The sequence below is a fragment of the Crocodylus siamensis genome, chromosome 3 (assembly GCF_052110815.1).
Source record: "Crocodylus siamensis isolate JL-2025a chromosome 3, ASM5211081v1, whole genome shotgun sequence".
Lineage (NCBI taxonomy): Eukaryota > Metazoa > Chordata > Crocodylia > Crocodylidae > Crocodylus > Crocodylus siamensis.
This window is the reverse complement of record NC_143397.1, coordinates 97,963,164-98,229,538: the sequence shown is the minus strand read 5'-3', so window position 1 is coordinate 98,229,538 and position 266,375 is coordinate 97,963,164. Positions and strand designations below refer to the sequence as shown.

The window sequence follows — 266,375 nt, the reverse complement described above, 5'->3', positions numbered from 1 at the left end:
ATATTTGCTGGAGAAGAAGAGAGCACACTTGATTTGTCTTTATCTGCAAAAGTGTACCCATGAGAATCAGATAAGAATTTGTAATTAAAAGTGATCTAAGATCTGCAAGACACAAATTTTTTTCCTTTTTAACATCAGTCTCAGTCTCATTCTAATAATCAGATGCTCTTAAATAACACTAATGGGATGGGGAAATTTTGACAGAGTTTTGAAGGAATTTTTTAGTGTTTTTAGTTAGCTGAATGCAAAATAGGGCCCAAACCCTAGCAGGAGATGCTGGGGACCTCAGATGTATCAGCTTGTACTGAGCCAGAACAAATCCCAAGGAAGTGCAATAAGTCAACAAATACCCTGTTACAACAAACAAACAAAAACCCATTCCCTGTAGTTTATCCCCTTTTATTGTTTTACTGCTTTGGTGTCCAGATTCCAAATTAAGTCCTATGCTTTTATAAGCATTCAAAGGTCAAGGAGATCCTTCAAAAGTACCTGGCATAGTACTTCTGCGTAGCCTCTTGGACCACACAATCTCTTATTGCATGGGACACTTCCAAACAGAACAGAAAACAACTTGAGCAACAATGGTAACTGCAAACTTAAAATAGTTTTTGTTTTGATACCAGCCTCAATAGCAATATGCTGCACCTAAAAGTGCAGGGAGAAACTGCCACATACCAGTGTTATGGGAGTTGGCTTTGCTGCCCTCACTTTGCTGTGATTACAGCCAAATTGTAGGATCTGTGCTAGAGGGGAAAAGAGTCTCTTTTAGCCAATGACTGCTTTTCTGTACAAATGACAGTTCCCTACTCTGCAGTCTCCCCCTGCACATAGTATTTCTCTGCTCCAAGCAGAACTCCTTAGGTACCCCACCTGGGAGCAATCTTTCACTGCCCTCTCTGGCCCTGGATCCCCAGTTCAGAGGGACAAGCCACTCCATTTGCCCCTCCGGCCCTCAGCCTTCTCTAACTGCAAAGACTGTATTCAGACAAGCACGGCCATGTGGTATGTGGTACTGTGGACATGTCTGCAGTGCCACATACTGCATATTCAGCTGTTCTCCACACTGCAAGGAAGCAGGGGGTCAAAAAAACCTGTGAGGGAAAAAAAAACCAAAACAGAGTGGCACATGCAGGGGCAGCATGTGCTGCTCAAAACTGGAGCCTGGCTAGCCAGAGCCACACTGCAGTTGCCGGCCAGGCTCAAGGTGGCAGGATTGTCACTGCTGCGGCCCCAGGAGGCCCCCAGGACAGGTTGCTGGGGCCAACCCAGTGCTGGCCATGGCCTCCCCTACGCCACCTGGGATAATCTGCCATGTGCCAGAGTGCATGTAGCACAGCATTCCCTGGGGACAACTAGTGGCAACACAAGATTTGCCGCTGCTAGTTATCCCCTGGGAAACAAACGTTCACGCTCATCTGGACGCAGCCAAAGAAGTTAGCAGACAAGCATAAGCAGTGTGCAAGCAAGAGCTAATTCTGCAGGTGACCACCTGGGGACCAGCAATGGAGGAAAGCACTTTCATACAGCATCAGTCGGTGTTTTGGAATCAGTGTTTTTGGTAGTTTTTTCAAGGGGCATGGGGGAGGATGGAAAGAAACATCCATGCAAGATCTTTGTGAGAACATGCATACACCAAGATAGAAGAGCAGCACCTGTGCTGAGCTAGCTCACTACATTCTCTCCAATGGGTTACAGAACAGGCTGCTCTTATGTAAAGATGCTGATATGTGTACATGTATCTCAACAAATCCATGGCAACATATACCACAGTAACTATTTAGGCACTGTCAATGCACAACTACAGGACAAGATGTGACCTGTGTTCCAAGGACTGCATAATCTAAACAGACAGACAAAGCAAGTCAAAAATACATTGTACTCAGTAATACAGGATATTTCCATCTTCTGATTGTAAGAGTTATTTCTGTGATGGGTGCCCAACAGCTTTTTATTTAGCTGGGTTATAACACTGCCACTCTACTGCTTTCAGACCCTGTGGCCAGATGTGTTAAGGTGGGCTGAAAATTCACAAAAAAGTAGTGATTTAATCAAAGCCCCACTATACTTTGTTGGTGGACACAGAGGCCACATCCACAAGAGCGTGCACATACGTCGTGACGTCTGAAAGGAGTTTGAAATGCTGCAGAAGGCACCCTGTGCATGAGAAAAATACTCCCCGCACTGCATATTTGCAGTGTAGACTCTAAATTTGATACCAGGGAACACTGGTATTAAAAAAAAAAAAAAAATGTGCCAGGAAAAAAGCAGCATGGGGTACACTCTTGGAGCATGCCCAGAAGCACCTGGGTCCTTCAAGAAGACACTCTGGCAGCTGGCCAGAGCAGAGCTGGAGTCTGCTGCTCCAGCATACTGCCTGAGCATGCTGGAGAAAATAAAAGTGGGGCATGGCTTGCAGCAGCAGCAGCTGTGGGAACAGCAGCAGCAGGCCCTTGAGGCACTCACGGCCTGCATCAGGCAGAGTCCCGTGGGCTTGGAGCCTCCCTGCCCCTGGCGTAGTCTGTGCAGAGAGAGGCTAGGCTGGAAGGGAAGGGGCTCATGCAGCCCAGTCCCTGAGCTTCAGTCAAGGGCTTCCCAGAAAGGGCGTGGGGATTGCTGGGGCCAGGGGGAACAGCAAGGGCTGGCACTGCTTAGAGCCATAAAGCAGCAGGTGGGACAGCTGCAGCTGTGACCGTGTCCTGGTGAAGGGAGGAAGCTGCTGCCAGGAAGGAGTGAGTAGGGGGGCAGGCAAGGTACTGTGGGTCAGGAGTGAGGGGCACTGGCAGAGCTGTAGGGGCTGTGGGTGGGTGAGCAGCAAGGTCATGGGCAGGGACAAGGCACAGGCATATCAGTGTGGCTCAGCACAACAAACCAGTGGAAGGGACAGATGCAGCTAGGCCCACAGCCTGGTACGTTAAGGGAGCAGGGGGAAGCTCTGATGTCCGAAAAAGTAACCAAAAGCAAACGCCAAAATATATAGGCATTTAGAATTTATTTTATTACAATGATTGAGGCAGTGATAGGTTTCAAAAATGCATTAAAATTGTACATATATAAATAAAACTGTGCTCCATTGATAACTATGTATTCATTTTAATCGTGGAAACATGCAGATTTGGGGTTTCTTAAATCAGAGAATTTTAGGGGGTTTTTAAAATCAGAAAATTTGCTATTTTTAGACAGAGAAAACCAAGATCTGTGCTAGTAAGGCAAGTGGGGGACCCAGGCAGAGGGGCTGGCCCAGGGCTGGCACTGGGGACTCAGATGGAGGGTGGATGAGATGGCTGACCTTGTCATTTAGGGCCAGAAGGACACACTCCGACAACTCAATGCAAACCATTGCAATGAACGTATCTTCCAGACAATAGCAATCCAGATAGCAGAATGGACCCACTGGAAAACATGACAGCAGTACTGCACAAAGGCCAACTGTACAGCCACGGCCCACTGGCAGCTCTGCTGTAGCGCCATTACCACAACCCAGGCAGCTGTGTGGTTCCCTTCAGGGTCTGGGGGGTGCACAGCCATGGAGCCACACTCAAAGGGGGCAGATGCTGTTGCAGGTGGCGGAAAGTCACAGCCAGGCAGCAGCCTCCCCTGTCAGACTGCTGCAGTACAAGGTGCAGGGGCCACTCTAGATCAAGGCTCCTGCAGCAGTCCAGCTGGCACAGGGGACTAGTGTCCCCATATACCAACTGGCCAGCCCTCAGCTGCTTACCAGGGCACCTTTTTATACTTCTGGGGACAGCACAGACCCCAGTGTCCAGGTCCCCCTGGCTGAAAATCTGGGAGCAGATGGGCAGGGTCAGTTTGCTCCAAGCAGCACAATTTGCACCAAAAGTGTACATTCAGGCACACGGTCTGAGGCACAAGTCTGTGGCACAAATTTGTACCACTGCTATTTGAGCTGCTGCAAGCACATGTGCCTACATGTGTAGACGCACCCAGAGAGGGGAAAATCTGAGAATGGTTTGGAGACTACCCTCCACATCCAAACATGCAAACACCTAATGAATATTAATCACCTTCTTTTCCTTAATAATAGCTTACTTACACTACTTTTTTTTAAAAAAAAGACATTTTAATCCACACCTGCAATTGTCTTTAATTTTATCTCATTTCATTTTGATTTCATATTCTGAATTACACTATTTGTGTGTACATAATACCTGGCGCATAAGAGGACTTGATTGGAGTAGGCCAGAGGTTTTCAACCTTTCTGGATCAGTGTACCCCCAGCAGCCACACGCAGAGTGGGGGGGAGGTGATGGGTGGTGGTGCATGGCCAGATGCAGAGTGGGGGTGAGGGGGATGGTGCATGGCCGGACGTGCAGCAGAGGGGGTCACGCAGCTGAACACGAAGCAATGGCAGCTGCCGCCTGCTAGTTTTCCTCGCCCCCCACATCCAGCCGGGGATGTGGTGCCTGTGTGGCGTCATGTGTGGCGGCGCTTTGTCCCTGCCCACCCATGCATAATCCCTAGGGCCTTCTCAAGTACCCCCGAGGGTATGCATACCTCCAGTTGACAACTCCTGAACTAAGCAAATATCATTAGATATCAGGACAACTATCTTGAAGTATCCTGGTGAGGAAGTGGGAAGTTCCATATTTAACTGCTGTTGATTACTCTTAAATTGAACAGGTTTGAATCAAGTGAGGATCACTGCACTCTCTGCAAACTCTGCCTGAATCTCAGCACCAAGCTGCTCTTCCTGGGTTTCACCCAATCAACAGTAATAGAGATGCTGGAGTAAGGACATAGCTGACAATTTTATGAAGATAAAAGATGCAGAAGTATTTCCATTTCTTTCTTTCTCCCATACAATTAGTCTGCAGTACTGAGATGAGTATTACTGTGTTTGAGTCAGTAAGACACTCAAAGAATAGATAGACAATTTAAGAGGAGGGATATTTTTCCACAGTCTATTTTCAAAATCATAACTACACGTCGTTTATCATCATCATGATCTGCCAAGAAGAAAGCAGGTCCCATGAAGAGAGTCAGGAACTGGTCCACACAGTTCTATCTTCTTTCCAGGTGTTCCTGTAATCCTAAGCCTGAAGCAATACCCTGCCAGCTTGCTCTGCTCATTGCTCTGCTTTTTAATGGATTGATTTAAAAAAATACAATTCAGTTCACCAGATGCAGAAACACGGTTAATCTGTGGTTAAGCAGCAAGACTCCAAGGGCAAACCCCGTTTTTGCTCTTGCCACAGGATTTGGTGCACAAGAAAGAATAATAAAATAATAGAGAGGCAACCTGATGTACTCATTATGGCCTCACATTTTTAAATAGCTTTACAGGATGCAGCAAATACAAAGCCAAATGTCTGGAGCCAACTTGAAAGACTTGGGTTTGTGTTGAACGTGTTTTCCTTTTTTTTTTTTTTTTTAAATAGTAGGCCTATAAAATACTGGTAGGGAAACTCCAGAAGGTTTGATGAGTTAAACCAGATGCTTTCTTGAAGCTTATCTAAATCACTTTGCCTGGATTGAGCTCTTGCACTATATTTCTAGTTTCACGAGAGTGAGAAATCTTTTAAAAAAAACCCAACCTCTTAGGTTACTTCATTTCCTCTGTTACTTGTCCCAGCCAAAAGCTATAGGGCTGGAGAATTACCTAAAAGATTGGGGGATCGGGAGGGGGGGCAGGGAAGAGAAATGAATGCTTTCAACCTTCAAGAGCGTTTAGGCTTAGGGCAGCTGAAAAATGTGCGTGAAATATGAAGTTAGTTCTTATTTTATCTACAGTTCTTGCCCATCTCTGATTTTAAGCGTGTTGAGTGCAATTCTGTTCCCTTTGCAAATAATGACAAGACTTCTATCTGCTTTGGAAGGATCAGGCTCATAGTCATAGTGATGGAACATGTGAAAGAACTGGGAAACATTTTTTATGAGAAGAGGATGGATGCATTATGGATGCAGACATAGTCAGGCACATGCACACACAACTGATGGGTATGTGCCTCCACAAATGAATCCTGGGTTACAGGGATCAAAACAAACATCAGTTGGAAAGTCTAGCTTACATGGCAGAGTGGCCAACACAACTCTGAGGGCCATTTTTGAAGAATTTTTGTTATGAAAGGCAGGGCCAATATGTTCAGACTGAGAAACCAGAACGTCAGAAGTCATGATTGGCAAACTTTGTACAGTATCTGCTACCACATTTCTTCCAAACTGAAAACTATGTTGTTGTCTTCTGGGAGTCTACTGAGTCTGTACAGGAAATTTCCACATCTGCTCTTCCACAAGATTCACATATCCACTGTTTTACATTTATTTTTCGTGCATTATTGTCCTTTATGAAAATGACATCCTGATTTGTACATTTAAATGGGAGAGTGAGAGCAAACTTCAGAAGTTAAGGCAAGAGAACAGATATGGAGCATTAATGAGATACAAAAAAAAAAAAAAAAAGAGCAGGAGAGCCAAATGGCAGGCAGTACATTCTTCCACGGATATTTTGGAAGGCTGCAAATGACTCAGACCCTCTATATTTTATTACAGGCAGAGCACATGCAGTTCCTGGAATGCCTAAACTGAGCTTTCTTGGTGCTTTGCTTCCCACACTTGGCCTTCCCTACATTAAACATTTTCTTTAGCATTTCATCTGGTTGCTCTTTGTGGCGCAACTCTACTTTTGGTAGTAATGTAAGAGGGAGCATGTACAGGGAGAGGCTCAAGTTTGAATTATCTTGTTAGACAAAACCACTCTGGACAAAGCTATGTTGCCAGCCCTCAAAGAGCATGCCACCACCTCAGAAACTCAGGACCTCACACACACACACTTTTGGGTTCCTTTATATTTGCCTTTTGTTTTTTTGATCCTTTGGGGTTATATTTTTAAGTTCTTTCCCACCATCATAAAGCTTAGATGCTTACCGGCTTCTTTTGAAGAGAAGTGGAGATGATCACATGACTCCAGAAGCTGCAGAATGAAAAAGAAACATTAAATATCATGAAACAATTTTTTAAAACTTTATCAGTGAGTCCAACCCATAAAATAACTGATTTAACATTTAAAAATATGTTCAATCCCCAAAAATATATACAAAGAAAGACTTAACCTTTATTAGTTGCGCTACCACAACTCAAATGAATGCCCACAGAGGTTTTGCTCCCTTCCTCTCCTCCCCCATCTCCAACACTCCCTCAGTGATTCCATTAGTGCCAAGCCCCCATGTATCTTCATCTCTAGACCATAATTTACCTCCTCCAAATAAACTTACATATCACAAATCTCATTATCTTATTCTCATCTCTGCTTTTAATTTCTAAATTTATTCTAAATATGTTCTTAAGTGTTCACTCATAGAACTTGCAAAAAAGTTTTACAGATTTTCTGTTTTGGAAGCAGGAAGAGATTCTTCTCTCAGCAAATTCCAAAAATGTCCAACAGATTTCCAAAGATGCATCTCTTGTTTCCCCCCCTGTGGAACATGGACTTGATAGGAAAGCTCTCTCATTATTAAAACTTCCCAGACTGTTTGAAACCAGTCAGGGATTCTAGGGGTGTCAGTTCTCTTCTAGGCTCTTGCAATTGTAATCTTGCAGAAGAGAGATCAATTTCCTATGACACACATATTCCAGAGTTCTCAGGAAGGTTGAGTAAGAACAGTAATGGGTTATCCGATACTTGGCATCCTGTTATTTTCCTCACTACATCTCCAACTTTCCTCCAGAAGAGCTTAATAAGGGGACACCTCCACCACATATGATAGAATCCTGTCAACTAACTACATTCACTCCAACATTTCCCTATTGCTATAGCATAATTTAATTTTAAGTGGAGCAAAATGTTTTAGCTGGGAGGAAAAAAAAAGGCTAATGTAGGCTTTTCTTAGGCAGGCCCTTCTCAGGACCAGGGTCTTGCAAGCCTCCCAGTGAAAGCAACAGGAGTGATATATATGGCAGGCCCTATACGACAGGGCTCTATGTTTCTACTCTATGCACGGCTTAAGTTAAGTGAATACATCCTGCTATAAATACTTAAGCTCGTAGTCATGCTGTCTGGTTTAAAATGATTACTTACACAAGCTATGATGCTGCCCTTCTATAAGCCCCATAATAAGCATTTGGTTTGAGGTCTTGAAGCAGCTCAGCAGCCAGTTTGGGTCCCCTCTTTCAAGAAGGGGAATTTATCACATAAGAGACATTAAAACATGACAGAAACAGATTCTCTCAGCTTGGGGTGCCTTACCCAATCACCCATTCTGAGAACAGCTCTGAAAATGCCCCACTTCTGTTTTTGAAGTACCTTCACCTCCTCTATAGCAGCTGAATGAACCTTAATTACTATTAACACCTCATTTATCATAGGAAGAATGAGCCTCTGTACCTGCTTACAAGCCTATTCCTTGAATAGTCTATATCCTTCATTAGCTGGCTGTGCTTAATCAAGTAGGATTACTAATGGATGGTAGATAATTAGTAGGTACAATTTGCTTTGTTAAACAGATGGGAAACCTATCACCAATCGCCTCTCCCAAACTTAAAAATTGGACAGTTTTCAAAAATTTGAATTAAAATATAAATCCCATGATTTTCCAGTTGTATATTAGGTTTTTCGTATCCTAAGCCAAACTAATAAAACAGCCTGTGGTACCTTATTTTATGCTCTCTGTGTAGATGGACAGGCCTCTTAATTGCAGAAGAACAGGGACAGGACAGGATGCATTTTATTGGCTACTCATAACGCAGATGTACTTTCCAGTAGCATGACAGGTGGTTCTGTAATCTGGAGTACTGTGTATCTCTTCATGCCTCATTGTTTGGCAGGTATACATCTCAGTCCTTCTCAGTTTAGAGTTCCACATTGTTACTGGCTACATATTTTGTAATATGCTATTTTGGCATTAGCACAGCAAATTTTCCCTCCCTCATGGAAAAATCCAACAGAATTTTAGTCATCATGAGATACATTCTGCTTTTCCTGCTAACAGTGCATAAACAGGAAAAAATAGCTCTGCTGAGATCAATGAATCAGGGTAGAAAATGCTGATGAGCTGGAAGACGGCAAATTAGGGTCAAGAACAATAGCATTCTACAGAAATTAAAAAAGCTTGAGATACATCTATATTAATGCTGCATTTGCAAATGGTTTCTCAAGGGCTAATAATCATTAGATTGTTTTAATATATTATCAGCTGTTAAACAGTTCAACAGATCAATTTTTTTTATAACCATGGCTAAATCACCATGCATCACATAACCTACTGATGGTCTCAAAATATGCTACAATACAGACAACTATGATTACATTATCTATTCATATTTTATTAGTTCATAACAAACTGTTTGCCAAATAGAACCTCAATGGAAAGTACAACTGAAATTCTAAAATACATGATAACCCTGTTTATGGATATTTTCATATTAAACCATGTAAGAGAGCAAATATAGAATTACTTTCCCAATTTGGACTTATATGGACAAAATTCCATGAAAATGTTGTTTTTTTTTCTATTCTATCTTCAGCTTACATAGATGATTTCAGTACAGCCATGGTAATTTATATGAGATGATCTTATAGGGCAGCTGGGATTTTTATCTATATAATGGGTTATGATTTCCTAGAGCTTGGATTTGTGGGAAGCAACATTATGAGCAGTGGCTCTACAGGAGTCATTTTGGGGCTTGCCTTAAAACAGTATGTAACTTCTTTTTTCCTTTCTCTTTCTCTCTCTGTCTGTACTACTGCCCTTTTTTCATTGTCTCACTAAAAGTACTTCTTTACTACCCCATTTGCATACCTTTGGTTGTCTCATATTTCCATTTAGCAAATTTATTTCTGATACCAATGCCTTTCTTGGAAATAGGATGTCAGCTCAGGAATTTTTGCATTATTCTGAATGAAGGATCTATCAGTTATCTGACATGAAGTGACCCCACCTCTTTCTACATGCTTGCAATATCCTTCATGTGCCCCATACATCTTCAGAATCCCATCAACCCTGGCCTTAAACCCCTCCTCAACAGTCCTTACAAATATTGGACAGGAACCTGAACTGCTTACTTGGGTATCTTTGACCTCTTAAATAGTCCTTTTAAAGTCAGTGAGCCTAGCTGCCCAAGTAAAGTTTAGGGCATCAGCCCATTACCTGATAAACGGGAAGATATTTATCTATTTGAGTGGTGGTGACACATAGGGAGTGCATGAGGGTGCACATGCACCCCTTGTGAGCGCTGATAAACCTCCTGACAGGCCGTATTCCCGCTTAAGCAGTAGGGGGTTCAGGTGGGAGTGCTGGTGCCCCCCCTGCGAGTAGGAGTGCTGGATGTAGCGCCACGGCTGCTTCCAGGAGTGCTGCAGCCGCTTCCTGGTCAGTGAGTTTTGCCGTGGGGGGTCCCCCCACTCTGGTTAGTGAGTTTTGCTGGGGGGAGACTCCCCCTGGTCACTGACTAGTCACTGGGGGGGGGGGGGCATGTGCCTGCCCTAAGGTGGCACCAGTTGCCCATGTATTTGAGTGCATCCGTTTTCTTCATAACGCACCACTACAAAAATGGAAAATATAACAAATGGATTAGGGGAAAGAAGATCACAGCAGAGGTAAAGAATGAGCAGGACACTGGAAAAAGAGTCAAGGAAACACATTTATGCAATTTCTCACACTCACATTAACTGCTCCCCACTGTCCATCTCATATATTTTCCAGCAAGAGTATTTTCAAGTGGTGGAATCCAGAAAGCAGCAGGAAACATCTAGTCTGATTCATGTGCTCTCAGATCCAATAGACAATTTTATAACTGAGCCAGTGTCCTCTGAGGATTAACTGTCTGCTTGTCCAAAAGTCTCTTAATGGGCTCAGCAGCGAAGTGAGTTGGAACTTTCTACACTATGCTCCATGCAGCCATTAAATAGGGGCTAAGCATACCTTTAGCTTGGCAAAAGTTCCCCACTTTCCTTTGAGAGAGAGAGAGAGAGAGAGAGAGAGAGATGTACAGGCAGACTAAAGCCTCCTACAAATTTCCGTGCAGATGGTGAATTTCTCAGTTTACCTGATCTTCCTCTATTTATTAAATGAGCACTGAATTCTTCAAACTGAACTTAGTATTTTGTTTTACTAGGGCAACTGTTGACAAATCATCCTACTCTCCTCAAGTATGCAAAACAAGAGAGTCATCATTATTCCAGCGTTCAGTAAAATTCATTATTAGTATGCCAGTCATCCTGAGAGACACATGTTAAGGATTAGGGCTTCACGGGACTACGTGCCATGCAAAGATGCAGTAAGGAAACAAATGCCTTGAGGTTGGAGCAAAAGAGGAGTGAGGTAATTGCATGAGCATGTTTTTTTTTATGTAGATCAGCTAAATGAACAAAATAGTTCACCAGCAGCCAAGCTGTCATCAAATGACAATGGTTTATCAGGCCAAGCTCTTCTTATGCAGCACAGCTCTTTTTTCTCCTTCAGTGACCATACCATCATGAGTTTATGTTACTTCAGTTAATGTGCCAGGTCTGTTGGCTTAAAGTAGACACTTAAATCTCTATGTGGTATCTAGGTAGTTCTGCATTTTGGGATGGCTTTCACAGTATATTTCACTTGCTTAGGAAAAATCAGTTTTCCCTGAAGCACGTTTTAATTCATTATAGACCTATTTAGGAAACATTTCACTTGATGGATTTGCTTCCTCTGGGCATGGAGCTAAGAAATGCAATGTTAATAGATTCATAAATTTCTGTTTTACCATACAAAATGACACTTGCAGGGGAAGAGATACTACTGTACACATGCAGGGCTTGATCTTATTCTTCTTGCGGTAAGTGATGTTTTCACTATTATCTTCCAAAAAACCAAGCCTAAAGTCATAGGATGATAGGAAATTAGGGCTGGAAGGGACTTCACAAGGTCATCTAGTCCAGCTCCATGTTCACGGTAGGATCAGCCCTGACTAAACTATCCCAGCCAAGTATCTGTCAGTAGAGCCTGGAAAGTACAGTAGCGTAACTAGGCTGACAACTGCTTCTGCTGCAGCCTTGCAGTTGCACTGGCAGCGCAGCAGCAGTCAGAAGTTGGCACTGCCCCTGTGTGTCACAGCTGCCCCAGGTGCCTGGCTGCATTGTTATGCCTCTGGTAGAGTGCTTCAGGATCCTTTGAGATGCAAGGCTTCCTGAAATGTATCTGGCACTATTATTCTCTCTGTACTACAGCCATATTTCTTTTCTTTCTGTGGTACTCCCAGACAGTTCTTTAGGTGCTCAGAATTTATTCCTGGTCTTCCCCTCTCCATAATCCCTCTGATAAAATATGCCAGCAGCTCAGGTATCAGATGTGATAATAAACACTTGCTCACCATTGGTATTGTGGTTGTGGCAAAGCTGAAGCTGAGAGCCTTTTCCACTTCTATAATATCCAATGGATTATATTCAACAGTCCTTTTGCTGGTTTTTTTATGTTCCTTTGTTGTAGTGGTGACTGGCACTGCTTCTAGAGGAAATGTAGTTACTATATTGTTTCAGTTTTTTTGAATGTCAGTGTATAAATATATTGTTCATGAAAAGAGCTGGACTTTTCAGCCTTACATCTTCTCTTTAGCCATGCAGCACACATATAACTGTTGTATGAACTTCCTTGCAGCCCCTTACCAAAGTGTCAAAATCCTGACTCAGGAGGACCTTAAGCAGGAGAGTGGAGAGTAGTTTACTTACCCCTCCTGCCCAGACTGCCAAGACCAGTGCCCATTGTGGAGAATGATTTGCAATATTGAATGTGTTGACAGTTAGTCAAAATTATACAAACAACTCATTTTACATGAGCCACCGCACAGTCAGAGCAATGGCTTTTCTCACTGACTAATGTACAAACATATTGTATTCCCACTGAAGATGAATCAGACCCATAGGCTTCATTTCAGTTAGGGTCCTATCTTATACAAGCCTCCCTGAACCAATATCATTTAAAACTACTCCCTGAATTACAGTAAAAACCTATCCCAGGCTCTATCTTGACATGCCAAGTGGCAGGGTAAAAATGCACTTTTTTATCATAAAACAGTCTATAGCAGTGGTTCTCAACCTTTTTAGGTTCAAGGCAGCCTTCAATAGACTCAAGGAAGGCACCCCTCTACAGAATCAAGGCACCCCACCGAAAATGTAAGCTCTTAGCTTTTACTCATTTTTTACTACAAAAAATAATACAGCAATTCTTCTGTTGCAAAGAACTCAGAGACCGTGTCCAGGCAAGCGCAGCCGTTCAGTAAGTGGCACCACAGACTTGTCCTCCCCCTGCTGCCCTGCCCCTCGGGGCTCCATTGCCCAGCAGGAGGGACTTCGTGTGGCAGATTGTACTGTGCTACCGTGGTCATCAAACTAAGGTGCCGCCTGCCCGCACTCCCTCTCCTGCCTGGTCCCACCCACTGGGCTGCAGAGGCAGCTCCTGCCTGGAGCTGGTCCAGCCCGGCTGCAGCCCCACACCCTACTGCGGGTGCAGAAATCTTGGGGGGAAGGGGGGGGAAATACCCACTCTGTCGCATCGCTTTAGCCCCCCTGCCCCTTGCTGTTGCATTGCCTCTGCTCCCCTCCTCCCCTCCCCCGCCATGTTGCCTTTGGGCCCTCACAACCCTCCAACTCATCGCATTTGCACCCTGGATCCCTTATCATGATGTCATCCACTGATGTTGCAACCCCATTTAATGTTGCAACGCACAGTTTGGCACCTGGTGTTCTAGATGCACTACAGAGTCTCATCCCTCCAAGCAGGGCTGAAGGGTGAAGAGCTGGGGTTTCTTAAGAAAAAATATTACCCCTCAGATTCCTAATGGATGGTGGGGTGGTCAGTATGTTGGAAGTTGGCTGCTGTTTTGCTTTGCTTTAAACGTGGGCAGACTGCAGTTAAAACACCAGTCCTCTGAGTCACAAATGATAAGAAAAGATCCAGCTATGCAGGTAAACTGAGACAGAGTGCTGAGCATGTTCAAATGTCTGTATTTATATGTGATGGATCCCATTTTGAAGGGAATCAGCGACACAGCATCATTTTGTCATGTTATTTTGATCCATTCTGTCTGTTTATTTCTTCATGGATCAGGAGAGGCAAAAGGTCAAAGAACTGCATTTTTAACTCTCCTCCCTTAGCTAGAGGTGACAGAGGTGCTTGCTGGGAACTTTCCAAGCCAACCATAAGTTGGGCTTTTTTTCCTGTGACTCCCAGACATATTTTCTTGCAGGTCAAGAATGCCAGCTATTTTTAAAGGGTGGTCTTGTCTTTGTGAGTGGAATCTGGAGAATGTTCAAGCTACTTAAGAAAGTAACATTTGGTCAACAAAACTTAAGCCGCTTCAGGATTGTTGGCTTCAGGAGCACCTGGATTGTCCACTTCAGGAGCACTGATAACTAAAATCCTATACATTCCTCCAGCTTCTCTCCCATCATCACATCTTACATTTTGCATTTATCATAAACATTACAACACATTGGCTGCATCTACATGAAATGCTGACTGCGCAGTTGTTACTGTGCAGTCATTTAGTGCTTGCATACGTAAGTAGTAAATGACTGCACCGTAACCAGAGTTACTGCTCAGTAGCATCCCCAAACAGTTTCTTGGTGACACTGACTGTGCAGTAGCCCGTTGCTACTGCACAGTAGTTGATTTTTAGTGTGCAATAGTGTCATATCACACTTTGTGCCATGCAAAGCTACTGCGCAGTAGTAATGTGCTACTGAGCAGTCAGTGTCTCATGTAGATGCATTGAGTTGCATGTGAGAAAGCAGATGAGCAACTCAGCAGGTCAACAGCTGTACAAACTTTATCAAGGCTCTTATGGGAGCAGCTGATCATAAAACTACAACAGAGGCTGTTTGTTAACAAATGATAAGCAACAACAATGCAGGATGCAACATGGACCAACTGTCTCATACTGGAGGAAGAAGTGTGTAGAATTAGACCACTGGGCATTAGAGAACATAAGGATAAAATGAATAAGAACTAACAGTGGAATTAATTATCCACTAATCTTGAAAGGAATTAATCCTGTAAAGTCAATGTGAATCAGGCATATTAAATATCTTGTAAGATCAAGCCTTCACACAACTTTTATAGGGAAAAGATATGGGAAGAGATTTACCCTACATGGACAATTATGCAAGTGTACTCATTAAAGGCTAAATCCTGCCACTAGAAACCACCCCTTCTTGTCTTTCCAGGCTCTTGGATATCACAGTGCTTGATGCCTCAGATACACTTAAGAGAACTGTATTGTAACCATGTGTCTAATCTGTTCTGTTTAGGCACCTGTTCTGACTAGACATCTAAAGTAGATGGTCTGCCACCCCCCAGTGGTCAGTCCTTGCCTGCCCACCCTCCTGATATCCTGGTGGCCTAGCTGTTCTTGCCTGCCATGTTTTTGGCCCTTGTTACACAGTAATTTTGGGCGGCTCCTAGAGCTCTTAATACCTGTATTGTTCATACCTTAACATCTAAAACAAATTTTAAGCACTTGCTAGGCAGCTCAAAGTTATGCCATTCCAGGGCAAGCTTATCTCTGATCTGTGTGACCCACTTCATGTTACACTAAGGTGTAGCCCCTCTAGGCTACACCTTAAGCTAAACACCCCACCTACCCCCTCTTTCTCCAGCTGATCCAGATCAGGCAAACTTCCTCTCCACTGTCCCAGCACTCAGATCCCCACTCATTGTCCCCCCATCTCCCTCCCCTGCTTATTTGTAGCTGCCTGCACTCTGTCCCAGGGGAGCAGGTAGGGAAGGGTTAACCTGCCTGCCTGGGCCACCACTGCTGCTCATCAAACTCTATCGATATATTTGATGACATCCTATAAGGAAAATACATTGGGGAGCAGGCCTTTTCACTGGTGGATAGTAGTCATTTGCTAAATTCAGATTTAGGAAACTCCAGGAGCTCCCCAGAATCAGAATGTTTTGCTGCTACTTCTGAAAAAAGTCCTGAGACCTACCAGGTACATATGACCCAATGGAACTCCAGAATGAATTTTAGTAAAGGTAGGAGGATATGGTAGAATAGAATGGAAGTACATATGCAAAGTACGTTTATACGTTAAAGAGATTTGCTCTGAGATTCTGGCTGATGTTCTGGCATTCCTTTCTTTCCTGTAGAAATGTTTCTATCTTAGCTATATAATACTAGTTTAAACTTTCCAAACAGCATGGCAAGTTTGATTTTTAGGAAATCAATTCCTTTTTCACTACATTTTTGAATCCATGATCTTCACATGGAAAACATCTCATTATTAGTCTGATTTATGGTAATAAAATTATGACATGGAGATTTGAAACTTAAATTCCACTTTAACAGAGGTAGGACAGGCGCATTTTGTTTTATGATGCTATTAATAAAATATCTTAACTGGGAAACAGTTCCTAGGATTTAAGATTTTTTGCATTGAGGTCAAAAGAGTTGTTGGCCTCAGCCTAAGTGGGAGACACACAATTGAGTGACAGCCCCAGCTGAACCCAAAATACAATCTTCATGGAGGCCTGCAGCACCACAGGGAAGGGACTAACTTCTCACTCAAGAGTATCTTTCCAGGTCAGATCTGAAGTGCTCTAATGTAAAGTCCAGAATCTTGCCTTGCTGTTTCTGAATTGTAGCCATTCTACAGATGAAGAGCGCAAAAGTCAAAAGGCATGAAAGCAGAAACTGTGAAGAAATTACTTTTAGGCTACAATGCAACACATACAGTTTGTGCTTGGTAGGCTTGAAAAACCCAGGAACAAAATTCTGCTCTTGCATCAGTATTTTGAATGTCAACCTGTAAGCTCTCCTTTCCATCCATGTGTAAAACTTCCATTGGGATCAGCTGGGGAAGCAGTCAAGAACCACAATGAGAATTCAAGAGGAATAGCTTGAAACCACTCAGTGATAATGATGAGAAAGATTTGAAAAGGTCAAAATAAAATGGTTTCCTTTTGTCTTAACCTTGTGGGGTGGATTCAGGAAGGGGGACAAGGACTATGCTAGGAGACAGAGCTCATCAGTACATATTCATGGCTACCTCTATTTGTTGTTTTACCATTCACCTGTATAAAGCAAGTCTGTTGACTGCAATCATTTGCTGCTGTCCAGTATTCCTATCAATCAAACCAACATCATCATGCCTGGTGTTCATAGGACAGTTTTTTCAGCCTTCACTGAAGAGGCCAAGTGTATAGGCTGGCTGACTTTCTGCTTCAATGTCATAGCTGAAATACATGCCCAGGAAGTGTGAGCAATCTCAGCCTAAAGAAAAAAAAAAGACTTATGTCCTCAGGATTGTCAGAGACCAATGGCCATGATGCCATAAGGCCCCAACTCAAACCCTTTGAAGTCCATGAGAATCTTTCCACTGACTTCAGGTTTTTAAATCAGACCTGTGATCCCATGAAATTTACAACATATATAAAATATACTCAAAATTATTTAAATGAAAGGCTTTACCTATGGCCTGGGACCTGATACTCCAGATTTGCCATTATAATGACTGTTCAGAAAGCAAAGCCACTTCAACCTCTGCAGTCTGCCACTAAGATTATAGTGGCACAGACAGGTGCTGAGATAATATTTTCTTTATTATACATAGGACCCTATGCTTGCTGGGGTCAAATCAGCATTGCTTTCTGACCTGGCCATAAATAATGACATGAGTAATGCTGTTGGCTTCAGCTGTTCAGTCTCTGGTTCCTCCTGTGCTCCTGTACCGTAGACTGATTGTCTTAATGAAATGCTTTTACTATATGCCTTGCATACCGATCATATTCTCCTGACTCTGTGCAAGGGATGTGGAACATATTTCCATATGGCACAAAGGAGCGGGGAAAAACAAAACAGGAAACCCAGGGCTGGCAGCCTGACAGCTCAGGCTGCATCCTACATAATGCCCAATAGAAAACAACCCACAGGGTTTTGGCAGCTAGCCCATTGAGGGTCAGTTAGACATGGCAACTAGTCTTTATCCTCCTCCAGGTTGAACTTTTCACAGTGGATTTTCTGAAGAAACTCTCTTGGTTGTCCTAGGGGAATGAACATGTATGAAAGGAATGCATGTGTTACAGAAAGTAAGGGAGCATATTGCATTGATACTTTATATTAAGGAGACGTGCAATCATAATCATATCCAAGATCTATGTGAATACAGTAGTTACCACATTCAGAACAATAATAGTAAGGAAAGTCATGAGTAATTCACCACTTGTAGTATATATCTACTCTAACAAATGTCTTTTTGCACTACAGCCATATTTTAGGGCTTTATTACCCTGGACCTCTCTTTCTGTTTGGACAGAACAAACTCATTCCTCTCACTTTCTGTACCTCTATGGATGGAACATCATTGGATTACAGTGAAAACAGTCCTCAGAACTGGATGGTTCTTATGCAACTTCTAAATTCCTTCTGACGCGTCTACACGTTCATGAATGTGCCATACTTACTGCACATTAAGCTTAGTACTTGTATAATCAAGTACTAAATCGATGCATACTAATCAGTGCTACTGGGCATTGCCATCAGTGCACGCCTTTTTAGTGACACTACTGTGCAGTAACGTATTAGCACTGTTTTTGATGTGACGCTACTACACAGTAGTATTAAGCTACTGTGCATTTAGCATCCTGTGTAGACACTGCCACAGACTATTAGAAGTACACTGTACATCTGGCCGAATTACAGTATAGGCAACTGTCTTTTCTATGTCTTCTAAGCCCTCATGGAAGATGCAGTATTTTTCTGTAGGACACCGATTTAGAGTCAGATTTTCAGAGGCGCTGACAGACTGCAGCTCTCTCTGACTTCAGTGGGAGTTATAAGTGGTCAGCCCTACAGATAAGCAAGTCTTGAAAGAGTCCCAGAGCACAGTCCAACAAGGTTCTGAGCCTTTTGCCCACAAGCCAGCAAAACATTGCTCTCTGTATACAGCCACTGATGTTTGTCAGATGCTTATGGGTTTTTGAATCAGAGGCATTATTATGAATGACAGCTAATTTTATCATCTCAGAATGCCACTTTTAAAGTGCTATACATACTGTGGGTATAAAGTATTATATTTGTCCCAGGGCTTTCATAAATAAAAGACTCCAGCCACAAGTGTGGAAAAGAGTGATGCCAAACTAGCAAGCGCAAACTATATGATAAATATCGTCTGACCCTAAATCAGTGTCCTACAGAAAAATATTGCATCTTCCATGAGGGCTTAGAAGATAGAAAAGACAGTTGCCTATACTGTCATTTGGACAGATGTATGATGTACTTCTAATAGTCTGTGGGAGTGTCTACATGAGATGCTAAATGTGCAGTAGCCTAATACTACTGTGCAGTAGTGTGTCACATCAAAAACAGTGCTAATATGCTATATGTGGGATCTTTTTGGTTTCTTGCCCAATCATACAACAGGTCACTGGGGCATTGTAGCAGGGAACCCTGTTACTGGAGAACAGAGTGGCCCTTTTAAGGGCAGAGTCTTTATAGCACAGGCAGCCAGGAGAGAGGGGGTTAAGGGACAGCCAGGTCAGCTGGTTGGGGGCATCACATGACCAGAAGGCGGCTCAAGCCAGAGCTATATAAGCCCTGGAATCCAGTCAGTCGAGGAGGCCAACCCTGAGAGTCATGGAGTGCCTGACAGCAGCATGGTGGGGACCCCCAATCTACAGTGGGGGCCTGGAGGAAAGTAGCTCTACAGGCTGGGAACAAGGAAGAGCTACCTGGGGTATAGAGAGAGACCGTCATTATGTAGGTATGTGGTCTTTGTTTTATATTAAGACAAGTGAGGGTTTGGTGCAGAAGGCTGAAGTGTTTTAAGTTACACTGGTGGTTTGGGTTTGGGAGTAGAGGGGTGGCTTGGAGGTCCCATTAGTGTCCTAGGGGCATATGAGTGTCTTGAGCCCTGCTGGAGGCAGGTTTCAGGCAGAGCAGGTGCAGAGCACAGAGCTCAGGGCTGGGGCTTAGAGGCCACGCCTAAAACAGTGGGCCTTGGCTGCAGGACCAGCCAGAGTCAAGAGGTGGAAGCCAGGAGGGTTAAAACCCCAACACAGGAAGAAAGGCCTGAAGCAGCCTGGAGACATAGGGACAAGTGTCCCACCTGACTGGTGACTCAAAACACCTGCGAGGCATGGGGCATGGTGTAGGGAAGGAGTGGAGCCATGCAATTACCCCTTAAAGCACTTACCCCCAACATCTGGGGATGATTAATGCAAGACCAGGGCAGCCTCCTGTGCTTTAATAACCATTTACTCAAGACATGGTGGGTGAAAGAAGGGTGAACTACCCAGAGAAGAGGGTGCAAGGAATCTGCTTTGCCTCCAGGGGTTTCATGGCCACCCTTTTGGAGATGATGCTCAGTGACAGGCATACTCCAGCTGAAACAAGTTAATGTTTTTAGTAGATTCTGCTTCTGCTATAGAAGGCTGTTCCATAGATAAATGAGAGACCATTAACATCTCTATGTGCCTTTGTTTTTAATATTCAATGACATAACTGTAACCAGCTAACAAGAGAGTCCACTGTTACATAGTTGCCGTGCTTAACCCAAACAGTCCTTTCTTAAGAACTGAAACTAAGAGTTGGTGATCTGTGATCAATGTGAACTTTCCCATGCAGATATTGGTTAAATTTCTTCATTTCCCATACCAGACTTAAAGCTCCTTTGTCTATCTGTGCATCATTCCATTCTGCTTCTGTAAGTGATTGTGATGCAAATGCTATGAGCTTAATAGCACCAGCCACAGTATAACAGCCCCAATGTCATGTGAGGATGAGAGGTTAAATTGAACCCATCATTCACTAACAGAACACCAATACATGGTCTCAATTTTGCATCCTAAGGAAAGAATGTATCCTATCAGATGTGACTGACTTTTTTCCTTCTAGGAAAGCTTCCTGTAGAAATAAGTTGCAAAACATTTTGGCTACTTACAGATGTGAACCCGCCCCAACAGCACTTTAAGCTCAGCGTTACCCTGTGCCAAGCACAGCGCATGCCCAGAAGAGGCACATTAGTCTGACCTGGCTTGCCCGATATTTGTATAGATTGTGTACTTCAGCAGGGCTTTTTGGCGCTTTTATCTAATAGCTGATTGAATTAGCTTTAGATAAAGTACCAAAAAGCCCCACTGAAGTACTCAATCTATATAAACGCTGGAGATCCGGATCAAACTTACGTGCTTTCTCTCCTGGTAAAACGCTGCCTCTTTCTTTTTCATGTCTATCAGTACCCTTTTGACTCTGGCATTTTGGGAACAGCTTTAATCATCTCTTGAGACTTATGTAGGCCATGTATGTCAATAACACGGCCACAATAAACAATTGTGTCTTTGGAAAAATTGACATTACATATAATTTGCTCACAAAACATTCTTCTTGACATTCTAATACTCCCTTCAAATTTTGCAGATGTTCTTCATCCTTTTCACCAGTTGCAATGTCATCCAAATAACACTGTGTTCTTGACATCCCATTGACACTGTGTTCTTGACATCTGATCTATTGCTCACTGCCATATAGCAGGAGCAAAGGGAATACCAAACACTAATCTTATTATATTGGTATAACCCTTTTTGCATAGTTATGGCAAGATAAAACTTTGAATCTTCTACTTCCATCTACAAGTAATCTTGAGCTAAATCAATTCTGTTAAATTTCTACCCCCCTTGCTAATATGGCAAAAACATCTTTGGTTTGAGGAAGGGGAAAATGTATCAACTTTCAGTAAAAGGTTCATAGTAACCTTAAAATCCCCATGACCTTTAGTGCACCATTTAACAAAAAAAGTCAGCACTGTAGGCATGCTCTGCTTACACCAGGCTACTTTTAAAAGTATGCCTCCTTTTTCTTGATGGTTCAATTCAGCATCTACCTTGGTGTACAGGTTATAAGGAACTGGCTTAGTTGTTTTGTTTTTTTTAAACTTGGCCTGGGCATTTTCATCTCTACTTATTCTCGCTTTGATATGCTTTAAAATTGCTATTCCTTCCCTGGCCACTAAAGAGGCCTGGCTTTATCCCTTCTAATTGTTGTTTAACTGCTCTGCAGGAATCTTTGAAAGTGCCTGTGGGATCTTTACACAATTCCAGAGCAGGGGATTTTTTTTTTTTTAAAACCATTCACAACAACACAGAGCAGGTCCCCTTTTTTCAACAACATGTAGATCTAAGAGGCACCAATTATTACTATTCTATTCTACTGGTGCTCGTAGATTCATAGGCACTAGGGCTGGAAGGGACCTTGGAAAATCACCGAGTCCAGCCCCCTATCCCAAGGCAGGAAGTCAGCAGGGATCATAGGATCCCAGAAAGATAAACATCCAAACATCTCTTGAAGGCATTCAAGGTAGGTGCTTGAACCACCTCTGGTGGCAGTCTATTCCAGACCTTGGGGGCTTGGACAGTAAAGTTCTTCCTTATGTCCAGCCTGAAACGGTCTTGCAGGAGTTTGTGACCGCTCGACCTCGTCATCCCTTAGGGCGCTCTGGTGAACAGATGTTCCCCCAGATCCTGGTGGTCACCCCTGATAAACTTATAGGTGGCCATCAGATCGCCCCTGAGCTTGCGCTTTTCCAGTGTGGATCTTTTACCCCAAGTTTGGTTGCCATTGGCAACTTGGCCAGTCTGCTTCTGACAGCAATGTCTACATCATTAATGAAGAGGTTAAGATGTTAAATAGTACAGGACCTAGGACAGAACACTGAGGGACCCCACTGGTCACAGGGCACCACAACGATTGACTTCCATCAACCACCACCCTCTGGGTCCTACTGCAGAGCCAATTCCTTAGCCAATGGATCGTGGTGAGGCTGCAGTTGGCCAGTTTTGCCAAGAGGTGATCATGGGATATCAGATCAAAGGCTTTTTTAAAGTCAAGATATATGACATCAATCTCTTCTCCCTTGTCCAGGTGATAGGTCATCTGGTCATAAAAAGAAATGAGATTGGTCAAGGAGGACCTACCCGCAGCAAACCCGTACTGGCTATTCCTCAGGATGTTGCCATCAGCCACTCTGTTAAGAATGGCCTCTTGTGAGGGAGTGGGGCCTAGGAGCAGCCGTGAACTCCCTAGTGCCCCCCTACCGACACTTAAGGTGGACTCAGCACCCTCTGTTTCTCGCCCGCCACATCTTTGATGATAATAGGTTTAGATGGGAGGCTGCCTTTATCCCCCTGGTGAACGGCGTGAGTGTTCCTACCCCTACTCCATATGGGGTGCCTCTGGCCCCCTGCCTTAGGCTATGCGTGCCTCCTACATCCCCTTTAGCATGCCCCAAGCCTCGCAGCTGTTCTCTGGATGTTGTTTGGTCCCTTGCCCTCTGGCACCCCCCTGGGCCTATCACGCCCTGGTGCCCCTCTCTGGCACCTCTGGGCTTACCACACTCTTGGCGCCCCGAGGCTGTCCCGCCCCGGCGCCCCTCTCTAGAACTTCTGTTGTTACCGCCGCCCCTGGGCCTGTCACGTAGCCACCGCCCTGTTACCGGCGCCCCGAGCCTGATGCGCCCTTGGGCTACCACTCAGCCCGCTGCCCCCTTCTGGGGCCTGTGTCGTGCCTCACGCGCGATCATTGCCCCCTTCTGGGGCCTATGCTATGCTCCGCGCGCCTGTTGCCCTCCCAAGGGCCTGTGCTGCGCTTCTCACGCCCGCTGCTCCCTTCCGGGGCCTTTGCCATGCTTCCCACGCTGGGCCTACAACCCCCACTCGGCGAGCGCCTCTCTGATACTCATCTGCTGTGCTGACTGCGTCACACACTCCGTGCCCCCCCGCTGGGCACCAGGAGCCCCAAGCCACTGGGGTGCTCCTGCGAGGTCTCCTCACACCCCTACAGCCTCACCCGGTCCTCCGGTTCTAATCATAAACAAATCTAACAGTCAGCCAGCCGGCTACAACATAACAAAAGGCCTGCCGGCTTATAATCCAAACTCCACACAGTGCTGGCTCTCAGTCATACCGCTGTCCGGACTCACTCTCTCCCTCCCCTCGCATCAGTGCAGCCAGCCAAACCACCATCATTGACCCTGCTGCTCAGCTCTCCCGCAGAGCTGCAGCTCCTGCAGCTGCCAGAGGGGAACTGCTGCTAGGCCCTGGCCTGAGCTGTTATAAAGGGCCTGGCCCTGCCCCCTTCCGGTCACCTGACCGGCTGGTTGCCATAGCAACCCGCAGCTGCACTGCCCTGCTGATTTGACATCTCTCCTTCCACTTATCTAAGGCACAGGACACCTCAGTGCTCCTGTGATGCATCTCCCCCCTGAAGTTCACACTCATCGGGGGGCCGTCCTGCTTCTCCGCGAGATATGCCACTGTCGGGGGGCGGGGGGTGGTGTTCTTGATGGCCTTCTCTTCCCGCAGGCATCCCACAGCTTCTAATCTGGGGCGGAGGTTTTAAGGTGCCCCCAACTCGCCTTTTACCCAAGGGTGCAATGTGTGGGATTTATTGGGGTTTACCTGCCACAGGTAGCCCCCCCCCACGTTAGCTGCCCTTGGTAGATTGCCTACCTCACCCGCTGCTCTTACGCCTGCTCTTCGGGATCTCCACTCTCTTGTCCCCGTCCTGGGTCCTTTCGGGGCAAGGGTCCTTCAGGCTGCCGATCGCTCATGCCAGGCCTGGACATCCTGGAGCTTTCCCCATATTTCCCATTGGCACCTCTGTGCCTTATGGGCTTGCTCTCCTCTCCAGAACTCAACCTTGCCCCGCCTCATGTGCCTTCCTCCAGTCCCCTTATAAATCTTCACCCAGGCTACCTTTCCCACCTTTTCTTCTATGTTGTACCTGAGGGTCCTCCATGTAACCCGTTCAGGTATCCCGGTCATGTATAAACATGGCCTTTTCCCCAGCCCAGGATTCCACCCTCCTAGGTGCTCTTCAATCTTTTCCTTGTGGACCCGGGTTCCCTTCTCTTTTTGGGGTGATCCTACTCCCCGGTTCCTGACTCCAGTCACACGCTTGCCTTGTTTTAGCAGTGAGTCCTCATATATACAGCCCCTGTCTTGCCACTGGGCTACCTTCTCTAACAGTTGTTCTAGCTGGACTAGACCGCTCAGATGTAGTTCTCGCCACCGGGCCCACCTTATTTCCCAGTCTACCCAGAGGTCTGCCTGTGCCTCCTTATGTAAGGCCACTAGTTTCCTCTCGGTAGGATTCTCCTCCTGAATGTGTCTTCGTAGCTGCCCTGGTTTTATTTCTCCCCTAGGGCAGTTCTGATTTTCTACCCGGGGAGGTTCCTCCCGCAATGACCCCTGGATTAGTATGGGCTGGAGGTTCTCAATTTGAGTCCCAGTTTGCCTCAGAACCTCAATCGGGGCTCTCCTTTCCTGGAGCTCCTCCTGGACGCCCTCCATGTAGCCCTGTAACTGCTTTTCCACAGCCTCCAGCTCCTTCTCCAGGCTGTCTGAGCTCACCCGGGTTTGCACCCCTTGCTCCACACAGCCCTTCTCCTTTTCTTCCCCTATCTCTAGGACTCGGGGAAGTTCCTCGGCCGTCTGACTGCCCATCTCAGACACCCTATACTTGCCACTTCTAAGTCTCTGCAGCTCCTCTGTCAGAATTCGTACCTCCTCCTGTAGCTGCCCTTGATTTACCATGAGGCTCACCTCTCTTGCTTGCCTCTCGGCCAGCAGTGTCTCCAGTACTTGGGTTTGGTCCCTGAGACAGACTTTTTCCTTCTGCAGACCCTGCAGTTGCTCTCGTAGCTCCTCATTTTCCTTCTTTCGGATTGCTACTTCTGCCTCTTTATCTGCCATGAAGGCCATTATCTTCTCCATTTGTTTTGCTATAATTTTATTTATTCTGGTCTGTCTGGATACGGTCCTCATTTAACTCCCTTTGTACTGTATCCACTAAGCGTTTGGCCCCTCCACATCTTTCTTGCCAATGCTCTAGGTCCTCCTGAAGTTCCTGTACCTGCTCCCCTTGAGCCTGAAGCTCTCTGCGCAGGGCTGTTATGACCTCCCTCAAGACCACCAACTTCTGCTGTAACTGAGTCAGCTCCTTTGTCGGGGTCCTACCGGCCTCACGGGCCTGATCCCTGCACTTCCCCAGCTCTGCCTGCATCTTACACAGCTGGTACTCCCTCTCTTGGCTCCTTTTAGCCTCGAGAGCCATCGCCTGTTCTAATTTCTTGTCTCGATCAGCTTCCATAGCTATGAGGCGTCTCATTTCCCTCACTGCCCCCTCCTTCTTACCCGGCGACCAGTGTCGCTCAAGGGCAGCTGCTTTTGCCTCAGCGCTCTCCTTTTGGGCCTTCACCAGTTCCAGCTCCTGCTCGAGCCGAATTACTTGTTCCTCAATCTCTCCCATTCTCAGTCGCCATGCAAACTCCAGCGACTCTTGGCCTTCCACAGCCCCTCCCTGGGCCATGTCCTCGTGGGCCTCCTCTAATCACCCCACGGCCTCAGTCTCTGCACAGCAACCTGAGGAATGGGTCTCCATACTCAGTTTTACATCCATCTTATTCTAGCCCCCTGGGTTTGTTCCCCTTTCTCAGGACACGGGTTCTATCCCCGCACACGGCCGACTTTCCTGGCCAATGCACCAGTTGTGAGGGAGTGGGGCCTAGGAGCGGCTGTGACTCCCTAGCGCCCCCCTACTGACACTTAAAGTGGATTCAGCACCCTCTGTTTCTCGCCCACCACATCTTTGATGATAATAGGTTTAGATGGGAGGCTGCCTTTATCCTGCTGGTGAACAGCGTGAGTGTTCCTACTCCTACTCCATATGGGGTGCCTCTGGCCCCCTGCCTTAAGGGCTATGCGTGCCTCCTACATCCCCTTTAGCATGCCCCAAGCCTCACAGCTGTTCTCTGGATGTTGTTTGGTCCCTTGCCCTCTGGCACCCCCCTGGGCCTATCACGCCCTGGTGCCCCTCTCTGGCACCTCTGGGCTTACCACACTCTTGGCGCCCCGAGGCTGTCCTGCCCCGGCGCCCCTCTCTAGAACTTCTGTTTGTTTACCAGCGCCCCTGGGCCTGGCACGTAGCCGCCGCCCTGTTACTGGCGCCCCTGGGCCTGATGCGCCCTTGGGCTACCACTCAGCCCGCCGCCCCCCTCTGGGGCCTATGCTATGCTCTGCGTGCCTGTTGCCCTCCCAAGGGCCTGTGCTGCACCTCTCATGCCTGCTGCTCCCTTCCGGGGCCTTTGCCGCGCTTCCCGCGCTGGGGCTACAACCCCCACTCGGAGAGCGCCTCTCTGACACTCGTCCGCTGTGCCGACTGCATCACACACTCCGTGCCCCCCCCCGCTGGGCACCAAAAACCCCAAGCCACTGGGGCGCTCCTGTGAGGTCTCCTCACACCCCTACAGCCTCACTCGGTCCTCCGATTCTAACCATAAATAAACCTAACAGTCAGCCAGCCGGCTACAACATAACAAAAGGCCTACCGGCTTATAATCCAAACTCCACACAGTGCTGGCTCTCAGTCATACCACTGTCCAGACTCACTCTCACTCTCCCCTCGCATCAGTGCAGCCAGCCAAACCATCATTGACCCTGCTGCTCAGCTCTCCCGCAGAGCTGCAGCTCCTGCAGCTGCCAGAGGGGAACTGCTGCTGTTATAAAGGGCCTGGCCCTGCCCCCTTCAGGTCACCTGACCGGCTGGTTGCCATAGCAACCCACAGCTGCACTGCCCTGCTAATTAACATCTCTCCTTCCACTTATCTAAGGCATAGGACACCTCAGTGCTCCTGTGACACCTCTTCAATAATTTTTTTTCCAAGACCTTCCCCGGAATAGAAGTCAGGCTGATGGGCCTGTAGTTAGCCAGATCCACTTTCTTCCCTTTCTGGAAGATCGGCACCACATTGGCCTTCTTCCAGTCTTCGGGCACTTCACCAGAATTTCTCAAAGATCTGTGCCAGGGGCTGAGTTATGATGCTAGCAAGCTCTTTGAGTACCCTGGGGTGTAGGTTGTCAGGGCCAGGTGATTTGAAAGTGTCCAGCCTCTCAAGGTGTTCTTTCACGAGGCCAGCATTGTTGGAGGGTAAGGAATCTCGCTCCCCCGGCACTTCCCATCCTGTAATTGGACCCGTGAAAAACTGATGCAAAGTACCCATTTAGCAAGTTTGCTTTTTCCTGGGCATCGGTTGTCAATTGTGCCATCTGGTTTAGAAGAGGTCCAATGTTGCCCTTGCTTTTCCTCCAGCTCCCCACATATTTAAAAAAGGACTTTTTATTGTCCTTGATACTTGTAGCTATCTGGAATTCTGTCGCAGCCTTGGCTTTCTTGGTTCACTCTCTACAGGTCTGGACCAGTGTAGAGTATTCCTCCTTGGTGGTGGATTCAGTCCTCCATCCTTTGTAGGTCATCCTTTTAAGACACCAAAGGTCCGCTAGTTCCCTGGGGAGCCAAGGGGGCTGCTGTGCCCTTTTGCTGCCTTTCCTCTGAGAAGAGATGACTTTGCTTGCGCATCCAGGATTACTCCCTTGAAGAGCAACCACTCGTGCTGCACTCCCCTCCCCTTTCGGTTGTAGCCCTTTAGGGCCTCACTGACAAGCCTCCTTAGCTTGTCAAAGTCAGCTTTCCTGAAGTCAAGGACTTCTGTATTACTGACTGACTTGCCAGCTTTATGGCGGATGTTGAAGGTGATCAGCTCGTGATTACACTGACATAGCCCTATTTGCCATGATCTTTTCATGTGTATGCTTTTAACAACTCTGGTGCCTTTCTTAATTTTAGATTTTTAAAAGGTGTGTGTTTTTTGGTTTTTTTTCATATTTAAATATAAGATAATAAACACTAAAGCCTGTCTCCAACTCTATTTTAAGGGTTTTCCCAGCAACCCCGGCATGTCAGCCAGATAGCTTTTTAGCACCTTTGTTACACATTATATTGGCCTAGACTAGCTACTCCATTCTTACTATCTTTGTCACTACTGCTCCTATCTATTACATATCTTTCTATTTCCTTTTCTATACTTTACCTTACTCTCTTCTTTATTTCTCTTAGCGCAGCACACAGCTTGGATATGTCCCTTTTTATTGCAACTTCAGCATTGGAGATCCTTAAACCAAAAACTAGCTGGGGCATGGGATCCTTTTCCACACCTATAACACATCTGGCTGCAGCATGCACTGACTCAACTGTTGCTTATTAAATTCCTGTTTCCATAGGCACTCCTCTGTGATTCAATGGCATCTTTTTCTACAGTTTCCATAGCTATTCCAATCTCAGAAACGCACTTAAAGATGAGGTATTTCTCTGTTAAGAGCCTCTTTTGTATGGCATTGTCAAGTAACCCACACACTTTTTTTTTTTTTTTTTTTTTCTCCGAGGGTCTCATTCAGTCCATCCTTAAGAGTACAGTCTTCTGACAATTTCTGTACCAATATTGCAAAAGAGGAAATAGATTTACCTTCAAGTTTCTTGCAGAACGGTTTAATAAATAATCAATGGCCTGGGTGCCAGATGCTTTTGGACAATTTTAACTAAATCTTTAAAGGGGTTACTTGCTGGCTTTTCTGGGGTGAGTAGACTGCAAGGATATTGTGTGTTTCACCTTCCATCAAACCTCAGTAACGCATACAGATGTTTCCAAAAGAGAAATCTCATTTACTTAAACTGTTCCAACCACTCTATATATGTGGGCCAGTTTTTCCAGAGTGCTATCATAAGCTCCAGCTGTCCCAATATAAGTAGCCATTTTTGGGTTCCAACAGATTTCAAGTACTTGCAACTAAAACAAATTCTTCAGGTTGATTTATTGCATGCCCTGTTCCTAGGATCCCATTCTCATTGCCACTTATTACACTTGTCCCAGGGCCTTTACAAATAAATGAATCCAGCCACAAGTATAGGAAAGAATGATATCAGACTGGCAAGCACAGAATATATTGTAAATAACTATGCATTCGTTTCTATTAGCAGATTCAACATGTAACAACAAAGTAACTTTAGATTCACACTTCTGGGTAACCACTGGTAGGCCTATGCAAAATTTTGCCGGCTGTTTCATTTTGATACTGTTTCAACTCATTTTGAGCTTGAAACAGCAAAATCGAAACAAAGGGTTTTGAAACAGCCTCAAAATGAAACGAGGGCAGTCAAAACATTTTGAAAGTTTTTAAACGTTTTGAGTTTCAAAGCTCAAGCTGAGCTTGCCTGCAGGGAAACAGAAAGTAAGGAGAGGGAGGGAGAAAAGAGGAGAAGGACTGCTCTGATATTGACTGTGTAGCTGGCCAGTGACTGTGATCCTTCCTTGAGGTCACTTCCAATCCCAGTGCTCTGGGGGAGGGATGGAAAAACAGCATAAAAGGCAGCATTGTTTGACCTGGCCTACTTTCTGCCTTGAGGTCTGACAGTTACTGAGCTATCTTCCAGCAGTTCAGGAGTGTTAGACAACAAAGGCTACTACTACCATTGATTTGAATGATTTCTTACTTGCTAGCCTAGCAAGTGTGATTCCATAATACCTTTTTTCTTTCTTCTAGACACTTTTTTTATTTTATAATTATATTCATTTATTTATTCTTTTCAATTTTATAATTATATTGGATATTACACTATAGAATTTATATAGCAAGGGAGATGCATTTATATTTTATTTCTTACATTTATACCTGGTGGCATATACCACATACCTTATAAAATTCATATAGGAATGCAGATACATTTAGATATTTTTATAAAAACAAGACACTACAAAACACACCACGAAGCATGGTGGAAAGGCAGCTGGCAAGGCTTCAGGGAGGGATGGGAGAGGTGTGAATTCCCCACTCTCTCCCCAAACTGAGCAACAGCCTCTTTCCTACAATTAGCAGGGATGAGGCTTCCAGAAGCTGCAAGGAGAGGGGAGTAGTGCCAGTGCCAGTGCCAGTGCCTGTGCCTGAGACTGCATCCCCTTCAAGAGCACCAGCCATAACCCTCCCCCACACCACCATGACAAGCAACAGCACCAGCATGAGAGTCTCTTCCACCCCCATTTCACTTCTCATGCTAAGCCTTCCAGTGCCAGAGGAAGAGCTGGAGCTGGATCCGAGTGCCATAGCAAGGGAAATTCTGGGGAAGGAGGAGGAATTAGCTGAGTCTGTGCTCCACACTTCTCAAGTTTCCCCTACAACCAGGTCTCCTTCCCCAGAAGGCATTTCAGAGGAGGGTGAGGTAGAGGTTGCATAGGCAAGTGGCCTGGCTGAGTCTGCTTCTCCTGTTGCTGTGCCTGCGCCTGGTAAGGAGGGGGAAATTGCAGCATCCACACATGCACCTGCACGCCAGAAATGAGTGGGTAGTGTGGTCTGGGATCATTTTGAGCTGGCAGATGATCCCACATACAGTATCTGCCTGCACTGTTGAGCCAAAACCAGCTGGGGCAAAGGAACAAAACACATGAGCACCACGGGGATGCTGATGCCTCTAAACAGACACCACCCCTTTGCCTCTGCTTCTCTTCAGCCTGACACAGGTAGTTGGGTATTCTTGTCTTTGATAGATTCTGGTGTGCAATTTGTGGAGGTACTGGAGATTTGTTGGCATGTTTTGAGCTGTAGGAAGTTGGCTTCTGGTGATGAGGCTGACTCAGCCAGGCTTGGTGCTTGTTTGAATTTACATACCACTTTTTCAGAGGCGGGCCTATGAACTTCATTTCATCAGCCTCCTAGGTACAGAAACTCATGGACTTAACATAGACATTGAATTTTTGATACACTACAACCTGCCGAACATCTGACTCCCCAGGTACCTCTCCACTTTTACCTGCGCTGCTACTTCCCTCTTCCCCACCTCCCCATCCCAGCCTGTCCCTCACCCCCTGATGCCTCCATTTCCATTTTCACTGACTGGCTTTCTTGCCTGCATTGCATGCCAGCCCCTGGCTGCTTTACTATTCCTTGTATCCAGGAACAGGACACATACACACCAACTGCAGGTGCTTCCTCAGCCTGATAAAGGGTTTTTCAACCTGAAAATTTGCTAAGATATATTTTTGTAACTATTCAGTTGGTCTGCTAAAACAGACCAGATTAGATTGACCCAAAGGAAAGGACCTTGTCTGCCAGTGCCACGTCTTTAGACCAACACCCCTAGCACTTGAACGGAAGGAGGCAGGGCCCTGGGCACATCTAAGCCCCAGGGCTGGGGCTGGCAGGAAGACTTCTCTGGCAGCTGTTGGAGAAAAAGCTCCTGCAGGAGAGGAAAGAAAGGCTCTGTCACAGTTTGGCTGCCTTAGGTGCTGCTGGTGCTACTGTCCTGCTACTCACTAAGTTATTGTTTTACCTGTTGTCATTGTGTATTTTACCTGTTGTCATTGTAAACACCGTACCAGTGTTTAACCCCGAAAAATGCAAGGTTCTCCACCTTGGGAAGAAAAAAACCTGCAGCATCCTTATAGGCTCGGCAGTGCTACGCTGGCTAGCACTACAGAAGAAAGAGACTTGGGGGTCATCATTGACCACAAGATGAATATGAGCCTGCAATGTGATGCTGTGGCTAGTAAAGCGACCAAAATGCTGGCTTGCATCCATAGATGCTTCTCAAACAGATCCTGGGATCTCATTCCCCCCCTTGTACTCGGCCTTGGTGAGGCCACAGCTGGAGTACTGCGCCCAGTTTTGGGCTCCATAATTCAAAAAGGATGTGGAAAAGCTTGAGAGAGTCCAGAGAAGAGCCACACGCATGATCAGAGGTCAGGAAAACAGATTTACGACGACAGGCTTAGAGTCATGGGACTCTTTAGCCTGGAAAAGCTCAGGCTCAAGGGTGATCTGATGGCCACCTATACGTTTTTTCAGGGGTGACCACCAGAATCTGGGGGAACGTTTTGTCATCCCTTGGGGCGCTCTGATGAACATGTCGAACGGTCATAAACTACTGCGAGACCATTTCAGGCTGGACATAAGGAAGAATTTCTTTACTGTCTGAGCCCCCAAGGTCTGGAACAGCCTGCCATCAGAGCTGGTTCAAGCACCTACATTGAACACCTTCAAGAGCAAATCGGATGCTTATCTTGCTGGGATCCTATGACCCCAGCTGACTTCCTGCCCTTTGGTCAGGGGGCTGGACTCGATCTTCCAAGGTCCCTTCCAGCCCTAATGTCTATGAACTCTATGAAATTTAAAACGGTGGACCTGCCTGAGGCTGTAGGGGAGGAGGAGACCTCATTGGGACATGCTACTGTGTCGTGTAAAGGCTCCAGCACCAGTGAGGGCGCACCTTCCTTCTCTCACTCTCTCTCTCTCTCTCTCTCTCTCTCTCTCTCACACACACACACACACACACACACACACACACACACACACACACACACACACACACACACACACACACACACACTGTCACAAGTTTTTGCTTGTCAGCAGCCTGACGTGCAGTTTCTCAGAAACCTATGCACCTATCTCCTTGAAAGCTGGCAGGCTCCATGGCCTCAGCAGGGCCTAACACACCTGCAGTTTTCACCCTGCTGTGCCTTAATACACACACGACACGAGTTTTGCTTTCAGGAATTTGAGGTGCAGTTTCCCAGAAACCCCTGCACCTATCTCTGTGAAACTTGCCAGGCTTTGTGGCCACAGAAGGGGCTACCATTCCTGCAAGTTTCATCCAAATTGGGCAAGAAATGACAACATTATAGGCAGTTTTGTGCTTCCCCATTATGGCCTATGGGCAAAATGTCGAAATAGTTGTGATGAGACGAAACAGAGCAGTGATGTTTTTGTTTTTGTTTTTTTTGTTTTTTGTTTTTGTTTTTTTGGAATGAAACACCATCCCATCGAAACAGAACGGTGCTGTTCGACACAGCCCTAACCCCTGGTGGTGGAGCTGCATCTGGCTGCCCAACTCCTGCTCCCTAACCTAGCTCTTTTCTCTCCTGCCTGCCATATCTTGGTGCTATAATTGAGATTTTTTTTTTTTCAGGAGCCTGCCTTTAAGTTAACCAAAGTTTCAGCCACAGGCGCTTCGCTTTCCTTTCCTTTTTCCTTCCCCAGTCATGGGTCTAACTGGGCAGAGCAGGAATCTTCCCTTCTCTCTTCCTCTGGCCCTCTCTCCATCTGTGGGTGGGGGCTTCAGGGCCTCCAGCCTGCTTTAATTTATTCCAGAGTCCATGTCTGGGCTCTGACCCTCTCCAGGCCTCCTGCCTGAAGTGGGGTTTTGCATCTATCTTCTGCTCTGAAACCTGCAAAAGAAATAGAGAAGAGGGAACAGAAAAAAGCGGGGGTGGGGGGGGAACTGCAGGGTGCTAGCTACTCTGATCTGCAGCTTTTGTGCCTCCCCTTGCAGCCGCCCTGGCCCACCAGGCGCTACTATAAAAAAGAGCAGAGGGAAAAAAAGAAAAGGAATGAAAAGCAAACCTATATTGGGCTCTCATAACTACTTCTTGGACCTCTGTGTACACCCACATCTCTGAGCCCTTCCTGTGCCAACACAAATAGTCCTGTCTACTTGGGTGTGTTCAGTCCCTCAGGGCTCTTCCAGGTTAACATACTCAGTCCTCAGCTCTCTGTATACATCCCTTCCTAGGAGCCTTCCAAGGCACCAGAGGAAAAAAAGAGTCCTTGGTACTTCTCATGTGCTTGCTCCCTCACTCTCTCTGACAGAGGTTCCTCCACAGGCAGTTCTTCTCCTGGCCAGATGGGTGTTCATTTTTTGCCTCCCCAAAGGGCTCTGTCTCCCTTTACCGCTGGGGCTAGCCTCCCTCCTCTGCCCTGAGGAGAGTTTATACCCCAGCCAGAAATGCCCACCTGGTCAGCTGACCAGGTTTCCTGTTCCCCTAGCTAACCTGTGGCTAATCTCTTTCCTCTCTGCAGCCAGCTGATTGCAGGCTGGGTTTTGTAGGGGCGAGGCCACAGCCCAGGGACCCTTCTGGGGGTCCCTGCTACCACCTACTCAAACCACTTGCCCCCTCCTGTCCAGCTGGGTGCCCCTCTTGGCAGTTGAGATCTCCTCTGCTCTGGCCGCCCTGGCAGGGTCTTTTCTTGCAGCAAGTAATCCTTCCCTCCTCCAGGCTACAAAGGTTCTGGCTTTAAAGGGGACCTGCTAACTTTCCTTCCCTGCCTCACTTTTCCCTGTAACATGGTTAGGGTCCTCTGTTATACACATGGAGATTCAACTCATTGACACAGCTCACATAAAGTATTATTATTATTATTACTGCAAGCTGCCCCCAAGCCACGTGCCATACAGGCCACACACCCTTGCACCATGCACCTGGCACTCCCCTGCTGCCCTGTGCCATTACCCCTGCACCCTGAACACTGCATTGTACCAGGTATCCCCCCCAGCCCACCACATGGAGTCCCTTGGTTCCCCTCAAGTAGTCCATTGCTAGGGAAAGGGGCAGGCAACAGCAGCCAGAGGAAGGAGGAAGAGCTTGGAGACTCCTGCAGCAGCAGCACCTGGAGAGGTACCGAGAGTAGCACAGTGGCTAAGATCCTAGGTTAACCCCTGAAGGGACAGATGTAACCCACAGGCCATCAATTGGACAGTGCTGATTATTAACAAACAGTAGTAGCAGTATTATTAGTATTATTGTTGTTATTACTGTTATTATTATTATTATTATTATTATGATATCTGAATAGTTGTCAAAGTCCAAATACTTCATATATGGCAATAATTTTCATAGTACAGAACTGAAATCCCAGACGGGGCTCTATCAGCACAGGCCAGTGAAAGATCTCCTGCAAAGGAGAGTGTTTGGGAGTAATCCAGCCATACTGGCAGGCTTGTTAGAGACCTTGAGGATGGGAAATCTACACTGAAGTAATGTTGGCTGAGCATGTGTATGGAGGGAGAAGCACGGCTGCTGTGACATGCAGTTGTAACAGTGACACAGCCAGTGACCAGGGGGAACCCTATACCTGGTTTCGGGTTGCACTACAAAAGGCTCACATAGCTTTCCTGATGAATGATTCTCTGAGGAATGACAGGACCTGCCTTGTTCTTCCATTGTATGCTTGACTTGCATACTGAGTTGGCTAATGAAATCATGGTTTTCTGTATTTAAAATCACACGTATGTCATTATTAACCACATGGCTTCGTAGTACATTTATATGCAGGATAGTTTTTTCCCACTGTTAATGAAAAACACACTGTTTTATTTGGAACACTTTCATGTTTTTCAACTATAAAGTTACTCACTGGAGGTGGAAAAGAGCAGGAGGCTGCTTTAAACACTGTTAACATTACCGTACTAGGAAAGCCACACTCCACATACTGATTGCTCTGGGACTTATCTTAATAATATTCTTACTTAAAACCCTAAGAGGTGGTGTCAACTTGAAAAGTATCATTGGCAGGGCTGTATCTAGGTGGGTGTGAGTTTTTTGCCTAACATAGGTTGAAGTCCATGTTCAGGCATAGAAAAGTCCTTCTTGGCAGCAGAATTTATGCTGGTTCCCAGACTGGAATAAGCTATAGTAGGAGATGCTATAATAGTATAAGATTAGTAAGGTTATGTTCCAGTAGTGTAAATGAGGCAGAAGCCCCACATGCTGCCTCTGTGGTGGGGCGCAAAAATAGCTGATTACACTGCTGCAATTGGCTCTGCAGTAGCTGGCATTGCCCAGGCATTGGAGAGCTGCCCAGGTATGCCTCTGGTAGCACCCACACTTAGGGAAATTGCACCACTAATCTTCCTCATTTTCATTTCTATTGTTAAAAGAAGGAAACTTTGTAGTGACTTAGGCAGATAGGGCTTGTCTACTTGGGTGGCTGAAGATTGGCAGCATGTCCTGGTTGAGACAGTCGTTAGTGCCTCACCTACCCACTCTCACATAAATGCTCCAAACCTGGACATAAGGCCAATCCAGGGTCCGCGCCATAGTGGCTGCAAGCCAGAGATTGAAAAATCAAGGGCAGCTGCAGCAGGATGCCTTGGAAGTATCTTCACTAGACCATTTCTGGGTTTGGAGTCTGCAAGGTGGGGCAGGTGAATGGGATGTGCATTGGGGGAATAAAGCAGGCTGTGTTGCCATCTCTTAGAAATGTAAGTCTCTTTGACTTTCAATTCAGGTCAAACCCAGACGGCCCACAATAGGATGCTCTTATTCGCCTGTATAGCCCAAATCACCACACCATCTTTAGTCTTTCTTTTAAGAACATAAGCATTGTCATTTACTGGGTTAGACCATAGGCCTGTCTTGCCTGGTATCCTGTGTCACAGTGGCAGAAAATGGATGCTGAAAGGGAGAGTGGACAGGGTATGATCTAGGTTTTCTTCCCCACTGTTCCTCTCTCTCGCTTGCAGCCTCCAACATTTAAGGTCTAAGAATTTCAGAGCTTCAGCATCCCTGGCTGTAGAGAAGAAATACTAACTCTTCCCCACCTGATGAGGTAATTGTGAAGCTGAATTGGAGAAAAGAAGGAACACGTTTTGAGATCTTCAGGTGAAAGGCACAACAGAAAGGCCAAGCATGGTTGTGGAAAACAATTTCTTTGGGCCAGAAAGTTTGTGTTTTATGGCCTGTATTTTGTTTCAATAAAAGGTACCTTTATTATGTATTTTGTGATGCATAGGCACAGGGCAACATCTCTTTAAATAGCTTTTTAAGTTCCCAGGCTTCCTCTTCCATATCTTGAATGCTACTAGAATCAACAAGAGCAGTGTGGTACCCATCTCAGGAGCATGCGCTGCCCAAAATCCTGGGTTTCAAAACCTACATGCTTTCTGTCATAACTGTTTAAATTTTCATTTTAGACTGACCCGCATATTCAGTGAGAGGACTTTAGCTTGCCTACTATAGCTTGAGGCAGGATTATGAAATGTATGAATTCTGGAGTTTATTCCAGAAGAGTGCACTAGTTGGCTGTTTGGAGATTTGCAACACATTTTAAAAAAAAATGCAGGGTCACCAGCTAACCGAACAGAATATCTCTTAATACATGTAAACAGTTCTGGGCACTTATTATAAATCAAGTCATGTCCAGTCCAGGCCACTAAAGTAAAAACAAGAGGATACAAAGTAAACTATATATGAACAACATGATGTTTATCAGCTCTGATAATCCTCTACTTTTGCTCATGGGGACAGTTTATACCAATGCGGCACGTGATGTTCCTTGCTGCTTCCCTTCCTTATCAGTTTTAGTAAATAATTTTTACTCTGCAACCTGTGATGATCTCTGTTTCTAAATCTTAGACTGAAAACAGACAACCAGTTTAATCTAGGGCTGATTAGTCAGAGATGTGACTCCCATGAAAGCAGGGGCAGGGCAGCCATTTACCAACTGGGTTTAAATGCCAATTAATTTGAAATTTGTTCCAAGGGAAAGTGTTAATTTGGATACTTCACAGGTGCATAATGTGGGACAATGGGCTTGTCCATCTGTAAGGCCTGGTTCTTGCTGTCAGACAACATGCTCAAATCCAAATCACACCAGTCTGTTTGTTTGTTTGTTTGTTTGTTTGTTTTTAACCTCTGACATTAAAACAGGCTTCCCAGTTTCTGTTTGCTAGTTTTATGGTAGCAGCACAGTTTGCAGCCCAGAGGGGTAATTTAAATATATACTCTACTTCACTTGTATGCCTGTAAATGCATAAAATGACACCTGTCCCAATTTTTTGACATAGGTTTGTTATCTGCCCATCGCAGCATAACCAGAACTCCTAAGTTGTAGTTATGCTATGCTATAGTAAGATAAAGTGCCGAAAAGGAACTTGGGAGAAACAGGCCTCATGACCACTGGATGACCTAATAAGAAAGGAAAATAATTAAAACACACTAATGAGCATAAAGATGTTGATGCAAAGAAGGGTGTAAGAAAACAGCAGCTGAAGAACTTGAAGGAATGTAAAAAGTAAGAACTCACTAATGAGGCAGAGATACTGAGGTATGTAAACATTGCAACAGCAAGTAAAGATGAACATCTCCAGAGAGAAAAATTGGTAGATGCAGAGTGGGAAGATCACAATATAAATGCAGGGACTGCTCATAGTGACTTTGGGGAGGGTAAAAAACACTGCATACTGTCATGGGCAAGCTTCTTTAAATTGTACTTACTTGTTAATCCAGCCCAACTGGTGCTCTGTCCAGGCACTAAAGCTCAGAAAGGTTACTTGTCATCAAATGCGGATTCAGGTAACTTTTCTGTTGCCTTTGGAAGACCACTTGGTAGTGTTGGCCTTCCCGAACGCACACACGCGCGCACACACACACACACACACACCAGCAGTCTAGATATCAAAAGCAACAGCAGCAAGATACCACTTGAGAAAACACTCCCCACTCTTCCGCCACGATCCCTTAGCCCGGGAAGTCTGCTGCTTCCCAGGAGCCCGTATCCGAGACTTTGCGGAGAAGATCCCTGACCTCCTCCAGCCCAGTGACCACTACCCTATGCCCCTCATCCATGTGGGCACGAATGACATGGCTCAGAGCAATCCCAGCTGGGCCAAGAGGCGCTACAGGGATTTGGGAGTGGGGCTAAAGGGTCTGGGGGGGGCAGGTGGTGTTTTCTTTGATCCTCCCAGTCTCACGCTACAGGCTGAGTGGGGGAGAGGAGGATTGAAGTAGTGAACCAAAGACTGTAGCACTGGTGTCATCGGGAAGGCTTTGGTTTCCATTACGACAGTCCACTCTTTGGTGAGAGAGGCAGTGAGCGGCTGGGAAGAGAGAGCTTCCATCTCTCTCTGCTGGGGAGGAGGCTCTTCTCAGCCAGGCTTTAAATTAAGCTTGCTGAGGGATGGAGGGACTACTGCCACTACTGACCCACTGAGCAACCCTTGCAAAGCCGGTCAAGGCACCCTTGCAAAGCAGGTCAAGGCACTAAAGGGAGTCCATCCCTGCCCCAGCCCTGGAATGAGTTGTGGGCAAGGCAATGACCCCCCTAAAGGGACACTTGTGTGTCTGTACACAAATGCCAGGAGCTTGGGGAATAAACAGGAGGAACTTGTCCTCCTGCTAAACGCACATAATTATGACATCAAAGGGATAACTGAGACCTGGAGGGACTCTACCCATGACTGGACCACAGGTATAGACAGCTATACTCTGTACAGGAGAGATCTAGTGGACAAAAGGGGTGGGGGCGTAGCTCTCTGTCAAGGAAAGATGCGCATCCCTGCAAGCCAACAAAGGCGCCCAGGCTGGACAACTAGAGACCCTCTGTGTTAAAATCCATGTGGAACATGGCACAAGGGACACAATGGTGGGAGTCTATTACAGACCTCTTACCCAGGATCAACAGTTAGACCAGGAGTTTGCCAGGGAATTGGCTGAGGCCACATGCTCCTGATACATGGTTGTCATGGGAGACTTCAACTACCCAGACATCCTGTGGGAAGAGCACTTGGCCAAATCCGAATGGTCACAAAGCTTCCTCACATGTGAATGAGCTCTACCTGATGCAAGAAGTTGATGGGCTGATGAGAGGTAAAGTGCTGCTTGACCTGGTACTGGCTATGGGGGATGACCTAATCAGCGACCTAACAATCGAAGGGAAGCTGGGTGACAGCGACCACAAGCTGATCACCTTTACCATCTGCCATAAAGCTGGCAAGTCAGTCAGCAATATGGAAGTCCTCAGCTTCAGGAAAGCTGACTTTGACAAGCTCAGGAGGCTTGTCAGTGAGGCCCTATGTGACCACAACCTAAAAGAGAGGGGAGTTCAGGATGAGTGGTTGCTCCTCAAGGGAGCAATCCTGGGTGCACAAGCTAAGACTATTCCATCTCGGAGGAAAGGCAGCAAAAGGGCACAGCAGCCCCCTTGGCTCTCCAGGGACCTAGTGGACCTCCAGCATCTAAAAAGAAAGACCTACAAAGGATCCACCTCCAAGGAGGAATATTCTGCACTGGTCCAAACCAGCAGGGAGCGAACCAGGAAAGCCAAGGCTGCAACTGAACTCCAACTAGCTACAAGTATTAAGGACAGTAAAAAGTCCTTTTTCAGATATGTAGGGAGCCAGAGGAAAAGCACAGGCAACATTGGACCCCTGCTAAACCAGATGGGGGAAAAAGCCAACTTGCTAAATGGGTACTTCGCATCAGTTTTTTGCCAGTTCCCAAGGGGTGCCCCTGCACATTATAGGACAGGAACGCCTGGGTGAGGGTGATTCCTTACCCTCTATCAATGCTGACCTTATGAAGGAACACCTTGAGAGGCTGGATACAGGCCCATCCGCCTGACCTCTATTCCAGGGAAGTTTTTAGAAAAGATCATCAAAGAGGCCATTCTTAACAGACTGGCCAATGGCAGCATCCTGAGGGATAGCCAGTGTGGGTTTGTGCGGGTAGGTCTTGCTTGACCAATCTTATTTCCTTTTACAGCCAGGACAAGGGAGAAGAGATTGATGTCATATATCTTGACTTTAAAAAAGCCTCCGATTTGGTATCCCATGATCCCCTCTTGGCAAAGCTGGCCAACTGCAGCTTAGGCTTCACCACAATCCCCTGGCTGGGGAATTGGCTCTAAGGTCGGACCCAGAGGGTGGTGGTTGATGGAAGTCAATCGTTGTGGTGCCCTGTGACAAGTGATGTCCCTCAAGGCTCTGTCCTAGGGCCAACACTATTCAACATCTTCATTAATGATGTGGACATTGGTGTCAGAAGTGGACTGACCAAGTTTGCCAACAACACCAAGCTTTGGAGTAAAGTGTTCACACCTGAGGACAGGAGGGCAATCCAGGATGACCTTGACAGGCTCAGGAAGTGGGCAGATGAGAACCTGATGGTGTTTAACACTGAAAAATGCAAGGTTCTCCACCTTGGAAAGAAAAACCCACAGCATGCTTATAGGCTCGGTAGTGCTACGGATGAAAGGGACCTGGGGGTCATGATTGACCACAAGATGAACATAAGCCTGCAATGTGATGCTGTGGCTAGTAAAGCGAGCAAAATGCTGGCTTGCATCCATAGATGCTTCTCAAGCAAATCCCAGGACGTCATTCTCCTGTTATAATAGGCCTTGGTGAGGCCGCAGCTGGAGTACTGCATCCAGTTTTGGGCTCCACAGTTCAAAAAGGATGTGGAGAAGCTTGAGAGAGTCCAGAGGAGAGCCACGCGCATGATCAGAGGTCAGGAAAACAGGTCTTATGATAAGAGACTGAGAGCCATGGGACTCTTCAGCTTGGAAAAGCACAGGCTCGGTGGTGATTTGTAAGCCTCTAAGTTTATTGGGGTGCTCACCAGGATCTGGGGGAACGTCTATTCACCAGAGTGCCCCAGGGGATGACAAAACCAGATGGTAACAAACTCCTTCAGGACCATTCCAGCTGGACATAAGGAAGAACTTCTTTACAGTCTGAGCCCCCAAGGTCTGGAATAGACTGCTGCTGGAGGTGGTTCAAGCACCTACTTCGAATGCCTTCAAGAGAAATTTGGATGTTTATGTTGCTGGGATCCTATGACCCCAGCTGACTTCCTGCCCCTGGGGTAGGGGGCTGGACTCAATCTTCCGAGGTCCCTTCCAGCCCTAATGTCTCTGAAATATTGCATTCTATTAGTCCCTCCAGAAACATTCCTAGATCTATTACTAGATCAACTCCTTGACCCACAGCTTTCACAACAGCAATACTAGTTTCCACTTTGATTTTATGTATTTGTTCTTTCGGAAATAGATTCATAGATTGTAAGGCTGGAAGGGGCCTTGGAAGATCATCGGTTCCAGCCCCCCTGCACCAGGCAGGAGACTATCCAGTCCTCTCTTGAAGATTTTTAGGGTAGATGATCGCACAACCTCTGGAGGGAGCTTATTCCACAGTCTGGACACCCTGACTGTGAAGACATTTTTCTTAATGTTGAGCCTGAAATGGTTTTCCAGTAGTTTGTGGCCATTACTTCTGGTTTTCCCCACGAGTGCCCTGGTGAACAGCTGTTCACTGAGACCTTGTAGAGGTAAGCTGCTACCAAGTCCCCTTTTACCTTTTTCTTTTCCAGGCTGAAGAGTCTTGGGTCCCTCAGCCTTTCCCTGTATGGCTTGCCATGCAAATCTCTAATCGTACGGGTGGCCCTTCTCTGGCCTCTCTCAAGTTTTACCATATCCTTGTTAAAGTGCGGCACCCAGAGCTGGAAGCAGTACTCCAGTTGGGGTCTCACCAATGCTGAATAGAGTGGAAGAATCACTTCCTTCATTTTGCTGGAGATGCATTGATTGATGGTAATCTGTATTTTGGACTAGCTGACTGCCTTCAATAATGAGCTCTGGCCTGACTGCTCCTCCAGTACAAGTAATTGTAGCCATCTCTGTCCGTGTTCCTGCTGTAAAAGGTATTTCTCCCCTGTATAACAGGGTTCCCTACCCTATTACTGAGAAGGGGAGCAAATCCCTGGGCCTGCTGGCCAAACAAGCCCCCAGGCGCAGACTTAAGGGTGGAAAAGACTCAAGCAGATACCACACAAAGCCAACAGTGACAGTAATGTCAGGGGTTGGGGGCTCACAAAGAAACACTGCAGGAGGTCCCAGCAGCAAGTGGCCTCCCTGGGACTGCCCCAGCAAGCCATATCACAAACCACCTCCAGCAGCCCTGGGAGGCAGGTGACCAGCAGGGACTGGGGCCATATGAACACAGACCCTGAGCCAGAGTGGGGCAGTCTGGTCCTGCAAGCTACAGGGGAAGGAGCTCCTGGCTAGGACACCTGCAAGGGAGCATCTGTGGACTGCTGAGCTGCCTGGGAACTACCAGCAAGACCCTGAAAACCTACAGGTGGATATAATCCAGAGCTGGGGGTTATATTGGTACCCAGGGAAGGCTACCTTGGTTGTTTGCTTCCCCTACCCCGATAGGGGAGGAAGGTTTTCCTTTTTAAAGTGGTAGGTGCTGTCTTCCTTTTGTTGATGCACGTTTGCCCAGAAGGGGAGGCTTGTATGAAGCACTTGCTTGCTGCATCTTAAGTTATACCAATGGTTTGGGTGGGACTGTATGGGGGTGGTTTGTTGGAAATCCCATTAGTGCCCTAGGGGCACCTGATCACCTTGAATCCTACTGGGAGCCTGAAGCAGGGCAGTGTTTGGGAGCTGGGGAGTCCAGGGACCAGAGCAGGGCAGCATTTGGGGGCCAGACAGTGAGAAGACCCAAGGAGGGCCAGGACACGCCTGGGACTCAGAAGCCAGGTTTGGTGCACTGGGCTTAGACGGGAACCAGCCAATAGAAAGCGAGTCCTGACAAGCATATATGGGTACTCTGAAACACGTAATTAGTCCACGAGCTAGTGGGTAAGACCAGGCCTGGAAAGCCCCGGGGGCAGCCTCCCTTCCTTCAAAAAACTAGAACATCAAGGTGTAGAGGGGGAGCAAAGGAGAGAGTTCCCCAGAAAGGCAGAACAAGCTAGGGTTGAGCTATCACCAGGTGGCATCGCAGCCTCCCAGGGACACCCTGGTGCCCGTTTTCCTCAATTTTCCCCACAACGATTGACACCTTGGAGGCAGAGGACAGATGCATAGCTTCTGGTACTGTCTGAACTAATGCATTACCTTAGCACAGGGGTAGGCAACGTTTTTTGAACAGAATGCCAAAAACCCCTACAATGCCTACCTTGGAAGTTGCCGGAGTGCTGTTATGCCAGGAAAACAAAACAAGGGCAGGGGTGCATGGCAGGATGTCCTGCTGCTCCTTACCCCCACCCAAAGCCCCTGCCCCCCAGCCCGGCTTATGCCCTTGCCCCCCCAGCCCTGCTGTCCCATCCTCCCACCCAAAGCCCCTGCCCCCCAGCCCTGCTTATGCCCTTGCCCCCCAGCCCTGCTCGTGCCCGTGCTTCACAGCCCTGTTGCCCTTTGTCCCCCCCACCCAAAGCCCCTGCCCCCCCCAGCCCTGCTGTCCCATCCTCCCACCCAAAGCCCCTGCCCCCCAGCCCTGCTCGTGCCTGTGCTCCACAGCCCTGCTGCCCTTTGTCCCCCCCACCCAAAGCCTCTGCCCCCCAGCCCAGGCTCCGTGACTATCAGCAGCTACCCAGAACCTGGGCCGGCTGCAGCTGGGAGGCTGCAAACAACTGCTGCCTCCCAGCCCCGGCCCTGGACTCCGGGGAGGCAGCAGATACTGGCAGTGCTCCCTGCTGTGCTGCCCTCGCCACAGCTTCTGCAGAGCAGAGTGTGGAACCCAGTGCGGCAGGGCGCAGCAGGGGGTGCAGAAAGCTGCCTGGCGCTCTGAGTTCCCTGCTGCCCTGGCCATATTTCCCCTGCAGGCGGGGGCAGCAGTGAGATGCACAACCTGTGTGCTGCCCACCCTGCTCCTGCACACACAGGGAGAAGTGTGACCCGGCAGCACAGAGCTTGCAGCAGCAGGCAGCTTCCCGTGCGGCCCCTCTGTGAGCTGCTGCTGTGGGTTGCACACACTGCGCTCCCAGACCTGCTGCCCTCCCCTGGGTCCTCCGAACCCCACTGTGCCCTGCTGTGTCGGGCTCCACACACTGCTTTGCAGAAGCGGTGGTGAGGGCAGCACAGTGGGGAGAATCACTGTTATCTGCTGCCCCCCTGGAGCCTGGGGCCAGGTCTGGGAGGCAGCTAGGACCCAGGCTGGGGCGGGGAGGCAGCAGCTGTTTGCAGCCTCCTGGCTACAGCTAGCCCATGTTCTGGTAGCTACTGCCAGCTGTGGTGCCCAGGCTGCTCGCAGCAGGGCTTGCAGCCTCCCAGCCACCTGGTGGGAGCAGCTTGGGCTCCTTGGCTGGCAGCACCTACCCAGAGCCGAGGCTGGCTGCAGCTGGGAGGCTACAAACAACTGCTGCCTCCCCATCCCAGCCCCAGCCCCAATGTGTGCCGGCCTTGCATGCCATGCTCAGCACTTCTGCCGGGGGTTGCCAACCCCTGCCTTAGGATAACCTACCACAATGCAGCCATCTGAAGAACTATCACTGTCATCATTTGGCTCAGTGTTAGCTCATAACCAGAGAACCTGGTTTTCCCTGATAAAAAAAATTGGAAACTGATTAAAAACCCACAAAATCCATGTTTTTCTTCAATTAAAAAGAAATGCCACTATGTGTATAGGTATCAGTTGATCAGTTGAACTGATATATTTACAATTTTAAAGCAGTTTGGAAGCCAGTGCCTCGATCATTATAATAAAGTCAATTCTAAATACCTAAAAATTCTGGTGTTAGATTTTGGGCTTTTCAATCATGGAAAATGAGCTCCTTCTACCCCTTTCGCTCATCAGGATATGGGGGCATAGCTGCAGCTGTCTCCCATATCTGTTTTGTGGTGCTGGGCAGCCCTGATATGCTGGTGCCCTGCTACTGCCCATAGCAGTGCCCCTCACTCCTGAACCACAGCCCCCCAGCCCTGCCGATGCCTCTCACCCCAAGCCCACAGCTCCCCCAGCCCTGCTGGTGCCCCTCACTCCTGATACACAGCCCCCCAGCCCTGCCAGTGCCTTTCACTCCAAACCTATAGCTCCCCCAGCCCTGCTGGCACCCCTCATTCCCAACCTACCACCCCCCCAGCCCTGCTGGTGCCCCTCACACCCAACCTGCTATCCCTGTCTCGCAGTCCCCCAGTGTATGAGAAAGGGAGTGGGTATGTGGGGAAGATGGGGGGGGGCACAAGCAACATGGCAGGGGGGCACATGCCTTCCAAAATTTCTATGTCCACAGGGGGGAGCGGGGATGCAGCAGGGCCAGACCAGCTCCCGGCAGGAGCCACCTCTGCAACCTAGTGGGAGGGACCTGGCACTGGAGGAAATGCTGTGCCACCATGGTGAAATGTGACAGTGGCAGCAGTGTGGAGTTGTGCCCTTGCTGCTGCCAAGTGGGCAGGAGGCACCTCACCTCGGCAGCTATGGTGGCATAGCACTCCCTCCAGCACTGGGTCCCCCCACTGCGCTGCAGAGGCGGCTCCTGCCTTGAGCTCGTCTGGCTCCGCTGCAGCCCATGCTAGGTGGCCTGCCGTGGGTGCAGAAATCTTTTGGGGGGGCACATGCCCTCCCTGCCACCTGTGCTCCCCCATTCACTCAATGCATGACCTGTTCCCCCTCCCGCCATCTAACGTGTGGCCTGTCTCCCCTCCCTCCTGCATGGCCTGTGCTGTTTCCCTTGCCACCGCCTAACGTGTGGTCTGGGTCCTTACCGACCCCCACCCCCCGACTTACTTTGAGAAAGCCACTGGAACTGCTCTCCATCACTGCCAGGCTGCTGCATGCATGCGCATATACATATGGGAGAGGGTCCAGAGGAGGGCCACTCATATGATCAGGGGGCAGCAGGGCAGGCCCTACAAGGAGAGGCTACAGGACCTGAACCTGTTCAGCTTGCACAAGAGAAGGCTGAGGGGGGATCTAGTGGCCTGTTACAAACTAGTCAGGGGGGACCAGCAGGCATTGGGGGAGTCCCTGTTCCCCCAAGCACTGCTAGGAGTGACCAGGAATAACGGTCACAAGCTGGCAGAGGGTGGGTTCAGACTAGATATCAGGAGGCGCTACTTCATTGTCGGGGCGGCTAGGATCTGGAACCAACTTCCAAGGGAAGTGGTGCTGGCTCCTACCCTGGGGGTCTTTAAGACAAGGCTAGACGAACACCTTGCTGGGGTTGTTTGACCCCAGTACTCTTTCCTGCCATGGCAGGGGGTTGGACTCGATGATCTACTCAGGTCCCTTCTGACCCTAGAAACTGAAACTATGAAACTATGGAGCTCCCTGCCTGATCACCCTCCTCCCACTCCCTGCAGCCCCAAGCAGCCCCTTGCAGGCTTCCCACATTTTTTCTCCTTTTCCACGAGTGTCTCCCTGGAGGACTGAACCTCCATGTCTGCTGATGCATGCTTCTGTGGTGTGAGCCACACTGGTTTTTCATGGCTTTTTTTTTTTTTTTGCTACTGGCGCATGTTTTAACATGCCAGGCGTGAGGTTTGGGGTACTGCAAAGAGGTTTGTTGTGCCACAAACCGCACATCTGGATTGGGCCAAGAAATTCAATAAGGACAGGTGCAAATTCCTGGGCAGAAATGATGTAAAGGACCTGTGCTTAAGTTCTTTGCTGGGAATATTTCTGTAGATCGGGGTGGGCAAAATGCGGCCTGGGGGCCGGATGCAGTCCGCCGGAGCATTCTATCCGGCCCGCAGGTCCCCTAAAAATTTAGAAAATTAATATTAATCTGCCCCGGGTTGCCTGTCATGCGGCCCTCAATGGCTTGCCAAAACGGCCCTCTGCCCAAAATAATTGCTCACCCCTGCCCTAGATGCCTTCTACCTCCTCAGGAGTGACATACTCTTGACAAGGCTTAGAGTCCCAACACCGATACCTAAATCCAATGAGGATCCACAAATTAGGCTCCAATCCAGGAAACATGTTCAGAGTACATCTAACAAGTTGACAGCATTAAATCAGGTATATTTTAAAAAATGCAGCTACCATAGGAGGAAGTGGAAAAAGAGGTGGCAATGGGGCCACCACCTGGGACGTGCGAGATCTGTGCCCAAAGCTCTTATCAGCCTAAGCAGAATCAAATCCATGCCTCCCACTTCTCAATGCGTAAGCCGACTAAAAAGCAGAGAGGGGAAGCCAAGACTCCCAGAACAGCAACCTAATGACTTGGTAGAGAGCATGCTGGCTCTTACTCCCTCTCTGTTCTCATTAATCTTATTCTTTGTTATACAGTTTCAATAGGAAGATTCCCCTCCCCTCATCCCCCAGCTAGAAAATGGCAGAGAAGATATTTTCCAGGCAAACTGTCTTGCAACTAGGCTACATGAAAGACAACTGTGACAACTTCCATGTCTTAAAAGAGCCTGCATCTTTCACTGTAAAGGGATGATTGAGGCCTAATCTACACTACAAAACTTTACAGGCATAACTTAGTGTGTCCACATCCACACCTCCTGTGCAGCCACAGAACTGGCAGAAATAGCCCACCTCTGCTGGGAACAATAAGGCTTCTGTTGCCATCACGGACATGTGGACACCTTCTGACAGCTGCTGCAAGCAACTGGTGCCTTCCCAAGGCACACTTTAAGCTCTAGCAGCAGAGCTGCTGCATGGAGCCATGCAAGCCACCAGAAGCTCAGGGCTGCATGCATGCTCAGGCAGATCAGCAATGGCAGCAGCTGCCAGTACTTTTGCCAGCAGAAGCAGCCTACTGTAAACAAGGCCTACAATACTTAAATCCAAGAGAAGATCTAGGGCTGCGTGTCCTCATCTTACACAGACACAGGATTCCAGTCCTCTCTCCCTTCACTGTTTCCAACTCCTTAATTCAAACTTCTCCCTGATCAAGATGCTGGGAGTGAATTCCAGCTGTTTTGAATCCTATCCCTGAGCACAAATCACTTACCCCTGGCCTGGTTGCATCAGCTGAAAGGTAATGACGCAAACTGATGAAGTGGAGCCTGGCACAGGCTGAGATGGAAGTCATTCATGTTAAGGGCAATGCAGTATTGTTGCTGATAGAAGCCTAGCTGGGCAGCTCTGTGCCTGGAGCGGCTGCATGATCCTTGGGCCAGCCCCAGCTGTCTCAGTGCCAATCATACAGGCATGATCAGCCCCTGCTGCAGACATGGGTATTTTTGCAACCCCTGACAAAGACAGCACTTGGGCTGCTGTTGTGGTTGCACCAGCCTTGGTTACACTTCTGGTTGCCAATGCTTGTAATAATGTCATGAGCTTCAGTTTCCCTGATTAGGTCATGCAGGGGGGATGAAAGATTAGCTGAGGTCCTGCTAAGTCCCGGAAACACTTATGTGTAGAAAAGACCAGATGGATCTTCACCATCAACAGACATTTGAAGAGCTTTGTTGATGGTTTAACAAAGGTGACTCCCAGCAGGGCCTTGGGGAGAGAACAATAAACAGGATGATGGGTGATGTAGCAAAAAATAGCGTGAGAGGAGGGCGCATCAGCAAAGAGAATGAATGGGAAAGTCATTTTGAGACTCGGGGCTGTGCAGACTGGAGAAAGAATAGGTGAGATAATGGGGGGGCAGGGCTGTGGCTGCAGGACAGAGGGACTGCTTAACTCTTTGAAGGGGTCAGGGAACCTCTGGCTGGGTGCCCTGTTCTCCCATAAATGCCTTTGTGGAAGAGGATCTCTTTGTTCTGCTTCTTGGGACTTCATGGCACTCAGAGATCAGACACGGCCAGGTACTCTCCTGGGGGGTCCCTGTGCCTGGCTAACTTCTGACAATTGCACGACAGAAGGCCTAGGGCAGGGACAAGCCATCGCTTCCAGCCGTTCCAAATAGTGTGGGCAGGGGAGCAGGCATTAAGCGGGAGCTGTAACTGCGCAGGAGTACACACCAACTGTTATGCTCTAACTCAGGGACAGGCAAAGTCTGGTCTGCGTGCCAGATCAGACCGGCAGTGTACTCCATTTCCCAGCAGCCTCTGCCCATGTGACTGGCATTGGTTTCCATGGAGACCCAAGCAACAGCCTGCTGTGGTAGTATGGGGCTGGGGCTGCTGGGGCTGTGTAGATCAGCTCCAGCAACTCTCGCAGGCAGCAGTGGCCCAGCCTCTTTCTGGTGGTGGTGGTTCAGGTGGGAGTGGGGTGGACTCAGCTGCTCCTGCCTGTTCATGGTGGGCAGCACTGGTGCTGCTGGGAGAGGTGGAATTTTGGGGCGGCTATAGGTCCTCCAAGCCTCTCTCTAGCACTGCCCCTGTTAGCAGGGTGCATGGCAAGGCGTGGAGCTGGGATCTTGCGGCGATGACATTGTGATCCAGAGCCAGGGAAGAACCACAATCTACAGCTTGCATGCCCCTGCCCAGAGCATGCAGAATGCAGATCCCTGGCTCTGGATGAGGTGCCTGGAAGCAGAAAGAGTCCTGCTGTTGTGAATATGGACTGCAAATTGAGATGAGAATAGGATGGAATTCAATGCAGACAAGTGCAGGGTACTGCATCTAGGGAGAAGGAACCAGCAACACACCTATAGGCTGGGGAACACCCTTCTTGTTAACACAGTGGCAGAAAGGGATCTTGGAGTCATTGTTGACTCCAGGATGAACATGGGCCGCCAATGCGAGGAAGCGGTCAGTAAGGCTAACCGTACCTTGTCATGTATCTACAGTTCATCATAAGCAGATCTAGGGAGGTGACCCTTCCCCTCTGTGTGATACTGGTCAGGCCATAGTTGGAGTATTGCATCCAGTTCTGGGAGCCGCACTTGAAGAAGGATGTGGCTACCATTGAGAGGGTCCAGAGGAGGGCCATTTGCATGATTAAGGGGCAGTGGATCAGGCCCTACGAAGAGAGGCTAAAGGGCCTGAATCTATTCAGCCTCCACAAGACAAGGCTGAGAAGGGATCTGGTAGCCGTTTACAAACTCAGGGGGGACCAGCTCTGGGTGAGGCTCTGTTTCCTCCGACACCACCCGGGGTTACTAGGAATAACGGCCACAAATTGTTAGAGAGAAGGTTCAGGCTGGACATCAGGAGACATTACTTTACAGTCAGAGCTGCCAGGCTCTGGAATGGGCTCCCAAGTGAGCTGGTGCTCTCTCCTACCTCTCCTTCAAGAGGAGGCTGGATAGATATTTGGCTGGGGTGTTATGACCCTAGCATTCATTCCTGCCAGGGGTTGGACCTGATGATCTGTTTAGGTCCCTTTCAACCCTAAGCATTATGATACTATGAAATTCCAGAGACCTGAGGGGCAGCAGGAGGAGGAAGTGAATGCACACCCCATGCCAGCTACATGCTAGAGAGCTGTGCTGTAGCACTCCCCCACTTCTGGCCTGAGCCACTGCAGGGATGTGTCTGCATTTCCTGAATCAAAAGTAAATGTGTGCCCAGTTGTTTCTCAGTTTAATTTCTGCAGCTCAGTCTAACCTGAAAAGGCTGAAGCAATTGAGCCTTGGGCTTTTTGACTGTCTGTACTTAGCCTTAGTGAAACACATACTCCAACTTTAATACAGCCAGAACTCAAGTGAGTTATTTTCACCTTTGAAACAAAGAGGCATAAAGTGCACACAAGCTATGCCAGTCTGCAGACTACAATCCCTGAAACTAAATAGATCTGGGAGCCCCTGAGAATGGATCTGAATTTCTACCAACTTTTGAGGGTGTTAAGTGAACACTCACTAGCTTTAAGAAGTCCTGATCCTTTCTTTTCTTTGCAATCCTACCAGAGCTCCAGGAGCACCCTCCAAAGAGTCCCAGTATTACTAATTGTTTAATTTTTACATTTTACTTAGGCTGGGGTGGCCAACCTGCAGCACACGTGCCACAAGGGGCACAGACAACTGCTGTGTGCATCCAGCCCTGGGCACTGAGTTAAGGGAAGGGATGGAAATGAGCCAGAAGCAGAGTGCTCTTCAGAGGGAGCAGAGCAGTTATCAGGTGTCACTGCCAGAAGCCAGGTTAACTCTTCCCTGACTGTGCAGCCACCATTGAATTCAGGGCTTTGGATCCTTGTTGATCCTATAAATGGTTGTGGGACCCGGTAAGAGTTAACATGGGTCTCCGAGGTGATATCTATTGCAGCAGTACCCTCCCCTGCTCCACTCTACTCCATTCTGTCCTCCCCCTGCCTCCACTGTGGCTTCTCAGGGTGGAAACTGTATCAGATACACCTCTGGAGGTGGAATCAGAGCATCACTCAGGGAAAGAGACAGGGAGTGAGGCTTAATTTATGGCATGCCTGCCAGGAAGATTGGCCACTAACCACTGGCCTAAGGATTATTTCCAAAGATTCTTCCTTTATCTCTCCCTAATGTAAATTAAGAAACTCCCTTTTTTGTGTCCATAATCCAAATCTGTGGCCTGCAATGGACTGTCTAGATCCGTGGAATGAACTTTGGACTGCAGGCCAATGTGTACAGACTGGTATTATCCTTCTTCTCACATCCACAAAAGTGTGTGAACACTTGGGCTAGGTACATTCAAAAAGCTTAAAGTGGAACTGATCTAAGTTGTGCAGTTTTCAGTAAGGCGCGCAGTTTAGATCGGTAGTGAACAGAACACACATTTGCTCTTTGGTGGTAGGGGGAAATCTTAAACCAGGTTCTGCCCGTCTTACCATTTCTAAACTTCTTGGAACAACAGACCAATGCCTACTCTCGACAGCTCTTGAGAACAGCCCTGCACCCTTACTTTTAGACCAGTCTATGTGTGCTGAACTTCTGTTCTGTTATGGGTTTAGACTGGTTTTGTGCGCTGAATGTCTGTTCTGTTATGGTATAGAGTGGTCTCCAGTCACTTACACTGGTAAATGTAAAATGTCTGTACCTGGCCCTGGAGCTGGATTTGTGATTAATATTTGTAATACAGTAGTGGACCTAGCCGGGCTAGTGTTGTATATACACTTAGCATATGATATGCATCAAGGAACTTAGTATGGATTGTCAAGATAAACAGAAGAAGGGAAAGCAAACAGAGCCAGCAGCAGAGCCAGGAATAAAGATGTCAATTGTCAAGCTCCTATGGACTTCAACAGTGCCAGGATATGACTCTTGGTCTCCTTAGTCCCAGCCTAGTCACAGCCTACTAGTTCATGACTCCCATAAACATTTACTTAAGTTGGGATTTTCAAAAAATGCTTAGCCTTAGTCTGACTTGGTTCCCACTGAGGCATGTCAGTGGTTTACCAGAGTTAAGCTATCTTTGAGCCCTTTTGACAATGCATCCCTCTTCCTTTCTTCCTCCCTGTCTCCTGCTTCTTAAGCCTTGGAGCAAATGCTCCTTACTTCTGCAACCTTCTCATGAACATCACAGAGGCAAGTAGAGCCCCAAGCAAAAAAAAATTATACATCTTGAACATATGGTCTGAATACACATCACACACTTTCCCTTCAACAAGTTAATGAGAAAGCTGAGGAATTGCATCTTGGAAAGAAAGAAAAACCACCATGAAAAGCCACTCAGACACAGGAAAATGTATGTTTTCCTGATGTGGCTCTTTAAGAAACACCATCTGAAGTAGGCTGCTTGCTTGCAGGGTAGTGCATTAGCTGTAAGGTCATGTATCCGGTGCTGGCATCTCCTCCAATACAAGAATTTTTAAACAAAGTAAGTGTCGGTCTGCTAGCATTCAGCAGTGGCTCACCCTCAGTCCTGCCTGTTAACAAACAGCAGAGGGGTCTAGAAGGCAACAGCAGCTGGAACAGCTCAAACTCAGGCACATTTTTGAGCGACTCTCTTGAACTGCTGAGTGCGTTTGCATTAAAAAAAGATTGTGAATAGACACTTGAGAAGAGAAGAATTTGGAAACTCTCTAACCCAAGAACAATCTTTCTAACACAAAATCCAGAAATCTTGATCCTAGGAAGAGCAGAGTAGGGGAAGAAAAAAAAAAGATTCAGAGTTTCAGGCTTTTCAGTGGACTTTCATTGTTCATGGTGAAGTGCCACTTTTTACAAGCATTTTAATTTTACATGAAATTGGGGGTGAGGGGAAAGGGGAGAGAAAGCTTGTTTAAATTGGCCCCTTGAGCTCTTAATAAATGAAATGCACCTAAAAACACATAGTGTTCTAGTCTCCATCTCAAAAAAAGCCATACCAAGCACAGGGCATTATTTCTTCTGAAAACAACAATAACCAAAAAATATAATAATATAAAAATCTCTGAACTTGTTGGAAACACTTGAGGGACTTGTAGCCAAAACTCTGCATGAAAGGTAGAGGCTTTCTCTCCTTTGTCTCTGTCTCTAGTTTAATTTTGCCACCTTGCTGTTCTCCGTCCTCTTTCACTATTCCATTCCTCAGAGTGTTCAGTCACCAGCAGCGTAACAAAGGATGGGTGAGTGGTGCACCAGCTTCAGGGATTTGGGAGGGAGTGGGGCAAGAAAATATGGGCACTTCTGCCTCCAGCTCAGCCACTGCTGCCACTGTTACCCAGGGTGCAGGAATTGCCTGGAAGGGCTATAAATACTGCACTGTGTTAATCACTGAGCACCTTCTTGTAACATACACTATAAAGAAACCATTTCCAAACTTCTTGGAGCAACACATCAATGCCTACTCTCAACAATTCTTGAGACCAACACTGTGCACTTATTACTAAACAGCTACTTGAAAGCACTTAAAGGACACATGAAAAAATGCCATCTCTGAAGTACCTATTATTGCCCTGTGGTCCACAGACAACAAATAGAGAACAAGTAATGAAAATAATGTGGAAAGAGCTCAGAGAAGGATTATGAAGATCCTGAAGAAGCTAGAAGGATTAGACAAAAGTTAAAAAAAAGAATTGCTGTAGTAAGGAACATCAGGAATAGAAAACAGGGCAACCATACAGCATGCCTATGTTTAAAGGAAGGGGAAGATGACCGGGGTAGAAGATGTGTTCTACAGTACGTCTAAATCCCAGAGGCCATAAAGTCCTGTGTATAGCTCCACATGGACAACCCTCAAATAGTACACAATTCTCTGATAACTGGAATGTACTAATTATCAGTTGTCTATTAACTGGTTAATGTGAAATTAGCTCAGTCTGAGTCATTTGTGAGCACGCACATAGACAAGTGCAGCCACGTTACCTAGTATTGCTGTTTCAGAGGGCACTGGGACTGTGTGAAATCTCCCAGAATGCACTGACCCCAAGAATGACGGAGATGTTACTCAGCTAGAGACAGCTTGTGAGGGTGGGAGTTGAACTTGCAGAGGATCTGGCCCTAGACTGAGAACAGAATTGTCACAGAATTCACCCTTTTCCAAACTATATACATATGTACACATTGGCGATGCATAGGGGGTGCACATAGATGCATGTGCATCCCCTGAGATTGGCCATGCAACCCCTGGAAATGCCAGCTGTGAAACTGCAAGTGCCAGCAACAGAAGTGCACTTCTAGTTTTGCTGCTGGTGGTTCTGCGCTTGGTGATCGGCTGCGGGGGGACCCCCCCCATTGGCAACTTGGTGCCCCCCCCGACTTGGAAGGCATCAGTCACCCATGTGTGTACATACACATAGGTCAGCACATTCACTTAAACTCATATAATTTCAAAGAGCTCTTTCTGCCTCAGGCTGGGAAAGGATGAATATAGAGCTTGTTTTATATTCCTGTGGAGAAGTTGAGTGACTGTAGCAAGGTAGTCCATAAGGGCCAAGCAGATAGATCTCTCCCTCGTCTCTTGGGAGGTCTTCCCTTCTTGCTTTCATAGAATCATAGAAAGGGTTGGAAGCGACCTCAGGAGGTCATCTAGTCCAGCCCCTCCTTAAAGCAGGACCATCCCCAACTAGATCATCCCAGCCAAGGCTTTGTATACCTGGGACTTAAAAACCTCCAAGGATGGAGTTTCCACAACCACTGTGGGTAACCTGTTCCAGTGCTTTCCTACCTTTGTGAGCAAATGTTTCCTAATATTTAACCTACACTTCCCTTGCTGCAGCTTGAGGCCATTGCTCCTTGTTCTGTCATCTGCCACCACTGACAGCAGCCTAGCTCCATCCTCTCTGGAACCCCCTTCAGGTAGTTGATGGCTACATTAAATCCCCCTCAGTCTTTTCTTCTACAGACTCAATAAGACTTTCTTTCTTCTGGTTAGGCTTCAAGATATTTTCCTACAGTGGTGTTTGCCACCCGCCCTGCAAACATAAGCAACTCTTTGTCCACCACTTGCAGGACCTGGGCTGATGGGTTTGAGAAAACTTAGTAAGTGGGTTTTGTAGGATATACTTCAGCTGTGACTAACTCATAAAGCAGGTATGAAGGTCTCGTTCAGCCACTTGCTTCACAGGTGAAATCCCATAGCTGGCTGTTTCCAGTAGCTAGGCACCTTAGTTACTGTACTTTTCAGTGGTTATCTGCACAGGCATTAACTTGGTTTAAAAAATCCAAGCTGACCTTCTTTCCATCTGTCAGATCATAGGAGCCTCTGATCACAGGCTTCCTCTCTTCAAGGTTTGCCATATCTTCCTCTCCCTTTTCTTTCCCAGTCTGTGAACACTTTCAGCTTTCTTCATTTGCCTTCAGCTTCCCACGTCTCTGTTCTCCTATTTGACCTTTGGCCCACAAGAAGCTTGGGGCTGCTCCCTGAAGCTTTCTGGCATCCCTGAGCCAGCAACGTGGGACTTCCAGCACCCAACACACACTATCACTACAAGCCCATGCTGCACTGGGACGCACAAGTGGGAAGCTGGAAGAGAAGCCAAGACAAATAAAGGTAGCTGGTCAAGGAGATAAGGGAACAGGAAGAATCATCTGCTGTCCACAAACCTGGGTGTTTTGGCAGTCTCCAGAAAACAAAAATGTTCACACACACCCCTCTGAAAAAGGCCACATACACACCACCGCCCCTAGAAAAAAGTCAGCTCCTCCCCCATATGGGCAACAGGCAGCAAGAACCAGAGCCCTTGCCCAAGTTAGGCAAGACTTACTATAGGAAACTATCCTGTAGGAGCAAAGAAACAGAGTAGGTGATCTTTGCAGCTCTTATATTTTGTTAGGCCTTCTTAAGGTAAAGGGAGGTAGGTAGGCATATTAGCCTGAAGTCAGGCAGAAGGTAAGAAAGAGATGCACCTTATAAATTGAATTGAATCAGAGATGCATAAGCTTTCATGAGCAACAGCTCACTTCAGATGCTGTCAGTGAGCTGTTACTCACAAATGCTTATATACTGACGATTCAGTTAGTCTGGAAGGTACACCTCTCTCCTGCTTTATGGTAATTATCTAGAGTAGCAGCTCTGTCTTCTAGACAACACCTCTACGCTTACGCAGGCAGACGTTTGAGCTTCCAGAGACCTTATTACAGATTGGTCCATGGCATCTAAATTGCTGATTAGGTCTTCACATTCATGCCAATTTTTCTGGCTAGTGTACTCCTACCCTGTGTCCTGCTTCACTGCATGTGTTGTTTGTTCAGTGGTAACAGCCTGCCGCATAAATGATCTAAATTCCCCAGCAAATGGTTATCCAGGTCTAAAAGAAATCCCAGAGGTACCATAATAATTTTTCACAAGGCGTGATTTATATAGCAATTGTGTATTTTGGCTTCCTGTTCGTTATGCCAAGGCAATCAAATTTTATGAAACCTCTTTACATTATGCATGCCATATCATGAAGAGTCGATCATTAAAGCTGAATTCTAAGAATTTTTGGGAAGAATTGGGATTTTTCTCTGTTTGAATTTTTAGGGGATATAAAAAAAGCTCCACAAATGTCAATTTGTTTTTTTCCCATTGATTTGTTGAAGGAGTCACTGGGTTTCTCACAGTGCACAGGCTGCTAATATTTACCATAAATGGAGGGATGGGTGTTGTTGATTCTTTAATGAAGATCTCCTTCCTCAAAAACTGTTAGTCATGGGAACTTAAATATGTATCCCGGAAAAAGTAAAACAAGGATTGGAACTTGAAAGCTGGTCTACACATGAAGTGGCACTTTTAATTCCCCATTTTTCTTACTGTACAGCAAGCCTGTTTATGGACCCACTCATTTCAGAGTATCAGCATCCCACTTTGGGTTAGACCACATAACTTACCTATTAAAATATGTAGTTTAGCTACTAAATGCAAATCAAAATAGGATACTTAGTTTAAAATAAATCCATGCAGACTTGCACTACAATAACAGAAGATGTGAACTGAAACTGATTTCAATGTATAAATGCGGCCCAAATAACAATCCCTTACCTCCAGATTGTTTAAGGTTCTCTCTTGGCCACTCTCGCAACATTAGTTCACAAGCTTTTTGGACCTTACAGAACCTTAGGCTGAATACAAAGTGAATTTCTAAAGAGAAAGCTAAGCAGAAAAAAAAATCCCAAACCCTCGCTGGCCACCTTTATATGCAAGAGCAGCAAGCACCTATCTCCTCCTCCCAACGCTTATGAAGACTCGCCATACAAAACTGCAATTGCGCGTTGTAGCTCTTTGTTCCCCTCCAGGGGATGGAAGACAGTAAGCGTTATCACTAGCTTTGGACTAACAGAGCTTAGTCTTTAGATCAAGTAATAGAGGTTCATACTTTTCCACACTGAGTTTCTGAGCTCAGTCCCTGTGGTCAAGAATCTGTTTTGGGTATTGCATTGTATTCCCACACTGGTATGAAAGCAGACCCTTGGAGAGGCATGAAGACCATGAAAAGTTAAAAGGTTATAATCACATATTTAAACAGCCCAGAGAGAGGCAACTGGAGCATCAGAAAAAATCAGAATAAAGACAGGATATAGAGCAACAGCCAATACTAAGGGGGAAAATTAAATCAGCTTTGATTTTTAAATGATTTTCTACAAATAATATATCTTAAAATGTTGCTATATAAGCTGTGGTTCTGAAGAGCAAGGCTCCTGCCCTTTGAATGGACTGGGGTGCATCCCAATACATCTTTGAAAAATCCTCCCCTACAACTCTAGGTCTTCTTTAGGGCTAAGTACAGACAGTCAAAAAGCCTGGGGCAGAATTGATTCAATCTTCACAGGTTAGATATAGATTGAACCAAGAAGCAAGTGAACAGACATTCACTTTTGATTCTGGAAATGCCACACATCTGCAGTGGCTCAGGCCAGAAGCCAGGGGGCACTAGAGCCTACCTCCCAGCTCTGCTGAAGCAGACCGCTTGAATCTGGAGGGAAGCCGAATGCTGAATTGATTCAATCTTTGCAGGTCAGTCTAAGCTGTGTAAATTGAACTGCTAAGTAAGTGAACAGACATTCAATTTGATTCCAGAAATGCAGCCACAGGCTTGCAGTAGCTAAGGCCAGAAGTTGGGGAGTGCTAGATCATGCCTCCCTGCTCAGCTGGAGCAGACAGCTTGGGCCAAGGCTAGCCCAATCACCCTTCAGGGAGTTGGGGGTTTGCAGAAGAGGTACAAAGCATCCTGGGATGTCAGCAAACTGAGAGTTAACTTGCATGTGGAGGGGATCCGGGACAGAAGTTTAATAAACCAATTTAACCTAAATCAGTTCAGTCTGATACTATATCTTTCTAGGTTTATCTTGAACTAGTTTAATCCATTTTAAAAGTGGTTTATGTGCACTGAACTTCCGTCGTGTTACAGATCTGAACCTGTTTCCAATCTCTTATACCAGTTTGTGTGTCATTTCTGCCCATAGCCAGGGAGGCAGGTGAAGAAAAAGAGTTCTTTGTGAAAGACTCATTAAAATATTGGCAGCATCTCACTGGTCAGGTTTGCTCATCAGACTGTAAGTGACAGTGCAGTTATTTAAGACCCTAATATAAGCCTTTGTCACAGTTGTATTTTTTAATCTTGTGCTTTTTCTGTAGTAGCTTGAGAAATATTTATCCAGGTGAGCAATTATATCTGAAAATGACATAAGACGAAGGAAATATATGGGCATGATAGGATGTCTTCTGTAGGGGCAAAGTGGGTAAGTATTTGTAAGAATTTCTGTGACTCTTTAGACTTGCTGTCTTTTTAGAGAGCCATGTTCAGTCCCCATCCAAAAGCTGAATGATCTGGTTGAAAACTGTAGGTCTTCATTAATATGACTGTAGACATGCACAGACTGATCACTGCTTTCAAGAATGAGATGCTAGAAAGCAGCATTAGTATTTATGAAGAGCTTTACTCTCCTTTTAGGCTTTGCCCATATTGCAAAGCAGCAGTTTGTTGTAAACCTCCCTCTAGTAGAAATTATTATAGATAAGAACAAAACCTTTGTTGCTATCTGTGTTTAAACCTTCAATAATACTTTGCACTTTATCACTTAAGGATTTTTCTGCACAACTAATGTAAACATACTAAAATAGGATTACAAATAAAGGGCTGTTTCGACACTATCATTCTTAATCCTATTTTAGCATGTTAAATACTGTGACTGTAAACTGTTACAAGACCTTATAAAAGTGCTAAAGAAATTCAGTATTAACTTCTGCAGGCCACTGCATTTCTTCATGTTCTTCTGACATGTGAACTTCGCAAAGTCTTTGCACTGAGGCTTGTTAAGCAAATCAAGCAGTTGAGAGGCCTATTCAACTGACCTAGCACTAGCTTTTCTTCCTCTCAGTAGATGTGCCAGGCAGCTAATGTGAGCTCCAGATTTCAGAAATATTTCGATAGCTGTCTTTTGCTTCTTGTGATGGGAACTAGCAACAAAGCTGGATCTCGTCTCAAGACTTCATTATGCTCAGAAAGGGGGTCAAGCTGAGTAACAGCTCAATTTATTACAAAGCGTGAGGTTTTCAGGGGGTGTCGGAGGTCGCTGATCAAGCAGTAGGCTTTAAAATAAATGCAATTAGAAGCATAGAACAGATTTTAATGTAAATTTTGTGATTGCTAGCCTTAAAGTCTTTCCTTGTTTCTTCATGAATGTAGTATGAAGACAAGTGCAGCTTTTAAACATATGGATTAAATGGGAAACAGGGGTTCCTTTGATGTTAGAAGTTAGACACGATACAAAGAAGCCAACATTTCAGTAAATGTGCCCTACTTCCAGCTCACAACGAAATCTGTGCAGCATCAGGAACGTCCCAACTGAGGGGTATACACACACACCTGCAGGTTGGATCCTGCCCACAGAGTCATGTCATCCAGGGCTTCTGGAGGAGCCAGGATTTAGGTAGTGGGGCATTTGGTAGTGGCAATAACCCCCAAGGCTTCCTGAGCTAACACAACAGCTTGGGGAGCTATGTGGGTTAGTACCACTGTCACTCACCCTGACTGTGAAACCTGAGATACAGACCCTATCAGGGACTCATATGGTGCCAGAGGTGGGTCAGAACCTGGCCAATAAGGCCAAGTGCAATTGCCACCCTTGTCCTAAGTCTTTCCCAGACAACTCCGAGACAATATGCCACTGCCGAGTAACCAAACTAGAAAACACATTTCAGCTGGCATTCAAAAATCTTTATCAAGCACTCTGCTTCATTTCAGAACTCCCACATCTACAACTGCCTGAGCAAGCACCACTGCATTTGAATTTGGGCAAGATTTACTCAGGCCAGATATACAAGTATGTTAAAAAAGTTGGGAGAAACATTTCAGAAGCTTCCAAAACTTTCTGTAGAATTCTAGAGGAAGGAAAAAAGGAATTATTTAAAAACAAACAAACCCTCACAACCTGCATTTAGCACCACATCTCAACAGGTTTGTAGAGTTATGGAACTGCCTAAAGAACATGGGTGCCTGGTGCCTCCCGAGTCTGGGGGGGCATCAGATCGCCGACCGGGCAGGGGGGTTTCCAGTAACTGATTGCCGACGGGGGGGTATCCCCTGGAGGCCAATTGCCAAACCAGTGGCAAACCCAGAAGTACACTTCCGGTGGCACTTCTGGTTTCATGGCTGAGTTTCCAGGTGGTGTACAGCCGATCTCAGGGGTGCACTCCCTATGCGTCGCCAACACTAAAGAACCTGAAAAATCCAAAGGGCGTATTTCTTGATTTCTCTGCCAAAACAATTGGTGCAAGCCCCATGCTGGAGAAGAGGCTGAAAGAATCATTCTACTCCAAACTCTCATTTTTATCCCCCTTGTTCAGAGCAGCTGTAATTTAACTAGCCTGTAGAGAAACCATGTTGTCTGTGCTTCAATTAACCTATTAATTCTGAGCAAAAGCTGTGCAGTTTACTTTCTGTAGGGAAAAAACATCTGGTGGCAGGAGTGTTTCCATCCTAATTGCTCTGATGAATGAAGTTTAACTGCTGATTAGTAGATATAACTGTTCCTGTCAGCCAACAGGAAATGAAACATTCAACATGTACACTTCATGCACATCCCACTCTTCTTTTGGGGACAATGACTGCTAATTCAGTTTCTCATCTACCTTCTCCAAAAACCCAGTTGCTTTTGGGTCAACCCTACTTTTAAAGTGTTGCAATAAACGAGATTCTTTTTTAAGCTGAAACAGAACCCTCCCCATCTTCTGAGCCCTGTTATATTAACAACATTGGCTATTTCACCAACTGGATAACTCCTTTTTTCCTTCCTTCCATGATCCACCTGAATACTGTCCTTCTGACCATTGTATCTGAAGTCAGAAATGCCTACAAGGAATAAAAGTCACTATTAAACCTAGATGTTGCATCACCTCTGTTTCAACTGCAGGAAACACTGGGGGCAGAAAAGTCTATTCTAACCCATCTTTACCTCCTTACTAAAGCAACTAGTGGAAAAGGAAGTACATCTGGATGCTAAGGAGAAGAGGGATTATGGATCAGAGGGGACATCTTCCCCAACCTGTTCTCCTCCTTTTGCTCCTGTATTGCTCCTTCCTCCTCCTGAACAGCTGAGAGGCATGCAGACAAAACACTGTATACTCATTGAGAAAACTTTATTAGTGGCTTAGCATGTAGACTCTTCTTAAAGTTCAAAACAGCCCACCTTCTATTTCTTAATGTAGTTAGTTACAGAAGTGAAAAATAATGGGCTCATTTATTTCCTCAATAAGTATTAATATAACTGTGTGTTTTATACAAAGTAAGTGCAAAAACAAGCTCTTGGTTTACTGGCAAATGGTCCCTGGACACTTCTCGGAGCACCCCCACCCCTCTGTCTGCTCTCACCTGTCCTACTTTCCACTTGGCCTTTATGCACACGCTGAACATCACAGGTAGAGATTCCGGCCCCATCAAAATCAATGGTAAAACTGCCACTGACTTCAGTAGGGCCAGGATTCCAGCCTGTCCCTTGGCATTTGTACTTTCAGTTCTCCGTACTTAATTTCCTTTTTCAGGTATCCTTAAAATCTACATACGCTAACTCCCCCTCTACAGAAGCTTCATGTTGGAATACTAGCATAACATTCCAGAACATTACACTGACTGCTAAACCTCAAACAAAAGTATATAGGCATGTAACAACACAAATAATGACCTGTTAATTTTTTTTTTGGTTGCTGTACGTTACATTGTTATGCACATAGCCATGTAAAATTTGGCATACAAAGGTCCCAAGTTCTTTATATTAAAGATACTTTCCCTATAATTTAGTCATGATTCGATTGATGGACTTTGATTAACATTAAATACTGCTGGCATTTTATATTTAGATAAGTGGCATTTGTTTTTAAAGTAACCACAACTGAAAAAGCATCCATATATTAGGTTGGCTTGTCATAACGGTATATATAAATATAAAGATGTTTCAATTAGAGTGATAGACTATAATATATTTGGTCTCCTTCTTAAAAAAATTGTACCTTAGCTCCAAGTAACCACAGAGGGTAATTAATTAACAAATACCTTTGCTCTGTGCAAAACACTCCAGAATATTTCATTCTTTAAAAAAATCCCTTTTGCATTCTCATGTGAATGAGAAAAGCACTTCACCACCATAAACAGATCTTAAAAACAAAACATGTTGTGCTTCATCTTACTAATGTGACTGTGGCTCTTTTAGAGCAGTAAAGATGTACCTTACATTAAGGAACTGACCATGAGTAACTTGGGACCCCTTGTATATGTTACATATTTTATACCACACTTCAAAAAAAGAAAGTTAAATACCTTGTGACTAGAGCACTGTTTATTTTATAATCTAAACAAATACTGTAATACAGTCTATGCTTTTCTATTTTCCTGAAAACTTTACAATGAGCATTGTTTTTTTTAAACATACAATCTGCATACACAAAAAACATGCATGCTCCTAACACCAGCAAAGATAAGAACAGTCAGAATTTCCATCATTTTTCTGTTGCCTGCATTAGAAAAAATAATTTTGTTTTACTGTAGTAATGGCAGTGTAGCTAAGAATACAAAGACTACAGCTTGGTTTTTCTTCTCGCTCAGAAAGTGTCCATCACAAGCATGCTGATGGCGATAAATATTAAGTGTTTATTAAATGAAATGTATTCTTGTGTTCTTTTTAAAGACGACTAAGTGGCTACGTGTAAATGCAGTGAAGCAGGTACAAGCTTAATTAATCCGAGCTGATTCCAACTGGCACCAAGACAAAGCAGAGTCTGACAGTCTAGTTAGTGTAGTCAAAACAAGAGTTTCCAAAGGTTACTTAAGAATTTCATTGCAAGGAATCTGCTTTCCACTTTCAAAAATTAGAAATAAAAAGAATGAAGGGCTACAGCACAGCCAGTTCTGCACACAAAGCAGGTCTTGTGCGAGAGTGGGTTTTCTGGATGAAATTTCTGTAGTCCATTAGTGTTTAAGAGCATCTGGTAAGTTTGTTACTTTTCCTGCTCCCTGTGCCCACCCCTCTTCATATGCAGGTTTTACAACCTGCTATTGTTCATCCATCGCTAGGTTCTCGGTGGTTCTTTCTGATTTCTTTGGCCATTTTTTAAACCACAGAATGATCATTACTGTGCACCCCTGCCAAGATCGTGTGATTGAGTGATGAGGCAGAGCGGTCCGAACCCTCTGTTGGACCATTGGCATTCTCACTGCGCTGACAACACAGGATCTGCTTGAAGGTAGCACTCATTTCCTTATCCCGGTAGGAGTAGATGATAGGATTCATGGCAGAGTTGAATTCAGCAAGTAGCAGAAAGAATTTTTCATAGGCTAGGACATTACACTGAGGGCAGCAAACGTCAAGGAGCAACAAGACTAGTCCTGGGGTCCAGCAGATTATAAAAGCACCTAGAAAGAGAGAGAGAGGGAGAGAAAGAGAAAATGTAATAGTATCACTGCACAGATCACACAAAATGCAATGAAGATGATCTGGCCGAAGGCAGCAATATTTAATTTCCTTTGCCTAGAGGAATATCCCACCACAGTTTATTCATTGATCTGATGAGAACTACATATTTTAAAATCCAAAAGTATTTGCTCAAAAGAGAAGCATCTCTCCAAGCACTCACAACCCTACATGATACACTTTGGCAAATATATTCACATTTAAACTAGATGATGGGGAACATTTTTCCATTTCAGCTAAGGACTGCTGATTAATCACCCTTTTGCTCTAAGCAACGTTGATGCAATTTACTGCAATTCAAACTAACAGCAATAACAAAGAAAACCCTTTTGTTAGTACTGTGAATGAAGTATCTATCAGAAGCAGGGAAAAGCGGTGCTGGGAGCAATTCTCAAGGAAAAGAATGCGCGGGTCCTGTTAATCCATTTCATCCCCATTATGTAACTGAAAGTACTAAATACATGCTCTTCTTGCACTGAAATGTCATCCTTCCATGGCTTTATTTCCTTTCATAGAGTTCTATTCAGCAGACATTCAGAAGCTCCTCAAGCTTCAGTAGCAAGAATGCCAAAGAGTCTTGCCCCGATTAAATACACTTTTTCCTTCCTTCTCCACTTGCAGAACAACGAGTTGGGAAAGCCCAGAACAAAACTACATTTAGTGGGCAATGAAACCAAATATTTTTTATTTTAATAGGGAAACTGTGTTCAGCTATTTTCTTACTGTACACTTAAATATGTATTCAGCATACACCGAGAGAGGAAATTGTTACACATGAAAACATTTAAACAAAAAGAAAGTCTAAGATTTCAGTGCTCCTAATATTTCTTGGATTTATATCTGGAAAAATCAAGTCTGAACAGAAATGTTTACAACAGACAGCAGCAACGCAGTTTCTGGATGCTGCCTTTTTAAATCTATTCTATTTGGCTTCTTATGCCACACCATTACTATAGTATCTTATTATTAATAGATCAACATTGTGTTTGAGGAGAGCAACCCTGGAGAAAAAAAATTTAATATGCAATTTAAATCTACCACTTTTCTTCTGTGCACATCAAAAAGGGAGATTGCAATTTTCTTTCTTAAAAGCAAAAGAGTGAATAGCTGCCTGATGCTAACAATGTGATCTCCAGATCAAACTAAACCCCTACAATAAAATGATACAGATACCTTGCCTCTGTAGGTGCCTCCCATTCAACAAGCTCTACTGAAAATGCTATGCTACCAGTGACCATTATCTTAAATCTCAGCATTGTTAAAACTGAGTATCTAGGTTCAGCTCAACTTGCTGGGCTGTTATAGGGAATATGGCAGTCTGTAAGGATAGCCCAACCATGCACTCTACTTAAATCTTTCATTAAGGATCACCTAGAAGTTTTCTTCCAGTTCAGAGTGCAGTGACTCTCTTTCTTAGGAGCACTGTTCCTCTGGGTACACTAACCTTCTGCTTTAGTCTGCTTGTGATGATGTGGGCTGGCAACTATGTGGTTCTTTACTGATTTTTGAAAGGTCAATCAATGAACTTTCAAAATTCAATGTACTCAATGCCACAGGTTGACAGGTTACTGGACCAGCTAGGAGCTGCCCAGTATATGATGACCCTTGATTGGACAAAAGGGTATTGGCAGATCCCATTAACACCAGAAACTAGAGAAAAGACAGTATTTTCTATCCCCTTTGATTTATACCAATTCTAGACGTGGGGCCCCAGCCACATTCCAGAGGCTGATGGACTGAGTGCTGCAGCCCCATCAGGGATGTGCAGTAGCCTATCTGGATGACATAGCGGGCTACAGCCAGACATGGGCAGAGTACCTGGATCTTGTGGTCATGGTGCTGTGGTCACTCGGGGAAGTGGGTCTAACCACAAACCCAGCTAAGTGCCACATGGGCAAGACTGAAATCACACACCCGGGGTACACCCTGAGGAATGGCCAATTACAGACACTGGTAGACAAGGTCCAGGCCTTGCAGAGGTTCCCAACACCAAAACACAGGTATGCTGGTTTCTAGGACTGGCCAGTTACTCCTGACAGTTTATAATGCCATTCTCTTCAACTGCAAGCCCCCTCACAGTCCTTCTGAGGGGTGACCATCCTCAAATGGTTCAGTGGACCAGAGAATCCCCCCCCCGTATGCTGCACTTTGAAGGCTTGCTTAAGCAGGGAACCAGTCCTGTACAACCTGGACTTTTCAAAGGAGTTTATATTCCAGACTGATGCTTCTGGAATGGGGTGGGGGCAGTGTTGTCCTGAACGGTGTATGGGGAGGAACAAGCCATCCTCTATTTGAGCTGGAACCTATTTGCAAAGGGAAAAGAATTAGTCTATCATTGAGAAAGAATATCTGGCAGTAAAATGGATGGTGGAAGCCCTCAAATATTACTTGATGGGCAGGACCTTCACCTTGCCCACAGAGCACACACCCCTCCACTGGTTACACACCATAGAGATGACAAACCCCCAAAGTATACCTGGTTCTACAACCCTTCTCCTTCCAAATCCATCACGGGCAGAAAGATCCATTGCAATGTGGATTTTTTTTTTTTTATGGGTGGGGGAGGAGGTAACCAGGGAGGGAAATACCCTGAAAGAGATCTTGAGGGGAAGGGTGCATGATGGTGTAGGCTGGAGAGGTCCTGGGCAAGGAAGGGGAGAGCTACTGGGCTGCGCTGGCTTGCAGCCAATGGTAGGCCTCCGGGAGTGGTACAGAAGGGGGAAGTCAGGCTCAGAGGGGAGAGGACTGTGACTGCTGACTGAGCCTGGCTTCTGGTCAGACATCCTCTGAGGAGCAAGCCATGTGTATTCCCAGGTCAGTGTGGGTGTCTGGACTGATTATAGCATGGGGAGCAGGGAGATGCCCAAGTGCCCCTTTAAACTGCTACTTTGTTTATGAGCTCAATTCACAATGACCTACAAATCAAAATTTCTTCCCCTGTTGCTATGTGGCTGAAAGAATAAAATCTAGCAGAACCGCATGTCAAGTCACATCTGGGAGGATAAAAACTGCATCCTGACTGCTTATGAGGGAAGTACTTTGGCATCCCTCACAAAAGTCCCATTCACCCTTACAAGAACCCAGACACATCAAGATCAAGAGTATCAAAGGCAGTTGATAGATTTATAACCCATTAGTATGGACAGCTGGGCTATGACATTCATTAGAGCTGGACCTCCAACTGGTTAAACCCCAATGGAATTTATCAGATGACAAGATTAAACACTAGATTCGTAACAGACAACTACTATATATTAGAAATATGAAGATCAGCCTTCCCAATGAGCCACACAGCCAAGAGAAAAGGGGGGAAATAAGGAGTCAATTTAAGGTAGGCTGCTAGGGTAAACCTTTGACTTCTCTTATAGGGATTAACCACCTGCTTGGGAAGCTAGCATAAACCTACCCTCCTGCAGGAAAGAGTCAGCAGTCTCCTACTTCTGAACTCTCATTAGACACGAAAGGGCATGGGTCTGTTTTACATGTTACTGGTTAATCTTCACTCCCCAGTTTTAGGCAATCAAAAGGAACTGAAAAATCAGTGCAATTGTCTTTCTTTTCCTGGAACAAACCCTCTCTTCCTAACATGACCAACTTTAACTTCAAAGTAGCTGAAAAATAAAAGCTTAGTGACAAGCCGTTAGGTGAAGGAATATCTACTTGACTACTGTGAGGTGTATATGCTGAATGTGCACCTGCCAACTGAAAGTCACTTTTTTGTTGAATCTGCTTATGGCAATGAATGCATAGCTTTACTTCATGTTTACAGTATATTCCATACTTGCCAGCCTGGAAGCACTCTCTTACTTGTTGCTGGAGTAATTTTTTTATGAAAAATAGTTGGATAAACACAGCAGATCTTCCACCAATAACAATCTGCTGATCTACATTTTGCAAATACCATGTGAACATTTTTGATCCAAATTACAGTCCTGTAGAAATTACATATTACACATTCAACCTAAACAGGTTAGGCAGTACTGGACTCCTACCTGGCTTTATAATGTCATGTGTTTCCTTTGTTGCAATCTGAAGACTGGCACTGAGGCAGGAATGTTACAATCCAATGAATTTGAAAGTCAAGGACAAAAGATGGCAATGGTGAGAGAACAATCTAGTGAATGTGAGTGAGCTGCTGAAAAAAATCTGCTAATGTTTCTTTTGTTCAGAATTTACCCTGAAATCCTATTTTTAAGAGGTTTTTTTTGTCTTTTTTATATCAGAAAACAAGAATATCAAATAATGCAAAAAAACTTTCTGCAAAGAACTGTAGGAAGTTGAGAAATGGCAATTTCCACCCAAAGAAGCTTGAAGAAAATACTATTGAATAGAATTCTCCTTCAGAATATATACACCTCTATGAATACCTCAGTACTAAAAATGGTCCAACAAAGAATGCCCCCACCCCTAATGGGCTTGGGACTGTGATAAGAAGACCACCCTTGTAAAGGATGACAAGTCCTGCATAGTCCCTCCCAGCCCAAATGAATGAGAATGAAGGGGCCAGTTGAAACACCACCATTAGAGGCCATCATCGACATTCTGCCCCCTGCCATGCATGCTGAGATTGTGAGCTAATTGAATGAAGCGACAGAGATATGAGTTTGAGAACAAGAAAAAATAAATACAATACCCTACCCCATATATGGAATAGAATTCAGTCCTTCTGTTTCCCAGTTCACTGGTTTAATCACTAGACCATATTGCCTTTGTGATCTTAAGTTTTATTCCATGTACTAGGGGTGACAATAAAAGAAATATGGACACCCAGAACTGACTTTGTGCAAACAAGCATAATTTTAAGTTTCTGAACAGACTTTTCATTTAACAGTAGGAAGCAAAATCCTCCAAACCAGCATTTCTCAACCCATAGGTTGCAACCCGAAAGTCGGCTGCAAGAATATATGAAAGGGTTGCGAGTAAACTTAAAAAATGGATTCTTCTTTAAAGGAGAAAAACATGGGAAACCATGGCTTTTCCTTTGCAGGTTGGCAGTGTTCCATCCCTCAAGGGGTTGCTTAGGGCCCCCCTGCCCCACACACCCACCACGTGCTCCACACACTGGAGGGTGGGGGGCAGAGGGTCGGGAATGAGGGGCACTGGGTTGGGACTGGCCGTTGATGTTTACAAATGGATCCTGGTACAAAAAAAGGTTGAGAACCACTGTTCCAAATGACCCATTTGGTCTGGTGTTTTTTTCAGTCCCCTGAGATTTTTATAGCATAACATCCCACCAGGCTACCAGCTCCTGTGGTTCACTAATTTTAAATGTTTACAAACAGCAGTGCAAATAATGCCTAGATTCTCTCACATGTGCTGTTTAGCTATAAGTATCCCAATATTACACCGGAAAACATCATTCACAATAAGCGTAGGGAAGAATTGGGAATAATGGAAAGAACTGTATAAATTTAAATTTCTAGTACTAATTTTAATCTTAGTGTGTATTATGAATGCAAATACAAACTCCTTCCTCTAAAAATAAATTAAACCTGAAAACTATTTTTTAAATTTGGCTTACATATTTATTAGACATTAAGACAAAGTGATAATCAGTTAGAAGCGTGGTTCAAACCCTCTCCTGCATCTCAGTCTGCCAGAATATAAATATTTCATGTCCAATAGCATGAGATTTGAAAGCTCAGTGCCAACGAAATACCAGATATTGACAAATCTTGTAATTTTGGACATATATCCTCTTCAAAGCAGAGGGCAATCCATTTCAAGTTTTGCTTCCTGAATTTTTAATCGACATTTTACAAACAGAATCCAGCCCATTTAAAATGACAACAGAGTGCAGCTCTATCCCATTCAATAAATTAATTCCAGTCTTATATCAGAATATAATTCGGAAGTACTAGGAAATGCAGTCATATATTAATAAAATGAAAGCATGACCATCCAAGTTAGCTTTCAACTTTTTATCTGCTCTTCATTTATTTTCCTCACAGTGGAGAGAGGGGGTGTTTTGCATATAATGAAGAACATCTTTCTATGAAAACGATACTGAATTTTTTTCACACGCTACATGCCCCAAATAAGCACCTTGTTTTTGGAAGGCATAATATGGGGGGGGGGGGGGGGATTTTTCCAGAGTCATGACCAACTGTGTGACACAGACTATCCAGGAAGTGTGCCATCCCAGGAACAGCCTGAGTAAGGCAGCAGGAACTTGGTGTGGCAGGATGGCAACAAGGCTAGGCCCCAGACCCTTGCAAGGACAGAAGCAAGAGTGTTAGCTCCTTACTGTAAATAGTTCTTTATAGAAGTTCCTGTAAATAACAGTGTTGTTTCCATACCACAAGCCTCATCAAGATACTACAGACTGCATGCAGCAGCTCACTTGCTCTCAGCCAGTTCAACTGCTACTTCAGGCATAAGCTGTGGTACTTGGCCAATATATACTGTGGCTATGAAAACAACAGAGGACTTCTGCTTGCTGGGGCCAAAGAGAGAAAGTAATTTTGGCAGTCATTAGAGCAGAGTGTCTACTTGCTTCCATTACTCCCTGCTTCATTCCATCAAAGAAAAATCAGCTTCTCCTCTTAAGATATGCCTCCCAATTTAGGAGGGCTGATTTTTTGGGAAAGGGCATGGGTGGTAATATGAATAAATAAAGCACGGGTAAGGACAGTGTAACCACATGACTACTTCTCTAACTACCACTCCTCTCACATGATGCAACTTGCCAAGGATTCACATTCACGGTCAATATGTCAGAGATGGTCCTGATACAAGTGTGCAAAGCACCTAGCCCATTTTAGGCACTACTATAATCTAACTAAATTACATCAGTCTTACATCATCACCACATTTATCTGTCTTGGATAATATTTTGGGGTAATATGTTCCAAGTTTGGGAAAGGCCTGGAAAAACATGGCATAGCATTGCAGCATAATTCCATTTATAAAAAGTGAAAAATTGACATGGATGACAGATGTACAAAAATCAAGCATTTTAAAAATGTTAAATTTAAATTTTCTGTCCTTTGTTAAAAAAAGCAAACTAAAAACAAAACAAACAAACAAATAACCCCCCCCCCCCCCAGGAAAATATGCCTGACATCTACCTTTGATAAACTGGCATCCCACAATACTAGCTATGTGGGACTGTACTGTTACGTTTGTTCAACTGGGATGGAAAACACAGGTGCTAGCAAAAATAGAGAAGTCCAGAATAGGGAAGATATGTCTGAACAAAACAATGTTTAATTTTGGGCTTGAACATAATTTCTATGCGATTTAGGCCAACCAGTTCAAAATCTGTCAGTCTGGTTCACCACTAAGGTCAGGCCATTCCTACTAATACAGGTTGTCTTAAATCAATGGCTTTTACACAAACAACATGAGAGCCAATGTAAGAAAAAGAGACCCTCTTCTGAAGAGACAGACTTCACTGGAAGCAGATCTGAAATATTTGATGGAGAAGAGAGAAACCATTTTCAATGTGTCTGATGGATTTCTGTTATTTTTAAAAGCAAAAGCAGACACGTGGCAGGTCCAAAAACACGGGAGGGTAGAAGGACTCCAAGCTGTTGCCCCTCTACACACAAGTCAGGCTTTATGCAAAGGAAGAGCACTTGGTCTACATTTACCCAAGGTCTGTAGATTGTGTCTTTTTATTACTGCTGCAGCACAAAAACAGAGTCTTGTTTTAGCTGGAAATCCATCCAGTATTAACTGCCATATAATTCTGTATTAGGATTCATGTTAATAAGGATATTAGAAACTTACAAACTAGTGAGTGCTTGGTCTGAGCTGGGCAAAAGGACCACTCCAGTCTAGCCCCACCAGCAAGCACTAGCTTTCTCCAGCAAAGAGGTGCAGAGTAAGGTAGCTGCCATGTTCCCCTATTTTACTTAGCAGCAGCATGCCTGCTTGTGGCACAACACATCCAGGAGGTCCTTGTGGGCCATTATGCCTCTATTCTGCCCCCTACTGAAGGCCCTTGTTTTATGACACAATTAAGTCTGAAACCTTTACAGATTTTCAAACCAGATGCTGAGGATCTGAGTGTGCTAATTTTAAGTAACCAGACTGAATGGCAACTCTTAAAAGTTCCCCGAATTGCAGACAGAGCATTTCCTCAGTAGTACCTTTTCACCTTTTTACCTACAAGGAGAGGAGAGATTACATTTATTCTATGAACATTTATTTTCTTCTCCTTTTATAATAGCAAAACAAAACAGAATGCGTCTGGTCCTGCCAAGTCACACACCACTGCGATTCTTCTATTCTGGGTTTTCCAAGCTCTAGCCCTCCCTCACTACCCCCCGCAAATGGGGGATGAGTATCAGCATTTCTTGTGAATATATATTTTAAAAAAATGTTTCACTTGGACAAGGAAACAATGAGACAAAGCTAGAAGGAATGAAAGAGGCGGCCAAGGTAATAAAATCTGAAAGAAAGGCAAAAGGAAGGAAGGGGAAGTTATTCCAAGGCTCTGATAAGATGTGATTTATTCCAAAGTGCTCCTTCATTCTTGCTTAACCCTGTAATTTACTGCCCTCCATCCTGGACCTAACTATAGCATTGCATTTGTTGTCTTCAGGCTTGCTTTTAAACTTTTCAAATCCATTTCCTCATCTGAAAGTTGGGGATAAGAAGACTTAGGGCTAAAAGGTTTTTTGGAACATAGATAATATTTTTGTTCTCTTTTGCAAAACAGGGCCTTTCAGAAAGAGAGAGTTTAGATCCCTTCCATGTCTAATTTTTTTAAAATGGTGAGCCTTTCTGCTGGACCCCTCTGTTCACAGAACCTTTGCTCTCCAGTTACCCCTTTCCCCCCCATTGCCCCTCTCTACTCAAGAAATGTCTTCAGAGCCTCATCTGGCCCTCTCCTAGTCCTGATCCCTTTACAGTATTTTGGATTAAGCAGCTACCTCTCCTGTCCCCATTCTACTGGAGACCTTGAGAAATGGGAGGAGAGGGATACTGAATGATACATGTTGACTTTTTTGAGTAAGGTAGGAATGGAGAAAGCCATGTTTAGTACCTGGCGCTCTAGCTAGGGATGCTGTGAATGTGCATTAGGAAGTAAGGAAAAACCTCTGTTGCCTCTCTGACAGAACAGCTCTCTGTGGAAAGGCAAACGATTCTGAAAGAAAAAAACCTACCTCGCTGAACTCAGCCAGAACAAGCTGTAAGATATGTTGGCAAGAATTACATTATACTGGGACAGAGCTGCCATTTCAAAGAAATTCTGAACTAAGTACAGAGGCCTAACACTGTAACTCAGAAATGAGATGAAGAAGAAACCGAATCCTATTAGAAAACCTATAAGGGAAACCCTATGGTTGGCTAAAACATGATTAAACATAAGGTCAAGGCCCTCCTATAAGAACAACTTACATAGATTGTAAGGCTGGAGGGGACCTCAGAAAATCATCGGGTCCAGCCCCCTGCACTGAACAGGAAAGATAACTGGGGGTCGGGTGACCCCAGAAAGGTGACCTGAATTTGATGGATGAATTTCTATAGGAACAGTGATCTTGTTGTACAGAGTGTAATGGAACCTTGTCTACAAACAAATACTACCAATATTCCCAACAGCTTCTATCACTTTGGAGGGAGGCCGTATTACTGAGCCAATTCTTTGGTATGAATTGTGGATGACTAAGGAATAAGAGTCATGTTCCTTTATACCTCTGCACATGAACGGAGTCATATTCTCACAAATGTCTAGGTCAGGGATAAGAAACGTTTTTTGGCTGGAGTGCCGAAAACCCCCGTAACGCCTACCTTGGAAGGTGCCAGAATGCCAGCATGCCGGAAAAACAAAATGAGGGTAAGAGGTACATGGCAGGATGCCATGCTTGTGCCTCTTACCCCCCGCCCAAAGCCCCTGCCCCCCATCCCTGCTGCCCTGTGCCCCCCAGCCAAAGCCCACCCAGCCCAGGCTCTGTGGCTGTCAGCAGGTACCCAGAACCTGGGCCAGCTGCAAACGTCTGCTGCCTCTCCGCCCTGGCCCCAGCTGCCTCCCAGCCTCAGACCTGGCCCCAGGCTCCGGGCAGTGCTCCCCGCTGTGCTGCCCTAGCCGCTTCTTCAAGGCAGCATTGGAACTTGGTGCGGCAGGGCACAGAAGTGGTGCAGAAAGCTGCCTGCTCCCAGTTCCCCACTGCCCTGCCACATTTCCCCTGCAGGCAGGGGCAGCAGCAAGGGCACAACTCCGCGCTGCTGCCCGTGCTGCTCCTGTGCACACAGGAGAAGTGTGGCCTGGCAGCGGGGAGCTCGGAGCAGGCAGTTGTCTGCACCCCCTACTGTGCCCTGCCATGCTAGGTTCCAACACTGCTTTACAGAATTGGCATGGTCAGCACAGCGGGGAACATTGCCGGTATGTGTTTCCTCCACAGAGCCCGGGGCTGGGGCCGGGAGGCGGCTGGGAAGCAGCTGGGGCTGGAGTGGAAAGGCAGTAGATGTTTGCAGCTGGCCCAGGTTCTGAGTAGCTGTTGATAGCCACGGAGCCGGAGCTGCTTGCAACAGGGCTTCCATGGGAGCAGCCCAGGCTCCATGGCTATCAGCAGCTACCCAGACTGGGGGCTGGCTGCAGCTGGGAGGCTACAAACAGCTGCTGCCCTCCCCCAGCCCCAGTCCCCAGGAAGGCAGCACGTGCCTGCACTGCACCTATTGGGGCTGGGGGCAAAGGCGAAGAGGCAGCAGCTGTTCGTAGCCTCCCAGCTGCAGCCAGCCCCAGCTCCGGGTAGTTGCTGATAGCCACGGAGCCTGGGCTGCTCTCAGCAGGGCTTGCAGCATCCCAGCTACCTGCTGGGAGCAGCCCAGGCTCCCAGTTGGCAGCAGCTACCCAGAGCTGGGGCCAGCTGCAGCCGGGAGGCTGCAAACAGCTGCTGCCTCCCCAACCCCAAAGCATGCCAAGGAAAATGGCCTCGCGTGCCATGCTTGGCACGCATGCCAGGGGTTGCCTACCCTGGTCCAGGTTTTACCTTGTATACATTATACTGTATATTTTGCTGCAGATATTTCTATGAAGGGATGCAGGGTGTATTTTATGGTTACACAAAATATTAGGCTATGTTAATCTCACCATAAAACAGTATTTGGCATGTACATAATCTAAGAGTATATGGAGTAAGAGAACTAAAGCAAAGAGAGGATGAGAAAGAACTTGCATGGAATGAGGGAAGATGGTAATGGTATTTTGGAGGCAGAATGCTAAATATCATGAGACGGGAAACTCATCCTATAGCAGTGACCACAGTTTATCTCCAGTTATAATCTATTGGACCCACCAATAAAAAACCCTGTATACATCAGTGTCTCAAAGTGATCTGTCAGTTGAACAAAACTATGAAGAATATGTCTAGGAACAAAAGTTACACATAAACTGGTTAAAGTGATCAGAAACTAGTTTAAACCTGCAACTGAAGAAAAGTTCAGTGCACATAAACCAGTCTGAAAATGCCTGAAACTGGTTTAAGATAAACCTGGTTGAATGTAGTATCAGACTTAATTGATTTGGGTCAAGCTGGTTTATAGAACTTCTGTCCCAGACCTCTTCCTGGTTTAAGTTAAATTAGAGTCCCTCAGCATCCCGGCATGCTTTTTAGCCCTGAGCTGGGCTGGGCTGTCTGCTCCAGTGAGCAGGGCTGGTCCTGTCCCTGTCTTCCCTAGTTGGAGCTCCAGCTATCTGAGAAAGAGGCAGGAGACTGCAACATCTGTCAGGCTTCCCAGTACTTCTCCCTCCCCACCTGCTGCTCAAGCAGGTATTCCCCTCCTCCTGCCCCTCTCCCACAGCAGAGACCCTAGTGGCATGGACCACAGCCACCATCTGGCCATGCCCCCCAGGCTAGCTAATGCTGAGAGGTATCTGTGTGTGTATCTCCAATTTCACTGCAACAAAGGCAGACAGAACATCCACTTAGAGCTAGAAGATAGTGGCTTTACAAATGCAAATGCACCCTGCAGATAAGAAGAGCTTGAAACTAATGAGAGATGTGTTTGTTGTCTTTTGTAGGGCTTGAAGGGCTGACAAGCAACCCTACTGGCTTGCTTCAAAGGCCACAATCTGTCAGTGTTCAAGAGGGGACAGAAAGGCGTGAAAATGACCTGGTTTGCAGTATCACCAACAGATGCATGCAGTCCACACAAGCAGTTCTCCCCTCCTGAATCAGCACATCCTGCTGGAGCCTGGCCATGATGCCCCTCAGCTCAGCACTATGGAAGGGAAGGAAGACTTGCTCTAGGGCCCACCAACTTCTAGCCTGAACCACTGCAGGCATGTGCCTGCATTTCCTGATTCAAAAGTGAAGGTCTATCCACTTTCAAATCAGTTCAATCTGTGCAGGTTAAACTAACCTGAAAGATTTTATCAATTCAGGCTTGGGTTTTATCAATGTCTGTCCCTAGCCTGTGGCTACAAATCCTGGCCCATCTGAAGTCAAAAGAAAAACTCCAGTGGCCTTCAGTGAGGCAAGGGTTCACCTCAAACTTTGTCATGTCTTTCAAAGAACCTTGACCTTATGTTTACAAGGAATTTTTTTTCTAAATTTCATCTGCTTGCACTACATTCACCTCTCTCCTGCTCCTGTGCACTCTAATTTCTCTCAGATTCCTCTTTCAGACTTTTGAGATGTTGAGTACATTCTTGCTCAATAATTTCTGGATAATCTGTTACAAAGAAAATCTGACTTGCTCTGCTGTTTCTTTTCCCTCCCTTGATAAATATACCATGCATGCTTCTGATTGACACCTGGTCTCCATCTATTTTAACACTACGGTAAAGAACTTATTCATATTTAACAATAGTTATCTGTCAACAAATTACTTTTTCTCTTAGGAACCTGACTCCTCCTTTCTTGGAATTCTTAAGTGATTTAATTCTTCTAATGATTTAATATCTTGTGAAAGCTTCCTGGTATGCTCCACCTTTCCTTTGGTTGTTGTGCTGGGATTTGCATGTCTCTACTGCAAACAGAGCATCAGGTGCCAATATCTACTGGCTTCACAGAACTGACTTCATTCCTGGGTTTGATATTTAATATTTCACCTGTGACCTTCTTACCTTTAAGTACTAACTCATATACACAAGATACACATATACAGAGAACTTATTTGTACCTCTACTGCAGAATTGCTCAGATCAATGTTTAGCAGAAATCACTGTCTATATCCACATTAAATTTCTACTATGCTTCATAGAATATATTTCTAAGTGGCATAGAGGATACTTTGGCAAATATTCAGAACTCCTTTCTAGTTCTCTACCCGTACAAAATCACTACATGTTTAGAACAAATACTTATAAATTAAGCAAGCAGAAGTCTTCATCCCCACCTACAGTGGTGGGCTGGAGAAAAGATATGGAGAGCTAGCAGAGGAGAAAGAGCACATTCCATAAGCAAAGGCCTCTCCAAGGTTGGGAGGATTGAGACCACTGACACCGAGAGGAAGCGACAGGTGGTGGTCGTTGGTGGCTTCCTTCTGTAGGGAACAGAGACATCCACCTGCCAGCCTAACCTGTTGCCGCAGAAGGTCTGCTGCTTGCCCAGAGCCTGGATCCAGGATGTCATGGAAGGATTACGGAGACTTATCTGGCCTTGTGACTACTACCCCATGCTGCTCATCCATATGGGCACCAAGGGGGACCCTAAGCAGATCAAAAATGACTTCAGGGCTCTGGGTACAAGGGTGAAGGAAGCAGGGGCTCAAGTCTTGTTCTTGATCCTTCTGGTTAAGGGGAAGGGCCTGGGGCAGGAGTGGATGCACCTTACATATCAATGCATGGCTGCAGAGATGGTGTTACCAGTAGGGCTATGGCTTCTCTGACCCCAAGATGTTGTTCCAAGAAAAAGGATTGCTAGGAAGAGGTGGGATCCACCTGACAAAGAGGTGAGAGTATCTTCACAGACAGGCTTGCTAACCTAGTAAGAAGGCCTTTAAACTAGGTTTGCTGGGGGATGGAGACCAAAGCCCTAAGGTAGGTGGGGAAACAGGTAAAGTGAAAGAAGCACAAGCAACAGGAGGCAACAGGAGAGGTCTTCTCATTCTTTCTGAGAAAGTAGGGCAAGTGGCTAGTTATCTCAGAGGTATACAAATGCACAGAGCCTGGGAAACAAACAGGGATAATTGGAAATCCTCACACAGTCATAGAACTATGATGTGACTGGAATAACAGATACTTGGTGGGATAGCCTGCATGAATGGAGCATTGTCATGGATGGATATAAGCTGTTCAAGCAGGACAGGTAGGGGAGAAGAGGAGGAGGAGTTGCTCTTTATGTAAAAGAGCTGTAAGATTGCTCGGAGCTCCAGTATGAGATAGGCCTGTTTAAAGTCTCTGGGTTAGGGTCAGAGCAACAAGGGTGATGCCAGGGCAGGTGTCTGCTACAGACCACCAGACCAGAAGGATGAGGTGGATGAGACTTTCTTCAAACAGCTAGCAGAAGTTTCCCAGTCACAGCCCCTGGTTCTCATGGGGGACTTCAATCACCCTGACCTGTACTGGGAGGGGAATACAGCAGTGCACAGACAATTTAGGAAGTTTTTGTAGAGTACTGGTCTCAAGTGGAGTGCCACAGGAGTTGGTTTAGAGGCCAGTTTTGTTCAATATCTTCATCAATGATCTGGAAGATGGGATGGAGTGTGCCCTCAGCAAGTTTGAAGATGACACCAAACTGGGTGGAGTAGCAGATACCTCATCAGAGACCTAGATGAACTGGAGGACTGGACCAGAAGAAAGCTCATGAGGTTCAATAAGGATACATGCAAAGTCCTGCACTTAGGAAAGAACAATCCCATGCACCTGTTCAGACTGGGGACTCACCGGCTAAGTATAGAATCAGAGAAAGAAGGACTGGAAGGGACCTGTAAGATCAGCAAGTCTGGTCCCCTGCCATGGGGAGGAGGAGGTATGGACTCAAATGAGCTCAACAAGGGCTTGTCCAGCCTCCTCTTGAACACTGCCAGGGATGGTGACTGCACCACCTCTGCTGGAAGTGTATTTCAGATTGTGGTTACCTGTTTGAAAATAAGTTTTTCCTTACGTTTAACCTAAACTTTTCCAGGACGAGCTTGTGTCCATTGGTCCCTGTCCTCTCAGGGGGCGCTTTTCTAAAAAGTTGCTCTCCCAGATCCTGGTGTTCTTCCTTGACATATTTGTAGGTGGCTACAAAGTCACCCCACAGCCTTCTTTTACTCAGACTGAACAAACCCAGGTCCTGAAGTCTCTCCAGTAGCAGCTCTGTAAAAAAGGACTAGGGAGTTACAGAAGACAATAAGCTGAATATGATTCAAAAGTGTGCCCTTGCTGTGAAGAAGGCTAATGGCATACTAAACTGCATGAATACAAGTGTTGCCATCATGTTGAGGAAAGTGATTATTTCACTCTATTAGGCAGTGGTGAGGCCACATCTGGAAGCTATGTCCAGTTTTGGGGCTCCCCACTACAGAAATGATGTGGACAAATTGGAGATGGTCCAGCAGAGAGCAATGGAAATGGTTAGAGGGCTGGGGAACGTATCTTATGAGGAGAGGCTGAAGGAACGGGATTTATTTAGTCTGGAGAAGAGAAAATTGAGGGCGAATTTGATAACAAAGAGGATGGAGCTGGACTGTTCTCAGTGCTGGCAGATGACAGAACGAGGAGCAATGGTGTCATACAGCAAGGGAAGTTTAGATTAGATATTAGGAAAAAACTTCCCACCGGGGGTAGTAACTTCTCACTAGAAGGGTAGGAAAGTCTTGGAACAGGTTATGCAGAGAGGTGGTGGACTCTCCATCCTTAAAGGTTTTTAAGTCCCAGGTAGAGACAGCTTTGGCTAGGATGATACAGTTGGGGATGGTCTTGCTTTATGTAAGGAGTTGGATTAGAAAACATTCTGAGGTCCCCTTCAGTGCAAATTTTCTATGATTCTATGATTTAAAAGTGATTTTTCCTCATTATTCTTTAGGTTGGATCTATAAATTTAAAAGGTCTGTGCTGCCTTTGTGCAAAAGACACCTTTGAACAATATTTTCCTATATTCCCACACTTAAAAAAAGATTTCCTGAAGTGTTAATCTTATCCCTTGACTTCCTCCATTCTCTAGTTATCTTCTCTTTTGATGCCCATGATCTGTTTAACTACTCAGGCTAGGAACAGACATTCAAAAAGCCTGAGCCTGAATTGATTCAATCTTTGCAGGTTAGTCTAACCTGTCTAGGCTGAACCAGTTTGTAACCATGTAGACATCCCCTCTGGACTGAAGAAATACAGGCACATGCCTGCAGTGGCCCAGGCTAGCAGCTGGGGGGTGCTAGAGTAGCCATCTCTTGCCTTTTCTTCCACAGTGCTGAGCTGAGGGGGAGATGTGGCAAGGCCGGGGAAGGATGCTCTGATTAGGGAGGGACAGAGCCAGTGGGGAGTTGCACAGCATTTACTTACACAGCAGGGAGTTACACAGTATTTATCAGCCCATTAGGAAAACAAAAGTCTGTCTCATTAGTTCAAGCTCTTATTTTAGCTTCAGAAAGCTCTAACCACACCTCTCAGCATTAGCTAGCATACCACCTGGGGGAGGAAGAAGGGCATCAGTCAGAAGCCAGGCAGGTGCTACTGTGCCTGCCATTTCTGCTGGTGCTGTAGCCAGCTAGGAAGCAGAGGAGCTTAGCCAGCCCAGTTTTAGACCAGAAAGCCCTGCCCAGGGCTGCAAAGCATCTTGGATGCTGGGGGACTCTGGTTTAAGTTAAAGCAGGAAGGGGTCTGGGACAGACATTGCATAAACCGGTTTAACCCAAATCAGTTAAGTCTGATACTACATTCAACCAGGTTCATCTCAAACTGGTTTCAGCCATGTGTTTATATGCACTGAATGTCTGTTCTGTTACAGGTTTAAACCAATTTCTTATCGCTTTAACTGGTTTGTGTGTAATATCTGTCCCTAGCCTCAAAGTTATCTCCTTTCTATAACAGCAGGCTACTTGTCCAGCACTTTCTAGCCCCTAAATGGCATGTATGGTAGTTCAGTGAATTAAAAATTCTTAAGGTTCAATCTTCAACTTCTCAATTTCTCCTGTTACTTTTTTTTAACAGTGTTTGAAGCACATGCAATTCCACTCTCACTGGCTTTACTGTGTTCCAAAGTCACCGTTTCCTCCCGAGTTTTTGTTAGATATTTGTTTGCATAGACGCATCCTGCTCTGGCATCCATGTGGCACCAAACTCCAGTGGCAACAGACAAGCTGCAACAATGATTCTGAGATGACTCCAAAAATAACCTGCCTGAAATCTGCTACACAGCATGGAGCCATTCTAGTAGAAAGGAATACAGAGAACTTGACTGCAGAATCTCTTAGATTATTGTGTTTAGCAGAAATTATGAAGGAATGTGAGACTGTCACAACAGCACAAAGTGCTGGTTAATATTCCTAAATATTATACACTTCTTGAACAGGGGGTGGCATGCAGGGTGGTCCTAAAGTCTCCACCAGTGTTTTTTTCCCCCTTTCAGAGTTACATCCATCTCTTTTTGCTGTCTCCAGAGTTTTCAGTGCTGAGCCTTTTTCCACAACCACACAGCACTGGCTGTTCCTGTGGTGTGGTAGCCATGTTTTCCCTCCCTCTTCTGCCCACAATGCTGCTCTAATTCTTCATTACACAATGGGGTGCATTTCACCATGCTCTTGGGAGGCTCACTTGAGCTTCTCAACCTATGATGAAGTAAAAAGGTAATTCCTTCTCCTGTCACTGTTTCAAGCTCTTGAAACTTCCCAGTTTCATGGCCCCCAAACAAAAAATGCTTAGAGGAAAATGAGAGGCAACAGGTACAGAGACAACAAGACTGACTTTGAAAATGCCAGGGTTCTGGATTCAATCTGCTGGGATATTAATAACTTATGCAAAATGAATTTGGTAGTCTCTATCCAAAACTGCCATTGGTGACTTTGTGAACAATGCTACAACAGAAAACGAAAGGACTAAATGAGTACAAAGATTATCTGCATTGGGTTTCAACTATAGGTGCACTGATACGTTGGTCCAATAACAGGTTGGTATCGATATAAAGAAAATTGACTATGTTGGTGCGACAGGGGCAAGCTCCCAGGCCCGATCTCAGTTATTAGCTTGCTTCATGTCTCTGGGCAAACTGCCCGCCTTACTCTCCTGCAATGCCTTGTTGTAATTTAATTATAATGGTAATTAGGTGGGAGGCTGCCCTTTGAGCACCCTGCTGTAAAAGGATGATATGTACATGCTCCAACCATCCCTATATGTGTCCCATGCCTTGCAGATGTCTCAGTGCATGTTAAATCTCCAGCTCACGGCTGGGCCAAACTGGGCACACAGTTGTCTCTCACATGCTGCCCTCACAGGCCACACCGCCTCCTCTGAGTGGGGCTGCTTGCTCTCCGCCCTCTCTCACAGGGCCTCTATCATTCCACCCACTCCGGGGCCATTCATACCGCCCTGCTCCCTTGAGCAACCCCATAGGGCCATCAGGTTTTGCTCTCCATGCCTCAATCAGTTCTGGCACAGCCTTTTGGACCTCTCTCATGGCCTTCATCTGCAGGGAACAGGGCCATTATTCCACTCTGGGCAATCTCCGCCCCTAGCCCCACACCAGATCACAATGCAGCAAATGAAAAAGCTGACCTCTTTAATGAATTATTTGTCTCCATATTCCTGAACAGGGACCGGGACCGGGATTACAGACGGACCCAGGGGAGGCGCTGCCATGCTTGGTATCAGGAACGACCTAGTTAGGGAACTTCTGGAGGGGTTGGATGTGTTTAAATCAGTAGGTCCAGATGCTCTCCACCCAAGGGTGCTGAGGGAATTGGCAGGGGTCATAGTGGGGCACCTAGCATGGCTTTATGAGTGCTCGTGTGGCTCTGGCCAGGTACCAGAGGACTAGAAAAGGGCCAGTGTGGCCCCCCCATTTACAAGAAGGGGACAAAGGAGGATCTGGGTAACTATAAGCCAGTGAGTCTCACCTCAGTCCTTGGGAAGACCTTTGAGAAAATTATCAAGGAGCACATCTGCAAGGGCCCAGCAGGGGAGGTAATGGTCAGGGGCAACCAACATGGGTTCATTGAGGGCAGATCCTACCTAACTAACCTGGTTTCCTTTTATGAACAGGTCACAAAATCCCTGGATGAAGGTGCTGAGGTAGATATCATCTTCCTGGACTTTAAGAAGGCCTGTGACACTGTTTTCCACCATATTCTCTTAAAATGAGACTGCGGGATTGATGCCTACACAGTCAGATGGGTGGCAAATTGGCTAGACAGGTGCACCCAGAGAGTGGTGGTGGACAGGTTATTTTTGACATGGAGGGATGTGGGCAGTGGAATCCCCCAGGGCTCAGCTCTGGGGCCTGTACTGTTCAACATCTTTATCAGCGATCTGGACGCTGTCCAGATTCACTGACAACACCAAGATGTGGGACGAGGTGGGCATACTGAAGGGGAGGGACAAAATCCAACTAGATCTAGACAGGCTACAGAGGTGGGTGGATGAGAATGGGATGGAATTCAATGCAGACAAGTGCAGGGTACTGCATCTCGGGAGAAGGAACCAGCAAGACACCTATAGGCTGGGAAACACCCTTCTTGTCAACACAGCGGCAGAAAGGGATCTTGGAGTCACTGTGGACTCCAGGACTAACATGAACTATCAATGTGAGGAAGCGGTTAGTAAGGCTAACCGCACCTTGTCATGCATCTACAGATGCATCACAAGCAGGTCCAGGGAGGTGATCTTTCCCCTCTGTGCGGTGTTGGTCAGGCCACAGTTGGAGCATTGCATCCAGATCGGGATGTGGCTAGCATTGAGAGGGTCCAGAGGAGAGACCCTTGCATGGTCAAGGGGCAGAGGGTCAGGCCCTACAAAGAGAGGCTAAAGGGCCTGAATCTATTCAGCCTCGACAAAAGAAAGCTGAGAGGGGATCTGGTGGCCATTTACAAACTCACCGGGGGGAACAATGGAACTGGGTGAGACTCTGTTCTCCTGGGCACCACCTGGGGTTACTAGAAGGTAACTTCGGGTGGTGCCCAGTAGTAGGAGATGCTACTTTACAGTTAGGGCTGCCAGGCTCTGGAATGGGCTCCCAAGGGAGGTGGTGCTCTCTCCTACCTTGGGGGTCTTCAAGAGGAGGCTGGACAGATATTTGGCTGTGGTGTTATGACCCCAGCACTCGTTCCTGCCCAGGTGAGGGGGTCAGACCTGGTGATCTGTTTAGGTCCCTTCCAACCCCAAGTACTATGAAACTACTCCGGGGCTCTGGGATTGAACATCCACCTCAGGCTCAGGTGCTTCCCTACAAGCATACCTGGCCCCAACAACGCTTCCCTCTGTCTAGGGCTCAGGCTCTTCCACCCCTGCAGGCTTAGGTGCTGCTACCCAGCTTGCCTGATCCACCTCACTAGAGTTCTCCACTCTTTTGGGACTCAGGTGCTATGGCAAGCACCTCCCTCTGTCCCCCTCCCCCGCACACACAATGCCCACCCAAAGGTGGGGGTGGGAGTTTAGGCACCCCTACCTGCCTTTCACTGGGGAGGTTCACAGTCCTGGCATTTAAGTGGTACTACTCTGCCACAGGCAGTCACACCAGGCCTCACTGTCCCAGCATGGTGCAGTTTTCAGTCATGCCCAGGACCAGGGGCTGCCTCTTTCCCCACAGTCCCTTCCCTTACCTCACCTCCGAGATGTTCCTGGAGCTAGTAGCTCAGCAGGGTCATGTTCTTCCCATGCTGGCTAGCAGCAAACTGCTGCCCCAGCCTTGAGAACTGTGCATTAAAATGGCTGCCCTAATCAGCCACCTGCCAGCTACCTGCTCCAGCCCTTGAAGTGATGGAGCACCGAAGCTGCTCTGTCACAATTGGAAGGTCGGCCTGATGCGGCTGATAATTTGGCCAATAAATGCCCATGAGTGCACAGAGCTGCAGCACAGCACGCAGGCAGTGAGGAGCGCAGTCTGGCAGTGTGGAGAGCTGCATGCAGCTGGTAAGTCTGTTGTAGAGAAAGGGGAGGAGGGAAGGGGTATGGGGGCGCAGATCAACATCCCCTGTGGTGAGGGAGGGAGCAGGGCTGGGGCTGGTGTAGGTACTGTCTAGCCACGGTGGGGTGGGCAAGAGACAGTTGCAGTTTGTCTAGGGTGGTGTGGGGAGGGGCAGCTCCCACAACTGCACATCACTCGTTTGGTGGCTCGTCCAACAACTCCCACCACTCATACAGGAGGGCACGGGGCATGAGGGGGTGTGCGAGCCCCCAGATCTGTGCAGGGCGGGCCCAGCAGGCTGCAGCTGTAGGCTGGGGCCAGGGGCCAGACTGTGCTCGGGGGGGCGGAGGTGGTGTTGTGAGGGGGCTACGCGGGGACAACAGTGAAATTTGGGATGGCTGAACCCCCCCCTCCTCTCCTGTAGTGCCCTTCCAGTACCACTACCGCTCGCCTCGAGCACAGCACTCGCTATAGCCTGCCTGGCCCACCCAGCACAGCTCTGGGGGCTCACCCCCCCAACCCCCCCAAACAAGCCGCCGGAGCAGGGCGGGAGCTGTCCCCCCTTTCCCACGCCCTCCCAAGTGAGTCGCAGGTCCAGCCTCTACCCACCCTGCCCTGGCTCAGCACTGCCTACCCTAGCCCCACTCCCTCCTTCACTGCAGGGGGTGTTGATCTGCCCCCCACACCACTTCCCTCCCCACTCCCCTTTCACCACAACAGACTTACCAGCTGCATGTAGCTGCATCAGAAATCAGATTGGTATCGACTGATATGCTTCCTTAAAAATTGGCTTTCAGTATTTCCCCTCAAAATCTATATTAGTGCACCCCTAGTTTCAACTAAACTGTGTATTTTTATCACAAAAAGCCCATACAGCGTTCTTTCCATTATCTAAATTATTTATTAAAAGGCTTCCTCAGCAGAACTGGTCCACATAATCCACTGTTCTTAAGGAAATGTATACTCTTCAACTAAAACAATTTATCCATGTCCACTTAGATCCCTCAAATTAAAGATCTGCTTAACATTTAATTCTCAATTGATTCCATTACTAGATTTGGTGCAAATCATGAGAAAAGAGTTTATTTTTCTGTGGAGGGAGAAAGCAAACTGGTTTTATTTTACTTATTTATTTATTCATTAGAGATAAACAAGAATTATTCGAGTCATAATGGTCAAGATTTTGACTGACTTCTAAACTGCAAAGATACATGAAGTTAACCTGTGAACAAGGCTGTTGCCAAAGCAATTTAAATATTTATCCCCTGCAGAAGATAAATGATCGTATGGAATCTTACTTTTGCCAAGAACACGACATAAATAGGGAGCTTTGGTGTTTTCCTCAACCTGCAAGAGCCTTAATATTCCACCATGAAGTAAAAGTAGTACAGCCTTGAACTGTAAAATCAACTCAGCTAGAATAGGTGTATAAGATATTGTTGATGGCAGACTAAGATTCACGCAGAGTCAGACCTTTGCATACTAGTGTCAATGGCACAGATCAACATGGCACCGTGTTACATACCAGGAAAGGGATGAGGAAAAGCAGATCTAAAGGAATTTAGACTTGAGAAAAGCTACGAGAAGGACAAAATGTATTCAGTTCATATGTCCCTTTCCACTTGAAGCTTGCGGGATGATTTTGACCCTTATTTAATGGCAGTTGGACTATGGCGGTACATCATTTGACAAAGAGCTTTCTTCCCCACATAAATGTTAAAAAAATAAGACTAGTTGGTCTAAGCAGACTATTGTGATCAAGGTTTTTAAGCCTCACAAGTGATTTTGTAAGATTCAGATTCAGGCACTGCTATTCAGGAAGTGCCAAGCATTGTACCGTGTAAGAATCGGTTCTCTCTGAAGATGTTTCAAGGTAAGCATGTGAAAAACACAGACACCTGAGATGACGAGGTAAATTCGAAGATCTGTCATCTTAATCAGAACTGCTTAGTAAGTGACTATTGTTTTAAGTCAGTAAGTGCACCTGATCATACAGCAGCACTTTCAAAAGTAATGTCACTATTGTGAATGTCTACAGCACAAAAGGCTCTTTAAGTTTTATAAAATATTCTGAATCTTGATACAGCAATGCACAAACATGTTTATGCAAACACTACGGCTCACCACAAGAGGTCATCTGAGGAACAAAGTGGATCATTGGCATGATGACAGCAGCAGTTCACAAACTAGACTTTGTTAGTGTCTGCATTGGCAAGGTATATTTAACACGTTCAAGATTTCAGGGTTTCATCACTATTACAGTTACTGCAGTTTTTGAGTCACAGAAGTATCTTTCATATTAAAATTGGGTGGGCGATCCTTTTTCTCCTCTCTGTTGAACTTCATCTGCTACAAATATTTTGGCATTTACCACAGCTGATTAAAATGCTATGTTTAAACAATACACTTGTCTAATATCTTTTGAATGCAATCTTGGTAAGAAATATTGCTTAACTGTATTTTCTTTTGCTGTTAAAGAAAATAAATGTTATTGAAGTACGACTGGGTCATGTCTGATCACAACACGCATTTCTGAGAAAATTATGGGTGTATCTGATCCCAAATGGAAGAACAAAGGATGCATCTAATAGCATTGGCAAAAATAATTATTAGACACTTTTGGTTTTCTTAACAAAGCTCAAATTACATCTGACTTGCTCCATACATGAAAGGAAGGTGCCCAGATATTATGGTGATGACAGTACTATAACATCGTGATGCTAAGAAAGGAAAATGCAATTGACTGATCAAACATGATCCATATTTTCATTCAGTGAAATCCAGCTGTCTTTTCTCCTATATAGTTAGAGTGGAATGATATCTAATTATGGCTAGGCAGTGTGTTAGTCTTCTTTAAAGCAATTAGATCCAAACCTCTGGTACCATTAAATAACATAGTTCAGTCTGTAAACTGCTAGGACAGCTGTACTCTCCTCCAACAATCAGATCACAAATTCCAGAGAGAAACTTTTGAGGGCTCGGGACAAGGCACCTCTGGTCAAGAGAACCCAGTTATAGAACAAACTTACAGAGGAAGAAAGACCATCAGATTTCAGATATGCCTATAAGAAACACCAGAATACCTTCCTCTTCTACTCTAAACCATGTCCACCTGAAAAAACTCTGTTACCCTGAATGAAATCTTATACAAAAAGTAAATTAACATAATCTTTGAAAGCCAAAACAGTATAATCAAACCACAAACTTTATCCCCTTTTTCCAAACATTTTTTACCCTGAAAAAAGTGTAGTGCCAGAGACTTTATGAAGTCTACTAGACCTCTCTCTCTGGGTATTAGTTTAATATTATAGATACTACACTCCTGGTCAACAGCAGGATAAAGCCTGTAGACAGACCAGGACATTCACAGCACTGAATTATAGAAGTATGGGGATAACATACTAGAAAACATACTCATTTGTCAGCCTGCACTTATGTACTGAAAAGAATACAGAACTCCATGGACTGTATTTAGCATGTAGCTAACATTTCAGCTATAGCTACTTGATGGTTTCCATAGTTCCTCTTGGTTTCCCTTGGAGCCAGCTAATTGGTAATGTCTGAACCAAATACATTAACTACTGTATTTGAGGTGGGGAAAATGAAAAATTAATTCCTCACTGACTTCAACTAAGTCAAATCCTACATTCACTTAATTTTCATGCAAAAGTAACTGCTGTAACAGTGGCATGCAAAACTCTTAGAAAAACAGAGTATAATACAAATATATTCTCATTATACAGGGACCACTTTTTTGTACAAGGGTGCTTATCACATAGAAGCCTGTAATTTTACTATGGTAACTGCAGTGTTTCCCAATTTAAGTCCAGGAAATACTGGGAAACACTTATTTCCTGATGGAAAATATCAGTTTTAATGGCACTTATCTAAAATCTTCCTTTCTGTATGACATCATAAAACCTGTAAGAAAATGTCTGGGGGGAACAGAAGTCCAAAGACACCCACTAGCTCAAAAGACTAATGAAGTAGATTTCAAGGCAGTACACAGCATTTAGCCTTAAGGTCAACTGGTACCCGCAAGTGTCACATGGCTAAGAGGCATCGTTTGGATAACAGTTGCATTAATGGTTGGTTCTGCCTCCTTCCAATACATGCCATGTGTACATTAGTGACCTGTAGGAAAGTCAGTGACATTTTACACTCTTGGTCAGTTTTCCCAGGGAAAATAAAAGCTAAAGTAAAGAGCCAGAAGACAGGCACAAGAAACAATACATTGCTACAAAGGAGGTAACAGTGGTTTAATTAATTTAAACTTCCACCTGCTGTAGATAATTCTGGTCTGGATTTTGGTCCCTGTTTCACTGGTGCAAATGTCATGAATCCAGGGAATTCAACCAAATTCTTTCATATTCACATTTGTTTAAGAAATCAAAGTCTGACTCACTATACTGAATTCATTCTCATTTTGCTAATTAATCTTTGTTAGCAGTAGCCCAAGATTTTCCTTAGGTCACTCACCACTGCACTCTTACAATCTAAATCTACTTCTTTGGAAAAAAAGAGATGCACACCTGAAGGTAAATTTCCCTGAGAATGATATTGACCTTCCAGCAGTGGACACTGCCTCAACTTCTAAATCCCCCTCTCACAGCTCAAGAACTATCTATAAATATCCTTTGAAGAACAATGAAGAAGGCCACTATCTAGGTACTTCGAAGATTGCTCAATCCACACATTTTTGAGAATGTGACTACTTTAATCTCCGATTCATTGTTTCCTCTGACATTCCCACGAAAGACCGTAGGTTTTGGCTGTGATAGAAAGGAATAAAAAAAATCAGAGCTAAATTCTCTTTCCAGGTAAACTAAACTAGTCATAAAAGCATAGGCATAGTACAGCATATTACTGAACCATAAGCAGCATTTATTCCCAGCCTCCACCATCTCCAGAAGTCATGTTCATGTGATGTGTCAGATAAACAGAGGATTTAAGTATTCTGCATATATAAAGCAGGGAGGGTAAATGCATAAAAAATACTTCACCTGCTCTCAAGACCAGTGACAGATAGAACTCATTTCTCATCAGCCAAACAAAAGCTCTCAGATGCCAAGTTACAACTCGTACTAATACCAAACCCTTACCCATACAAACAGGCCTTACCTCACACTAAATAGCATCTACTTTAGCACCATCCTGCTTTTACAACAGCCATTTACTTGTTGACTTTTCTCATGCCATGAATTTTAGTTTCCTATGAAGGAAATACTTTAATATTCGTTTATAAGTGTAGTTCAGAACCCTTTTCATCCAATGTACTCCTTCTTGGGCTTGGATATCAAGATGACAAAAATACTTATTGTATTTTAACAATCCTCTGAAATTCACACTCCAGAAAGGTTGAGCCGGCATGGTAAACATCCAATAAACTTACCCTATATAAGTCACACCCAAATTTTCAGGTTGTTCTAAGAGAAACAGTTTTCTCCCCGAATCTTACTTGATAGTTATAAAGGACTTGTAACTGCTGTTGCTCTTTGCACTCATCTGATTTGGTGTATAGGCGCTCTCTAGCGGCCTCAGAGTGCACGGCCTTTTCAGACTATGGGGCATGTCTCCGCAACTTGGATGTTGGGCTGCGTTTGCCCCCGAGGGAGGCCCCGACGCTCTCCTGCCACGACTTGGCCTTCCTTTTAATAGTGGGACTTTCCCTCATGGGATCTCATGGATCGGGTACCGCCCTTTGCAGGCATTGTTGGGGCTTCACCTCTCCTACACCCCAGCCATACATCAGCCCTCAGAATGACCAGGTGATGGATCTCTGGCCTGCCTCTTTGATGTTCTCTCCTGCTCTGGTCCCCTCTTGCCTGTCCCTTGGTGCCTCTCTTTTCCCCAGGTGTCTACGGGGTGTGGGGCTGGTCCTGCCTCAATGTCCATTCTGACCTTGCCCTCAGGACGTCACGTTCCACGGAGCTGCTTCTGCTCCTGTCCTTGACCCTGCCGGTCAATTGGGGATGCCTTCCCTGTTTCAGGCCCTGGGTGCCCCTCAAGTTGATAACAAAACAGAAGAAGAAAAAGAAGAGAAAAAGGAAAAGAACAGTAGGGGTTCGGGCCTCAGCCCACCCCACTCATGGATCCGGCATTTATGGTCGTCAGGATAACTCAACGCCATCCTCCTTGGCCCTCCTGTCCTGACAGGCCAGGTGTATACTCCTTTAAGGGAGCCAGGACCCTTCCTGTGGGTCCTCATCCAGTGCCCTGTGGAGCTGGTGATCCTGTTGTTGTGAGGCATGGGGAGCACCCTTGCCTCCTGTCTCCAGCTTGGCTGCTGCCCATCCCATTTCCCCGCTGCTGGCTTTTAAATCAGCCGGGCGGCAGTTTCTGATGACGTCATCTGCTGGCACTGCTCTCAGCCACAAATAAAAGTGGCTGATGAAGCGCGCCAACGGCGCTTCTCAGCACATTGCAGTTTTTCCTAATGGAGGTAAGTGAGCCCCCTCCTTAGGGCTTTTGGATTCTTCTTTCTTGCAGCTCACCCCAGCCTTGGGTCCCGCCATGGGAGAGCATTTCAGGACCTGGGACACTCTTACAAAAAACACATGAAAATCAACTAACCAAAGGAAGGACCCAATGAGCTAAATGCACTAAAAACAAAAACTTGCACTGAAAAAAATTCTGACCAGGTATTTTTACTGCATGTACACAAACACCACAAGTATAAAAGTTAAGACAGTAGGAGTCCCAATTATAGGTCAGCCTTGTGTATGTTGATCACAATTTTTATGGTTCCTTTGCAGAAGGGAGAAAGAAAAAGGGAGACTTGTAGTCAGAACAATACAGTAATTGCAGAATCTGCAATATCGATAGACACAATTGCATTAACAAAAAGAAAACTGTGCTCATGTAACAATATGAAACTCAGGAAGTTGGGGGCAGCGATAAACTGGAAGGAAGTCAAAAGATTTTTTTCATGGTGTCCACATGGAGAAACATTACAAGTTTGTATGACACGTATCAATTCTCCTATGGAAGTCCTCCAGTAGGACCCTCTGTGGCTACATACTATAAAATGGAAGATTTAAGTTATCCCTAGCAAATGAGGAGAAGAATTAAGATGACTACCATGAACTCCTGCTTGAGATAGGTTAGTTTCATGACACTTTGCATTTAAGCAGGCACATAGCCCTGCACCCAGAAAAGCACCTTCTTGCTATGGGAGGAGGGGGAAGAGAACAACATGAAGAGTGTAGGGAAAAAGAAAAACAAAAATCACCCAAAAAACACAACAGTGAGGATGGTACAAGATGGCTCCTCAAATACCTGCTGCCCAGGACTGCCCCCCTGCCATGTGGTCTCCAGTATCATACAAAGACCATTACCAGAGTGACGAAAGTCTAGACAGGAGCTGCAAGTGTTTGGAAGGCCTGAATTTGAACACACCTCAACAAGTCAGTGTTTAGAGACAACTGTAGGCTTGCACCTAGTAAAGAGGCTGCATGAAGATAAAAACTGCAATATTATTGAGCTATTATGTTCCTTCAAAAACTGTTGAAAGTCAGTCAGTACATTGCAAACAAAGGGTCTTACAAAGTTAGCCTCTTCAGGCAAACTTTTTCCTCTGCTACTATATAAGTGGGCTGGGCTTGTTTTCTGTTTCAGTACCCTATTTAAAGATAGCTATTCTGTACCACGTACAGGCTGCTGTAACCAACCTCACTTTTTAAAATTGAGAATCAGAACAGGAGACAAATCTTTGCCTTTTAAACATTATACACAATGGGCAATGTAAATCCCTGTGATATGCCAACTTCTGTTAATGTAACCCAAGACACAGGACCCACAGTGGTGAGAAGGTCTTGTATGTAGGGGTAATGCAACCAGGCAACCAAGCCCAAGAAGGATGTACTGTTAACCAAAGATTCAGTGGGCTGCCACAATCTGTCCTGCCCTGGCAGGTCCAAACCACTGAGTGGGAAGGATGGAAACATGACCCGTTTTCCTTGAAAAGTGAATGCTCCTTTTGTAACAGAGACTACTGAACAGAGTTGAACCCCATTAGCCTGTACACTTCACAACTGGTGGAGGGTACTGCTAGTCTTTCACCATTTCAGAGATTTACAGCTCTGCTGTAGCAAGTCATTGATTTACTAATACAAAAAAAAAAAAAAAGAGGGTGAATGTTTCAGAACGGTGGCCTTCCCATGGAAAAAGACCATCACCAGCTGTCTTCTGTTAAAAGAAAAGTGTTGTAGTTTGAATGCTTATGTTAATGACACGTGTAGCATTATGACCTGGGGAAGAAGGCTCCCAAAAATTCAGGCCCCAAACTAAATCATTATGACAGATTTCAGAACCACAGATCACAGGGTAAACTGCAGGACTGTGCAAGACTGACAGAATAGTGTGAAATTCACTACACTTCATCTCAGACAGACCCCAAGCAGGGACTACAGGTGCTTGCCCTTCTCAGTGACCCTAATTTGAACTCAATTTTCTCATCCAATTTCCACTCATGATCTATGCAAGAAAGCAAGCGATCATGCAGCCACAGTGATAAAGACATTTTAAATGACATTAGAGACATCTTTTTGCTGAGTCCTGTGCCCTGATATTGATCAATGCCACATATCATTGTAAGGTGGTAGCCATTACTTTCATTAACGTGTCTGTGAATGGGAGGGTGGGAAAGGGCAGTAATTGAGTGGGTCTTCATGGCTTGTGGAAGACAGTGGAAACTTCTTTGCTTTTAAAGTAGTTTGGTATGTGTACCTCTCTGAAGGACAAACCAACTATATCCATTAGCAGAGGGCACAACTGTTTATATAATTATAGGTTTGGAAGGAACTTCAAGGGTCTTCTAGTCCAATCCCCTACACACATACAGAATGCACTATTCCTATACTATCCCAAGCAAATGCATATCCAATATCCTCTTGAAAACTTCCAGTTAATTTTATTGTATAACTTCCCTATGAAATTTGTTCCACTGTCCTGTTCTGACAGAAAGGAAGTTTTCCTGAGTTTAATTTAAACAGCTATTGTTTACCAGCAGTTACTACCCCATAAGGTGATGGACTCATTTCACAAGTTCTGGTTCTAGTATTTTCTGAGGTTCATGAGTTATGTTGCATGTGATGTGGCTAAATTAAGTGGTAGAACATGTCAATACAATCTGGCCCTGCATGGAGTTTTCTTTCATGGTTAGCGCCATAGTAGACCTACCGGTGAGGTATGCTGACAGCTCTTTAGGGGAGTCAGCGTTTGGATCTGAGCTCTGCAGCTCTGGGTGGATTAGCTGGTTAGTTCACTATGACAAATAGCGCTGCCGGCCATAGTTCTGCTGCTTTGGCTCCTTCAGCCTGCTTTGCGACAGTGACATCACCCAAGAACAGTTGTTTGTGTTCTTGGTGGAAGGTTAAAATAGTTTAGAGTGTAACTGGAGTCCTCTTTCTGCCTCTGCATTCACATCCATGGCATCTGTGACAGAGGCTAAACAGCGTCTCTACCTCGACCAGTGCTTCATATTTTGTACCAAATGTCCACAGCGTGAATTCATTAAAGACGAAAAAAATCTCTTTTTATTTTGTAAATTCTTAAATGGCATGGGGCCTGGCTATTTCAGCCGTTCCCCACCTCTCGGTCTGCATTATGGAATCATACTTGTACTCATCAGGGATACTTTAGCAAAGAGCTCCGCGTACGCTGCAGAAGGGCAGGGTGTGGAGTTTCCCAGCAGACAGTCTGCAGCTGTAGAACTGGGCTTCTGCTAGAGCTGAGTCAGAATCTGATTTCTATTAGTTTCCAGTTTTATTAATAATTAACCTCTTTTCATGAAGACATTTTCTCTGTGTATAGGATGCTTGGTAATTACAGCTGTAGCCCAATCCTTAAAGTAAAAGCCACTACAGAAAAGAAGTACAGAAGTTAACCTCCCACAAAGGGATGCCTTTTGTACAAGAACACATGCGTCTAAGAATGTCCAGGTCCTAATGTTGCAGGGTCTTGATAAATTATTCAATGGAGTATGTGTCCCCCTCTATGCCATCTTCCCCCCACCCCAAAATATGTCTATTAAAATCATTCTAAACTTTGAAGAAAGGCAATCAAAGACCAAAGAGGCAGAAGCCCTTGCCACAGTAAAATAAGCAAAGTGCATTCTGTGGTAGTTTTTCTTAAGGGGGCAAGAAATGACTTTTACTGCAGAGAGGTGCAAAATACATCTGTAACAAAAGGAGGCCAAAAAGGTTTGGTCAAATGGAAATTGAATGACCCTTCAGAAAATCTGGTGGTAACTTGGTAACTCTGGAACATTTTTTCTGGCAGGCATGACAAGCATTTTATGAGGAAGACACTGTCCTGTGGACCAATCATCACAGGAGGATGAGCTGTCTTCCTGTGCTGCGTAATCAAAAGTAAAAATACTGCTTATAACTTTGCTGACAAACTGATTCCTTATCGAAAGTTTTTTTTGATAATGTTTCTGGGACACAGCCAACTATAGTTAAGGGATCAACAAGCTACAGACTGCCATATTCTCATTGTGGTCCTGTTTTAAGGAAGGACAAAGATTTTTTTATGATATATTTATTGGATCAACTGCATAGCTAGAAGAGCTCTTGGAGAAGCTTTCAGGCATGAAGTGTCCTGCCTTAGGACTTTCTTGACACCATCCCCAATAAAATAAATAACTATAGGAAGGGCCAGACTGTATGAAATACCACATGCAGTGAACTTGTTGCAGTATGTTATCTCCCCAACTAGGTTAAAAAGATAGGTTAGTTTTCCATTGTGGACATGAACTAATTTTCAGTTTAACTTTTTACAGCTCTGAAGTGAGCTTTTGCTTATGAAAGTGTATGCATTTCTGATTCAGTTAGTCTATAATGTGCATTTCTACCCAAGCTCCTCTGTGGCCGTTTAGTTCAGAATTAGGGTTTTAAAGCTTTGAATACTGAAATCAGGCTTAAATGTGTTCTACCATGCTGTAACTAGATTTCTGGACATGACATTCTGGACAGTGTAAACGGGGTCAGGGTCTAGTCCAATGATCCTAGACTTCCTGTAAGTTCCTTAGTTTCTGGAGTGAGCTCCTGTCCATAAATCACTTTGTCTTGTACAGTCTTTTTCACTCCACAGGAAAGGCAATTCAAGAGCAATGAGACAGAAGCCCTCACCTCCTAGAACTACCTCATGTTGCTCCCCTTCAGCATGGTTAACTTGTACTACCTGGAATCCCAAATAGATAAGAGAAACAACTATTGGAGTTTGCAGAAAGAAATACAAGGTTACCCAGTCACAATTGCCATTTATTTCAACTTATGTACTTATAAATCTGGTTTTGAATCCACTCCTGAAAATAAAGAAACCTGAAGTGTTCCATCAACATAATCTGCCTACCCATGGATAACAACATTTCTTCTGCTGAGAAGTTGTGTGTGGACCAACAATATGGCCAGTACATCCACCACTTCTGAGCAATAAGCATATCCTAGGAGCACAGCTAATACCACCACTAAGTCCAGTGCTGTGGGATACTGGTTGTAGCAGTGCCTGTCTCTTCATCCCTCTGCATGAGATCTGAGTATTTTGACTTTGTGTCAAGAATGACAGTTTCACCAGGATTTTTTTTTTTTTGTGAAAAAAGCACGAATCACAGCATCTAATTTAATATGTGCAGTTAATATGTGCGAGTAACTAGGATGCATTCAACTCTGATGTCCCAATAGCTGTCTCTGTAACACAGTTTCTGAGCCCATTTTTAGCCCAGAAACTCTTTTCTCATGCTTGTGCTCTTTAAACTGCTGGCAATAGCCTATCTTTAGGTATCAGGTTTTTCATTTGTTTTCTTTACCCCTATTTCTAATCCACCAAAAAAAGAATTTACTACGCAGGTACTTAAAAATTCTTTTGAGACTTATTTGAATGTATAAATGCATAAGGTGGAAGAAGAAAGTTTGAAGGTCTTGGGCTTATGAGATTATACCACAGGTTTACCAAGACAAGCAAGTGCAATTTTTGCATTCAGAAGAGTGGGGTGCAACCTTCCTTGGCTAGGAATTGAATCTGGGCCATGATGGGGAAAGTGCTGAACACTCACTGCTATATCACCAAGCAGTGTGTTGAAGTCTGTGTTTTGTGCTTTGAAGGCTGTAAAGTCAGCACACATTTCATACTACTGGCTTGCTTAAGAACAAAAACAAATTTCCCTCGAAGATGATGGAGATGTTTGCTTTCAAGTATGTTCTTGTTTATAGCAGCTGGTGCCTCTCAAAGTAAATCTGAGCGATGTTTACCAAAACTGTTAAAAACAGCAACCCTTCTCCTATTTCGTTTTTTAAAATGCAACAAAAAGACACTAGACCTGCCCTTCATTTAAAGCTTAAAAAGTCAAGGTCTTTCCAGTGTTTATTTTTGGAAAAGGTAATATTTTTAATAGTCTCAGTATATTAAGATTATACTACCCTCACTGGGATCCTCAATTATCAAGATAAGTGTGTAACAAAGATATTAGATTTAAAAAAATGAAGAAAAAGTGAGCTTGAGCTACAAAGTTCAAATGCAGATCTACCTAACAGCTTCCAGGGGTTTTGTCTCAAGGTTTTAGTTAAGGTAAGAGTTAGCCTTGAAGTTAGGTCCACTTCCAGCTGGCAGTCCCTGCACTGAAGCACCTTTGTGTCCCAGCCAGCCAGGGCAGCATCTACACTTGTGCTGCTGCAGAGTGAAAAAAACTCCAGAGCAGGACAGTACTTGTATTCACATGTATTATCCTGCTGTGGAATGAATTAGTTTTTCTCCAGCCTAATAGGAGCGCACATGTAGACACGCGACATTTACTACAAAGCTAATTATTCTACTCCACAGTAAATGTCATGTGTAGATGCACCCACAGCCGATCAATTGCTGTCCTAGTCAGATTTCCTAGTGGAGAATACCTTGCTGGTCATTAAATCTGGCCTGAATTCTAGTGTGACCTACTTCCCTAGAAGCTGATGGTGGTAGGGAACAATCATGAAAAGGCAGAGGCAACTAGAGAGGATACAAGGTTAAGCAATAAAAAGCTAGTACAATTTCTGGAAGTGCAAATAGGACTTAGATGCTTCTCAAAATATTACTTTAGAGCTGTAAGTAGACATTGCATTTATCCTGGGAAAAAGCCTTTGGTTCAAGGATCCTACAGGTGTACAAGTCCACTGTCCTGCTGTTCCTGTAAAGTATGTGAGATAAATGTGCTAACACCTTTTCCAGAGACATGGCTGTGAGCATCTGTGCAGTTAGTGTGGGTCATTCTTGGGAGAAGCCAACCAAGCTATGTGCATTTGCTGGCTGCCTACTGGCAGAGAAACAGCAACACAGCTTGGAAGGGCAATGTGTGTAAATGACTGTGCCACACCTGTCTTGATCTGGGTCAAACCACAGAACAAAATCAGGCCAATGTCAAATGAGATCTCTGTTTACAGTCTAAATGCTTTTACATATTAAATCAGAGGACTTGACCTAGAATTCACTTGAAAAAAAAATCAATAGGAACTTTTCCATTGACTCTATTTGGTCACTTGGATTATGCCTCTAGTGGTGATGTTACTTCAAAGTAAGCAGACTAAGTTACAAACTACTATTTGGGAAAGAAACCCCAAACTAACCATAAATCACCACATTGGTTGTAAAACAATCAATATTGATAAGTGGCACTTCTCACCAAGGATAAATGACTATCACAGATCTACTGGTACTCCATAAACACTTAAGTGGCTTCTTTTCATGTTCTGTTAACAAAGATCACTTCAAACTGCCAAGTGCTCACTTTATAGCAATACAATTTCCTTTGCAATGTCATTGTTTCTATATTTGGGGTTTATTTTTAATAAAATAACATTCTGAAGGCAGAAAAAGATCACGTTACATTGCCTTATCAGTAATGCAAAAGCCATTGTTTGATGTTAACAGTGGTTTCCCTATATGATTTGAGAGCTTTCTAATGAGAGAGTCAGGCTATTTTTAGCTGTCAAATTGCACGATCTGATTTCATAGACATCAGGGCTGGAAGGGACCTCGGGAGATCATTGAGTCCAGCCCCCTGCCCAAAGGGCAGGAAGTCAGCTGGGGTCATAGGATCCCAGCAAGATAAGCATCCAATTTACTCTTGAAAATCCACAGCATATTACCCATGGTACTGTTAACTAGAGATGGCTGAATAGTTAAACATAACTGAATTATTATTTCTTTAAAAAAAATAAAAGAACAAAGCATGGTTTGATTAATTAATTCATATTAGTTACCCATGTAATCATGAGGTGTTACCAATTCTTGGTAAATATACCAGAAGTCTAAGAGTTTAACAGCAATGTTTACTTTTCTAAAATTTTATTTTAAAAAATTCAGTATTTATCCCATTTTTTAAAGTTTAACTCTTACATTCAGAGAGCATACCACCACAAATAATGACTAGAAAGAACTTCAGAATGACATTTTAAGAAGCAGGTGTGACAAACTCCTGAAGTCCTATTTTCAAAAGTAATTTAGGAGTCTAAGTGCATAACTCACTTTTGAGAATGTTCTTAAGCATTTTGAAAAAACTTACCTAAGGTAACAAATTGCAAACAACACAGATGCTGCCAAGGTATATATTCTAGCTATTCAGCAACCACTTACAAATAGATAACAGTAACATCTGCTAATTAAAATCAAATAATTGGTTCATGAGTAATTTGTTAATCAGCTAACTCCATACATAAACATGCCATTCAATGAGCTCTACTGCTATCTCCAACTTTTTATTTCTTTAGGCACAGTGACAAAAATGTGCCATCAGAGGCTGCTGGTAGAGTAGATTATAGCGCATGCTTTAAGGTCACAACTTTTCTTAAAACTACAAGAAAAAAGCCTTCCCTTCCCTTTTAGGGGTTAAATTCTATGCTTTTTTAGTCCTGAGTATTATTTTTTTTAATTCTTGAATATTAAAATATTTATACCCATAATAAAAGGTTCAAAGTGAGACAGCTATGTTTCATTTTATAAAAACAAGCCTAGAATTACTGTATACCACCAGGACAAATGCACAAGTAGCTTGGCATTTGATCTGACTCTTAGGCTCGAAGCCACTTGCGACTGGGCCCACTGAAGTAGTGGAACAGAGTTAAGTAGAAAGGTGCTGACTGCAGCGCTCCTGCAACATTCCCTGATATGAGTTCTCCCACTTACAATCCCAGCAACTGTGCTGGCTCTGAAAGGTGTAACACTTGCCTACTATCTGAATGGGAGCAAGGTCACGAAGATAAGGTTAAAAATAAAAAAAGGGAGTGGAGATATAAAGGGGAGGGAGAAGGAAGGGTAAAGAAAGAGAAAGAAAAGTCATATGGAGCAAAAACATCAATCATTATTACTGTACTCTCTGGAATGTGCTCAAGAGGTCACATCTTCCTGAGGACATAGAGCTTTTACATGCATTGCCTATGCTTGCTTGGTAAGTGAAGACAGATAACACTGAACTTGTGAAATCCTTTTGGCTCTTTAAAAATGCTGAACATGTTGCAAATGTAATGCTTGGAAACTGCGGGACTAGCATTTCTTTGTCTATAGAACACTACACATTACTTCAAGTTAGCATTTTTGATACCTTCCTATTACACAGTGCCCTGAGCCTACCAAGCTGCCATCAGCAATAAGTATTCAGTCACAACTACGACAGACAGACACCAACACCATTCACTTCATGCCAGCCATCAAACAGTTCAACAATAAACTTACAGGTTAGAGACACAAGTTACATATAAACCAGCTTAAGTGATCAGAAGCTAGTTTAAACCTGTAGCAGAACAGAAGTTCAGTGCATATAAACCAATTTCAAACTGAGTGAAACTGGTTTAAGACAAACCTGGTTGAATGTAGACTTTAATTGATTTGGGTGAAACCGGTTCATGGAACTTCTGGAACCCAGACCCCTTCCTGGTTCAAATTAAATCAGAGTCCCCCAGCATCCCAGTAGGCTTTGCAGCCCTGGACTGGGCTAGGTGGTCTGCTCAAGCAGAGCACAGTTGGACCTGCCCCTCTGCTCCCTAGCAGAGCAGAGCAGAGCAGTGAGGGCTTGCTTGACAAGGGGTGGGGATGGGAAACTCAGCGGGGGATGCAACTGGGCTGTTTTACTGACAAAAGGAGGGAATTCTCCATAGAATAATTACACAGCTATGTCATAGCCTTTAAAAAATACTGGTTTTCTGTACATTTTATGGCCTATATATTGTACCACCTTCTGTGGCCAAGGAATAGCACTCTCTCTCTCACGGGTAACTAATTATTTTCTCCTCAAAGTACAATTTAGAATTTGAATCAAGAATTTTTGCTTGCTATCAAGTATGTGGAAGTGTAATGATAACATTTTGGTATCCTTTTACAGTAATAAAAATAAAGACACTTAAATATAGCACTATAGAAAAAATATAAATTTTTAAATTTTATTTTCTTCTTTAAATTTATTTTTAAAAGCTATATTCATTCTCTCTTGGTGCTGCCTGCTTTACATTTCTTTGGTGTGTTAAGCATTTCTACCCCATATGTTACAAACTACACTATGACTTTTAAAGAGAAGACACTGGTTCTCTTTCTACCAGGATCATTGACAAAACTGCGTGATGCTGTCACAACTAGAAAAGGACAAATACCCATGTTGCTTTGGGCAAGTTATTTGAAATCTAATTTTGAAAACCATTTTCTGTAGTCATAAAACTCACCGCAAGCAGACTTTTATTGTCATGTAACACACCGCTGCAATTTGGGTCATTTAGAAATTTAATCTGCTGTTATTTACACAGTGGCCATATAGAGGTTGAAGCCATATCATTCATATCATACAGGTGTCACATGTCACACAATAAGACACAGCCCATATTTTTAATCTTACGAATGCAACCAGCTATTCTTGACAGATGCCAAAATCACCTAAATTGCAAAATAATAGATTCACCCCAGAAGTTAGACACCCACCTGAGCTAGCCGAAACGTACAAAACAGAGGCTTACTTATGAACTAGCTGAATTTAGCCCTTCACTTCTGTATCTCCAGTCACCCTTTCTGTAACAGTAGACAATACTTCTCCAGCCTCACAAGGAGGCTGTACGACAAGGCACACATGGGCCAAGAATTGGTTCTAACTTTGCTGAGGCTGTTGCAGGTCCTGGGCACTCCTGGGCTTTTTTGTTCCCTTGCATACTGAGGACAAAGAAATACAGGCACTCTTCGATTTACAACATTTCAAGTTACATCATTACGCATTTAAAACATTTATAAATTGACACCCTGTTTCAACTTTCTGACGTCAGTTTCGACTTTACAATGCTTGTTCCTATGTAATGCCACACCAGTGAACAAGTTCACTGTATTGCCCATCTCCCTGAAGAACATCTTTCCAAACTTCCTTGGACACTTTTGTTAAGAAAGCAGACAAAACTTCAGAAAAACGTGCAGCCAAGACTCCTGAGAAGACTCCAGCCAAGAACCAAGGGCCCTTCAAAAAGTCCATGAAAGTCACCTCAAATAAGTCCTTCCAAATCAATGTGATTGCTATTTACAATATAAATACATTAATGTAGCTATATTACTCACTCATCTATAATTGATTGAATACAAAATTCTGGTTATTTTTGGTGAAAATAGGGTATTGGACCTCGGTTCAGGAACCAATCCCCCATTAATAACATTGTTTCTTATTGGAAAAATTGGTTCTGAGTTGCAACGTTTTGACTTAAGACACAGTTTTCAGGAACTGATTGTGTCCTAAGTCTGAGGACTGCCTGTAGCTAAATGGCTTAGAGGCCTTCCTATTCCCAGCCTGTGCTTTCAACTGTTGAGGGTAAGATTTGCCTCCCCTACCCCCACTTGTTGTAAATTGTTAACCTTTGTTGACAAAACTCAGAAGGTAATTCAAACAACAGTAACAATTCTTCAATATGTATACAATAGATTCTTTTGAAAACAATAATAGATGCTGGGGTTGAGGCAGCTGGGTTGAGATTGTCTTGACTGTCACTGTAAAATAAAATAAGCGGATGTTTCACGTTATGAACCTCAAAATCAAAACATCTCTCTGTATTGTTACCACTTTAGAGGGGAACCTCCACCTCCCAGGAATCAGAAACACATTGGCCTTCAAAAAAATGAAAGAGCAAAATGCCCAACTCAGAAAATAATCTGGCCTACTTCCATGCGATTCTTCTATAGTTTACTTTGGAAGTGCAAAATCCACCCCTTCCCATGGGAGTTAGGATTTTTACTTTTTGGCACTCAATCCCTTAAAGTCTTTTTTCCCCTCCCGACTTGTAGCGCATACCCAAGGGGTGCAAAATTTCAAAAGAGCAGAACGCAGTTAGGAACAGGAATGTTAGAGCCATTATGGTCTTTGCAGAATGTTATTTCTGCAGTCTTCTGACTGATTAAAATGCTTAGGCTAGAGAGTATGCCATCCAGTGATAGAGACAAATACAAGTTTTATAAAAATATCAGTATGTATGTATGTCTTCGTCCTAACCATCCACAAAGCCACCAGTATAAAAGAAAAAGAAAATACCACACTTCAGCTAAACAACACAATAAAATTGTCAAAAAGTCCACCCAAGCAATACCAAAAACCCATATGGAAAAGTAAATTTGAAGGCGCTATGAACCCTAGACACCAAATGGAAACTTTGATCTCAATTATATTTGACAGTTTACTAGCATAGACATGTTAGTGAGGACCATGATTACCACCAAACTGTTATACCAGTATTCACAGCTTGTTCGGGGATGGAAGGGACCTTGGAAGATCCTCGGGTCCAGCCCCCTGCACCAAGCAGGAAAGCAACTAGGGTCAAGTGACCCCAATCATACCAGTACTTTACAACGTTTAACCTTAGTCTTTCCACCTACAGAAATAAGGAATACCAGTAGGCTGTATCCATACTGGGTACTGTATCACTTTAAAAGGGTTTTATGTGCATATAGTTTAAATGATGCAACTTTCTATTGTAAACAAGGACTTAACCTTAGTTTCCTGCACCCCTACCACTTTCCCTAAAAAAGCTAGAATTAATGTCTCTCTCTTTTAGCCCTTTTACAGGTTGAGTTGGAGCAAAAAGTGAAAGATGCCATTTAATGCAGGTCTCTTCTTGCTGGGGTTTTCAAGGAAACAAGTTTCCCTCATCTGTATCATTCCTTAGGTCAGCTGCATGTGCAAGATCAGGGTGAGACAAGTGTGGTCACTCCCACTTCAGCTGTATGGTGCATGTGGCAATTTTCACACTCCAGCAGACTTGATTAATCAAGTCTGCTCAAATGTACTGTAATTACATGGGGTCAGAGCAGCCTCCTTGCATGTGTACAGGAGCCCTACATTTCCAGTTGAGTACTTAGCCTGTTTTTTCCAAAACTAGAATCTGTAGCATTAGCTGTAGATTAAAAGTAACATTATGATTTACTTGGTAATTTATTATGAAACATACTCTTCGTTTTTCACCATGCACGTTAGCTGAAGAGGGAAACATGTCAGAAAACAGCTTGTTCCTTAAGTTCTTTGGAAGCTTTAGAAATCCTACATCTTCTGGTACTTTAATAGACTATACTCTAGCAGTATTAAAATGTGTATAACTGTATCAGAATTAAAATATACATCATTTGACCAGTATATTACTTCTAAGTTCCTGACTGCACTCACTTCTTTTTCTGGAAATGTTAGCACAGCTGCACAAAGTCTAGATGAATACATTCTGCATTTTTGGGGGTTTTTTTTTTACTTACTTATATACCATATTTATTCAATTAGTAGATGAAGTTTTTCCCTCCTTTAACATGGGGGAAAAGGCCTTACCTTACCATATAGCACAAGGCATGGGTGATGCAAGCTTTAAAGAAAAAGTTGAAGGAGGAAAATGGAGTTATCTGAAAAGGAATCACAGGAAATACATCTGCAAATCACCTGAATATTTCCTAACATTACTCTATTAAGATACCTCTGGCCTGGCAAAATCCTCTGCAAACCCAAAGCATCCACACCTGAGGACAGGAGGGTGATTCAGGCGGATCTGGACAGACTCATGAAATGGGCGGAAGAGAACCTGATTGTGTTCAACACTGAAAAATACAAGGTTCTCCACCTTGGGAGGAAAAATCTGCACCATGCTTATAGGCTTGGTAGTGCTACACTGGTTAGCACTACAGATAAAAGGGACTTCGGGGTCATGGTTGACCACAAGATGAACACGAGCCTTCAGTATGATGCTGCGGCTAGTAAAGCGAGTAAAACGCTGGCTTGCATCTATAGATGCTTCTCAAACAGATCCTGGGATCTCATTCTCCCGCTGTACTCAGCCTTGGTGAGGCCGCAGCTGGAGTACTGCATCCAGTTTTGGGCTCCACAATTCAAAAAGGATGTGGAGAAGCTTGAAAGGGTGCAGAGGAAAGCCACACGCATGATCAGAGGTCAGGAAAACAGACCTTATGGTGAGAGGCTGAGAGCTATGGGACTCTTTAGCCTGGAAAAGCGCAGGCTCAGGGGTGATCTGATGTCCACCTATAAGTTTATCAGGGGTGCTCATCAGGATCTGGGGGAACGTCTGTTCACCAGAGCCCCCCCAAGGGATGACAAGATTGAACGGTCACAAACTCCACTGTGACCAATTCAGGCTGGACATAAGGAAGAACTTCTTCATTGTCCAAGCCCCCAAGGTTTGGAATAACCTGCTGCCAGAGGTGGTTCAAGCACCCACTTTGAAAGCCTTCAAGACACATTTGGATGCGTATCTTGCTGGGATCCTATGATCCTTGCTGACTTCTTGCCCCTGGGGCACGGGGCTGGACTTGATGATCCTCTGGGGTCCCTTCCAGCCCAAATGTCTATGAAATCTGTAGGTGGGTTATCTGATGATTTAAGTTGTACTTGGAAGTTTGTAAAGCTTTATTTTCTACAAAAATATTGGTCCAGCATAGAGAGCAATATCAACAGGACCCAGAATACCATCACCACCTGATGCTTTCTTTGCAATTTTCTGTGATTAGAGTAACTTGCAATTCTTCTGAAAGATGACTAAATACCGTTCTGACACTGCTCTCCCCCCCCCCCCCATCATTATTTTGTGGTGAAAGAAAAACAAGCAGTTGCTGTTAGGCTAGAAATAAAAAGGCATCACAGAGGGACTACTTTGTAGTCTCATGGATAAAAGCAGTGGGAGTAGTCTTGTGACCCCAGGAGAGATAAAATGCCAACAATTCAACTTGGCAGACAAGGTTCTTTGGGTAGATGCAATATCTTTTATTAGACCAACTGAGTAGCTGAAAAAAAGTTCTTTGCAAGCTTTAGGACACAAGTACCCTTCAGGCATAGGGAGACAGCACAGGAACAACAGCAGTACCTCTATGCCTGAAGAAGGGTACTTGTGCCCAAAAGCTTGCAAAGAACTTTTTTTCCTACTCAGTCTAATAAAAGATATCACATCTACCCAAAGAACCTTGCCTACCGATGTTCTTAGAACAACATGCCTACAACCAAAAACCCAGCAACAATTCAAGTTCTGATGTAGCAGCTTGCTTTCACCATCAGTTACTGTCATGCAAAACAGAGGACTGTTGTGTCACTGTCACAAGGACTGACAGAGAACTTTTGACTGAAGGGACAGTTTCTTTGGTCTTTCTAAGGTACATCTAATATGCTGAATGGGTTGAAAGGAATGTATTCACGTAGCAAGACTTGTGCACCGGACAGTCATCCATAGTTACTGGTTTTTCTTTAAGTCTATGCAAATCTAGAATTCACTTTTCTAAACCAACCCCTACCACTCCCTCCCCCACCCCAACAGGTACTTAAGCAACATTTTTCAGAACATGAATGCACCTAATTTCATATCACGAAAACAGATAAGAAAAAGAACTGTAGTCATGTGTGCGCATCTCCAACAACACGTTGCTAATTGTAAGTCCAATACTGTAAGCCAACAGTCAACATTTCCGTAAAATAGCAAGTAATTGTTAGTAAACTGAGAAGAAAACTGCAATATTCAGATATCACTGCATGTACTGCTGCTGAGAAAGTACAATGATGTCTATTAAAGTCAACCTAAGGCTATATTAAGATTAAAATATTTTGGGGGCATCTAGTTCATAAAATAGTTACTTTACTAGAAAATCTTAGGTAAGTGATACACTTGGAATACCTACTAGAACTATTCAAACATTTTCCCTAAGAAGTTCTCTATTAAAATTAGAATCTTCTCTCCCTCTGTATTGATTCTTTAGCTTATTCTAAATGAATTACTCCACGTAATTACTCATTCAACACAAAACATTTATAATCTGACAAGTTAACATCTGATGTTTTTATTCATCTTTTTTTTCAACCAGAAACCCAGTTTTCAACAAGGTTACTGCAGTGTTAGCTCAGTAGTCAAGTGGAATACACTGAGGTACATGCAAATCAAATTTGTCAAAGGTCAAAGGCATGAGCCAGTAATTTGGCTTAGATGAAAATTCAGGATCTTCCTAGCTCACAAATGCTTTGCTCAAAATAAATAAATAAATAAATACGTTACTTTGGATGAAACCCTATTACAAAAATGATAAAGGTCTGATCTCCATTCTTCTCTTCTACTCCTGTACAAACATTCATGCATCATTTTAATATGCAACACTCTAAAGGTCTGAGGTCTATAGAAAAACTTTTCTTTGCATACTGAAAATTCACATGCAGATCTTCCTACACCCACTGAATTTCTAATTCTGCAATTACGTACTTGGCATCCTCTTCACAAGAAACACAGTTCTTCCTGTTTCATACTAAGATCTTTGGGTGGGGGAGGAGAGAGGACCACACACACAGAAGTCTCAACCTCCAATATTTTGGAGGTGCCAAGCCTGACAAGTATATTTTTGGCTGTGCTGCTACTGAATGAGAGCAATTTATTTATTCCTTTGTGGCGGGCGCTTTCAGCGCTGGATGTATTCCTTAGCCAATTGTTCCATGTTTTTCCTTGGCCTAGCAGAAGGGCTGCCTTTACTAACCTGGGAATAAAGCTAAATCCAAATTATATTATCAGGACTGTCCAATTTCTGGGCAGCTGGGGGCCATATGTCGTGAGGGTTGCAGTCCTGGGGGGATGCACAAAGCGCATGCCAGAGACTGAGACCCTCCCAGGCTCTCCCCAGCTACAAGGGCAGCTCAATGCCTTGCCCCTCCCAACTAGGGTTGCCAACTAACTGAAGCTATTCCAGGAGATTCCCCTCCCCCAACATGATGTGATATCGTTAATTGTATTGTTCAACCCATTCACAATATCAACCTCCTGGATTGCTTTCAATAGTCACTGGGAGATCGATGCTGATTCCAGTAGACTCCTGGCCAATCTGGGAGGGCTGGCAACCCTACTCCCAACTGTGCATGCCACTTGCCCCCTCCCCCCAGCTATGCACACCATGCTGCCGCCTGACTCCCCCTCCTCCCAGGCTGTGGCCCTGACTCTCCTATTTGTACTCACAGCACCGCCCCCTTCGCTCTCAGCCACATGCCAACCTGCACTGCAGGCAACATAGCTCCTTCTTTTTTCTCACACAGCACTAGCAGCCCAAACCCCTCCTCTGCAACACAGGTACCTTGGCCCTCTTCCTCTGTACCACCCCTTCCTCCTGCCCCCAGGAGGGGAGCAGGAAGTAGAAGCCAGAGGCCAGGAAGCCCAAAGTACCCAGCAACCACTGCAAAAACAATGGCAGCAGGGGACAGTGATGGCTGAGTGGGAGCAAACAGACTAGAGGCTAACCCTTCCAGGGCCCAGTTGGACAGCACTGCTATTCTCATTATCAATATCAATGGAAGTTAATATTCAACTCCCAGTGCACTTTTGGAAAAGAATCAGTCTCAAAATCTGTTTAATTTTGGTTAAGTGTTTGGAAAGCTACAGGGACAGCCCATATAAGGTACTATTCCAGGATTCTTTACCAAGCACTTGTTACCAAGAGGTTTCATTCTCCCTTCTATATATTTCTCCCAACACAATGTAATAATCTGAACCAAATATAAGCAAAGTCTTTTACAAACAAGGCACCATTTTCACCCCCACGATAAAGCTGAATATACCAAAGAGATGTTCCCCTTTTAAAAATAATATGGCACATGCCTGCTTTAGGGAGTGATAGAAGTTTGTTAAACCATATTTTCAAAGCACTCTAAATACAAATAAACCTCAGTTGTTATTAAGTCTGGGGAGGGGTAAATTTCAACAAGGTTTCATGACAGTGAAGCCATGACTCTAAGAGGGATGTGTAGAATGTGTCAAAGAAAAGTTGTTTAATGAAGTTATATCAGTTTGATTTGTGCAGGTAAGAGTTTTCAATGGTAGAAACAGAGGAAAAAAGCAGTGAATTAAAAAAATAAAACTCACAGAACACAAGGCCAGATCTGGGGGTTTGAAAATGGATTTGTGACCGTATTTTCTAAATTTGAAGTTGAAATTAGTCGCTTTAGCTACAAGAGCTGATTTGAAGAGCTATTGTGGAGTCCAGTCATAGGTGCTGACTCTGTGGGTGCTCCGGGGCTCAAGCACCCACCAAAAAAATTAGCAGATGTTCAGCACCCAAGAGCCATGTCAAGTGAGCCAGACTGAAGTAATACACTACTTCTTCTGGGCATGTGCAGGGCTTGGCATGGGAACACAAAAAAAGAGCAGCACTCCCAGCAAAAACCAAAGTTAGTGCCTATGTCCAAAGTCACCCATAGTGGTCACAGCATCATTTTAGCAGATTAATCTCTATTATTTTCAGAAGGGAAATGACAAAGTCCATCTTTATTCATGTATCATCCTTGCCAGCCAACCAGCATTTAAGTATTAAGAGACTTAGCTCTGAGGCTGACTGTGTTGACTAATATAAAGGAGAGGATAGATATGCACTTTTTTTAGATTTCATCAGATACTGGTGTAAACTCTCTGCTCACAAAAGCTTATGCTATACACCTCTGATTGAGTTTATAAATATGCAGATCTACCCTGCCTTCTACTTGGCTTCAGACTAACATGGCTACCTCTCTTAACTAAGGGCCTTGTTACACAGTAATTTTGAGTGGCTCCTGGAGCTCTTAACACCTGGATTATCCACACTCTCCACACATTAACACCTGAAACTAGCTTTATGCACTCGTTAGGCAGATCAAAGTTATGCCACTCCAGGGCAGAATTATCTTTGAGCTGTGTTACCCAGTCCATGTTACACAAAGGTATAGCCACCCTAGGCTACAGCTTAATGTAAACACCCTGACTCCCCTCCCTCAGTGGCCCAGATTGGGCCCATGGCCCCCACTCCACCCTCCCTAGCAGCTAAGATCCCTGCTCACTGACCTCCCCCTGCCCCCCTTTGTGGCTGCCCATGCTGTCTGTCCCAAGGGAGCAGGTAAGAAAGGGTTAATTTGTGTGCCTGGCTGCTGCTGCTTTTGCTCTCTGGGCTGGGCTCAGCCTGGAGAATAGCAGCAGCCCATGGCAGCATGGGCCAGGCATGCAGGTTAACCCTTCCCTACCTGCTCCTCTGGGATAAACAGCATAGGCAGCCACAAGTAAGCAGGGGAAGGAGAGAGGGGGAAAAGATTCTTACCCTTCAGTCCTCTAGCCCCTGGCTGGCCCAAATATGTGACTGCTTCAAACTTGAACCAACACTAACACCAATCAGCTTTTGTGCAACTTGCAGTGCAATGTGTAACAAGGCCTCAGTATGGAAACAGCAGTTATAGTCTCTTTAGCAAAAGGTTAGAGATGCTATCTATTTTTCCCCATTAAGATTTATTAGATGTATTAGTATTCCCAAGTCATAGTTGCTCTTAAAAGAGCTTGCAAGAAATTACACCTCTTCTAACAAGCTGAAAAATCAGACCTCACAAACATTTCTAAAATCCAGAAAATCTTAAAGTGTAACATTTGATTTCATCTCTTCATTGACGTGGTATGTTTGATAGTATCCTGTAAAAGTTAAGAACCTGTACCACATCATTTGTTTAGAACTAAAGTTTTCACAGTATTTGTTGCAAACTCGTTTTTCTATGTATGAATACATATCACTTAAGTTATCTTCATGAAATATATTCAATCTGTTCAGTTTAGAATTTTGAGTAACATTTGCAGCTTCCCAGTTCTCTTGATGGTAGGCCAGATTCATAGGCTGCACACTTTAAAATATACTTATGTAAAAACATTAGGGAATTATATACAGCACCTTCTGTTTTAGAATTGAACAGTCAGACTCACATTGCTTATGCCAGTCTCAGAGTTTTCAGTCCTAAAGGAAGAACAAGGCTGTATCAACGTACAAGAAGAATTACTGTGATGCAAGGCTGGTGAATGAGCCCAGCAAACTTACAGGAGTCTATACTGCCTTTGAGAGCAGTAGCATCCCAGTCTTTAAAGCTCCCGATTCCTTTTTGGAGAACAACTGTAAGAAACCAAGCTGCCTCCCCTTTCTCTCCCACTTTTACATACAGCCATTTTCTCCACTAATATTATGGAAGGGAAAAAAAACCTAACTATGCACCAATTCAGGTTATGCCTGCTAAATGGAATGATGCTGATGAGCCAGGAAAATATACCAATTTTTACTGATCTCATGGAAAATGATTTAAAGGCTTCATTGCTCTCAATGTCAACAAAGCTTTACAGGGACAGGATGAATAGGTGAGGATGAATAGGTGAAGACATCAATATTCAGTCACAAACTGCCAAGTTAAATCCCCGCTTTACTAAAAGATCCTGTTACTGATGCATTGCACTACTACAAGTTGGTGTTTGCTTTGGACTGCCAAAATAACTTTTTATTGGCAAGGAAGGTCTGCCAGAGTTTCACCAAAGCCATAACCAAACTCTGTCTAGACAATATCACCTTCACCTCAGCTCCTAAGTTCACTTACCTGAAAGCTGATTCAGTTGTATGTCACTGACTTGATAGTCCTTGAAAAAGTAAACATTCACTCACAGTGCAAAAGCGACAACTTTATTTTCCAGTGCCAGCAGAGCAGACCCTTGGTGTGGGTCTGGCCCATGAGGAGGCCTGTGGTATTGATCTGGCTGAGGGGACTAAGGGAGTTTGAGACCCCTGCTTAAAAAAATATATCTAATACAAGAGGGACAAGAACAGAAAAAGTTGTGATATAGACTGCTTGTCAATTGCAGTGAGGTTGTGGTTTGGCGGGTTTTCATCCTAGCATGTGATGCTGCATATCAGATAGTCACCTGGAAAAGGTACAACTTGCGGATAATACATGGTATTTCCTTTAGCCATCTGACTGTTGCGTATGCTGAAACATAGGTGACCCCCCTGCTCCTTTTCTTTAACGAAGAAAAGTGAAGGGAAAAAGATGAAGTAGGCTCTGAAGAAGTCTATGCATTATTTTAGTTATTGTCTGCTGTATATCAGTATAATTTGCTACCCTAGTCATATTAGAAAAGCCTCAGTCAGCTAAAAAAGAAAAAAAATCTCTTATGCAATTAATAACTATAGCAGGGAAAAAAGATGCCATTAAGTAGTTCCACCATTCCAGATGTTTCCAATTGACTTCCAGATGTTTTCATTGTATTTATTCCTCATTGACATAAGAAGAGACTGGCTTTGCATGGAATGCAACTCTTCTACAGCAAAGTGGAACAACTAAAATTCCTTTTAAACCCATGCTTATTTCTATTTCAAAGTCTAGCGGATTAAATAAAACCAGTCACACTCATCCAGCACTCCTCTTACACTGCTGAAAAGACCACTGTGTAACTCCCCCAATTCCTAAGGAAGTCCAGGAATAAACAATCAGGAGCTCATTGTTTGCTCAGCCTCAATCACAGAGAGCAGCCACTCTGTTAATTTATTTATATTATGTTTAGGTTTTATATGTGTAAACCTTAATTTTGGTTAAATAATGTTGACAAAGCCTTGGCACAGAGGGGACTACAAAGGAAAGAATTAGTGTATGTTTAGCTTAACCATGCACAATGTTAACATGCTTCTACCATTTGAGAATTGTTGCTCTTATTTCAATTTGAAATATAAGGGCCCCGTTCTGTAATTTCTGGTTACCAGGTGTTATGTTTACTACTGTGAACAGCCCCACTGACATAGTCCTTCAAAAGCAAATTGGCAATACCAGCTCACCATTCAAATAGTCTCCAGTGAGACTGCACACATCAGTCCAGGGCCTATCACAGGGGGGGCCAGGACAGCCATTTGGCCTGGGCCTCTCATTCATGGAGGGCCTCAAATTTAGACTTTTGATGTTATCTCCAAATGGGGTTATACATACAGACACAGAGATACACTGACAGGATTGAAAGAAGAAGACGTTCATCATACAACTTTAAACTTGTGTCCCATTACCAGGCCACATCACCTGTAGTGCACTATGAATTAATATTTTTTTAATATACTGGGAACTTCAAAAAATGGAAGTGGCCCAGGCCTCTCTCGACCTCTGAGGGCCTACATCAGTCAGCTGTATGTCCACAGTAGGTATCAGAGTCAGTTTCTGCCGTAAACATTTAACATTCTTCAATGCCCATTGATGCAAGGTGTTCTTACTCTATAGGTAGGAACCCAAGAGATTAACGACCCCTTTTTTGTGGTTATTTGAAACATCCAAATACACAGCCCTGTCAATCCTGCATTTAGCAAAGTAAAGTGAATTCTAATAAGAGCTGTATTACAATTCCTCACTCGCCTAAACTGGCTTGTATTCATCCTAAAGAGAGTATTAAAAAAAATACAGTTAAATAAAAAGCAAGGGGAGCAGGAGGAGGAATGTCACTTCAGAGCTTCCTCTATGTTTCTGCAAATTCCCCGTTCTACTCTGTTTAACATAATACGCTGGAATTATGAAATGTTTTCAGTACAAGATGAGTTGCAGCCTAACTAAGGCCCAATTTTATGGCTGTGTGTGCTATACAAATCAATTCTACATAAGCCCCAGAGCAAAAAGGCATGTTATGGAGAAAGAGCTTTATGTTCTTGTTATATTACAGATTTCAAAAGAAGCCTTGTTAAAAGAAAGGGTCCAACTATGAAATCACTTCCTTCTGTTTAAAATATTTTACTCAAGGAAAAAAACAAAAGGGCATGAAAAGCAGGGGGGAAAAAATCTGTTTTCTGCCTTGACTTGGTCCCAGGATTCAACATCCCGGCAGCTCTGTGGGATGACATGGTGTGCCAGCTCCCGACCGCTCCAGCCAGAGCTTCAAGCCATCTTAGTCATTAGCTGAACAATGAGTCCTCTTATTGGAAACTTGATTGGATTCCACCTCACACATGCTGACAGCAGAGGCATCAGAAGAGGGGTTTTTTTTGGGGGGGGGGGCGGGAAGCAGCTCTTTTTTTCTTGGAGCAAATCAGTTTGATGCAAGGATGGCAGAGAGTATTAGTACTAGTGGGTTGGATAAAGAAGATTGTGTGTTTATCCCCTCTGCCCCTTAGAAGCGCAGTGGGGATGTACAAAAAATACGTATTTTTGAATGTTCACTGGTGGGTTTTTTTTCCCCATCTGACTATAACTAACATGGGCTAACTTTGGAAAGACTGGTCTATGTAAGCACAGAAGCCAAGTGAAAGCATTCCTTGTTGTCTGAATTATGAAGTGGTTATTTATGGATTGACAGAACTTTATTAAAGGCCCTTTAAAAATGCATCAACATAAGATCTCTTTGCTTCCTGCCTGACTTCAGACCAACAAGGCTAACTACCTATCTATTTGCAAGTTTCCTGGTTTACATTTGAGGATTCCTTCAGAATTTCCTACCCATTTTTTTCATTCTGACCCTCACAGTGCCTACTCTCTCCTCACTCCAAAGCACATCTAGCTCTCCAGCTAAGAGGACTGGCTCGTCGTTCTGAAGTCAGTGGAGGAAACTATTACAGAAGCAAGGCACTTTTGAGAATACAGTGAAACACATCTTTTCGCCTCCCCTTTCAGTGAGAGACTGAACTTTGTCTCAGATGTTGCTTCAGGCCCCGGTACTGACAGCTAGACCACCAAGAAAGCCTGAGTTCTCTTTCTCTGTATTACTGTGTGTAAAGTAAACCAATGCTGAGTGTGACAGCTTATTTGGAAAGTCAGGTAGCACGAGATAAACATTCAGTCAGCTTTTCTACACAGGTCCGAAAACTATATCTTATCCTGTCTTTTTTCTAAGGCTGGGAAATCCATCCAGAGAGTTTCCCTACAGTATCCTTGTGGGTTGGCTATGTAGAAAAACATCTAAAAGCAACTTAGCTGTAATCAAACTTTTCTTGCATGAACATTTTAAACCAGACTTGCAAGTATCCTTGCCTGTAGGAGGGAGAGATGATGATGTTACTCATCTATTCAACAGGCTCAATCATATAGTCAACCCCATGCTGGGGCTCAACAGAATAAAGTTGTAAGAAGCTCCACTTTGCATTTTCATTGGAAAGCCCAGCTAAAAACTTTTATCTCTATTAGTCACACACTCTTTACAGTGAAGGAACCCAACTCCATTGCTTAGGGATCACCATTACTACAGGACAACAAAACAATACTGAGAGAAACCTTGTCAGAGAACTAGAGGCAAATCTGAAAGCTACTATTAAAAAATGTGTCTGGAGGGCCACATTTTCCAACCCAATTGGAAATGAAATCCACATCTGACACCTAGAACAATGCACAGCTTTTCAGAGACAATGTCCATGAAGTCTGCAAGGCATTGAGAGCTAATGAAAAACCATGTAATGTATTTAAGTCCATGAACTAGCAAATCACTTAAGTCCCAGTGGGATTTAAGCATGTGCTCAAACAGTTTGCTGAATTGGAACCTTCTTGGCTAGCTTTTAGATACCCACATTTAAATGATTTCCTCAAATACTTATTTTTATTATTCAAATGAAAAGTAACAAATTTACAGTGGTCAGAACCATTAAAGCAACATTTGCCCAAGACCACCACACAGTGGGACAAGAGATTAGCAAACCATTTCCATTGTATAGATGGCAATAGCTGTATATAAGCATCAGGCAAAGGCTGGTGAATGTTGATTTTTAGTGGCTCTGGGAGATGAGAATTGCTGGAAGAGACTGGCCATGTACTGAAATAGGTAACCTGTTTTCCATAGTGACAAACATCAGCTTATCCAAAATGAATTGCAGCAGACCCAAGGTGTAGCCAAACAGATGCCAGAGAATGGATCCTCTCTATTTAGGGCTGTGAGAAGCTTTGGCTGCTGATTCGATTCACGGGAGATTCGACGTGACTCGATGACCGAATCTCCAAATCCAAACTGAATCGGGGACCAATAAAAAGGTCCAAATCAATTCAAAGGTCTCCAAAACTTTACAGAAGATTCAGAGAGCTTCGATGATTCAGACAGCCCCTGCCAGCTGCAGCAGGGAGCTGGAACTGGACTCGGAGCCAGTAAGTAGGGGGCCTGGAGGAGGGGGGAGGGGACCATGGGGGGACCCCTGCCAGACCCCATCTCCTGCCTGCTTCCCCAGACCCCCCTCCACACTCCCTGCCTGCTCCCCCAGCCCCTGCCATGGCTGCCCCGCCCGCCCCAGCTCTGGCCCTTAAAGAAAAAAAACAAGAAAAACCACAGGCCTCACCACTCCTACAGTGACCTCAGGGCTTCAGGGGGCTCATGCACAGCCCCCCACATGACACAGGCAGCAGGGATTACCCCCCTGCCCTGCAGCACCCAGTGACTTGGGTTTTGTTTTTTTTTGGTTCCGAAGTGCCAGGAGCTGGTGCAGGCAGGGCAGCCACTGCCAGGCTGGAAGAGCGGGAAGAGGATGGGCCTGCCCTGGGTGATTCAGAGATTCGGCTGAATCAATTTGGGACAGCAATTCTAATCACCAAATCGAATCACTGTCCCCTGAATCGGCCTAATCCGAATTGAATACTAGCTGCTTCACTCAGGCCTGCTCCCTATCCCCAGTTGTCACGCAGCTTAATACCCTGAACCATGAAGATTCACAGAACTTGTAAATAAATCCTAGGATGTGCCACCAGGGCTGCTCTTCTCTTTCATGTAGACAGCCAGTCCCTTACTTCATTACCCTACTATTTGACTCCCTATCCAGCCACAGTGAGTTCCCAAGATGATATGTTGCTCAGAGGAGTTACTTCTTTTTGGCTTTGTGGTCACCAAACAATAGAACAGATACTATACAAAAAAAAGTGCAAAACACACCAAGAACCACATTCCTTAACGGTTCTCTAAAGATCTCCCAGGAAGCATTTTCTACACTGATACTGAGTGCCTACAGAGAACATTGTGGACATCACCCAATGGTGATCAACACTGCCAGTAATGTCAAGTGCTTTGAGCTTGTTCAAATTTTGCAGGAAACCATAAACATATGCTGGCTGCAGCCCTGATACTGTATTTACTCAAATACAAAATGAGGCTCCCCACACTCCAAATGGTATGGGGAAAAAAGCCCCTCATCTTATAACTGCATACAAAGAAATCCTACTCAATACATTATCTCTCATTAAACTGCTGTCAAAAGCAGCATGCGCTCAGCAATGACAACCAGCTATGAAGTTGGTTAAATGCAGCCAACGCTGAGCATGACTATAAAACACATGGCTCACATTGGGCAAATATGTTGCTGGGAATCTTTTTTTCTTTTAACAAAAAAATTATGACGTGCGCACACTTACACCCAACACTTACAAAGCTTCACATATTAAGCATCCAAAGTTTCACATTGCAAAAACAATTACATATCCAAAAACATTCAAGTACATATATTAAACCCTCAAACAATATACATCAGCTTTCCACAAAAGAACTCCTTACAGAACTCTTTTTTTCTTCAGAAAGAAACCCCTGAAAATATATTACCTCTGTAACCTTCTGAAACTCTCCACCCCTCCCATCAAATCCTCTGCTGGTTTAGGGAAACAAGCGTGTCTCATCTTTTTTCCTCCACTACTTCTCCTCCTCTTCCTCTCTGATCTCTTCCTTGTCCCAGTCGATGTATGGTCCTCTGGTTATCAGCCACCATTGTCATCGTTTTGGGCTTTGGGTTCCCCCCTCCACTCCTGTCATCCCAACACTCCATTAATCTCTTTTTCTGCCCTTAAGGTATTGATCAGTCTCCTTGCTGATCACTTGATCTTAGCCAAAAGGCCAAGAAAATGATAGAAACCCTTTTTTTTTTTTGGCCCTTAAGAAATGGGTGGCTATTTTCTCTTCAGGAAATTGGCCCTGGGCCTGGAGGTACTACAGTACCAGGCCAGCACCAGGAGGGCCAGAGCCAGCCCTGACCCTCCCCTTCATGTCAAAATGTCCATATTTGATATACCAATGGGAACTTATCACAAAGATAGGTTAGTACAGCCCATCTAGATAAGACATATGCTAGTGCCCATTAAGTGCAATCCCTCTCATTGCTGACTCTTGTTCCAGCCATTGTGAGCCATGACATTGCAAACAGTCCACCCAGAATCCCTGTCACACTCCCACTCAACCTGCTGCATATGATTAGTGTTGTCCCGCTCTCCAAGAAGTGATGCCAGACCAGGCTGCCCTGCACCTCATCTGCACATAAATTTTTAAGCATCCCAGGACTCACGCCAAGAACATCAAGTTCCAGTCATGAGTGGACACTAATTAGTGGAGGGATATCTGGAGTATACACACTTACTGTGCAGTGGTGAGCTGTGGGATCACCATGGAGGGTGGGTCCAGACTAATCATATGTGCCAGGCTGAGAGGGAGCAACAGAGGGATTCTGGGTGAACTGCATGCAATGTTATGGCTCACCATGGCTTGAAATACTGTTGACTGGTGGGGCCCAGCCCAGTGAACTATATGATGAATCATGAGACTTTTGGCTTAGGACTAATACCATGCATAAATTAATACTAGATATTGGTGTCATCAGTGATCTCTCATGGCTGAGCATGATCACTCCCAGGGGTCAAATAAAGGGTTGTAAATGAGTTTACTGATAGCTAATAAAGCTGATCCTAAGGCTTCAGACTTTCTGGCAAACACCACAGGTGGTGGTTAAAGAGAGGATTGAACTGTGGATTTCTCAGTCTTGTTTTCTTTCCTTCTGTGTTTTGTCATTTTTCTGCCTCCAGAGTGAGATCATTTTCCTTCAAGTAAGATGTACCTTCTCTCACAAGGTGTCACCATATAGCCCTGTCGTGAGCTAGTTTTTTTCCCCAATTTGTGATGCCAATGTCACACGTCTTAGCATTAGCCTTGAAGGTGGCCTTAAAGCATTTCCTCTGGCTCCCACATGTCCTATGTCTTTGGCTGGGAAGGGAGTATATCAATTGTTTTGGTAAACATGCATTAAGCATACACACAGTACCCTGTCGACCACAGCTGATGTTGAATAATCAACGCTTCTATGCTGGTGGTATTAGCATGGTAAAGGCCAGAGGCAAATCGAGTGGGGTGCAGTGCCCAGGGCAAATCAGCCCATGTGGGACCCTGCCTCTGCTCCAATCCTGGACTACAAGAAGCTGCTGCCACTGTTGGTGGCAGCGGCAGCGATGGCAAAGGACGGGGGAGGAGTGAGCAGCTGGATGCAGAGCCACTGCTCCTCCCAGCTCCACAGGGCCACCTGAAGTGCAGGGTCTGTGGTGGTTGTCCCAATTCACCCCCTGCTAGGAACAGCCCTGGTGAAGGCATTCCAGGATTTCAGGTACTCCCTGTAGGTCACAGCTGTAGAGAAGAGTTGGGATTATCACAGCCTTATATAATAGCATCTTTGTTCCAGTCCTGATGTTGTGATCATTGAACACACGATAATACAATTTTCCGAAGGCGGGACTGATACATCAGATCCTATACTGGACCACCTTGTTGATGTTGGCCTTCTTTAAGAGATGGTTGCCAAGGCATACAAAGTGTTCAACATTTTCCAGCTCCTGTCTGTCAATGAGGATCTTTGCCAGGGGCATTAACTGGCTCAGAGCAGGCTGGTGAAGCACCTTTGTTTTTCTGATGTTGAGGGTCAATCCCAAGCACTGGTATGCTTGAGAGAAGCAGTTAAGGGCCATTTGTAGGTTCTTCTTCAGATGTGCAATGACAGCACAATCATCGATATACTGACATTCCACAATTGAAGCTGAAGTAACTTTCATTTTGACATGGAGGCAGGAGAGATTGAAACAGTTTCTATCTATCCTGTATTGGATGCTGATGCAATGTGGCAATCAATCATGGATGAGCATCTTGACCTCAAGAAAAATGGAAAACAAAATTGGTGCGATCATGTAGCCCTACTTGATACCAGTTCAAATGGCAAAGGGCTCCATAGTGGAGCCCACTGCATAGGATGAAGGCAGTCATCAGGTCATGAAGGAGTCTTAGCAGGGTGATAAATTTCCCCGGACAGCCAAACTTCAACAAGGTCTTCCATACAGCCTTATGGTTAACAGAACTGAAGGCTTTGGTCAAATCGATGAAGACCATATAGTTCCAGGACTAATAACATGCACAGCTTATTCTAGATACAAGTACATGCCAAAATGCTGCTCAAAAGTGTGTTTATGAAACACCTGTACTAAAATTGCAGTTGTAACATGCATCAATTCTGAATGAACCAAGTTTATGGGTACTATATGCAAATTGCTACAGCCGTATTTAATGTCAAGGTTACCGTTTTTGAATTTGCTCTTTACTTCCACGTGCTTAGGGAGAACAGGGTTTGACAGTAAGGGGAGGGGCAGGGGGCTGCCAAGGGAAAAATGTTGGGGGGAAAGCAGAGCAGAGGGCTACCTGATCCTTCAGATTTATTTTCCCTGCTGTAGCAGTAGGAAGCAAACAAATTCAAATCAAATCTACAATAATTAGATGCTATACCTGGAAAAGTATAACACGTTTATATTTTCTACATAGAGAGCCTAACTATTGAGGGGTTGTCTTATAACCAGGGTCATCTTCCATTTGAGTAAATACGGTAATTATTCTTCAAAACACCCTAACAAGGAGTTTCAAGATAACAATAGTGACATTAAATTACCATGCCTAATGCTATCTACTATCAAGTTCTTCCTAATGTTTTCAGCAACAACCTAGGAGAACAGGTCTCTTGGTTTATATTCTCAGTGTATTTTTGCTATTATGGTCATGATGTATCCACTACTCAGATCTTTTGTATAATTTCCACTAGTTGAGCTGAAACGTGTAAGATTTCCACTAACTTTTAGTTAGATAACCTTGGTTCCAACACATAACTGGCATCAAGATATATTGTGGTTTTTTAAAAATCATTTTTACCACTGTTTTGAAACGATCACTATCTTTCTGGTTTAAAAGATGCATCCATTTAAACAAATGAGAGAAACTACTGAACTACCATCCAGTATGAAAGAGCATTAGTTCATCTGAAAGGGAAAATATGGATTAACGTCCTAAAAGGCAGGATTCTTTGTGGCCCTAACTTCATCAGCCTTTTGAATTGGGAAATCAAGAAAGTAGTATTCTTCTTGAACCTACCTCAGCCCACGTAGCAGATAATCCCTTAACTCAGGAAGGGTTTACCCACGTTATCATTCCATGCTAAAAATTCAGAAAGATTTTTTTCCTAAAGAAAGAAGCAAAAACCTCATAATGATACAAGTTACCAGATAAATATAGCTGCTGGGATTATGCCAATGTCTACCTTGTCTTTGTTATGGCACATTAGCTAATATTTGTCTGAAGAGCAGATCTCCATGTTGGCACATGCATACTTGCATGTTTGCATTCATGCACCTAAGCCACAACCTCACATTTTCTCATTAAATGATTCATCAGCGCTTGGTTAGAGGTGATAATACCTACTAATTCATGTCAATAAACTAAGTGTGAAACAGGAAACCCCATTAATTAGTCAAGTAGTTGATACCTGGTCTTTCTTAACATGCCTATAAGAAGGTGAATTCTCTCCATCAACAAGAATGTGAACACTTACCTTATTCAGTACTACCAAATGGAAAGAGCTCGTTAGAAAGCAGTGCAGGGGACTAAGTGCTTTTAAGGTGAGTCTGTACCAGGCGGGTCATAACAGAACATGAAATCAAAAAATGAAACTGTTTCACAACATGGGGCCTTTTCTGCATTAAGGAAATTATCATCATCTCTCAAGGCCCTTGTTTTCCAACACCCCCTAAAAAATTCCCCCTTAAAAATACTGACTGGAATAGATATTACAATTTTGAATGACTAAGACAGACATGACTTCCTGAAACAATAATTCCATGAGTATTATAAACATGTAGGGGTTTTCCTCCCACACTTCTTACTAAGTAAGATACACACTCTTACACCAGATTGATGAAAAGGTCCAACATTTATATTCCATTACCTAAAAATGTTATAAAAGTTACCCCCCTAGAAACAAGAGGAATAATTTTTGCTAAAGCAAACACTCACCAAGCACAATGACCACAGTCTTCAGGAGACTCATCATGGTGTCCCGATTTCTGCGAGGCCCAGAACTGTGTCTGGACATCCTCATAGTCCTTTGGCGGACGTACCCAAAGATATGAGCATAGAGGACCACCATCACGACAAAAGTGACCAAATTGAAAATAGCCCAGAAGACCAAATAAGAGTCACTGTAGAGTGGTGCCATGTTAGAGCAGTGAGTGATATCACAGATACAGTTCCAGCCTACACTTGGTATGGCACCCATTACAATGGCCATAGTCCAGATGACAACAATTACTACCACCACTCGTCGGTTGCTCATTCGAGTGTGCAGTTGCATGCGGAAGACGGTGATATGCCTCTCAATAGCAATGGCCAACAAATTGGCTACAGAGGCTGTCAGGCTAGTGTCTATGAGACCTTGACGAAGTAGCCAGGTGCTTACAGTCAATCTTCTAGTGTTGGGTCCTGTGTTAAACATTAGGTAAAAGTAGGCCAGTCCTGCAAAGAAGTCCGCAGCAGCTAAGTTTGCCATTAAGTAATAAATAGGAAAGTGGAAACGACGGTTGACATAAATAGCCACCATAACTAAGAGATTGGCCAACATTATGAAGATACAGACGGTAATCCCCAGTCCCATCACAAGCTTGCTAACAGGGTTCCATTCAGTGGCTAGGTATTTTCCACTTTGATTATAAAAGAAGGCAATGGTTTCATTGTAGTAGCACTGTGGTTCACTCATGGCTGTGGACTGAAAAGGAAAAAAAGAAAAATATAAATCAGAATGGAAGCATTTAAACAAACCATAAGATTACTTCTGTAGATAAGGTGTGAATGAAAACAAAGCAAAATGGAAACAAAGGAAAAAATATTCTTCAAATTTATTTAACAACATTCCACAACAAGATCACATTAGTTTTCCTTACAGTGCTTAGAAATGACTTTCAGATTAGAAGCAGCTAAAAGTGCTTATTACTGTCTGTACAGGTAGAATGTTTTCCAAGGTAGTTGAAAATTACACAGAAATTGTACAAGCCTACTAAGCCATATGAACCTGCTGAAAAATAAACCATGTTTAATACAAACAACACTTCATATAATACATAAGAGATTTTAAGTGCCCTATCTGTGCTCCTGATGCACACAATTAGACGGCCTCAAGTTAACTTTTTCTCCTTTGGTGAGCCACTCAGTGAATTCTACCACTGTCAGTGTGGTAAACATTCAGCCCAGGCATTACTTCATCATTGTTCCTTCCTAAAAATAATTAATTGGTTCACTGTGATAAAAGGTCTTGGATTGTAGATTCCTGAGCAAAGACACTTATTCCAAATTCTATATAGTAATACATGCTTCGAAAATAAAACAATAAATATAACAATATACAGGAGTGTTGTTTCTACTAGCTTTCTTTATCTTGATTTTAGTCCGTTCAGGTTACTGAGCCTACTCTTGGTCAGAACTGTGCCTAAAAAAAGTAAAATCCTACTCTACTGGTGAAATAGACTATTTAATTTGGGATGAGAGGAAGAACATAGGGAATAAAAATGAATGTGGTGCCATACCAACCATAGTACTGCATACCTTTATGAACTCAGCAAACCAATCTCACACTCTTCCACTGCCTAATACAGCACAGGCCTAAAGGAACCTCTTGGGTCATCATGTCCAGTCCCCCAGAAGCAAAAGCATCTGTACAACCAACAACTGTCCTAAATACCTTTATGTACGCCACAGCTCCAAAGGACCAGAAACAAAAAAACCCTACAACTTGATACAGGTAAAGAGCAAGAGATATAAACACACACAAAGACACCATCAGTACCTTGGGACCTTACAAATTTTGCCTTACAAGCCTCAGGCATTCCTTTCCTTTCTTCACTTGCTAGCTCTCTTAACATGACATCATTAGTTACTCAAGATACATTTCCCAAAGGCAAAACTTCATGGGATGTATACTTTATTTGTTTATATACTAATGTCCCTGCACTAGCTAGTGAGGCTTAACAAGAGAGACAAGACAAAAAAGCACTTGTACATGCACTCAGTGGGCACATCCAGATGAGCAGGCACATGCCTCTAGCAGCATCTCAAAGCCCTTTGGAATGCTGCAGGAGGCATGTGTGGGAACAAAAAAAATGTTCCCCCGCTGCAGATTTGCAGTGCTTGGGCAAAATTAGACCCCTGGATATCCAGGGGTCAAAAAAATACCTCGAGCAAAAAAAGCAGGGCAGGACCATGGACTGTGCCCTGGGGCAACCAGAAGCCCGGGTCGTCCACAGAGACAGTCAGGCAGCTGGGACTGCTCAGGCTGAGCGGTGTTGGGCCCCGGGTGACAGCCACAGCAGCCCCAGCTGCCTAACTGCGTGGAGCCACACAGCACCCTGCCGACCCGGGCCACACCTGCGTGATGGGGCAGTAGCAGGGCAGGTGTCAGGCAGCAGTGCTGTCCAAAGACCAACTCTGCAGCCACAGCCCACTGGCAGCTGGCCCAGAGAGGCAGATGCCTCTAGTGGCTGTGCAGTCCCCATCCAGGTCCGGCAGGTGTGCAGCAGGCTTGGCCGTCTCTGGGGGGACACGAATCAGGGCAACTGCACCAGGCCCTGTACTTTGGGGGGCTCCATGGAACCCAGCAGAGTGGCCACAGTGAATCCGTGCAGCCACTGGCTTCGCATCTAGCTGCTCAGCACCCTCTCTGCCCGCCGCTGCCGAGTCTGCCGCTGGCTTCCTTGCGGCCAGGGATGGGGCCCTGCAAAGGCCAATTTGCCCTGGGCTCTGCACCCTGCTCAGATGGTCTCTGGCAGCAGGTAACAGCCAGACAGCAACCCCCACTGCCAGATTGCTGCAGTGGGTAATAGGAACTCTCAGAGCTGCTTCAGCAGTCCAGCTGGCACAAGGGGTAGTGTCCCCAGGTACAAATTGGCCCCAGAAGCTCCTGAGCTACTTGCCAGGGCAGCTTTTGTACTGATGGGGACAGGACAGGGAAGCTTTTTACATTGCACAGGTGCTGGCCCAAGGCTCTAGCTCTCCTTGGCTGCAAGAGGAGCCAGGCAAGGTTAATTTGCCTCAAGTGGCACAACTTGCGCCACACCAAAGTGCATGTCCAGGCACATGCACTGAGGCAAAACGCCCCAGCTCAAATTTGCAAGCCTTGTATTTGAGCTGCTGCAAGTGTACGTGCCTGCATGTGTGTACACGCCCAGTGAGTCTGACTTTCCACTTTAGTGCACTTTTTTGTGCCTGCAGAACTCCACCGACTATACTGTACTCTGGAATTTCACCAGTATAATAACTGGTGTCAGCTGGTGAAAGTGATGAAGTAGTGAACAAGGCATTTGCTATAACAGTTAAAAATTATGAAAAATTGCAATTTTATTTTTTTTTCTCCATAAAGGAAGACAGTTTTACCAATCTTGCATAAGCCTGCATCTTCAGCATAACTAATGCCCTAGAACTAGGAGCAGTCACAAATGGGCCAGGAAAAAAGTTGAATGGACAGAATTTCTCTGTTTCAGACAGTGCTCATCCATGCTATGAATGACTTCTTTACGGTTGCTTCTCTGCAACATGTAAAGAAAACAGGTTAGCCCTAAATGTTGCTGCTCCCCTTCACACTGGGGGCTCCCCCCCACATCCCACAGTCTGTGAGGCCAGGCTGCAGTGGCTCCGAGAACTGTTAGCACTCACTGGAGAGGCAGCATTTGATTTTTAGGGTTTTTTTTCCTGGCAATTCTATGTCAGAATCGTGGGATTACCATTTTCACAGCGTTTGCAGAAACTAGATGTACACTGATACATCGGTCCAATATTGGATAGGTACCAATATAAACAAAATTTGCTGTATTGGATATCGGTGCAATAGGGCCAATAATTTGGCCAATAAATGCCCATGCTGCATGCAGCCACAGCACAACATGAAGCACAGCTGGCAGTGTGGAGAACTGCCTCCAGCTGGTAAGTCAGAAGGGGAGGGGGAGAGGGAAAGGGAAGGGGGGGGCAAATCAACGCCCCCTATGTTGAGGGAGGGGAGGCAGGCGCATGTGATTGAAGTGTGGCTCATGGGACAGTGGCTCTTGCCACTGCTTGCACTCTGAGAGGGCGGGGGGGTGCCCCCTGGATTTGCACAGGCTGCAGCTGGGGCTGCGTGGGGCTTTTCTTGGCAGGAGCTGGGCTTGGAGTAGGTGCCATTTTTCGCCGCCACTCTGCTCCCAGTCCCGTCTCACCAGGAGCAGCCCAGCTCCATGTCCTGCCTCCACCCTAAAGCCGAGAAGAGTGAAGGCTGCACCGGGCAGCTGGTGGCACTGATGGGAATGAAGCTGAAGCAAAATTTGGGGTGGCAGCAGCCCCCTACCAACATCTGCTCCTTGCCCACCCCCACTGAGAAGAGCCCTGTACAGCACCAGAACAGCTGCAGAGTGGGTACCAGCAGTGCTGGGAGTGGGCTGTAGCCACCCCAAATTTCACTGCAGCTCCACTCCCACCACTGCTGCCAGCTGCCTGGCACAGGCCCAGCTCTTCCTGGCACACGGGTGGAGACAGAACATGAAGCAGGGCTGCGCCTGGAGGTGTGGGGCTGGGAGCAGAGCAGTGGCAAAATTTGGAGTGGCTTCAGAAGAGCTCCATGCAGTCCCAGCTGCAGCCCGCCATGCCCCACCCTGGATAGATTTGGGAATCATCCCCCCCGCCCTCCCATGGTGCAAGCAGCGGCAAGAACTGCATCTCCCTCCCAGAAGCTGTACCTCCATCCCACGCCCCATCCCCGTCTGGTAGTCCCTGTCCCCTCCCTCCCTCACTGCGGGGGACATTGATCTGCCCCCAAACCCCTTCCACCACACTGGACTTACCACCTGGAGACAGCTGCATCAGATCCTTAAATATCAGCTATCAGTATCGGCCTCCAAAAATCTCTATTGGCACTAAAATTTTTAGCGGAAACTACTTTTTATCATGGTTTCCTTGAAAAAGGTAAAATCGTGAATAGGGCAGATTCCTAGTTATAACACAACATCCCTGTTACATACACCCCCAGGCAAATTAGGGTAAAACTACAGATATCTGTAATGAACCAATACATGTAATTTGTTTCACTGGTAAGCGCGTTGCTTATTTAGTACTTGTTTGGTCACTGGCTTTCTATAAATTTAGAATATGTGTAAATATGATTTGTGAAATTCAAAAATACTGTAAGACTTGAGCATCCTAACAATGCCCGCCTGTTGAAGGCAATATTTTATCTGTAGGACAATAGAATACATTCCTCTATAAACTGCTCTTTCAAGGAGCTTTGAAGGAAAATTTTGCAGTGGATTCCAGTCTAAAACCTAGAATACCTGGAGAGTTTTGTACCTTCCATCTCATGGGAAAGAAAGGCATTTCCATATGTCAGCCATGCAGGTGTTTGCTCTTGAGAAGGAAGAGGGTAATTGATTCATGGCCGCTGCTGGAGTTCTAAGAGACTTCTCTAACAGGCACATCTGTGATTGTAATCAGGCATGTTTTTGTGACAAAGTTCAAAAAGGGAGCTTGCAGCTGATCAGAGTTTCCCATTCCAGCAGAAATCTTTAGAGAAGTTTTTTTAAGTACCCAGCTATTGAAGCAGAGAGTCCCAAGAGTATGCAGCAATTTTTAACACTGTAACAGCTTATGCCAAAGCATTAATGGAATATGGTACATTTCTAGACAAATAAGGGGTTAACTTAAAATGGTGTAAGAAAACAGGCTGGCCAGCCCCTGTTCTTGCCCCTCTAGGAAAAGGGGCAAGGAAGTTTATATTTTAATTTCCTGAAGTTTCACTCTCTGTGTTTCATAGCACAGTTAAAACAGATGTTCAAGGCCCTAAGATCTACCTCAGCCATTTCACAGATAATCTCAAGAGAGGATCCAACAAACCAAATTGTAAAGGTCTGTATGAAATATATCTCTTTAGAAAACTTGAAGAAGACAGTCTAAATTAGAAAACACGAGACAAGTGAAACATGGAACAGAAGTAGGGCAAACCTGAAGTTCTATGTTAATCTTATCAAGCTGATTTAATTCTCAATGGCATAGTTCCTGGAGAAGGAGTGTGAAGGGAAAGAGAAAAATTCTATTTTGAGTTAAATTTGTAAAAGCAAAACTATTAAGATTTTAGAACAGGGGTGCTCCATGGCAGGGCAGATGGGCAGCGCCCAGTCCATCCATCCACTGGCTGGATGCAGCCAGTGGTCTGGATCCAGAGTCTACAGTGGGCATGGTGTGGTCTAATCAGGTCAAGCAGAGGGGAGTGCAGGGGCAGCCCAGCCCCACATGTAAAGAAAGCTTAACCTGGCCCCATGGGGGTAGAAAGGGGGGAAGGGGTTTGATGCAGCCCCAACTTAGGCCCATGGAGTTGGGGGAAAAGGGAGGGGGTGTGGCCCAGCCCCAATGCAGCCAAATGGGGAAAATGGGTCATGGACCAGCACTGATCTGGCCAAGCAGGGCTTGGGGTTTGGGGAATTGGCAGTGGGGGAGGATGGCTGTATTAATTGCCACTGCTCCCCTCCTACTAAACTTCCCAGCTCCTGCTTTAGAACATATCTATAACCACAACAAGATGCTAGAGATGCAATCAATTCAGAAACTAAGCACTACAATTTAATTTATTAAATTCAGCCTGTCCTTATGAGTAATATAATCATCAACTTCCCTATTTAAAAAAACAAGCCACACACACAAAACAAAACAGCAGGAGCAATAATTGATGTTATTATCTCATCTGTTAGGCTAAGTATAGACATTCAAAAAGCAGGAGCCTGAATTGATTCAATCTTTGCAGCCTAGTCTAACCTGTGTAGACTGAACCAATTTGCAAGTGAACAGACATTCGCTTTTGATTTCAGAAATGTAGCCACATGCCTGCAGTGGCTCAGGCTAGAAGTCAAGGGGAGCTAAAGCTACCCCTTCCTTCTCTTTGGCAGCAGCTACAAGATTGAAGGGAGGCTGAGTGGGGTGGGGGTACAGACACTGCTGAGTATGATTGGGAAGGGGTTTAAACCCCTACCCTGGCCTGAAGGGGCCCCAGCCAGGGTGTGCCTGGAGGAGGAAGGGGGAAGCAGCCCTTACCAGGTTTGTCCCATGGGGGGGATGTGGCCAGACACCAGCCCGGGCAGCACCTCAGGCAAAGTGGGGAAAGAAGGGGGATTAAATCCCCATCCCTCTTCTCTCCCACTGGCACAGGGACTCCAGCTGGGGTCTGCCCAGCTTTCCACCCTCCTGGCCACTCCTGATGCAGGGGGTGTGGCCAGAGCTGCTTTTTAGCTGCTTCTCAGCCATGAAAACAGGCAATGAATTCAGTCTACATTTACATGCAACGTAAAATCCTTTTACAATGTCAGAGCAAAACGAGATAGGCTCCTACTGTAACTGGAAATTGGGACTAATATCTTTAAGATGCTTTTGAAATGAATACTGTGGTTACTGTAAGTTAGGTCCAGTAAAAGCTCTAATTATTATGGAGTACATTAATGCAACCTTGTAGACTGAACAATTCATACTGTGAAGGAGTTTTTTATGCACCTAGATATAAGTGTACCAAGACAACTCAACAGTCATCAGTGACTATGGAAAATGAAATAGTTTTACTACAGGAAGGTATAATTCGTAAGAGTCTGTTCCTGTTGGAAGCTATGATTATGACCTCCACAGATTGCCTATAAAACCAAAGGGCGTTGACCTTTCTTACTGCTTATTCATGTAAAGTTATTACAAAGAAAATATAAAAATAGCTCTGAGGGTTTAAAAAAGAATGAGAAGCAGGAAGACTGGTGCTCTCACTTTTAAAGCAACTCTCTCATAAAAGAGGGCTGAACAGACTAAGTATTAGGTCCAAAATACCTAGATACAGACCTTCATCTTTCCAAGGCAGACAAACAGAGTAGCTTGCAATTTACTATCCAAACAAACAAGGTCAGTAAAAAGGAATTAAGGTTGAAAGTATGTTTTAGTCATGTCTGGCTAGTGCCCCACATCATTGGCCCCAGCTCTCTTTTCAAAAGCACAAAAAAACCAACAACTTTACTGTAGGCAAGTCTATCAACTACAAAACAAAGTTGGAATTGGTAGGCCAAGACAATAATGTGAAATGAAAAACCTGGATGGCTGGGAAAAATATCAAGAAGAGAAGTTAGCATAAAATAAAACAGCCCTTCCCTAAGACTTTGTGATTATTATAAAACTATTTTTTGACATTTCCAGGCTTTCAGGAAGACTTCCATCCTGGGACACCAACATGTAAAGAATCTGAAACTGCTGCAGGTGTTGGCAATATTTTTGGGCAGAGTGCCAGAAACGCCTGCAACCTCGATATGGAAGATGTCGACATGCCATGGGCAAATAGTGGGGGAGTCATGAGGGGCCTGAACCTTGCTGTGGCAGTGCAGCCCTAGCTCCTTCCCCACTGCCCGCCCCAAGGCACATATGCATGGGCAACTGGTGCTGCCTTAGTCAGGGGGGGCATGTGTCCCCCCGCAGTGACTAGTCAGTGACTTGGGGGGGGGCAGAGTGAGTCTCCCACGGCCAATCACTGTGGCCGCTTCTGGAAGTGGCCGCATTCCCCAACTGGCACTTTTTTTGTGGGGGGGGGCACTGGTACTCCTGCCTGCCCTGCCTACCTGTCACCTAAGCGGCAAGAGTGGCCGGTCACGGGTGCACTGGTGCCCTATGGGTCATCACTGCACACATGCCAAGCAAAATGCCTTTGCGTGCCATGCTCTGGCACCCATGCTGGGGGTTGTCTACCCCTGATCTGTTGGATACTTGTCATTTGGATATAAAAAAGACTTATAGTCAGAATAAGAAGCTAGCTTTAATCTTGTCTACTGAATGATCATTACCGGTTCAGAATGTATGAAAGTGTGTCAGGTGAGGTATTAAAAACAGAAACCAAGCTCTAACCACAAAGTTAGGCCTGCTCACACAAGATGCAACTCAGTAAAAATGCATATATTCAAAAAGTTAACAGGTCTGGAATCCTTACTTGCTGGGTCAGGATATAAATAAACTTTTATTTAGCTTCCCTCTGACAAGGTTTATATGTCTTTGATTTTCAGGGCCCTAGCCCTCCTGTAAAGGAGGTTCAGATGTCTATATTCTGAAGAACTATTGGAAGACAAATGAAATGAAAATCAGGTTTCTTCTAACTGTTCAGCCAGACAGGGAAAGGGAAGCCATTTGTGTTTTCTGGAAGTGCAAGTATTGGTTCCAATGCTACTGCACTGCCTTGTGCAGCATGTTTAAAAAGAGCAGTTTCAGAGTATTTAAAGTCACAGTCATTTCCTGAGCCTACCCCACTGACCCATCAAGACCCTTTAGTGCTGTGCAATCCAATCCCTGGTTTGTTTCAGGATGGATAAAAAACAGTGATATAAATAAATAAATAAATAAATAATTGGTGGTGAAGGCAGCAGCTGCGGAGGAGACAGCGGTGGGGGCAGCAACAGCTGATTTCACCCTAAGGTAAGTGGGGCAGAGGGTACAGCACAGCTGAGGCGGATCCGGAGGGGAAGCCCTCCGGAACCCTCTTAGCTCGCCCGACAGGGAGCTGCACGCTGTGTAAGGGCACACCAGCGTTTGCACCGGCGTTCGCGTAAGGCGGGCACGAGGTAGCTGCTCAGAGCGGCACCTCCAGTGAGCAAAAGCAACAGGCTCAGCTCTGCAGACATGGTGCAGACGCGGAGCATGGCTGCCAGAGGTCCTGCCCGGGTGCTGTGCTGCTGCCTGCCATGAGCTCTTCTGAGGCTTCCACCCAGACAGAGTTCACAGAGGGGTCGGTCGCCCCTTGCCCCCCATCTGTGGTGGGGGGGCTCAGTGTGGTCCTGAGGAGGGTGGGCCCTGATGGTCCCCTTGCCTGTCCCTCCTGTGCATGGCTTAGGGCCCTGGAGGAGCAGGTCAGGGAGCTCCAAGCTGAGGTGAGCAGACTGAGGGGGATCAGGGATGCAGAGGATGAAATTGATGCCTATTTCTGTTCTCTGCAGGCCTGTACAGCCCCCACAGGAGACGTATCCAACGCAGGAGTGCCAGAAGGTGTCCAAATCCAGAGCTGCTAGGCCTAAAGTGATGGAAGCTCCCCAGGTTCACCTGGGGAACAGGTCTGATGCCCTGGCAGCTGTGATGGAGAAAGACAGAGAAATTGGCTCTGACGGGGACAAAACCACTCCCCACATGACAAAGCATGGGCAGACAGCGAACACCAGCAGGAAGAAACACCAGGTCCTCATCAGCGGAGAGTCCATCCTACGAGGAATGGAAGGTCCCATCTGCCAGCCTGACCCCATGATGCTAGAGGTCTGCTTCATGCCTGGGCTCGGGTTAGGGACATCACGGACAGGATCCCGGCCTACATCCAACCTGCAGACCAGTACCCCATGGTTGTCATCCACATGGGGACGAATGATGCGGCCAGGGACAACCCTGACTGCATTATGAAGGATTTCAAGTCTCTGGGGGACAAGCTTAAGGAGACGGGGGTGCAGGTGGTATTATCCTCTCTTCTTCCAGTGAGTAGGTAGGGACGGTGACACGGGGCCTGCATTGGCGAGGTCAACCGGTGCTTATGCAGTTGGTGCCGCCAGGCAGGCCTTGGGTTCCTAGATAATGACCCATGCTTTCGGGCGGAGAACTTGCTGGGGTGGGATGGGCTTCACCTCTCTCCTAAAGGCAAGCGTGTCTTCTTTTCCAGGTTGGCTGATCTCGTAACAGCAAGCTTTAAAACTAGCCTCGCCAGGCAAGGGGGAAACAGGAAGATGAGGAGACACCACCCGAGCAAGACAGGTGACAAATGGAAGGAGCGCCCAGGTAAGAAACAGGGGTCTGGACAGTCTCCCAAATCGGGGGGTGGCACATGCAGCTAGGCAAGGCTTTAAATGCCTATATACCAATGCTCGTAGTATGGGGAATAAACAGGAGGAACTTGCCCTCGGAATAGCCAGTTCAGACCCAGACATAATAGGGCTTACAGAAACATGGTGGGATTCACCCCATGACTGGGCAGTTAGCATTAGGGGCTATAGGCTTTACAGGCAAGATAGAGAAGGAAGGAAAGGTGGGGGTGTGGCGCTCTATGTCAAAGAGCAATTCACATCCTCTGCCAGCAGAATGGGGTCAGAGGAGGGGCAAGCTGAAGTGCTCTGGGTCAAGATACAAGGGGGCCATGGGGAGAGGGATCTAACGGTGGGGGTCTACTACAGACCCCCAACCAAGGGGAGGAGCTGAACCAGGAATTTTCAGGTCAGCTTGCAGAGGCACTTAAGGCAAGGGATGTAGTTGTCATGGGTGATTTAAATTACCCGGATATCTGCTGGGAGGAACAGTTAGCCAGGTCAGACCATTCCAGGAGGTTCCTGGCCGAGATACAGGAACTCCACTTAATTCAGGAGGTGCACAGTCCTACCAGACAAAATGCCCTGTTGGACCTGGTCCTGGCCACAGGCAACGACCTGGTAAGGGGCCTCCATGTTCTTGACCACCTGGGTGATAGCGATCATCGCTTGCTGGAATTCACCATCCAGTGCAGGGTGTCAAGGTGCTGCAGCAAGGTGGTAGCCCTCCACTTCAAGAGGGCCAACTTCAACGAGTTGAGATCAGTGGGAGAGGCGCTGGGGTTCTCAAGAGCAGGGGAACTCAGTGCCCAAGATGAGTGGTTGTTTCTTAAGGAGACGATACTCAGGGCCCAAGGGGTGACCACCCCAACAAGAAGCAGGGGGGGCAGGAGTGCCCGTAAGCCCCCCTGGCTCACTAAGGGTGTCTGGGAATGCCTGATTGCCAAAAAGGCAGCGTACACCCAGTAAAAGGTGGGGTGCTATCTCCAAAGAGGAGTATACTTCCTCTGCTCAGGCCTGTAGGGGCGCTGTCAGGAAAGCTAAGGCGGACATAGAGCTAGGACTAGCATCCAAGATCAGAGGTAATACAAAGTCCTTTTTCGAATATATAGGGAGGATCAACGTGGCACTGGGAAATGTGCAGCCCCTGCAAGATTCTCTGGGCAATCTGGTGGTTGCACCAGAGGAGAAAGCAGACCTCTTTAACCAATTCTTCACCTCTGTTTTCTTGGGCAGGGACCGGGACTTCTCCATTGTGATTGAAGACGGACTCGAGGGGAATGCCTCCAGACCTCAGGTTGGGGAGGACCAGTTTAGAGAGCTTCTGGAGGAGCTGGACATGTTCAAATCAGCGGGTCCAGATGCTCTCCACCCCAGGGTGTTGAGGGTGCTAGCGGGGGTTATTGCAGGGCCTTTGCACGGCTTTACGAGCGCTCACGGTGCTCAGGCCAGGTGCCAGATGATTGGAAGATGGCCAACGTGGTCTCCATCTTTAAAAAAGGGAGGAGGGAGGACCCAGGCAATTACAGGCCCGTCAGTCTTACCTCAATCCTAGGGAAACACTTTGAGAAGATCATCAAGGAGCACATCTGTGATGGGCCGAGTTCAGGGATTATGCTCAAGGGTAACCAGCACGGTTTCATTAGGGGTAGGTCATGTCAGACCAACCTGATTGCCTTTTATGATCAGGTCACAAAAGCACTGGATGCAGGTGTCGCTGTGGATGTAGTCTTTCTGGACTTCAGCAAGGCCTTTGACACCATCTCCCACCCCATCCTCATTAAAAAACTAGGCAACTGTGGCATTGATGCTTACACAGTCAGATGGATTGCAGATTGGCTGAAGGGTTGTACTCAGAGGGTGGTGGTGGACAGGTCATATTTGACCTGGGGAGAAGTGGGCAGTGGAGTCCCCCAGGGCTCAGTCTTGGGCCTGTGCTGTTCAATTTCTTTATCAGCGATTTGGACGACGGGATGAAAAGCAACCTGTTTAATTTTGCTGATGATACCAAAATTTGGGGTGAGGTGAGCACGCTAGTAGGGAGGGAAAGACTGCAGCAAGACTTGGATAGGTTGCAGGGGTGGGCTAACAAAAACAGGATGCGTTTCAATACTGACAAGTGCAGGGTGCTACGCTTGGGTAGTAGTAACCAACAGCACACTTATAAGATGGGAAACTCCCTTCTTGAGAGCACAGAGGCAGAAAGGGAACTTGGAGTCATTACTGACTCCAAGATGAACATGGGCTGACAATACGAGGTCACGGTTGGCAGGGCTAACTGGACCTTGTCGTGCATCCACAGATGCATCTCAAGTAGGGCCAACGAGGTGATCCTCCCCCTCTACGCAACAGTGGTCAGGCCACAGCTGGAGTACTGTGTCCAGTTCTGTGCGCCCCACTTCAGGAGGGATGTGGACAACATTGAGAGGGTCCAGAAGTGGATCACCCGCATGATCCGGGGACAACAGGGGAGACCCTACAATGAGAGACTACGGGACTTGAACCTGATCAGCCTTCACAAGAGAAGGCTGAGGGGGCACCTGGTGACCATCTATAAACTCACTAGGGGGGACCAGAAGGGTTTGAGAGAGACCTTGTTTCCCCTAGCGACCCCTGGCATAACAAGGAATAACGGCCATAAGTTGTTGGAGAGTAGGTTTAGATTAGACATCCGTAAGAACTACTTCACAGTTAGGGCGGCTAGGATCTGGAACCAACTCCCAAGGGAAGTGGTGCTGGCTCCTACCCTGGGGGTCTTTAAGAAGAGGCTTGATGCCAACCTGGCTGGAGTCATTTGAGCCCAGTTTTTCTCCTGCCCAGGCAGGGGGTCGAACTTGAAGATCTACAAGGTCCCTTCCAACCCTACTTCTATGATTCTATGATCAAACCCAGATTTTTTCTTTAAATCAGATTTTGATTTAATCATATTTTTACCTTTTTTCTTAAGATGCTTTGTTTTAAAAAATAAATCTATATATAGTTTTAATATAAGATATGTTAGAGCTCGAATATATCATCATGGATTAGGAATTGTAACTTCTAATTATATACTATTTGAGACACTATATTCATGTAAACTTTTTAGAAAAGTTTTATAAATAGGTCACAACATGGACATTAGGGGTCCAATCTTATGGGGTTCCCATAGGACCCTCTAGAGGTTCGTAAAGATGAAAGAAAACCACTTTACCCAATGGGACTCAGTGCTCAGTCTAGAAGACCCCATTAAGAATCTCTGTGATACTTAATTTCAGTTCTCAAACTGTGGATTTGTGTCTCCAGAGATAACATCCTTGTTAACTGCAGTATATGGAGATGAGAGATAACAGACCTGATTACCTACCTGTCAGCCCTATTGTCTCTGCAAGTTTGTGTACACAGTCAAGCCCTCACCTCTCTCTAAAAGTGCAAAGTTTCAAGAAGTTAAATGAATAGAGGATTGCTTGGGGTGGAGGAGATCTGGGCAAAGAGGAGGAGTCTGGAAATAAACGCAAGGACGGAAGGGCAGCAGAAACAAGAGGGACATTTTTGAGCAGAATATTCTGGAAGTCTTGAGAGATAAGTTTACCAAGTAAAGCCTCTCCATTGATTTGAGATCTAGTGAGGAAGTGGTGTCGTAGAAGGGAAAACCTATCATAGCATCAGACTTGTCAGGCCATAAAAGAGACCCTGTCTGGGAATATTTTAATGCAAGTTATATCAAACAACAAGAATGCACTTTTTGTAGAAAAAAAAAACAACTAAATCAAGGCTTCCTGTCCAGTGATTTAAATCTATTTGCTTTAAATCAATCAAATCCACCCTGGCTGGGGTTTGCTTTGGAGTGAAAAGTAGAGTATGTATATTGGGTGTGCCCTGATCCAGAGTGTACATGCAGGGGTTAAGTATGTGGTAGAATGTAACAGGTAAGCAAAAAGTTTATTCATAATTATGTTAATTAATCTAGGACTTTTAGCTTCTGGCAGGAAAACAAGTTTTTAAAATGGAAATAATGCCTTCTCCATGTTTACTCCTCTAAATATTTTTTTCTTGGAAATAGGCTGGACCTTTGCATACGCAGCCAGCATTGATCAGTCTGGTTTTACTTTGCTTTGATGAATGCTTTCATGAAGTATGTGTAAGCAAGATATACAAAGGAATATATAACAGAATCCACCCCTCTTCTGTGATAGTAACAAAAATGGGCTCACTCTCAGTGACCCATTTGTGCCAAGCCAAGCAGAAGTTCATCAGACATGACATTATTCTATTCTGTAACTGTGGGTATTTATTTTGAATGCCTGACCATTTCATTTTCTGCAGTAAGAAAAAGCCGCACCCGTGTTTAAGTTCCTCCTGTAAAATGCCTCTAACCAAGTAAACTGATGTTTTATCACAGGTTGTTCATTTCCATTCCTGCAGAACCACTTCTGTTTTGTTATCTCGTACCAACTGTTTTAACACCACCAAAGATCTGTTTGGATAATGATTTAAATCTGTTTACTCACCTGTAAGGGGTGGGAGGGTGGGAATGCTATACAGTTGGCTCTCCTGGATCCAGGAACTGGGAACCAAACCCAATCTTGCAAACAATGCTGTCTAAATGACAGAAGCAATAGCTCTCTTGCCCCATTCTCTATTAGGCCCCTCTCAAGTGCTCTTGATTAAGCATTAGAAACAAGCGGTATTTTATAAAGAAACTGGCTTCAAGCAAAGAGGAGTTGGGCACTACCTTTCTATAGTTCTTCAGAAACAAGCAGTGTGGAGGCAAAAGAACTCCAGCCAACCTTAGGGCTAAGTACAGACATCCAAAAAGCCCAAGGCATAATTGTGCTAAGTTAGGCAGTTTCCCATAATTAGTGTAGTTGAGATTGGCAGCGAGCAGAACACACATTCGCCCTTTGGTATGGGGGGCAAATCTTAGCCTGGGTTCTGCCATTTTTTAACCAGTTTGTGTGTACTGAACTTCTCTTCTGTTATGGGTATAGACCGGTTTCCGATGTAAAGATCCTGGGTTTTTTTTCCTTAAATATCGCAAAATCTCTGATATTTCCAAAATTCTCTATTAAAAACCCCCAAATCTGTGTTTTTCTGCAATTAAAATGAAATGTCACTATGTATGTATGTATGTATTAGTTGAACACAATAAAATTGATATACAGTAAAAGCTATGTTATCCGGCACTTTACCATCTGGAACGCTCTATTAACCGGCATGCAGATCGATGCAGCAAAAGCGAAACCGGAAGTCCCACCATGGCACTTCCAGTTTCACCGAGTCCCACTTCTTCCTTGTGGACCACAGCCCATGGCAAAGCAGCCTGTGCAGGGCCCTCCCCCCTGTCCCCCGGCACACTGACACCAGGGAGTGAAAGCCCTGGTGCGCCAGACACAGCGGGAGGGGTAACAGCCTGAACAGGTAAAGACGCCTCTCAGATAACTGGCATATTTGATTAACTGGCACCCCCCATTCCCCATGGGTGCTGGATAACAGAGCTTTAACTGCATTTACAATTTTAAAGGAATTTAAAAGCTAACCAGTGTCTCAATCATAATAATAAACTAAAAACCTGTATATTTTGGTATTTGATTTTGGTTCATCATAGAAAAACAGAACTCCCCTTGACCCATTTGCTCACCAGGACATGGGTCCAGCTGCAGCTTTCTGGTGCTGAGCAGCCCTGCCCATGCCATTTCTTTTCACTCCCAAGCCACAGCCCCCACAGCCCCGCAGGTGCCCCTCACTCCCACCCTACTGCCCCCAGCCCCACTGGTGCCCCACACTCCCAACTCAGTCCCCCATCCCTTGCTGGTGCCTGTCACTCCCAACCCATAGCTCCCCTGCCTCCCCCATCCTGCTGGAGGGAGTACCCAGCTGCCACGGCCTACAGCCTGCTGCCCATCCCAGCAGTACCCCAGATACAGCTGCTGCACACAGGAGGCAGCAACTGCTGTAGCTGGAGCAGGGCAAAGAGCTCAGCTCCCCCCTCAGGGGCCTAGCAAGAGCTGACCTGAGCTGAGCCCATAAGGGACTCTGGCACAAGAGGGCAGAGCGTCTCGTTGCTGCCACCACCACCAGGAGCCCCATGCCAGCTGTGCTGCCTTGGTGAAGCACCCCCTGCCTGCCTGGCAGAAGTGGGGGACAACTCTGTGCTGAGCCTTCCTGCCCTCCTGTATTGAGTCCACCCTCTGGGCTGCAAGGGGCTGCGGCAGGGAGTCCCACAGGCAGCCTACAGCCACCCCCTCCCTGCACACAAATCGGGGTGGGGGGAACATGCCCCACCCCCATTCCCCCCTCCCCAGGAATGCATGCAGCAGCAGCAGCGGGGACCCAGCTCCCCCCCGGATGAGCCACTCTTGGCTCCATCCCACTCCCTCATCCAGGCACTGCAGCTTCCCTACACACCTCCTCGGCACCTCAATCTGCACCCCCCTCCCCAACTCCTTCTCACATCACCTATACCTCCTCCCATAGACTCACCTGAAGGTGAGCTGCTCTCCTCTGCCTGGCTGCATTGTTGGCCACTTGCATGTATGCATCTACACACACACGCATGTGGTGCCTGCTGAGCCCCGCTCCCCCCATCTCTAAACAGGCCCTTGCAGGCTGGAACTCTGCCAGCTTGCAAGGTGAAACATATGATTTCCTGCATTTTTTCTCTTTAAAGAAGAAAAATCCATATTTTTCCCATAGTGAATGGAAAACCCACATCACCCATCACTATACTTTTAATAAATTTTGCTTTCTAAGGCTAGCATTAGTAAGTCTCCTTGAACCTAGGAAGAAACAAAGGGAAAGAGAAATAGAAATGTATCCCATTTCAAAAATGGAAACAGCAATTTTTGGAGACTGTTCTGGTAGGCATTTATGTATGAGTGGAGAGTATAATGAACCCTCTCTTTTGAATTTCTCTTTAGAACAATTGCAGGCTATTTATTTATATGTATTCACTTACATCTAGCGCTAAGTGGCTTTGGCTGGCAAAACCCTCTTTGCTGGCAAAAGCAAAATTCAAAATAAACAAAAACAAAAAAGGACGATGGTCTTTTTTTATGCTTTGAAGCCGTCTCAGTGCACATATCTTTTTTCAAACCTTTCACATGTAAACAGAATGGATAAGCTTTTACTGGCTTCCACATTCTCATGAGGGGAAAATATAATATTTTTCTTCTCTTCCTGACCCCTTCACATCTTTAAAAAAAAATCATCTAGTTGTTCTATGGATAAGTCATCTTATCTGGAAGGTCATTTGCAATATTTTCTTTTTGTGAACTACATAGCCTTCTAGGCACATTACAATACTTCTCCAGATTCCTGCAGAGTGCTCTAACCTTCCACCCATTACACTCTTAAGCTAAAAAATTATTTCTACAGCTTATTTCTTCATGGTATTTTTGCATACATGCAGCTGTAGAGGAAAACACAGCTGAGGAGGTGGTGTGTGGGGGAGACAGGAAAGACTGATATCTAAAACTTCCTATCCAAACCTCTAAAATTGAAGAATTGTGAATCAATTTGTTCTTATTTTGTTGCTTGGCTCTTTACTTCTAACAAGACACTTTCAGAAAGTGTGTTCACCATTTTGAAAACAGAAAATTAGTTCCAACTGTGGAATGTAGCTATATATTATTTTAAACATATAGGGAAAAATAAAAAATGCATTATTGGAAATGGATTTATTTAATGGACAAAGTTCTGGAACAGGTATCTTTTGTACCAGATCTGTAAACTGATTCATATTGGCAAACCTTCCTACACTGTCACTTACCCATCAAATCTAAATTTGATTAAGAACACCTCCCACCTGAAATCTATGCATTTAATCACAATTTTTTATCTGTGGTAACTGGATGCTAGAAAGGAAAAGTATGCGAGCAGGAAGTGTGGTCACGTGGAACGGTAAGCGAGCAGAAGTTTGGATAATTCTGAAGACTTTATAAAACTATTATGAGACTTTATGAAACTATTAAAACCTGTGTGAAGTCAATGATAGTACCACACTATCAAATTATTTTGAAAACTGTCCAGTCATCCATTTTGGGAAACTAAACCAAATTTCTAAAATTTCTGAGAGTCACCAATTCCCTGGTCCAAACAATAATTTTATGCGGTTGACTATACAACGAGCTTTATTTTATAGGAAACTCCCATCCAGCACAGTTACAGGCCCTAATCCTGCAAAAGAACATACAAGCAGGAGCTCCTTCCCTCACGGTCCTACTAATGTCAAGGCAACCCCACAAAGAAACAGTAGTCCATGCTCGTGGACCCCTAAGCAGGAAGAATTTAACTTCACCTATCACTGCTCTGCCTCCAAGTTTTGGCAGCAGACTACAGCAAACACCCCCAAGATGCCAGGACACCCATGTCCTTCTCATGACTTTGCACAGCTCCAACAAGCAGATGTGCCACCCCACGGAAGTTTGAGGGGACCATGGCAGTTGAATGAAGACACAGGAGTTTTTACATGTGTTGGGCAGCAGCAGAAGATATTCTCTTCAGCAAAGGCAGAGCTACCCTGCCAGCTTTAAAAAAAGAGTTCTGTCACTGCAGAGGAACTCAGGGTGGAGGATCCCATAGCATAGGCTAGGGTTTGTTGTTTCTTGTTTGTTTGCTTTTTTCTGAGCAAATTTAATGTTGTCCTTACATTTCCTAATTCTATGCACTAAACACAAGGTAAGCCAATTCCATTGACAAGCAGTGTGTTAAATAAAAGCAGCAAAATAGCTTTTGTGAATTAATGTTCACAAAACATGGTGGAGGTATGCAAGGCAATTTCTAAGAAAAGAAAAGAAAACCTTTAAAAATGTTAGTTTCTGAAGTTCTGCACCAGACATTTTTTCATCTCCACTGCTGTAGACAGAATAATGTATATTTTAGTGAAGTATTGTGATTTTCAAGGTACAGAGAAGGCACAAAAGCAAAAGTCCACGGCTACTTAGTCTGGTTCTTGCTTTATTTTACTTGGTTCCAATCTAGTCAATGCCCCCCCCCCAGCCATTTTGTTTTTATGTTCATACTTACTAGAAAAAAGGCCTTATGTTAGCCCACAGAGAGAAACAATTAAAAAAATTCCAGGTACTGGCAGTTGCGACAATTGTACTGTTATCAAAGGATACCAGTACAAGCTGTTATTATATCTAAGGGATTATGCAGTGGTACAAAAGTAGCAAAACCACTCCAACTTTAACATTGCTTTATTCAAGGTTAAAGTGGTATCAAATGTAGCACAACAAAACCTTGAAGATGTAACAGTTAACTCTCCCCCTCCCGCCACTGGTCCCCGCTTTTGTAAGTGGCTAATATGCATATTTGTCCATAAACCAAATTAGCATAAACTTGTAGAAAAAGTAGAGCTAAAAGGTATGTCAGGACATTATCTAGTCTAACCTCCTGTTCAAGTTGGGATCATCTCTGTCTAAATCATTCCCAGTCAAGGGTTTGTCTAACCTGCTCTTAAAGATGTCCAAAGATGGAGATTCCACCACGTCTCCAGGTAGCCTGTTCCAATCCTTAACCACTCTCACAGTAAGAAAGTTCTTCCTAATCTCCAATCTAAACGTCCCTTACTACAATTGAAGATCATTGCTCCTTATCTAATTCCCTACTGCCACAGAGAATGCTCTAACTCCAGTCTCTTTGTAACTGCCCTTCAGGGATTTGAAGATTGTTGTGATAATGTCTAACCAGCTACGTACTAGCTGGTGTAGAGTCATTACACCTTATACATTAAGTAGAATCCTGATTCCCTAATCAGTTCCACAAGGGTGCACTGAAGTCAACAGGTAGCAAGACAGGCAAAAAGTTTGCCCAGAGCTTAACGGTGCTGCAAAGAGGATGACATTTAACAGTCACCAGCACTGAGAGATCATACTTGTGTGCAGTAAAAAACTGCTGTTTTCCCCAACATGCCACTTTTCCTTCCTGGACTGAAATCACAAGTCTCATTTAATATATTAATCTTTTATTAAGAAGTTCAGCTCTGAAAATAGTTCTAAAGTCCTCAGCCGTTCAAGGGCTTGAAAGCCAGTTTCAGGAAGTCATCAGCTGATAGTATGCCTGGCTGGGGGCCAGGTAGAAGCGATAATCTACTAATAAGGGTGGAGCCACCAGGAAACTTAAAAACTCCAGGAGAGAGAGTGCTGGAGGAGGACAGGCTGCTATGCTGGGAAGAAGCCCCAAGCTGAAACTGGCTGTCTCCTGGTGTATGAATAAGGATGGGCCATTTTTGGCTTGTTTGTTTTGACGCTGTGGTTAGACTGTGGGTGCATTCTACATGTGCACTTTACTTAGGAGTTGACTAATTAGCTCCACAGTAAAGCACCTGGTCTACATGAGCACCAGTAAATTAACTCCGCCATAAGATAGTACTGTCAAGAACATTACTATCTAACAGCAGAGTCATTTAACTGCACTTATGGATGGTAACTGGGACAGCACCACTTCAAGCCAGGACAGAGCAGCCCTGAGCTGGCAGCAGGCTCAGGGGAATCAGCTACACAGTTTCAGCACTCTTGTGTCCTAGCCAGCCCCTTCACTATCCAATGCCACCACCCAGAGCCCAGGGCTGACCCTCTGAGCCTGCTGCCAGCCCAGGGCTGCTGTACCTTAGTTCAAAGTGCTGTTGTGCCCAGGAGCAGCATATTTCAGAGTTTATCAGGTCACATTAATTGCACATGTAGATGCACCCAGTGGGTACAAAGCTGTTTCTGAAAAGAACAGACCTGGCCAGAGAATGCGAAGCCAGAACCTTCAGCCTGTATCTGGAAGCAAGGTAAGTGACCCACTTACAGTCAGTCACTTTATAGGTACTGAGGCTGTTACCGTCCATATTCAGCAACTCATGTATGGCATACATGCTGTCATAAACTGATGGGTGATTCACTGTCATCAGCTGAACAAACAAAAGCAACCAAGATTAAAAGCAATGTTCTAATGTTTGGATAGAAATATCTTCACTTAGAGCCTAATTAGGTACAGCAGCCCTCTCTAGGAAAGCTTGCACTTAACTGCAGGCAGGTTATTAAAATTTAAACATGCAATCAAATCCTATTGAAGTCATCAGGACTTCACATATACAAAATGCTTTTCTGGGATACCAGCTTGGTCCCCATTAAAATTTAAATATACATTCGTGACAATTTCTGTCCTTGAATAAACACAAAGAACCAATGTTCAGGGCTTGATGCTGAAAGGCCATATAGCATCCTTTGAAGTAACTATATGCAGAAAATATTTGGAGACAGAAAGTGAGTTTACTTCTCAAATGGACTCAAATCCCTACAATAATGTCATTGAGCTTTCTGGTCCAAACTTTTAATAGAGCTGTTTAAGAACAGTGAACCTGAAATTTCTCCTGACAGCCTCTTACTCAAGGCTTCCATTGCTTATTCATCACATCTAACAAACATGGGCACTGATCCAGATTTGAGCCTTTTGATGCTACTGATATTCTGATTTTGTTTTGGTATCTGTATAAACATGAAGAAGAATCTATTAATAAAATACTGTAGCTATTAACACTTAAATCTAACAATGTCTTCTTACAAAGAGCAGTGATATTCTTCAGCAAGTGCTGAGTGCATCCCTAATACAGTATTCTGAGTGATATTGCTTTGATGACTTGAAGCCAGACCCACCAATCAAGGAAACTGCCTTAAACAGTTCCCACACAGTATAAACTACATCTTTTGTCTCACATTGTTCTACTCACCTCAATTACCTGGGGATGAGACATCATAGAGGAAAGCACTTCATCTGAAGGGACTTCCATGGTAGCTCAGAAGATGTGAGATATTTGTTCAGCCCTTCCTTCACACTCAAAGACTGCTGGTTGATGTACTGACACGGCTATTCAGATCTTGGTCATGCTGCCGTTTGCTCCTAGAAAGAATGTAAAAAGCTCTTCAGAGCAAAAACAAAATTGCATGAGCATTGCATCACCCCGTCTCAGGAAAAGGTCCCCAAACTGCCTCAAGACCCACTTACAATTAATTTAGTTTGCACAAAAAGAAGATCAATTATTTGGATCAATTACAAAAGATTCACAGGAGACATTTCAAAGAGCATGTATGAAGAGTAAATAGTACAGATTTTTTTTTCTACAAAATATTACCTAAATATTACAAGACAATGGTGTATAATCAATAAACACAATAATGAGTTACTTAATTTCAACAGTGAAAAATGAATGACTAGTAGCTCTCCCATGTGATTTTACTGCTAAACTCATAATACCTGCTCAATATTTTAAAGGAATCCATGCATATTGAGGAATGTGCTAAATTTTTTAAAAATTTCATGGTTTTCAGAAAAGCTGAAATGCCATACATAAAACATTATTGCTCAATACCCATTTCTGAAGGAAAGACACTTGTCATCAAAAATAAACAAAGTGAAATTAAGTTCAGAGACACTGAAGGTAAAGAACCCAGAGAATACAAGGAAGTACATCTTTCCCCTAAAATTCTAAGTTTGCAATCATTTTACATTTGTGTTGTTATTAACCGCTTAAATCCAAAATAAAACACTTTTGTACATAAAAATAAATCCCTTCCATCAGCTTTGTCTTGGGGTTTAACTGTTTATGATCTCCTCGGGGAAGCACAAAGAACCAATCTAAAGACTGTCTCTTGGTACAATGGATATTCTAAAGCACTCATATATTTTCCATTGTTGCACTGAATTAAGCATAGAAAATATTTCAATGGAGTTTCTATTTGAGGACAGTAAATGTGCTTAACAGTTATATGACAAAACTTACAATACCCCTTTTCATAAAACATTAAAATCTGACCTCTTTCTGGATGTGTATAGGATAGACTTTTGTTGTTGCCAATCCACCAACAGTTTGTTACTGACAGAACTCTAGAAATAGTAATCACAGTGGTGGCACTGTGCACATTGCAGTGGTACTTTTACCACTGAGTCACCTAAACGTAACCAGAATAAGTCTATATACCATGATGCTAAAAACATTTTCCCTCCTATTATGTACAAAGAACAATTGAAAGAGTAAAAAGGAATGAAAAGTCACCTGAAAATAGTCTAAGAAATTCCAGAATCTTACCTCTTGTAAATGGCATTTAGCGATTGTACTCGCACATAAAAACTACCACCTCCTACAACCACCTGCTGCATATGAGTGGACATGACAAACATTTATGCTAAGTATAGTTCGGCAAAAAGACTGAGACTGAATCAATTCAATCTTCACAGGTTAGTCTATGCTGCATAGATTGAACTGATAAGCAAGTGAACAGACATTCATTTTTGATTGTGGAAATGCCCCACATGCTTGCAGTGGCACAGGCCAGAAGCTAAGGGGTGCTAAAGCAAGCCTTCCTGCTCAGCTGCAGTGGACAGCTTGGGCCAAGGCTAGCCTGCCCACCCTGCAAAGTCGTGGGGGGAGGGGGGAAGATGCTGGGGAGGTGCTACATCCATCCAGGTTTATCTTAAACTGGTTTCAGCCAGTTTGAAACAGTTTATGTGCACTAAACTTCTGTTGCGTTACAGATTTGAACCAGTTTCTGATCACTTATATTGGTTGATGTGTAACTTCTGTCCCCAGCCTTCAAATTTCTACAGAGACTTTATGCTGACTGCATCTAGAACTGCAGAAGTCAGGGTAGATTCACATTATATAGACTAACTAAATCAGAGATGTAAGGCATGAGCTTTTGTGAGCCTCGGCTCACTTCATCACATGCAGTGCCTTTCTTGTGCGAAGTTACAGAAAAATGTTCCTATTAACTATACACAGCATCCAACAGATATACAAAGAAAAGTTAATTGGCACTTATCAGACTGTTGTGTAATCGCTTAGGTTGAGACCATTTTCCTCTCCTTAATTTATTTCCTTCAAAGCCAAGATACACTTAGTGTGCCAAGTAGGAGCAGATAAGTAACGTAGGAAAGCTGTACTCCACATGCTTTTCTGAATCAGTCATGGCTGTTTTGGTTTTTTTTTAATTCAGTCTTTTCATGCTATTATGGAATTATTCCTCCTCATAAAGCATCATCATTGCTTCAGTTATATAAACACCCCAGAATGTCTTACATCATGTATAGTTAACTACACCATCTTCGAGGCACAAGGTTCAGTTTTTCCAATTTCTTTATATAACTTTTCAGTAAGCATTCTCTTCTCTAGTTCAACTCCTCCCAAAAAATGACCTGGAGGTCCCTCTCCAAAAAAGCTTTTGGAGGAAAGCAAGAACACTTCAAACCTCCTGATCTCTTTTCAAAACAGAGTGGCCATGTCCAGATGAGCGCAAACGTGTGGTATGTGGCACAACAGGCTCGTCTGTAGCATCATGCACTGCGCATGCAGGCATTCCTCATGCTGCTACTTTGTGGTGCAGGGGGGTTTCTTGACCCCGGGAGATCTTGGGGTTAAAAAAGCCTATGACAAAAAAAAACAGGGCAGTGCACGTGGCAGCAGCACACACCACAAAAAACCAGAGCCAGGCCAGCCAGAGCTATACTCTGGCTGCCCAGTGCTGGCCCCAGCCTCCCCTACTCACACAAGGTAACCTGCTGCGTTCTAACGGGCGCATAGCACAGGCATTCCCTGAAGACAAGTAGCACAAGCAAGGTGTTCTGCTGCTAGTTGTCTCCAGGGAACCAAATGGACTGCAACAGAGGTATTCACCTAACTCCAATTACCAGATGAAAAGCTGTCCTTGTCTCCTCCCTATGCCAAGTCAGTAGGCACGGGGGGAGGAGGGATGGACCTAAACTCATCTTTAAATTGGTTTGAGTCACTGAAACGTGTATACAAAAAGCTTAACCCATAAAGACACAATTAGAAATGTAATATTCCTCAGATATTATTAAAGCTTAACTGGGGATAACACAGACAAGGCATCTGTAATTATTTGTTCAAAGGTTTCTTCAAATAAATTGAAGCTACCAGAGTGAATATAAAATCCCTAAATGTACAGCCACTATGTATTTCCCTTCACTTGTAAAGCTTACACAGATCATTTATTTTAGCAAATACGGATGCAGCCAGAAAAACAAAATTACAGTGTTAGAAAGCGAGTGGGGATTACTGTGCATCAGCTGATCCATGGTACCTGTGTTCCATGTATCCACTTTATTCCACAATAAGCAGAAACTAAACCAGGGTAATATACCTCATTCAGGGGTAAACTATCACATTTTAGGCTTCTATTTACTGGGGTATACACAAAACAGTTTCTAGAGATCGGCTGATGCACGGGAAGAGGGAAGGGCTTAACTTGTATGGCTGTCCAAAACCTAAGTTTAACAGTTATGCAAGAGACGGATTTTAAATAAATTACTCTTTCAGAAATCACCAGCAAAACAGAGGGTGTCAACAATACCATCATCCAGAAACTGAAAAGGCTGTACTAGAACTTTGACCTGGGAGCAGTCCATATCAATATGAGGTTCTTCATTTATTTCAGACCATAGATACTTTGATTAATAGCATTAGAGACAGATCATAAAACTGCTGCACGCTAGCAATATGCAGACTATTCAACTAATCCTGAATGATGACAAGAATCTTCTCACAGATAATGAAGTGTCTTTAATTCCCATTCTTTGCACTGGGAGATGGAAGTGCTTGGTACCTTGCAGGATCTAGCCAGGAGAAGAGAAAGCAGATTAAAAGAAGCAATTAATTATTTTTTGAGTGGAAAGTGACACGTTATTTAATCTCTGCTGCCGCCCCCCCAAAAAAACAACAGACCTCCCAAAACAAAACACCCCGTTTGCACATGGGGGGGGAGTGTCTGAGATATTTACTGCAGAGTAGGCTAATTTGCTCTGCTGTAGACATCTCAGCATCTATACACATGACTCTATTAGGCATACGTGTAGTACTATCCTGTACTACCAAGTACTACCCTGCTGCAGAGTGTTTTTGTATGCAACAGTGCATGTGTAGATGCTGACCCAGCTACCTGGGGCACAAGGGTGCTACAGTCTGGGGGCTGCCTACTGGCTAGCCCCACACTGTAGCACCCTTGTGCCCCAGCCAGCCTCTCCACAGCATGTGCAGCCCAGTCATAGCAGTCCCAGGCTGGCAGGCTGATCCCCGGGGCTGCTCCAACCAGGCTCCACATACTCTGCATGAATAAAACTCTGGAGTTGATTCCTCTGTAGTTCATTGCTCCTGGGCACATGTTCAAACAGCATGCCCAGAAGAAAAAAAAACTCAGGAGTAATAAGCTCCGGAATTTATTCACGCGCAGTAACTGCATGTGTACCCAGTGACAGGTTTGTGGCGAGCTGTTCTTCTATTATTTAGCACAATAAGAGCTGAGGAGCAAACCTAAGTTCTTAAAGCCTCTAAAATAGCTGCTTTAGCATTTTAGGGATGCTAATGATACAAGAGTCATTCTGATGCCATTTCTGGGTATCATATAAGCAACCAAACAAATCAAACAAGCAAAGATACAGGACCTTCCTACCCTCTTCTCATTCAAAAAGTTTAGTTTGTATATGAGACTCAGGAGTATTACCCAAGATCTTTTTTTTATGGTATGCATATTGGCAATGTGGAGAGGGTGCATGTGCACCCCCTGAGATTGGTGGTACACATCCTGAGATAAGTGCTGCCAGTGGCACCTGCGGACGGTCACCACTCACCCCCCCCCCCACCACCACCAGCATCTGCAGGCGGTCACCGATTGCTGCCACTCCCGGCGGCCTCTGCGAGTGGTCACTGATCACTGGTCAGCGCTCACCCCACCCCACCTCACTGCCGACACTGCCATGGCTGCCTGCAGGAGCTCCCTGCTGCCATGCCCGCCTGCGGGCAGTCACTGTGCCTCCCCCTGGGGGCACATGGTGTACTGTTTCTAAATAAATAAATAAATAAATAAACTTTTTAACTTTTTCTGAAAAATAAAAGAAAGCCCTTCACCACTGCGCTTCACTATTATAAATTTGGGAGAGATGAAATTATAAAATATTAGACGTGCACTGATACATCGGTCTGATATCGGGTCAGCACCGATATAAAGAAAACTGTCTGTCTCAGAAACTGGCCTGATATGGTCGCTAATTTGGTTGATAAGTAGCCTGTGCATGTGCGCAGCCACGGTGCAGCATGTAGGCAGCAAGGAGCACAGCCCAGCAGCTTGGAGAGTGGCATGCAGCTGGTAAGTCTAGTGTGGTGGACGGGGAGTGGAAAGGGAAGGAGTATGGAGGGGCAGGTCAAGGCCCCCGCAGTGAAGGAGGGAGGGAGTGGGGCTGAGGCAGGTGTTGCCCATCTGGGGCGGGGCGGGTCCAGATGGGTGGGGGGAGTGGCTCCCACCACAGTGCAATGCTCATCCGGGAGCTGCTCGTGTCGGCTTGGCAACTCCCGCCACTGCTCCCACCACTCAACTGGGAGGACATGGGGGGGCATGTGCCCCAAGATTTGCATGGGGCAGGGTGCACTGGGGCCAGGGCTGTGCCAGGACTGTGCTTGGGGTGGGCAGCAGTGGCACTGGGAGGGAGATCAGGGAGCGCTATGGCAAATTTTGGGGTGGCTGTAGACCCCTCCAAGGGCTGCCGCCACCTGCCCCAAATACAGTCCAGCCCCTGCCAGGAAGAGCCCAGCGCAGCCCCGGCCCCAGCCCCTGCCAGGAAGAGTTTGACACAACCCTGGCCCCAGACCCAGCAGCAGCTGCTCTGCCCCACGCAGATCTGTGGGGCACATGCCCTCCATGCCCTCCCAGTGTGTGTGCAGCAGCAGGAACTGCCCCCCCACACCTCCTGAACAAGCCACTTGTGGCTCTGTCCCACACCCTGCCCTGGCTGTGTAGCGCCAGCTCCAGCCCCACTCCCTCCTTCACTGTGTGGGCCTTAATCTGCACCCCCCACACTCCTTTCCTTCCCCCTTCCCTTCCACCACAACAGACTTACCAGCTGGACACTGATCTTCAAGCTTTTGAGCTGGTATCAGAAAACAGCTATCAGTACCAGCCCCAAAAATCTCTATTGGTGCATCCCTATTAGTGTGGATATATACCATGAAGATTAACAAAGTTCCACTGACATGGAGAATTCTACGGCAACAAAAAGTATTACAAGAAAATTCAGGTCCTACTCAAAAAATAAGATCTTAGCATACTACATCCCTTTTGAATCTGGCTGAACTGTGATCTGTATTAAGAACGCCAAGGTGTGTCTCTTGTTTCCTCCCTTCACCCATCTAAGAGTAGCTGTGGGCATATGTTTTGAACTTAGGATCCAATCAATGTACAGGAAAGTAGCATCTAGGTATCTCCAATATGATAACAAATGGGAGGCCCAAACTGCACACCTCTGTAGCATGAAAGTATCTTAAAGTTTACATCTTAAGTAAGCAAGTTATTTAGCTGTGGCACAACACAATAATTGTCTTTACTGTATGAAGACAAAGGCTGAAAACCAAACAACAACCCTCTCTCCGAATCTGGATGTTAAGGAAAAAAAAAAAAGATCAAATACATAAACAAGGCCCTTGCGGTTTTTTCTTGCTACTGGCAGAGGGTCAGACTCAATGATCCATTGAGGTGCCTTCGGACCCTAGCATCTATGAATAATAGCCCCCCCATCTCCTAAAACAACAGAGCACATTCTACACAATGAACTAAATACCACTTTTAAATCTGTGGTGGAACCATCTCCTATAGGGATGGAGAAGTAGCCCCAGTTTCTAGGAAAGATAACAACATTTGCTAAAGTTATATACAAGTCATCACTATACCATGCAAATTAATTATTCTTGGAAATAGGCAAGGATTATTTCTCATTTAACAGATAAAAGATAGACCAGGGCTTTTCAGTTTTTGAGTGGCCAGGGGGCTGCACTGTGCCAGCGCTCTTCTGCTGCCCTATGATAGCACCTTGTATGCCATGACATGTACCTCCCCTCAACCCCCCACCACACTGCATGGTGGATGCCTCCACACAACTGCCCCTGCATCCAAGATGCAATGCTATGTGCCTTCCTATGACATAGCCTCCTCTCTTGCTCTACCATGTCGCTGCACCGTGCTGCACAGGTTTCCTGGGTACCCCTGAAACCACTGAGCTGTGGAGTCCCTTGGCTCTGCAGACCATGCCGGGGTGGGGGCAGCAGCAGAAGCAGGAAGAGGGAGGGGAGCCCAGAGACTCCAGTGAGAGCAGCAGCTGGAGCGATGGGGTGAACAGGACCCAGACTAGGAGTCCAGGAACCACAGGTTAATCCCATAGAGGGGTGGCATGTGACCCATAGGCCACTAGTTGGACAGCCCCAAGAGATGCACAGAAAAAAGTGACCAGTTCACAGCTGCTAAAACCAAGTCAAAATAAGCAATGGGAAGGTCCCGACTTTTAGTTTCCTATTCAGTCTATTGCATAAGGTAACACCTAAAACATTGGTTGGGTTAAGAAACACCATCTTCCAATGAAAGCCAACAGAGGTGCAGTCCACAAGGTGAACAATGTTTATGTGCACAGTGCACCAGGACTCTGATCTGCAGCTGGAGTTCCTTCATATTTTTTTTTTTTAATCATAAAAGTATCACAACCATGAAACAGCTGAACTCAAAAAAATAGCCTCAAGTAGCTAAGAACATAGCGCCCCACTTCCTCAGCACACTTTACCCCAGTAATCAACTTTCTTCTTGATTTGCTGTTGAATGCCAGGTTTCAGTACGCACATGAAAATTCCACAGAGAAAATCTCAAGTTACCTGAAGGGTTACCTGACTGAGTAGACACATCACCTCCCGCAGCAACTACGTTCCAATGTAACTGTCAACCTTGAGAGCAAAACTTTCGCAGGCAGAAGAGTGGGCTTTCTAAAAGCTCCACTCCTGGCAAAGAACAGAATGACCACAAACTACACATTTAAGAATGAACTGTGAACTCATATACACTTCCGTGTTTCAGGATGCTCAGATACCTCATAAAAGACTAGAGGTTACTAAGGTACATAGTTCAGTACAAACTACAGAAGGCTGATTAATATTTATACCATACAAAAGTCATAGACACAAAGAAACTACTGGATGCATATGCATATATATAACCGAATAGGCCAGGCCTACAAAGCCCCTGCAATACAAGTAAAAGGAAAAGGGAAACAGGGTCACAGGACAAGTTACAGAGCACAATTTCTGATGACAGTTCTTCCACAGAATATTTAGATCAGTCCCTAAAGGGGCCCCTTCAAAAAACAGGGACTAAGCCATTCATTTGGGCTGAACAGGAAAAAACATCTTGGTAAAATCAAGTTGTCAGAGCAGTATGCACATTCCTGTCTATAATGGAATAGGCTTATTCAGATGGATCTAAAGCTCATGCCTGCTGCTCCTCTAAACTATTACTAGATGGAGTAATTTCTCTCCATCACGCCCCCCCCCCACCATTTTTCCATGCTCTCCTCTTCCAGGAGCTGGGGTTTGCAATATTTTTGAGTTTCCCACCAAAGTACCCCCTCCCAGACTCTCACAGTCCCCTCCCCTTTGTATGTCATATCAGCTTCTAGAGCCTGGGCAGTAGTCATCCAATACATTTTTAAAGCACTAGGGAAAAAGTAAATCTTAAATTGGGAAGCTTTTAATCCACCCAATGCTCTGCAGGTTTAGGAAGCACTAGAGAACACTGAAACCTGACAAATATATAGGAAAACTGCTGTGTATGAAAATATACAGGCCAGTTCACAAATGAAACAGGGTAGAGCAAGAGTGGGCAGAGGGGGAGCACACAGACACTGAACCTGCCACTGGTGTTACAGTAAGCAGCTTCTGACAGATTTTTCTATCATGCTCCAGGTGGGAATTAGCAAGCTCATAAAAAAGCCTATAACTAGAGAAAATTACAAACCAAGCACTATTTATACAAGCAAAAAACAAGGCATATAGGAAAAAATGAGCAGCAGACTGTGTTTTCACATCCGCACAAAATCAGGACCATCTTCATTTCAGCTGATACAGCTACATAGATGCAAAGTCAGAGTTCAGATTCAGCCCCAAATCTTTACAGAAAGCAAAAATAGGAAACGGACACATTTGCAAGAGCAAAAAATGGACAGTGGCAGAAATTATAATTTTTTATTAAAGAGGGCACAGGCAGGTTCTTACAAATGAGGTTCTGACAGCTTGTAATCACTGAAATCCTGCCAAGAATTAATGAGCAGTTCTATAACCCAAATACAGAACCAGAAGCCATCATACAAACATCGACATAATTACTCCTCTATGCAGGTATGATCTTTTCCATAAGCACACCAGTTAAGCTGAAATTTCTATATGCAAGGGAAGTAGGCAAGTGCCATATTGTTCTTACGTACAATATTGTACTTGTTTGTACCAACATTGTAATGTTACTTATGGAATTTCTTCTGCTGTATGAAGGAGTCTAATTTCTACTCAATGTTATTTGGCTATAATACAATTACAATATTTAGAAAGCCCCATTTATTATAGAAGATCAAGCATTGGGTTAGTTAAGAAAATCAGCTACCTTATTCAAAACAACTACAATAGCACAGCAACATAGAGAGGGACAAAAATAGAGTCAGTTTTGCTGTTATTTGAAAAAGTTAGAAGAAATGCCAGTATACCTTCAGAAAATATCCTTAAAGAATGCGCAGCTAAAATGTGTTTTATTTATTAGATGTACAAGACACCTTTCCCAAAAAATGGGTCAGGGTAACTTATAATAAAAAAAATTAAAAATGGTATACACACACAGAACAAAATACTAAAATAAGAAAGATTTACAAATTCCCCCAAAGTATCCTAAAATTCAAAGGCAATTCACCCCACTCCCACTCTTCTGACTCTAACCTAGTCAAGTATCATGTCATCCCTACACCCTACCCAAACCCATTCACTACCTCTATAAAAGAAAAGAAACAAATTCTTCCCATATTCCATCCTTCACTACCCGCTCCCACTCCTCTGACTCTCACAGGGGTTGTCCCTCCACATGTAACGTTGTTTCCAAGCTTGAAGCTCTCTCTCACACAGGGAGTGATTATCCCCAAAATGCACTCATTCTCCTCTTCTTCTCCACCTCCACCCCAAAGAAACTCTTGCATATATGTGCTTGTTTATTTGATTGTAAAGGTTTCTATTAGTTTTCTTTTGTATTTTATTACAGGAATATTTGGCTAGTGCAGGTGCTACCACATGCTAGCAAGTGTCTCAATAAAATACATAGAAGTAAAAGAAGAAATGGATACAGGTCTCTTCCACTACAAACACAACATATTGTGATGTTACTACTAGGCACCACAAAAATATAGCACTTCTTAAAAACCACCACCTAATATTAAGCCCTCCTTCTAAGAAAATAGATTACACTAATTGTCTGTCTTCAATTATTTTAGTTAGGGAAGCCATCATCAAAAAAAATCTCAAATATTCAATCTTCTGGCATAAAATATAGGATGAATTTATAGAAATATTTCCAGATATTTGGATTAAGAGAGTTATGAGTAATTAATTTCCATTAGACAAGACCAACACAAGAACATTTTTCATGCAAATTGTTTAAAGCAGTAACACCCACCCCAAAACCTCCTCTTTGATTTTAGGAGCCACACAGGGCAATACTTTTACTGAGTCAATAGGGTTTTTGAAAATATCATCTTCAGTTGACAGATACAGGACTACAAGCCCAATTTGGCATATGCAAATAAGACACTTATTGCTACTTGATCCCAAGTCTAAAATCAGCCAATAAACTAACAGACATTCACAATTCTGCTTTTTCTATACAGTAAGTTATTCTGCTTATTTGAAACAAATTCATATGTAAATATATTCAATTATTCTTTATTTTTGCCTTTGCTGCAGCGATGGTTAAGATGGAGAGACACAGTGAACTCTTTTTTCATTCCTCAGTATCTGAAATGATGCTTTTATCAGAGACACTGCACTTTGTAGCAGCCAGCATATGCCTGAATCTTGACCTTCTAAGACAAATAAAATTTGCAGGAACAGCTGAAGTCACACAAAAACTGAAACTTTATCAGAATTAGCTGTGTAAGCATAATGAATCAAGTATAATTGATTAAGCAGTTACAATCCTCAAAGCCCATGCCCAGTTCTTCCCCTTGGTTACTCCTCCCAAGATGGTTTTGCCTAAGGCTGAAAACTAAAATAAACTCCTCCATTCTCTATCAAATTACAAGGATTAGAGTACACAATGCCTCTGTTTCAGTAATTGAAGGTGCTGGAGTGATAGGCGAGGAAAATGAGAAATTGCAGATGCACACACATGGATGATGATGTTACTTAAAAAAATATTTTTTGAGCAACAGGTAAGTTATATTTAATGGGGGGGAAAGAACCTTTTCCAAGTAGTGAAATGAGAAAAAGTATTCAGTAAGTTACCCATTAATTTTACCTATTAACATTTCCAAAATTGAAAGCATACCCTCTTGTATCAATACTCTTACATAAAAAGAAAAAATTCTAATAACCAAATAAAAGCATCCAAAGTTGGGGGATGGAGAGGGGAAACAAAACAGATGGCCCTGATCCTGCAAAGTCTGATGAACATCCTTAATGAAGTTGAAGTTAGTCATGGGGAACCCTCACATGCATACAGTTAAGCATGAGCTTCTCACAGGACTGGGTGTTGTTTGTTTGTATGCAAGGATTTTTCTACTTAAATCCTTGCCTTAGATGTTCCATCAATGTATTGAGCTAGTACCTGCTACCGGACAGGATAAACGAAATGGTAAGAAACACTTTTGTTGCTAAAGTGTGTTATCTACATTCCCTGTTTAACAAATAGCTCTGTTTAACATTCAATCAACTTTACTTTAAAAAAAGAAATGCAGTCAGCACTTAAAGCTTTTGTCAACATCTGTGGTCAGCTCCGACTATTCAAAAAAAACAACCCAACCAAACAACAAAAACCATCTGTACTTTTTACATGAGCATTCCAGAAACTTAATTTAAACAAACTAATACAAAACCTGCTCACCCACAACCTCCAGCACAGGAGGGAAAAATCCATGATTGAATTTGAGAGGGCTTTGTGAACAGGATTAATATGAAGTTAGAAAATATATCATGAGTAGTCAGACAGTACATTTTAAAATAGAGGAAATGAAAGTTGTTGCTTAAGAGGGAAAATATTTTCAAATCTGATTTCAAATCAATACATGAGTGAAAGCCAAAATAAGTATGTTTTTGCATAAATGAAAAGGTTCTGTTACCCCATTTAGAACTAGAAGATGGGGGAGTGCAGTGACCGAAGAACCCTATTTTCGTCATCTCTCTTTGCTCAAGTCTCTTCTGAAGACTCATTTAAGAAATCGTGCAGATTTATGACAAGTTTGAAGACTATCTTGAAACAATTCCATGGGATGTATAACAGAATAGGAGGCATGTACTAACAGAGTGGGGAGGGGGTGCTAATCTGCCCCCCATTCCTCTTCCGACTTATCAGTTGGAGACCAATACCAATAGCCAATATTTAAGGAGACATATCGGCTGATACCCATCCAATATCTGATACAGCTGCCGTCAGGTGGTAAATCTGGTGTGGTGAAAGGGGAGGGGGAAGGGATATGTGGCAGGGGGAGCAGATCAACGCCCCCGCAGTGAGGGAGGTGGCATGGGACAGAGTTGAGGCTCATGGGGTGGGGGCAGCTCCCGCAGCTGCTTGCACCCCAGGAGAGTGGAGGGCGTGTACGCCTGGATCTGCGCAGCACGAGGCAGGCCGCAGCCGCAGGGTGGAGCTGGAGCCAGCGCTACACGGGGCTTTTCTTGACTGGGCTTGAAGTGGGCTCTGGCAGTGCTGGAAGGAGACTGCAGCCACCCCAAATTTGGTTGCAGCTCTGCTCCCAGCCCTGTGCCACCGACTGGCACAGCCCCGGCTTTTCCCAATGCTTGGATGGAGGCGGGGCTGCACCCCCCGCCCCCCCGGGATGCAAACAGCCGCAGAAGCCACACACCCCCACGAACCGTGCCTCCATCCTGTACCCTCCCACCCCTGCCCCTCCCCACTCCCTCACTGTGGGGGGGAATTGATCTGCCCCTGCACGCCCCCTCCAACTTACCAGCTGGAGGCAGTTCTCCACGCTGCCAGCTCTGCTCCATGCTGCGTTGTGGCTGCACACAGCATGGGCATTTATTGGCCCCATCAGGCCGATATCTGATATAGACAATTTTCTTTATATCGGTACCCATCCAATATTGGACTGAAGCATCGGTGCATTTCTATATAACAGTAATGCATCGCTTGGATGGATCAACAGGACTATGCTACTTGCACGTTGCATCTTTTCCCACAGAGTGAAGCAATGAACGTTTTCCTTCAGTGTTAAAAATATTATACATCTTTTTATAATGGAAAAAGGCCATTAATAACTGTTTAACTTACTGTTGAATTCAACATCAATAAACAGCACACATAACAACATCTTTCTTGAACAAGACACTGCCATAGCTGGCCACAATAAAGATGCATGTTATCAAGTTACATAAATTTAAAATACACACCCCATAGCCTTATGTTGTCCTCCACTTCCACCAACTAGAGCACTTTTAGTTCAGAGAAGAGCGGTGCAAATAGCAGCCAGTTACAGACTTTACTTAACTACGTGCTTTATACACCTTCCTGAGAATTTTCTAATAGATAAAATCACTATGAACATGACTTTCTAAAATTTCAATATAAACAGAGGGCAAACAAATTTTAAGACAATACCCTCACTTCTCAACACAACTCAATGAACCCCATTCACCTGTATGTTTTAAACTGGAGTATAGTATACTACTTTCATCTATTGTTTAAGACTAATCTCTTGCGAATGGAATCTTTTGTCCAAGAGTCACTCTTGAACCAGATGAACTTTTCTTTGCATAACTCTTACATCATGTAAGAAGATAATTGTTAAACTCCCACACAACTTCATAATTCTCAGTGTAGTAACATATTAAACACTTTACATACACTGCTTTGCCTCTTTTATTAGCTGTACATGTTACATATTTTGATACCAAATCAGTTTACAGAACTCACAATATGGTACACCTAGGAGTGCAGATGGTCTTAGAATTTCTTAAAGTAAAACATGGAGGGAAGAAGAATGAGTATGTCAAACACACTGTATAAAATGCATTCAATGAAAATTTTGTTGGTAATCCCTGTCCATTTCCCAGTAGAAGAATTTCTACATCAGAAAAAACCACCAATACCATAACTGGCACTAAGTAGCTGGCAATCTTTTTCCTTGGCAGGATCAACAATAAGGTCAAAGATTGAACAAGCAGAGAAGCAGAACTACCCCATCTCTTCTGCTAGAGTTTCTCCAGGCAATTAAGGCAAGAACACAAAAAACTAAAAGGATCGTACAAGGCTTTTTATTGCCCGTGTTGTATATCTATTTTAGAGAGGGAATCAGTTTCGAGGTCTGTCAGCATGACTATACTTACATTTAAGTATAGTATGGGAGGGGTGGGGAGGATATTGGTAGACCCTGGTCACCACCTCTTTCCAAATAACCCAAAGTTGTTGACAAAACCAAATCCTCACCCTTTTTGCTGAATGCTCCATGGGAAACAGGCTGAAAAAGTTACTTCTTAGCAACAGTAAATGCTTTTGATTTCAATTACCAGGTATTTGTCTTTCAGCTTTTAAGACAATTTCTTGTGAATGGAATTTTTTCCCCAAGAGTCACTAGCCAGATCGGTTTTTGCTCACACCACTCTTGCACCTATGAAAAAGGATATTTTTAAAGCACCAACACAAGTTGTGTCCAAGTCTCCCACTAGTTGTCCTAGTACAAATTCCACAGCACTCACTAATTAAAAGATAGTCTTATACAAGACTAGGTTTGGATCTGGCAAACAGGGCTCGAGATTTGTTGACGGTGTGAAGAGGGGCAATGTTAATTTACGTGGCTCCCCGATCCATGGCAACTAACATTGCCACTGCTCACCCTACCACCAAATTTCCAGCCCTGTGGGCCAGATCCAAAACATGGAGTCATATCACTTTGCTAGAGGGGGGCTGCTCATGGGGCCAGACATCTGGCAGTGGGATAAATGGCAGCAAATTCTGGCCCTACGTGTCAGACGATGCAGCTCTGTGCTTTGGATCAGGCCTGTGGATTGGGCTGTACAACGCACCCAGCTTGTGAAGCCGGGCAAGTTAGACATCCCTGCTTTAACTTAATGAAAACAACCAGCACATTATGTTGTCAATGTAATAAAGCAAAGTAGCAAATATGATGGGATTAGAGACTGATTGCTAGAAAATCACCATCTATCCAAAAAGGTATTACAAAAAAGTCTCTAAAACTCTGTCTTTTCTGCACATACTAATGGGATGTAATCTTCCCTTCATTGGTTTTGGAGCCATTTATCAAGAAGGGAACTATAAGGTTTTCACTGAAGTTCTGTCTGCACATTTAGGGCTTGAGTCTCTGAATAGCTGTTAATAGAAAGAATAGGCAGGTCCTCCTCTTTGCTGCTTTTGGAATCAGTATTAAGAATCAAAGCCATCATTCTCCTGACCCTTCTTTATGCCTGCAAAACCTGGAACATCTACCAGCATCATGCCAAGAAACTAAACCACTTCTACCTGTGCTACCTGTGAAAGATACTCAAGATCAAGGGGCAGGACAAGATTCCAGACACTGAAGTGCTCAGAAGATCAGCTCTCCCCAGTATCCACACCCTACTGAATCTGGCGCAGCTAAAATAAACTGGCCACCTTTGAAGAATGGCCAACACTCACTTCCTGAAGAAAATCTTCTACAGCAAATAGCCAAATGGAGTATGCTTTTGCGGTGCACCAAACAAGTGGTACAAGGACACCCTAAGGATGTCCCTAAAGGAGGGGTGGGCAAAATACTGCCCGCAAGCCAGATCCAGCCCACAAGGCCATTCTATCCGGCCCACGGGGCCCCTAAAAAATGTTGAAAATCAGTATTTCACTGTCTCTGGTTCCTGTCAAAAATGCAGGAACCAAGGGCAGTAGGACACAGGCGAAGCCCAGCAGGCTTCAACAACAGCAGGGCCCGCCTGGCCCCGCCAGAAGCCCCAACTGGGGTTTCTGGGCTGGGACCACGTGGCTGCCGCAGTGCGGGAAGCTCAAATAAGTGCGTGTGTGTGTGTGGGGGGGGGGGGCAGAGGGGGACATGACCCTGGGCAGGGAAGGAGCGTGTGGGGGGGAAAACGGACCCTCCCCACCTCACATCCGGTGCCCCGCACTGCAGCTGCTTGCAGCCCACATGGGGCTGCCTGTGCCTGCTCTGGATAGCTCCATGCAGGCTGTGAGTGCCTGCAGCATGGGGCACCAGGTGTGGGAGGGGCCATTTCCCCACCATGGTCAGCTTTTCCCAGGCTTCTTCCCTGCACGGAGAAAAACAGCCCCTCGCCCGCTCCACGGCCGGCGCTCCCTGCTGCAGGCGCTCGCAGCCCATGCGGGTCTGTCTGGAGCAGGCACAGGCAACCCCAAGCCGGCTGCAAGCACCTGCAGTGCGGGGCGCCGGGCATGGGGCAGGCGAGGGGCTGCTTTCTCCTCCCCCCACAGTCAGCACCACCTTGTAACCTGGCCCCACTGCCATGCAAGTACTAAATGACTACGCAATCTGCTGCTAAAGAATACACAGCAAACTTCTTGGAAGGACAAGAAAGAAAAAAGGAGAAAGCAAGACATGAGAAAAATAAAAGGAAGTCAGGGGTGGGGAGTAACTTAACCATCTCTCTTAGGTTGATCCCACAGTTACAGTGCAGTTTTAGTGACATAAAGTATCTCTTTTTTTAATTATCTGTAATAGTATGGCAAGGATAGGAGTAGCATAGGTTTATTTAATTATGCACTAGACCTTGACCTTAACCCTTGAATTATCCTAAAAGTCTAAGCTAGGACCCTTGTGAAAGAAGTGTTCTACATGTTTAAAGTCAAGTTAATTAAAACACAAATATTTCAAAAGCAAACTATTAGAGACACTCAGATCAACCCCTTTTCTTCCAGCACCAGTGCCAACTGCACCCAATAATTCACTATCAGACCTCCAAGACAGGTATTAAAAAGGGGCTCTTATGACCCTTGCAACTTCCTGGGGATATAAACAATTTGTTTCCACCAGTACAATCTTTTAGTTTTGTAAGTATAATACCATAATTTACCTCCCTTATACAATGACATATGGTGAATTTAAAATGCTAATCTGAGGGCAGAAAGAGAATGGTTTAAAGCAGTGAGCCCCAGAGACTGGAAATCCACAGTACAGTGTCTGTAAAGGATGCAAATCATGGCAAATCCAACAATCAATAATACCCAGGTATAACATTACACAACTAGTAGGCAAAGCTAAACAACTGCTGACAAATTTATCCAAAAACTATGGGATGGTACTAGTGGAGACTTCAGTTTTCCAGACATCTACTGAAAGAACAATACAATCAACCATAAAAATGTGTGGAGGACAACCTTCTGTTTCACAAAGTTGAGGATACAATGAGAGGATCATCTATTTTGGATCTTATCCTGACCAACAGCAAAGAACTGGTGGAAGAACTGGAAGTGATAAGCAACTTGGGAGGGAATGATCACAATATGATAGAATTCCAGATCCTCAGACAGGAAAAGCGAAAGACAGGGGTTTTCAACCTTTTTTAACAAGTGTACCCCTTCTGTCTCAAGGTTCTGGCTCACATACCCTGAGCTGTGCAACACTATGTGCGTCCTGCCATGGAGCGGTCAGGGAACACAGCGCAGCAACCAGCAGCAGGCACATGACATCATGCCACTCCAGGGGCAGCTGCAGCAGCACGCAAAGCCCAGTGTGCAGTGGCAGTCACCTCTGTCCCACACACAGATCGGGGGGGCAGGGGCACATGCCCCCCCAGTCTCCAGGGTGCACACAGCAGGGGGGTTCCCCCCACACTCCTATACGATCCACCCAGGCTCTGACTGTCCCACAATACAGCCCAGCCAGGGCCCCATTCACCCCAGCCCTTGCCCCACTCCCTCTGTCACCCCTAGGGCCTCAATCTGTATCCCCCCCTCATGGCTCTTTCCCCTCCCCCCACCGACTTACTTATGGGGGGCGCACATGCACAGGCCCCCAAATAACTTTTTCTCCCTCTGCCTATGGTGTACCCCCTACACACTTTTTAATTATCCCTAGGGGTATGTGTATATCCCCAGTTGATAACCAGTGGCATAAAAGCAGCAAAATTAAGATGCTAAATTCCAAAAAGGTGGATTTCACCTGAGTCCAAGAGTTAACAGGCATGGTGCCATTGTCAGACTGAAGGATCAAGGCAGCCAGGAAGAACATCTAAGCTTTTAAGGGGCACAGTATTAAAAGCCCAACATGACACTGTACTGACACAATGGAAGTACAAGACGAATGGAAAGAGACCAATATGGCTGCAGAAGGAGCTTCTAGGATGCCTCAAATGCAAAAGAAAAGCATGCAGGCAGTGGAAAACTGGGCAGGTCACCAAGGAAGCTTACCAGCAGATAGCATAAACCTACTGGAACAAAATCAGGAAGGCAAAGATAAAGAATGAGCTGCATCTGACAAGGTTAAAGACAAGAAGAGGTTCCGTAAGTGCACTGGTCAGAAAAGAAAGACCGAGGAAGCTGTAGGTCTACTGTTAACTAGCCAGGGGGGTCTCTTAACAGGAAAAACAAAGAAAGCAGAGCTAGTCAACAGCTACTTTGCCTCAGTTTTCACAAAAATATTAAACTGCAACCAGACACCTAAAAGGATTATTTGGATAAGAAAGAGGGCAAGCCAAGAGATAAAATAACACAAGAGTCAGAAAGCCTTTGATAGGACTGAATCAATTCAATTCAGCAAGACCTGATGAGGTTCATCCCATGCTACTAAAGGAACTGTTAGTATAGACTCACAGCTCTTGGTAATGATATACATAGTCATGAGAAGCAGAAGAGGTACCAAAGAACTGGAAGAGGGCTGACATGGTTCCCCTTTTTTTTTTTAAAAAAAAAAAAAAAAAAGCAAAAAATAGGACCTGGGGAAGTATAGACTGGTTAGCCTCAAGTGAGTACCCAAGAAGTTACTAGAGCATATCCTAAAGAAGCTCATTTGCAAACATCTGGAGAAAGAAAGGTGGATCACTAGCAGCTAGCATCGATTTACTACGACCAAATTTTCAAGCAAACTTGATCTTCTTGACAAAATAACTACTTGGTTGTATGATGGGAATACTGTGGATATAGCATATCTGGAATTTAGCAAGGCTTCTGACATGATCCAACACGACCTTCTCATAACCAGATTGGAGACATGTGGCCAATATAAAACTATTACAAGGTGAGAAGACAACTGGCTCAACAGCTACAAACAAAGAATATTATCAGTGGATCCATGTCAGAATGGCAGGAGGTTTCAAGTAGAATCCCACAGGGGTCTGTCCTGGGCCTGCTCCTGATCAACATGTTAATTAATTATTTGGATGCTGGTATAGGAAGCTTCTTGAGTAAGTTTGAAGGTGACAAACTGGGAAGGATGGTGAACATGTTCAGGGATGGGAGTGAAATTCAGAAGGATCTCAGCGGATTGGAAGTCTGGGCTGAAGCTAAAAGGATGAATTTCAATACTGACAAATGCAAAGTGCTACACTCAGGAATTTTTCCAGCCCAGTCACATAAATGACCAAGTTAAAACCAAATAGCACACAGGGGAAAGAGGACAGGTGTGTGCTGCAGCTGCACAAAAAGCAAAGGCAGGTATGAGATGCATTAATAGAAGCAATTAGGTACAAGACGCAAGAGGTGCTTCTCTACTTGGCACTGGTCAGGCCTCATCTACAGTACTACTCCATACAGTTTTGGGCTCCACATTTTAAAAAAGACATGGAAAAGATGGTCCAGAGGCAGGTGACAAGAATGATAAAGGACTTGGAAGGCAAGTAGTATGAGGACAGACTAAAGGAGCTAGGCATGTTCAACTGGTGGAAAAGGAACTTAGTAGGGAATGATTGCAGTCTTCAGATAAATGAAGGGCTGCATAAGGAAGAGGGAAAACACCTTTATTCTCTCACTGCAGAGAGCAGAACAGACCACTGTCTTGAAGTTGCAGCAAAGTAGGTTTAGAGTGGATATCAGGAAAAAAATACTTCTTCACTGTTATAACTATGAAGCAGTGGAATAGACTTCCTGGAGAAACTGTGGACTCTTCATCACTGGAGGTACTTGAGAAGAGTTTGGATAGACACTGTTCAGGGATAATCTATGCATACCTATCCCTATATTCTACTGTGGGTATTTCCTATGCTTTTGAGCTTTCCTGGTTGCTACAGGGGACTGGGAGGGAATTGGCTGTTGGCTCCACCAAGGCTAGAGATTTTGACTGAGGTGTACCAGTGTTCCTGCAGGGGCTTAAATTGGAGGTTCCTGGCTAGAGGGTCTTGCCCCTCCACTCAGGGTCAGACTGGTCACCATTTTGGGGGTCAGGAAGGAATTAACCCACGGTCAAATTGGTATAGGGGTATGGCCCTCTTCCTTGGATCTCTTGAACATCTATTAACAACCTTTGATGCAGCAGGATATTGACTGCCATAGTTTCCCCTGTTTTACCTGAGGCAGATTAGGGCGTTATGTCTTGTGTTGTACTTGGGTTGACTGTGTAGTTTTGTAAAAGGTTAAACTGTGGAATTGTATAGGACTGTTTTGATAGGAATGATCCTGCCTCAAGCCAAAGGCTGGACTAAACGACCTGTGGAGGTCCCTTCCAACCCTACTTCTCTTAAGATTCTACCGGTAGAATTGCTCTGTAGAAAGACCACTTACAATGCCAACCAACTTGTTGTTTCTGCAGAAATAATTAACTCCTCTATTCAATTTTTGTACCATTCACTCTCTTTCCTCCTCTGCATCTCATGACTTGCTCTTTCTTGCTACAAAAGAAGCTCTTACAAGATTTTTTTTAAATTGCCCTCACATTCCATAATATTGTTTCACAATATGATAATCAACAGATGATCTCAGATTGAAGGCCAATTTACATCATTTGCATTCACAGCTCAGCCTGTGCTCAAAAAATGACATCACTCAAACCTCTTGAATAGGAGCTTTGTAGCTATTCAGGGAAAGAGTATTGTTCTGGCCTTAATAAGTTATACTGAGAGTACTACAGGGTTGCTCCTAAATCTTTTGCTGACAGAATACATTCACCAAGTTGTTCAATACAAAAGGCAAAGAGACTTGTATTCTGTGAAGCCTTCTTATGCAAGTCAAATAGTTTCATGAACTCTGCAAAGAAACTACATTATCAGAAAACAGACAACTGACTGTTCCTTCTTTATTACTGTTGATCAACTGACTCTTTAAAACAGTCACCTGTCACTTACCTACTAAATTCAATAAAGCAAATTGCTGTAATTCAGGGGCTCATTCATACCAGAAAACTCCCTCATGAAAGTAGGCTCATTAACTCCCAGGAGGTCCACTCATGTAAATCAGAGTATGCAGATCGGGATGCAGGTTTACACACTGATCTGCTGCATATTCTGAGGGAAAGATGTCGTTTTATTGAGTAAAGTCTATAAGATATATGCTAAGATATGATGCAAGAATATTAACATGTCAAATTTAGTAAGAAGTTTAGGACTAGTATGGAAATCTTTTCTACCCATCTAATTGTTCTGTTCAGCTGTATTTGGACCCCTTCTATTTCCTTTTTATCTTTTTGGACAGGATGACTCAAAACCTGATGTTCCAGGTCTGAGCATATAGTTAAGATAATGACACCCTGATATTTTGGTATTACTTTACCCAGCCTGTTTCTTTGTTTTGTCTGTTTCTGTCCATCAAAAAAGACTATCATAGGTTTGTCCCTGTTGACAATGTGACCTTTTTCCTTGTTTAATTTAGAACTGCACTACTTTATGAGCATCTCAAATTCTTTCTTCTACGTGTCTTACTTTATTTTCATAAACAGTGGTTTCACTGGACTACATTTTCATAAATATTCAACACTGGTTTAACACTGCTCCCATTAGAGTCAGTGATAGAACTTCCATTGACTTCTGTATCAGAGGAGTTTGATCACTTTTGAACATCCCAGCCTAAATATTAAAATTCTATATTTCTTGTTTTGGGGCCCTTTGAATGCTTGAAATCAGAACAGTTTGTCGTGAAATCTGTATGGAGACAATGGTTTGTTATCTTTGGTTATTTATCAGTCATATTTAAAAGAGTTTTGACAATGTTTTGTACAGTGGAGAAGGCAGAAGCATTTTGGTTTGGGGATTTTCCTTCCTCTATGAAGAAAAGGCTCTATAGCAAAAAGTAGTAAAAAAAACTGGAGGTAAGAGAAAGACAGGTATGCATCCTACCAATCTCAATTACGTTCTTTTGAGATAAATAGGAAGTACTGAGATCATCTTAAAAAAAGATTACCTTAGTGGTAGAAAAAGACTGCTGCTGACAGATGTGGGGAACCCCCGCACCACACACACACCTTACCAGAAGAGGCAGCATATTAGTCTGGCCCAGCTCTGCAGCATCTGCATAGATTGCGTGTTTCAGCTGGACTTTTGGCAGGCAAGGTTTTTTAAGTAGATATCATATCTTTTATTAAACCGAGTAGTTGGCAAAAAGTTCTTAGCAAGCTTTCAGGACCAATCATCCTTCTTCAAACATTGGGAGTCTCTGCTGTTCTGATTGTGTCCCAAAGCTTATTAAGAACTTCTTTCCAACTACTCAGTTGGTCTGATAAAAGATATCACATCTACTCAAAGACCCCTGCCTGCCTATGTCCTTAGATCAACATAGCTACAACCCAAAACCCAGCAGCTGGACTTTTTTTGCATTTTTATCTAAAGCCGATTTGATCATCTATTAAATAAAAGTGTTCAATCTACGCAGATGTTGAGCGAGCCAGGTCAAACTAACATGACGCCTCTTCTGGGCATGCACTGGGCTTGGCGCAGCGGCACAATGAGTCTAAAATAAAGCACTGTTGGGGAGGGGGCAGTCAACATCTGTAAGCAGCCATGTTAGCAGTAACAAGGTATTTCCTTCCATTTCAAAGAAACATCCCATCATGAATTCAGGAAGATAAACAGTGTTCCATCTGATTAAAGAACTAATCTTGACCTTTTTTTGTTTTCTGCAAACAAAACAGTTACTTCTATTCCCCCAGGGTCTTGGAGCAGATTTTTTATCTCTAAGCCTATTTCCTAAGTAGAAGAAATTCAAACCTGAACAACACACTTTACTACTTAGAACGTAAACTAAAAATACATTTTTATAAAGGACAAACTCAGAATATTTGACTAACTGACATGCAAATTTTTACATGCAATTTTCTAAATGCTGTTAATCACAGTGCCCCAGTCCTCAAACTGGAAAACGGGGAAAGAATAGGCAGAAGCCACCACAGGTTGGCCCCACTGTCCCCATGCACCTCATTCCTAGACTCTGGAGGGGGTTCACCTTTTTACTATTCAGTTCTGGCCCTTTCGGTTGAGTGCCAATATTTGGCTGTCTATATTTATTTTTTTTCCCCAGAGGCCATGTCACATAAGACACTTAGCACACATTAAATGCACTTTAAATTTGAACATCCACATGTTCAAGCAGGATAACATGTGCTAAATGTGCTTATTGTACCATATTGTAGCAGAGACACCTTTTCCAGCAAGAAACTTCTCATAACTAGATCTGTTTTAGAATCCAGATTTAAGTGAAAAGGAAGTGTTCAGAGTCACCATGGATAGCTCAATGAAGATGTGAAACACCAATGAAAACCCATTCTACAAATCCTTAAACACTTCTCATGCAGCCAACCCCCTTACCTTAAAACGGGAATATTTACACCTACAAAGTAATGTGCTTTGTTATCAGTAAGATCAGAGGGAAAAGACAGTTGTCACCTTTTGCCCTGCCTCATAATTAGCTAGTACATTTAAAAAACATAAATAATGTTTTCCCAACACACAACGTACCTATAAAATTCACTGAAAAACAGGTCAGATTAAAATGCATAAACCAAAAGAGTAGTTTCACCCAATTTATTTTTTTAAGTATGCAAAAACAGCAAGAAGTGTTGAAGATGACAATTTACAACTATGCTTTTAGTATAATCTTTCAAAGAAAAATAATAAAGCAATAAACTGAAAACATATTTCATAGATCAACAGTATGGGGTCTTTTTGTTCTATTAATCTGAAGCTGTATGACATTTGTTATATGTTATAACTAATATAAATATGTTTGTATATATTACAAATGTCATACAGCTTCAGATATATATACAGATATATTACACATAGTTATATAGATATATAACACTGTGCTGTATGCCTAATTACACAGTAACATTTTTCAAAACCAATATGCATTTAAACATTCAAATTAGATATCCTTTTCATTAGATAGAAGACATCTGTATGATAACAGAATGACACAATTCTCCAAACAACTTGGGTGATGGTAGATTTAAGGCAAATACACACCTCTTTACATATCCACAAAACAGCTGTTCACTCTTCAAGCAGAATAAACTACCACAAGATACAATAATCTGGAGATGCTGAAGCCAAAGGAGTCCACTATTAAACAAGCCAAACCCCAAATTACAAATGTACCATCTTAATATAGACTTACATGGCCCCTGACCATGGTGTGCAAACAGAACCTTAATTAAAAGTTATCTGAAATAGAAATTTCCCAACTCCTCCCTGCACAGCTGTACATTAAAGACTAAGACATTGCTTTAATGGATTTCAGGATCCCAGTACTGCAGACACAGTAACTATTTATTTCAAAACAAACTGGGAATAGTCATATGGCATTAGAAAATACTTTTGTAACATTGGTATTGGTCCACCTAATTCTCATTAAGCAACTTCTGCAGTACTATATTGTCTGTAGTTAAGCTAACTGCACCAATTAAGAACGAGGATAAAGAAGAATGGTTTCAATGACTGAGTTAAAAATCTCTATTCTTGTATCACCTCCCAAGAACACAAACAAACTTATCTGATGAACAGCAGTGACCCAGAAAAAAGATCATACCTTTGATCTTTGCCACAGTAGAAGACCAGCAAGCCAAGTGTACCAGGGCAAGTCCCCCCTCCCCCCCCAAAAAAAACTATCCCAGGGTGACAAATGAAATCAATTATTTTTTGTCCACTATGCATGCTGTGGCTATGCCCTTATAAAACCTAAGTATTTTATCTGACCGAAGCCAAAGAAAAATGGCTGTCCTTTCAACATTAGCACTTTGTTTGGTAAGACTAAAAGTAGCAAAAAGAAAATAAAGGGGGGGAAAGGGGACAATCCCTCTGCATAAACCATAAACCACCTCCCACAATTTCTTGTGCTACGATGCAATTCATTTTGCCAAATGCTGCATTTTGAGAGGGTGACAGTTGATGAGGCAACTACTCGCCCCAAGGATTTCCTTTTAACAGCAGTATTTACTAGAACACTGGATCAGGATGCTACTTGAGGTTTTCAGGCCCAGGTAAGCCATGCAGTGCTTCAGTGCATTCAGGATTTTTAAGTGAAGAGCAATTTTTGAAGCATGTTCTTAAGAGAGACGCACACAAAACACTTAAAAAAAAAAATTCAAGGCTCACTGTAGGGAACTAATGATTTTCAACCTTTTTTCATTTGCAGACCTGTAAAAAAAATTTGAATGGAGGTGCAGACCCCTTTTAACTGTTAAGTATGGATATACATTTGATTGATCATAGTCATCTTTTACAGACTCCTTACAGAGGTCCATTGGCCACAGACTGAAAACCACCAATTTAAGCATTTATTTGCACTTTTGCCCACCTGAACAAGCTACTCATATGCTGATGGCTTTATATGATTGCGTCATTTAAGAAACAAAAGTAGCTACTATTTTTCTTACGGCTTGTCTGGACAGGGGAATTGCACTAGACAGTGAATTTGGAGTGCTAGCTACTTTGCACTAATTTCCTATGTGGATGCTCTCAGTACACACTACAGGCTTGTTCTCAGATAGAATTCAAGAAAAGCTTATCTGAATACCTTTTAACATGCATTAGTAAAACATATTAAATTCCTGCGTGAAAAAAATATTTTAAACGAAAGCGTAGTTCAACTAATCCACTTTAAAAGGTAATTTAGATTAATTTTCCTGGGTTCCTTGTAGAAACCAGCCCATAATATAACCTGATGGCATCCACACAGGGAGTTGGGGCAGAGGTGATACAGTGCTATAAACCCACAAGGTAGCTCATTGTATTCTTTGCCTACTTAAGACTTCAGCGTACAATTCTCTAAATCAGGACACCAGGCAAAAAACAGCAATCAAAACATTCTGAACAGGACAATCTGAAAGATGCTCTCTTTCCAAGAATCAAGGGAGTAGAAAAACATTTAAAGTCTGACTAACAGCAAGTTAAAGGGATCCACACAACTTTAAGATCAACTACTGGTAATGCTAGTATTAGAAATATTTTTTATTTTATTATTTTTCTATTTTGTTCACATTGATAGCACCACATGTTCATTGATTTTTCCATTTCCCCATCTAATTGGTTTCCTCTTATTTGAATCAGACTTCTGCACAGCAAGAGGGGGAGAAAAGATATTTAAAAATAGGAAGATGCGAATGTGACACTATAAAGGGGACTATGAGGTACCACTGAAACACTTAACTTTCAAAAAATACCTAGAATGACAGTTAGCCTTAAATTATCCCCCCCAAAATGTAGTGTTTCTATGGATACAGCTATTCGCTTATATGAATGGGTATAATTAAAAACATGCATACAAAAGAAGGATGGCATGACCATTCTTAATAAAAAGACAAATGTAAAGCTTATAGGAAACCCAGCAAAACTATGAAGATAAAATTAGAATGGCAAATAGTGCTAGGTATCCAAGTAACGCAAACCAAAAAGTATCAAGATCCCTCCAGATGACTGAAGCCAAACATCTGGACCTCACACAACTGAATCCGTGTGGCAAAACCTTTGGGTTTGTTGTGCTTGCTGGTTTCCATAGGGCTATAGGTTCATTATCTCCATCCCAAACACAGCACCTCCACAGGGAAGCACAATCTGCCGACCATGCAACAAATCCTGTAAGAAAATTAGGCAAGGTAGCTAGCTTAGAGCACTCCAAGAACATGCCCTGGTGCTGCTCTCAGGTGTGTTCGTTGACACGCTGAGGGCTACTCCAAGCCAACTACCCGACCTAATTCCTGAGATTTCCCATATGGTGAGTGGAACTAAGCAATCAGGGCAGGCTTTTCAGTAGGAGTCCCAGGCTTGGCCCAGAGGCAGTGTACCAATGGTGCACTTCTCACTCCTATGGCATGTCTACATATTCATTAATGTGCCATAATTACAATGAATTAAGTTAGTACCTGTAATAACAGATATTACAGGTACTATATTACAAGTACTAACTTAGTGCACCATAATTGGCGCTACTGTGCATTAGTGCAAACAAATGCTTTTTTGAGACGCTTAATGCTCACTCAACTAAGTCTACTGTGCATTAGCACAAACGAACACTTTCTTGTGACACTCATTGGACTAATCTAGTGTGCATTATCACAGTTTTTGCCAGCTACACTAATGCACAGTAGAATTAGTCCAATGGGCATTAAGTGTCTCATGTGGATGCAGCCCTAGAGATATTTGTTGCAAGGGCATGTTGAAGGGTTAGGAAAGGCCAACTTCATATAAACATTGACAGTTGTATTCAGACCTGACTATATCAACAAGATACCCAGTACTTAAGCAGCATTATATGCCTTAAGTGATGACTGTATCCCAACTTCCCCTAGTTCCACAACAGCTTGGATTCCAGCTATACTTCCATGGAACTCAAAACGTTTCAATTTTTTTCTCCAGCCAGTAGTGACATTGAGGGTACAGAAAGAATAACAGCTCCCTGCTTTAACTCACAGCACTTTGCAGGAAGCGTTTGCAAGAGTTACAACAATCTCTTGGACTCTAAAGAAATTTGCTGTTGAGTCGGAAAGGAGAGGGAGACAGGAGAATCCAGCTGCTGGCTGCTAGGCTGCAGCTGGTCTCCCCTAGCAATGCTCCTCCCCAGCCCCAGTGTTGTTTTCAGAATGGGGGGAAAGGAGTGGATGGAGCTTATTCTAAGGGTTCCCCAGCCAGCGCAGGAGGGTAGGATGGGTAGACTGGAGCTCCCTCAAGCTGGGGGGCTCCAATCCACCCACCCCACACTCCAGCACTGGCTGTAGAAAACCCAAACCGATTTCCCTCTGCTCTCTTTCCCTTCCCTCATTCGGAAAACAGTGCCTAGGCTGGGAGGTAGCACTGACACAAGTGACTACAGCCACTCCATTTTGGAGCATCTTTATCTTAACCCACATGCAAAGAGGGTTCAGATTTTCATGGGATCGGACCCTTTAAAAGCACTTTGCAGATGTGCACTTCTGTTGGTTTTGAGTGTAGGGGGCTTTCAGGGACCAGACTGGGTGGAAATTGTCACTTTTGTCTGCACCCAGAGTGTTACTAATGTACGTTTAATATAGGTATACCAGCAACCTCATCTAGTGGAGATGTAGCTTACACTAACAAAAAAGTCCATCTGAGTAACCCAGATCCCCAAAACAGAAAGTTGTACTCCCTGGAAAAAAAAAAGTATTCCTTTTTCCCCCCTGGTGTAAACATCTACATTGAGGTTTTATTAGCATGATTAAGTCAGTCAAGAACATTAAAAAAAAAAATGCACTCTGACTGACAGAGCTACTGGCAAGAACTTGTAAATGCAGATCAAGCTTAAGTAAATCCCCCTTGCTTTCCCTGACACTCAATTACCTGTACAACAAAACCAACCAACTGCTGAAGAGTTAAGCGATGACTCTTTTGTACAAGTCTATGGTTGCTGTGTGATTGACACAATTTAAATCTTAAGTCCATCCCTTTCTGGCTACTGCAGGAAAAAAAGAACTCTTGCTCCCCTGTCACTCACAAGTGGGAGAACCAAAACCCTGGTACTTGGCGTCTTACGAAGTGTGATTTTGATGATGAAAGCTTATGCCCCTCCAATTTTGTTAGTTCAGAGGTGTCAAACATATGGCCCACAAAACCATTCCAGCCAGCCCACTGGTAGACTGGCAGGCTACCAGAAGCTATGGAGTGTAGCCAATACAGCATGGCCTGCTGAAGAATCTGGAATCCCTCACCCTGACAGACATGGCCATCAGCAACAGGTAGGTAAGTTAGGGTTGTGCAGATACAGCCCTTACTTGCTGCACCCCTGGACCCGGGCTGCAGTCTGTTCCCTGACCCATAGTCTTGCCCACCCCAAACTTACACTGCTGCCTGAATATGGACCCACACCACTAGCCCCAGACCAGGATCCACTGCAGCTCCTGCTGGCTACACAGACCCAGCCTAGAAGCAGCCCCCATGGTCCAGATCCAACCCAGGCCCTGGGGGGAATTTGACAATTCTTGAGTTAGTCTATAACATACACCTCCACCCTGCCTTCTGTCTGATACTGTAGTTGTTTTAATTATTTTGTAACCAGGGCTGGACAAACAAGTAAATATGTAATTTAGGAGCAAAGCTTGTTCGGTAGTTTCTTTTATTAGTGATTATATATGCTAGGAGAGGTTTTTGATGAGCTTTTGAACACAAAATGTCCTTCTTTGGATTCTGGGGAAACAGTGGGTACAGTCTAAGCTACCTATCAGTTAAAATAATGACTTTTGTTTAATTCTGTTTGATGACAATGCTGCCACCATATGAAACATACATACTCACCAACTCTCACTGTTCTGTCCCACCATGGTCTGACCCCAATTGTTCTTTTAAGTGCACATGTGGGGGACTTTTGTTTACGTGGAGAGTTTGTGGAAGAGATTTCAGGAATGTGAATAAGCACATTCACAACTGAACTGCTTGCTGCTGAGGTGCCTCTATTTTAAAAATGTGTTTATTTGCTATAAATAAAAGCACATAATTATTTGCTGTGAATATAACAGAAGAAAACTGACTGTAAGAAGCTCCTGAGACTATCAACCAATAGGTCTGGTTTACCTGGTTTTTTGTCTTTTTCCACCCCCACTTAGGAAGAAAACAGCTACTTTTAAATCTTGGGAAGATTAAGGGCCAACTAAAAAGTTCTTCCTGGCATAAGAGAGAACAGGCAAGATAGTAATTGTCCTATAATTGAATATTTAATTTAAGCAGCGCCTTTGGTCTCCTGCCAGATCCCTTGCCCTAAACTGGACTTCAAGGAGATGAAGCACCCCTCCTGCTAACCAAGTTGAAGGTTGCCCAATCAGGGAATAGAAACATTCTCATGTTACTAGAGCAGGGGTGTTCACAACCTTTTTGTATATGGGGCCGGATCACAAACTTTTTATCACCCAGTGGGCCGGCAATGAGCCTGGCCCTGCAGGGTTAACCAGCTCCCCTCCCCTCACCGCTGGCTGGGGCCTGCGGGCCAGCCCTGCCCGCCTTGCCTTACTGCTGCCCCACCACCGCCATGAAGTGCAGAGCAGGTGCCAGAACTCCTCGCCTGTCCCAAGCAAGGGACCTCGGGCCAGAGAAAATAGCTTGGCAGGCCGCATGGCGGCCCATAGGCCGTATGTTGGACAAGCCTGTACTAGAGAGACCCGACAGCCACTTCTAGTATTTCTAGTAACAGTTATCAAAAGGCAACAGACTCAAAAGAGGTTTATAAAAGTTATTCACAACCACCTGGTATAGCTTTGAATCAAGTCCTGGGATGATCCTGCAGTCACGACCCAGATTCTGTCATGTAGAAATCTCCAAATAGGCCCTAAGCAACACAAGACAACAAAAAGAAAACCTCATACCCAATTTACAGACTGTTTACAAAAAGAAACACAGTATCACCTTAGCAATAAACCTTCCACCATAAAATTTTGTCCAACTCCAACCAAAAACTTTCTTAAGAAGGAGCAGAATATAACCAACACGTTTGCCACCTATTTCACTGCTTCTCAATAGCAACATTGAGCCCAGCCACATTTTTCTTACTTGGAAAGCTCTACGGTACAGCACTGTCTTCAATGTCTGAATAGGTCTCCTGTGTCTCTGCAGCTGCTTGGGAAAAACAACGAGCAGACGCAAAGGCGCTGGAGCTGCATACAAACTTTGAAGACAATTTCACAAATACAAAGTAGTGCAATGCAAATAAATAAAAAAGAACAAAAGAAACACAAAGCATTTGGTAGCTTGGAGTACCACAGCCTAGTCTTGTTTGATGAATGACCAAGGGAATTTTCCAAACCTTAATTTCATTCTCATTTCTATTACACAAAGATTAAAACGGCTGAATTTCCCGAATAGAAAGAAGACCACCTATTTCACAAAGCTAAGACATCTTATAAAATTTTCCTTTATTGAATGAATCGTGTTTGCTTTATCTGAAAACGTACAGCAAATAGCAAAAAAAGCTCCTGATCCATGCATAACTGCAGGTTCCAAGACTTCCCATGATGGCAATAATACAATCCTTTCCCTTTGTAGATATTACTGTCAAACATACTTGGTACATATAAAGAAAGCCTGTAAACTGCATTATACCAGTATCTTGTTCAAGCCATGAGAAACAAACTCTTTAATAACACTGCACTAGCAGCTTCTCTGGAATTTGAATATACTGCCTTAATCTAAACCTAATGCTATTTTGATTTACAGCATAGGCACAGGTCCTAACCTGTGATCCAAAAATGCTTTTATTCTCTAGTAATTAACATTAACAGTAAAAGTACCAAACTAATATCAGACAATGCTATAAAATTTAATCCTATAAGCATCACCCAGGGCAAGGCAACCAAATTGTCCACTGACACCCTGCATTACAGCTTCATTACCACATCAAAGCAGCACCCCTTCCATTCAGTACAGCTCATCCCACAACTACACACACACACACACTCTGTAAAATCACCACACCTAATCTTTCTAATGAATCACTAAATGCATACCTGTCACAATGCACAGAAGAAACAGCAGCCACCCAAGAAAAACCCAGGGTGTGTAATCTACCTCTCTGTTCCATTATCCATTCTGACAACAGAGAAGTCACAAGGGCCTAGCAGTAAACAAACAGAAACCTCTCCCATTCTACTCCACATTTTGTAGAGTCTTTTCCTTTTTCATGTCATCATGACAAGGTATTTAGCAGAATTCACAGATTTCATTTGAATCTGACAGGCTGAACTATGAGACCTTCTGCTGTGACCTCAAACTTGCAAACTCTGGGGTGTTAACCCTGAGCCCTGGTGCTCACACCACCCCACCCTTCCTGATGCCAGTGATAAGATCAGGAGAACACTTAAAAGAGAAAAAGTTATATCTCCTAAGGACCTAAGAAACTGGGGTTCTAAACAGGATATACTGGAAAAACCCTAGCTGACCTCAGGGAAGAAAGGGGAGGAAATGGAATTACAAGAATATGACACAATCCCTTGATTTGCTACCAAGAAAATTCTACGCTGGAAAATTCTGCACTAGGTGCAATCCATGGTAATTTCTTCACAGTAAGGTAACTTCTTCCCAGGACAAATGTTTGTGTCTAGAATCCCACCAACAGAGAAGAGAAACAGTTACCTTTAGTCTTTTTTTCTGGAGGTGACCTGTAAGAGTAGCCACAGTCTTAGATGTCACGTGAATCTACAGTATCTGTTTTCTTCACCCACCAAACTTACGAAGAAGTAAGTTTGTTTGTTCTTATACAGGTACCAATAAAAGCAATAGTAACAGTTGTACATGCTGTTGATTCACCTGCCAAGTTCAAACCCTCCTTCTCATCCATTAGAATTCTCAACTATGCTGCTAGGCCTTAAGTTAGGGGGTAAGAGACAAAAGTCTCTGTTTCTGCATTCTTCTGTCCAAGTGATCTAGGTAATATGTGTAGTATTGTGTACTAGAAGGAAAAAATGGAGATGTTTCAAATGATGGATCTACATCCCAGTATCCCTATTAAACCTACAAACAGCAGCAGCTCAAACACAAACTCTTTAGTCTACGATCCAGTAGATCCTGTGTTAACTATAAACTGATAACAGATTCAGCTGCAAGTTACTGTTGACAAAACAGATCCATTAAAATGCATTTTTTATTCCATGACACCACACAGGACAACTTCATCAAAAGCAACAAAACATGTTACGCCCATGTCTTTCTGGAACTGAAAAACTAGCACTCTTTCTCCCTTCCTGCATATTACTGAAGTGGAGGTACCAACATTTATAAGCTAACTAGCCAATTGCCTGTCAAGAATTTGGAGGGCAGGGGGCTGGAGGGGCTTTGCCCTACCCATGGTGTCCCAACCCTACTCCCCACCACGGTGACACCACATCTAAGGGGGGGGGGAGGAGGGAGGGCAGCTCCAGTGGCCTCACTCCCTCTCGCCCACTCTATTGTCACCACCTGCAGGGAGCTGTGCTGGCCTCCCCCCCACCCCCTCACTCTGTCCTCTGCACCCCTGCCATCATGGTGGCACTCTACTGCACCGCCACCTCCTGTTCCAATGCTGTATTCACACTCTGATTGGTTGTTTCAGTTAGCCAATCATGAGTGCAAACGGTGTTATGAACAGACAGACAGACAAAGACTTTTATAATATGAGAACTACTATGGCCTGTGCTATACTCTGACACTTCGGATATCTCTCATTGTTTGTGACAATGGATCTTTGTGTTAAGCTCATTAATATTAAATAATTCATTAATATCTACTGAATAATAGTACATAAATTCCCAATACACAAAAATCATGATGTCTAATAAATAAGGATAAATAAGTGCAAAATGCAAAGAAAGCTTAACTATGACATTTTTACTAACATGCTTAATGATAAAAGGATAAATCTGTAGCCTATTTGATCTGAACACAAGCCAGCTATCTGTAAATGGCCAAAGAACTTCTAAGAATATATTCTGCATGCTGCTACCAGAAATAATACATTGGCAGCATTTCTCATTTTTACATGTACTCCTGAAAAGAAAAAAAGAAAAGCCCTTAAAAAAATGGAGAACAGCATGCATTCCTCTTGCCAACATTTTACCACTCTTAAATCTCTACTGTGTTATGCAGAATGGCCTCACTTTTGATGTCTGTCCAACTTTTTTTTTTGGCTTGCTCTTGCTCCTGTGAATACTACAATATGTGATATGCCCTAGCAGGCAAAGAAATTATTGTACTCGTTAAATAGTATCTGTGAGCTTCACCCTATGCAGAGGGTCAGTGCAGCACTCAAATCCCTCTAGTAAGGATTAAATGGTGTATAGACCTTGGGCTGGCCTTCTGCTGAGACTTAAATTTCACCCCAACCAGTTACCAAACCTATCAGCACCCTTTCCAGTAGTCTCCAAAAATTCACTTCAGAGGATTTTACCTCTTTTCCTGCAGAATGAGATGCAGAAGGAAAATATTGAACTTGCAAACTTAACACTAACCTACTTTATAACAGTCTGTAAAATAACTCACATTTAAATAAAAATTGGAGGCTATTAAAAAAATAATATTGATGGAAAACTTTAATGCTGCCTTCTTATTGCTACAGAGCTCTAAGCCAAAAAGTGTTCTGTCTAATATAATTTAATCTTCTCATTTTTTCCATGTAACTGGAAACTGCTGCTCCTAACATTTATATCACACAGATCACTTTTACAGCAGATAGCATTAGCGTCTGAGACTGTAGCCACAAGCAGTAATGCTTTGCCTTCTCTTGCCCTGTATTTCACAACTAGAAATGGCAGCCAGGCAACCATCCAATGCCACTGATAGTACTCTTCAACACATTTAAAAATAAAAGTGTCTCCATATTTGCCAGCTTAGAACTCTACTCAGGCCATTCATCCCAAAAGTGACTTGAAAAAATGGACAGAATATCCCCAGCAGACATCTGAACACACTATCATCTTGTCTAAAAGAGGCAAAGCATGCAAACCAAAGTGCTGCCCCAGACTCTTAACCAGAGCAGCCACACAAACCTACGGATAACATTTTCATCTGTCAGAAGTGGAAGAGAAACATTTGTTTTCTTTTTCAGCAGAAATTCTTCTTTCCCCCGGGGTAAGCACTAAACTACTCTCAGTTTTATGCCCACTAATAATTGCCTACATTATGAGGGTCAAAAAAGAAGTCAGACTTCCTGCGAAGTGGAGGCAGGAGACAATGGGAGTGACAAATTGATCCATGCATGGCAGACTGTCTCTCAACAGAAATTATGAAGAGGCTTTATTCCCTTCAGAAGGTTCCTTGCAAAGCCTTGGCAGTTTGTAAAGACTGCTGCTAGAGTCTAACACAGAATTACATTGACCATAGAGTAGTAGCCTGTAAGAATGGGATGAACACAGACTCTGTCATTCAAAACAAGCAACTTATAGTTCTGTGGGCAGGTTAAAAAATTGTAAGATGTTATTTACATTTTCAGGAATAATAGGATATATCTCAAAAGAATAAAATTTTTCAGCATAACAATAAGCCCAATTCTGAACTCCAGGAATACTGTCAGTTACCTTTTTGGGGGAAGCAGGCAGGAGTAGAAGTGGAAAGAGAAAGAAGCGGGTCAGAGATATTAAGGAAGACAATTTTCATACTTTATCTTCATTAAAAAGCTAAACAAGATACTGAACCTATTTCAGATGTTTGTATTTGTTTGCTTTAGCACAGGGAGTGAAAATGTACTGGCAATACTTCTACTTCTTCTAAAGCAGTTATACCATAAAGATAAACCATGAGAAACAAAACCCAAATCCCTGAAATGTAAACAGAAACAGCAATCCTTTTTCATTAAGCAGTGCTTTTACTTCTGGAAGCAATTTTGTTTTACCCCTAGTAACACACTTGCTTTGGGCCTCATCCAAAGACTGTTAAAGTCAATGGGGGTCTTTCTATTGACATCAAAGGGCATTGGATCAAGCCGCAAGATGATATTTTTAAAGGGGAAAAAATTCTTGGGCAACTTGAAATTTTTAAGAACAGCCCTTACACTGCACAATTGTGGAATGTAATGTTTATACAGCATTGCCTAACAGCACATACTTAGTACTGCTGTAAAACACACATGCTAAAATGGGCATTTTCACTCTAATTTTGAATAGCTTTTGAGCACATTTCTTGGGATGTAACAGATTGTATTTGATTTTTTTCCCCCTCAGCATTGTCATTTAAATTCCAGCAGGTTAATCCCAAACTTCTAATACTCAAAAGGGAAGCGAGAAATCAGCCTATACTTAAGGGGATACTTCCAAATGAAATTATGTCAATTAAAAAAGGAAGAGTAGGTAGCAGTGATAGTTGGTTCAGGTGCCATATCTGCCTTTTTGGCCTTCTGTCATTTCTGTGGTTTTACAGCCACATTTCCTGTTTTAAAAGGCCTTGTCCCCTTTTGCTCCTGTTTAGAACACACACACGCGTGCACAAAGGTGACAGAATGAAACCCAGTATTCATATGGAGTGATTTAAAGATACTAAAAAGACCAGAAATTTTCTTTTAGTTGCATTTACATGCATTTTTTAATAGGATTCCTTAGCCCTATTTGTCTGAAGTCATGCAGCAGGCAGGGTAGATTTATATATATTGTAGACTAATTCAATTAAAGATGTAGAACATAAGCCAGTAGATTTCAACCTCTGTTCCACAAAAGGCTCTGCAAAAGATTACTATGATCAGCCAAAAGTAGATGAATACCCTCACTTACCATTCAAAAGGGCCCACCACACCACCATTCAAAATTCCCTATGGGGTCTGCACCTCCAGCCAAAATTGTTTAGGGATCCGCAAATGAAAACAGGTTGAAAACCATGCCATAAGCTTTTGTAATCAGCAGGCTTATGCACAAACATCATTCCCTCAAGAAAAAAAGTATATAAATTAGCAAGCTCTAACTATACTAAATGGCAGTAAGGATACCAGTCCCACAGCATATCTATTGCATTCCTTTGATTTTAATGCTGTTCTTGGCTGATCAGAATCAAGAGGCAAATCCATCATGAGGTCTCATGAGGCAAAGAACTACACACTACACTTTGGAAGACTATTTCCACATATCATCTGCCATCTGTGAACTTCTGCATTTACTATTAAAATATTTTAATATGCTCTTCCAAAAGCTGGCAAGGTGGCAGGATACCATATAGAGTTGCCCAAACCCTAAGACTTAGGACTCCTGATGGAAACACTTCACATCTGAAAGCTAATGAACAAAACATCTGGGAAGTGAAAGACAAAATGGTGAAGCAGCTCCCCCATGCCAGGAGAAGAGCTACTTAGGGTAATATCACTCTATTGATTTAAAGGAGAAACTTCCATTTAGCAGTGGCCATGGTAATCAGTTAAGAGATTTCACAAAACTATGTCACATTATAGTCAGGCCTCCCTGAATAAATTAATTTCTCATTAGGGTTTATCACAATACCATAAGCCTATTTGAATCCTATACAGATTTAAATTTCAAAACAAAACAAAAAACCCCAGAATTCTTCCTTCAGCCTTGCATTGTGGATTTTTTCCAACAAGCTTCATCATGGTGCTTATATGAAAAATCATTTAAAAAACAATGTTTTTTTTTCTTTCCATTGCTCAGCATGAAATCATTTAGATTCTAAATGTTAATGCCCTTCAGGCCTCTCCAGTGAAAACTCTTGGGTCTTGACTTAAAGTTTCTTAGCACCTAGTAACAAGAAACAGTCCTTTGTTCTAAAGGGTCACCTATTAGTAAGCTGAGTACATACTCTGATGTTATTTAATGCTGCAGTTCACAAATGTTCTCTCTCAAAGACTGTGTTAACTTTTTCCATTTTAAGCCCTATGTTTTTGAAAGGGAGAAGGGAAAGGAAACATTACTTTTCTCACTCATAACTCACCACCAGAAATTTTACTGTTAAGCACCCGGCTTCCACATTCCTAATGGTAGGTAACATGAATGCAAATGAACAGTACCAAATTGTAGAAAGAGAGCTCCCCCCCATCCCTTTTTCCTCCTAACTTAATTTGGGGTAGGTGCTACAAGGCTTAAGATCATGCATTGTTTGATGCATTCATTTGTGTTATAGAGTTGTATTTATACGTTTAAAAAAAAGTATAATTCAGGCACATTAACTAGTTTTTGAGCCTTAATACAGAGCCAATCCTGATATTCAATCTACTGCCAAAGCTGCCAGAATGCACTGTTTTAATGGTACCGTACACACATGCTAACATAGGACCAGCAGCTGCCTAGCATGCAACCTTCCCTGCCAAACTGAAACATGATTCTCAGGCCTGGGAGTAACTCATTTTAGACCAAATGGCACAGGGCAGCAACTTGACTTGGCACACGAGATTCCAGTTGCCTTAAGACTTCCTTGCTCCTTTCCTGCAGCAGTTTTGTCCTTAAGTCACAGTCAGCCACAGTCCAAACAGAAAAATGGTGACAAGGGACTTAAACCGCAGCCTCACAATCTGTGTTTTCTGAAACTTGCAAGATGAAAGGTAGGGAGGGAGAAGCCAGTTTTCAGAAGCACTTCTATTTCTCATTCACTTGGACCTCTAGATCTGGAGTAGAATTATGGAAGCTTTAGGAATATATGAAGTAATAAAAGGTTCCCATTACTTAAAAGCTAGAGTTGCATATGAAAACTAGGCAAAGACAAACACTGATTTGCCAACATTTTAATGGCAAGAGATTCTTTCCTCTCATTCCTCCACTGAATTTTCAGGAAAAAAAGTTTCTATTTCAGCACTAAAAAAAAGGGAGGGGGGAGGTAGAAGAACAAACAGACTAGACCCCTTGATTGCAGTTTCACTGTAGTTTCCCCTCTTCTCTCTCCACTCTTAGTTTACCAAGAGCTTTTGCCATCCAAACTTTCCTCCTACTCAGTAGCCTATTTCCAACTTCCGTGCTCTCTTCTGCTCGTCATTCACTGAGTCCCTCCTCTTGTCCAGAAATATCATTCTGTCTTCACTCTGTTCACCCTTCCTTTAAAAAAAATGGGGAGGAAAAGAAGTGGCAGCCACTTGGCGGGGTTTTGAATGCCTCTGCTTGGTGTAAATGAATGCATGCAGGGAAAAGGTGGATAGGTGGTAGGCAACCCCACGCTGACAGCACTCTGCATGGCTGCTAACCAAACAAACGGCTGTTGCTTATTGCAGGCAGACTTAACTATTTGGATAATAGTTACCTCCGCAGAAACAAAAGCCTCCTCCGGGAAGAGCTCCCCCTTGCATGTGCAGGGCTGAGCCGCTCCGACCCGCGCGCACCCGCACAAACCACAGCCGGGAGACTCGTACCGACTCAGACCGCGGAGAGAGACACCAAATGTGTGTACACGTACGGGGGTAGACACGGGTGTACACACACACACACACTGCACATGCTGAACACACAATATAAGCGCGCGCGCGCGCACGCACCCACTAGCTATGCACGTGCACACTATATGCGTTACACACGCTACACCCATGCTCTACACACTGTCGGCACACTGCGCGCACACACACGCAAGGCACGCGCACTCTCCCCCGCCGGGGAGCAGCCGCGGCGGCGGAGCCGAGCCGAGCAGTGCCAGCCCCGCGGGAAGGAAGCGACGCGACGCGACGAGGCGGCGGGGGGCGAAGCGCGGCGGGCCCCGCTGCGGGCGGGAGGCCGCCACTCACCTGCCGCAGGCGCGGGCTCCTGCCGGGACCGGGAAGCAGCCGCCCCCGCGCCGCGCCCAGTCCCGTGCCCGGCACCATCCCCCCGCCGCCTCCTCCTCCTCCTCCTCCGCGGCGCGGGGCTGCCGGGCGTCCGCCGCCTCCGCGCGGCTCCGGGCACTGGGGCGCCGCCGCCGCGGCTGAGGGGAGGCGGGGGGCGGCGCAGCTCCCTCCTCCTCCTCTTCCCCGCAGCTCCGGGCCGCCCTGCCCTGCGCCTGCCCCTCGCCCCCGCCCGCACCAGCCCCTCAGTCAGGGCGCTCCCGGCTCCCGCGCGGGCAGCACCTCCGCTACTGACATCGCCCGGCCCGAGCCGCCCAGCCGCCGCCGCCGCCTCCAGCCGGGGCGGCAAAGGGTTTCCTGAGAAAAAGTTGCCGCTGGCTGCGTCGGAGCTCAGAGCCGGGGAGCAGGGTTGATATGTAACCCGTACCGTTGCTTTCTATGTCCAGCCCCGTCCTCCAGGTTTCTCGTTCCTGCCCTCCAGCTTTTCCATGTATTGTACCACACACACGCCTCCTTTGGTTAGTATTGGCCTACGTGCCACTCTCTCTGTTTTGGTTAGTGTATAAGGTGCAAATCTACCATGGCTTCTATTTGACTTCAGACTAAGGCAACTAACTACCTCTCTCCCTCTGATTTTCTGCCACAGCCTCTTTCAGTGCCATCCAGCTCCCTGCCGTTCCCCTTCGTGACAGCATGAAATCCTGATCTCCCTTCCCGAGCCTTACTTTGTGCGATTCACACTCAGACAGCTGCTTCCTCTTCTGCTGTAAACCATGGTCTTCTTACCTGGGATCCTTTGACCCTAGCTGACATCCTGCCCCTGGGGCAGGGAGCTGGACCCAATGATGCCACGAGGTCCCTTCCAGCCCTCGTGTCTATGAAATCTATGAAATGTGTCCGGTCACACCAGTTCCCTTGGCGTTATGAATCCCCCGAATCCCTTTCATTCCTAGTGCGTTCCAGTTCCTTCCCCAGCAACAAAGATGTCACCTGCCTGTTGTTTAGTGGTGTTCAGTCCAGATTTATGGTATCGTGGACTAAACCTTCCTGTGCGTTATCAGGACATGACTTTCAAGGACCAGTGTAGCCAGATGGAACAGGCAGTTCCCAAAGGTCAGTTACAAAATGCAGATGACTCCACAGTCTTGTGGACGTCAGCTCTTCCACATATTGCTGGCAGGTATGTTACACAGAAGAAAGAAACCTGCTAAAAATTTATAGTTGTGCAAGGGTCAACCATTTTTTAAAAACGAATTGGCAGGTCACAGCAAGCTTTTCTGTCAAAAAAGAAGGGTTCCCTGGGCCAGTATGATTTCATTGGCTCTTTTACAACTTCAGGTCAGGCAAATTGAATCACAAATTTAGGGAAGAAGATGTTTCAACTTAATCTCATATGAAAACCAGAATAAATGCAAGTGGTGTACTGGTTCCTCTTCTCAGGAAAAAGCCAGAATTTAGTAAAGAAGTGCTGTTCCTGCCATGGACACATCCAGGGACAGACCTAGGATTTTGCAAAGTGGGGTGCAGATGTTCTGGCACATCATCCTGTACAGCACAACACAATTTTTTCTCCGATTAAGGAGAAACTAATAGCTTTACTAATATGCTATGCGGGTAGTGCTCCTTTTTTCAATTTAAGTTCAAAGCGAAAACAAATATAACTATTGGAGTGTGTATTAATTTGCTAGATTACATATTACATTTTAAAATAATAAAGTACAAAAAATAGCCAAAAGACATTGTGTCCTGAATCCTGGCTGGGGACTACACCAGTACAGGCTGGGGACTGACTCACTTATCAGCAGCTATACAGTAAAGGACCTGGGGGTTACAGTGGACAATAAGCTGAGTAAGAGCCAACAGAGGGCCCTTGTTGCGAAGAAGACTAATGGCATACTGGGCTGCCTTAGTAGAAGCATTGCCAGCAGATAGGGGGAAGTGATTATTCCCTGCTATTTGGCACTGGTGAGGCCACATCTGGAGTACTGTGTCCAGTTTTCGGACCCCAGTACAGAAGGTACGTGGACAAATCTGAGAGAGTCCAGCAGAGGGCAACAAAAGTGGTTAGGAGGGATGGGGCACATGATCTATGAGGAGAGGCTAAGGGATCTGGACTTATTTAGTCTGGAGAATAGAAGACTGAGCGGGGATTTAACTACTGGAAGGGGGATTCCAAGAGACACTGTTCCAAGAAGCTAGACTGTTCTCAGTGGTGGCAGATAACAGAAGGAGCAGTGGTCTCAGGCTGCAGCAAGGGAAGTTTAGGTTGGATATTAGGAAAAATTCTCTCACTAGGAGGGTAGTAACACATTGGAACAGGTTAGCCAGAGAGGTTGAGGAAGCTATATCCTTGGAGGTTTTTAAGACCCGGCTAGACAAAGCCTTGGCTGGGATGATCTACTTGAGGGATGGTCCGGCTTTGAGCAGGGGGATGGATTAGATGATCTCCTGACGTCCCTACCAACCTTCATTTTCTATCATTCTATGATCTCTTATTATGGTTTGACAGCACCTCCAATACTTTACTGTAAGTCATTTCTACATCTAAGTTAATATTACCATGCCTGCGTTAAGGTTTTTAGATAGAAAAACAGTTAAAAAAGTCTGCAGGGCTGTGACATAGACGAGAGACATTACCAGGAATGGCCAACAGACAGAAAAATTGTAGAAGAAAGGATAGTTCAAATAGTGGCACATCAAGACCCATAAAAAAGACAAAGGGTTGTTAAGACCTCTGGAGTGCAGAAGCAGGAGTCAGGGAAATGATAATGAGCCATGAAGTCAATTGACTCTCTTGGCACTGCTTGAATAGAAATGCAACTGTCCTTCCCAGGCAGCTGGTTTTAAAGTTTGAGTGGAGTCAAAGTGGGGGGATGCAACTGCATCACTGCACCTGCCTGGAATCTCCCCCAGATGCATGTACCCACAAGCATGTCCAAGATGGTTCCACTTCTTGTGTGATACTTGTCCTTTCACTGACACTGAAAACACAGTCACTGGAGTTTGCCAGTTTGCAAGAGGAAATAATGAAACTCTTGTGAATTGTTTTTCCATTAGAGCTGTGCAAAGCTTCAGGTGCTGACTCAGTTCAGAGGAGATTTGGCTCTCCAAATCCAAATCAAATCAAATCAAATCAGGAGACCAATTAAAAGGTCCAAATTGATTTGAAGTTCTTCAAATTGATTTGGAAATGATTTGGAGAGTTTCAGAGGTTCGGGCAGTCCCCTCTCGCTGCCACAGGGAGCTGGACACAGACTCCGTGCTGGTAAGTAGAGGGTGGGGGAGGGAAGGGCTGGAGGAGGGGGGCAGGGACCATGGGGGGAACACCTGCCAGGCCCCATCCCCTGCCCGAGCAGCCCCCAGCCCCGCCCACTGTCCCACTGCCACCATAGCTGCTCTGCCTGGCCCCAGCTCCTGGCTCTTTAAAAAAAAGCTCCCACTCACTGGCTGCTGCCAGTCAGGGGGCAATCCCTGCTGTTCCCCACTGCCCTGTGTTATGTGGAGGGCTCTGCCATGAGACCCCCTGACCCCCCACCCACTCTCCCAGCCCCCCCCCCCCCATGGTTGCCCTGCCTGCCCCAGCTCCCAGCTCTTAAAAAAAAAGAAAAAGCCCTGCACCCAGTAGCTGCTGCAGCAGCCTTGGGACTTCTGAGGGCTCATGGCACAGCCCTCCATGCAATGTGGCGTAGTGAGGGGCAGTGGGGATCACCCCCCCTCCCCAACCTGACAGCAGCCAGTGAGTGCCAGGTTTTTTTTCAAAGAGCAGGGAGCTGGGGCCAGGCAGGGCAGGCATGGTGGGGCTGGGAGATTGGATGGGATAGGGCCAATTTGGAGATTCGGCCAATTTGGAGATTCAGCCAATTTGGAAGTGGATGAATCTCTAAATCCGATTCAGCTGAATCAATTCGGGACAGTGATTAGAATCACTGAATCGAATCACTGTCCCCCGAATCGGCCAAATCCAAATCCAAAGTGAATACTAACCGCTTCTCACAGGACTACTTTTCACAGTGTGGAAGAAGAAACCATTGAGAACTGCATAGCCTTCTGTGGAGATACCCCCAACACAAACTTCGGAAAAGACATCTTAACTTGGAAAACAGAGTGTTTGGTACAAGACAAAACCTATGATGGGATCAGAGATTTGTGACACTGGTTGTATTACTTGTATTAGGTACAACACCAGGCAAACTGCTAATGATTTTCAACTGATTGATCTGGAATGTGTACTTGTGAAAAATATACCAGTATTTTTAAACATATGCTACCTGAAAGTGAGATTGGAAAGTTTTGTAAGTTATCAAAGAATGCTATTCTGTGCTAGGACACATAGATATTTGTTGGTTATGACTTCTTCCAACAGATGAACACATCCTACGGTTTCATGATTCTCTGAAGTCATACTTCATGTCTCAAGAAAAGTGTCAACATTCTTTTAAAAAAACAGTGTCTGAGGTTTGGCTGTAGTTTCTGCACTGTTAGCTCACACATCTTATCTCACTTAACAGGACAGAACTGTATAGTTCTTGAGTCACCTGAAGAGTTGTAGTCTCAGAAGCAGACTGCAAGAAAGGTATGAGAGTGTAATCAGGCTCCAGATAAAGGGAATGCTGAAGAAGTTTAGTAACACAAAGTTCTAGCTTTGGATTAATCATATTCATTAGCTGAACAGGCAAGTGAGTGAGCCTTGCCCTGGCAGAAGAGGAGGGTGCTGCCAAAGGCATTAGATAGATCACCGTGGTTACCATATTTCCAGTTCCAAAAAAAGAGGACACCTGTCTGAGGGACAAGGAGCAGTTTCTAACTGTTATAGTAAATAACAAGTGTTATTCCCTCAGAAATCAAACACTGAAGAGTATCGGTCCAAGGACTGAGCCCTGAGGTACCCCACGTCTGGGAAAACCTGGACATTGGGTAACTCTAGAGACCACGACTTCTTCCAGTATGTAGCTATCTTCTGTGGCACATAATGTAAAGTGGTTGGAAAGTGGGACTCACTCTAAACTGACGGGTCTGGGAAGGCATTTCTCCTTTTGTCTCTTCCTGAACAAAACTGCTGTGTGATGATGGTACATAATGAAGTGTTACGTGATTGTACCCTGGTCCAGGGATTTTCAACCTTTTTTAACAAGTGTACCTCTTCTGTCTCAGACTTAAAGCTCATGTACCCCTTTATATTTTTTTCTTGTTTTTTCGGGGGTGGGGGGAAAATTGAAGCCCCTGCAGTGAGGGAGGGAGTGGGACTGGGGCTGGGGCTAGGGCTGGGTCTGGAGCTGGGGCAGGCACTGCTCCGCCAGCGCGGCATGTGGGATGGAGCCAAGAGCTGTGAGCGGGGAGCAGGGGACTCATCCAGGGGGCTCGGGGAAGGGGGCAGCTCCCATCACTGCATGCACCCTGAGAGGGCATGGGGGGAGTGCACCCCTGGATCTGTGCACAGGGCAGGGCGGGCTGCCATTGCAGGCCACATCAGTTCTGCATACCCCCATGACCTTTTTAAGTATCCCGAGAGGTACGTGTACCCCTGGTTGACAACCCTAGTCCTTCCCATACCTCCAGATGGAATAGCAACAAGACTAAGCATCATTCTGGCACTTCAGAATGAAATAAGTTGCTGTTGTTGAGTTTGCAGTATCTTTACCTGGAACCAAAAGACCAGTGTATAGTCTGTAGACTCTTGTCAACAAATTATGGGCAGAAGAAGGAACAGTCTTAAAGTGTCCATCCTTAAAGCAATGCTGATGCTTGAAGTGAATTTGAAAGACTCATATTTGACTTTTATGATAGAAGTGCTAGGAGGCAAGAACAGCCTTCACAAAATACATCCTCCTACTGTCAGTTACAGTGAATCTTGTTTTGGGAAGAGTGGCATATATGGTAAATATAATAAACATGGCTCTTCTATGGAAGGGATATGATAATTAAGCAATCTAAACTGTCTACATCTCAGTAACATCTGGCATATGTATTTGTTCCTCGGTTTCAGCCTGTAAATATATTCTCTCATACCTCCATGCATTTATACTGTTTGTCCTTTTTAAAGCAAAGTTCTTTATGTTGGACGCTGCAGCTAGAAACTGAAATCTTCCTTGTTGTTTATTAGTTTTGACAAAATGAAAAATATTTGCTCTTCAAAAAAGTAATGGGTAATAGGTATTGAATTGCACCCAATTAATTCCAAGTTTAACTCAGACAGGATTTAGGCTTTAGAAAGGTGGTAGGTTTCTTTTTAAACCCTCCTGTTTTCAGCTCTTAGTAGTGCTGGGGCCTCTGAGGAGTCAGGGTTAGCATAGTTTGGAATTGATTAAGATAAAATGGTCTGCTTCAGAAAGCAAAAGGGATTATCAGGGCTACTACCATATGTGAGAACTAACAAGGACTATCATTCCCCACAGCAACTGCAGGTACAATTTTGTAATCTATTTCAATAAAAAGCTAATGCGAATTCTACATGGTCAGGACAGTGTTGTGACTGAGACTGTGAATTTGCAAAAGGCAGGAAATTTGGCACCAAGGTTCCAGCTGGACAGAAGAAATACTTGTAAACGTGTGGAGAGAGTGGTGGAATCTTTCTCTGGTCCCTAAAGTCCCTCCAAAATGTAGACAAGGGAAGTGTGTTGAGGGTGGAGATACAACATAATTCTTTAACTCTCAAAAGAGAAAACAGATGAGGAGGGCAATATTTAGCAAAAGTTAATCCTGATTTTTATTTGCATTAACCTGAAATCTGAAGCAGAAATGGGAATTGTCTTAGCTATGTGAAGAGAACCCACCAGTAGGTTCTTTAAAACCCAGGCAAACAAAAAGGAGCTAGTTTTTACCAAGGTGGTGGTTTTCAGTAGTTCAAAATTGCAGCTATTTTGTGACACACATATCTGTATCCTATATAAAAGATAGCATAGTGTTTATGTTGTGTTTGCTTTTCTAGCAGAAGCTTTTTACTGCTCAATAAAGCAGCTGTAGCAACTGTTTTGCAGGTCCAATCATAGACTGAGGCCGCCCTGTCCTACTTATAAAATTCCTTGAGAACATGAGAACTGAAGAATGAGTAGTAGACTCCGAAATCAAAAGAAATCAAACATTTTGCTGACGTCTGTGACACTTGTGGCTTCTTCAGTGCCACCAAAGCTGTCTACAGCCCTAGCAGTCAAGGCCTTAATCCTCTTAGATCAAAGGATGAAACAAGCACTCCTGAAAGACAGCGAATCCATCAATGCTCACTGGAAAGAACATTTCCAGGACCTTCTGGATTGTGACTCAACTGTCAATGAAGATAACATCAACGACTTTCCTCAAAAAGCAATCAGAGAAGGCCTCAGTTTGCCACCCACCCTGGCAGGGGTCAGGAGTGCCATTGGGAAAATGAAGAACAAGGCAGCCGGTGTTGACAGAATTTGTTTTGTGGATTTGTTTTATGACAGGGTCACAAAATGCTTAGATGCAGGAGTAGAGGTGGATGTTGTTTTCTTGGATTTTAGCAAGGCTTTCGATACAGTATCTCAAAGTGGTTTCAGACCATCTCGAGGAACTGCAGACATGAACTTTATAGCACATCAAATCCAGGAGAAGTGTCATGAGCAAAACTGACTTCTCTATTTGGCCCTCATCAACCTCTCCAAAGCCTTCGATTCTGTAAACCTCAAAGCCCTATGGAAAATCCTGTCCAAAACTGGCTACACAAATAAGTTCATCAGTGTTCTGAGACTTCTTCACGACAACACCTCAGCAAGGGTTCTCAGCAATGGGAATCAAACAGAACCATTTGAAGTTAAAACTGGAGTGAAGCAAGGTTGCATCATTGCTCCAACTTTGTTTTCCATCTTCACCTCCACCTCATTGACAGAAAGCTCCCACCTGAAACTGAAATTGTGTATAGGCTGGATGGAAGACTCTTCAACCTCAACAGACTCAAGTCCAAAATGAAGACCACAGCAACATTCATAATGGAGCTCCAGTATGCGGATGATAATGCTGTCATTGCTCAAACTGAAACAGCCCTCCAAACCATTCTTAATGTATTCTCAGAAGTCTACAAGAGTATTGGCCTAACTCTAAACATCAGGAAAATGCAAATCCTTTACCAATCTGCTCCAAATGGAGAAACAATGCCCCTCCCCCCCCCCGCCCCCATCTAAATCAATGGAGAATTGCTGGAGAAGGTGGATCACTTTGCTTATCTTGGAAGCCATCTTTCAAAGGTAGACTTCAACGCAGAAGTACAACACTGCTTGAAATGTGGACGTCTGAGTAAGAGAGTCTTCTTAAATCATGACATTCTTGCTGAAACAAAGCTCTTGGTTTTTTGATCCATTGTCATTCCAACTCTGCTGTATGGCTCAGAAACCTGGCCCACATACAGCTTTTCTCAAGAGCTTGGAAAAATACCACCAATGGTGCCTTCACAAGATCCTTTGGATTAGCTGGGAGCATAGACATACAAACATCAGGATCTTGGCTGAAGCAAATTCCAACAGCATTGAGGCCATGATCATCCAAAACCAACTTTGCTGGACAGGTCATGTTGTTTGCATGCCTGACTCCCGGGAGCCTTCCAAAGAGAATCTTTTTCTCACAGTTGAACAAAGGTCAGCAAAGTAGTGGAGGGCAAAGAAAGTGCTTCAAAAGCACCTTGAAGGCAAACATGAAGTGGTGTAACATCGACATCAACACTTGGCAGACTCTTGCTCAAGACTGGCCAAAATGGAGGAAGGCTCTCTGTGAGGGACCTCAACACTTTAAAACAGCTTGTTGACAGGCAGATGAGGAAAAGAGGAACAGGTGAAAAGAACATCAGAACATCCAAAGCAACAACACAGTGCCCATCCCTCCCGGAAACACCTGTCCTCACTTTGACAAGACATGTGGATCTACAATTGGGCTATGAAGCCACCTGTGGACTCACTATTAGGATCCTTGGAAGACAATCTTACTCATTCGCAAGTGATCGCCCATCATCAACATTGCACCCAGAGGGGCCATTGAGAAGCAGGTGCCACCCATTTAGTCCTACTTGGCATATACCGAATCCCAGGAATGAGACAATACAGCCAGATTATTTGCAGATGCTCAGGGCTGTTCTAAGATGTCTAAATTGCCCCGTTTCTGGGACAGGAGTGTGCAAAGTATGAACTGGTAGACAAGACTTTTTTTCTCAGTGGTGGTCCCAGGCATCACAAGAAGACAATGCAAACCATCACTAAGGAGCAATTCAAGGCAGATTGTCTGTCCTAGCTGTGCTTCCCAGCAAGTGCAAGGAGCTGCTCTGTGTATGGAAAGGAACTATATAAAAACAGAACAACGTCACATATTGAGAAAGCAGTATTTTTAATCCCTGTTTTGGCAAGGTGATGTTCCTTTTGATTAAATCAGAAATGATTTTTCAATTGCTATTACATCATTTACAAATTTCAGACATATTTACTAAGTACTATAACAGTGACTTATTATTTATTGAAGTCAAATGCAATCAAATAACAAATATTCCTGCCTGCTGTAACCATAAAATATATGGGATCTTCACTGAGTCTTAGAAGCAGGCAAGTACTATAAGCCCAAGAGAATACCATATGGTCCAACAATGTTTAATGAGTATAACTTCTATTAGACTTGGCTTATACCGCACTAATGTCTGGAGCATATTTCTGTAATCATAGACAGATGTATTGAATGTGATTACATATGGATGTAAGCTTTCCCATCTTAAAGCCTGATAAAACACATATATTTAAATAAGTGATCTATGTTCCATTATTTTATTTTTGTGAGCAGTTTAAGTGATAGATAGACTTTATGTGCACATACACATATATTTGCACATTTAATTCCTAAAATTTGTATGTTTTCAGCCTAGCATCTGGAAACTCAGTCATGTAGATCCCATGCAAGCTAGACAACTAATCCCCATACATATTGAGCCTGAAAAGTACTTCTAATGAGTTCATATATTTTTTAAATAGAAGAAATGTAAGTTGGAAATGTTGGTCTCTGACCATTCCGTTACGTTTATGCAAAATATTATACAGTACATTCATTTAATAATGGATATTGTTGCATAAGGTTTGAGATATTCAGCTTTCAAGTGCCATAGGTCTCATTAAGAATGAGGTTTCAGCCAGTGTGGGTTTTGTCTAAGATTAGACCACAAACATTTTTTTTTTAAAGAACAAGAATATCACCATCCTTACAAGTTAGCTGGTTTAGAATCAACACAAACAATTGTACTTGACAAATGTTTTAAGCAGACATTATTTACTCTAATATTTGGTCTTAAAAATAAATCACTCCTAACATTTTAATTTCTTACAATATTGCAGTTCATCATGTGTAAGGTTGTTAAGGCATGTGTTACGCAACATAGTTATGATTTAAGTGTGCAAAATACTACAAATGTTTTCATGCTATGATCTCTTAACTATTATATGCATTTAAAAGCATAATATACTGGATGCTTGTTTGCAGCAACACCTTGAAAGAGTTTCTCCTGGTACCATTTTGCCCGCTATGTATTATGCAACTGGCAATGGCAACATAGTCCACTTAGAGGTAATATTTGTGATGGGTAGATGTAATGTGTAGATGTGTCCTCCCATTTCCTTATATAAAGACACACAGTAAGTATTCCTTTTGTGGGTATGTCAAAAACAGGGAAACCAACAAGTCTTTCACTTAACGAAGAAGTTGGTACTATCAGTGGCTGTCAAGTTCCTGGGGTTAATCAAAACCAAGCTGCAGTCAAGTTGGAAGCTGCACAGATCACTTGTATACAGAATTTGGAAGCAGAGAGATAACCTTTCAGCTGAATAAGAACATGGACTGGCAAAGAGCTGTTGTAAACATGAACGTGAAGGAAAAGCCACTACTGAAAAAGAGGCTGGTTTTAATGGTTCAAAGAGAGAAAGGGGAGGAAGCAGTGGTCTCTAGACCACTGTTAAGGGAAAGGCTTGTCATCTTGTTACTTCACTTGGACTGCATGATTTTGAGGCAAGAGACACAGTTTGCAAGATGGAAGAAATGCTTCAACATCACTTACAAAAAAGAGCAGTAAGAGAAACACTTGGCAGATAAGCCAGCAGTTGATAGTGACAGAGGGAAAGACTTCCTTACTTTCTTGAAAAAATTTCTCTGGTTTACATCTGCAATGATGATGAAATAAGACTTCATTTGAAAGGGCTCCATGACGGAGGACATGTAGAAAATAAAGAAAAGCCAGGAAGTGGGAAAGTTTCAAAGGTCAGTTTCATCAGTGCTTATGTGGACCAAAGTGACAGGTGCCTGCTGCTCATGATCAGGATGTCAGAATGTTTTAGATGTTTCCTGTATTACATTTCTAAAGCTTCTCCTGGATTATGACAGTTCAACAAATGCCTGGCTAACAGATGACCTGTTTTCATCAGCATAGGCGACATGTAGGGAGGGCACAGGGGGCATGTGCCCCCTCTGAAATTGGCCAACAGCTTCTGCAAATGGTTGCTGCTCACCACCACCCCCGTCCCTGCTCACTGCCAACACCGCCACTGGCATCGGTGGGTGGTCCCCACTCGCTGCCGATGTCTATGGGCAGTCCCTACTTGCCACCCCCACTGCTGCTGACGCCACTACTGGTGTCTGTGGGCAGTCCCCGCTCATCACTGACACTGCCACTTACAAATGGTGCCCCCCGCCCCCAAGTCTCAGGAAGCACCAGTCGTTCATGTTCATCAGTTAGGTGAAATACTGGGATTGTCAGCTGAGTATTCAAAGCTGTAAGATATGCCTTTTGTTGGATAACAAAGAAGTGGTTCCTAGCTCTAATTCTTATACCCTAACAATATATCTTTGATGCACTCTCTGGATCAGAGTGTTGCTGAGGAAAATGAACACCCATTACTTATCAAAGATCACAGACTTGATTATTGATGCAGATCTTATGGCAGATGTTTGGATAATTCTGAAATCTATACTTTGCTAGATGGAGTTCTTGCCGTGGAGGTATGACAAGATGTAAAAGTGAAAACAATTTCCAGCTGTTTTAACAAAGGTGTGTTTGCCATGTCAGGGGGAATAGAGCAAAGTGGAGATATGAGAGAGTGTGATGACCCCTGAATGATGTTCCACTTCCTGACCACGAGGCAAAAGAGGACTTGGTAGTTGCTTTGCCTGTGGAAAAGGACTTGATTACGCTTGGAGAACCAACTGATGAGCAATTAATCACTACCCCAGCTGCTTCAAGAACAGAGAAATGAGTTTGGTATATAAAAATAGATAATCAAGAGGTTGAGGATGATTTTGAAGTTGCATCTTCAACAAAACCAGAGGTGTTGACAGCTTTGAATATACCTCAGCACTCTTCACATCTAGAGGGATACACAGGTCTCTCTGGGGTAGTGATTTCCATCTCCAAAACAAAATGTGACTAAGCATCAGCAGAGCAAATTAATTGAGCTATTTCACCCCAAATGGGCATGTTTGCCCTGTTGAAAATATGTTCAATAAAGTTCAAAAGCATGTTTAAAACAGAGTAATAGTGTATAGCAGAGCTGTCCAACTTCTGAGCAACCACATGCTGTGTACCATGTCGGCTCCTAGACGTGGTGGCAGGAAGTGGACACTGGAGGAGGGCGAGGGAGCCTGAAGAGGTCTTGGACAGGGAGAGAATGAGAGGTGGTGACAGCAGCAACAGCAGCAGAAATAAGTGATGGGAGGAAGGAAGTAGTGGCTGGGAAGGACAGGTGCTTGGATCTATGGAGGAGAAGTGCAGGGAACAGAAAAAGCAAAGGCAGCAGTGTGTCCGCCGGGCTTTATTCACTCCTGAGGATACTGCCCTTCTGAAGTCGCCCTGCCCCAGGACCTTTGAGGGCAATGTGGGTGTTCTTTCATCGCGTCGCCGCCCCTGCTCTCGCCTGCCACGTGTTGGTGTACCGTCAATGGGGGGGCGTTGTCCAACGGGTCCCTTGCTGCCCGGGTCCGACCCGGCAGATGTACATGGGGCTCCAACCACCCCTGCACCCCAGCCTCACGCCACCTTCTGGTGCCGACCCTGAGGAGGAGGCACGTGGCTCCTCTTGCCCGTCCGCCACCTTCCCTTATCCCTATCCCTTATACCTAATGGGTCGAGCCTCTGTGGTTACAGATTTGGCTCCAGACCCTCTGTCCCTAGGACCTTTAGCTCTAATAGACTTGGGCGCCAGTGGTCCTGGCGGCGACCCCACCCTGATCAAGATCCTCCCTTGGGATCCTTGTCACCCTTCCACGCCCGGCGTGCACCTGATTCCAGCAGGTCCTCTGTGGTGGCTTCTCCTCGCCGCTGTCCCGTTTGGGTGCCTCCCGTCTGCTGCTGGCTTCTAGGAGCTGCTGCCGGCTCCCTCTCTCTGGTTCTCCCTGTTCCGGCTCCCCGGGATGCCACGGGGCCTCGCCCTCCTCTTCCGGCGTCGACGGATCTCCCGCTCTGGGGCCATCTGCCCCTTCCGCTGCAGCTGCCGCCGTTTTTATCTCCACCAGCCGGCATCTGGGGCTGATGTCACCGGCCGGCCGCAGCTGTATAAAGAGCCAGCTCACGAGCCGCGCGGGTTTCACCGGCGTATCATTCCCTGCCGCAGGTGAGTTTCCTGTGTCACTCCGGTCTCCGGGACAAGCAGGAACCCATGGGCCATGAGTTAACCACTCACAGACCATAGGGACCTATGGGCTGCCAATTGGACAGCCCTGATATACAGCAAAATGCTTTAATAGTAGTAATAACAGATATATATTGCATTTTTACAAGTACAGACTGTTTCTATTTGAATGTAATTAAGAATACATGAAATAAACTTAAAAAATGGCATATAAAAAGTGTCCTATATCTGTTTTTCTATCAGGAAAAACAGATTTATGTTGGTCAGCTGATACTCCCTGTAACAGCAACAGCTGCTTGGGCATAACACAGTACCAGGGCACCAGTATATTGTTACTAATAAGTGTCTGCTGTGCCAGATCTCAAATGTAATCTGTTCTGTATAAGACTGTCAATAATTTGAGTTAGATTTGACCAAATAATAACATTTGCCCATATGCAAATACTTATTCCCCTGAGTAACTTTGCACACGTCAGAAGTCTCACTGAAGGGAAACAGCATTACCACTAATGCTCCTCTGTTTTTGTTTCACTACAGAATTTCTGCCTCAGCTCAGTTTTGCTACAGAGTTAACGAAACACAACACAATGTCCTCTCAGTGCAGGGGAAATCATCAGAAGTTCCAAAATGCACTTACATTTCAGGTAAGAAACAGTTCATCTTGTGCAGGCTCTCTCTTCCTTGTTGGGATCCTCACTCTCTCCCTCTTCAGAGCTACCAGATTTAATTTCCTAGAGTATTCACAAACTAAGAGCTAACAGAATTGTATGGCTGTTGGAAACCCATCCCAAACTATCACAAATTTCCCACCCAGCATGAACACACACACAGCTTGTACTGACAGAGGACAGCAAGCCCATCCTAGAAGCAAGGCTGTGTCCTCATTCACAATTATGAACATTATACCTTATCTTCTCACACATTCAGAAGAGATTATAGGCCCTGAAATTCTCTATTATCAAAAATGGACCACTTGAGGTGGCTGAAGGCCTGTACTAGAGCACAAGTCTCCTAAATAATTAAGAGGCAAGGACTTGTGTGGATGATCTCTTTTATTAGATGAATTCTGGCTTCTTTTTTCTTTAGGTTGTGAAATTTCTACTAAAAGTGGATTTTGATATCCCTCATGTTTTGGTAGTATTGAAATGATGCAGTCTCTGTGATGGTCCAGGAAGTATGAGAAAGGAAAGGATTTTTGTGGGTGATATCTTTTATTGAGCCAACACTATTTAAATGATTAAAATGTTTATCTTTTCAAAACGGTGAGTTGCATCTTGGTGCGCGGTGACCAGTGGAGTCCCTCAAGGCTCTGTCCTAGGGCCTATACTGTTTAACATTTTCACCAGTGATGTAGACATTGGTGTCAGAAACGGACTGTCCAAGTTTGCCAATGACACCAAAACCTGGGGTAAAGCATCCACACCTGAGGACAGGAGGGTGATTCAGGCAGATCTTGACAGACTCATGAAATAGGCAGATGAGAACCTGATGGTGTTCAACACCAAAAAATGCAAAGTTTTCCACCATGGGAGGAAAAACCCTCAGCATGCTTCTAGGCTTGGCAGTGCTACACTGGCTAGCACTACAGATGAAAGGGACTTGGGGGTCATTGTTGACCCCAAGGTGAACATGTGATGCTTCAATGTGATGCTGCGGCTAGTAAAGCGAGCAAAACGCTGGCTTGCATCCATAGATGCTTCTCAAGCAAATCCCGGGACGTCATTCTCTCGTTGTACTTGACCTTGGTGAGGCTGCAGCTGGAGTACTGCATCCAGTTTTGGGCTCCACTATTCAAAAAGGATGTGGAGAAGCTTGAGAGGGTGCAGAGGAGAGCCATGATCAGAGGTCAGGAAAACAGACCTTATGGTGAGAAGCTGAGAGCCATGGGACTCGTCAGCCTGGAAAAGTGCAGGCTCAGGGGTGATCTGGTGGCCACCTATAAGTTTACTGGGGTGCTTATCAGGATCTGGGGGAACGTCTGTTCACCAGAGCCCCCAAGGGATGACAAGATCAAAGGGTCACAAACTCCACCATGACTGATTCAGGCTGGACATAAGGAAGAACTTCTTTACTGTTTGAGCCCCCCAGGCATGGAATAGACACCACCAGAGTCGGTTCAAGTACCCACTTTGAACGCCTTCAAGACACATTTGGATGCTTATCTTGCTGGGATCCTATGATCCCTGCTGACTTCCTGTCCCTGGGGCAGGGTGCTGGACTCGATGATCCTCCGGGGTCCCTTCCAGCCGGAATGTCTATGAAATCTGTTTAATCTATTCACTGTTACTATCCCAAGGCCACTTTGTAATCATATGTGCCAAGGTCTGTGCAGCTGCAAGTATGATGCTTCATGCAATTAAATTCAGATATGCAAGTCTGCTTGATGATACATTGTGCATTTTCAAGTAAATGCTACAGAATCATAAATTCCATCTAACAATGGCAGGAACAGGGCATGGAAGTCCATGAAACTTGGCATCTGTGAGAGGTTAGCAACACAGGTGGTACTAAAAGTGTGATGGATAGGTGCATGTGGTAAGTAGACTGAGGTTCTCAGTGACAGGAGAAGCCAAAACAGCTGGGTTTGAGTGGGGGCTGGAGACAGCAAAGTGACACTGGCTTTGAGGGCATCAGTAAGGGAAGAACGGGAGCAAGTTCAATAGATAGGGAAAGACAGAGCTATTGGTGAAGGGAGAAGCTGGGGAGAGCTGGGGTTGAAGCAGTCATTGGGATGGCATCTAAGTAAAGAAAAGGATGGCTTAGAACTGGGTGGAAGCTGAATGTAACTGGAACTTGTTGGGAAGTGGACTCGGGGTTAAGACTCTTCCCTTTTCACCTCTGCTTGTGGCTGCAAGAATAGCTTGCTCCTCTGTATGGCCCTACTTGGCACAAGCCCCATGTGCTAAGAGGGAGTACCAGAATGGAGGCAGCAGGGCTTGAGGGTCCAGCCAGAGGCAGCAGGGACAGGAGCCCTCTCCATCAGTCTCTCTCTTTTCCCTGACCTCCCCTTCCCCTTCCCCTCCCCGACCTTGGAAGACACCGCTATTGTGAAGGAGGTGTCAGTATGACCAGCAAGTATGACCAGTATGACCAGAAGTTTAACTCTGATAGACATGGAGGTCTTCTCATATCCCTGCAGCCACTCTTCTCTCTGCCAGACTCAGTGTCTCACATTGCTGCTCAGGACAGGAATTAGTGGTGGCTACACTAGAGGGGATAAGAGGATTCATGTACCCAGCAGCTACCATGTTAACCATGTAGCTGCAGGCTGTGCTCCACCTCCCCGCCTACAGCAGTGGTTATTTCCTGCAGGCCCAGGGTGGAAAACCCTACCAGTTATGCCTCTGACAGCTGTCAATCAAGAGTGATGGCAATGCATACTAGAGATGCAACCACACAAGTTCTATTTGCTCATGAATGTTTGGCCTGTAGTATTACAAGCTCAATAAAGCCATCATCATTGCACTTAGCTATATAGTTGGGTTACAGTGTCAGGCTGGAACCCAATCATTGTTTTAGGGAAGCTGGTTATTTAAACAAGTATTTTAAGAGCTAAAATAGCCATCAGAATATTGTTGCTCTGCTAACATTTTTGCTTTCTTCTTCATAGTCATTAGGAAACAGCATTGGCATGCATGAGAAAGAAAGAAAGAGAGATTCGGTGGCAGGACAAAGCTATTGCTCTGAATGTTCTTTCAACCAAACACAAGGCCTTGGTAGCAAATACTGTTACTGCATGCAGTCTGCTGCTGCAGAAAATGATTGGCATCTCCTCTCCCATGCGAGCAAGTGAAGGTACAGAAAGCCAGCCTTGCTCCCCCAAAAATGAACACAAATCAGAAAGATGGTAATGTGGTCAGGCCAACTGTGGCGCTGTAGATTTATCTTAATTCTTCAGCACCCGCAGGGGGTGTAATTTGGAGCCCCAACAGTAACATCAAGATGTCTCCCTATGACGATTCTCAGCTGGCTCAAGAAAGGATAATTTTCCTATCTGCACCATCTATGGTGATCTGCTAGTATTATTTTAATATTATTTAGACGGAAAATTGTATGCTGTTTTACTGGATAGTTATAACAACTGAATTACATGCCTCCTTTTAGGGGGGTAAAAGGGGTGTTTTTATACAGAAAAGCCTGAGAGATCCATATATAGTCACATACAGTGTCTTTATGTGTGCTTTGTTTAAATTCCAGTTTTTTCAGAGAGGCACAAGAGTGAATTGCCACTTGAGTAACTGAAATGCGTGCCAGTGATATGTTTAACAGTGTACTGCTAGCAAAAGTGCTAGACTAGTATTTCACAGTGGAACAATATAATTTCACATCAGACATTAAGTTTTATTTTCACTAGAGTGGCTTCTGCTGTTCTGGATAGTAACGGCTGCCTTTGCTCAGTAGAAATAAATGATTAGTGCCTTGATCATGAGGGCTAAGAGCCTCATGAAAGACGATGAGTACCTTCAGCTCCCTTGGACTTTAATGGGATTGGAGAATATACAGCACCTCACAGGATAAAAAGGGCTTGAGGGTCTGTAGCTTTAACCAAATAAAATAGTGGAAAGGGGAGACTGTAACACAAGCCAACTACAAAGAGTTTGGATACATTTAGTTAATGAAAGCCCTTGCTTGGAGGTAAGATTGGGTCATTTATGTCTGCACAATAACAGTCCCAACAAGGAACATATGAATGCCAGATGGCTGGAGCTGTTCCATTAATGAACTGATGTTTTCATTGTTCTGAATTTGATTTTCTAGCTTTCTGCTTATGATTTGATTGCAGTATTTAAAACCTTTGGTAACTTCCCCATAAATTATTCAGTTTTTCCCAAGCAAAAGAAAAGCCTGGTTTTCCACTAGCCTCAGACAAGACCTGCAGTTTCATCGATTTCATAGACATTAGGGCTGGAAGGGACCTTGGAAGATCATTGAGTCCAACCCCCCACCCAAAGGGCAGGAAGTCAGCTGGGGTCATAGGATCCCAGCAAGATAAGCATCCAATTTGCTCTTGAAGGTCTTCAATGTAGTTGCTTGAACCACCTCCAATGACAGGCTGTTCCAGACCTTGGGGGCTCAGACAGTAAAGAAATTCTTCCTTATGTCCAGCCTGAAACGGTCTTGTAGTAGTTTATTACCTTTTGACCTTGTCATCCCTTGGGGTGCTCTGGTGAGCAAACGTTCCCCCAGATACTGGTGGTCACCCCGATAAACTTACAGGTAGCCATCAGGTCACCCCTGAGCTTGCGCTTTTCCAGGCTAAAGAGCCCCATGGCTCTCAGCCTGTTATCATAAGGTCTGTTTTCTTGACCTCTGATCATGTGTGTGGCTCCTCTCTGGACTCTCTCAAGCTTCTCATCATCCTTTTTGAATTGTGGGGCCCAAAATGGGACACAATACCCCAGCTGCAGCCTCACCAAGGCTGGGTACAGGGGGAGAATGATGTCTTGGGATTTGCTTGAGAAGCATCTATAGATGTAAGCCAGCGTTTTGGTCGCTTTACTAGCTGCAGCATCGCATTGCAGGCTCATGTTCATCTTGTGGTCAATGATGACCCCCAAGTCTCTTTCTTCCATAGTGTTAGCCAGTGTAGCACTGCTGAGCCTATAAGGATGCTGCAGGTTTTTCTTCCCAAGGTGGAGAACCTTGCATTTTTCAGTGTTAAACACCATGAGGTTCTCATCTGCCCATTTGCTGAGCTTGTCCAGGTCAGCCTGGATCACCCGCCTGTCTTCTGGTGTGGATGCTTTGCCCCAAAGTTTGGTGTCATGGGCGAACTTGGCCAGTCCGCTTCTGACTCCAATGTCCACATCATTAATGAAGATGTTGAACAATTTGGGTCCAAGGACAGAGCCTTGGGGGACCCCACTGGTCACAGGACACCATGATGAGTGACTTCCATCAATTACTACCCTCTGGGTCTGACCACGGAGCCAATTTCCCAGCCAGCGGATTGTGGCGGGCTCAAGGCCACAATTGGCCAGTTTCGCCAAGAGGTGATCATGGGATACCAGATCAAAGGCTTTTTTGAAGTCAAGATATAGGACATCAATCTCTTCTCCCTTGTCCAGGTGATAGGTCACCTGGTCATAGAAGGAAATGAGATTGGTCAAGCAAGACCTACCCGCAACAAACCCATGCTGGGTATCCCTCAGGATATTGCCGTCAGCTAGTCTGTTAAGGATGGCCTCTTTGATAATTTTTTCAACTCGGATTTTGTTGAGTGATCCTCCCATGAGATGTCCGGGTAATTGAAGTCACCCATGACAACCATGGTCCTGGAGCATGCGGCCTCAGTCAGTTCCTGGGTGAACTACTGGTCAAGCTCAGGACTTTGGGTGGGAGGTCTGTAGTAGACTCCCACCGTTGTGTCCCCTGTTCCATGTTCCCCATGGATTTTAACCCAAAGGGTCTCCAGTTGTCCACCCTGGTTGCCAATATCAGCTTGCAGGGATGAGGAGCTTTCCTTAACATAGAGAGCTACACCCCCGCCCCTTATATCCACATGATCCCTCCTGTCCAGGGTATAGCCATCTATACCCGAGGTCCAGTCATGGGTGGAGTCCCACCAGGTCTCTGTTATCCCTATGACATCATAATTATTTGCATTAAGCAGGAGGACGAGCTCCTCCTGCTTATTCCCCAAGCTCCTGGCATTTGTGTACAGGCAGGCAAGTGTCCCCTTGGGGGCTCTTGCCTTGCCCACAGATTGTACCAGGGCTGGGGTAGGGGTGGGCTCCCTTAAGTGCCTTGGCCCGCTGGCTTTGCAAGAGTTGCTCAGTGGGCCAGCAGTGGCAGTAGTACCTCTGTCCCCCAGTGGGCTTAGTTTAAAGCCCGGTGGAGCAGGTCAGCCAGTCTGACTGGGAAGAGCCTTCTCCTCGGGGGAGAGAGGTGGAGGCCATCTCTTCCCAGCGGCTCGCTGCCTCTCTTGCCAAAGAATGGGCTGTGGTCATGGAAGCCAAAGCCTTCCCGATGACACCAGCGCTGCAGTCTTGCTCAACACCTTTGGAAGTCAGGCCAATGTATATACTTCATAACTTTTTTCTTCTTATTTCTATTGGTTCTATGCAGAACCAATGAACAATAGTTTCTTCTAGACTAGAGCAGAGGACAGGATAAATTAATTTCTGGTGTTACACTAAAGTCAGTGGGGTCACCATGATAAATTTGGCCCTGCATATTTACAGGGACACACATTTGGGAAGATTTTTTTTGATAGAAGAGTGCCTCTAAAGAACATTACAATATACCTATACAAAAAAAGCCTCAACTCTAAATTTGCAGAAGTTCATTACCATTAGAGCAGTCTTTAAGAAGCAAGGGAATCACCAGTTTTAAGTTAGCAACACCCGTATAAAACTCAGTTAAAATGTTACAGCCCAAATACACTCCTCTCACCTTGCACAGCTCCAACATATATTCACGTTCACTTAATGTCACAAAACTACTTTATCTTCATCCCCTCCATTTGCTGCCCCTCCATCCCCATCTTGACTATCATTTTCCTAGTTCCATACTTGTCCACCATGTCACCTTATGGGGATGGAGGGGCAGCAAATGTCCAAATATTAGTAGGGAACCATCCTATTCAGCCCTTCGGCTAACCACTATGCATACGTGACCCCGCTCAGCAGTTTTTCCAGCAGAAGTCCTGGTCCAACTGGTGCTTTCAGACTTAGGGCTTGTAGGCAAACCACAGTAAGATTGAGATACCTTACCTGCACAAACATTCAAAAGTCTAATGCATGTTATTTGTACATGAGAAGGTATGGGGTCAAAGTTCTGCATTTGAGTGTAATGAAGAGAAAGTGGTTTTGTGACACTAAGTCATTTTTCAAAAACAAGGGAGGAAAAATCCTGCTCCCCCAGAGGAAGAAGATAGGGAAAAATGGAGAAGGATGGGTCTCTGTGAAGATTCCGTTCTGTCCATTTCAAGGGAGACCAATAAAACAGTTGTGCTATGGGACTCAGATAATTGCATTATAATTGCTATTAATTAATTTTGTTTGGCTACCAGTGAGAAACGAGGAACACTATTGCTGCCCAAACTCATGGTCTGCCAAAAAGGATACCATTTTCACTTGCCACAAGCAACAAAGTATGGTTTGTCATCTCAATCCCTTTAATAAATTATTAAAGGATACTGGAATTACATCAGTTTTTCACTGATGAATCACTGCTTATATCTGTAGACCCACACATAATTCTTTCCTGCATTTGTCCCTCATACATATCATATAATCTTTTGTACTTACGGTATGTTTGCATGAGAGTAGGATTAGATGCAACATGAGTTACAAAGCTTTGTGTTTGATATCAGTTGGATATTTCTTCACTTGGAGTCTTGTTTCCTGTTTAATGATTGACCTCAGTCTAGGCTGGTGTAAACTGAAATTGTCCCCTGGATTTTAATGGAGCTATGCCACATTATATCAGCAGGGAATCTGACCCAATATTTTAACAGATGAACCCAATTTATGCTAAGACATCTTCTCATTCACCACACCTATTCCCCTTTATTTTAATGGGAATAGAGTATTCAAGAAGTTTTCACAATCTCAATTCTTTTGAGAGGAGGTTGGGCTGATTCTAATCTCACTAATGTTGATGGAAACCAAAAGTAATTCCACTTCTATTAACTGAGTGGCACTGGAAAACTTCTTATAGGGACCTTCAGAATTGGCCCAAATATCTGGATTTCTGCTTTATCCTAATTTTGCCATGTAAGAATTAAGAACGTAGAAGACTAAGAATATTTCTTACAATAAAGGTATCACATAAGAATGTTGAAAGATTTTTCCTAGGTGATTTTTATACTGGGTAAAGCATTGTCTAAGAGTGGAGGTACCTGGATTCAATCTCTACTTCACCACAGACTCTCTTTGTATCTTGAAATTTTCAAATCAGCACTAGATGCCTTTCAGCAAGACGTGCTTTAGTTAAGCATAAGTTATTGTACTCCATACAAGGATAATGTATTGTATTATGCAGGAGATCAGACTAGATGATCTAATGCTCCCTTCTGGCTTCAACACTGGAGCCTATGAATGATCAGTGCTGGCCTGAATCAAGGTCAGCTTGGGGTGGAAATGTATCATTTGTTTGGAAGAGATGAACATACTGAGTGGAGGGAAAATGTGTGCTACTGTACAGAGCAAGGGCATTGACCTCAATGGGCATGATAGGCAATGCAGAATATAGAGATTCTGACTCATTAAAAGCAAGGATGGTTGGATAATTGGAAACAGGCTGTGCCAATTGGAATTCACCTCCTACTGCTTCAGGAAACTTCTTGGGTTTATTACAAAGTAAGACAGTATTAATTTGATTGAGAAGTGGACCAAAATTAGCCACTGCTCTAATTTACATTTAAAACAGCGCACAGATTTTTGGAACAGAATCCTAATAAGAGGTAGGTGCTTAAATATCTTTGAGAAATTTACGTATGTTTGATAATTAACATATAATATTTTATATATATCTTGGTACTTACAGAAAAATGCAGAGGCCTAATGTAAGGCTGTCTTTTGTACTCAGAGGCCGTGTCCAGGTGAGCGCGGATGTGCGGTATGTGTCACCGCAGGTCTGTCTGCAGCACCACATACAGCACATGCAGGCATTCCTTGTGCTGCTACTTTGCAGCAGGGAGAGATTTCTTGACCCTTGGAGATTCCAGGAACAAAAAAACCCATGCCAAAAAAAGTGGGATGTACATATGGTGGCAGCATGTGCCACCCAAAACCGGAGTCTGACCAGCTGGAACTAAGGTCTGGCTACCAGCCAGGCTGCAGGCTGCAGGAGTGCCACAGTGACACCTACACCCCTGCAAGGCTCCTAGGACCCCAGATAAGGCTGCTGAGGCCAGTGCAAAAGCTGGCCTCAGCTTCCCTTACTCCACTCAGGGTAACCTGCTGCACACCAGGGTGTACATGGCATGAGTGTTCCTCTGGGATAAGTAGCAGCAGCACAAGGTGTGCCACTGTTACTTGTCCCCAGGGAAACACGCATTCCTGCTCATGGGGATGTGTCCAGAGGGTGTATCTACACATAAGCTTTACTGTGGAGTTGACTAGCTTCACGGTAAGGGTCACTGGGCGTATCTACACATGCATATGCTGGTGGGTGAGTTTACTCCAGAGTAATTTACTCCAGAGTAAACCCACCCTGGAAAGGCATCTACATGAGTAGGCACTTGGGAGCAGATTTGCTTCCAATGGAGCAGAGGGCTGCTCCCACCCTGCTCTGCCCCCCTGTGGCAGCCAGGGGAAGCTCCAGGCTCCCCCTGGCTGCTAGCCCAGGGGCTGGCAGGGAACACAGGGCCAGGAGACAGATGTCTCCTTGGGAAGGCTGGGAGATTGCTCCCTGACCCCCAGAGCTGCCTATTGCTAGGGAGGGCTCTGGTGGCAGAGCCCAGGCAGGGGCATTGTTCCCTTGCCCAGGCAGCGAGAATCTCCCGGGTGCAGGGAGCAATCTCCCACCTCTTCCTGCCCAGCTGGCTGGGAGCAAATTCGCTCCTAGTTAGCCGACGACACATGCCTTACTGAGCAGTAACTATTCAGCAATTAATTCCCTACTGCATTTCCTGAGTAGGGCAAACAACTGTGCAGTAAGGGGCTCCATGTATAAATGGATGCACTTACTGCATGGTAATTTGCTCTACAGTACAGTAAAGTGTCTCACGTAAACATGCCCACAGTGTACACATGTGCCCATATTAGGGTGCAGTAAATTTAATTAATTTTGCTGTAGGCTAGTATTGTCTGGGACAAGAACTATCCTAAGACAGAGTCATTTATGCCACTGTAACACACATGTATATGGTGACCAGGGCTGGCTGGGGCATGAGAAGGCTTCAGTGCAGGGGCTGCCTGCTGGCAAGCTCCTCACTGTAACACCCCTGTGTTTCAGCCAACCCCTCTACTACCCAAAGCTGCTACCAGGGCATGGGGCTAACCCCCTAGACCTCCTGCAAAACCAGGGCTGCTCTGCCTCAGCTTAACTATTGGTTAACCTTTGGAAGTCAGGCCAATGTATATACTTCATAACTTTTTTCTTCTTATTTTTTTTATTTGCTTCCTATTTTTTTTATTTTCTTCTTATTTTTTTTAATTGCTGCGATCCCAGGCAAATACATAAATACTGTGCCCAGAGCAGCTGACTCCGGCATGAACTGCACCAGAGTTTACTGCATTGGGGTAACTGTATGTTACCCAGAAATTTTAAATTTGGAACATACAACTACTGATGGAATAACTGCTGACAGACAAATTAGGGAATGGTTAACAAGATACAGTACCTTATTTTACACATACTGTGCCTGCTGCTCACAGAACATCAAGAGTCAGGCTTCAGTCAACACCCTGCTGACACACAGAGCCCAAATTAAAAAGCTGTCCTCTCCCAGCAGGAGCCAAAAGCATATGTTCTTTCCTTGATGTAGTTTTGTCAGTCCCATGAACACTGAATCAGAGCTACAGGAGAATGTATTCCTCAGAGGGTGGAGATTAGAGGAAATAAATCATTAAAATGCCTGACCTACACAGAGGTTTGTGGATTTGTTACTCCATCTGCAGCCTGCCCAGACACATTAAAACCTGTTTGTTCTTCCCTTACAAAAAAAGTAATCCCTCTTGAAGCCAATTGGAATTGGTTAGAGGTCTGACCAAATTGTATAATGGGGAGTGTAAGCGCTTGAGAGATGAGGCCAATCCATTTTTGTACACCCATAGTCTTATCTCTGCATTGCACATTTTCACAACCACACAACCAAAGCACATGACACAGGCCATTTTAAACATTGACTTGTCCTGAATAGGATTTCCTGTCCTACAGGGTGTATTGCATTGAAGAGACCCAAGTTCCTGTAGAACAGAAAAAAAATTACAGGATTACTCTGCATAGTCCCTGGGTTATATGCAGTCATGAATAATGACTCATGAAATATAATGCCTACTTCCTTTGTAGAAAATACCATGATGCCTGCTTTCATTCAGCTGGCAACAAAGGGAAAAGATTTACAGCCATGTCTTGTCTCTTATTTGTACAAAATCCTGCCCTGAACCTCTTGGAAGCACAAGCTCTATGTGGTACCCTACAACATACTACAATTGCTGATTTACAATAAAAGGAGTGCCTAACTGTGAGAGGGAATATTGCATCCTGTTGCAATGGGTGCTTTGGAATGTCATTTGAGTGCCAAAATGATGTATTTTAGAAATAAAACCCAGAAGCAATCTATGTGCCAAATTTAGTCAGGGCATAAGCAAGCACATGCTTCCATTGATATGAAAGAGAGCAACACCTGCTTAGGCCAAGGATGAATTTGTGATCTGTTAAAATCATCTTCTAACATAAAATATTACAAGGCAAAAATAAATCCACAAAAGATGCAAATCCCAGAATTTAAGCTACTACCTGGCCATGTCTACACAGGACGCTATCTGCACAGTAGCTTAATACTGCTGCGCAGCAGTGCATCACGGGAAAAACGGTGCTAATGCTCTACTGTGCAGTAGTATTAGGCTACTGTGCAGTTTGCATTACTAAATAGCCATGCGCTGGTGCTATTGTGCAATAGTGCCATTTACTGCACATTTAGTACTTGGTTATAAATGTACTAAACTTAATGCACAGTAACTACCTGTGCCCCAGGTATGCTATTTTTAACTAATCAGCTATACAGAGATAGGAGAGCAAGGAAAAAATACTTTGACCAGATGCTTATTAAGACCATTCTTGACTATATGAAGCATATTCAAAGAGTGTTAACAAGTGATAAACCTGAGAGAGAGAGAGAGAGAGAAAGAGAGAGAAAGAGAGCATGAACAGCTCTCATTAAAGTTCATCTCTCCTAGTTTTAGCAGAAATAAAGTCAACAAGTTGCAGATCCCAGTACTTCAGCTTTTGGAAACTATGGTCATATTTACACTGCAAACTTACCATGCCAGGCAGCAGTGCCCTCAAACATGTCTTGCTGTTCCCTAATGGCTACCTTGCCAACCATAAGTAGCACAGCCATGACTGCATGGTGCTTCAGGCATGCAAGCCATCTACTTAAGCGCTATCTCTCAGCTGTAATTATTAGCCCACCCACAGTGCTGTTGCCAAAACATCCTTGGTAACGTGGCATCTAAAATACATTAACTAACTTATTAAATCTTAATTGTAATTATTCGGGATTTGTTTTTTTTAGAATTGTTGATCTCACTTTAGATTATGTACTAATAATATAGTCTCAGTTGTTTGTTTTAGTACCATTGTTGGACATAATGTTCTCTTTTGGCTTTTGAACTATAACTTGCTTTACATCCTCACTGAAAGCAAGACAAAATTATTTTCTGAAATAAAAAATTTATGGGGATTAAAATGCCTAAGATGATTAATAAGTACCTTTCCACAGGTTTAGTTTTGTCCTAAAATACATGCTCACCTGTGTGTCTTTAATGAACTCTTAAAATCTGTTGCTACTCCAAAGTATATACCTAGTGTGGGTTGTACAGTTATAGTGAGGAATTGCTGCACATTCAAGTAAGATCAAGTTCTGCATGCTGAGAAGGGACTAAAGAGTCCATGCTGTCAGCTGGATGCATGGATTATGCTGGGACATAACTCTCATTAGTATTTAAAGGCCTTTCTTAAAGTAAGTGCCACAAACACCAAAATGGGAACATACCTTGTTATTTTTGCACAGTACAAACTAGTGCGGGCTGACAGTTATCATCAAAATGGGTGGCTTCCAGATGCTCTTTTCATCAGTCAGCTAATTTTGGACAGTGCGCTCCTCCCTAAAGCATCAGAACATTCCTTGTGCTGGCTATTTTGCAAAGCAGATGCTGGTATGATAGGGGACAGAATACTCAGTTCATAGAGTGAATCCAAGAAGCATTTTTCCCTACTCTGTTTCCCAGGGATTTTCTTACACTTGAAACCCTCAGGATTTTTACTGATGAAACTAAGAGCAGGTCCTGGGCCCCAAAGAGGAAAGTTTTCCTCATAGTGAAAGAGGTGATTGCTTCCAAAGCAGTGGAATTCCCCTTGTTTCCGAAAATCTGCCTACTAACACACTGTCTTCTCCGTTTACCTCCTTTCTTCACGAAAGTTTCTTTTCTCTCTTCATTACATTCACTTGGTGTTGGCAGTTGGTACTCTGCATGTCACAGACTGATTAACATCATTTTACATCTAAATTTATGTGTGGATTCCAGCTGGGGAAGAGTTACTTTGGTGAAGGCACTGCTGAGACAGCTATAAACACTGTCCTTCTAGCATCCACAATTCAAGAACAGCTTAATATTATGAGATTGCCAAAGTGGATTAAAATACAGGGTATCAAAGAAGCAGAACATAGAATCTCACCCTGGGGTTTGAACTTTGAAATAAGTGAAAGCTAGAAGTGAAAACTTATAGTTAAATACATTTAAGGTTCCCTCCTCCCATCCCTTTTCATTATTCCATTTTAAAGCATAAAAATAAGAGTTTAGGAAAGCAACAACACTGCTTTGGGACATGTCAATATGATGTGGGCTCCAGTCAAAATTGCAGTTTGAGAGTGATACAGAAATGTGTATAATAACGCTTATACAAATAATGCAAAGAATGCTTAGATTACATTATATATTTGCACTTCATGGGTGGTTGGAGGCACATGACCTCTTATTTCAAATGGCACAGGAGTTATACTGGCATCTGGCATAATTGCTGCTAGAGACATAACTTGACACGCTGTTACTTATAGAAACATCCTGGTTTTTCTCACTTTGGAAAAACGTGTATTTCATGGGTATAAGGTCACAGCTACAAATTAAAGCCTTCTGGTGACATCATTACCATGAGACCTGGCCCTTTTCACTACTTGAAAGTGAAAACATCACATTCAGTTTTTTTATGTATACAAAATAGAGGGTCATAGAGGAGAAATGCAGGAACCTGAAATATGGGCCCAGGTGATAAATTAACCCCATTTTCCCATAACAATATGAAGCTTGTGCTGGGATTTAAAGACTATTGTATCACAGCTTGGAAATATTCTACTTAAGCTCCACCTTCTGCTTTGCAAATGCAGACTTGAAGGCTCAGAGACTGCAGACTGCAAGATTGTAAAAAGCCAGGAAACCATAAAATAAGCACAGCTGTAATCCATAAAGTCCCCCTTCAGTTCTGAGACAAATCTTAAAACAGCCTAACTTTAACATGTCTACTTTTTTATTTTTCCACTAATTTTGAAAGTGAAAGATAACTTAGGGGGAAGAAGGGAACATTAAAAAATAGTTCCAATTATCACTTCCTCTTAATTTCAACACCATTATTTATTTATTTTGCCCTGATTCTAGAACATTGTGCAGGACACACAAATTTGATTGCACTATGTGCACTGAATAGATTTTATACCTGAGAGAACTCTTGAATTATTGTTATAATCATCTTGGAATATAAAGGAGTACTTTATTAAAAGGAAAAAGGAAAAAAAGATTAATTGTATGCAAACTAATTTCTCACTAATGCTCAGATACGTGTTGTCTGCAGCACAGTCCCTTGGATTGCTTCCTCCTCCTGTTATGGTCACCTGGAGCTTGGACTGAAAACAGATCTGTTTACTTCAAAGAATATTCAAGTAAGATAGAGATATCCCAAAATACCAGCATCTAAGTGTCACAGTAACAAGGCAGCAACACAAGTGGTTTCTGTATTTTTTGAAAGCCCATCTTTCCCCTAGTCCCTTTGTTTCCACCTTGAAAGCTCCTTGGGGATGACCTTGTTAGGACAGCATATTTCTCTTTGGTTTTCAAAAGCCTTAAAGAGAACTCCTGGTGATTTCATGAGTTCAGACAGTTGTATCCTGTCCAAAACGTCAGAAAAAAATCCATGATACATTTTGGATTTCAAATTCAGATCTGGCCATTGTAAAGGAGGAAAATGTGAGACAGCTTAGTGAAATAATCAAGGCACACTGGCAGTCAAAGTTTAAGGCGACTGGCTGCATCAGAAATGCACACACAAGCGCATACATTCGTTCTCATTATTCAAGTGTCCTCCTTTCAAAATAAACATTATCACTGACCTCCTTTGCTTTTCATCTTGGGTCTGTGCTGTAGAGCTTCACTCAGTCTATGTAAAGTGAGACAGAGGGAAAGCAGAAGGATTGTGCCAAGTCTGATAAACATCTTCATATTAAACATTGGCTGGGAGTGGGATTTTTTTTTTTTTTTTACATAAAAGAAGACCTCGTCATGGCTTTGAAAGGTGAGCATGGGATCAAAAGAGATAACAGGGAGTTTGCCAGACAGGAACATCATCCGTGCAGATGGAAAAAAACATTATTCTTTGTAAAACAAATACATTGATAAATAAATAAAAAGCCCCAGCTGTTTTTAAAGGACTTGTATCTAGGTTGTGCAAAACATGAAGTACTTATTACAGCTCTCTGCCCCCTTGCTTGTCCTAAAGAATATTATACTCTCTATTTAATAGGCTGTGTGAAAACCTGTGTGGCTCACTTCCATTTGAAAATTATCAGGAGTTAGTTTTGCCTGGCTGCTTTTTGACTCATCGCTGCATCCTCTTCCCTTCAGTGTTAGGGAAACAGGCTTATTTTCACTTCAGCGGCACCATCAGATCCTAACAGAGATCAGCGCCTCCCTGCACTGAATGCTATCCAAGGAAGGTTATTGTCCCCCTTAGAGTCCCCGTTCAAGGAACAGGGAGTTCAAGTGACTTGTCCACAACTCTGCGAGCTAGCTCTGAATGATCTAGCAAATGAAATCAGATTCTCAGACTCATGCTGTAACCATGGGACTGTCTTTCCTGGAAAACAGACTAGCCAGGGCTCCATAGAAAAGAAAACAAGAATTAAAATGTGTCTTAATCAAAATGGATTTTGCTTCTGACAAAAATTCAAAACAAATCAAAAATCCCACCTCTCAACACAACCAAGAACTACACACACCCAAACACCAGGACAAATTTAGTTGCAGTCTAAATGGGTTCAACACGGTTTATTTTACTGGAGTTGTGCCTGCATCTTCAGGACTATACTAGGGCTACAGTGTCTTTGGTGACATGCATGGTTAATACTGCCCATATGCATATGAATCACACTCTCCAACTGTTATGTATTACAGTGTTTTCCAGTTGTTTAAACTTTTCACCTCCCTGCTGAGTTTCTAACAGAACATATTCTTAATGTTCTGGTTTGAGTTTTCTTTTCTAAGGCTGCATTCAGTATTTTGAGCATGAAGTGCTGGAATAAATGCTTAATAATAGGGCCAATTCTGCCCCCCTTATGCACACTGAGCAGTACCTAGCTTTTTTTTGTGTCCATGGAATGACTGGCACTGACAAATACCACTCAGCATGAATGGAGGAAGAGTGGTGATGGGACAGAGAGGCAGACTATGGTCCTATGGGCTGTGAAAGAGTAAAACAAAATCCAGTCCTTCAGCCAAAATGTACTGGGAATTCCATGACAAAGTGAATCATACCATCCCCTTGCCGCTACATTTAAAGAAAGCAAAATTGCCACTTCTCAAACTTATTAGTCATTTACAAGATAGAGAGAGATGTCCTCTGAAGCCAACACTGCAGCAAGGTTCTTATTAAAAATCTGGGCTCAGTCCCACATCTCCACTGTGGTCCCCCTGGGATCATAGGAAAGTAGGGCTGGAAGGGACCTCCCAGGGTCATCTAGTCTAGGCCTCTGCTCAAGACAGGATCATCCCTGACTAAACCATCTCAGCCTGTCTCAGTCTGTCTAACCTGCTTTTGAAAACTTCCAAGGATGGTGATTCCATAGTTTCATTAGGTAACTGGTTCCAATGCTTGACAACCCTCAGTCAGAAAGTTCCTCCTAATCTCCAACCTAAATTTCCCCTGCTGAATACTGAGCCCATTGCTTCTAGTCCTGACCCCTACAGTCACAGAGAAAAGCCCATCTCCATCTTCTCTATAATCACCCCTCTGTATAAACCATTGGAGTGGTATAAAGAGGACCTAAAAGCACCAGGTTTCGAGTGTGGAAGGTACTATAGATCACTTGACATGGCATGTTGTTGCCATATTGTTGCCAGGGATCTGTATATGCTGTAGTATAAAGTGCGGTGAAATTTTCAGGAAGTGCTGCAGCCTACAAGTCAGCTGAGGAAGGCTGCTCTAACTTAAACTGTCCCTCAGGCCAAGTCGGGCTGGTGAGGGACCACCAACATATAACTGGGGAAGCACAGTTAGCTTAAAGCCAATTTAGCATGCCCTCTCCCTGGACTGTGGGTTTTATGTTGTAGCACAGATTCTTATGCCTCGATTGAAACTCTCAAATTTGGCACAACCCATACTTCCACTGCACAAACTGGGGGGTTAATTAGACCCCACAATATGGGCTGTATCCAACAATGTAGGTTGGATCCAGGTTTTTTAAGGGCACTGACATTTTAGAAAAAATCTTCCAAACAGTTTCAGCTCATTCTGCTTAATTTTTTCCTTTTATACAAATTCTGTAATGGACAGATATATTTTTTAAATCTTTTTTTCAGTTTTTCCTTGAACACCTGAAGCAATTGCACCCATGTTATAGAATACAACAAATGTCATGCAGGAAAAAAAATATTATACCTTGTGAATCTCAGTCTTACTTATCCATACATCATTTTTTTTAATTACTCCCACATTAAAGCCCTTGTTATATGAACAATGTAACTTTAATTCCAGTCCCAGAGAACTGTACAAAGTATAGGCTGCAGCCAAGAAGCTGAAAAACAACAGAACAGAAGGAGATGATCAGAAACACTAAAAGCACTTGACATTGTCATCTTAATGAAACAGACAGAGCTGTTCATTGACGGTCTGGGAAAAAAGAGCCTCCTCTTTAACAGTGGTCAGATGGGATTATTAACAGAATACTCAAAAAAGGTGACCTCACTGACTACAGCAATTGGAGAGGAGTCATCCTAGTCTGGAGTGGTAGGGAAAATTTTCTTCACTGTGATATTGTACAGGATGAAAAAGGCAGTGAACACAAACTTGGAGAAGACCAGACAGAATTCAGGCCAGAAAGACCCAGTGCAGACAAGATACTCATGATGGACTACCATAGAAGAATGCATAAATGACAGGCTCTTTTTTTGACTTTCCAAAGGCATTGGGACATCCTGCAGTCCTATGGAATCCCAACTAGTTCAACATCATTAAGGCCCAAAGTTGTGAAATGCTCTGTAAAGGTGAACAACCAGACAATGATATGAATCAGTACATAACAACTGCATTTTCTCTCTGCTGCTATTTGGAATTGGCATAGACTGGGTTATGAAGGCATGCATAGGCAAAACAAATGTGAGCACAGTGTGAGTGAATGGCAGATGCCAAGAAAACCTGGCTTTGGTTGTGTCACTGTGCTCAGACCCCCTCTACATGTTACACGTATTATGTGATTAACTGGTTAATTGCACAATTAATTTAGATGGGCTACAATTGAAAAGTAGCTATCAGATCATAATAAGGTCTATCCAAATATAAAGTTACAGCTCAAAGATTTGGTGGCAGAATCTCCTAATCCAAATCAAATTAGAGGACCCTTTAATCTCTCTGAATTGAATCGAAACCCTCCAAATCAATTCGGAGAGATTTGGAAAGATTTGGCAATTTGGACATAGACACAGCTTTAAATGTTTTTTCTACATACCTCTAGGTACCAGGTGGCTCATGAATACTGCGATGCTGGGGCACATGGAATGTCCCACAGAAAAGTGGTGGGCTCCCCAGTGTGCTTAGTGGCAAACCCGGAAGTGGACCAGAAGCAATTCCAGTCCACTTCTGAGTCTACCAGAGAGTGCACAGGAGGCCCCCCACATGCCTCCATGGCTCAGTAACTGGTGCCTTCTGGGTCTGAGGGGGAACCAAGGGTCTCCCCATGGCCAATTGCTGAGCCGGGGGGGCGTGCCCCCCCCACGTTCTTCCCAGTGGACCCAGAGGTGGATTGGAAGTACTTCTGGTCTACTTCCAGGTTCACTGCTGAGCACATGTCCTTACGCTTCTATGGGACACTCTGTCTACCACAGCATTGCAGCGTTCATGAGCTGCGCTGGTACCTTGAGGTATGTAGAAAAAACATTTAAAGCTGTGTCTATGTCCTTTTTAAAATACATAGGGGGCAAAAAGAAGGTATCGGGTAATGTGGGGCCCCTGCAAGACATGCTAGGAAATCTGGTCATCACACCAGACAACAAAGCTAATCTATTTAACAATTTCTTTGTCTCCATTTTCCTGAGCAGGGACCAAATCATCCCCCCCCCCGGGACCCCCTCAGGCCCCAGAGGAGGCACACCTAGGCCAAGGGTCAGGATCTAGCTAGGGAACTTCTGGAGGGACTGGACATACTTAAATCAGCTGGTCCAGATGATCTCCACCCCAGAGTGCTGAGGGAATTCACTGAGGTCACTGCGGGACCCCTGGCATGACTTTACGAGCACTTGTGGTGCTCTGGTGTGGAGCCAGAGTACTGGAAGAGGGCCAACATGGTTCCCATCTTCAAAAAAGGGAGGAAGAAAGACCGAGGGAGCTATAGGTCAGTTAGTCTTACCTCAATCCTGGGTAAACTTTTTGAGAGAATTATCCTGGCACATGTCCACGAGGGGTCAGTGGGGGAGGTTATGCTTAGGGGCAACCAACACGGGTTCATTAGAGGCAGGTTCTGTCAGAACATCCTGGTGGCCTTCTATGACCAGGACACTAAATCCTTAGATGCAGGGGTAGCAGTGGACGTAGTCTTTCTGGACTTTAGGAAGGCCTTCGACACTGTCTCTCACCCCATTCTCATTAAAAAACTAGGAGACTATGATGTCAACACCTACACAGTCAAATGGGTCACTAACTGGCTGGAGCGCTGCACCCAAACAGTGGTGGTGGATGGGTCTTATTTGACCTGGAGGGATGTGGGCAGTGGGGTTCCGCAGATCTCAGTTCTTGGGCCCGCACTGTTCAATATCTTCATCAGTGACTTGCACGAGGGGGCAAAAAGCACCCTGTTCAAATTTTCTGATGACACCAAGATGTGGGGGGATGTGGGCACGCTAGAAGGGAAGAACAGGCTGCAATTGGACCTATACAGGTTACAGGGGTGGGCAGATGAGAACAGGATGGGTTTCAACACTGACAAGTGCAAGGTGATGCACCTGGGGAGGAATAACCAGCACCATACCTACAGGCTGGGGAACTCCCTTCTCATCAGTGTAGAGGCAGAAAAGGATCTTGGAATCATCTTTGATGCCAAGATGAACATGGGCCAGCAGTGTGGGGAGGCAGTCAGGAAGGCCAACCGCACCTTGGCATGCATCCACAGATGCATCTCAAGCAGGTCCAAGGAGGTGATCTTCCCCCTCTATGAAACACTGGTCAGGCCGCAGCTGGAGTACTGCGTCCAGTTCTGGGTGCTGCACTTTAAGAGGGATGTGGACAACATGGAGCTGGTCCAGAGGAGGGCCACTCGCATGATCAGGGGGCAGCAGGGCAGGCCTTATGAGGAGAGGCTATGGGACCTGAACCTGTTCGGCCTCCAAAAGAGAAGGCTGAGGGAGGATCTAGTGGCCTGTTACAAACTAGTCGGGGGGACCTGCAGGCACTGGGGAAGTCTTTAAGAGGAGGCTAGATGAACACCTTGCTGGGGTCGTTTGACTGCAGTACTTTTTCCTGCCAAGGCTGGAGGTCGGATTTGATGATCTATTGGGGTCCCTTCCAACCCTACAGACTATGTCTGCATCACTGATTCTCCGAATCAGCATCAAATCTTCAGATTTGGCTGAATTGAATCAGGGACAGTGATCTGAATCAACGAATTGAATTACTGTCCCGATTTGGGCCGAATCTGAATCAAATAGGGCCCGCTTTGCACACCCCTACAGGCCAATTACCTCCCTGGTGAAAGGCAGATAGGGGTGCCTTAAAACCCTAGCCCCCGCTACCCAGCAGGTAACAGTGAAAGCTGTGGGGCCAGGCACGCCTAGTGAGATGCACCTGAGTCCAAGGGGGTGTAAGACCCTGAGCCCTAGTAGAGGAGGCATAGTGTGTAGTGGGCCAGGTACAGCCAGAGAGAGGGACCTGAACCCAGGGGATGTAAGATCCTGAGGCCCTAACGTAGGGTGCAAGAATGACGAGTCACCTGGAGAGGAATTTGAGTCAGAGCTCTCTCCAGGGCCAGATGAATTGGCTGGTCACTGTTCAGATGAGGGTCACAGGAAAGGTCCAAAAGACTGCACCAGGGCCAGTCAAGGAGTGTGAGTAGGCAAGCCTGATGGCCTACACAGTTGCAGAAGGGTGCAGGACAGGTTGGGTGTAGCTCAGTGTGGAACAGCATGTAAGAGGGCTAGTGAGATAGGGCAAAGTGCAAGAGGTCCCAGTGAGAGGGGGGATGGTATGAATGAGGCCTGATGGGATGGAGTGAAAATATGAATGTATGAGGCCTAGCAAAGGGCTGAGTTTGGCTTGTCCAAGAGCTGCAGCAAAGAGCTACTATAGGATCCTATCTGTGAGGCATGGGATACAATAAGGGGAGGTTGGAATAGTGTGTGAACCCCCTGGCATCAGGGTATTAAATGAATAAGCCTCCTGCTTATTCCAACAGAATGATTCCCAATAAGTTGTGGCAGGAAAGACCAGGCAGACTGCCGTAGACAAAGTGGTGAGCTGGTATGGTGACCAGCCAACAGTAGGTGCCTTCACCACACATACACATATTAGGGTTCAGTTTTTTGGAATGAATAAGAACTGTTGTGTTTTATAGTAGTTGTGTTTATCCTCGAGCCCATAGGGCAGATTCAGCACATAAGTCCATGTGATCCGCCATGTGGGTCTCCCTGTAGATCAGGAAATTTGGCAGCAGGGGAGCTAGGGCAGTGTTATTAACTGATCCTCTGCTGCCAAATTGCACCACAGTGCTTTAGGGTTACTTCGTAACCGGATCTGCTGTTCAGAATCAGTTTGCACTCAGAGCCAGGCCAGTGACCAGCACATAGGGTTGGGCTAGAGCACATGTCCAGGCCAGCATATAGGATCACACCTGTGGTCCAACCCCATGTACCAATCCCATTATTGATTAGGCCTGCAGGCCAACACCAGACTCATTCTAGCCTACAGACTGATCACTCATTTGGCCTGAGGGGCCAGAAGTTTGTACACCATGTTTTAGGGCATAAATTGACAGCTTAGAGTTAGAAAGACTAAGTCTCTGCCCACATTACTGCTGAATAGTTTACTAAAAGGTTTCTTGCACCTTCCTTTGAGACATCTGATCTCTACCAATGCTGGAGATAAGAAAGCTGCCTACTTAAATCTACTAAGTAAGATCCTTTGTTCTTTTAATAGAAAGTTTGAGAAAAGCTGATAGGAAGGAGTGAAAAAATATGGCCAAATCCAAATGAATATTCAGTTTACAAATACTTTTTTCCACTTTGCTCAGCTACAGGCCTAAGCAGTGGGGCTTCCACTTTTTCTCCCAGAGGACAATCAAATTAATTTCCTTGATCTCTCAGTTAGCAACATCACCTAGCCTCTAGGCTCAGCATGGTTCTGGTGGGAATCAATATTCTATACTTCATTCCAGCTAGATATGATAGGGTATTTGGGATCATGTGATTTTTATTGGCATGGTTAGGTTGTGAAGTAATTTTCAACACCCGCATCCTACAGAGAAAACATTCATGCAATATGGCCTCAGTCTGACCTATTCGACTTATTGTACACTGGTGTGATTATATTGACTTTAGCACTTTTGTGTAGTAACCCTGATATTGTATTCTGAATTTGTAACTCCTCTGAGTACCTTGTTTAAACAAGTAGATCTTCTCAGCTTGAAGAGTTTCCCATTGTGAGTTTGCAGCTGTTGGATTCCTGGCCAAGATGAGACTCCAAGCCCTCCTACAAAAGAGGAAAGCAGACCTGTACAGCTGCTTCCAGTAGAGGTTTTGATTGGTGCATCAGGAAAATGTTGTGGGTGAACACATACATGAACAACTCATGCCCCGGAGGCTGGGGGGGCACTGCAGGCAGTGGTGGCGGCAATGGGGGTGTGGCAGTGGTGAGCAGGGAGCTCCTGCTGGAGGCCATGGTGATGTCAGCAGCAGGGAAGGGGGAAGGGGTGACGAGCACTGACTGGTGGTTGTTGACTGCCCGCAGATCCCACCCTCTCTGCCAACACTGCTGGTAGTGAGCGGCAACTGCCCACAGGTGCCACCGGCAGCGTTGGCAGTGCTTCTTTCAGAGGGTGCACGTGCACCTGTGTTCACCCCCTATGCATCGCCAATGAACATAGAGATTCTCGATCATTTTTGCTGTTGTGGTGGTCATCTTTTTTCTGACAGTTCAGTGTGCAATGGACTGATAGTTCATCTGAAGGCACAAAGCCTCTGTTGCTAACCCAGAAAGTGAGTTTAGTAATTTAAAGCCAAATTTTGGTGCAACTGAAATCAGGGGTAAAGATGCTTTGGTCTTCAGTAGGACAAAAGATCTTTCAATGTCTAAGAGGAAATTTTACCTATCATTAACTTCATTTGGACCCACATTTGGTCCTTAATGTACTGCCATAAACCAAAGTGATGACTGGGTTTTTTGGGGGATTTTTTTCAGATGAACATGTCTTGTAATAGTATAACAATTGTCTTGGCTTAATGCTATCATTTAGAGGAAGCTTGGGTTATTAAACAAAGGCGTGATGATAAGGAAAACTCTTTTCACTTGGATTCTGTTTTCTGTACGTGGCTAAGCATTGCTGTGTAATTATGTAATTATGTATACCAAACTCAAGCAAATTCACAGTAACAGAAACAAACCAACTCAGGGCCACATTGTGTCATTATTTTGGGGTCACATTAAAATCACTGATTACAGTTAGGGAATTCCTCCTTAAAGCAGACCATATCATAAAAAAAAATTATCTTCCTCCCTTCTCCTGTTTTCTTAATGGATGGATTTCTTATGATATGCAGCTTTAAAGTTTCATTTTGTTTGGATCAAGTACAAAAAAGGAGCATGTTTATTGCTATTCTATGTCTCTGAATGGAATATAATTTATAAGAAATATCATTTTTATTTCTCTCAGACCCCAGTGGGCTCTAAGTCAAGGTCAGTTTCTTCTGCCTCATTCTTTAACACAAACAATACAAGTTTTGCTGAGTGAACTAGTTGCTTTATTACACACCTGCAAATTAATATTTTTTGCATCTACATCTCCTCAGTAAGATTGGTTCAACCCCACTGACCAGTATAACGAGGACAATGCCTACACTGTAACAATCTTGACAAGGAATTTTAAAGCATTAGGGCTAGCATAAGTTATTTAACCACAGTTCTAACTTTTTGTACTCAGAACCAAAATTAGAAAGATTAGATAGAAGATGATAGTTGAATGGACTTCCAGTTTCAGGAACTGTTTTGCTGAGCACAGGTCAAGCCCATAGATCCCTTTGAAATCTATATGTATATAGCAGAGAACCTAACATTTTACCACTTCTTTGAAGCAACCAAGGAGGACAAGAGTCCAAAGTTCTTCCAGCATATCTAGAGACTTGGTAAACAACACAACCCAGAGGTCTGCCATCACAAAAGACTCAAATGCGTGTCTTTACTTGATTCTGCCTGCCTCTGTGACCGATCATTGGATTGGTCTGAATCTAATTCGTGTTATGTTTCAAGTACTGTACAAATTATTTCCCCACAACAGGAGCCATAGTGGAAAGAATAGAATCAGAATAGAATCCAATTACCTCTGAGGTCTCCCTGTTGGTTCTGCAGGGCTAACTGGTGTGAAAAAACAGCAAAGGCTTTATTTGTGTCACTTTGCCTTTCAGGGGGAAAACCACATTGTAACACGTCACAAATATCAGATAATCTCTAGATATGTGGTTTTTGTCAAAGTGATCAGATAGCCTCACAGAATATACTTGCTGATAGTTTTCTGGTATCTGTTCCTGGTCCCAACAGAACAATGAAAAACATTGAAAAAAAAAAGAGTGCTCTCTGCTTTCACTTTAAACACTAGAAAGATCTGGTCTGAGTTTTGGGTGAACTTTTGCATTCATTCTCCATCTGTGCAAATTGCTTCATCTGGTCCCATTTACAATAGGCCTCTCTGTGATAAAGGATGCTGTGGCAAGTGCAGTTCTTTTTTTTTTTTTTCCCCATACCGTTCCTGCTTTGACCCTGTGCAGTCTCGAGTGATACTGAGTCCTCAGCTTGTATTTTTGTACTGACAACTGTTATCCAGAGGAGGCTGGGGTAGGGTGGGTGAACAGTGAAGAACATAATCAATAAACCTAGACACAGCTGTCTCATTTTTCACTAGGTATTGAAGACCCAATGATGTCCTGGAAACCCAGTGGAATTTGTAGCTTCTCCTCAGCTTGGGTAAAGGGTTTATGGTCCAGTTTATCAAAAGTGCTGAGCACCTAATACTCCATTAACTTCAATTAGCTTTGATTCTGTTCAGTAATTCTGCTAATGAGGCTAGGTTACCCTTAAAAAAACAACTACCCCCACCCCTCCCTTTAATACCTTGTTTGAGAGAGTATGGCAGGGTCATATCCTGCTCTGTAGGAGATGTAGCTTTGCAAGTAGTAGGGGATCTTGCTTTGTGGGGCGATGGCATAACAGGAGTCCAGCAGAGTGAGTTTGTTTTTGCAGTAGAGTACTGCCTAAGTGTACTGTTCTGCCTCCAGTCAAATAATTTACTCATGACCATTGCTAATAACTGAAATGTCACTCCTGTGGGCCAATTGTTGACAGTCGGCCAACGCTGATTTTTCAGGAGCTAAAAGCCTGAGCCTTTGCTGTTGTAGATAAAAAGCTATTGTAGGCTCATTTTCCCCTACTGGTTCCCATGTACTATTAGAAGGAACCAGGGCATCCCCATGAGCGAGTTAGATAGCTAAGGAGAAAACATCAACTAACAGTTCTTAAACTATGACAGATATGCCGCTGCAGGATAAAAGCACAAGTGGCAGGGAAACAGATTATTCAGAGGTATACATTTCACTGGCGCGTGTGATCAGAACAGTCTGCCTGCCCATTAATGTTTCTAAATCAAAAAAGTGTTTCCTGCTGAACCAACATCATTCCTGCATGGCTCATGGTGTTCCATAATAGTCTGCAAGTATCAGGACATAAACAATCAAAAATACATGTTGGGAGGGGAAAGCAGAGCTCTCCACAGCTTGCTTTGCTCCCAAGTATCATTAGCAGAGTGGAACAAATTTCTTGAGCGCAGAATTATGAGCAGATCAAAAGGTAACAACCATAACAAATTACTGTTCTCTGATTTTTCTCACCATTTAGGATTTCCTCGCTCCGTATTTCAGTGCAGAAATGGAATAGCTGGGCTACTGCGGAATGCAGCATGTTTCATGAGACAGCAAAACATCTGTACAAAGCCAGGTGCAATTTGCTCAGGGCAACCCTCAAAAGGTTGGAGTTTATTCTGAAGAAGCCAGAAAATACTATACTGGAAATTTTGTGCATATAGGTTTTACACACAGGTTGGGTATATGCATCTCACTGTACACTCACATCTCTGTACATTACAGGGATTGTGCAACTAACTGGCAAACTGAGCAATTATCTGGAGACCAGCTATGCATGCAAAGTACTTATCACACCATAAAGAACTCTAACCAGCTATAAAGTTAGACCTTGAAAATATGCACTAACTTTATAGCTGGTTGCTATCCAGCATTAATTTTCACATGTAGCAGCTGATGGAGCTTCCAGCTGCAGGGGTGCACCATGCCCAAATGGGACTGGAAGTCCCACAACTAAGGGGAATGTCAGCCACAGCAGCGGCTGACTCTAGGTCTTGGCAGCACCTTGCACCTGCCAGGACCCAGAGTCTGGCAGCTGCAGATGCTGAGTTCCAGCAGCTTGCCTCCTGGTGCTGGACGCCCTGCTTCATGCACCCCTGGGGATGGGAGATTGTAGCAGGTGCATCTCCCAGCTATGGAGGTGTGTGGAGTACCCCCATGACTAGGAGCCCCTCAGCTGAGGAGGCTCCCAGCTGCGAAAGTTTGCTTTTTGCCAGTGCAGGGTAAGCCTAGGATCGGGCTTCTCCTGCACCAACAACAAGGCTCAATGGGACCTAATGCACAATCATACAAATCGCACCTTGCATGAATGTGTGGATCATACATTAGATCCCACTGCACTTTTACCAGCATGTGTAGAGGTTAAACACAGCCACACCCACACCTAGAATGTATTTGGTATTTTTGTGTCTACCCAGAAGCAGCCTCTCTCTCTCTCTCTTTATTGACCAGCCATTTTTTCTGACCCAGAAACAAATAAAAATGTAAAAAGTAAAGCCATTGATTTCCAAAACTTGGGAAAGGTATGCGTCTGGACCTGCACTCAAACATGAGATCTTTTCTACGTTCATAGCTGATTTTCCTGTTATTATAAGCCAAAGTATCATTAAAAATAATAAACAGCCTCACAGATGTTTCCATTCCTAACAATAACTAAAGAACTTGTGGCTAATGCCCTCAGAAGAGCAGGATTTATTTGACCAAGACCTCCTTACTGTCATTTCATCCCTAAGGCTATGTAGCTAGAACTCCATCTTCCCAAATTATGAAGCTGCTTTCTTAGCTCTTACATTCTCAATTCATTCTTCTGTATCAAGAATCTCTTTCTTTTTCAATAATTCAAATTTAGATTCATGGTGCCAGAAAGTACCTGACCTCCAAACTTAACTGGTTTAAATTCACTCAAAAAATGTTGCTAGACTAATAAAACAAAACAAAACAAAACAAAAAATCCTTATGGTTCACAAAGCATTTGAGATATTATTTCAGAAAAGAAAATACTGCTGATCTATAGGTAGCCAAAGCATGCCATATGGGCCACTTGTAGCCAGGTCATTAGACAAGTAATTAAAAACATCTGTACCACCAGTAAATTGCAGACAGGACCCACAGGCCAGCTTCATTTTGAATACCAATGTATAGTACATAAAGACTACAGGGTTCAGTGTACAGCTCAGCTTTGAAGGGGGAACTTCTCCCCCACCCCTATTCATTTCTTATTAAATTTTGATGTCTATAAAGAATATAGAATAGCACCTCATAAAATATTAATAATTTTCAGGCTGACTTTACCTAAGCTTAAAACATGATGATTATGTACAATGCGATCAACTGTTTGCTTTATGCATTTTACAAACCATCAGTATAAAAATACAATTAACTTTAGGGTTGATTCCAACTTCCTGCTGTATTAGCTACTGAAATAAGGAATAATAGCTAGGGAAAGACACAAGGAGTTAAGAAGGAGATACAAAAGAGGGAAAGGAATGAGATTGGGAGGAAGGCACTTTTCTGCAGTCTTAACTACTTGTGTGCTTCCTGGGTTTCCACTTACATAACATTAGTCTCTTAGCAGTTACTAGGGATGTGCTGAGACAAAATACCATATGTATTCACCTTCTGTTTTGTGTCCACCAGGCTTAAAATTACATAGCTAGATGCTTATACTATTTTATTTAAGTTTTGCTTTGAACAGGTAGATGCAGAAACACTCCCACAGCATGTGGGTTGAATTTTCACTTTCTCACTCAGTACTAATATTTGCCTAATTCGGGGGCATATATTTTAAACCATTCAAGAGGGATCCCATGCATCTTCCAGATTCTTTTCTGTGGGATTAATCTCCTTTGGAGGAGCAATTGAGGGCCTTGTTGCATCTTACATTGTGAGCTACACAAATGTTGATCGGAGTCAGTGCTGATCTTTTTGGAACAGTCACTCTTCAGCACTGAAAGGTAAGAATCCGCCCTGCCCCTCAGGGATCCCTGATTTCCCCACCCCCTCCTATCCCCAAGGCTCTCCCCCTGTTCCCTCCCTGTGCCCAGGGCTCCCCACCACTCCCGCTTACCTGTGGCTGTCTGCACTGCCGGTCCTGGGGGAGCAGGCAGGAAAGGGTTAACCTACCTGCCCCGGACCTACCACCATTGCTGCCAGGCTGCTCCCTGCTCCTCCAGGACAGACAGCATAGGCAGCCAGAAGTAACTTAGTGGTGGGAAGGCAGTAAGCAGGGATCTGGGGTCTTGGGGAGGGTGTAGGGGGGGTCAGTGGGGTGTTTATACCAAGGGGTAGCCTAGTGTGGCTACACGTTAGTGTAGGGGTGGGCAAAAAGTGGCCTGCAGGCCAGATGTGGCCCACCAGACCATTCTATCTGGCCCATAGGGCCCCTAAACATTTTAGAAAATTAATATTTATCTGGCCCTGTCTGTCATGCAGCCTTTGATGGCTTGCCAAAACTCAGTAAGTGTTAGTGTAACATGAAGTGGGTAACACAGATCGGAGAATTCTGCCCTGGAGTGGCATAACTTTGATCCAGGTAAAGAGTGCTTGAAACTAGTTTAAGGGGTTAATGTGCAAACAATTCAGGTATTAAGAGCTCCAGGAGCTGCTCAAAATTACTGTGTAACAAGGCCCTGAGACTGCTATCTAAAAGTTGCTTCTTTTGGTTAGCAGAGAATAACTGGCCTGGTTTTTCCTCCCATTTCTTTCCCTGAGGCCCTGTTTAAATAACATTTCCTAGTCAGGTGTGTGTGCATGCACACACGTACATGTGTATTGCATTACTACAAGTTGTGGAAATCAGGATAATTTCTGAAGAAACAGAGAGTCTGAAATCAGGCAGAAAAAAAAAGAAATTTCTTCTACCTTTTGAAGAACTGAAATTCAGGTTTGTAGGTAAGGGGGTAGAAAAGGTGTTGGGGTCAACCTGGTAGGATGCGGCATCCTTAAACTGGAGATATTAACACTCCATCCTGGTTTCTAGATGAATCCATTCCTTCAGTATTCATTTCATTTTCAATAAGTAGGCTGAAGGTCAAGGTCCTTTTCCTGATCCAGTCTGGCCAAATGATGATCATGTATTATAAGGAAATTCAAGTTATCCAAAGACAGAGACCTCAGTTTGTAGAAAGAGATGATTTTTACATTTGGTAATCAGTGCACCAACCATTCCAGGCTGTGACAGTGGAATGGTCCTTTCTCTCTGGGGTATTGGTAGTGGGCTGAGTGCTGCACTTTTACAAGGAACAAGACATTCCCCCAGGCATACTCTAGAGCATTTGAGTCATTACACTATCTGATTAAGGATCTGGCAGCCTGGGCTAGGGACAGACATTCAAAAAGCCTGAGCCTGAATTGATTAAATCTTTGCAGGTTAGTTTAACCTGGCTAGGCTGAACTGGTTTGTAACTGGACAGACATGCTCTCTGGACTGAGGAAATTCAGGCACATGCTCAGTGGCTCAGGCTAAAAGCCATGGGGTGCTAGAGCAGCCCCCACTTCCCGGGCATACTGCTAATCTGAGGGGGGCGTTGCCAGGCCCTGGAAGGACCTCTAATTAGGGAGGTCTGCCTGCACCATCCCAGGCTTTTCCCACAGGCTGCTCAAGGGGCGGGAGTGTTGCCAGCCCCCAGCCTCCTAGCCAGCACTCTGAGGCAAAGTGGGGGGAGAAGGTGTGCAGTGCATGCGTCTGTTGATAAACAGAGCTTTTCAATCTTCCTCCCTAATTCTTTATACTGTCTGCAGAAAACTGACAGACAAGCAAGTCAGCCAGCAGGGAGATGCTAACAGTGGTTATCACCTCATCAGCAAAACAATAGCCTCTCTCCATTAGTTAAAACTCTTCTTAAACAGTTTACCAGCTGACCTGTTGATTAGCTCCAAAAAGCCCTAAACAGTCACTGTTCTGTCTGCCTGTCCCCATGAAATTGGAGATCTCTTGGCATCAGCTAGTATACCACATGCCTAGTGTCCATTGGGCCGGGGTCCACGCGGTAGGAGATGAGAGGGAGGGAGGGAGGGGGTGGGGGGGAATTCCTGCTTAAGCAGTGAGCAGCAAAGGTGGGGTGGGTATGGCAGGGGGAAGCCAAGCAGATGCTGCTGTGCCTGTAGTCTCTGCTGGAGCTGCAGTCAGGGAGTGGAGGGGAGGGGCCAGCCCTGCTGTGGAGCTGAGAGTCCTGCCCAGCCCAGAGAACATGGCAGGATGCTGGGGGTGCCTGATTTATCTTAAACCAGCAAGAGGTCTGGGACAGACATTGCATAAACCGGTTTGACCCAAAATCAGTTAAGTCTGATACTTCAGCCAGGTTTATCTCAAACTGGTTTGAGCCATTTTCAAACTGGTTTATGTGCACTGAACATCTGTTCTGTTACAGGTTAAAACCAGTTTCTGATCACTTAAACTGGTTTATGTGTAATGTCTGTCCCTAGCCCTGATGACACAATGCAAGGCTAGAGAATCAAAGACCATGTGCTGTGACAGAAAGTTCTAGTCTACAGCAGAAGATCCTGGACTTGTTACCAGTACTACTTAAGAAGCTGCTTTTGATAAGATGAAATGCAGGAATATGGACAGGGGAAGTATTCGAAATATACACTGCAAGGTCTTTATCAATGTATTTATTTGTTGTTCAGGTTGGTATGATGGACCTGATACCCAGGATTGTATGCTGAGGTCTTTACACTAGGACCTATAATCACCATGAACTGCTAACAGACGTAAGTAATACAGAAATCCATTTGATGCATGTTTCTTATCCTGACCTCAGTTGCACAGATTTGGAGTTCCTTAACCATCCTCAAGTGTTATGAAGATTTCATGACTTTAATATTCTTTTACAGAGAAAGAAACAGTCTTTGGTTGGAAAGAAGCAAAGCAAAATTTCTTGCTAATAGCACTTCTCAAGATAAGAACCACCTTGAAACTAGTTCAGCAATAGGAGAGGATGGCAGGCTTATGGATGAAAGCATCTTCCGCTTATTGTATATGCAGATTGTAACCATCTTAATCATGACTGTTACGTGGGAAAAAAGGAGGCCTAGGAAATCTGAAGCAATACTAGAGCCAGCTCTCCTTAGGACTCTTGCCATTGTTTTCTATTAAGCGTTGTAGAATTTTCCTTATCAGAGATGCACTCACTAAGGTTCAAATTCTGCCCATTTGGATTTAGTCACTAGAATCTCTTTGACTTTGGTGTAGAAGTACTGCTCTGGTGATACCTGATCTTCTCCTCTTCGGAATAGCTCATGCATGTCTTCACTGGAGCTCTACAGAAACTCAAATTTCCTAGTAACCAAATCTTGTAAGAAAGCTTTATTGCTGCTGATTTCTCCTCCTTCCTTTGCTCTCAGCCCCTACACACAATCTTGCCAGAGGCAGCACAGTGCCAGTATAGCATGGTACCCTACTCAAGGGGCAGCCAGAGATGTGGCAAAAGCTGAATGGTGGATGATTATGTAGCTGCTTTGTAGTTGGGGGATGTGAGATTCTTGTACAGCTCACCACCACCCCTGCTCCTCTGCCTTGGGTCTAGTCCAGTTATTTGGGCTGGGCTCTGGCATCAATATAGTGCCCTATGGGCCAAATTCTGCTATTGTAACTTTTGTGCAGCTCCTCTTTGCTGTTGAAGAGAGTTGAGTGTGCATGCTGGACAGCTGAATTTGCCATCTGGGTTCAATTTCCTGCTTTGCTGCAGACTTCTGTGCAACTTTGATGTGTCAGCTAACTTCTCTGCTTCATTTTTTAATCTGTGAAATGGGGATAGTGACCTTCTCATCTCACAGGGTTGTGGTGAAGATGACTACATTATAGATTGCAAAGTGCTTAGATACTGCTGCAGTGTGTGAAAAGATAAAGTCTTGAGAAATTGCATGCCTGTATGGCCTTATAGTGTGAAGGGCAGATATTTATGTAGAAAAGAAGATACACCACAAAATAATTTAGCCAAGTAAGTGGCTACAACTCCAGAGAAACAGAGTCACAGCTACCTACTCCAGGCCTGAATTTAGCCCATGGCCATAGACTAAGGGTCTGTATAATCACTACCTTGGAATATTACCATCTAAGAAGCACAGGAAAAGGCAGGGAAATTTCCCTTCTGTTGAAAAATAAATGTGTATAAAAATGTGGAATGACTGGCAGATAGTAGAAGAAGATACCTATTTATCCCATATGTTCATGAAATTACACAAGAGCTGTTCAAATCAGTGACTTAATCCAAAATAAGGCATTTTACTTATTTAAAAGGGGTGGAGGGAGTATCAGCCTCTCATTACTAACAACTAATCAATTTCTAGTCCCCTTGTGTTTCATATCTTTTCTCTCCTTCTTGTAACTTTTCCTTTCTTTCTGGCTAAAAATAAGGTCTCCTGATAAGAGTCATGTTAGGTTTTCAGTTCTGGGATGTTTTGTGGTTTCAAACCAACAGCAGCAACAGAAAAATACTTAAGTTTATCATTGATTCCTTAAACTAAAAGTATTTGTAATGAACTGTCTCTTTAGTCAGGAGAATAAACCCTCTCTCTGTTAACCGTTTCCAAATTTCTCACTAACTGGAATTCCTGGAAAGATCTGTTTTATGTTATCATAGTCTTATTTATTTGGAGTCAGTTTCTGCTGCCCTGAGGTATGACCCTTTGCCCTTTACTGTGATTTTCACTCTGTCTGGTAGAGGGGGAAAAATCCCTTTTAGTTCATCAACCAGGACATGGAGTTTGGAAGCATTTCCATTTTGGAAAAAATCCAGTGATTTCCTTTTCTGTCAGCAATAGATATGAGTTATGAGGTGATAGGGCACTCCCTCTCACCATTTCTCTCCCTTTCCTCTTCTCTTTTCAAGCCTATACTAAGCTGCCATGTAAAATGGGAATATACTGCTTGTGGTTTCGAATGGGAAGTCCATCTTTGGCCCAGGCAGTATTTCATGTGCAGCACAAAAAAATACTTCGTAGACTGGTTGCCAGAACTTTTTAGATCTGTTCTGGCAATAAAAGCTATGAAGACATGTGCTTGGGAGCTTTAAAACAAAAATTGCCTGGAGGGGGTGACCATTTTAGGGTTTTTTTGTATTATAGGGAAAAATAATGGTTCGGCATGCCTGTGTTACTTGCATACCTTCATGACAAAGGGAAGGGAAAACCCTGGGACCCAGGAACCCAGATTGTACCCTGTAGAGTCAGGGACAGAGGGCACTGTTTCACTCCTTTCATTCAGGCACTAAAGGAAAGCTGCTTCCAGATGACCAGCTCCACAGCACATCTACCTGGCTCTTCAGGGATTAGGGGCATGGAGATCTGGCAGAACAGGCTCTAAGGACATACAGACCAGAAGGTTATCTAATATTAGTTGCCTGGCAATTTCTGTTTCCAGTGAGAAACCTAGCACTGTTTACCTATTTGTCCTTATTCCAATCTCATTAACAAGAGTATCCAAAGTGCCTCACAATCTTTAGTGTGCTTATCTTCCTAATTCCCTGTTAGGTCAGACAGTGCTGTTATCCCTATTGTGCAGTGGGAGAACGGAGGTGGAGAAAGAATGTGACTTGGCTAAATTTACATAGGAAGTCTCTAGCCAAGCAGGGGATTAAACCCAATTTCACAAGCCTCTCCCAATTTCCTTGGCCAGGGAACCTGCGTTAAGAGGATCCTATTGGTAGTTACAGCCCAAAGAAGCTTGGTGCCCCCAGAAGACTGTTCTCTTATTTCTCACAATTGGTCAAAGTCCACAGCTCCTTCCTCAGGCAGATCTCCTTCCATTTACTGCAGAGAAAGTTTCACCCATGCAAAGAGCTTAGCATCTGGCCCAACCCATCTGCCAACCTAGGCATTACGAAGATCCCTAGTAATCTGAATCAGGTCCCATGAGAAAAGATATTGGCTGGAAGACTGGGCATCTAGCTGATTGTCTCTTACTGTGACAGATGGCTGTGTCTAAAATCAACAGTGTAAAAAGTGAACAATTAGAAGCAAGCCTATTGTTTGGATTGCAATAGTAGTCAGTGCTTGGATACCACAGTCACATACATGCTGAGATGGTCAGGTATTCTAATTATATTATCGCTATTAACTGACAAGCAGAAACTAGAAACATTAGATACCCTTCCTTTTTACCCCATCCCATGTTAATCAGTGTAGGATGTGAAACCCTACCTCTATGTTTTGCCTCACTGAATATAAATGCAATGGAAGAGCATAAACTATCATGACCCTTGACGTTTTTGTTGATTTTTCCAGTAGTTCTATTGCAAGCTAAATTTGCTTAAACGTGAAGTGCTGCCAGGAGACAAAGGCACTGATATCAGTGGTATATTTGCGTACAACAGATCTATCCCATAAGAAATTTGCTCGATAGTCTTCACAGCTTGGCTTAATGAGTCAGGCATACTTAAAATGAGTGTACAGGTGTAACCCACAATTTTGCACCTCCATTAGGATGTTAAATTAGTGTTCAGTGATAAACAACCAACAGAGAAGCCATTAGATGTGTATAACAAATGCCTACTCTTGGGTGCGGGGTCTGATGTATGACATATATACTACAAATTAGGGCTGTGCAAAACTTTGGTAACTGATTCAATTTAGAGGAGATTCAGTGGCTGAATCGTATCGTGAGACCATTAAAAGGTCTGAATTGATTTGGAAACTTCTGAATTGATTTGGAGAGATTCAGAGATTCAGCCATAGACTATACAGGCAGCAGTCCTTGACGACGCTGGACACAGCTGCCTCCAGCTGCTAAGTCTGTTGTGCTGGGTAGAGGGGGGCAAATCACTGCCTCCCCAGTGAGGGAGGGATTGGGGCTGGGACAAGCTGCCCAGCCAGCCAGGGTGGGGGTGCAGGACTTGGGGAGGGGGGCTCCCGTCCCTATGCACTGCTGCATGCCACACTGGTCTGGGTATTACTCTTCCAGTGGCTTCTCCAGTGGCTTTCACCACCTAATTTCTGTTAGGCTATTGTCCTAACCTTTTAGTCATGCTTCTAACCATATCTGTTCCAGGTGTCATTCTCTAAGTGTAGGTGTACACTCTGACATCAGGTTATAACTTGAGCGGTTTTCCCTGGAGTTGTGTGGCCACTGGTTTCATGAGCTGAACTAGTCCAAACCTAGGCATTATGTGGTTGGGAAAGGTCAGAGGAATATTCATGGTGCTACAGTGACAAATATTTCTTTTTCTTCTGTCACTTTCTTCCTCCATGTGGTTTTCAAAAGGTAGTATGCTAACGGAAATGCACACTTGCAGGAAACACACAGAACTAAAGCTCTGGTCATTTGTTATCACTAAAGATTTAGGGCTTACTTGTAATTACCACATAGGAACAAACATGATGTCCAGTCCACATTCATCTCTCTACTGCCTCTATGTCCACCTCTGCAAATTCAGGTTGAATTTTCTGCCTTACAGTTAAGCCAATATCCCATTTTCAATGTTTTCTTTGCAACATAATGGCTAGACTGTCTTTAAAAAACACAGAAAAAAGAAAGAAATGCAGGTTTCAAAGAACCAGATGGCAGCCTCAGGACAAGCTTTGGGTTTTCAACTGGCACAACCTATTTGAGCTTTAAGGTCCACTCTGAAAGGTTTGTTTTCTTCCACTGAGATGGTTTTAAGTAATGATAAGCATCAGGAAGATCAATCAGTTTGCCCCCATTAAGCAAGCCATAACACAGATAAGACTGACAGCTAGATATAACAACCATGACCCAAGGTTGGGAATGCCAATTGCAAGAGCCTAGACAGGTGCTTTCAGCATGTCACTTAAAATTATTTATGTTGCCTTTTTTGGTTGATGACATCATGGGCGGGATTTTTTTTTCAAACAAAACAATCTGCAGCATTGGTCAGGGACTAGACCCTGCTCCTCATTTCTCATTCTACTTTAGCCTGAGATACCCTTATTATCTCAGGTTTCATTTAGCATCTCTGACATGAGGACCTTTCTACAACAACTTTCTCTTTATATCTCTGGGCATGGGCACTTGGAACAACTGAATCTTTCCAAACCTTGCTGACAGGGAACCAGGACACAAGTGTTCCAGCTCAGTGTTAAAGGTGTCATAGCATTCCACTTAGAACCCTCAACTTTTAGTCATTCAATTTCTGTGGCTCTGATACCAGGGGATGGAAGTAAGCACCCAGCCCAGCATGCTTAGAGTGGGCAAGTGTGGGGAAGAAGGGGGAAGAGCACTTGCACCCACACTTTGGAGACCTGGAGGGGAAAGAGTGGCTAATGGCTGGGGCATGTTCACGTTTCGGCTTTTCCTTTCCTCCTAAACATGAATCCAATAAAGAGAGTGTCAGGGGAAGGGGAGGGCTTGGATCCATGTCATGGGGTTCTGAAGGACTGGAGGGGCATGATGAGGGGCCATGGTCAAGTCACACCAACCACTTACAGAAATATAGCTTTTATTGAACAAGCAGTGCAAGTGAGCTCATTGATAAAATGCTGTCAAAAGGAAAAAGTGGGAGGTGGGTAACAGAGTTCTGGCTGAGTAACAGCATACCCAGTTGCAGCAGCAGGGCAGGATGTGATGGGTGGTTGAGGAGCAATGCAGTGTAGGACCAGATCTGCGTCATAGATGTCTACACAACTCTAACCCAATTCACACTGAACCAGTGAAAAAACGGTACTTTGTTTTCCAGGTACACTTCTGAATTGTACCAAACAACTTTAAACCAGTTTAACATGCTTGTATGTCCCTTCCCTCTTCACTTTATTGTTGTTTTGCTATCTACACCATTACTCAGGCTCAACACCCTGAAACCATGTTCCTAAATGTAGTCAGGCTGTCACCAGACCCAGCCCTTTCTTTTCCTACAGCATATTCAGATTTAATGCTTTTTCCACAATCCCTTCAATGAACACTTATGTTGCCCAACCTCTCTGGAAAGGAAAAGGACTTTTCATTAACATGATGACAATATGTTTACCTGCACCAATTCAACTGTAATATTGGTAGATCAATTTAGATGGACAAAAATAGCCAGGGAAATAAAAAATGATAAACACCAAGCAACATTAAAATGCATGTAGCTTAGACATCTGTGAATTTCACTTCTTGCTTTAATATTTTTTTTCCTAGTTGATATAGAATGTTTCAGTTGGTGAATTGCAATGGTGTTTTGGTTTTATTCTGTGGGGCACCTTAAACAGCTTTATTTTGTATTATGCTGCTGTGTTCTCGCTGATTTATTTTATTGAATGTAACTTCAAACTGGAGGTAGCTAGTTAAAATTAAAATCAGATGCCTTTTTAGTTATGGCTAGTAAAACGTCACAGGGGGAGGCGGGGGGTGGGGAATCTTTTATTACCATTAAATGGCTCCCTAGGCATATTAGACACGTGAAGTTTGCTGTCATCAGGCTTCCCAACTTACAGAGGATAGCTATGCTACAGAATAATTGTTATATTTATTTCTATTCTAGCAGAATCTAATTGTGTTTAGGTGGTGTACAGATAGGCAGCACCTATTCCAAAATGTTTGAAAAGTACAATCCATAACCCTTCAAGGCTAGAGACAGGCATTCAAAAAGCCTGAGCCTAAATTGATTCAATCTTTGCAGGTTAGTCTAATCTGGCTAAGCTGAATCAGTTTGTAACTGCACAGACATCCCAGAAATGCAGGTACATGCCTGCAGTGGCTCAGGATAGTAGACAGGGGGTGCTAGAGGAGCCCTCCCTTCACTTCTGGTGCTGAGCTGAGGAGGGCAGGGTGTAGCCGGGCCCCAGCAGGATACTTCAATTAGGGAGAGGTTGCCCCACTCCCCTCCTCTGGCTTCTGACCAGCTCAGCATGGAATTGATAATGTAGTGTTTATCACATCATTAAAAAACCAACAGAAGGCCATTACCAGCTATCTGTTGATTCTGCCTTTGTCCTGTGTGCCACAGCATGGACTGTAGCCAGCATGTGGTCTTTTAACTAATGCTGAGAGGTATCTGCATAAGGCGGGAGGGGAGGAACAGAGGTAAGCCATGCAGATGCCTGTAGTTTCTGCTAAGCTCTAGCCAAGGAGGAGAGGGGAGGGGCCAGCTCTGCTGTGGAGCAGAGAGCCCCACCCAACCCAGAGAGCATGCTGGGGAATCTGATTTAACTTAAACCAGCAAGGGGTGTGGGACAGACGTTGCATAAACTGGTTTGATCCAAATCAGTTCAGTCTGATACTACATTCAACCAGGTTTATCTCAAATCAGTTTCAGCCATTTTCAAACTGGTTTATGTGAACTGAACATCTCTTCTGTTGCAGGTTTAAACCACTTCTGATCACTTAAACCAGTTTAGGTATAATGTCTGTCCCTAACTTATATGACTCAGTGCAAGCAGATTCCCACCCTGACATGGAGCTTATGGACTTAGGCATCCACACAAGGGAGGTCTATTGTGGGTTTGGGCAGCAGTTTAAGATAATGCATAACAGGCTGATGAAACAACAGATAAGGCAACAGAGGAAAGTGGAGGGGATAATGGAACACTGACATGATTACTTTTTGGATTTTGTTTCTGTTTTTTTTTTGTTGGGTGTTTTTTTTTTTTTGCATAGACCAGATTTGTGTACAATGATATGTACAGAGAGGTTTGTTAAGGACATGAATAATTGTCCAAACTTGCAGAGTGGATATGGTAACTTAGTATGCCTGAAGACAGGAATTGAAAGATTGTGCTTTATTGGCACAGGTAGCTCAAATGATCTAACTCAGGCTCCTTTCCCAAAAAAACTAGGAAAGCTTTGCACATTTTCTACAGCCATCTCAGATCTTTTCAGGATCTAAATGCACAAGCCCCATCAGATACATCACCATCCGTATCATCTGTTTACTAACACCAGAGAACAAAACTGACTTTCATTTACTGTGTGAGGGTCTGACTATGCAATTATTTGTGGTTACTACAGGCCACCAGGGAGCTGCTACATAAAGAGCTGCAATGTGCTGCAAGTTTTAACACCAAACAAAAGGCAGCACTGTGATTCAGGGCCTTCAAGGGCTGGTGTCACTCTGATTATCTGGTTTTATGTCAGTTTTGCTTCAGCAGGACATTAGCTGCAGAGCGAATGTATTGGAAATGATAGCCTTGCTAGACTAAAGAGTGAAAATATTATGAAGAGAACCATGCTGTCTGAAGCTGGGATACTGCCCACAAAGCTAGTTTTTGTGAAACACTCCTTTTTATTCTCTAGTGAGTTGTTTTATTCATCTGAGTAAAATAATTATTTTGCTACAAGCAATTGTTGAAATCCCAAAGGACCATCATCTCATTGCATGGATATTGCACGATGCATGAAGCAGGGACTCTTATCAATCTATATCATTCCCTGGCTTGCCACCTCCTTTTTTCCAGGAGCCAGGCCAAGACCAAACACTTAACTATATACAAATTTCTTGTGACAATAAATAAATATGAATAAGAAACATTAGATATTTACAGCAAACTTAGTATGCGACACCATATACAATAACCTCCAATCAACATATTGCACCACTTTGAGGGGCTACAAAAACCCAGTGGGGGGACCAGAAGGGTTTGAGAGAGACCTTGTATCCCCTAGCGCCCCCTGGCATAACAAGGAATAATGGCCACAAGTTGTTGGAGAGGAGGTTTAGATTAGACATCCGTAAGAACTACTTCACTGTCAGGGCGTCTCGGATCTGGAACCAACTCCCAAGGGAAGTGGTGCTGGCTCCTACCCTGGGGGTCTTTAAGAGAAGGCTTGATGCCTACCTAGCTGGGATCATTTGAGCCCAGTTTTTTCTCCTGCCCAGGCAGGGGGTTGGACTTGAAGATCTATAAGGTCCCGTCCGACCCTACTTCTATGATTCTATGAAAAACAAACTGGGTGATCACAGCATATGCTATGATTAACCCCCTGCACAGAATAAGCATTAACACTCTGGAACAGGTAAGTGAAGCATCAACACAAACACATATGAGCATCAACTTAGATAACCCAGGTAAGTTGAGGCAGCAATACCATAGACGTACTGTTTCCCTGGAGGCCCTCCCCTTCGGGGCCCTGGGATGTGGACATGCCCCCTCCCCCACAACAGAAGAAGGTGGAGGTGGCAGACCCTTCTCTCCCAAGCTCACCTCCCCTGTGGGGCCTGCTTCCCCAGCAATTCACACTTTTGTTCTGAAGCAGCCAAGGCTTTTCCCCTGGTGGCCCATCCTGCAAGGGCCTCTCTCTGGCAGTGCCTCCAACTCCTCTTGATGGCCTGGTGCCCCGCACTGGGCACCCCAGGCACTTCCACAGAAGCCAAGCCCTTACTGGCTCCAGTTCCCCGGTCACACGCCAGGGACTCCGCCCCCAAACTTCTCTGGACCTGGCAGGGCGTAGTCTCAAACCAGGTCCAGATGGCTCCTTGACCCCTCCCTTCAGGGAAAGGGTGCGGCCTTGCTTACCCTGGCTTGCTTTTGATTGGTGGGTGGGCTCCAACTGAAATTGCAGAATCTCACGCCTGGCCTCATCCAGAGCTCAAAAGGTAAGTCTGCTACACTTTTCTGTGCATCCCAAGTGGTTGCCACATTCATAGTCATTTGCCAACCTCCTGAGCCCCTTACAGCAAAGCTAAGTAAGTTAATCTGTGCTCATGCACAGCTGTCCATCCATTTTCTCTATATGTACTAAATAGTCTTGCTTTTTTAATGCCATGGATAGAGCCAAATTTAGAGGCAACTCAGTGAGGTCATAGGACTGTACAATACTTATTGAGAGATATGGCAGGAAAACTTGGTCTTTGTCTGTCCATGGAGGATGTGTCTAAGACAGTGTCCTTGTGTAGGCTCATTAGCAGTTGAGTAGGTCCTATATTTGCCCATCACCTGCAATTTTTTTCTTTTGTGTACTGGACTGCAGGTCAACATTTCATAAACACACACACACACACACACACACACTTAGACTCAGAGCACCACCAAAGGATGATAAAACAGTTGCATATAAAGTTGTCCCAGTGCAAGGAATTAACACACATAAGAACTGAATAGATTCAAATCAAACATTTTATAGTTTTATGTTTTCCCCTAGAGAACTTCAGTTCAGCACATACACAAGCATTATGGAAATATTTATGTGGTCAATGTGTTAAATGTGCTGATACTTCCGTTGTGAAGCATCCCCTGATACTTATAAAAAGCAGCACGCAGACATACAGGAAACCACCACATGAATGTATGAAGAAGTCAGCACTAATATTACTCGGAGTTTCTAGAAAGTTAAATTTTTCTTTCCCTTTAGAGTGTCCTGGCTAGGGCTATCATAAACCCACTCAGCTGCTATGGGCCCATTGCTTTCTGACTACCTGTATAAGACAGAACTCCTCAACATGAGGCAATTCAGATGTGGAAGAAAGTTATACATCACTGGAACAGATCCCTGCAGGTATAAATCTGTGTCCCATAGCCATCAGTAGAATTATGCCAGTATCCATCAAGTGAGTGTCTCACCTCCAAACACCTGGTTTGCAGCCAGCCCTTCCCCCTTTTCCCCACTCATATTAATCTCTTTGTAAGGGGGTCCCTAGATTTGGTTTAGGTGCCCCTGAAGGAGGACGGTAGAATAAGCTATCAAGGTGATGATTATAATCAGCTGTGCCATTTTGTCAGGCCACTCCCAGATTGATAAATCCACTATCAAGCTGGGCTGCAGCAAACTTCAACCCTGATTAGAAGCTCTTACTGTGCTTTTTAAATAATCTGCAGCCTCTTTGTTCTGATGTCTTTGCTTTGGAAGGAACATGAAATACAGGGAAGAATGTGGCATAGCTTGCCAAATTGTGATCTAGAAATGATCTGTGCAGAGATAATGGTTATTATGTAGCAGGCTGGAAGAAGTGTGCACTGCCAGCCAGACCACCTGTGGTTTTGGGCTGCAGATAGCTGAGCTGCCTTAATAAGCAACAGTTTAAATATGAGAAACCTGTGCTGTTCCTCTTTTGCCATTGAGGCAAGGTATTGTAAGGCTGCAATTTTTTTCCAGCCCTGCCCCCAAAAGCAGGGTGAGGAAGAGAAAGCAAGGGCAATCGGGCAAGTAACCCTGACAGATCCCAGCTTGACCTCCCTAATCCTGATATAGATCCCAGCTTGTTCTCTGAACCAGGTGGCTTAGAGCTCAGTCAGATATTTGCCTGTGCTTTTTGTACAACAGGAACAGAAGCCTTCAAGGTGCTTCCTACTCCTCACAACCCCTCATCCTGGGGCACCAGACACTAAAAACATTGCTGTACGTTTCATAGTTCTTTCCCTGCTCATCTTCTAGCAGGTCTTTCCAATTTGCCACTGGTTGAACAATTCCAGTTCACATTCATGTCCCTCCAGCTGCCTCTCCAGCGCTGGCATATGTGTTGCAGTGTGTAAGGAAGTGGTGGTAGTGAGACCATGGCTCCTGAAGGACCACAACTGGATCTTCTGCTTGCCACCTGTGCCTCTTCACGGTAAATGTTAACTGCTTATTTTTAACTGCATGCATTGGTTCTGCCTTGCTTGTCATTGTGAATAGTGCAATACAAATATATACGTGACTGAGTATATATAATTAGCAACACTGAAGAGGCTTATTAGTTTTCATCTTGTCCACCATGGGAATTTATTTTAAAAATAAGTAATGCACGGTGGGCTTTGGCCAAACTTTTCTAGCCCCTCGACATGCATTTCTTACTGACATCAAAGGTATGATGTTTACTCCATGCCTTTGGGTTTCAGGGATGAGGTACTCACTCAGACCCCCATGCCTTTGGGGTTCTGTCATTCAGCAGAGACCGGTGGGGTGGTAAACAGCTTTATCTTTATTAGGAACAGGATTCAGCAACTCATATGCTCACAGCTTGCAGGGAGAACTACCACTACCCACCACCACAGACCACACCCACAGGGCATCATGGGGAGAGACTGGGTCATCCCACTGTTGGCCCCTTCCATACTACAGAAGGTGACTCTTCTGGTTAATACTCTGTACCAAGCTTCAGCTGAGCTCTGCTCACAGCCTGCTTTGTTAGACATTCTGAACAAATTTGGGTGCATCACTTCATGTTCCTGGTGCTGTGGCTTTCCACATGTAGATTAGGGACAATACTAGTTCCTTCCTATAATAATTTTTCTACCTATTCCATGGAGACTAAAAACCCTACAGAGCACATATGCAAGAGCACCTCAGCCCAGTGCAATGAAACCCCATCTACAGTTAATGTAAACTGGGAATGAGACCTCTATTGGACTGGAATCTCTCTCACCTATGGGACCAAGCTATTATTCTGTTTTTATAATTATTTTCTTTGCCTTAAAACATCAGGTCCCAGAAGACTGCATGTGGCTGTGGCTCAAATACCAACACTGTGATTCTGTCTTGGGGATGTGCTGCCTTCACACTGAGCTCCAGCTGTGCTCTCCTGGAAGATGACATCAGCAAAACTCCACCAGCCCAGTTTCTAAGAGTCTCAAAGCAATACAGAGAATAATTAATTCCAAGTGTGCTGCTAATTTTCCAACTCTATTTGCACTGTCCTTCATCTTGAACATTCAATATCCTGCTTGGGCAACCAACTTTATACTTGCTTCTCCTAACAGTTTTTGAAGTAAGTGGCATTAAACAAACAATGGCAGTTGCATATATTTTCAGTTCACTGCATGGAGCTTTTGCAGTATGGAATTTATTAAGAGCAAATATACTTAGGCATGAAAAAGCCTGGTATATTGTAGCAAAAGAATAATCCTTTTCATCTATAGCTCCTCTTCAGCCAAGGCTTTTACCAGCAAGTAGCAGCATTCCAAAAAATGGTATCTAATTTTGTGGTAGGAATTACTATATTTGCTCATGTGAATAGGTGTGGGTAAATTGAGCCTTTCACAGCCCAATTATCTCATTTTGCATGCAAATGAAAGACCAGCAAAAAAAAGTCCTACAAGACTTCTGTAAGGACCTTACCAAAGTGCACAGAAATCAATTAGAAGTCTGTACATTGACTCCAATAACCCATGGATTAAGCCCTAAGAAAGGACCAGTTCTCACTGATTTTGAGGCTTTGTCTAAGTCCCAATTAAGCAACATAGACTTGAACAGCTTTCAAAGGGATTTGAAAGCATCCTCACAAGGGAATGACACCTATTTAATTAAATGGATTTAGAAATGGATTGGGTTAAATTGATACAATTTATGTACTTCCAGGCTCATCTGCCCATAGAGAGGCTAGTTTAGTTACCCACAAATACACACAGTCCATTAGTATGAACAGTGGAATAAAATGTCAGTGCCCTCCTGTAGTCTGTCTGCAACACTTTGTTGAGAGTACACCTTATTGTGATTATAACTATTTCATCAACAAAAAACAGGAGTGACAAAAGGCAAGAGCAAACCCCTCAAATGGTCCATTAATGCTGCTACAATAAAACTTAATTTACAACAGGTAAAGTCAATTTAGCAGAGGTTTGTAAATCTATAAAATTCATAAAAGCTTTCAGCCTCAGAATGAAGTTTTCTGTTACCTTGTCGTCAAATCCTTTCTTATCTCAAGCCACTCTCACTCAGATGCATGCTCACAATTATTTGTTAATGGATGAAATCACTGAATAAAGCCACTGGAGCTATGACAATCTGCAACAGCTGTGGGTCAGACAGGGTTTGATTTTTCTTTTTTTTCTAAATTTTAAGCAATAAAATAATTTTACTGGTATAACAAACTGATCTAATGACCTTATACATTGTGCGTCTCTTTATTCACTTAACCTGGCTGTTTATAAAAGAGGTTGCGATTAAGTATGGCATCTAACTAATCACAGAGAAAAAGTTAAATACATCTACAGTGACAATAGCATTTACAATCTGAAACTAACAGAGTGCAAAACTCTTAGGAGAGATGTGACAATTGTCTGAGATCCTCATTAGAGCTGGGAGAACAGCAAGAAAAATAATTTACAAACAAATTCATCTTGTGCAATTTATTATAGCCGGTGTGCTGAGGCAACACTCATGGTATTGCTCTGCACTAGGCCTACAGGCCTGGGGAAAGATTATTTTACCCTAAATCACCCACAACATCTGTCAGTACCGATGAACCCGGAAGTTACTTGTACAGTCTTGGCAGCTTTTGCCCTCAAAATAAGTCTCTGTAGTGCAGGAGTTAGGGTAGTAGTGTTGCCAAATCTGATGACTGTATCATGAACTTCATGATATCTGATGTTTTTCTCAGAGCCCCAGAATCTGGAGTCTGGTGAACACATGGGAATCAGGCATAGAGCTTTTTTAAAAAAAAATTCTAGCCCTCGTGATTTTTCAAAAAAGCTTGAAAAATATGACCAAAGCACTCCTGAAGGTGCAAAAAACCATTCAGAAAATAAAAAGAACTCAAAAGCTATTTTAAAACTAGCTGTATATATATTTCTTTAAACCAATCTAATGTTTTTGAAAGGTCTAACTCATGAATTTTTGTTCATTTAAGCATGACAGTAATGCAGTATGTGACAGTATATCATTATAATAGTCACTTTTGACCTTTAGCATCTGTGTGAAGTTAATGAGCTACGTCAATTTACACGAGCTATGTTTGTCCCTATGGACTAGGATCTTGCTAACACTGACTCCTTACTTTCTTTATCTGTGGTTTATTGTAAAGTGTAAGTCATGTTCTTTCTACAAAGGTATACTTAGGAATTCACAGCAACTGTGCAGGACCCCATATTTCCAAAGAGCATGCAATGTATGTTTTTTTGGGCCAGCCTTCAAAGACCTCTGTAGTGAAGGAGCCCTCGTCTAGATTTCAAAGCACACAGCTCTGACAGTGTTTTTCCTGCTATTGTCTCCACCTCCTGATGGCATAATGCAGGACCATATGGCATCATGCAACATTCACATCCCTTTCAGTGTGAAGTAATTTGCTCTAAATTCTTTTTATGTATTCTGAGTTCTTACACTCCTCTTCTAACCCTCAGATCTCCTCTTCCTCAGCCAGCTGTAAATCCAGTATTACTTAAAACAATTATGTACAGCGAGTTCCTGTCCAGATTATTAGCAGGAGGGAGGGAAGGAGAGATGTTTTCCAGAATTACACTGTGATGTAAAAGTTGGCTCTCTTCTGGTTCACAAATGGCCTTAGAGGGTCCCACCCTCTTCAGGCTGTTACTTGTAGTACAGTCTCTGCCAAAAGAACAAGTTGCACAATAGGCTCTGTGCCACTAACAAATTATAATGAGAACGAGTGGGGTTCAAGGGACAGATTTCACTGTCTCCTGAAAAGAAACATACTTGCTGTTTGCTTTTAATGGATTGCATAGGACAAACTGTGAGTGTCAAGTGTGGCAACAAACAACAGGCCAATGTAAATTAAGAATCAAGGGCTTCTAACCAATATTTATGATCTTTGTTTCTAAAACTCTCAGTTTACAGGGCTGGTCATTTTCCTCTAAACTGCAAAAGTTTTTGCAAACTGCCTGTCTCCAGTTCACTCATCAACATCATTGCAGGAGTATCTTGCAGGGATAAGATACTTGTAAGATGTCTGGGACCTCCTCCATTCAAGTGAGTATTGCAGCTAACAACAGAGGAGCACTGGTCCATGACTAGGTAATACAATATAAAATGAATAATAATAATCGTGACAACAACAGAGATTTTTCTATCAGACTAAATGGGAGACTGGAGGGAGATTTCCCTTAAACATTTCTCATCTGATGAAGTAGTCTATAACCTACAAAAGTATATGCCTCTTTGAACAAGTTAGCTTCTAAGATGCCCCCCTGCCCTTCATTCTGCCTTTTTGAGAGGAGATGGATGTCTTCATAAAACCATTGATACACTTTTTAGCTAGAGGGAGCTCTTAGCTGAGTTGCTGACAGGGGTTGAATCCATTACATCCAGTTCTCAAACCACGAACCACTGTTACTTGAATTAGAAGACCCAATAGTGTTAGTTTCAAAAGAATAGCAGCAGTAGTGCTCCATCCATGAGAGAGAGCCATTTTGCAAAAGTGGAGGTTAATATAAGCAATCAGACAGATTAATGCCTGGTTATAACAAATACACACATGTACCACATGTTGCAAGGCACAAGGTTGAAGAACAGTTGTATTCAATAGTCCAAGGAAAATGAGCATACAGTGTAAACATTCCCTTTGAAGTTTTATTGGATTTAGGCACATAAAATTACATTTTTTCATTCCAAAATTATTATAGTAGTATTGCATATAAAATTGTCAAACAGCTATTATTTAAAGTACATTACTCTATAACCAGTGTTCTAGCCCTAGGCTATGCTACATATTAAAATCCATATGGACTTATTTTTCCTCTTATTTGTTCCATTTCTGCTGAGAGTGTAAGTTTTTTCCAGACTCTTATTATTTTAAATTAAAATAAATATTTTAACATATCCTTCCTCAAAGTAATGCAGATTCCATAAAATGTTAGGAGAGCTATTTTTATGCAGTAACTGAGAGCTTTTAAAAACTCTATTATAGCATTTTATTTTCCTTTGAGCTTGTCTTTCAAATCTTCATGGCTAATACTTCATTGCATTAACATTTTGCTCTGTTTCCTTCATTCTTTCCCTTTCTCTTAAGCACTGCCAGGCCTTGCTTACAGGTTTGAATTTAGGTTGGATATGATTTTATTTTGAAATATGTGAGCTTTCTAGCCCTTTCCATGAAATGACTTAATTTTATCACCTGCATTCTTCCACCTCTGTCATTGTGCAAGCAATGATTAGCTCTTGGCCAATCAAGGTGATAGCTATTAAGTAGCGAAAAGATCCTTCCTCTTAGTTATGTTCACATTCACCACCAAATCACAGCTGGAAGAACACCTCATGAAATTAAATGCAACTGATCCATGCACATACATATCTAGACCAACATGTAGATCTACCAGTGTCACTAGGAACAGTTGCTGAGTTCTTTGACATTTTGTTGATGCATTTGCAAGTGAACTTCTAGGCAAAAGGTGAGGTTTCACTAGGATTTGTTTGTATAGTTTTACTTACTGGCTGATTGCACATGCCACAGTTCTTGTAGGTTTCTGGAAGTTCATAGCAAAACTGATAATATCAATTATAACTCTACATTGATGAACATCTTTGGTTTGGAATTTCCTCATGTTTTTGAAGAGGTGTTCCAATGGTTGGAACACTGGGATACACATTATAGGTTTTGAAAGGAATATGTATATAGGTTGTATCATGGTAATCTTGAATCACTTTTAATCTGTGATCATAGGCTTTTTTTAAAAAATGAGAAAAACTATTTTAATTTGTAATCTATAGCCACCTTGACATATGTGTCACATGGTGACTCCACTGTAGACCTTATCATGTCCACAACCTGAAGGGGTATATTGTACACTGCTTTAGAAAGCTTGTAGTTGTCGACATCCTAAAGCATTCATGGAAGGGTAGCTATGATCAGAAAAATATTGATACACAGACAACTCATGAGGCCATCTTAGCATCCCCTGAGGCAGGATAAGAATACATAAACCCTCTCTACCATATGGCTATATAACCTGTTTTTAAAAAGTCTAGTAAAAAAATATTCCACAATCTTGTATATAGCCTGTTCCAGTGTTTTAGTGGCCTTATATTTTTTCCTGATATATAATCTAATATATGACATATTCCTGAGGGTGCAGGATGACTAGCAAGTATGACAGATCAGCCTGGCTTAGCAGGGAACTATTCAGTGAGCTCAAACACAAAAAGGAAGCTTACAAGAAGTGAAAACCTGGTAGGACTATAACAGCATGGCTTGGGCATACAGAGATGAAATCAGGAAGGCCAAAGCACAATTGGAGTTACAACTAGCAAGGGGTATGAAGGGTAACAAGAAGGGTTTCTACAGTTATGTCAGCAACAACAGGAAGATGAGGAAAATTGTGGGTCTCTTACTGAATGGGGGAGGCAACCTAGTGACAGATGACATCAAAAAGTCTAAAGTACTTAATGCCTTTTTCACCTCAGTGTTCACAGGCCAGACTACTGCATCTGGCAGCAAAGTTTGGGGAGATAAACAGTCAACAGTGATGAAAGAGCAGTTGATCGGATTTCTGTTATTTTTTCAAGTGAGCTAGGCAAAACTTTGGAAATGTGTTTGGGGATCTAGAAAAGCTAGATGGGTACAAGTCTACAAGGCCAGACGTGATGCACCCAAGGGTGCTGAGAGAGTTGACTAATGTGATTGCAGATCTGTTAGCCACTACCTTTTAAAACTCATGGAGATTAGGAGAGGTTCCTGATGATTGGAAAAGAGTAAATATAGTGCCCATCTTTAAGAAACAGAAGAAGCGGGATCTGGGGAACTGCAGACCAGTCAGTCTCACCTCAGTTCCTGGAAAAATTATGAAGCAGATCCTCAAGGAATCCATTTCTAGGCACTTGGAGAAGGTGATTAGGAACAGTCAGCATGGACTTACCAAGGACAGGTCATGCCTGACCAACCTGATTGTCTTCTATGACAAGATGACTGATTCTGTGGATGCAGGGAGAACAGTGGACATAATATACTTTGTCTTCAGGAAGGCTTTTGATATAGTCTCCCAGAACATTGTTGAAAGCAAGCTAAGGAAGTATGGGTTGGATGAATGGACTGTAAGGTGGCTAGAAAATTAGCTGGATCATTGGGTTCAAAGGGTAGTGATCAATGACTCAATGTTTAATTGGCAGTTGGTACCAGGTGGAGTGCCCCAGGGGTCAGTTTTGTTCAATATCTTCATCAACGATCTGGAAGATGGGACAGAGTGCACCCTCAGCAAATTAGCAGATGACACCAGGGTGGGGGAAGTAGTAAATACACTGGAGGGTAGGGCTAGGATTCAGAGAGACTTCAACAAATTGGAGGATTGGACCAAAGAAATCTCATGAGGTTCAATAAGGACAAGTGTGAAATCCTGCACTTAGGATGGAAGAATCCTATCCACAGATAGAGGCTGGGGACTGACTGGCTAAGCAGCAGGTCTGCAGAAAAGGACAATATGAGCCAACAGTGTGTCTTTGTTGCCAAGAAGGCTAATGTCATGCTGGGCTGCATTAGTAGGAGTGTTGCTAGCAAATCTAGGGAAGTGATTCTTCCCCTCTGTTCAGCACTGGTGAGGCTGAAGTACTTTGTCCAGGTTTGGGCTCCCTACTACAGAAAGGATAAACTGGAGAAAGTCCAGTGGAGGGCAACAAAAGTGGTTAGGGGCCTGGTGCACATCACTTCTGAGGAGAGGCTGAAGGAATGAGGCTTATTTAGTTTGGGGAAGAGAAGACCGAGGAGGCATCTTTCTACTATCTGAAGGGTGGTTAGAAGGAGGATGGACCTAGATTGGTTTCAGTGGTAGCAGATGACAGAACAAGGACCAATGGTTTCAAGTTGCAGCAAGAGAAGTTTAGGTTGGATATTAGGAAAAACCTTCTCCTGAGGAGGGTAGTAAAAGCCCTGAAACAGGTTACCCAGAGAGCTTGTGGAATCTCCATCCTCAGAGGTTTAAGCCCCGGGTATACAAAGCCTTTGCTGGGATGATCTGGTTGGGGATGGTGCTGCTTTGAGCAGGGGGTTGGACTAGATGACCTCCTGAGGTCCCTTCTAACCCTCTTTTTCTATGATTCCATGGTTCCTATCTTTGTTGCAGATAAGCTTGGTTCGTTTTGTTCTATACACAATATACACAGTGAAAAATTGATCACCCGTATCTTTCTAAACAATATTCTACATAATATTCTATATAACCCACATGTTATCATGCCCCTCACCATGCCCAGTGTTCTCTTTTCTAGTGTAAACAAATCCATTTCCTTCAACCTCTTCTCATAGGCTGTTGCCTAAACGCAAACAGACGGGGGTACTTGGGACATGGTGTTGTTGAGATATACAAAAGGTAACGCCTTTAGGAAGTGTTACTGAAAGTTCAAATGACATATTTTTTAAAGTTTTTTGTCTTTTTTAAAGTCTTTTGTCTGACAACCAGCACCTCTCTCTAACTCTCCGAAAAACATTGGCATAACATCAAGCCTGTGGCAGTTTAGTTTGATTGATTCACTTTTGGAAAGGAGCAAAAAAAGTTGTGGTTGGCAGTTGAGCTTTGACATGTAATGGGAAGGTAATAATGGAGCATGCCTCATTAGTTTACAGAACCAATACACAGAATCAATACTTTACTGATATCTTCTCATTAATAAAACAGCTACTGTAGGCAGTTGCATGGGAAACAGATGAATGGAATCGTTTTAGTGGCAAGTAGTAGTTAGGACTGTTGCAAAGCAGACTCTAGTGCTGTGAGACATCTCTAGCTGTGATACATTTGCAGAAATCACAGTTGGATGACAGCCTACTACTGCCTTTTTGTAGAGAAACAGCTGGTGCCTATTAACATAATGAGATGTCTTTTTTCCCTCTGGCTCAAGTAGTAGAAGTGCCAGGTGAAACCTAAAATCTGCATCAATAAAGGGGGAGGGAGGACTGCAAAGTAGGTTCCCCACCTGGCATTGCTTTTCCTTCTTAGCCAGTGATATTATTTGATGTATTACTGCCTTTTCCAATCTCCTTATTAAAATAAATACATAATACACCAGTGATGCCCTTGACTGAGTTTTTAAGGGGATCACTCGTATACTTCAGTGTTTTACTCTTTAACACGTTAAGGGCCAGGTGAACAGTAATAAAATCACCTACCATAATAATAGATAGATATTATTAAAATGGGAGGATCCCAATATAATACCTAGGTTTAGAGTAGGGGTTGGCAACATTTTCTGGCGCCACTTCTTTCTGCTTTCTGGCTATGGTGTGGTGTGGGTAAATCCTCCCCTTCCTCCCCCCTGCCCACTCTTCTGAAAGCCCTACTGTCTTATTGCAGCACAGAATGGGCAAAGTCCCCTTCTGTCAAATGCCTTTGAATCTGCAGCGCCACAGGTCAGTTTGAAAGGTCAGATCCAGCCCAGGGGCCGTACGTTGCCAACCCAACTCAAACTCAGGGCCATGGGCAAGATCTGGCTCATGGAACCATGAAGCCATGTCATTTGGTATGCTGCACAAGAAATGCAGCTAAAGAACTTCATCCCCAATACCATCTTTTGCCCCTGCAGGGCCTGGACTGTTCTTAACCATCTCAGAACAAACAGGCATTAGACAGTTCAAGGTGAGCATGAACTCTTGGGGGCCTGTCCCATGAGGCCTGCTAGAGCTGTGGTGCTCAAGCTCAGATGGTAGACCACACAATCTACAGCTCTCCTTTGGGTGCCCAAGGTCTTATTGATATTGACTATTCTGCCTGTTGCTGGCTTTCTGGCCCTCATGCTTGCAATGGTGATCGTGGCTTCATCATCATCATCTTGTCTTTAGGGTTCCTTTAGGAAGCCTGTAGGCTGGATGCCTTAGCTCTGCACTAGATTGCTCTAGTGCACAGCTGAGCATGTGAGGTTGGGCCAGCTGGATCTAGGCACGTGGGACTGGAATTAGGGCACTGGTTTGCACCTACGGACTAAACCCATGCCACTCATCTGACCCACAAGGCTGGAAGATTGGGCACCATTGGATTACAGCAAACTATCTGGAGGGAGTTTTAAACTTAAGGATATGGTATGTGGTTTTTGAAGAGCTGGTTGAAAAAATTTCAAAACAAATCTTTTCTTTTATCTAAAGCTGCCTGTTTTCAAAGCTGAAATTCATCATGAAAGACAATTTCTCTTTTTCAAATCATTTCTGGGCATGAAAATTTCATATCAGTAATTTCATTAATTTCTTTAAGGTGGACATTCTCATAAACCTTTTTAAAAACAAATTTAATTCAAATTTAAAAAAATACCACAATGTGACTGATTTTTACCAATTTATGAGTGACACAGTAAACCAAAAAACAAACAGAGGGGAGCTAGTAGAAGATGTGAAAAGGTGGAAGGAGATGGGGGAGGAAAAAAAGAAAAAAAAAGGACCCAAAGTGCGAAAATGAGCTTTTTCTCCTTATCCACTTTGGTGGGTGGTAGAGTCAGATCCAAGGTGAACAACACTGTAACATGTCTAAAATATCACAGATGAACATTTAAATAATTCTTCTAAAACCAACTGAAAGGGAAAATGGTTTCTTCTGTGTTTTATTAAACTCTAAAATTATCAAAGCTCCCAAGTACCTCAGGAATCTTCATTTATACCTGGAACGAGACATGTGGACTCCAGTGTCTGACCTCTACAAACACACTTTCCTCCATTCCTATTTAAAAATCAATTGAATTTGAGATCACATATCAGCTTAATAGGAAAATTATTACCATGTTTTAAGAAACTTTGCTCTATTATTCTTTATCCTTAGGAAACTTGGCTTGGAAGAAACCCTGTAGAATTTCCTGGATGTTGCTTTTCTGTGCTTGGAAGTAGGTCAGCCTAATGATGGAGTTATGATTTGAGACTTAAGATCATGCCTCAGCTGATGCAAACTAAGTCCAGGGAAGCCAGAATACTTTGTGTGAGGAGAAACTGCCAGCTGAGGAACCGCCCTTGTTTTCTTAGTACTTGTCACTAATTACCATGAGAAGCAAATAGTTAGGTCCAAACCTTTTCCTGTTAGAGTTCGCAGGACCAGAGTTCAAAGACCTTGTGATTTCTATTTGGCTGGGATGACTGGGGAGTTGGGGAGGGTCCTGCTATGAGCAGAGGGTTGGACTAGATGACCTCCTGAGGTCCCTTCCGACCCTCATTTTCTATGATTCTGTGTTTTGTCTTCTGCATTGCCAAGAGTCATCAAAACTCAGTGCAATGCCTGCTCATCTATTTGCAGCTTCCCTTTTGAAGAAATACCTTCAGCTCATAATGGTTTTCAGAGTCATCCTTCATGGAACAAAGCATGGATTCTAGACTGCCTTTTTTTCTTTAAACATTTTCCTGATGCCTCCTTGTTGTCTGTTTGAGTGGCTTTTCATGATCAGTGTTGGAACATCCTGCATGTTACAGAGTTCTTTTCTCTGCATATTGTCTAGATTCATATCAGTGAGGAAGAGATGGTTTCCTGAAATTTGTGTAGTCCTTCTTTGCCACTCTCCCAGACATAAAATGCAGCAAGAAGCTATGAGAAAATTAAAATGCAGTTCGTTAACTAGAAAAGTACTGAGAAAACAATGGATTTCAACTGGCTCCCATTCTTATTAACAGACATTTTGCCACTGAAACAAGATCAGTGGCAGCCCTACTAGGATATTTTTTATTGCTTCTAAGATTTATCCAGCTATTGAAATGATTAGCATAGACATTATTATATTAACCATACATTGTATGCTTCAAAAATCAAAAGAGGAAAATCCATTAACAAGGAGGAAGAATAAGATGTTAATTTTGTTTCATATTTTTTTTATCAAATAATGTGAAAAAAGATTCTTTTGTGAGGAAAATTAATTTCCCATTATTTCAACAGAAACAGAGTCAATTTTTGTGACATATATTTAACATGTAAATAGATGACCGTGATAAAATAATGGGACCGACAATCTTTTTTATTTTGTGTCAATATTTTGACTTCAGTTAGTGGAATGTTTTAACCTCCTGTGAGATCATATAATTTTCTCTTTGAAAGTCTGTGGCTAGTTTTACTCTCCTACACATAGTTTTAATAAGCAACACCTACACAGTAAGGCAATAGCCTGCAAGAGAGGTCATGCCCCATATGTAACCTTTTTTATATATACACATTCAAGTTAAGCAGTTGTGCTTAATATCCGTGAGACATGTCATAAAGCCACTTAAGGTCATATTTATTTTTCTTGCTTTGAAGCTGATCCCATTATCAGATGTCTAAGAAATACACAAGAACTTCCTTCAGGGATTTTCTCTGAAAACAACTTATTGGTGTTTACAATTTGTAAACAGAGAGAAAAAGGTGAAGTCTGGAGGACAGAAGACTGAAGGGGGATTTGACAAAAGTCTTCAAACACAGGCCTGGTCATAATAGAGCAAGGGACAAGACAAGAAGTAAGTATCTTTAATTGCAACAACGGAAATTTAGGTTAGATACTAGGAAGAACTTTCTTATTATGAGGGTAGTTAAACATTGGAATGGATTACCTAGAGAGAATCTCTATCCCTGTAAGTTTTTAAGAGCTGGCTAGACAAACACTTATCTGGGAAGGTTTAGCAAGAGGTGGTCCCACCTTGAACAAAGGGGTTGGATTAGGTGACCTTCTGTGGTCCCTTCCAGCTCTGTTTTTCTATAATTTGATTATGAAAGGGGAAAGATAGCTTAATTGATGCCAAAGAGAGAGAAAGGCTATGTCACCCTTGAATAGCATATTATACACAAGGATCTTTGGATGTCATCAGGGGCATGGCTGCACCTCCCTTTCTGACCATGCATCAGGAACAGCAGCCGAAGACCCTATTAAGTACTCAAAGAAAGGAAGAATTCTTCCCCTTCCTGTTTAGAGGCATATCTCCTCCCCTCCCATTTCCCCCTATCCCACCTGCTGCTACCACTGAGGGTAGCTCCTGTCTTGCTCCAGGAAAGTGGTGTGGGGACTGGGTTTAGCTAGCAGGTGGGATGGTGAGTTCCCCATGCCTGCCTGCCCCCCTAGTGCTTCCTGCCAGCCCAGAAGCTGGCATGGGGAAGAGAAACCCGCCTGTCCACTTCTACCACCACTGCTCTGGTCCTGGGCTGAGCCCAATCCCCATGCAGCCTACCTGGATCAGGACAGGAGGTCTCCACACCCTCAGGACAGCATAGAGCATATCAAGCAAACAATATTTATAAACAGCCTTCTTTCACGTTGAAAATAAATAGATGCTAAATCTTCAGACCAAAACAAAGATATACGTAACTGCTTTATTTAACTCCACAATTCTAATGCATGAAGAACAAAGAAGTACTTAGAAAGATTCATAGATTGTAAGGGCCTGGAAGGGACCTCGCAAGATCACCAGGTCCAGCCCCCTGCACTAGGCAGGAAAGCAACTGGGGTCAGGTGACCCCAGCAAGGTGACCGTCCAGTTTCCTCTGGAAGATTGCACCACCTCTGCAGGAAGTTTATTGCATAGTCTGGACACCCTGACTGGGAAGAAGTTTTTCCTAGTGTTAAGCCTGAATTGGCCTTCCAGGAGTTTGTGGCCATTATTCTTGGTTTTCCCCTTGGGTGCCCTGGTGAACAGTTGTTCACTGAGCCCTTGATGTACTCCCCTGAGGTAGCAGTAAGCTGCTACCAAGTCCCCTTTCAGCCTTCTCTTTTTTAGGCTGAAGAGACCCAAGTCCCTCAGCCTTTCCTCGTATGGCTTGCCTTGCAAGTCTCTGATCATACTGGTGGCTCTTCTCTGGACTTTCTTAAGATTTTCCACATCCTTGTTGAAGTGCAGTGTCCAGAACTAGATCCATGATAGCAGTTACTCAACGTGGGGCTATCAGGTTCTCAGTACTCAAGTTAGCAGAACTAGTTTGATTTGCCCCAGCTTGCAGGCTGGCCCATTACATAGCCTAGAGGTTCCCAAATGTTTTCTTATTGCATACCCCTGCCAGATTTACCAGCTGCCAGCATACCTCTACCAGCATAAGTTCTATATTTTAATCCCTTAAATGCCAATTATTATTATAATGAAAATTAAATCCACCATTACACAATTTCTCCTGCATAACCCCCAGAGATGCTTTATGTACTCTCAAGGGCATGTGTACTGCAGTTTGGGAACCCCCAACATAGAGGATCATCTGTTTTCAAGCTCTGTTCTTGATCTATATCCCTCAAACATTGCAGATTAATAAATGTGGCTTCGAGTAAAGTGCATTCACCTCTAGCTTCTGAAATGCCACCACTCAAGAACTAAGTCATTAGCTTTTACATTTACTTTCATTTCTTTTTCCTTTTAACTCTTCTTTAGACTATTAATTTTTTTCTCCCAACACTGTCTGCTTTCCTCTTTTCTCATCTATTACTTTGTTGTGTTTGTTCTATTCCAGCTTCCTATTGCTCTCCACAGCCTTTCCATCAAGAAACTTCCATCCTCAAAGCAAATCAGAGAACAGAGGGGCAGAAAATTAAGCTGTTATTCTGTCCCCTCTGCTTTATGCTGCTATGGGAATGGACTGGAATGAATGAGTTAGTTTTGTATGTAATCAACACACCTTAGCTTGAGTGTTGCTTAGACAATTGTTGGTCAGCTGTGAAGAAGTCAAGGTATAGCAGCATGCACAGAAAAAGCAGTGAGGAAACATGGAAAGTCCTTAGATTGGGCAATCAGACTAAGTTCCTTCAGAAGCACTTCCCTAGGTATTGAAAGGATATCACAATTTCAACAATGGCAGCATTTCTGCACTTGATTTTTGTAACCTTACAGCAGATAATGACTTCAGCTGACATCAGTAGCAAAGTAAATGCATCTTTGGCCATCATTATAAAATAGACATATTTTAAAATAGACATAAAATCATTATAAAATAGACATATGTCCTGTTTAAATTCTATTGCATATAAACCATAAATAAGTATAAAGGAAACAAAGCACTCTGTGGCTTTTTTAAAAGTGAAAGCAAAATGTAAGTGTTGCAGACTTCCCAAGACAACCAGGCATTGCACATGATGTCATACGCTTTTGCTAGTAATTAAACAATGATGTCACTCTCCCAAGGTGCTCTTTCCTGTACAGCTAAAGTGAATGCATAACTTACAGCTGTAGCATTGAGTAAATCACTCAACTCTAGGGGAAAGTTTTTCCTTGAAAACTGCATAAGTTTATTCTGTGGGAAAGTTACTATGTGGAAGGCACTGAGCGTCCACTCCCCGTTGCCTCTTTCCTTCGGGGGAGGGGGGCAAGGGGAAGGGGTGGCACTTTGTTCAAAACACACTGGCATCCTCAACACTGAGTGGACAAGTACTGTGATAGCACCTACCTTCAGAGCGCTGATTGTTTCTCTGCCCCTTACTATGGAGTAAATTTGCTACAGAATAAAACTCAGGGTAAATTACTTCCAAGTAATTGTGGCATACATTCACAGCCTGCATCTAGAGATGAGAGACTTCTTATTGATTTTACTGTTACCTTGGGTTTTCTACATTATCACTAGTAAATATGATTAATTGAAAATACATTATTGGTGCAGTCAAAATTGCATAGGAAAATCTTATGTTAAAAGAATATCAAGGTGGTAGCGTCAAAGAATCAGGTGGTAAGGAAAGCCAAAATTAAGGTTGTCTATGTAACTGTAACTCTAGCCTTCAATGCATCTGCAATATGATATAATATAATCTTAAATTAGTCCCTGCTCCTTGTCTCAATCTGCCACACCTCATGATTCTCCTCTAATCTAAATCTCACTCTACACTACCCCAGTTCCTTGTTGTAGTCTTCTTGCATATCCTACATAATGACCCTTTGGAAACTGGATGGGATTGTTTGATTTAGTCCAGGGGTCTGCAACCTTTCAGTAGCAATGGGCTGAAATACCACAGGATGGTCGTGTTGGATCAAAGGTAGCAGCAGTTAGATATTGTGTCACTGGATGGCCCATCCTTATGTAAAACTTATTAATTGTGGGATATATAATTTTCCATGGCAATACCAGTTTTTGGCATGCTTACTTGTGCTCTGGGAAGTGCTGGCACCTAGAATTGAACTATCAGACTCATTCTTTATTTTGATAGAAATAGAAGAGAATAGAATTTGGGATGCTGGAGCCAAAAATAGAGAAATCAGAACTTTCCACATAGTGGGAGTCAGTAGCGTAGGGATGCAGCCAGGTGCCCAGGACACAGGGGCACCCACCAGTGACTTTCAGTTGCCTTGCAACTACAATTGTGATAGCCAGAAGCAGTCGCTTTTTTTCAACTCCTCCATTCTCCTCCCTGTCAACACCTGGACTGGTCATCCTGTTTGCCCGTCTCTTAGTTATGCCACTGTTGCAGGTCATGTACCTGGCCAGTCTTCTCTGGAAACGTTGAGCAATAGCTGACAGCTGAACAGCACATACATTTCCACCAAGCCCCATATTCTATAGAACAGGAGTCTAAATAAGCCACTAAATCAGAGGTGGGCAAAATACGGCCCACAGGCCAGATGTGGTCTGCCAGGCCATTCTATCTGGCCTGCGGGGCCCCTAAAAATTTTAGAAAATTAATAGTTATCTGCCCCTGGCTGTCATGCGGCTCTTGATGGCTTGCCAAAACTCAGTAAGTGGCCCTCTGCCCGAAATAATTGCCTGCCCCTGCACTAAACACTCCCCTCAGTGCATTTCCCACCCAAAACCTTATTTAGAGCAGGCTCAAAGAAAATGTCAGTATGGCTTCTTTGTGCTAAGTGCTAGTTAGCAGCGCCCCTTTCCTCCTCTCTCCTACTGTGAGAAGCTCTTATGGGCAGTGGCTGATGTATTGTCTTTACAAATCCTTGGTATGTTATGTTACTTATTATGCCACATTGAGAGGAAAGCAGGCCTGACTCTCTACAAGCGTAGGTAGCTATGCAGGCAAAGCAAGCCACAGTTGGCTTAGAGGTGAGGATAGTGTAAGTAAGACAATACAGGAATACAGGTCAGCTGAGTCCCCTTTGCATTCTTCTCCCAGTGACAAAGCACAGCCACCCTACTCATTGATGAACCTCTTGTCTTATGGATGCAGCTATAATATAGCACTTTAAAAAGCTAAGGCACAGGCACGGGCTAGCAAGTTCCCAACCCACTGGCATCTCAATTAGGGCTGCACTTGAAGCACCCAATCACTTCAGGAGGACTTGGAGTTAAAATAGAAAAAACAGTCAAAATAGAGGCCCTGGCTATCTGAGAATATGGACCACAAGTGTATGCCCTGGGGCATCCCAGAGAGCAAGGACAAAGGACCAAGCTCCTTATGACCTGTAGGTTGACTATCCATTCCAAATTGGGTGGGATAGTCCAAAAACGAAACATCAACTCCTGGTCCCTGGCTGAATGACCCTGGGAGAGCATTTGTCCTGGATTCTCCTCAATACAGTTCAGATTTAGGGTTTAGCAACAGTCAAACAAAAGCAACTACAGTGCAGTGCAAAGCCCCACCCCCTATCGCATCATTCACAATACTTACACAGCCCCAGAATGATTGACACATGGTGTAGCCAGTCTATGAGAACTTATTGTTCCAGTACCAAGAAATGCTACATGAAATCATCTGCTTTGGAGATGCAAACTCTTGGAATTTGCAAGAAGTATACATTTAAATGGAAATGAACACTGCTGATTATATTTTTTTTTACATTTGCCAGAGAACTGTACCTTTTTTTACGGCAAAAAACAATCTGAGAGATTAAGAGCAATTTACATTGGTAAATTGGTATTTACTTTTTAATTACCATTATTAAATATAGAATATAAAATGTGTACATATACAACACCCCCTTGATTTTTTTTAAATGGCATGCATCCCACGCTTGCATTTTGAAAAGTTGGTCACCCTAGTTACCTGTGGGGGATCCAGCACCCTGCCCTGCATCCTTCTCAATGGTCCTTTCCAAAGACCCAAGAAGACTCTGGGGATCTCAGGTGCTCTTGGCTCAGCCTTTATACCTGATGGCTAAGCCGCTGGCACTGAAAGTGCTGGGAGGAAAGACAGGTTGCTTCTCAAACAGTGTATGTTGATCCCAAAAAGTTGCAACCAGAGCCTGACAACTTCCCGTGTCTGCTCCAGCTGCAACAGAATTGGACTGACTGGAACCTAGGAGGCAATCTTTATGGAGACCCTATCTTCTGCTAAGCATTTGGCAATTTTGTCTACCCCCGTCTGCTGCTGCTGTACTATGGCCTTGTACGGCAGCATGCTTGGCAAGCCAGATAAAAATCTCTTTGTGAGATATGCTCAGCCCATGAGTTTAGGGTGTTGAACCCTGATTTAGTCAGTTTTCAGAGAAGTCAGTGCTCCTTAGAGCAAGGGCTACTCTGATCTCAATTCCCTTTCTTCTCTTTTCCACAACTGGCTACAGCTCCGCTCCCCCCACACACATCCTAGGACTTTGAATCTAAATCCCTCCCTCCCACACTGCCAACCTGTGTCCGTTTCTTTCAAGCTTCTGCATCTGAGTCAATTGGCAGCTCATCCACAATACCTGGACATTTCCACACTGCCTGGACAGCACCAAGATACAGTTGCCTTATTTTCAGTTCCTGCACTGCTGCTACAGCAACCAGGAGGAATAACTGCAGGGCAAGTCCTGTTTCCTCAGAGCCTTGGGCCATAGCATGCAGAGCACAAATCAAATCTTATCTTTCCCAAGATACTGGATCTCTGCTAACTGGGTAGAAACTGAGATTTGTATCCTGTTCCATCTATGCCTCCCCCAGAACAGCAAATATCACATTCCTGCCATAAGCGCAATGCCTTTTGTTTTATTTCAGTCTTGTTCGTTGAGAGCATGGAGGCCTTGGTCCTTCTCGAAGCATAAAGGACTTTTATGAGCATATAATTGCAATCATCCTCCCAAAAATGGCTAAACAATTTTTCCTGAAGCTTTCAAAAAAAGTTCAGTCTGAAGCAGATACCAGTGCATGGAAAACTTCAGCCTAGGCCATGTTTACCCAAGCCATTGAAAACAGGGTCTTATAATAGGAAGTGTTAAGCAGCCCAAACAGATATGGAGCTAACAGCTCCGCATAGTATACAATCAAAGAGGATTATATCTATAAAAGGATGAATGCCAGAATGGAGGCAGGGGCTAAGGGTTTTAGTGGTGACACCTCTTATTGCAGCAGTGTTCTGCCCCTTCTCTGCTCTGTATGGCTGCAGTTGGATGCTGGAGCCATCCTACCTCTATCCTGGCACCCCAGGGCATAAACTTTATCAGATATGCCTTTGCAGGGGGCATGAGAGCAGTGACTGGGAAGCTGGAGTGGGGGGACTTTACTTGTGGTATGTCTGCCAAAGAGGTTGGCCACTACTGTGCTAAAACATAATCAAAAGTGAAAAACATGAAGCACACAGACTGCGGAGGTTATCTGGTTAACTTCCTTTTACATCCTCTCTCATCACAGCTCCAAAAGATACCAATGATATTCAATTGTTTCTCAATAATGGCTCCATGTAGAACATTTATTATTTCCTGTGGTGCTGGCATTTCCAAAAGTTCAACTGCTAAGCTAAAAAGGAAGGGATGAGAAGCAGAAAAAGAAACTTCTGTTTTAAAAATCAAGAGCCACCTTCATGTGAAGGGTGTGGCGGAAAAATTAGCTACTGCCAGTAGATGAATAGGACACTTATATCTATTAGCTCAATCAGATAATATATGTGTCATTACTGAGCCCAGTCCTGCATTTCTTGTGTACTCAAAATAGCCAATGAAGTCACAAGTACACAATTGGTCTCACTGTCTTTTTTTTTCTCCTGTGTTCCTTTAATCTAATGTCTAAGGGCCTAATCTACAACCCTACCAAATCAATAGGAGTCTTTCCACTGACTTTATGGCAGCTTGCATCAGGTTTTCGGTTTAAATACTTTGCTCCTGTGACACTTTTGAAAGCAGTATGTTTCTTGAAAACATTTTGCAACTAAACTCAAAAGCCAATAATATTACAGTTGGGTGATAAATACAGAGGACTTTAGTACTCATTAGTTTCTCATATAGTGTGTTCATTAGGCCTGTGCAAAGCAGCAAATATTTGCTTCGGATTCAGCTGATTTGGAGGAACAGTGATTCAATTCAGATCGCCGTCCTGATTTGACTTGGCCAAATTGGATCTGAAGATTCGGCACCAATTCAGAGATTTGGCCATAGAGTAAACAGGCAGTAGTCCTCACCACTCTGGACTCAGCTGCCTCCAGCTGGTTGGGGTAGGTAGAAAGGGGAGGGAGGGGTTCTGGAGGAGGGAGGGATTGGGGCTGGGACAAGCTGCCCAGCTGGGGCAGGGGGCAATGGACTCAGGGAAGGGGTGGGGGGGCATGGGATGTGGGCATAGCAGTGCTGGGAGTGGGGGCTATGCCCTGCTGCTGCTTGCCCAGCAAGGGAGGAGGCGGGGCACAATGTAGGCATGGCTTACTCCAGGTGTAAGGGGGCAAGCAGCAGCAGTGCATAGCTCCTGCTCCCAGCGGTTCCATGCATGCATACAGCACCTTCCCCCCCACCCTGGCTGGGCAAGTGGTGCCAGCGTCCCTCCCTGCACTGGCTGTGCAAGTAGTGGCAGTGCCTGCCTCCCTGCACCAGCTGGGCAAGTAGTGGCAGGACAGAGCCCCCCATGGCAGCTGGACAAGCGGTGGCAGTGTCTGCATCCTGCACCCCCCCACACTGGCTGGGCAAGTGGCAGCAGACCCTACCCCCTGTGCAGGCTGGACAAGTAGTCGCAGCGCCCACCCCCACACGCTGGCTGAGCAAGTGGCAGCACAGCAGAGCTTACCTGTGTCAGCTGGGCAAGTGGCAGCTGCGCCTGCCCTCCCGTGCTGGCTGGGCAACCCGCAGCAGCACCCGCATCCTGCACCCCCCTGTACCGGCTGGGCAAGTGCTGGCAGCGCTTGCATCTTGTGCCTGCTGGACAGCTGCCTGTTTAATCTATGGCCGAATCTCCAAAGCGGCACTGAATCTTTTCCAAATCTGATTTGATTCGGACCTTTTAATTGGTCTCCTGATTCGATTCAGTTTGGAGATTCAGCCCCTGAATCGGGCTGAATCGCCTCCACATCAAATCGCCTATCAAAGCTTTGCACAGCCCTAAAGTTCATAAAAGATGTCTGTCAAACTGCTGCACTTTCAAGGACAGATGGAAAAAGTTTTATTTTGTGAGACGATGCAGAGGTCCCCAGGCAATCTCAGTCACAGAAACGTTATTTGCAGTTAGTTAGATGAGCTGTCTGAACCAGGTAATATATGCTTCATTGGGTCACATGATTGAAACTAATACCCCAAAAGAGGCATTATATGGAAACTAACTAAAAGTCAGTGAATTCTTTTTGGAAATTTTTAGAATTGTTTGCCAGAAGTGTGGCGAGGTGTCTGCAAACCTTTTGTATACTACCAAAGAAAATTCAAAACAAAGCAGACATTTCAGTCAGCAGCTGACTAAAAATCTATTTTAGGAAAGAAGAGACAGATGTTCCACATTAAAAAGCAAGGGGATTGGAAGAAAGATACTTTTAACAGATGGAGCAGTGTCAAAATACCTGGCAGTTCAGTGTCCAAACACTTGCTAGCAAATAAAATTGCCAAATGCTTAGCTTGAACGAGGATGAGTGAGGTGTTTGGCACTCCAACTAATGACCCCCAAAGGCTGCCCAGACATTCTTTCAGCAGCAGTGCTCAGGCAGGAAAGAGAGGCCTTCAATATGCCCGTCTCCTGAAGTTAAGAGGAGAGGGTCAAAGGCTGTTATTTGTGCTACAGTTGCAAACTGAAGGCTAAAATCTGGGCTCCAGTGTGCTAGGTATTGTATAACCAAATAGTGAGAAGCAGGTCCTGCCTCAAAGATCTGTCTCTAGGATAGACAAGACAGGCAGTTAAGGAAAACAGGCACTGAGAGGTAGTATGATTTACCAAGGCTTCACAGCAGAGCCAGGAAGAGAAACTGGGATTTTGGCAGTCTACAGTCATGCCCTGCTCATTAGACCATGCTGCTATTCAGCAGGTTAAAACAAGCTAAGGAGCCAGATTAACTGGTGCACTCTAGATCCTTTGCATTGCTTGAGTGATGCAAAGCAAACATAAGCCCAGTTTAACTAGCTAGGTAGGCTTTGTTTATAGCTGCCTTTCATTGATCAAGTGTCACACGACACTCAGGGCATATCTGTCAATCTTGTCCAGAGATAAGCAACATATTTGGGCAGAGCACCCAAAATACCTGTAACCTTGACTTGAAAGATGATGGTGGGCTGGGGTGGATGGCAGGGGAGCCACCAGGGTTTTGATTCTTGTTGTGGCAGTACAGCTCCAGCCTTTTCCCCATCATCCTCCCTGAGGTGTGCATGCACCCGCTGCCAGCAACCAGCTGGGCTGGGTCTCTGTGCACCCCGGTGTAGCTGCTTGCCACCTCCTGGCTGCTTGCACTAGGCAGGCCCCTCCCACCTGCCATATAGCCCAGGCTCATTGTGGGTGGCGGGTTCATGTGTGCCTCAAAGACATTGCCAGGGAAGAGCTAGGACTGCGCTGCCACAACAAGTATTAGGCCCCTCATGGCTCCTCCACCATCCACCCTCAGGTGTGCATGCCAAGCAAAATGCCTTTGCATGCCACACTCTGGCACACATGCCAGGGGCTGCCTACCCCTGATCTATTTCATTGTTTATTAGAAGCC

The 266,375-nt window shown here is 44.1% G+C and overlaps 1 protein-coding gene across 6 annotated transcripts; it reads right to left on the bottom strand.

Annotated features, from left to right (window-relative positions):
* Positions 1–62,864: 62,864 nt before the first annotated feature.
* Positions 62,865–186,383, bottom strand: LPAR1 (lysophosphatidic acid receptor 1). 6 transcript variants are annotated; one of them, XM_090038838.1, is made up of 4 exons: positions 186,263–186,383; positions 145,971–146,140; positions 123,450–124,197; positions 62,865–65,145 (listed from the first exon to the last, which is right to left on the bottom strand). In XM_090038838.1, the coding sequence occupies exons 2-4, from the start codon at positions 146,028–146,030 to the stop codon at positions 64,844–64,846; spliced, it is 1,110 nt and encodes a 369-aa protein (XP_089894964.1). In that variant the 5' UTR covers positions 146,031–146,140; positions 186,263–186,383; the 3' UTR covers positions 62,865–64,843. The 6 variants fall into 6 exon arrangements, with proteins under 6 accessions (XP_089894964.1, XP_089894962.1, XP_089894961.1 ...); XM_090038836.1 differs by lacking the exon at positions 186,263–186,383 and adding an exon at positions 186,118–186,248; XM_090038835.1 differs by lacking the exon at positions 186,263–186,383 and adding an exon at positions 185,800–185,961.
* Between the last annotated feature and the right edge of the window lie 79,992 nt (positions 186,384–266,375).

What these genes read in the sequence shown, in the direction of transcription:
- LPAR1 (XM_090038840.1), bottom strand. Translation starts at nt 185,877, where the DNA reads ATGGTGCCGGGCACGGGACTGGGCGCGGCGCGGGGGCGGCTGCTTCCC. An exon ending in GGAGCCCGCGCCTGCGGCAG is followed by an intron (nt 124,198 to 185,799) that starts GTGAGTGGCGGC and finishes TTTCCTTTTCAG; the next exon opens with TCCACAGCCATGAGTGAACC. An exon ending in GACTGTGGTCATTGTGCTTG is followed by an intron (nt 65,146 to 123,449) that starts GTGAGTGTTTGC and finishes CTCTCTTTCTAG; the next exon opens with GTGCTTTTATAATCTGCTGG.